This window comes from Saccopteryx leptura, chromosome 3 (assembly GCF_036850995.1).
Source record: "Saccopteryx leptura isolate mSacLep1 chromosome 3, mSacLep1_pri_phased_curated, whole genome shotgun sequence".
Lineage (NCBI taxonomy): Eukaryota > Metazoa > Chordata > Mammalia > Chiroptera > Emballonuridae > Saccopteryx > Saccopteryx leptura.
In genome coordinates this window covers 103937202-104210863 of record NC_089505.1, presented here as the reverse complement: position 1 = coordinate 104210863, position 273662 = coordinate 103937202, and the positions used below count along the sequence as shown (strand labels likewise).

Here is a 273662-nt window from a genome sequence, read left to right as displayed (position 1 = left end):
TCGCATCTCAGTCCGATGCTCTGTCCACTGTGCCTCTGCCTAGTCAGGCTATTTTTTTAAATAGATTTTTAGAGAGAGAGAGAGGGACAACACTTTTTTATTCCATTTATTTATGCATTTATTGGTTGATTATACATGCCCTGACCAGAGATGGAACCTGTAACCTTGGCATACAGGATGACACTCTAACCAACTGAGCTACCTGGCCAGGATTGTTATTTATCTGCACAGTGGGAATATAGATTACGGTGTCAGTTTTTAGGGAGGATTAGCTATGGCATACATAAGGTAGCTTCACAGTGCTCCATGGCTATTGCCAATATTCTTTCTGTGTTAAATGAAAATGCTGATCATTTTGAGAATTAAATGCATAATGTATGAAAACACACAGCTTATTGTACATACTCAAATGTCCTGGCTGAGAGAGACAGGATTGGATCAGCTCTTGGCAGAGATACATGAGGTGAGAAATGCAGAGATGACACCTAAAATGTGGGTGACTTGAAATTAGACTTTTTACAGTGTTAGCGGATGAGACAAGGCACAATGTCTTGTAGTATCAAGAGGTACTGCAATTTGATATGCTTCCCTATGGGAGGGGGCAGAAGCTCTGGTGTTGTACTGTCCTAAGTGCAGCAGAGCGCAGCCCCACTACTGATGAATTAGAGCATGGAGGTGGGGGGGGGTGGTGGTGGTTAAAACTGGACCGAGGCAGAGAGACAGAACTGGTGTCACCCTGCGGAGTGATACATGTCATGAGGTAATCCAGACTTCTTTTTTTTCTTAGCCAGAGAGGGACAGGGACAGACAGACAGGGAGAGATGAGAAGCATCAACTCATAGTTGTGTCATTTTAGCTGTTCATTGATTGCTTCTCATATGTGCTTTGACCGGGTGGCTGCAGCCGAGCCAGTGACCCCTTGCTCAAGCCAGTGACCATGGGCTTCAAGCCAGGAACCTAGGAACCTTTGGGCTCAAGTCAGCAACCATGGGGTCATGTTTAGGATCCCATGCTAAAGCCGGTGACCCCACACTCAAGCGGAAAACCCGTGCTCAAACCAGATGAGCTTGCACTGAAGCCAGCACCCTCAGCATTTTGAGCCCGGGTCCTCAGTGTCCCAGGTTAATGCTCTATCCACTGTGCCACCACCTGATCAGGCTCCAGACTGTTCTGTCGGGAGCACCAGCTATCCTAGTCAGGCAAGGGATACCCACCTCACTCCAGCATGTGTGTGTATTACACACCACCTGTCATTAGAGATTATGTGGTGGCCATGATTCAATTGTGAGCTTGTGAGAACCAGGCCCAGGCTTTGTCCTCAGGAGGTTGTACCAGCAATCAGCTATGGTATGCTTATTCATTCAACAAGTGTACTGCTTTAGGAATAAAATGGTGAATACCTTGGGGCCCCTGCTGCTTACCTCACAGTCTGCTGAGTACACAGTTCATGGACAGGTACAGAGATCCTGAAAGTCACCATGTGCTCATTGCTCTGAGGAGAGGGCCTTTGATCCCATTCTTAGCAATTAGGGGATGTTTTCTGGAGGAAGTGACCTTTTTAAAGTTGGAACCCAGAAGCCAATGCATCAGTTAGGAATGTTTACAGCTACAAGGAATATTTGCTCTCACAAGAAGTCTCGTGGCAGGCACTTCCAGGTATTTTTTCATGGGCTCAACAGTACCACCAGGGAACCAGGCTCTTCCTGTGCTTCCCCTCCGTCCCCTCTGGAGGGCTTGTCTCATAGTCACATAATTCCATAGCAGGTTGTGGCAGCACCACACATGGTACCAATTGCCAGGCAGAGAAAATTCATCTGGAAGGCCATTGTCCCTCAAAGACATCACTGGCCAGAAATGGTCACACGGCTACTCTAATGGTAAATTTGGGAAAACTGAAGGAGAATGGGCAGGCCATGGACCAGGACTTGTCCCTGCAGCTAGGCATCTACTGTTTCCACTTAAGTCTTGTTGGCATGAAGGAAGACAGGGGGATTGACTCCTGGGTTCGACTAAGTATGTGGGTAGAACTTGAGGGAAGGATGTTTCAGTCAGAGGGAACAGCAAGTGCAAAGACCCAGAGGTTAGCCCATTAGCGGAACTGAACTGAACGTCCTCTGTCTTGCCTGGAGCAGAGAAGCTAGTGAAATGAGACCAGGGAGATCAGAAGGTTATTTTAAGGAACTTGGGTTTCAGCCATGACATCCTATTTTCCCAGATAGATCAAAGCCTTCCCATTTCCCTTCTGGCACCTTTTAGCTGCAGACCAGCTCAGAAGATTAGCAGTGGCCCCAGCCTATTATCTACCCTGCTCAGGGCAATGTTTTCCGTGTTGACTTGGGAGAAGGTTGTGCATTGGGCTTGGAATTGACAGAGCATTAGTCAAGGTGCCTCTGGGGTGGGGTTATCACTGTGGTAATTTCTCCAGTCCTTCATCTGTGAGTAGGTTAAGGGGCTTTTTGGGCACGAAAGGCTTGCTGGAGGAGTGCCAGGGCCCAGAGAGACTGAAAGGCTGGGTGAGCCACTTGACTCTTCTTCCTGTGGTTTGTTATGAATAATGGAGCAGAGGGCCAGCGCGCGTGCACGCACACGCACACACATGCACGCACACGCACACACATGCACGCACACACACACACATGCACGCACACACACACACACAAACACACCTGCATCAGCTATTAGGCACCCAACTGCTGCCTGTGGGACTACTAGTCCCAGGTGAATAGGTAGGGTTAGAATCCTGGCATTTGGCCTAGAGACTTCAATGCTGAGCCTCTGCTTCCTATGTAAAGTGGGATTTAGCCACCTAAAGCATGTCATTGCCTTTGGCAATCAAGTCACCTGAACCTCCACCCTCAACTTCCCACCCCTTGGCTGTGGTTTCTCAGCAGCGGCCTAGGGCAGCCCCAGCCACACCTTCTGGCCCCTCTGGTTTCCTTGAAGCCTCCATGGACGTGGGAGTGTGTGGGAGGCTGCAGATGAGTCTGGGCCTGCCTGAGGGTGGAACCTCGGGGAAGCAGGATTTGCCCTTGTCCGTTTCCTGTCCCTCCGCCCGAGCCCCCATGGCCATCATAGCACTTAGGTTCATCGCCCCCCTGCTGGAGGCTATTAAGCACTTCTCACCAGGGAAACTGGGAATTGTGGGGATTTCTGGTTCAGGGTATTGTGGACCGGGCACAGAATGGGCTTGGAGCTACTTTTCTCAGAATCTGCTCTGCCACTCACTACCTTGGTAATCCTGGCGAGTCACTTCCCCTCTCTGGACTTTAGCTTCCTCCTCTTTGGTAAAACAAGGATAAAAAAACCTTACTCATTCTTGTTCCATGAACACTAGTGAAATTCTGTTGATTGTGGAAAGAATAAACCTTGGAAATGGAGGATATAGGCTGTGTCTGAGGTCAGATAGACTGAAGTCTTGAAACTTCTGGGAACCTCAGTTTCCTTACATTTTTGCCCTGTGTATAGAGATCAGGAAACCAGGTGCCTGGCACAGCAGGGTGCTCAGTGAAGACTGCTCCCTGCCCCCCCCCTCCAGCCTGGTGGTCCCAGTTCCAAGAATTGGGTGAAAGAGCAGAGGATTGAAGACACCTGGGAAACTTGTTAAAAAGACATTCTCCGCTGACCCTGAAGATTCAGACCCAGGATTCAGGGTGGGGTGCATGTGGTGGGGAGACGGCTGGAATGTTAACAAGCTCCCAGGTTAACTCAGCCAGCACTGGAACACCAGGCAGGAAGAGCCAGTCCTCCATGAGGCAGGGGGTGACTAGAGCTTGGGACTCTGTCAGAGGTGCCAATATCCTCACTCCATACCTTGTGACTCAGTGGGCAGCCCTTATTTAGGGTTGGGGGTGGGGGGTAGGTAAGCATAGCTAGAAAGAGCCCTCAGGTAATTGAACTCTCCTTCCCCAGTCCCTGGCTTCCTCTAGAGCAGGGGTCTCAAACTCACGGCCCGCGGGCCGCATGTGGCCCGCCGAACAATTTTGTGCGGCCCGCAGACTAATCCACGAAGTTCAAAATATTTTGGATAAAATTAAGTAAGCCTAGGGGCCTACTTGTATTTTTCATTTCTCTAGCATCCTAGCTAGATATTAGCTTAGTTAACAGCAGTTGTGATGCGAACTACAGTTTCTGGTCGTTTTGTGACACTGAGTAAACTGCATGTACGATTGTGCTTGTTGTACTGAATTTTTTTGTTTTCAACTGCAGTGAGAAAAGTGTTGCGTAACAGTTGCCTTTTGTAGACCTAGTGCGGCCCGCCGAAGGGCTGTAATCTTGCTCTGCGGCCCACATGCTGAGTTGAGTTTGAGACCCCTGCTCTAGAGTCCCTCCAAGCCTGCTATGCAGTTTGGGCCACCTACCTTGGTGCTTGTTAAAAATTCATTTAGGACCTGGCCAGTTGGCTCAGTGGTAGATCGTTGGCCCAGGGTTTGGATGTCTTGGGTTCAATTCCCAGTCAGGGCACACAAAAGAAACAACCACCTGCTTCTCTTCCCCTCCCTCTTCCCCTTCTCTCCCTCTTCCCCTCCCACAGGCAGTGGCTCACTTTGAGCGTTGGTCCCAGACAGCGGTTGCTGAGTGGTTCCTGGCTGGGGCTTATGCAGGAGTCTATCTCACTGTCTCCCCTCCTCTTACTTAAAAAAAAAAAATCATTTAACTTGTGGCCCCACCTCCAGCACTGCTGGATCAGAATCTCTCAACACAGAATCTGAGAAACTCCCTTTTTTTTATATATATATTTTTCTGAAGCTAGAAACGGGGAGAGACAGTCAGACCGGACTCCCGCATGCGCCCGACTGAGATCCATCCGGCACGCCCACCAGGGGGCGACGTTCTGCCCCTCTGGGGCGTTGCTCTGTTGCGACCAGAGCCACTCCAGCGCCTGGGGCAGAGGCCAAGGAGCCATCCCCAGCGCCCGGGCCATCTTTGCTCCAATGGAGCCTTGGCTGCAGGAGGGGAAGAGAGAGACAGAGAGGAAGGAGAGGGGGAGGGGTGGAGAAGCAGATGGGCGTCTCTCCTGTGTGCCCTGGCCGGGAATCGAACCTGGGACTTCTGCACACCAGGCCGACACTCTACCACTGAGCCAACCGGCCAGGGCCCAGAAACTCCTTTTTTTAAACCTTCATTTTGACACATTCTCCAACTGATGTGGAGAAAGGATTTGATACCCCAATTCTAGGACACTAGGCAGGAGCTTGGGTAAATAAAGTGATTTTCATTTACTGAGTTTCTATCACACAAGGTATAATAATGTAGGGAGTATGTATTGCTGTTACCAACCCAGGAACCTGAGGCTAGAGAGGCTCAATGGAGGGCTCAAATTAAAGACTGGAGACAGCAAACTCCAATCCAGTGGATTCTTAGAGCTGGTATTTTAGAATGTCCACCTATGCCATAGCTTCATTTGTTTTCCTCTGTGGCCTAACACCTATGCTTCTTGTTAAGCCCAATCAAGTCTGTGGTGGGGGTGAGTTGGAGGTAGAGACAAGGAGTAACTTTCAGTGCAGCATACTCAAAGTTGGAGTCCTAGGCTTTGGACTGAACTGTTGTCCTTTGCTTTGCTCAGACAGTGGATTTCCTCAGAACAAGGATTTCTCTTCTCCTTCAGACTGAGGGTTCAGAGCAGGGATGGTTGTGTCTCCCCCTTGGATGAGGTGGCTTCCGAAGGCAGGATTTTCTGTTTACCAGCAGACTGGGCGTCCTTGCAGGCAGGGCTGTCTCTTCCTTGGTTGGGGGCCCTGTGGGCAGGTTATGTCACTATGTCAGACCCAATGGATGGTGGCCTCCTGTGTGCAAGACTGGCTGTGTGTCCCTTCATACAGGGTAACTTCTCTTTTTTTTTGAGAGAGAGAAAGAAAGAGAAGCATTGACTTGTTGCTCCACTTAGTTGTGTATTGATAGCTTTTCATATGTGACTTAACCAAAGACCAAACCAGAGACGTTGCGTTTGAGCCAGCAACCCTGGGATTGAGTTGGTGACCCCATGCTTGAGCCGATGACCCCAGGGTCCAATTGAGGACCCCATGCTTTAGCCAGTGACCCCGTGCTTGGGTTTCACACCAGCAACCTCTAGTTTTGAACCAGCGACTTCAGTGCTCTGGGTTGAGGCTCTATCCACTGTACCATCACTGGTCAGGCCATACAGGGATAACTTCTAACTGCAGCTTTGGGCTTTTTTCATCAGCTGAGGGCTCACTGTAGATAGATGTAACTGTGTCCATTGAAACTTGGGCTCCTGAGGACAGGGCTGTGTTCTCCTTCAGACCAGGGGCTCCTGAGGACAAGGCTGGGACCTTCCCTAGGTCACAATCCATCTTCCCCTCAAGCGACCCAGTTTCTCCCTCCTCTGCTAGCCCAGGCCCAGCCTTTCCTCCTAGAAAGGGTACCCATTGGATGGGACCAGCCTTGTGTTGTTGGCTGAGCAGAAATAGACTCCCTGGCTGGATGTCAGTATTCCTGGTAACCTTGGGATTGAGGCCCCATTCAAGGAGCTGGCTTCTTGGACTCATGCTCTGATCATCTGGCAAGGCCAGCAGGCAGGCGTCCCTTAATTCTTTATCTTGCTGCTGCTGAACTGGGATTGGAGCATAGAGGAACGTGAGTCACACACCTAGGTCTGGGCCTGCCGTCTCTCTCCTCCTCATTCCCTGCCCAGCTTCCTGAGTTCCCTGAGACGCCTTCCAGGGAACATGCTCTCAGCGGCTCCCAACATATCCACAGCTTCTTTTTGTTACCTTCTAGACCACTGTCCCTGCTGTCCCTCAGGTAAGAGGCTGGTGGCCTGGGTGAGGGTCAGGATTGGCTGCTTTGTCTAGCTGCCCCTCAGAATCCTTGAGGCTAGACAGGCTCTAGAGGGGTCTGAAGAGCCGGGTTATATCTGACTTAGCTGTCATCAGTAACCATTCACGGGCACACAATCCCCCTTTGTCACTAACAGACACAGCACACACCCTTTCACCTGTTATAAACATTTAGCATACACACCACCAACAGATAGAACATTCCCTCATATCACACAAAATACATCCTTGTCACCTACAGACATAATTCTTGGCACTTCACAAACACGCAACACCCACCAACTCTAACATCCATGGATACAACCCATGACCCTACACTACAGGTAATGTATAAACTGTCACAACTAACACAATCCCCTCATGTTATGTATATCATACTGACAGGATGAAATATATGTCCTAGAAGACACACAACATGTGCAACAGTAGTGATAGACACAGTGAGCTATGGAAGGCCTTCCATTCACTGCAAACAAATCTACTCCACACAGACACACGCATGTGCACACACACACACACACGCACACACACACACACACACCTATGCAACCATCTGTACACAGCACAGAAACTCCCCTCACCCCCAAACAGGTCCCCAAGATCCTGGGGTGCTACTGCTTAGCTGGGGCAGGGGATAGGCAGGGACGGGGTCCAGTTAGCAACACCATCCCCACTTCTCACAGCCCTCCCCTGCCCTGGCCTGCTTGTGCATTGCGGGGCAGCCCGGAGCAGAGCCAGGGCTCCTGGCCACATCACAGAGCATGATAGGAGGGTCTCCATGCTGCTTCCTATGCCCTGGGACTAAGCACAAGCTGTTACTGTAAAAAGCTTACTAGCATTTATCATATGCCTACTGTGGGTCAGACATGCTTAATGCTTTTGTAAGTATTATCTTATTTAATTATACAATATTTTTATGAAGTAGATACTCAGCCTTATCTAATAGCTGTGTTTCCATAGAGGCTGAGAGAGATTGGAAACCTGCCCAATATGCCAGCAGTGAGATTTAGACATAGGTAAATGCGACACCAGGGTCCACCTCTTTATTTCTTTATTTATTTTAAAGATTTTATTGATTTTACAGAGGGGTGGGGCAGCAAGAAGTATCAGTCACTGTTGCTTCACTTTAGTTGTTCATTGCTTGCTTGTTGCTTGTATATGTGCCTTGATCGGACAAGCCCAGGTTGACACTCTACCCACTGCGCCACCACAGGCCAGACCACCTCTTTTTTATTTATTAATTTTTTTGTTTGCTTTTACTTTTTAGAGGTAACAAATGTGCAAACTAAAAGTTCAATAGCTATAAAAAAATACACAATGAAAAGACGCCCTTCGATCCTATTCGCCGGCCACCCAATTTGCTCTCTGGAGGAAACCCGATTTACCTGTCGGAGACCTCCCTTTTAACAACGGTGCTAGGGTGCTCTAGTGGAAGGGTTCCAAGAGCTGAGCCAGTCTCTGAGGCTTTCCCGTGCCCTCCCTGTGCCCAGGTACACAGGCAGCTGCCTCTGTTTGCCCCTGGGTTCCTTCCAACCTAAGTCCTAAGTCCTCTCCTGTCCGAAGTTCTCAGCCTTTGAGTCCCCTGGACTTGGGTCTCCCTCCCTTATCTGAACCCCCCTTATCTGAGCCCTGAGAGCTGTGGCCACACCCCTGAGGCTTCCTTTCAAGCTCCAGCACACAATGACATGACCCCTGTGTCAGCTGGGGCTTGTCCCCCAAGCACTGCTCACTTTACTATAGAACATGTGCTCAGGCTGGACAGGGAGAGAGCATGTGAGACTCAGCCTCAGCCAGAGGAAGGAGAGGCTGAGAGAGAAGAGGGAGAGGAGAGAGGAGACCGAGGACTAGCTGCCAGACACAATCCTTCACAGACCTAATCTCATCGTGAGGCGGGGCTGCCATCCCCACTTTACAGGTGACAAATCTGAGGTTCCAGGGGTCCAGCTGTCAAGTGGCAGAGTTAGGATTCAACCCCCAAAGTTTGAGAGAGGATAAGTAAATGACAGAAGGAAAGAGAGAGAGTGAGTGAGAGAGGGTCAGAGAGAGAAACAGCTGATGACATTGAGAATGAATTGAGGATTCAAGGTTGTCAAGTATTTGGGATGGCCACCCAAGAAAGGGGTCTCAGATTTTGTAGCAATCCCCCTCTTCCAGTGTCTCTTTCTTTATTTTGTCCATTTGTACCATTTGTCTTCCCCAGGGGTTGGGAACTTATGGCTCGAGAGCCATATGTGACTCTTTTGATGGCTGCATCTGGCTCGCAGACAAATATTTAATAAAAAAATAATAACATTAAAAATATAAAACATTCTCATGTATTACAATCCATTCATCTCCTACTGCTCATGTTCATGGTTGCGGGTGGCTGGAGCCAATCACAGCTATTCTCTGGGACAACATCAAATTTTTATTGGATAATGCCTAATGTACATGGGTCATTGTATAGCTCTCATGGAATTACATTTTAAAATATGTGGCATTTATGGCTCTCTCAGCCAAAAAATTTCCCGACCCCTGGCCTACCCTATGCTTATACCATCCTGTCTTAATTACTGTAATTTATAACATCTTAGTACATAACGTGGCATATTTTTTGACTTCTCATTCTCCAAATAGTCTTGGCTAATTCCAGACTCATGTTTACACACATATGCACGTGCACGTGTACACACACAAATGCCTGTATACCCACTGACAAGTTAAATAGAATATTGTAGCTCTAATAGGAGGCTCCTGTGTACCTCACTAATTCTGCCTCTCCCCAGAGGTAGTCACGTGCTGAATGTATTTTTATATATTGATGCATATGTATTGTGTCCATAACAGTAATAATGTCTTAAAGTTTTAAAATAGTATCACACTGTATTTGTCCTTCTGCACTTTGCTTTTTTAGTTTAGCATTGTGTTTATTGTCCATGTTATTGCATGTGGCTCTGTTCATTCTAACATATTTGCAGAATTACATTATAGAAGCATACAAATACATATTAATATTGCCAGTGAATGTAGGAAGGATGTGCTTATTTTCTTTTTATTTTCTTTTTTTTGGATGTGCTTATTTTCAATTTTATTTTGAAATTAATTTCCAAAATGATGGTGCCATTTGCACTCTCCTCTTAGCAGTGTTATGAGAGTTTCCATTGTTCTACATCCTCTCCACTACTTAAAATTGGCAGACTTTAATTTTTTCCAGTCTGGTGGTTGCTTGTTTTAATACTAACTGATTGCCTGAAACATTGATCATATTTTAATTTTTTTTAGTCTTCAGGCTTTTTCTTCTGTGACTTGCCTACTCTTTCCTTGACCTATTTTTTTTAAAAATTAGGCTGTCTTTAAGTTATTATTTTGTAGATATTTATATCATTCAAATTATGCCTGAAAATTCTTTGATGCATGTGTTACAAATATCTTCTCCTGGTCTGTGACTTGCCTCTTCACTATTTTTGTAGTATATATTTTTTTAGATTTTATTTATTGATTTTAGAGGGAAGAGAGAGGGAGAGAGAAGGGGGGAAACAGGAAGCATTAACTCCTAGTTGTTGCTTCTTGTATGTGCCTTGACCAGGTAAGTCCAGAGTTTCAAACTAGAGACCTCAGCATTCCAGGTAGATGCTTTATCCACTGTGCCATCTCAGGCTGTAGTATCTTTCGAAATACACAGTTTTAAACTTTATGCGATCAGATTTATCCAACTTTTCCTTGTTTGTTTGTAATTGATTGATTGATTGATTGATTGATTTTAGTGAGAGAGAAAAAGACAGGAACATCAAGCTGCTCCTGTGTGTGCCCTGACTGGGGATGGAACCGGTAATCTCTGTGCTTCGAGTCAATGCTCTGACCAACCAAGCTATTCAGCAAGCCTGTTGTTTGGGATTTCTATGTCTTAATTTAAGAAAAATTTCCCTACCTTTAGTTCATAATTATATTCTTCCTCATTTTCTTTCAAAACTTTTTATATTTTGCTTTTCACAGTTAGATTTTATGCCAGTTGGAATTTAATTCTGGATACAGTGTGAAGATGGGATCTATTTTTTCCCCTAATGGATAGCCAGTGATTTGCACCAATATCTACTCTTCTCTTAATGATCTGTAATGACAACTCTGTCAAATGTATCAAGTTTCTATGTGAGTGCTGTCTATTTCTGGTATCTCTATTCTGTTTCTTTAGGCCATTTGCTATCTTTTTGTTAATACTGCCATGACTTAACACTGTGAGTTTATGATAAGACTTGATATACGATAGGGAAAATCTGATGATGTGTTCTTATTGTTCATATGACCTGTTGTACTTCAAAAATGTCTTGGCTACTTTTGGATCTTTGATTTTTCATTTGGAATTTTAGAATCAGCTTATAAAGTTCTTTGAAGAACCAATTGGGATTTTTTTCAAGTGCTCTATTTATGTGACCTCTCCCAACTTTATTAACATCTAATTGGGAGTTTGATTGGACTGGCACTGAACTCATAGATTAAATTGGTAAGAACTTACATCTTTATAATATTGAAAGTCTCATGCATGATGAATATATCACATTATCTATACATGTAGTTCTTTAATTTTTAAAAAAATTGTATTATTATTTTTTTATGATTCACAGGTCAACTTTTTCAACAGTTATTGAGCACCTATTATGCCCCTGGAGTTGTACTGGGCTCTGGAAGTGGTGGTGGGGAAATAAAGCAGAAATAACTATCATACACAGCAGACCCTATGAAGGGGCAAAGTGAGGTTCTCTCTGAATGTTTTGGGGGTTGGGAGAAAGTAGGGTTCATAGGCAGCTAAACCCACTAATGACCTCATTATTTAATGGCAATATTTATTATTTAATGACAATCTTTAGGTTATCGTATTTTTCTTTGCCTAGGAAAGCGGCTCCTGAACCATTGCATAAGGGTGCACGCACCTAATCGGTGTGGACCACTTTGGATTTGTTGGAAGGCTCCACCTAAACACCAGGTATTAACAGAGTTTCGGGGCTGGTGGCTTCTTCCCTTTTCTCTGACTTCCAAAATTGTTGGTTCCATTCTGTTTGTTTTATCCCGGTCGCGAATAAGCACAGTTTCACAGCCCAGGTGCGGCCTCCGGACCCGTGCACGTGCGTTCTGCGCCCGCTGGGTTCCAAACCCGCCAGCTCCTCCTTTTCTCTGAGCCCCCAGTCCTCCTGCTGCAGCAGCGCGTGCCGATCCCGCGTGGAGGTCGAGTTTCATCCCGTGTTGAGGAGGACCCTGTGCCCCCACTTCCCACTCCCCGCTGAGCCCGAGGTCAGGGTCTCCTCCCTCGGGCAAGAGTGAGCATGGGCTCTGCCGTGTGCCCAGGCAGGAAGGCAAGGCTACCCCGGGACCCGGGCTCTACTCAGAAAACGCAGGTTCCCGCGCCCTCCGAGTGAGGGCGACTCGGAGGGGCAGGGTCGGGGAAGGCCCAGTCTACACTGCACGCTGGGTCTGGAACCGCATAGCGGAGCAGCCCAAGGCCCCCAGGCTGTGGGTAGTGGGAGCCGGGTGTGTGGGCAAGACCGCAGCCCAGGGCCCAGCACCCCAGGGCCGGACACCCCAGGGCGGGACACCCCAGTGCCAGCCCTAGTTCTTCTTCTTAAACTGAATTTATTCGGGTGATATTGGACTATAAATTATACAGGCTTAATTAAATACTATAACGTAAGCATTTGATTGTATCAGTGGTTTTCGTCAGGGGCTATTATTGCCTTCCAGGGACATTTGTATATTGTATTGTGTGTTCACCACCCCACGTCAAGTCTCCTTCCAACACTATTTATCCCCCCTTCGTATAGTTCTTATTTAATTATTTTTCAATAATTCTTATAATTTCCTGCATCAAGAGGAAATTGCACATTTTGGCTTCCAAAAATCATTATTTGCCAAGATAGTTTCCTTGCCATTATAAATTGTGTCTTCTTAAAAATGATATTTTCTGTTTAGAAAGTAAAGCAGTAAAATATATGGCATGTTAGCTGTAATAAGCGCTATGGAGAAAAATGAAGCAGTGTAGGGGCCTAGCACATGTCAGACGTGGTTGCAATTTGTTTGGGTTAAGAAGAAAGTACTCACTGAGAAGGTGGCATGTTAGTAAACACTTGGGAAAAGCTTGAGGCAGGAGTGTGCCTGGTGTGTTGAAGAAAACAGGAAGCCAGTCCGGCTAGAGTGGGGGAAGCTAGGGGCAGGAGATGAGATCAGGTTTTGCAGGCATTCTAAAGAACTTTGAATTTTTTGCTAAGTGAGATAGAAACCACTAGAGAATTTTGAGTGGGAGAATGATGTAATATGATATTTAAGAGGCTCAACTGCACTGCTGTGCTGAAGACAGACTAAAAGGGGTGTGACTGTGGGAGCAAGAAGACCAGTGAGGGGGGGGCTGCATCCAGGTCTTAGTCCATGGTGGCTTGACAAGGCCATAGCAGTTGAGACTATGAAAGTGTCAGACTATCTATCTATCTTATCTATCTATCTATTATCTATCATCTGTCATCATTTGAAATTGAAATTAAATTTATGTATTTAGTTTACAATTAAAAATAAATTCAAACATAAGGCAACTCCTTAAATGAGCAATCCTCTATTTTTCTCATAATACTATCCCAAAAAAGGTTTTTAGGCCAACTTGAATATATAAACTCTTAGGAATTTAGATGATATAGTCCAGAGTTCCTCAACCTCAGCAGTATTAACATTTCAAGCCAAACAGATTTTTGTTGTAAGGACTGTTTTGTGCATTGTAGGATGCTTAGCAACATTTGCTGGCCTCTACACACCGGATGCCAGCTGCCCCAGACAACACCCTTTCCCTGCCATTTGTGACAACCAGAATGTCTTGAGATACTGATAGATGTCCCTGGAAGGCAAAATAGCCCCTGACAAAAACAGTCAAATGCTTATTTATAACATTTAATTTATTCCTTTAGTCATTCACATACTTAAATATTTTGGGCAATAATTTATTATTTTACATAGAATGCCATTTTTAAATTTCTCATTTCATGAGAAACCAATTTATTTCATCCCTTTATGTGCATCGTTGATGTCAGCATCTTCATTGTCATTGCTCTTTTCTGTCATTTAACAGAGTTTTTCAGGTTCTCTCCTTTTTAAAAAATTCATATTAGAGAGGTGAGAGAGAGAGAGAGAAGGGGGGAGGAATGGGAAACATCAACTCCCATATGTGCCTTGACTAAGTAAGCCCAGGGTTTCAAACTGGCAACCTCAGCGTTCCAGGTCGATACTTCATCCACTGCACCACCAAGATCAGGCTCCAGGTTATATCATTTTCATTTCCTTCTACACTGTATGAAATACAGCACCTAACATCATATATGCTGTTATATAACAAAAGGTTATCACAAGAAAATGACATCCTAAGACAGTGGTAGTCAACCTGGTCCCTACCACCCACTAGTGGGTTTTCCAACTTTCATGGTGGGCGGTAGTGGAGCAACCGAAGTATAAATAAAAAGATAGATTTAACTATAGTAAGTTGTTTTATAAAGATTTATTCTGCCAAACAGCGAAAATCCGACAAAGTACTTGGTAAGTAATTATTATTATATGCTTTAACTTACTGTAGCTCTGCTTTATAAATTTACTTTCCTACTTTATAAATCACCATTATTGTGGAACCGATGGACAGTTAGAAAATTTTACTATTAATAGAGATACAAAAGTGGGCGGTAGGTATAAAAAGGTTGACTACCCCTGTCCTAAGACATAAATGTACATTATATAATACCAGGATAGTTTCCTTTTTCATTGTCATTCTATTCTCTAAAATCTAAACAAGTGCTGAATTATTTTAAAAAGAAACAGTCCCTGAGGTTGTGGATTGCCTATTGCTAATGTGAGGGTCCATTTTTGCTGTTTATTCGCCTGCTGTCATGAGAAGTAGTTTTCCCCCTCTCTGTTTGTTTGTCCGCCCTGGGAAGACTCTATTAAATGGGAATGGCCCACTGCTTTCTGGCTCTCCTGTTTCTCTACTGTCTGCTCAAATCCAGTGTGGACTCAGCCACTGATATTACACATGCCAAGCTGCCTTGCAGGCCACCAAGTAAAGTACCTGATAACATACCTTTGGTAGAGTGCTGGCCTGGAATGCTGAGGTTGCCAGTTCAAAACCCTGGGCTTGCCCGGTCAAGGCGCAAAGGACAAGCAACCAATGAACAGCTAGAGTGAGGCAATCACTTCTCATCCCCTCTGTCACCCTTCTCCCTTAAATCAATAAATAAAATCTTTAAAAACATTAAAAAAAAAAAAAAAAGGAACAGTCCCTGGCCATTTGGCTCAGTGGTAGAGCATCAGCCTGGCATGTGGATATCCGAGGACCTAGTTTGATTCTTGGTCAGGGCACACAAGAGAAGTGCCCATCTGCTTCTTCACCTCCCCCCCATTTTGCTTCTCTATCTCTCTCTATTTCTCTGCCTTCCCCTTTCCCCTTCCTGTAGCCATGGCTTGATTGGAGCAAATTGGCCCTGGGCGCTGAGGATGGCTCTATGACCTCCACCTCAGATGCTAAGAAGAGCTCGGTTGCTGAGCAACAGAGCAACTCCCCAGATGGGCAGATCATCGCCCCTTAGTGGGCTTGCCGGGTGGATTTCGGTTGAGGAACATATGGGAGTCTGTCTCTGCTTCCCCTCCTCTTGCTGAATAAAAAAACAAAAAACAAAAAAAACCCTTCCTTATTACAAAAAATTGAAAACACATACGAGAATGCACTTAGTGGTATAATGGATTCTCATGTGGCATCAGCCAATTTCAACAATTATCAACCTTTTTTTTGTGGCAGAGACAGGGAGAGTCAGAGAGAGGAACAGATAGGTACAGATAGACAGGAAGGGAGAGAGATGAGAAACATCAAGTCTTCGTTGTGGTTCCTTAGTTGTTCATTGATTGATTTCTCATATGTCCCTTAACTGTGAGACTATAGTAGACCAAGTGGCCCCTTGCTGGATAAAGCGACCTTGGGCTCAAGCTGTTGAGCCTTGCTTAAGCTGGCAACCTCGGGGTCTCAAACCTGGTTCCTCCACATCCCAGTCCGATGCTCTATCCACTGCGCACTGCCTGGTCAGGCTCAACCCATTTTTTTTTTTTTTTTTTTTTTTTTTTACAGAGACAGAGAGAGAGTCAGAGAGAGAGACAGATAGGGACAGACAGACAGAAATGGAGAGAGATGAGAAGCATCAATCATCAATTTTTTGTTGCGACACCTTAGTTGTTCATTGATTGCTTTCTCATATGTGCCTTGACTATGGGGCTACAGCAGACTGAATATCGCCTTGCTTGAGCCAGTGACCTTGGGTCCAAGCTGGTGAGCTTTGCTCAAACCAGATGAGCCCGTGCTCGAGCTGGCGACCTCGGGGTCTCGAACCTGGGTCCTCCGTATCCCAGTCTAATGCTCCATCCACTGTGCCTATTATTATTATTATTTTTTTTTTTTTTTTTTTTTTTTACAGAGACAGAGAGAGTCAGAGTGAGGGATAGACAGGGACAGACAGACAGGAACGGAGAAATGAGAAGCATCAATCATTAGTTTTTCGTTGTGCATTGCGACACTTTAGTTGTTTATTGATTGCTTTCTCATATGTGCCTTGACCATGGGCCTTCAGCAGACCGAGTAACCCCTTGCTTGAGCCAGCGACCTTGGGTCCAAGCTGGTGAGCTTTTGCTCAAACCAGATGAGCCCGCGCTGAAGCTGACAACCTCAGGGTCTTGAACCTGGGTCCTCAGCATCCCAGTTCGACGCTCTATCCACTACGCCACCGCCTGGTCAGGCTGCCCCATATTATTTTGAAGCAAATTCCAAAAGTATAATTTTATCTACAAATATTTTGTATGTATCTCTAAAAGACAAAAATTCTTTTTAACGTAACTGTGAAACCATTAACCTAACAACTAACATTAATTTATTTTCTTTACAGTATAAAATCTTTATATTTAGAATTAGCCAGCTAGACTCAGTTTGTTTGTTTGTTTGTTTGTTTATTTATTTATTTATGTATTTATTGTGACAGAGAGAGTCAGAGAGAGGGACAGAGACAGACAGGCAGCAGGAAGGGAGAGAGATGAGAAGCATCAATTCTTCCTTGAGACACCTTAGTTGTTCATTGATTACTTTCTTATATGTGCCTTGATGGGAGGTGGGTGTTGCAGCAGAGTGATTGACCCCTTGCTCGAGCCGGTGACCTTGGGCTCAAGCTGGTGAGCCTTGCTCAAACCAGATGAGCCTGCGCTCAAGCTGGCGACCTTGAGGTTTCAAACCTGGGTCTTCCACATCCCAGTCCGAAGCTCTATCCACTGTGCCACCACCTGGTCAGGCTGTTTATTTATTTTTATTTGTTAATATTTTTTTTGTTGATTTTTTTAAGAGGAAGGAAGAGAGAGACAGACTGACAGAGAGACAGAGAGAAACATTGATTAGTTCCACTTATACATTCATTGGTTGATTTCTGTATGTGCCCTGACTTGGCATCGAACCCACAACCTTGGTGGGTCAGAACAATGTTCTAACCAATTGAGATCCGGCCAGGGCTTGGACTCAGTTTAGATGATCCCAATTTTGGCAATATCCAAAGCATCAGCCTGACGTGTGATGGCGCAGTGGATAAAGTGTCAACCTGGAACACACTGAGGTTGCCGGTTCAAACCCCTGGGCTTGCCCAGTCAAGGCACATGTAGGAAGCAACTACTATGAGTTGATGCTTCCTGCTTTTTCTCTTTTCCTCCTTCTTTCTCTCTCTCTCTTTCCCTAAAAATCAATAAATAACCCTTTCCCTCAAATATCCAATATCCAAAGCATCATAGGAGCCAGTTGAACATATGCCTTCTTCTTTCCATCAGACCTGATCAGGGTGTTGACCTTAGCCATGTCAACGTCTACAGTGTTTTTTGTTTTATTTTTTAAAAGATTTTGTTTATTGATTTTAGAGAGAGGAGAGTGAGGGGAGGGAGAAGCAAAAAGCATCAACTAATAGTTTCTTCTCATATGTGCCTTGACCAGGTGGGGTTTCAAACCAGCAAACTCAGCATTCCAGATGGACACTTTATCCACTGTGCCACCACAGGTCAGGTATCAGCCGTGTTTTTCAATTGTGGGATCCACAGACTGGTCCATCAGAAATTTTGTGTGGGTCTGCGAAGGAGTTAACCACCCTGATGTTGTATGAAGATTCTACATCCAGTGATCTTAGTTGAATTCGGTTATGCTTAGGGTGATTTCTGCTGAAATAATTCTATTTTCACCAGTCTCCAAATATAAAAGGATGAAAACCACTGTCATAGAGCTTCTTCACAGCCTATTGGACATAGTTGATTTGACTGATCCAAGTTCCAACAAGAGCCACAGGTTGCATGTGATTTTTATGTCTCTAAAGTCTTTTTCAATCTAAAACAATCTCTTCCCCATTTTTCCCCTTTGTAGTTGGTCTGTTGAAGAAACCGATCAGTTGCCTTGCAGAATGTCTTTGTTCCACATTCTGGGTTTGACTGATTGCTTCCTTGCAAGGTCCTTATATTGTTCCTCTGTTCCCTGTGTTTCCTGCAAACTGAAGGTTAGATCTAAAGGCTTGATTAAATGCAGAGTTTAATGTATTTTAAAATAGAACTAACAGAATTTGCTAACAGAATGGGTGTGGGGGGAGAGAAAGGAGGAGGGGATAAGGGGAGGAGGAGCAGGAAGAATCAACTTTCATATGTGCCTTGACAGAGCAAACCCAGAGTTTCGAATCAGCAACCTCAGCATTGCAGGTTGACGCTTTAACCTTTGCACCACCACAGGCCAGGACTTTGATAATCTCAAGAGGTGCTGCAGTGCAACTGCTACATGAACATATGTGAGTGAGGGACTATTGAAAAAAGGCTGAGCTCAACCATCCTGGGTTTGAGCCAGGTGTCCTGGAGACTGTGTCCGCATGGGGCTGGCTGATCCTGGAGGTCCCTCCTTGGTTTGGTGTCCCTCCTGGAGTGTGGAGAACAGCTGAGAAGGTGCAGCCAATTTTGGGGAAGAGGATCTGGGTGAGGGCCTTGGATTTCAGGTGGACATTTTGTGTGAAGGTTCAACTCTATGACCAGATCGTGTCCTCTGTGTCTCAGGACACTCGGGCTCAAAAGGCCTCTGAGAGAGAGGAGACGATGACCAAATGGGACCTTTTCAAAGTCCCTAGTGGGAGGCCTAGGGAGACCTGAGGAGAGTGTGGTGTGGTGGGGGAGTGTGGAGGGTAGTGGGTGAATGAACACAAGGAGGGTAGTGACTCTGGGCAGGTGTGAGGGGGTAATAGATATGGGCATTGAGTGTGTGTGTGTGTGTGTGTGTGTGTGTGTGTGCGTGTGTGTCTGTGTCTGTGTGTGTAGGGACGTAATAGTCAGAGAATCTCTGCATAATACAGACAGTCCCTGGGTTACAAACGAGATAAGTTCAGTAGGTTTGTTTCAGTATTTATATGCAGAGGAAGGTAAAAATAAATACTGTGTTAAGACAAACATGTCTAAGTTGTATTTAATAAGTAAATGTACCTGTTCCAACTTACATACGAATTCAACTTAAGAACAAACCTACGGAACCTATCTCGTTTGTAACCCGGGGACTGCCTGTACCCTGTATTGAGAATATGTGAGCCTGCAAGGTTGTATGCATAAGCGGTCTGACCATGTCTGCCTGTGGTGTTTGGGCAGAGCTGGGGCAGAGGGGCAGACTTTTGGCTCTAGTTTTTAGGCCTGAGGCACATGTAAAAGTGTTTTGTCCTTTGAGATTTATTTTTGGCTTTGATAAGGGAAAGCAGTGGGTTCCCTGTCAGCCAGAGGAGGCTAGCTCAGACACCCAGGGTGGAGCAGTGGCTGGACCCTGTGGGGAGTCGGGGGCCTGCACTCCTGGCTCTGCTTTCTACCTGCCTCACTGTGCAACCCGGTCTTGTCAAGACCCGTTTCCCTCTCTGTGTAGGAGGGCACTGGATTGACTGATACCCGGGAGACAGTGTACATTACACTACAGTGCCCGGTGCCTGCGTGTGTTCAGTAAATGTTGGTTGAATAAATGAGGGGAAAATGGACTAAAAACCAAGGAGGGAGCTCTGGCCCATCCTCTACTTATGTGCACACGAAGTTTCCACCAAACTGACTTTCTCTCTCTCTCTCTCTCTCTCTCACACACACACACACACACACACACACACACACACACACACACACACACACCCCCTTATTCACTCTCACTCACTCCCCCTAACTCCCGTGTTGCCAAATTGCTGCTCAGGTTAGTCTGAGACTTCCTCTGGGACCCACCCACCCTGAGACTTCCTCTGGGACCCACCCACCCAGGTCCGAAGCGCTGTCCCAGGGCTTCCCTGGGCTTGGTGCTTGGCCACCAGGGGTGCCCAGCCCATTCATGCCTCTGACACAGCAGCTCTTCTGAGCTCCTCCCTTCTCATCCTTTGTATATTCTGTCTCCCTCTTTCCTCCTCCTCTCCCTGTTTTTTCTTTTTTCTCTCATGCCCATACACAGACACACAGACACACAGACACACAGACACACGTGCACTCACGTACAGGCAGGCGCACGCCACTGTCTGTCTCGCCCTTTTCTCTTTGAACTCCCTTGGTTTTTGTCCTGGAGCTCTTCGTCCCTCTCCTGCGCTCTCTGTGTTTACACACACTCTGTCTTTCTGCCTCCGTCTCTCATTCCATCCCGACTCCCCCTCTTCCTCGTGTCTCCCCCTCTTCTTCGTGTCTCCCCCTCATCCTTGCTCTCATGCTCGCTTTCTCTCTCTCCTAAGAGCACGCTCGCTCATTTCTCGCTTTCCCTCCCTTGCGTTTTCTCTCTCTCTCCCCCGAGCTCCCTGGCATGGTGCTGCTGCCTCCACCTCACGCTGCTCTCTGCTCTGAGACTCCCCCAAGCAGTGTCCAGGACCTGGGTGACCCAACTTGGAGGTTCCTGTGGCATCTGTTCGAGGGGCCCTAGGGTCACAGCATTTCCTCCCAGGAGTGACGGGGCAGTGGCTTCCTCTGTTTCCTCACTTCTGCAATTTCCAGAAAGCACAGAGACTGGGTCTGCAGACAGAGACACTCAGATCCTGCAGCTGCAGCCACTGTCCCTGCTACAGGTAAGGGGGTCCCAGTCCTGGCTGGCAAGGGGGAGGCATATGAATATGTCCTCAGTAGACCGAGGTCATGCCCCTAGCCTGCGGCAAAGCACATGGTGGTTCTGCTTTTAAGGAACTGTTTTTGGAATCTTCCTGAGGCCCAGAGTGTTATGTTTACAAAGAATTCCTCAGGACCACACTTTCCCAGGAATCCAGCTCCCCTCTTGGGTTCTTTGAGGGCAAGGCAGTGCTGACATGACCTCAGAGACCTCAGTGGGAGGTGATAACGGTGAGAGCAGGGCTACCTAGACCTCAGGGAGCTGAATGCCGTTCACTTTACTAGCTGTGTCACCTTGGCCAAGTCGCACCCTCTCTCTGCACCTCAGTTTCCTAAATTGTCAAGTGAGGATAATACCATCTCCCCAGCAGGATTGTTGGGAGTGTTGAAGGCTCTGGGACAGGGCTGGGTCCCTAGGAACTCACTAGACACTAGGTCTTCCCAGGGGTAGTGATATAGAGCCAGGTGATCGGTACAGAGGGCCTGGCCCACACCAGTTTCCCCAGCAGGTTTCAGGTGGTAAGGACAGGGCACAGACTGGTACCCATGCTGAACCAGGGCTGTTGTCCAGACACTCGCTCGCCTGGCAAGAATGAGGATACCGGCAGTCACTCTCCAGGCATGCAGGCAGCTCTGACTTAGCTGTGACTGAAGATGTAACTGTGCTCCAGGTGCTTGGAGAGAGAGAGAGTGTGTGTGTTGAGGGGGGAGGGTGCTAGGAGAGCAAAAAAAAAAAGAGATGTGCCTGCCTTTAGGTACTGAATACACAGCCAAGACAAGACATCTACTCTGGAGGTGAAGAAATGGCCCCAGGTTTGAGAGGGGCACCAGACTTTTGATTTCAGCTCCTGCTTACAAGCTGGGACCTTGGGCAATGCAGGAGCCTCACTTCCCTCCTTTGCGGATCGGGGTTTAATCTTATTTTTTATTTTATTAAAAAAAATTTTTTTTACAGAGACAGAGCGAGAGTCAAAGAGAGGGATAGATAGGGACAGACAGACAGGAACGCAGAGAGATGAGAAGCATCAATCATCAGTTTTTCATTGTGGCACTTTTTAGTTGTTCATTGATTGCTTTCTCATATGTGCCTTGACCATTGGGCTACAGCAGACCGAGTGACCCCTTGCTCAAGCCAGCAACCTTGGGTGAGCCCGCTCAAGCTGGTGACCTCGGGGTCTTGAACCTGGGTCCTCCGCATCCCAGTCTGATGCTCTATCCACTGCGCCATGGTCTGGTCAGGCTGGATCGGAGTTTAAAGTACTGACCTTGCGGCTTTAGGAGGAGGATGAAGTAAGAGGCTGGATGGGACAGTGCATTGGTAATTGTGGACGCTGTACAGATGCAGACTGATGTGTTACTACCAATGCCAATCCTGTAATTCCTACTGAAAGTGCCTGAAGGATGAAGAATGTGTTTTATTCATTGTTTTATCCTTACCCTTAGCACAGAGTTTGGTGCCTAGTTTATCTCAGAGTATGAATTGAATAGACGAACGATAAAGTAGTATGTTGTACTTGGAAGACAAGGAACAACAAGCCAGAGGCCTAGCATCTGGTCCCAGGTCTGCTCTGACACTGTTGTCACTTTGGGTAAATCCTTTCTCTTCTCGGTACAGATAGGGACATCTTTCCAAAGAAGGTTTGAGTAAGAAAGTCAGTCAATAGGTTTGACAAAATGTGCCTTGAGGACTGAATTTGTGCTCCTGATTGGTACTAGGGTAGGGTTTGGTGTGTGATGACAGGCCATGATTCTCTCTGCTTGTGCTTTTATAGGGAGACCTTTACAAAGAGATCTCCTTCTTCCCCAGGCCTGTGAACGAGGCCTTGTTGAGGAGAAGGGGGTGGTCCTCAGTTTCAGTGACAGCCCTTCCTTCTGGTACAGGTTCCTCCTCCTTGCCCCCTGGTGGGCCCATCAGGGCATACACAGCTGAGCTGTCGCCTGGGAACATGCCCCACCGGGACTGGTCTCGGGGGTGTGGGTTAGGAGTGGAGCCGGTTCCTCGAAGGGCACATGCTGGGCCCCGCACAGCCACCGCTCTCACTATCAGGCTGCTTGGCAGCAGGTGGGAGGGGAATCCTCTGGTGTATGCACGCGTGTCTGTGGTTGTGTGGGTGCACTGGGGCGTTGTCCAGCCTGCACGTGGGCCTGGTACAGCTCAGCATTCCCAGGAGCAGGATTGTCAGTGCAGCCAGCTGAGAGGTTAATACCTGTCTGTCTTTCTTCCCTTGTGTCTTCAGCCAAAGGGAACCCAGAGCCAGTGTGTGTGTGTGTGTGTGTGTGTGAAAGAGAGAGAGAGAGAGAGAGAGAGAGAGAGAGAGGATATGGTCGGGGGAGATCACTCCTCAGCAGCCCCTTCCTGCCCCCTTAGTTCTGCAGGACGGGGACCCTCAGGGCCTGGGTTTGGAGTTGAGCTTAGCTGGCTGATGGGAGAAGCATGTTAAAGATTTGTGCGGACTCCTTTACAGTTTATAAAGTCCACTTGAATTTACCAAGTGCTTCACAGTTAGCCAAACCCTTTATCACTCCCTCAGATCTTACTTCCTTTTCACATTAACACTGGAGGTGGGTGTGGCACCCCACTTTGCTTGGAGCTTGAGAGACTCACTCAACATGGTAGGTGGCACTGCTGAAGCCACAGCCCAGACCCCCTCATCCCACTTCCTGTCATTTTTCTTCAGCCACTCCTGGCGGCTGTTTCCAAAAGAGGAGGTGTGGCTGGTTTGGTGTATGGATGGTTTCTTTGCTTATTTATTCACTCATTCATTCACCAAACATTTTCTGAAGTGGAAGAAGGGGAGAGGAAATCACAGTTATTGAGCAACAGCCATGTGCAAAAATTTCTTCGGTCCTGCTTACAACTACCTGGTGAAGAAGGTTTTATTATTGCTCTTTTTCTAGTTAAGAAACAGAGGCTTCAAAAGCCAAACATCAGCTAGGAAAGAGCAGAGCCAGGTGCAGATCTGGGTCTGTGTGACTCCACTTGGGCCAGGCCCTGGTTGATCATGAGGGTACTAGCAGGATGCAGGAGTTTCGAGGCTGGGAAGACGTCAGTGTGACTCCTGGTATCACAGAAGGGTGTGCCCTGTGCTGGGGAAGTCCAGAAGAGGAAGCACCTCCCCACTCTCTCCTGCCCTCCCTGCCTGGCTTCCAGGAAGCAAGGAGAGGCGAGGCTGACTTAGACAGATACTACCCCATGAACTCGGTCCCTAACCAGATATTATCACCATCCTGTCCTGCCCATCCCGAGTGAGGCACCCCAACTGCTGATTAGTGATGATTGAGCATTTTTTTATATACTTGTTCGTTATTTGTTTATCTTTGGAGAAAAGTCTATTCGTGTCCTTTGCCTATTTTAAAAGTATTTATTTATTGTTATTGAGTTGTAAGAGTGCTTTTTATATTCTGGATATTAACCTCTTATCCAATATATGATTTGCAAATATTTCCTTTCATTCTGTAGTTTGTCTTTTTACTCTGCTGATTGTTTCCTTTGCCACACAGAAGTTTTTAAGCTTGGTGTAGTCCTCTATGTCCATTTTTGCTATTGTTACTTGTATTATTATTATTATTATTTTTTGACAGAGACAGTGAGAGAGTCAGAGAGAGGGACAGATAGGGACAGACAGACAGGAACGGAGAGAGATAAGAAGCATCAATTCTTTGTTGCAGCTCCTTAGTTGTCCATGGATTGCTTTCTCATATGTGCCTGATTGGGGGGCTACAGCAGAGCGAGTGACCCCTTGCTCAAGCCAGCAACCTTGGGCTCAAGCCAGTGACCTTTGGGCTCAAGCCAGCGACCATGAAGTCATGTCTATGATCCCATGCTCAAGCCAGTGACCCTGTGCTCAAGCTGGTGAGCCCATGCTCAAGCTGGATGAGCCTGTGCTTAAGCTGGCGACCTCAGGGTTTCGAACCTGGCTCTTCCGTGTCCTAGTCTGATGCTCCATCCACTGTGCCACCACCTGGTCAGGCATTACTTGTATTTTTTATATCATACCCAAGTAATCATTGCCCATTCCAATGTCATGAAAATTTACCCCTGTTGGCCCTGGCCGGTTGGCTCAGTGGTGGAGCATCGGTCTGGCGTGCAGAAGTCCCGGGTTCGATTCCCGGCCAGGGCACACAGAAGAAGCGCCTATCTGCTTCTCCACCTCTCCCCCTCTCCTTCCTCTCTGTCTCTCTCTTCCCCTCCCGCAGTGAGACTCCATTGCAGCAAAGATGGCCCAGGCGCTGGGGATGGCTCCTTGGCCTCTGCCCCAGGCGCTGGAGTGGCTCTGGTTGCAACAGAGCAATGCCCCGGAGGGGCAGAGCATCACCCCCTGGTGGGCAGAGCATCGCCCCCTGGTGGGCATGCCGGGTGGATCCCAGTCGGGCGCATGCGGGAGTCTGTCTGACTGTCTCTCCCCGTTTCCAGCTTCAAAAAAATACAAAAATACAAAAAAAAAAAATTTACCCCTGTTTACTTCTAGGAGTTTTATAGTTTCAAGTGTTATGTTAGGTCTTTAATCCATTTTGAGTTCTTTTTTTTTTTTTTTTTTTTTTTTGTATTTTTCTGAAGCTGGAAATGGGGAGAGACAGTCAGACAGACTCCCGCATGCGCCCGACCGGGATCCACCCGGCACGCCCACCAGGGGTGAGGCTCTGCCCACCAGGGGGTGATGCTCTGCCCCTCCGGGGCCTCGCTCTGCCGTGACCAGAGCCACTCTAGCGCCTGGGGCAGAGGCCAAGGAGCCATCCCCAGCGCCCAGGCCATCTTTGCTCCAATGGAGCCTTGGCTGCGGGAGGGGAAGAGAGAGACAGAGAGGAAGGGGGGGGGGGGTGGAGAAGCAAATGGGCGCTTCTCCTATGTGCCCTGGCCGGGAATCAAACCCGGGTCCCCCGCTCGCCAGGCCGACACTCTACCGCTGAGCCAACCGGCCAGGGCCGTGTGTTCATTTTTGTATGTGGTGTAAGATAAGGATTTATCTTCACTCTTTTGCATATGGATATCTAGTTTCCCCATCATCATTTGTTGAAGAGACTATCTTATCTTTTCCACATTGTGCAGTCTTAGCACCCTTGTCAAAAGTCAGTCGACTATATATATGAGGGGTTTTTAATCTATATGTCTATATAGAAATTGATCTATGTGTCTGTCTTTATGCCAATAGCATACTGTTTTGATTTTTGTGCTTTGTAGTATGTTTTGAAATCAGGAAGTGTGGCCCTGGCCAGTTGGTTCAGCGGTAGAGCATTGGCCCGGTGTGTGGAAGTCCCGGGTTTGATTCCTGGTCAGGGCACACAGGAGAAGTGACCATCTGCTTCCCCCCTCCCTATCTCTCTCTTACTCTCTCTTTCTCTCCCACAGTCATGGCTTGATTGGTTCAAACAAAGTTGATTCCAGGCACTGAGAATGGCTCCATGGCCTCGGCCTCAGGCACTAAAATAGCTCAGTTGCCAAGCAACAGAGCTGTGGCCTAGCTGGGCAAAGCATCACCTGGTAGGGGCTTGCCGGATGGATCCCAGTTGAGATGCATGCGGGAGTCTATCTCTGCCTCCCTGCCTCTCACTTAATAAAAAATAAAAAGAAGAAGAAACCAGGAAGTGTGAGACCTCCAGCTTTTCTTTCTCAAGATTGTTTTGGCTATCCAATGTTTTCGAGATAACTTAAACATGAATTTTGGAATGTTTTTTTCTTTTTCTGCAATAAGTGCCATTGAGATTTTTATAGGGCATTGACTCTGTAGATCGCTTTAGATAGTATGGACATTTTAACAATATTAAGTCTTCCAATCCATGAACACGACAAGTCTTTCCATTTATTTATGACTTATTTAATTCCTTTCATTGATGTTTTGTTTTTGGTTTTTTTTGTATTTTTCTGAAGTTGGAAACGGAGAGGCAGTCAGACAGACTCCTGCTTGCGTCCGACCAGGATCCACCCAGCACACCTACCAGAGGTGATGCTCTGCCCATCTGGAGCATTGCTCTGTTGCAACCAGAGCCATTCTAGTGCCTGAGGCAGAGGCCACAGAGCCATCCTCAGTGCCCAGGCCAACTTTTTTTTTTTTTTTTTTTCATTTTTCTGAAGCTGGAAACAGGGAGAGACAGTCAGACAGACTCCCGCATGCGCCCGACCGGGATCCACCCGGCACGCCCACCATGGGCGACGCTCTGCCCACCAGGGGGCGATGCTATGCCCATCCTGGGCGTCGCCATGTTGCGACCAGAGCCACTCTAGCGCCTGAGGCAGAGGCCACAGAGCCATCCCCAGCGCCCGGGTCATCTTTGCTCCAATGGAGCCTTGGCTGCGAGAGGGGACGAGAGAGACAGAGAGGAAAGCGTGGCGGAGGGGTGGAGAAGCAAATGGGCGCTTCAGCTGTGTGCCCTGGCCGGGAATCGAACCCGGGTCCTCCGCACGCTAGGCCGACGCTCTACCGCTGAGAACTTTTTGCTCCAATGGAGCCTTGGCTGCAGGAGGGGAAGAGAGAGACAGAGAGGAAGGAGAGGGGGAGGGGTGGAGAAGCAGATGGGCGCTTCTCCTGTGTGCCCTGGCTGGGAATTGAACCCGGGACTCCCGCACGCCAGGCCGACTCTCTACCACTGAGCCAACAAGCCAGGGCTCATTGATGTTTTATAATTTCCAGTGTGCAAGTCTTTTGCTTCCTTGTTAAGTTTATTCCTGAGTACTTTATTCTTTTTGATGCTATTATAAATGGGATTGTTTTCATAATTTCCTCTTTTCTTAGGCCCATTTAAAAAAATCTTTATTTTTACCAATGACAAAACAGAGACTCGGAGTCATGGGCTAAGTTGTTTTTGAAGCAGGATTTGATTCCAGCTCCAGCTCTGCCTGGCTGAGTGAGGTGAATGCAGAGCAGACCTCTGCACCTTTCAATTCCTGGCTTTTCGTAGCAAAGGAAAAAAGCAAGGCTCCAGGATAAAGGCATCTCTTCCAGGGGCCTCTCAGCATCTGGACCTCCTAATGGCTGAATTGGCCAAAGATACGCTACAGCTCAGCCTAGCAGAGATAGGATGGGCCTTGGAGTTCAAAATCCTGTCTGCTGATGTTCACCTTTTTGACTATGGACAAGTTTGTTTCCCTTTCTGACTTCCCTTCCTTCCCTGGAAACATGGCCATTTATTTTGTAAAGCTTACCTCCCAAGGCTGATTTGAGGAGGAAATGTGATCATGGGTAAGAGTGTCTATACGTTTAGCTGGTAAAGCATGCCCGGTGCCCTGAGCTTAGGTGGTCTAGCTGTGGCTCCTAGAGAGCAAGAAGTCCTTGGATCCACATGGGACAGCTCACTTGGAGCCCATGTCCCTCCCACACCTTCCTTCTTGCCCACAGTCTGCTGGTGAATGCACCCCAGGCTTGCTGGGCTATGAGGAGCTGCTGGTACATGGGATGTACATGAAATTGGATGTGACTGATTTATAGCTTATATTTAGACATTTAGACTCTTGACCACATAGAGCCCCACAAATGTTAGGGGCCAGTCTGACTGGTAAACCCAATTTCCCAACCCGTGGTCTGCACTGGCAAAGTAATCAGGCCCTGGCCGGTTGGCTCAGTGGTAGAGCGTTGGCCTGGCATGCGGGAATCCTGGGTTCGATTCCTGGCCAGGGCACACAGGAGAGGCGCCCATCTGCTTCTCCACCCCTCCCCCTCTCCTTCCTCTCTGTCTCTCTCTTCCCCTCCTGCAGCCAGGGCTCCATTGGAGCAAGGTTTGCCTGGGCACTGAGGATGGCTCTGTGGCCTCTGCCTCAGGCGCTAGAATGGCTCTGATTGCGGCAGAGTGATGCCCCAGATGGGCAGAGCATCGCCTCCTGGTGGGCATGCCGGGTGGATCCCGGTTGGGCGCATGTGGGAGTCTGCCTGACTGTCTCCCCGTTTCCAACCTCAGAAAAAAAAAAGTAATCAGCACATACTACTTCCTTCTGCCCGGATCCTGGTAGTTCCTCCCCTCTGACTGTCCAGCTTTCTCAGGTTTCCCAGGGACTGGGAATATTAGACAGGGTAGGAATGGTAGGCAGTGTTGGGGCAAATGGTGGGAGATAAAGATGGCAGGATTTTTCTTGTCTCTATGAATTTTATGGCCCAGCGAGCCCACCCAGAGCTAAGTGCTGGACCTGGGAATGCTGCCTGCATTTTGAGTGGTTTGAGCTGCCTCTTCCTCCTTCCAAATGCTCATTCCTTTCCTAAGCTGTTGAAAGCTTTGTTGGCATTAGTCTAAAGCCCTGTCTGGTGTTGGCAGGAAATCCAGTGGTGGGTTACAGCCTCTGGGGTCGGTAGTGACCCATAGTCCCTGCCCCAGGCTCCAAGGGACTGGGCCACTGGGGAGAAGTTCGGTGTGGCTGGAGTACACTGGCTATTTGTAGTCATTTCGCACACTTATCTTTGGAACTATTGTCAAGATTGCAAGATTTTCAGACAAAGAAACTGAGGTTCAGAGAGGTAAAATCACTTGCCCACAGGCAAACAGCAAGTAGATGGCAGAGCTAGGTATACACTCAGGTCTTTCTGACTACAGAGGCCTGTTCTCTCCACCCCATGATTCCTCTCCCAGAGAGACTGGATACCTTTCCTTCATACCAGTTTCCTCTGAATAGTCATCTGGGACTTGGTCATTCCTTCATTCATTCAATCCCCAGACTAAGAGATGAAAAAGACCTAAACTCTGCCCTCAAGAAGCTCCCAGCCTGACCAGGCGGTGGCGCAGTGGATAGAGTGTTGGACTGGGATGCCGAGGACCCAGGTTCAAGACCCCAAGGTCGCCAGCTTGAGTGTGGGCTCATCTGGTTTGAGCAAAAGCTCACCAGCTTGGACCCAAGGTCGCTGGCTTGAGCAAGGGGTTACTCAGCGGCTGAAGACCCACAGTCAAGGCACATATGAGAAAGTAATCAATGAACAACTAAGGTGTCACAATGAAAAACTAATGATTGATGCTTCTCATCTCTCTCCGTTCCTGTCTATCTCTCTCTGACTCTCTATCTCTGTAAAAAAAAAAAAAATGGCGACAGAAAACAATATAACATATTGTGTCAGGTGCTACACTGAGGAATGTGCCCAGTGTCATAGTGACTCAGAGAGGAAGGCGACTCATTCTGCCTGGGGCTGCATGGGGCGGCTCAGAGAAAACACTCTTTAGATTAGGTCTTAAAGATTGACTAAGATTTTGCTAAGTAAAGCAATAAGCAAAAGACATGCTCCATAGGGGCCACAGAATGTGCCAAGGCACAGAGGTTTGAGAAGAAATGTAGTTTTTAAAGAAGCAGCAAGAAGTTTGGTGTGACTGGAGTGGAGGGTGAGTAGCTGTAGAGGTTGGTGGAAGGTGAGGAGGGAGAGGAGCTTGGACTGGATCCTGGGGCGCTGTTGGGCAGATAAAATGTATTATGCTCACTTTGTAAAAGATAACGTTGCCCACGTGGAGGCCGTTGCCCAGGTGATATTAATGTGTGTTGGGGGCAGGCAGGATCGTTGTAGCCTGGGGCTTGGTTTTGGGATTAAGCCTTTCCCACCCTTTTTGATGTGGGGCGGTACAATCCAATCATGCCTCAGAGAAGTGACTTTGTATTAGAGACTTCCCTATTTTGTATATTAGATTAAAGGTTTGGATTTCTACACTATAAAATAGGGGCAGAACGGGGGCTTGCCCTCTCTTGGTTCCTAAGATTATCAGAGGAGAGAACAGAGCAGAGAGCAGAAGGAGGCCACATGGAGTAAGCCAGGAGAAGCAGCTAAGATGGCGGAGTGCTGAGTGAGATGCCAGTTTGTGTAGAGTTTGTATCTGGGATAAGGAAGGAGATGGGGAACTGAGGAGAATAAGGCTGGTGAGCTAGAAACCTTTGATTCTAGGAAACTCAGATAAGTCAGTGGCTTTGTGAGCACTGAATGTGAGTGGGTTTTGGAGCCCAGTGTGTATTTTTACTTGCCCGCCGGGTGCAAGCTAGAATTAAAGAAAATGGCCTATCAATTTTTGGCTCCATTGTTTCTTTACCGACTGTCCGAATCCAATGCGAACCTGCGTGAGCCGGGCTGCTGTGATAGTGGCTCTGGCCCTGGCTGCTAGCTTTACAGGCGCCATGGAAGGTGTTGGATCGGGCTGGTATGTGGCTGACAGTGTGTTGAGGTACAGCACTTCTCAAATTTCAGTGTGCACGTGAACTGCCTGGGAATCTTATTAAAAGACAGATTGACCCTGGCAGGTTGGCTCAATGGTAGAGTGTCGGCCTGGCGTGCAGGGGTCCCGGGTTCGATTCCCGACCAGGGCACACAGGAGAGGCACCCATCTGCTTCTCCACCCCTCCCCCTCTCCTTCCTCTCTGTCTCTCTTCCCCTCCCGCAGCCGAGGCTCCATTGGAGCAGAGATGGCCCGAGCGCTGGGGATGGCTCCTTGGCCTCTGCCCCAGGCGCTAGAGTGGCTCAGGTCGCGACAGAGCAACGCCCCGGAGGGGCAGAGCATCGCCCCCTGGCGGGCAGAGCGTCGCCCCTGGTGGGCGTGCCGGGTGGATCCCGGTCGGGCGCATGCGGGAGTCTGTCTGACTGTCTCTCCCCATTTCCAGCTTCAGAAAAATACCAAAAAAAAAAAAAAAAAATTAAAAAAGACAGATTGATTGCATGGGTCTGGGGTGTAGTTGGAGATTCTATATATCTGACCAGCTCACAGGTGAGGCAGATGCTTCTGTCCAAGGCCCACAGTTTGAGTAGTGAGGCAGCAGAGGGCCCACTCTGCCTTGTGTGGCGGTTGCTGTGGGGAGCAGGCAATCATTGGTGCTCCTATGTCACTAGATAGGTCAGGCTTCGACCTCCTCCTTGGGTGAGCTCTCTCGTAGTCATCACAGAGGAGTTTGTCTTGTCAGTTGTTAGATGTTTGTTCACTCAACAGATATTTACCAAGCTCCTGCTCTGGCTAAGCTTGTGCCAGATGCTGGAGATAAAGAAAAGAATTGGAAATGCCATTTTTTTGTCCATGTTACCATCTCCTGTTGCCTCCAAAATGGTCTCTTTGCTTCCACTCTTGTCCCCTACTATCTGTTCTCAGCCCAGCATCCAGAGGAGCATCAGATCATGTTTCTCACCTACTTGACATACTCCAGTGGCTCTTTGATGCTCAGAGGATAAAACTTGAACTCTTTCTCATGGTGATTTAGGGCCTGTTGCTCTCTGATCTCATCCTACTCTTCCCATTTCTCACACCTCTAGGGCCATGCTGACCTTTCAGTTCCTTGAACATGACAAATTTATTCTTATCTCAGAATATGAAGGACTTTTTCCTACCGCAGGCCCTTGGCACGTGATACCTTTTACCTGGAATAATTCCAGATTTTTCTCTTGACTTCTTCCTTTTCTCTCTTTCTATTTCAGCCAGGGAAAGATAGAGGTTTTGCAGGACCCTAAAGCTTATGCAATTTTGGTGGCCCTCTTTGAGGAAAAGATACCAAATTACAAATACACAATTTTTTTTTTTATAGGGACAGAGAGTGAGTCAGAGAGAGGGATAGATAGGGACAGACAGACAGGAACGGAGAGAGATGCGAAGCATCAATCATCAGTTTTTCGTTGCGACACCTTAGTTGTTCATTGATTGCTTTCTCATATGTGCCATGACCGAAGGCCTTCAGCAGACTGAGTAACCCCTCGCTCGAGCCAGTGACCTTGGGTCCATGCTAGTGAGCTTTTTTGCTCAAACCAGATGAGCCCACGCTCAAGCTGGCTATCCTGGGGTCTCGAACCTGGGTCCTTCTGCATCCCAGTCTGACGCTCTATCCACTGCGCCACCGCCTGGTCAGGCCAAATACACAATTTGATACAAGGCCTAGAAGGGGGCCTTGCAGGTCCAGCTTCATTGACTTCATGGTAAATTGGCCTTCGGTTTTGTTTATATGTCACCTCCTCTGAGAAGCCTTTCCTGGTCAGTCTAAAGCCCCCCACCCAGTCTTCATCATGTCAATATGTCACTTTATTTTATTGAATTCATCACAATTTGAAATCGTGTTTATTTATCTCTCCGCTTATTTCAACTTACCAAGCTTCTTGAATGAGAATCTGACCTTCCACTTCCTTGCTTCTCATTCACTCCTCAACTCATCTTAGGAAGCTCTGCCTCTAAGCACATGAGGTAGATGTCCATGTTGCCATATTCAGTATTTTCTTTTCTGTCTGCATTGTACTTGATTCCCCTGTGCCTTTTCACACCACTGGCCACCTGCTCCCATGTCCTTGAAACTTTCTTCGTTAGCTCTCCAGCATGGCGCTCCCGTGGCTCTCTTCCTTCCTCTCTGACCGTCCTGTCTTTGCCTCCTTCAGAGGCTTCTCCTCCACTTCTGACTTATCTTTTAATGGTGGACTCCTCAGGGCTTAACCTTGGAATCTCCTGGATGTTTCACAGGTACTCTGTATACGAGATGTTCCCAACTGAATTCATCCTCCTTGTCCCCGGGCTCTTCCTCCTCAGTGTCATCTTCAGGAAGATAGGCAACACCCCAGCCCCAATCACCTGGGCCAGAAACCTGGCAGTCCTTCGCTCCTCCCTTTCTATCAACCGGTATCCCACCCATCATCAAGTCCTGTCCATTCGATCTCCCAAATAACTCTCACAACCATCAGTTTCCCTCCATCGGCTCTTCCATGGTCCAGGCCCCCTTTGGCCTTGCGGACAACTGTCATTATCTTTTTTCTGTCTCCTTCAATCAGGTCTGAAGCCCCTCCGGTTCATTCTGTACACAACAATCAAAGTCATCTTCCCTAAACCCAGATCTAGCCTTGTCCCCTCCATGCTCCATATCTTTCAGCGACTCCCCATTTCTACAAAATCAAGAACAAACCCCTTAGCCTAATATTCAAGATCCTTCTTAAGTTGACTGATGGTAACTTAGTAGGCCCTGTCTCTCCTCAGCGTCCCCTAACCCTACCCCCACATACCTTATTGTTGTAGCCAAACTGAATGTCTCCAGTTCCCCGAGAACCAGGTATATTCTCTCCTATTCTTCCATGCTGTCCCCCTGCCTGGCGTTCTCATCAGGCTAACTCCTTCTTTTCCTTCAGTATCAGCAGAAGGTCATTCCTGACCCTCAAGTCAGGGCTAGGAACACCATCTCAGAATTACCCTGATGTCTGGAACCTCTACCGTCCATTAACATTTATCACTTGTATCTGTCTGAATCTCTTTCTTGCAAACTGGTCTATGAGCCACTGAATGGCAGAAGCTGGGTCTATTTGCTGAGGACTTAGTGTTCTGCCAGGGCCTGAAGCAGTGAGTGCTTATCCAATGAATGAATGGTTGAATGGGTGAGTTGGGCTAACCTGTGTATGTGGTTGATAACCCCATTCAAGTTGGTGAAAAAAAATTTTTTTTAATTTTATTAATTTTTTTTTTTATTTTAGTGAGAGGAGGGGAGGCAGAGACAGACTCCCACATGCACCCCAACTAGGATCCATGCTGCAAGCCCACTAGGGGGCAATGCTCTGCCCATCTGGGGTCCTTGCTTTGTTGTACCAGAGCCATTTTTTTTTAAAATTTTATTTATTCATTTTTAGAGAGGAGAGAGACAGAGAGAGAGAAGGGGGGAGGAGCTGGAAGCATCAACTCCCATATGTGCCTTGACCAGGCAGGCCCAGGGTTTTGAACCGGCGACCTCAGCATTTCCAGGTCGACGCTTTATCCACTGCGCCACCACAGGTCAGGCCCAGAGCCATTTTTTAGCGCCTGAGGCAGAGGCCACGGAGCCATCCTCAGCGTCCCGGGCCAACTCACTCTAATTGAGCCTTGGCTGCAGGAGGGGAGAAGAAGTGGGGGGTGATGAAAGGGAGAACGGTGGATAAGCAGAGGGCACTTCTACTGGGTGCTCTGATCGGGAATCAAACCCAGGACATCCACATGCTGGGCCAATGCTCTACCACTGAGCCAACCAGCCAGGGCCAACATGGTGAAAATTTTTTTTTAAAAATCAGTTAATGCAGCCTGACCTAGTAGCTCAGTTAGTTAGAGCACCATCCTGATACACCAAGGTTGCAACCAATGAATGCATAAATGAGTGGAACAGTAAATCATGTTTCTCTCTCTCTCTCTCTTCCTCTCTCTCTAAAATCAATCAATAATTTATTTCCTTTTTTTTAGTGATAGAGAGAGACAGTTAGGAAGGGAGAGAGATGAGAAGCATCAACTCATAGTTGTGTCACTTTAGTTGTTCATTGATTGCTTTCTCATACATGCCTTGACCAGGGGTTCCAGCCAAGCCAGTGACCCCTTGCTCAAGCCAGCGACCATGGGGTCACATCTGATCCCACGCTCAAGCTGGCGACCCTGCGCTCAAGGCAGATGACCCTGCACTCAATCCAGTGACTTCAGGGTTTCAAACCTGGGTCCTCAGTGTTCCAGGTCAATGTGCCACCACTAGTCAGGCAATAAAAAAAAAAAATTAAAAATCAATTAACACACAAAAAAATCCATTAAAAAAATGACATTTTAAAAATTGAGGTAACTATGGTTTAATAACATTATGTAGGTTTCAGGTATACAACATTATAATTTGATAGTTATATCCACTATAGCACGCACACACCAAAAGTATAGTTTCCATCTGTCACCATACATTTGACCCCCTTTACCCATTTTGCCCTCCCCCATTCCCTTTCCCTTCTGGTAACTATCTGTTGTTTGTGAGTCTGTCAAATACCAAAATTTTAAATGAAGACAGGATCATAATAGTGTCTGGCAGAGCCAGATTAGAGCCTGAGGCAAAAGGAAGCATCCGTAATTCTGACTTTGATTTTTTTAAATATTGCATTATATTTCTCAACAGGCCTGGGCAGGCCTGACACAGGGGGCAGAGCCCAGGAGGGTGTCTTGGGTTGAATCCTCTCTCTGGCTGGAGAGGGACAGTTTCTGGAGGGGAATCACCCGCACCCTATTGAGCTGGAGGCTAAAGCCAAGGAGAGGATGGGACTGACTCAGGGGTGGAGGTGGGTGTGGGGGATGGGTCGGGATGTGACTTTCTCAAAGGCCCTGAGTGAGGAGCACCATGCTGTCTCAGCTATGGGCTGCCTCCTCACCTCTTTCAGACTCCTGAAACAGGGTTTCCAAGGCACGGGGGTCTTAGGCTCAAGGGAGAGGAGGAGGACTTGAGGTTATGGAGCAGCAACTTACAAATCTTCTGGTCCCATGATCTTTTTTTTTTTTTTTTTTTTTTTTAAAGATTTTATTATTGATTTTACAAATGTGGGGTGGGGGGAGCAAGAAGTGTCAACTCACAGTTGCTTCACTTTAGTTGTTCATTGCTTGCTTGTTGCTTGTCGTATGTAACTTGACTGGGTAAGCCAAGGGTTTCAAACTGGCGGCCTCAGCATTCCAGGTCTATGCTATATCCACTGAGTTACCACAGACCAAGCTTTCAGGATATTTTTATGTCTTAAAAATGTTTGAGAGCCTGACCAGGTGGTGGCGCAGTGGATAGAGTGTTGGACTGGGATGTGGAAGGACCCAGGTTTGAGACCCCGAGGTCGCCAGCTTGAGCGCGGGCTCATCTGGCTTGAGCAAAAAAGCTCACCAGCTTGGACCCAGTGTCGCTGGCTCCAGCAAGGGATTACTCAGTCTGCTGAAGGCCCGCAGTCAAGGCACATATGAGAAAGCAATCAATGAACAACTAAGAAGTCGCAACGCGCAACGAAAAACTAATGATTGATGCTTCTCATCTGTCTCCATTCCTGTCTGTCTGTCCCTGTCTATCCCTCTGACTCTCTCTCTGTCTCTGTAAAAAAAAAAATGTTTGAGGCCAGACCTGTGGTGCGCAGTGGATAAAGCGTCAACCTGGAAACTGAGGTTGCCAGTTCAAAACCCTGGCTTGCCTGGTCAAGGCACATATGGGAGTTGATGCTTCCTGCTCCTCCCCCTTTTCTCTCTCTTTCTCCCCCCTCTCTCTAAAATGAATAAATGAATAAATAAAAATTAAAATTAACTTTCCTTTAAAAAAAATGTTTGAGGAGCCCCAAGAGCTTTTGTTTACATGGGTGATATCTATTAATGTTTACCATATTCAAAATTAAAACTAAGACATTCTAAAATTTTTTGTTTTTAAAAATAAAAACCAGTAACACTCATTTCATAACATAAATAATGTTTTTAGTAAAAAATAACAAAAATTTTTTAAATAAACATTTTAGTGAAAAGAGTAGGATTTATTTACATTTTTTGCAAATCACTTTAATGTTGGATTTGATAGAAGACAGCTGGAGTCTCGTATCTGCTTCTGCATTCAGTCTGTGGTGATATGTCATTTTGGCTGGAATATATGAAGAAAATCTAGCCTCACACAGATAGGTATTTGTAAAAGGAGGACTATTTTAATGTCTTTTTTCAGATAATTGGTGAGACTCTTCTTTGATAGAGTCTCAAAGCTTCACAAATGGTAGTTTCTTTTCTTTCTTTTTTTTAAGAGATAGAGAGACAGGAAGACAGGGACAGACAGAAAGGGAGAGATGAGAAGCATCAATTTTTCGTTGTGGCACCTTAGTTGTTCATTGATTGCTTTCTCATATGTGCCTTGACTGGGGAGGGAGGCTACAGCAGAGTGCGTGACCCCTTGCTCAAGCCTGAGACGTTGGGCTTTAAGCCAGCCACCTTTGGGCTCAAGCCAGTGACCATGGGGTCATGTCTATGATCCCACGCTCAAGCTGGATGAGCCCACATTCAAGCCAGCAACCTTAGGGTTTTGAACCTGGGTCCTCTTGCATCCCAGGCCAACACTCTATCCACTGTGCTACCACCTGGTCAGGCGGAACCTGTACTTTTTAAATGAACTTTTTGTAATTTGTTACTGTGATGTGTTAGTCTATCTTATATCTTACACTTTGAATCTTTTACCTATGCATAATTTTGAAATATCATGTCTTCCTCCTTTGGAAAATGCCGGTTCACTGAATTATGTAGGTCTTCCAAATGTCAACCTTTCATTTTAAGATATCAAAAAATTGCATTCATCAATATCACCACCAATCCCATCAGAAAATTCTTTAAGAATTGGAAAGCTGTCAAGCTTCTGCTGGAAGATACAATTTTTCCAAAAATTCTAATTTTCCTTGAAAGTGTGAGTTTTGTCATTGGCAATAAATACTGTTTGTTTGTTTCCCTTGAAGTGACAGGTTCACTCGTTTATATCTGAGAAAATATCTGCCAGATACTCAGGTCTGAGAAACCATAGTTTGTAATTTTTTCAAGTGATAATGGTGATCCTCCAAAAAGTTCAGCTCACAGCTCAATCACATAAATGCTTTCTTTGAAGACAACTAGTTTGCTTCCGGTTGCAACAGAAGTGTTTCATGTAGATTTCCCATTTTGAACCAGAATCTTAAAAAACATGTAATAAAATTAATTAATAATTTAATTAATTATTCAATTAATAATTTATTCAAGATGTAATAAAATTAATGATTTATTTGCTTTATCAAGGACGTTTTAAAGCGGTTTAAAGTGAAATTGGCATATATTTTCTTAACACTGAGTGAGTGCATGGCTGTAAGAATCTGACTGCTACTGAAGTTCGGTGCTGCCGCCATGGTTTATGCTAAGGCGCCAGCAGTTTTGCAGTATCAGCGCAAATGTCAACACAGTGAAAAAGGAAACCAATGTCTTGGTATTTTTTGTGTGTGTGTGACTGAGACAGAAAGAGAGATAGAGAGAGGGACAGATAGGGACAGTCAGGAGAGGGAGAGAGATGAGAAACATCAATTCTTCGTTGTGGCTCCTTAGTCTCCTTAGTTGTTCACTGATTGCTTTCTCATTTGTGCCTTGGCTGGGAGGCTGCAGCAGAGTGAGTGACTTCCTTGCTCAAGCCAACAACCTTGGGCTCAAGCCAGCAACCATGGGGTCATATCTATGATCCCATGCTCAAGCCAGCGACTTGAGCTTAATTAATATCAATGTCTTGATATTATTATGACAATAGTTTTCAACTCATGAATCCCCTGCAACATCTCAGAGATATTCCTCTCCCCTCCTCATCTCTGTGGACTCCCATTGAGAACAATTATCCTAGAGCTTTGGGTTCAGATGGTAGACCTCCCTTTAGCAGTGGAAAAGGTCCCATAGCATAAAACTATGTAATTCAACTCAACTATGTAATTCACAGTGTGACTCAAGGGTGAGTTTTGGTTTTAAAGGAATCTCAATGATTTATTGGAATAGTGAAAGCTATAGTTAATTGAACGTAGACCAACCACCACCACAGTAAATGGAGCAAAGCCCAAAAATTGTCTCAATCAACAAAATTCTGGCCCTGGTCAGTTGGCTCAGTGGTAGAGTGTCAACCTGGCATGTGGATGTCCTGAGTTTGATTTCTGGCCAGGGCACACAGGAGAGGTGACTGTTTGCTTCTCTACCCCTCCCCCTCCCCCTCCCCCTTCTCTCTTGTTCTCTCTCATCCCCTCCTGCAGCATCAGGCTTGATTGGTTCCAGTGCATTAGCCCCAGGCACTGAGGATGGCTCTTTGGAGCCTCTGCCTCAGGCACTAAAAATAGCTCCATTACTAGCATGGCCCAGATGGGCAGAGCATCAGCCCCAGATGGGAGTTGCCAGTGGATTCGAGTTGGGGTAGATGTGGAAGTCTGTCTCTCTATCTCCCCTACTTTCACTTGGAAAAGGAAGAAAAAAAATTCAGTTAGAACTAGTTGTTTCTTTAAACTTACCTGTTTAAGGATATATAAGTTTCTTCAAGTGTTTCCACTGCCATTGATTTCATTAAACCTCACATAATTTAATAATTCATTAAAAATTATTTTATATAGGAAGAAAATAGATGCTGTTAATTAATTGATTTTACCATTGACTTTAGAGTTTTAAAAATGTGCAACATGGGAGTCTTGGAATTGATGAAGTAAGATAGTCCCTCATTGGCCCTTCACTAACTAGAATTCCTGTGTGATCTTCCAGGCACAGGCAGCACACTGTGACCAGCTTACCTCTTCAGTCCAGAGCGATGGGGACAAATGATTCCTCTCGTATAGACTCTGAGTTCCGATACACCCTCTTCCCGATTGCTTACAGCATCATCTTTGTGCTGGGGGTCATCGCCAATAGCTACGTGCTGTGGGTCTTTGTCTACCTGTACCCCTCCAAGAAACTTAATGAGATCAAGATCTTCATGGTGAACCTCACCATGGCCGACCTGCTCTTCTTGGTCACCCTGCCCCTGTGGATCTTCTACTACTACCACCAGGGGAACTGGATCCTTCCTGCATTCTTGTGCAATCTGGCTGGCTGCTTCTTCTTCATCAACACCTACTGCTCAGTGGCTTTCCTGGCTGTCATCACTTACAACCGCTTCCAGGCAGTGACACGGCCCATCAAGACCGCTCAGGCTACCACCCGCAAGCGTGGCATCTCTTTGTCCCTGGTCATCTGGGTGTCCATTGTGGCCGCTGCATCCTACTTCTTTGTCCTGGACTCCACCAACATAGTACCCAATAAGACCGGCTCAGGCAACATCACCCGCTGCTTTGAACATTATGACAAGGGCAGCATGCCGGTCCTCATCATTCACATCTTCCTCGTGGTTGGCTTCTTCCTTGTCTTTCTCATCATCTTCTTCTGCAACCTGGTCATCATCCGCACACTGCTCATGCAACCCGCGCAGCTGCAGCGCAATGCGGAAGTCAAGCGCCGGGCTCTCTGGATGGTCTGCACGGTCCTGGCTGTGTTCATCATATGCTTTGTGCCTCACCACATTGTGCAGCTGCCCTGGACCCTCGCTGAGCTGGGCTTTCGGGACGACTTCCACCAGGCTATTAACGATGCACATCAGGTCACCCTCTGCCTCCTCAGCACAAACTGTGTCTTAGACCCCATCATCTACTGTTTCCTCACCAAGAAGTTCCGCAAGCACCTAACCGAGAAGTTACACAGCATGCGCAGCAGCCGGAAGTGCCCCCTGGCCACCACGGAGACGGGCACAGAAGTGGTCTTGCCGCTCAACCATGTCCCTGCCAATTCCCTCAAAAATTAGTCTTTGATTGATGGGGCCAGGCCCAGAGGCTTCTCTTTCATGGACATCATGACTGACTTGGGGGAAGAAGCCTCCTCCCTGCCTTGCTTTCTAGGGGACCCTTCCACAGTATTTACCGTGGCCTGGGCACCATCTCGCTGGGCACTGGGGGCCCATTAGATATGGAAGCTACCTCCTCAAGGTGAAGATGAAAGAACCAGACTGCTGGAAATCCCGAACTTGAATGAACCCCTTGAATGAGCACCTCTGGGCACCTGCTGTAGTAACCTTGGCTGATGACCTCATCCCGAGTGCCTGAATCTGATAGCTCTGCGAGGAAAGTCAGAGCCAGGGGCTGACCTTGGCTGCAGACTCTGAGCTACTCACTTCTCCCGACCAGGGCAGCATCCCAAGAAAATATGATGTAACCTTTTGGAAACCACCCCCTTTATCACTGTAAAGGCAGAGAAGGGAGTTTGAGGAAAGGGACACTCCCTTAGCAATGTGGCAGTATCTTTGGGGCAGACTTTTGGGCAAGGATGGTGCCACTCTGTCTCTACCCACTGGCACAAGGTCTCTGTGACACTTCTTAGGGAATTGTCTCAGTAGAAACTTCTCCTCACTCATCCAACCACTTATCCTGAATGGTGAGCAGAGAAGATAAAATGTGCATTGACCCAACGGTGGATGGGAAGTTTGTTTCTTGAGGCAGATGTGCCTGCTTCTCTGCATGGGCCTCGTGTCCGGCCTGTCACCTCTGGGGGAGTAGGAGAGACACAATCACCACATCCATCTGTCTGTCTCAATAATGGACTGATGAAGTACTTCCTGTCGGGCAGCCCCCCACTGTTGGTGGGCAAAGACCCCTCAAGGCTGAACTCTGGCCATGCAGGGCATCGCAATGCCCAGAGGCTTCCATGGGGGTGGAAGCAGAGGCTGGGAAGTGTCTGTGTGTAGGGGGAGGCCCCTGGTGTGGAAGGAGCCTGTCAGGCTTCCTCCCTGCCTTGCTTTCTAGGGGACCCTTCTTAATTTAGCTTCTAGGAGGTGGGAGGAGCAGTTTTAGTCCTAAGGGCCAGCAGGCATTTTGAATTCTGGGTGAAGAAGTGTAAACTTCTTGAGTATCTCTAGATGCCTGCTAGTGATTTTCAGCAAATATTTTCAAATGAGCCTCCTCTTGCACCCTGAGCTGAATGCCCACAGTATGAATCTGGCAGCCCCAGACCCAGGAATTGGAGAAGCCTTCTCTGGTTTCCAGAGCCTTGTGGGCCCTCTAAGAAATCATCTTTCCTTTCAGATAGTGTCCTCTTAAAGTTGGGGTTCTTGTTGTCCGTCTACTAGGCAAGCACTGGATTGATGATTTTAATAACTGCCTCCCAATGGGCCAGTTATCTGTTTGGGTCTACAGTGGTAGCTGTGTGACTGGGTAGATAGTGCAGCTTACTAGAGCTTTGGAGTCACACAGACCCAGGTTCAAGTCTCGGCATTGTCACTTCCTGCTGAGGGGCTGCAAGCTGAATTTCCTACCTCATAGGGCGTGTATGAGCAGTGATTTAAGTTACCGAGGTGGATGTCTCTTGGTCAAGGTGCTTATTAATCCCAGATTCTCCCTTTTTCTGAGGGTTGTTCCCCTCAGTCATGTAGGAGTTGAATGATGAGAGGTGAGCACCGGGCTCCAGTTGAGCCAGCCAGGTTCACTTTCTCAGGTATAAGGAGCAAGATTCAGGGGTGCTCTTTCAGGCTCTGCAGGTCACTCACCTGACGATGTAAAAACTCTGGAGCTGTGAGTGTGTGTGTGTCTGTCTATGTATATATTCTGGGTTGGGAGGGTGGTGGAGGGCGGCCACCTACATGAAGGTACCAGAGAAAATGGCTCTGCTCAGAGAGAAGCTGGAGATGTGCAGAGCAAGGCAGAGAGCAGAGGGAGACCCCAGGAGCCTGGAGAGGGGAGGGCGGTGCTTCAGGGGCCTGCTGCCCTCCTCCTCCTGGCCACGCCCCTCTTGAGGCACAACTGCACTTTTCCTTTGGGGCCCTGAGAGTTCCTTGTCAAATACTTTCTCATATTTTGCTTAAGCTTACTTATCTGTTACTTGCAACCAAAGAACTAGGAATGAGATGCTTACATGCTAAAGCACAGTGTTTCTCAAATTTCAGTGGATTTGTGTAACCTTCTTGCAAATTTGTAATATCTATGTACCAGCTGGATGTTTACTTAATAAATATTTTTCTTTAAGTCGGGTCACTTTTTAAAACTTAAAGTTTCAAAAGGATGCTTTATAACTAAATTATAAACAAAAACTAATGCCGCTTGCCACACCTAGAGGGTAAACTTATACAGAAAGCATAACTATTAAAATATAAATGTTCCTGGTGTCCTTTCTAAAATCACTTCATATGCCCCAGGGTCTTGCGTAGTATGTCAGGAAACACTGCTGTGATGTACATAAAGTGCACAGGGACCGTATTCAGTAAGTGCTCAATAAAGACTAAGTCTGAGAGTTCTGAGATGGTAACTTCAAATCACCCCCTTGCTTCTTCCACCATGTTGCCTCAGCACACAGAACAGGGTCTCACCTATTTCCAGGGCCCATGCTACAACCCTGCTGACTTCCTCACCACTCTGAATATAGCCATGTTTATGCCTCCCGAGACTTCTTCTTGGTTGTGACCTTCTCAGATGCTCTCTCTGCTTTTTTACCTAGCCCAGAATACTTCTATGGGCAACCTTCCCAAAGGCCTCCACCAGGGTCATTTTCTTATAGCAACATTTTAGGGCTGGTAGGGTCTAACTTTTTTATACCTTAATTACTATTGTTTTTTGTTTTCTTTCTTTCTTTCTTTTTTTTTTTTTTTTGTATTTTTCTGAAGCTGGAAATGGGGAGGCAGTCAGACAGACTCCCGCATGCGCCTGACTGGGATCCACCCGGCACGCCCACCAGGGGGCGATGCTCTGCCCATCCGGGGCGTCCAGAGCCATTCTAGGGCTTGGGGCAGAGGCCAAGGAGCCATCCCCAGCGCCCGGGCCATCTTTTGCTCCAATGGAGCCTAGCTGCGGGAGGGGAAGAGAGAGACAGAGAGGAAGGAGAGGGGGAGGGGTGGAGAAGCAGATGGGTGCCTCTCCTGTGTGCCCTGGCCGGGAATCGAACCTGGGACTTCCGCATGCCAGGCCGACGCTCTACCACTGAGCCAACCGGCCAGGGCTTAATTACTATTGTTATTGAAGCTTATTCATTTCAATATTTGTCTTCCCTTTCCTGGGGCAGGAACTGAATCTTAATCACCAGTGTAGCTATGGTTTCTCACAGATGGCCTGGAATTGAGATGGGTCTTTCTCTAAAGAAAGCTTAGTACTTTTCCAGGGTATAGCATAAATACACATATTGACATTGACATGCCCTTATTTTGAAGGGGTTTAAGAGACTCTTCGGGGACAGCTAGAAGAGAAATTTAATAATACAGATCCTTCCAAAATCTATGTCCATATTTTAAGGGAAGATGTCAGGGATTTTCAGAGGATCAGAACATTTTGGAGGTGGGAGGGTTCAGCCCTTTATACATGGGACTCAGAGGGGCCAAGTGATTGCAGAAATTACACAGCATGAAACTGCAGCAAATACAAGATTGGCTGCTAACCTATGTCTCTGACTTCTTGCAATGATTACAGGTGATAGAAAAAGCTGAATTGTAATTATTTCATAGAAACATCACCAGTCAGGATCTCCAAGCCATCTTGTATGGCCAGAAGGCTTTACCCTGTCTGTATTTTCCACCGATCCCAGCCTTCACCCCAGGGAACTACCAGTGATTTCAGGTGGAGAATGTTGGCGCAGGCAATACCTGGCCCCTGGAGGTGAATCAAAGACACTGGAATGTTAAATGTAGGTCACAGCTGACTAGGACTGGGCATGTTTATGCCTGTTTTTACTCATCTATGTTATATCTCAGCATGAGACTTAAGGCTAAAAATAGGTATAATAAAACCCTCTTGTAAAATAACTGTCTTTTGCGCAGACTTATATTTTCATAGTACAAATTACTCTTCTCCTGACAGTCTGCCAGCAAGACATCCTCCCACCTACTCAGTCATCCATCCATCAGTCTGTCCATCCATCTCCCCATCCATATATCCATGCATATATGCACACATGCATCCATCCAGGTATCCAGCCAACACCCATGGAGTACCTATTTTGGTTTAGTAATTGCTAAGCGTAGCTTTTATTTGTTGCTTACATCCTTCATGCAAAGTAGGTGATTCTGTCCCTATAGAAATGAATAAAGTAAATAAGGACTTGAGCTGACTGAATATGACAGAAGCTGCCTCCCAGGTACTTGGTACAGAGGAAAGGGGACCACTTTTTGTTGAGTGACAAATTTTTTTAATGTTTATTGTATTGATTTTTAGCAAGAGAAGAAGGGGGGGGGGCAGAGAGAGAGAGAGGGGGAGAGAGAGAGAGAGAGAGAGAGAGAGGAACATCCATCTGTTCCTGTATGTGCCCTGAACCAGGGATCAAACCGGCAACTTTTGTGCTTTGTGACAGTGTTCTAACCAACTGAGCTTTCTGGCCAACATGGGCTTCTGTTTCCTCACCTGTAAAATGCAAGTAGTTTTACTGTTGACATGATAGCATAGTTTTGAAGATTTGAAATTGCTTAGTGCCTGGCCAGGAAAAAGTACTTAGCAATGTTATGTTTTGTCCTGATAGACTGTGTTGATCTCCCTGAAGCCTCCCTTTTCTCTCTAGCCCACAGCCCCATTTCCCCTGCCTCTTTTCAGAGAGTTCGTATTGTGTAATTCTGAATTTTCCTTTAAAAATGTGAAACTGTAAAAGAGAGGAACAGAGTGTGACTAGTCTGGCTTTCTTTTTATTTAACTTCCTAAGTCATTCTGAAATACATCAGAGAGTATCTTAAGAATTGCCACATGCATGAGTCAGGGGATTTTTGACATTTGGAAAAAAACAATCAGTTCCTTAAAAGAAAGGATCAGGCATCAAAGTACACTTCCAATGGAGTAAAAAGGTAACCCACCAAATGGAAGAAATATTTTGTGACTCTGATAAGAGATTGATATGCAGAATATATAAAGAACTCTTACAACTCAAAACAAAAGATCTTTCAATTAAACATTGGTTAAAGGGCCCTGACCAGGTGGCTTTGTGGGTAAAGTGTCAACCTAGCACGCTAGAGGCAGCAGGTTTCTATGCTCGGTCAGGGCATGCAGGAGAAGCAATCAATGAGTACACGACTAAATAGAACAACTAAGTGAAACAACAAGTTGATGCTTCTTGCTTTCTCTCTCTCCCTTTCTCTCTCTCAAATCAATGGGGAAAATTTTTTAAAATGGTTAAAGGACTTGAATAGACATTTCTCTGAAGAAGGTATACAAACGGCCAATAAGCACATGAAAAGATACTTGACATCACTGATCATTGCGGAAATTCAAATCAAAATCATGATGAGATAGTACCAGAAAATAAATATTGGTGGGTATGTGAAGAAATGGGAACCCTGTGCATTGCTGGTGAGAATGTCAAATAGTGCAGCGGCTGTGGGAAACAGTCTGCAGTTCCTCAGAAACTTAGAGTGACCACGTGACCCAGCAATTCCACTTCTGGATATGCATGTAAAAGAATTGAAAGCAGGGACTTGAACACCAAGCTCATAGAAGCAATATTCACAATGGTCAAAGATAAAAGCAACCCAGGTCCATCAAGGATGAATGGATAAACAAAATGTGGCAAATATATACAATGGAATACTATGAGCTTTAAAAAGGAAGGAACTTCTGGCTCTGGCTAGTTGGCTCAATGGTAGAGCATTGGCCCAGCATGTGGATGTCCCAGGTTTGATTCCCAATCAGGGCATGCAGGAGAGGCGCCCATCTGCTTCTCCACCCATCACCCTCTCCTTCCTCTCTGTCTCTCTCTTCCTCTCCTGCAGCCAAGGCTCCATTGGAGCAAAGTTGGCCCGGGCATTGAGGATGGCTCCATGGCCTCCACCTCAGGCACTATAATGGCTCCGATTGCAGTGGAGCAATGCCTCAGAGGGGGCCAACCATCACCCCCTGGTGGCCATGCCGGGTGGATCCCAGTCGGGTGCATGCGGGAGTCTCTCTCTCTGTCTCCCAACTGCTCATTTCAGAAAAATAAAATAATAATAATAATAATAATAAATAAAATAAAAAGGAAGGAACTTCTGCCACATGCTACAACATGGAAACTTTGAAGACATTACACTAAATATCATAAAATAAGCCAGACACAAAGGACAAATATTATTTGATTCCACTTATATAAGCCTGGAGTAGTCAAATGCATAGAAACAGATAGAAGAATGGTGGTTGCCAAGGGTTGGGGGAGGGGGAATGGAGAGTTGTAGTTTAATGGGTATGGAGTTTCAATTAGGAAAATAAAAAGTTCTTAGAAATGAGATGGTGCGGATAGTTATACAACACATTGATATACTTAATTTTGATAAACTGTACATTTAAAAATGGTTAAAATGGTAATTTTATGTTACCGTACATACATAATTTTTTTTTCTTTTTCTTTTTTTTTTTTTTGCATTTTTCTGAAGCTGGAAACAGGGAGAGACAGTCAGACAGACTCCCACATGCGCCCGACCGGGATACACCTGGCACGCCCACCAGGGGCGATGCTCTGCCCACCAGGGGGCGATGCTCTGCCCATCCTGGGCATCGCCATGTTGCGACCAGAGCCACTCTAGCGCCTGAGGCAAAGGCCACAGAGCCATCCCCAGCGCCCGGGCCATCTTTGCTCCAATGGAGCCTTGGCTGCGGGAGGGGAAGAGAGAGACAGAGAGGAAGGAGAGGGGGAGGGGTGGAGAAGCAAATGGGCGCTTCTCCTGTGTGCCCTGGCCGGGAATCGAACCCGGGTCCTCTGCACGCTAGGCCGATGCTCTACCGCTGAGCCAACCGGCCAGGTCCATAATTTTATTTTTTTAAAGGGCGAGGACGATAGTGAAGTGAGAAGTAGTGAGGTGAGAAGGGAGAAATTCAGGCTTCCAAAGGAGCCTTTTTCACAGGGGGTCCGTCATGTTCAAGGTGGTATTGCCTGCCATTGACTCAATAAATTCTGCTTGAGTTGCTGGGTGTGAAAGAGTTTAGTCAATAAAATTGTATACATGTGATATTTTTAGTATGTGTGGCTATTCAAGGCAGCATGGCCCTACGGAAAGAGAATGGGTGTCCTTTCATTCTGCCAACGTTTAATGATGGCCCACTGTAGGTAGCACTCTGCCATATGCTGTGGGGACAAGTCAGAAAAGATGAAGTCCATGCCCTTATGCTCTAGCAAGTGGCAAATGTGTTTAAAATGCAATAGCATGTTGTGTTTGCTGTTCAGGGATTTGCTTGTGAGAGTCCATTGTAAGCAAATCTTCCCAACTCTGTGTTCACAGATGTCACGTTAGTCTGAAATTAGCTATGTTGGGAGTATGTGCACCACAGAAATTAGCAAATGCTAGAAATATTTTGAATCTCAATTGTCACTGGCTGTGTGATCCTGGGCAAATCACTTCACCTCCTCACCTTAGTTTCCTTATTTGTAAAATAAATATCATAAATGTCAGTTCTTTTCACTTCCCTCTCCTAGGAAGAGGATAATTTGACACTTGGGAAGGGGATTTGGTTGTTTTTAGAGGACACAAGCCTGTCTCTCTTCAGGTAACTGCTGATACCCGTCCCCCATCTTCCTAGTTGGTACCAATGTTGTCTCAGGTTGCCGACTGTCCAGACTGGGCAGTGGGTCCAGAGTCACTTTCACAAACTTACCGTAGTTCCCCATGTATAAGATGCACTTTTTGGGAAAAATTTGGGGTCTAAAAACTGGGTGCGGCTTATACAGTGGTTGTGGCATTTCAAATACCATAGATGGAACTGAGGACGAGGCAATAAATGAAGACAGTGATTTGTCATTAGACATAGATGAGGACAAGTTAATGGATGGGAGTTTCGACAGTGATGAGGAGTTGTATGAATTTTATGATGAATAAAACTTGAGTTCAATAACTTTATGTAATACATTTTTTTTTTCTCAAATTTTGGGCCCCAAAATTAAGGTGCGTCTTCTACATGGGAGTGTCTTCTACATGGGAATGTCTTCTACATGGGGAAATACGGTATTATGTTATGTACCCTGTGAGCACTGGGGAGGTGGTAGGGAGGACTAGAAAGAAGGAGACCATTACTGATTATCACTCTTCACAATTCATTGTTTTCTTGTTTATACTTGATCTTATGGCCTGATGATGGTTCCTAACTTTTTGGGTGTTTCACAACAAATGAATTTTAACTACAGCAGGGCCAAAATTAGTTCAAGAAGGCAAGATGTGAAATGGGAAAGAACTGGGGCCTTCAAGATAGATCTAGATTTGTCTGCCAGCTCTGTCATCACTAGTTGGTTGGCTTTAGGTAACTGCCTGTTTCTGAGCCTCAGTTTCCTCAATTGTAACAATGTAGATAATGACAACTACTACACAGATGTGTTAGAAGGTTCAGGGGAGGTAATAAAGAGGAAGTCACTTTGTAATCTGTCAAAGACTATTACATGTACCATTGAACCAATGTGAGCAGTTAACTGTAGAAATATTGCTGGTTGCCTAATATCTATCCTCTCTCTCTTCCAAAATAGAAGAACCCCTATTTTATTTGGAATAACAATATGTTTTTGTTTTATTTTGCTTTGGGGAGGCAGCAAAGTTATACTCAGAGACTCAGTTGTCTTTGCTAGCAATTTTTTTTAGCATAGGTTCACTGTAGGAATTGTAATTATTTCACAAGCCAACAAGATACAGGATAATATCTCTTAATAAACTAAATAAAGAGCCTTACCTGTGGTGGCACAGTGGGTAGAGCATTGACTTGGAATACTAAGGTCACTGGTTCGAAGCCCACATACAAGAAGCAACCAATGAACAATTACAGTGAAGCAGCTACAATCTCACTCGTTCTCTCTCCTTCCTTTAAAAAAAAAATAAAGAAATAACATACTCCAGGCCCTGGCCTATTGGCTCAGTGGTAGAGCGACAGCCTGGAGTGCAGAAGTCCTGGGTTCAATTCCCGGCCAGGGCACACAGGAGAAGCGCCCATTTGCTTCTCCACCCCACCCCCCTCCTTCCTCTCTGCCTCTCTCTTCCCCTCCTGCAGCCAAGGCTTCATTGGAGCAAAGTTGGCCTGGGTGCTGAGGATGGCTCTGGGGCCTCTGCCTCAAGCGCTAGAGTGGCTCTGGTCGCAACAGAGCATCACCCCAGATGGGCAGAGCATCGCCCCCTGGTGGGCATGCCGGGTGGATCCTGGTCGGGCGCATGCAGGAGTCTGTCTGACTGCCTTCCTGTTTCCAACTTCAGAAAAATACAAAAAAAAAAAAAATAAATAACATTCTCCAAACAGATGACAGATTAATCACACTATTGTTCCAGGCAAGGGGAGGTGAAAGAAATAAAGTCCAAATTTAATATGAAATGTACCTTTTTATACAAGGAGGCATTCAAGAGACTGAAACCAATCAAGAGGTGGCATCCAGCTGCCAGGCAAAGGTAAAATCAAAGAGAGAGAGAGAAACATTGATTTGTTGTTCCACTTATTTATGCATTTGTTGGTTGATTTTTTTTTTTAAGTGAATGAAGGGGAGATAGAGAGACAGACTTCCACGTGTGCCCCAACCAGGATCTGCCCAGCAACCCCTGTTTTGGGCCAATGCTCAAATCAACCGAGCTATCCTCAGCACCTGAGGCCAGTACTCGGACCAACTGAGCCATCCTCAGCAACCAAAGCTGATGCTCAGAACAATTGAGCAACTGTCTACAAGAGGGGAAGAGAGAGAGCAGGGGCAGAGAGAGGGGAAGAGAAGTAGATGGTTGCTTCTGTGTGCCCTGACCAGGGATTGAACCCAGGATGTCCACACACCTGGCTGATGCTTTATCCACTGAGAAAACCAGTTAAGGCCAAGATTATCTCTTCAGATTCAAAGACTAGGTGGGATCATCCCATAAACCAGGCAGGGGTCACCTAGCCAGACTCCAGCTGCTAGATACAGGGAGAGGAGATAACTGCCCCCTTTCAGGGCAAAAGTGGAATTGGCACTCAACCCCTGACACTATTGCCTTATTTACTTGTGTTCCTTTTTTCTTAAATTGAATTTATGGGGGTGACACTGATTAAAAAAAAATTATATAGGCCCTGGCCGGTTGGCTCAGCAGTGGAGCGTCGGCCTGGCGTGCGGGGGACCCGGGTTCGATTACCGGCCAGGGCACATGGGAGAGGCGCCCATTTGCTTCTCCACCCCCACCCCCTCCTTCCTCTCTGTCTCTCTCTTCCCCTCCCGCAGCCGGGGCTCCATTGGAGTGGAGATGGCCTGGGTGCTGGGGATGGCTCCTTGGCCTCTGCCCCAGGCGACAGAGCGACACCCCGGATGGGCAGAGCATCGCCCCCTGGTGGGCGTGCCGGGTGGATCCCGGTCGGGCGCATGCGGGAGTCTGTCTGACTGCCTTCCCGTTTCCAGCTTCAGAAAAATACAAAAAAAAAAAAAATTATATAGATTTCAGGTGTACAACTCTATAATACATCATCTGTATATTATATTTTGTGTTCACCACCCCCAGTCAAGTCTCTTCCCATTATCAACTATTTCCTGTGTTTCTTGAGTGACACCAGGGCCAAAGAACCCTTTGGGAGGTCATCTATCCATCAAACCCCTGAACCATGGTCAGCTGCTGAACAGCAAAGCTGGAACTTGAATTTGGGTCCACACGGTGCAGTAGTAGTTACAGACAGCCCTCTGCCAATTTTCAGCAAAAGAGAATTAATTGGAAGAATTGTGGTGGGCCTCAAAGAATTAATGGGTAGCTGGTGAAGCCAGTTTGGGAACAGACAAGAACCAAGGATCATGTTGCGGGCACATTTTTGCCTAAGTGCTATCACCACCACGGTGAAGAATGACTTCCAACCCGATCTCCTGTCTTGGCTGTACTATCTCAAAATTCAAATTCTCAGGAGAAGGTTTAGCCTTGATGACTTTAGCTTTCATTATAGCCCTGTCCTCCAGGGTAAGAAGGATTTGGCTTCTTCAGTGGGATGAGTCTTCTGAAGTTACTTTTCCATCAAGGCCACAAAGGAAATTACAGTCATCCCCCATTTATCTGTGGGGGATACATTCCAAGACTCCCAGTGGATGCCTGAAACCTCAGATTGTACCAAATCCTATATAAATGTATGGCTTTTTCCTTTACATACTTTCCTGTGATAAAGTTTAATTTATAAATTAGGCACAGTAAGAGGTTAACAACAACAATAATAAAATAGAACAATTGTAAGAATATACTGTAATAAGTTATATGAAAGTGGTACTATTAAGGAAAATAAAGGTTACTCGAGCACAAGCATTATGATACCATGACAATCAATTCGATAACTGGACTGGTTACTAGGTGACTAATGGACAGAAAGCTTATAGAGCACGGACGGATATGCTGGACAAAGATGAGATTCACATCCTGGGAAAGAGGGAGTGGGAGGGAGCAAGACTTTATCACACTTCTCAGAATGGCATGCAATTTAAAATCTATAAATCGTTTATTTCTGGGATTTTTCCATTTAATAGTTTTAAACCATAGTTGACCCTGGGTAAGCGAAACAGCAGCAAGTAAAACCACAGACAAGAGGGGACTACTGTAATATTAAAATACCGGTTATCTATTGCCACAATAATGATGCGCAGTGAACAATCATATGCTTCAAAAGCATCCAACGATAAGTTTATACATTTGGTGGTCAGCTAGGCAGCTCTGCTGATCTTTGTTAGATTTACTCACATGTCTTGGAGTTGGCTGGTTGTTGACCACCAATGGATTTATTTCATGTACCTCCTTTAGGTCTTCTCCTTTGGTTCTTTTTTTTTTTTTTTTTTTTTTTTTTTTTTTTTTTTTTAGAGGGGAGAGAGAGAGGGAGAGAGAGAGACAGAGAGAGAGAGAGAGAAAGGGGGAGGAGCTGGAAGCATCAACTCCCATATGTGCCTTGACCAGGCAAGCCCAGGGTTTCGAACCAGCGACCTCAGCATTTCAAGGTCGACGCTTTATCCACTGCGCCACCACAGGTCAGGCTCCTTTGGTTCTAATGTATAAAATAAGCCATAAAGCTGCCATTCTTCTGAGCACTTGAGATCTCGTTCTCTGGCATGTGTTGTCAGTTTGGCTCAAACAGACTCATAAAAATTCTCTGCAGGTTTGGACATTTTTTATGTCAACACCTTCTTCTTAGCTATATCAGTTGAGCACCTGCCAATGCCTCATCCCTCTTTGGATCCCAGACCTGGACTGCCTGACTTCCTGTACAGAATGTACAGCCACAAGAGCCGGGTCAGAGTGCCTAGGACCATCCACCCAACATCCTCCCTGCTCAGCGCATCATTCCCTGCACCTGGGTCAACTACAGTAATTATATTTTGAGACTTTGTGAAAGAGCCAGCCTGGGGAAGGGGCACGGGCTCTAGAATCAGACCCTCAGGGCTGGGATTCTGAGACCATTATCACTTACTTGTTGTGTGACCTTGAGCTGGTCACCTCCCCATTCCGAGTCTGTTTCCATACCTGTCAAAGAGACTAATAATCCCCTACCTTGGAGTTGGAAGGATTTAATGAGATGACCTATCTGCAATCTCTCTCACATTGCCTCCTCTCCACACTCTACCGTAGAAGGAAAATCATCATTATTCCTCCACTAGTAAAGTTATGTCTTGCCCCAAAGATTTTCATATGTCTATGATTAAATCTAGATCTCAGATTAGTGCTGGGGGGCAGGTCTGGGAACAAGAAATGGCACTGGAGCCGCCAGTCACTGAAGACAAAGGCAGCAAGACACAGCTCTGGAGTGTGTGACCCTGGAAGCAGTCTGCTTGGGTTCTGATCCCAACTTCAACTCTACCAAGTTACAAGCAAATTATAGATTTCCTGTAACCTCAGTTTCCCCAGCTGGTTTATGAGAGGTAAAATAGTAACATATACCGCAGATAATTGTCTCGAGGATTGCATGAAATAATAGATCGGGCTTTTATTTTTCCTGTGGGAGCCACCAGGTTGAGAGGGGTGTGGCCTTCTCTTCCCCACGCCATAGGTGAGCGCGTCCACTGATGTCAGTGCACTTCGAAAGGGAGAATCATCTGGAAAAAAAACGCTACTTTGCCTGCTGTGTTCAAGGTTCCCATTCAGACAGATATTATGACATCTGTTCGCACCAACTTGCACAAAACACGATAGATAGCCCAATGCTGTCCGTGAATTGGCAGGTTATCAAACCAGTACTGAGTCTTAAGGTCCTGGCAGAGCTGTGGCCCAAATTCCCAGAGGTGGTAGAACTCATTGCTCTGGCCAGGGTGCTTTTGGAAATATGTGTCGCAGGGGCCGCATGTTGGCACCAACCAAAACCTGGCGTCGTTGGCACTTCAGAGTACACTCAACACAGAAGCAATATGCCATCTGCTCTGCCCTGGTTGTCTTGGCTTTGCCAGCCCGGTCATGTCTTAATGTCATTATATTGAGGAAGCTCCTGAACTTTCTTTGCTGGTTGAAGATAAAGTTGAAAGCTACAAGAAAATCAAGGAGGCTGTTTTGCTTCTTAAGAAATGTAAGGCCTCCCTAGCTGGTTGGCTGAGTGGACAGAGTGTCAGCATGCAGACGTCCTGGTTTTGATCCCTGGTCAGGGCACACGTGAGAAACGACCATCTGCTTCTCTTCCTCTTCCTCTCCCCCTTCTCTCTCTCTTCCCTTTCCGCAGCCAGTGGCTCGATGGGTTTGAGCGTTGGCCTCAGGTGCTGAGGATAGCTTGGTTGATTTGAGCATCAGCCTCAGATGGTGGTTGCCAGTTGGATGCTGGTCGAGGCACATGTGGGAGTCTATCTCTCCTCCTCTCACTTTAAAAAAAAGAAAAGAAAAGAAAAAGAAACTTAAGGCCTGAAATGGTATCAGAAAGGTTTCTGCCTTTCAGTAAGTGAGAGATGTCAAGGGCAAAGTGAGAAACTGTTGTATTTGGCACAGGGGACCTTGGATCCTGAGGACAATGATATCATCAAAGCCTTCAGAAACATTCTTGGAATTACTCTGTTTAATGCAGGCAAACTGAACATTTTGAAACTTGTTCCTGGTGGGCATGTGGACCTTTTCTGCATTTAGACTGAAAGTGCTTTCTCCAAATTAGATGATCTGTATGGCAAAGCTGCCTCCCTTAAGAGTAACTACCACCTCCTCATGCACAAGATACTGACCTTAGCAGAATCTTGAAAAGCCAAGAAATCCGAAGAGCCTTCCGACAACTATGCAAGAAGATTCATCGCAGAGTCCTGAAGAAGAATCCACTGAAAAACCTGAGAATCATGTTGAGGCTAAACCCATATGCAAAGACCTCCTGTGGGGACACCATTCTTTGCCAGGCCAAGAACCACAGAGCTCCGGTGCCGATTAAGCTGCAGCGGCACTAGAAGCTATATCAGATGAGAAGGGGTTCCAGGCAGGAACCCTGTGGTGGGGAGAAGGGAAAGACGGCTGTTGTCGTTACAAAGCAGAGGAAGCCTTTGGTGGGAAAAAAGGGTGCAGCTTCCAAGAAGAACCCAGCAGCTGAGAAGCCTGCGGAAAAGAAACCCACCGCAGAAGAAAAGAAACCTCAGGCGTAAACTTAAATTTGTTTATTCCATAAAGGTCAAATCACTTTGGACAGCTAATTTTGAATAAAAATATCCGATCATAGGCAGTGAGAAATATGAAAAAAAACAACAACCAGAAACAAAGACCTGTTATGTGTGTAGCATGGGACCTGACACAAGGTACACACTCAAAACACCTTTGGTACATAGGTACTTCCAAGTTTTGCTACTTTATTTATTTTTTTCTTCTTTATAAAATTTAATTAGGGTAATGCTCCCGGAGAGGAATTAATACCTCTTAAAATATTTTACCAAATTGCATTTGAAAGTATTGTGCCAGTTACCATGTCACAAGGAAATTGTGTAAGTACTGGTTTTGTCATATCTTCCCTAGTACTGGCCATTATCACTATTTGAAGTGTTTACTAATATACAGGTGTCTCATAGTTGCCTTAGTTTTTGTCTATTTGACAGCAAAGGGTGCCCAATAACTTTGTTGGAACTGGGAGGTATAATTTCTTTGAAGAGGGAACTCAGAAAGAAAAAAACATACACACACTTTGTAAATATCTTGAAAATTGAGGATGTTGTTCTTCCTCTCAACTGCTGCTACTTCTCTTTTCTGAGACATCCATTTGTGTGTATCTCGTTTAGTTCCCTTGGTTTTGACACTTGAAGATTTGGAATGTGGAAGTGCCCCAAAAGTGGTGACAATTTAACAGCTTGAGATAAACTTATTTGTTTGTTTGTTTGTTTGTTTGTTTATTTTAGAGAAGAGAGACAGAGAGAAAGAGGGAAGGGAGGGAGGAGCAGGAAGTATCAACTCCCATATGTGCCTTGACCGGGCAAGCCTAGGGTTTTGAACCTGCGACTTCAGCGTTCAGGTCAACGCTTGATCCACTGTGCCACCACAGGTCAGGCTTGAGATAAACTTTTGATGAAACTTCAGACTGATTTCTATGTTCCTTTGAACAGGCATTTTATGGTGACAACTTTGAAACTCAGAGGAGAAACGTAAATTTCTTCAGAAAATTATTGAAGATGAGACTCAGTTGCTCCATCTGTAAAATGGGAGAGGGGGATGGGATGAGGCACTCTCCAAAGGGCCCTACATTTGAAGGACAACAGCCTCATGGGCCTACAAAGACCTGTGAAGACTTGATTGGCAAAATTCTCTTGGGAGGGGGAAGTATTAAGCCAGGGGTCCCCAAACTTTTTTCACAGGGGGCCAGTTCACTGTCCCTCAGACCGTTGGAGGGCCAGACTATAAAAAAAACTATGAACAAATCCCTATGCACACTGCACATATCTTATTTTAAAGTAAAAAAACAAAATGGGAACAAATACAATATTTAAAATAAAGAACAAGTAAATTTAAATCAACAAACGACCAGTATTTCAATGGGAACTATGCTCCTCTCGCTGACCACCAATGAAAGAGGTGCCGCTTCTGAAGTGCGGCGGGGGCCGGATAAATGGCCTCAGGGGGCCGCATGCGGCCCGCAGGCTGGAGTTTGGGGACCCCTGTATTAAGCCAAGATCAAGCGTTACTGTGATTCTCAGTGTCCTGTTTGTTCATCCCAGGAACTAATAGGATGATAGAGACTTAAGAATCCAAGAAAAGGGAATTGGAGCCCGGGTAGACCAGCAGCCATAGAGTCAAGTTCACCACCCCTAATTATATCCTTAAGAGATATATTGGGAGGGACTCTGGGTTTCCCACTCCCCAGTCTGGGAGTTCAAGACAGTTCTACTAAACTTTCTCCATGTTAGCAGCCCTTGCATTTTCCCCTTCATTGAAATTCTATTTGCATTCTCCTTTGGCATTTTCACTTGTTACTGTCTGTCTTCCTTACTAAAATATAAACTCTACAAAAGCAGGGAATACATCTGTCTCATTCGTTGTTTGATCTCCAGTTTCTGGAGGATGCTAAGTGTTCAAAAATTATTACTGGATTAAAAGATGATTCTAGTAGGCTAGAAATATAGGGGTTATTTAGGCAGCTGAGCCTGGAGTTAGTATTCACTTCCTTTATAAAAATGGTTCTGTAAAATATATAATTGGTGGAGATGGGATTTTTAAAAAGCAGTCTGATTCCAGAGTCCAAGTGCGTAACCATGAGGCTTTGCAGCTATGCAAAAGAAGACTGTGCAGCTATTAAATCCATGTGGCAGAAGAATATTTATTTATTTATTTATTTATTTATTTTTGTATTTTTCTGAAGCTGGAAACGGGGAGAGACAGTCAGACAGACTCCCGCATGCGCCCGACCGGGATCCACCCGGCACGCCCACCAGGGGTGACGCTCTGCTCACCAGGGGGCGATGCTCTGCCCCTCTGGGGCGTCGCTCTGCCGCGACCAGAGCCACTCTAGCGCCTGGGGTAGAGGCCAAGGAGCCATCCCCAGCGCCCGGGCCATCTTTGCTCCAATGGAGCCTTGGCTGCGGGAGGGGAAGAGAGAGACAGAGAGGAAGGGGGGGGGTAGAGAAGCAAATGGGCGCTTCTCCTATGTGCCCTGGCCAGGAATCGAACCCGGGTCCCCCGCACGCCAGGCCGATGCTCTACCGCTGAGCCAACCGGCCAGGGCCAGAAGAATATTTATTGATGTGGAAAAATCAGGTACATCAGGTTTCAATAGACAGCACTTACCCCCCAGGGTTATTGGAAGAATCAAATGAGTTAAGGCGTGAAAAACACCAGTGTCTCACACATGGAAAGTTCTTGATATGTGTTGCCAAAACAGTTGGTAAGAAATCATCTTTAGGATTTCTTAGGGAGAAGTCAGCCCCTAGCCACAGCATGGAGAGATACCCTGTCACTGAAGGACTGCCTCCCTGGGCTGGAAATAACATAGGGTACACCTCTCGCTCTCTCTCCTTTTCTGTCCTGGGCGATGGGAACACAGTACAGATAACAGCTCTCTCCAAAAATATCTCTTCATCAAATCCTTTTCCCTTTCCATATTCTGACCACCTTTCATTTCTTTTATAATTTTTTGTTTTCAATTATAGTTGACATACAATATTATATTAGTTTCAGGTGTACCAGTGACCACTTTTTAATATCTCTGATCTGGTTGGGAGGTCTAAAAGTGGTAAAACCGGTTCTACACTTTTCCTTTTTGGGATAAGATATCCAGGCATTGGTATTTCTTTAGAAACAGAAACAAGGAAAGGCCCCATTGCAACCACCTATTACATGGCTGCAATGATTGCCTTGGATTCTATTACACTCCTGGGTTCTCGTAGTAAATTCTTTCCTTTTACCAGTCTGAGTGGGTTTCTTCTACTTGCAAACAAGTGATTGCTGACCAAGGCACAGGTCCTAATGACTTGGGCTTGGATGGGATGTTCCTCCTGAAGTGGGCGGGGGGGGGGGGGGTAAGAGAAACCAGAGCGAAGAGTCTGAGTCAGAATTCCCCACAAGTTCGAAGGCCTGAAACAGGGCTGAAAATGGAATACAGAGTAAAGGTCAGGGTCAGGGCCCCAGAGCTGAACATCGGTTGAAGAGAAGGTTGAATTCAGAGTAAAGTAATGTCCTGGGCAATGGCCCACCCCTACTTTTCATGATTTTGCATTTCGGACTCCACAGTTTACGATGTGCAGTTGGCTTAAAGGTACAAGGTCAGGGAGACAGTCTCTGGTATTTCCAGGCCTCTGGTCTTTTGTTGAATTATTTTTGGATGGTATATAGAGCCAGAAAATTTGACTCTTGTTATGAGCTACAAACAGCTTTATCCAAAATAGTGCCAATTAGCCCTGCCATTAGCCAGGTGTGAGCAGAGTTACAGGCAAAGGAGTGTCCAGAAAGTCCAGGCAGCTTTACACTTTTAAGGGAAAGAACAGCTTCAGGAGGAGGAGCTGACAAGGCACTCATCCAGCAGTCCAGCATTCCCCCATTCCTTTGGCTTGCTGTGGTGTGGATTCCCAATTCCCTCTTAATTATCCCCAGTTCCTGGGTTGTGTCCTACAAATTAGACTCCTCCTAATCCCATCCCTTTCCCTGTTTACCTGTTAGTTAGTTTCGCACAAGGAAAGGGTCACTGGTTCCTGCCATCTTAGCCTTTTCAGATTGCATTGGCTCCCTTGAGCTCTTGAGCCCACTTTGAAAGGCCTCCTTAAAGGTGCTGTCCTGCCAGGACATTTTATACCTTCACCTATTCTCTTAACTTTTAGTGAGGTAGGGTAGCAGTATGGTTAAAAGCACAGGATCTGGAGTCACAGTGCTTGGGTTCAAATGCTGACTCCTCCTGTTTTGAGCTGGGTAATTTAGGGAAAGGTGCTTGACTTCTCTGGGTCTCAGTTTCCTCTTCTGTAAGATTGGAATGAGAACAATAATGCCTAATCCACAGGGCTGTGGAGAGAATTAAACTGAGTTCATGTATGCAAAGCCATGGATGCTAAACTCACTACAATGAGTGAAATGGACAGTCCTGTCCAACAAAGACTCATCTCACCCAAATATCATTAGTGCTCTTAGTTGAGAAATACTAGCTAAGAGTATAGTGCCTGAATGCCTGGGAGGAATCTTAGATCTACCACTTACTAGTTTTGTGACTTTAGATTCAATCTTTCTGTGCCTAAGTTATCTCATCTGTCAAATAAGGGCAATGATAGGAACTATAAAATAAGCCTACCTCACAGGGTTTTCCTGAGGCTTAAATGAGTTAATATATACATTTTATCTTAAATATTTTATAAAATGTATTTATATATATACATATATAAATAAAAATATACATATAAATAAATATACATATAAATAAAAAATACACATATATATTTTTCTTGTTTTGTTTTTTGTTTTATTTTACAGAGACAGAGACAGAGAGTCAGAGAGAGGGATAGACAGGGACAGACAGACAGGAACGGAGAGATGAGAAGCATCAATCATTAGCTTTTCATTGCGCGTTGCAACACCTTAGTTGTTCATTGATTGCTTTCTCATATGTGCCTTGACTGCGGGCCTTCAGCAGACCGAGTAACCCCTTGCTCAAGCCAGCGACCTTGGGCTCAAGCTGGTGAGCTTTTGCTCAAACCAGATGAGCCCATGCTCAAGCTAGTGACCTCGGGGTCTCAAACCTGGGTCTTCCGCATCCCAGTCCGATGCTCTATCCACTGTGCCACCATCTGGTCAGGCCATATATATATATATATATATATATATATATATATATATATATATTTAAACAAGAGACAGAGAGAGGGACAAGAAGGGAGAGAGATAGATGAGAAACATCAACTCGTAGTTGCGGCACTTTTAGTTGTTTATTGATTGCTTTCTCATGCCTTGACCCAGGGGCCTCCAGTTGAGCCAGTGACCCCATGCTCAAGCTGGATGAGTCTGCGCTCAAGCTGGGTCCTCAGATTCTTTTTTTTTTTTTTTTTTTTCATTTTAAAGAGGAGAGAGAAAGGGAGAGTGAGAGACAGAGAGGGAGAGAGAGAGGAGAGAGAGAGAGAGAGAAGGTGGGGAGGAGCTGGAAGCATCAACTCCCCTATGTGCCTTGACCAGGCAAGCCCAGGGTTTTGAACCGGCGACCTCAGCATTTCCAGGTCGACGCTTTATCCACTGTGCCACCACAGGTCAGGCTGGGTCCTCAGATTCTTGGTTGATGCTCTATTCACTGCCCCACCTCCTGATCAGGCTTAAATGCTTTAAATATTTAAAAAATATCTTAGAGCAAGGCCTGGCACATTATAAGCTACACACTGTAGCAACTGTTGCTATTATCTGTTCCCCTTATCAGATGCTGTAGGTGTACCGGGTGGTGGTATATGTTATACTATAAGCATTTTTCCACATCATAAAATAAATCCTCTGACTGCTTCCTTTGAAAGTTCTCCAAAGAAAAGTTTCCCTCAGGAAATTTCCTGTATGGATTACTCATAAGAGTAATGAGAGAAAACACTTTCCATAACACAGGGAAAATGAAATTGGTCATGTTCTAGTTCAGGGGTCCCCAAACTTTTTACACAGGGGGCCAGTTCACTGTCCCTCAGACCGTTGGAGGGCCGGACTATAAAAAAAAACTATGAACAAATCCCTATGCACACTGCACATATCTTATTTTAAAGTAAAAAAACAAAACGGGAACAAATACAATATTTAAAATAAAGAACAAGTAAATTTAAATCAACAAACTGACCAATATTTCAATGGGAACTATGCTCCTCTCACTGACCACCAATGAAAGAGGTGCCCCTTCCAGAAGTGCGGCGGGGGGCCGGATAAATGGCCTCAGGGGGCCGCATGTGGCCCGCGGGCCGTAGTTTGGGGACCCCTGTTCTAGATAGTGGTGAATTAGAGCAGCCCTAGGAACCAACATGTCTTAGTTGGAGATGATTCAATGCAAGTAAACAAATTCCTTCTCACATGCTTAGCCCAAGCAATATAGACATTTGGGGGAGGGACAAGGGGGAAATCTGGATGACATTGGGGGCAGGAAGTAGACGGATCTCATGAGGAACTAGAACCAGGAACTGGAAACTTCAAAATAGATCCAGACTCCCACTCTTCCTCACCACTCCCTCCCTAATCCTAGTCACCACCCTAGTCCTAGCCATCACCGTCACTTGCCTGGACTGTTGCGACATTCTCTGCTTCTTTCCTTGCCCCCCACAACCCATTCATCACAGAGCAGCCAGACCTTTTAAAAATGTAGTAAGATTGTGTTTTCCTGCTCAAAACCTTTCCATGGTTTCTCATCAGACCTAAGGGCAGGAATTTGTCCCTCTTGTTCACTGCTGTATCCCTGGGTGTGGCACATAGTAGGTACTTAAAAAATTCGTTGAATGACTGAATGGAAATGAACCAAAGGTTAAAGTAGAAGCCCTCTCCTTCCCCCTCTGAGACTATAGGGTTCCTTGTCATTCCTTGTGAGTCTGTTCCATGGTTTCTTTCGGGCTTCGCAGCATCTCCATTCACATGATACAGAATGGGTGCCCAGCCTAGAGTTGTGTTGCCTCTCAAAAGAGGAGTTGACTGGCACAGCTTGGGTGAGGGGTCCACTGCTGTCCACTTGGTCATGGCTGGAGACTGTGGAAGCCCACTCCTGTGGGAGAGGCACTTTCGGAGAAGAGAAGTGTGGCTGGCAGGCCACTGCCATATTGTGTACCCTTTTGTAGGTGGGGCGCAGGTGTGGGGAGCCCTCCGTTCTCAGGGAGTCTAGGAGTAGGCTTGGGTCAGTTACACCCTTTCAAGAAGATCCCAAATAGAATCCAGGTTCTGAAATAGATAGAATAAATTAGCTACTCTTTTTATGCACCTGAAAAACCACATGCCAGGCATAATTCTTAGAACTTTGTAGAGATCAACTCAATCTTCCCAACAATTCTACAAAGTAGGTACTATTATCCCCAGCAAAGAGATGAGGAAGTGAAGGCACAGAGACTGTCAGTCACAGAGCCAGAATTCTAACCTTGCCTTCGGACCCCAGACTGCACTTGTTCCTTAACCACCTTTACGCAAGATAAGGATTCCCCCTCTTGTAGTGAGGAAAACAAGGTGCAGGGAGATAAAGGGGGGAGGGGAAAGTACCAGGGTTACCTGTCTACAAGGTAGCAAAGATTTGTTTACAACAGTGCTACAGCCCTTAGGCCAAACTTTCCCATCACCCTAGCTCACTACAATGAAAAACAAAACAAAACCAACCAACCAAGCGACCAAACAAACAAACAACAGCTCTGTCGCCTGACCTGTGGTGGCACAGTGGATAGAGCATTGATCGATTTGGAATGCTGAGGTTGCCGGTTTGAAACCTTGGGCTTGCCCAGTCAAGGCACATATGGGAGTTGATGCTTCCTGCTCCTCCCACCTTCTCTCTTTCTCTCTCTCTCTAAAATAAATATTAAAGCCTGACCAGGCTTTGGCGCAGTGGATAGAGCGTCAGACTGGGATATGGAGGACTCAGGTTCGAGACCCCGAGGTCGCCAGCTTGAGCACGGGCTCATCTGATTTGAGCAAAGCTCACCAGCTTGGACCCAAGGTTGCTGACTTGAGCAAGGGGTTACTTGTTCTGCTGTAGCCCCACGGTCAAGGCACATATGAGAAAGTAATCAATGAACAGCTAAGGTGTCGCAACGAAAAACTAATGATTTATGCTTCTCATCTCTCTCCATTCCTGTCTATCTGTCCCTATCTATCCCTCTCTCTCTGACTCTCTCTCTGTCTCTGTAAAAAAAGAAAAAAATAGAAAGCAAGCAAACAAATAAACACAGCTCTGCCTGGTCTGTGGTGGCGCAGTGGATAAGGCATCAACCTGGAATGCTGATGTCACTGGTTCAAAACCCTGGGCTTGCCCAGTCAAGGAACATATAACAAGCAATCAATGAACATTTAAAGTGAAGCAAGTATAAGTTGATACTTCTCACTCCATCCTCCTCTCTTCCTTCTCTTTCTTTAAAATCAATAGTGAGATCTTTAAAGGAAAAAAAAAAGAAACCCTGGATTTGCCCGGTCAAGGCACACCTGAGAAGCAACTACTACAAGGTGATGCTTCCCACTTCATTCCCACCCCTACTTTCTCTCACTCTAAAATCAATAAATAAAATCTTAAAAAAAAGAAAAAAGAACAAAATAGCTTTTTTGAAATATAATTCACATACCATACAATTCACTCATTTAAAGTGTAAAATCCAATGGTTTCTAGTCACAGATATGTATAATCACCATAGTCAATTTACCCACAATTTAAAATAACTCCATCCCAAAGAGGGGAAGTGATTAGCCAATATTCACAGAGGGTAGTTGGCAGAACGCAGGCTACTGTCCAAACCACTGTGAGAATGCTTCTGGAAACCCCCAAGCGAATAACTGTTAGAAACATGATGGTTTGTCACTGCGCAATGGCATGGAGAGAGCTGGGAGGAGACAGGACAAGAAAGTCCCCATCCCGTGGAGACAGTGGCTGTCCAAAGCTGAAACTCTGGTTGTTGTGGCCTCCTCTGCCCATGCAGACAATTGCTTTTCTTGCTTCTCTCCTTTACTCCTTTGGCAAACACTAACAGTCCTTTAAGACAGTTCAAATATCTCCTCCTTCAGAAAGTGTTCCCTGATTCATAGTCCTAGGTTGGGCTAAGTGCTCTTCTGCAATGCCTGCTGGACATTTCTCTATCACAATACTATAGCTCCTTTCTGTCTTGGCCCCTCTGCCTTTGCTTGGTCTTCCCATACTAAGTGCATGGTCAGGTACAAAGTAGGCTTTCCAAATTTTCCGATTACTTTCACTTTTTCCTTCTGGTACGGTTCTAAGAAGGTGCCTATTAAGCCTCAGTTTGCATTGGAATTCTGGTGTCCTCTTGTCCTGTAGGCTTCTGGGATGCAGCGACACATTTTAGTTACTCAACCTGTTTTCCGATGGGAAATCATTTGTCCTTCCCTCAATTTGGTTCACTTTTTGTGGTTTGGGTGGTTCTGACCTCAAGTCCCAGGGGTGGGCAGGAGACCCAAGGTTGGCCAATCCAAAGTCTACATCCTTTATTCCCAGAGATGGGCCTGTGACAATCAGAGTCCCTTCATGAAATTTGTCATGTGGATGAGTATTAGAAGAAAATTGCCCTCTCCCCCCCCCCATCATGATTTACACGGCATTGAAGGCTTGGCACTGCCAGTGGCCATCTCGCCGCCTGTCTGAGAGTAAAGCCAAGCAAATTCACATAAACCTGTGAGATGAGAGAGTTCTGATGCCCTCCTGGATCCAGACATGCCTGATGGCCCTGTGACTTATTTTCTTTCTCTTTCCTTTAATTTTTTCATTGATTTAAGAGAGAAAAGAAGGGAGAGAGAGAGAGAGAAGCATCTCATTGTTCTACTCAGTTGTTCCATATTTAGTTGTGCACTCACTGCCTTTTGTAGGTGCCCTGACCGGCGATTGAATCCACGACCTCGGCGTACTAGGACAGCACTCTATCTGCTGAGCCACCCGGCCAGGGCTCTCACTTTCTTTAAGCCAGTCTAGGTTGGATTTCTGACATTTGCAACCAAAAGAATTCCAACCATTGCATGGATTCACTTTAATATGCAAACAGAGTGGCTGGATATATGGTGGCCTGAAGACAAGCTAGTAAGCTGCGGAGAGCAGATTAAGTTGCTGATTTAACCAACCCCAGAACTCATCTAATTTAGAACTTCTTGTGATGGGAAATAATAAAATTTCTTTATTGGTTAATTTCAAATTGGTTTATATTTTCTATTTTTAACTTTTAAAATTTATTGATTGATTTTAGAAAGAGAGAGAGAGAGAGAGAGAGAAACGTCAATTTGTTGTTCCACTTATGCATTCACCGGTTGATATTTTTTTTCAGTTGAATTTAATGGTCCCTGGCCAGATAGCTCTGTTTGTTAGAGCATCGGCCTGGAGTGCAGAGGTTGCTAGTTTGATCCCCGATTGGGGTACATACAGGAACAGATTGATGTTCCTGTTCTCTATCTCTCCCCTTTCCTCTCTGGCTAAAATCAATAAATAAAAAAATAACAAAAATAATTTATTGGAGTAATTGGTTAACAAAATTATATAGGTTTCGGCTGCACAATTCTATTGTACAACACATCTTCTGCACACTATATTATGTGTTCATCCCTAAGTCAAATCTCTGTTCGTTTTTCTTATTTTTAATTACATGTAACCAAAACCATCGCTTACTTGGTCTCCAGCCCTCTCCCCTCAATTGCTGCGCTTCTGGCAAGGGACAGTGTGAAGGTGGGCCAACATCCCCCTTGCAAGCCCAGGGAACAGTTTATTTCTCACAGTTACTCTTGCTCCTTCGGTGCCATCTTTCCTCATGGGCCCTCTCAGCCCCTTCTGGATGTTCCTGATTCCCTCACTCCCCCAGGTGTCCCTGGCACTTAGTAGGTTCTACTGAGGTTAGGGTAAAATAGAGGGAGAAGCTCAGCACAGCATAGGAACCAACTTAAAATTATGTATGAGACATCACTAAAATTTCATGGGCCATTATTGGTAAGAGGGATTTCTTTCCAGCTCCATCCCTCCGTGGGAGTCAGTTTGCTACCATCTCCTCCAGCTGCTCTCTGGCCCCATCCTAGCTTCCAGCAGTCTATTCCAAAGCTTCTCTTCCTCTCTAATGCAAAATACCTTCCTCTCTGTACTAGAACCCAGGCTAAACTTCAGGCTGAAGCTGACCTACTGCACCCTCATTAAAGTGCCCTTCAAAATAAAGGGGCAAGTGCACTTGAAAATTACAGGAGAATTTTCTTTAATAAAATTAAAATCTTAGGCTGAGCTTCCTTTAACACCAGTGTTTAGGAAGCTAAAGGGAATAGAATAACAAATAAGTTCCCTTCTATACCAAACAAGCTTCCATAGATTATGGATTTTTTTTTTTTGGCCCTTCTAGCTACATAGAATCACAAGGTGCACCTGTTTATGTACACACACACACACACACACACACACATTTTTATTATCAGTTTTATTTGACATATAGTTCATATGCCATAAAACACCACTTTAAAGTATACCGTTCGGTGGTTTTTAGTATATTCATTCACAAGGTTGTGCAACTACTGCTACGACCTGGTCTCAGAACATTTTCATCACCCCTGAGGGAAACCCTGAACCCTCTAGCAGTCACTTCCTGTTCTCCCTGCCCTGGCCCCTGGCAACCCCCGATGCTAACAACGGATCTCAAGGGGAAACATATTAGCAGTGGGGTTTTTGTTGATGCCCTTTATCAGGTTGAGAAAGTTTCCTTTTATTCCTAGTTTGTTGAGTGTTTTTTACCATGAAAAATTGCTGGATTTTGTCAAATGTGTCTTATGTATCTGTTGAGATAATCGTGTGGGGTTTTTTGTCTTTATCTTATTAATATGGTATATTACATTGATTGTTGTGTAGATATTAACATGATGTTTTGAACCTACTCCATGTTGCTATGTTAAGCCATCATATTAGTTTATAAGTTCAGATGGGCCTCATTTTAAGAAAATCTTATAGATGACAATCCAGACTCATACAACTACAGCTTTGCTTACCTGGGTTAATAAGAAGTTTTTCTTTTTTACAAAGATTTTTCTGAAGGAGAAAAATCATTGTGAGCATATAAAATGTGATGCAAGCCCTGGACGGTTGGCTCAGCAGATTGAGTGTCGGCCCAGTGTGTGGAAGTCCAGGTTCGATTCCCAGTCAGGGCACACAGGAGAAGCGCCTGTTTCTCCACCTTATCCCTTCTCTTTCTCTCTCTCTGTTTCTCTCTCTCTCTCATATCTCCTGCAGCCACGGCTCGATTGGAACGAGTTGGCCCTGGTGCTGAGGACGGTTCCATGGGCCTCTGCCACAGGCACTAAAAGATGGCTCTGGTTGCAATGGAGCAAGGGTCCCAGATGGGCAGAGCATTGCCCCCTAGTGGGTTTGCCGGGTGGATCCTGGTTGGGGCACATGTGGGAGTCTGTCTCTGCCTCTCCTCCTTTCAATGAATTAAATAAATAAATACATACACACACAAAATAAAATGTGATGCAAAATAATGCAATTTTAGTCTTTTTAGAAACTATCTGTTCATGCCAATCTCTGAGGCTGAAAAAAGTTACAGCATGCATGATGCCACATTGGTGTAGGTGGTGGCCTAACTAATCAATGGGGACTGATCCATTGCAGTCTATTACCTCCTCAGGCGTCTGTAGTCACCAAGGCAGCTGAAATTGATTGCCAGCCTCTAGGAGGGAGAGATCACCTCTCTTGGGCAGGAAAATAGAATGAGGTTTAAATAGTGATAATGGTTCATAGGAGTCCACCAACTAATTCCTTTTTTTTTTTTTTTTTTTAATTTCATCTTCTGGAACTTCCTGTCCTGAGACAAGTTGCTGCCACAGATCTTGCTCCAGATGGAGAGAGCTGTGAATTCAGCATGGCCCATTCCCACTTTGAGGACATCTGTTTTTGTGTGTCCAGCATACAGGGAAGTTTCTGGCAACTTCCCTCCCACCACCTCTTGTGATATTCACAGGGCTGCCAATCACACGACTTACCTCTCTGACCGCAGCAGTGACTCAACTCTGAGTCCACTAGACTTTTTCAGGACTTTGGAACTGCAGAGAGACAAGTAGGGATAAAAGGTAGCTAGAGCCAAGTCATTTGATGTATTTACTCTAGAGCAGCGGTTTTCACATATGGTCCCTGGACCAGCAGCATCAGCATCAGCATCTGGAAACTTGTTAGAAATACAGATTCCCACCCTAGCCTGATAGCTCAGTTGTTTAGAGCAGCCTCCTGAAGCGCAGAGGTTGTGGAGATCGATCCCCAGTCATGGCACATACGGGAACAGGTTGATGTCTTTGTTTTTCTCTCTCTCTCCCTTCCTCTATCGCAAAAATCAATAAATACAAAAAATAAAAATAAATGCAAATTCCTAGGCCCCACCCTACACCTACCTACTAAGTCAGAAATTCTCAGGGTGGGCCCCAGTACTCTGTGCTTTAACACACCTTCCAGGTGGTTCTGTCCTAGAGAAACTAGACATTCCTGTCAGTGGAATTCCCAGAGCTTACTGGGTCTTGTCTATTTCCCTGGAACTTAGCTACTGATCAAGAATCAGAGAAAACTGTCGCTCTGCCTTCTCCTAGGACATTATCAAAGCAAGCTCTTCCCCTCTACATTTAAATTCCTAGGCTGTGGGAAAGGGGAAAAAGAGAAAGCAGATGACTAACATTTTTTTTATATAAAATGACATAGGAGAAGTGATGTTCATATCAATTCTGTTCACTTTACAACAGTGAGTACTTGTGTGGTCACTTCCAGCATGCCACAAGGGATGCTGGGAAATAGGATTTTGAGCCGGGCAGCCCTATACCCTACTACATCTTTTTTTTTCTTTCCATGATTTTTTTTTTTTTTTTTTTTTTTTTTACAGAGACAGAGAGAGAGTCAGAGAGAGGGACAGATAGGGACAGGCAGACAGAAACAGAGAGAGATGAGAAGCATCAATTACCAGTTTTTCATTGCGACACCTTAGCATTGATTGCCCTCTCATATGTGCCTTGACTGTGGGCCTTCAGCAGACCAAGCAACCCCTTGCTTGAGCCAGCGACCTTGGGTTCAAGCTGGTGAGCTTTGCTCAAACCAGATGAGCCTGTGCTCAAGGTGGTGACCTCGGGGTCTTGAACCTGGGTCCTCTGCATCCCAGCCCGACACTCTATCCACTGTGCCACCACCTGGTCAGGCTATACCCTGCTACATCTTAAGGTGAAGCTTACTTTGTTACTAGAAGGAAGAAGGAAATAATGGATAATGAAGGAAAATTATCAATTTTTCCACACTTTCTAACCCCGAGCTATATATTCACGTGCTGAAAGCTCAGAAGACTTTTGGGGCTAGCAGGTGATTGAGTAAAGCCATCTGGGTATATGACTAGAAGGAATGAAGTGTCTGTGACAAAGTGGGCAGTACCATGTCCTGTCTAAAGAGGGCAGCAGCTAGTTGCCTACCCAATGTTCCTTCTCCCTTTTTCTTTGTTAACAGACCTCCAGGTTCATTTGGGTAGTAGTGTAACCAGGGTATAAATCATGATTTTCTGAGGCAATCATGAAATTTCTGTTGTGTTTCCAGCCTCCCTTGTAGCTTGGAGTGTTCATATGACACCACGGAGTACTTCTGGGAAAGCTTTGCTTTCTTAGTAAAGAGTCAGCCATGGCTGGATTTTCCTTTTCTTGTTCTTTTTGCTTTGAATGTGGGTGTAATTTCCTGAGCTGGGGCAGCCATCTTGTGACAGTAGGGTAACAGGAATGAGGGGAAGGCCTAAAGAACTGTGGTGATACTGAGCCAGAGAGAACCAAGGCCAGAGGCTGCGTACCTGCACACATCTTGTTACAAAGACAAAAGGGGGGGAGGAAGCAAAGAAAAAAACAAAAATAAAAAACAACTGTTTTTGTTTTTTTTTTTTTTACAGAGACAGAGAGAAGGGTAGATAGGGACAGACAGGAACGAAGAGAGATGAGAAGCAGCATCAATCATTAGTTTTTCGTTGTGACAACTTAGCTGTTCATTGATTGCTTTCTCATATGTGCCTTGACCATGGGGCTACAGGGGCTACAGCAGACCGAGTAACCCCTTGCTCAAGCTAGCAACCTTGGGTCCAAGCTGGTGAGCCTTGCTCAAACCAGATGAGCCCGCGCTCAAGCTGGCGACCTCGGGGTCTTGAACCTGGGTCCTTCGCATCCCAGTCCGATGCTCTATCCACTGTGCCACCGCCTGGTCAGGCAACACCTGTTTGTTTAAGGAACTTAAAATTGGTTTATCGGAACCTCATGGCCATTCAAAACTGATCAAATCTTTCCAGACTTCTTCTATATGTATATTTACTTTGTAAAAATATTAAATACATATGCTACTTTGTAACTTGCTTTCCAAATGTAAAATAATAATGTGCAATGTTATATATTATAAAAATGATGTACAATATTGTAAGAATCTTTCCCTGTCATTAACTGTTGCTCAACATTTTTCATTTTAATGCCTGTAGAATATCTATTGTATGATTGTAACAAAATGCATTTAACTAATCCTTTACCGTTGCATAGTCAGGTAGTTTACAGGTTAGTTGTTTTTAAGGAGTTTGCTCTTATAAACAATTCATCCTTGCAACTAACTAACTTGCAAACATCTGAACATATCTTTGTAATTACATTCCCATAACAAGTCCAAGAGGACTGTACTAGGCACAAAAGGGCACTAAGAGATGAGTAAGATGTAGTCCCTGTCTTCAAGGAGCTCAGAACAGAATGGCAGAGACAGGGAGGACAACAGGCAGTGATAAGACAGAGTAGGAGTGACAACTGTGGTAGGCAGCTTCTGACAAGGTTCTGGATGACCCCCGCCTACTGATATTTATGACCTTGTGTAATTCCCTATATGTGAGTATGGGGTGGATGTAGTGAGTTATTTCTAATGAATGGAGTATGACAAAAGTGATGGGATATCACCTCTGTGATTAATTATAGAGGACTGTGAATTCTAGCCTGCTAGCATGCTCGCTCTTGCCCTCTCATTTGCTTGTTCTGCTGAAGCCAGTTGCCATGCTTACTTGATAGAGAGGCCTACATGGCAAGAAACAGAGGGAGGACTCAGGCCAGCAGCTCTTGAGGAACTGAGGCCTCAGTCCAACATCCTGTGAGGAACTGAATCCTGCCAATAACCATGTGAGCAGGAAACAGATCTTTTCCAGTTGAGCCTTAAGATGACCGAGACCTCAGCTAAACCATGCCTGCCTGTCTGATCCGCAGAAACTGAGAGATAAATGTGTATTATTTTAAGCTACTACATTTTGGAGACATTTGTTATACAACAATAGATAACTCATACACAAGTGGAGGGGTACAAATCAGCACAGTGTGTGATGGGTGCACCTGTGAAGGTGCGGTGTCAAACCACTGTGGCGGGGAAAGGGTGCATCCCTATACGACTTCTGAGAGGAGGGCATGCTTGCATTGCATTTTGAAGGCTAAAAAGGCATTAGTCAAGGAAAGAAGGGAGAGAGAGTATTTCCAGATAGAGTCTGCAGAACACTCGGGTGGGGTTTGGTTTTGTTTCGTTTTTTTAAGATTTTATTTATTGATTTTAGAGAAAGGAGAGGTAGAAAAAGAAAGGATGGTAGGGGGAGGGAGAAATGGGAAGCATCACCTTGCTTCTCTTCTGTTGCCTTAACCGGAAAAGCCCAGAGTCTTGAACCAGCAACCTCAGCATTCTAGGTCGACGCTTTATCCACTGGGCCACCACAGGTCAGGCCAGAACAATCAAGTTTTGTGACCATTTACCAACCTGTTACTAGCTCACGTGTTGCACCCTTAAATAGAAGTGAATTTGTTGTGAAATCAACAGAGCTTAAACTTCAGGGCCCCTGACTTGTCCAGACCCACTTCCAAATCCCAGGAAGGGTCCTGTAGTTGTGCGTTGATAATTTTGCATTCTTTTTTTCTTGAAGAGGTCACCCAACTTCAGGCCCCTTTCTCAATGGACCTGCCAGGATCCTTCCACTGATCTTCCACTTACCCTTCCTAATCTATAGCATGGACTTACCAGTATCTTTTTTGAATTTTATTTAGCTCTAACTTTTTCAAAACAGCCCAGCCTTTGCCCCTCCTGCCTTCACTTCCTTAACATAATCTAGGTTTTGTAGTCTTTTCTCCCAGGCACTGTTTTCAAACTCCTTAATCATCTTTGCTGCTATTTTTATAGCCTCTCATGAAGTTTTCCCTTAGGTAAAAGTGGTGCCCAGAACGGATGTGTTTTTCTAAACAGCAGGTTGGCTTCTGACCAAATGGCCTCTGAACAGGGCCACTTTGGGACCAGCTGAGTCCCAGGGACAGCCTCTTTGCCTGTGTCACCCCGCCACCAAGTTCAAAATGACTAGTGGTCAGCCTGACCAAGAGGTGGCGCAGTGGATGGAGTGTCGGACTGGGATGTGGAGGACCCAGGTTTGAGACCCCGAGGTCGCCAGCTTGAGCACGGGCTCATCTGGCTTGAGCAAAAAAAAGCTCACCAGCTTGGACCCAAGGTCGCTGGCTCGAGCAAGGGGTTACTCGGTCTGCTGAAGGCCCGCGGTCAAGGCACATATAAGAAAGCAATCAATGAACAACTAAGGTATTGCAACGAAAAACTGATGATTGATGCTTCTCATCTCTCTCTGTTCCTGTCTGTCTGTCCTTATCTATCCCTCTCTCTGACTCTCTCTGTTCCTTATTAAAAAAAAAAAAGACTAGTCAGAGAAATAAAAGGAGTAACTAGGGAGAGACAGAAGAGGTAATAGAAGAGAAGGAGCCTTGCTATTTCCTTAGGGATGGGACCTCTCTTTTAAGATGCTGGTGGCTCAAGACGGTGATGGTCTGCCAGCAGGAAGGAAACTGCCATTATTCATGCTTACTCTGTGCCAGGTCCATGGGCTTTCCAGCCATTATCTCATGAACTCTCACTACATCCCTGAAAGTGAAGAGCAGGACTCTCCATTTTATAGCTGAGGAAACTTAGGTGTGGAGATGAGAAGTTGTGTGCATGCTTCAGAGAGGGCAAGCGCAGCTGACTGAGGAGCCCAGCCTCCAGCCCCCACTTCACGACCCCCTTTTCTTTCTTCTCTCAGAGGCATATCAACTTCATTCAAGTGCCAGATGAAAAATGGTGGGCATGCAGCAAAACTCCACCTGGAAATGAGTTTAATTAAAAAGTCAGGCAAAAGGTAAAATTTTCTTCTTTTTTATAGATTACAAAAAAAAAAAGTCAGGTAGACTAGATTTTTGTTTCTGGAAGATCTGTCTAAATGAATAAGATCCTCCCCCCACCCCCAAAAAAGAACTTGACAAAAGAAAAGGCAGGAGATCAGGACCCAAACCAGAAAAGGGGTTGAGAGGCTTGACTTGACAGACTATAGCAAGAGGATAACAATGAAAGTAATGAGAATAATAACTACTGTTTATTGAGTGTTTACAAAGTGCCATATACTGTGCTAGATGCTTGCTGTATGTTAGTGCATCTTATCCTCACAATAGCCCTACTAAAATGGTAGCATATTATTATTCCTATTTTTAGGTTAGGAACCTGAAGATGAAGAAACTTACACACAGGTAGTAGGCAGTGGTGATGCAGACACTTGCACTTATGTGCATCTGGTGTCAAAGCCATTGCTTTTAACCATTAGGCTTAGTAAATCAAGGAGAATGGGAGTGGGAGAAATCTAATTCCTGTGGATGAAGTTAAGATGGTAAACAGGGGTTAACAAGAGCCATTACTTGGGTGGGTATGGCATTGAGGTGGCTAGGGCTCTCTAGACACAGTTTTTGTGGACAGCAGAGGTGACTTCGGGGACTCTTTGGAGCCAGATGTTGAGTGCTGTGTAAGGTGTCTGCAAAGAAATCTCTTGGATCCAGAGTAGGAGGAGAGAAGCAGAGGTGCTCAGTAACCACTCACCTCTCTCCAGATTGGCTCAGAAATGTGACGGGGAGGGGCTTTGGCCTCAGGGACTCTGATATGAAACTAGACCAGGAGGCTGGAGCTGGCTTGCCCTTCTGGTGATACTGTGCTGGAGTCACATATCTGTGCTTGGATCCTGCCCCTTTACCTTCTGGGATTTTGGCTTAGTAATTTAACAACCTTGAGAGCCAGTCTTCTGTAATGTGGGGATAATCAGGGTAGTATATATAGGTAAATAATAGATAATAATTGTGCTGTTGGGGAAATTCAGTGAGTTGATGGTTCTGAAGGACTAATACAGTACCTGGGACAGTGGGTGCCTGGTAAATGGCAGCCATATTATTGTGAGATTCCCTCTTCAGCAGAGCAGGCGAAGCTTTTTCTAGTTTCCACTTACTTCACTTCCTCTGCCAACTTTGGTAGAAAAGTGAGATTATAATTCAGGGAGGGAATCAATGTAATGCCTCTCTCACTGTTTATTATTACAGGTATTCCTAGATACTTTAATCTTTTGAAGTAATAAGAGGGATAGCTGGATTATATGGTAGTTTTAATTTTGATTTTTTTTGAGGAACTCCCATACTGTTTTCCATATGAACCATTATACAATCCTACCAACTATAGAGTGCTTTTAGAAGTTCACTGTCATGTATGTAATAATATTGTCTAAGGTGCAGAAGAGGAAAGAGGACACCAACGGAAATAAAGCCCTGACCAAAGTACTTCAGATAAGTCAATCAGGAGAGTTTAAATTCACAACTGTTATAAAACACTGATTGCACATTCATTACATTTTTTAAAAATGAGAACATAGAGGGCTTATTTTTAGACATATTTTGTGTAACTAGACTTGTGTTTTTGTTTTGTTTTTTAATTATTTTTATTTATTCATTTTTTAGAGAAGAGAGAGAGAGAGAGAAGGGGGGGAGGAGCAGGAAGCATCAACTCCCATATGTGCCCTGACCAGGCAAGCCCAGGGTTTTGAGCCGGCGACCTCAGCATTCCAGGTTGATGCTTTATCCACTGCGCCACCACAGGCCAGGCTAGACTTGTGTTTTGATTTATATTTTGGCTTTTGCTTAGAAATATCTGGTTGTAATATTTTTGGACTGTTTCAATAGCCTTTCCTTTGTGTTAAATTTTGAATGAAATAGTTCAGATTTACAGAATAACATAACAAATATCTCAATAGCCTTTCCTTTGTGTTAAATTTTGAATGAAATAGTTCAGATTTACAGAATAACATAACAAATATCTAAGTAATTACCCCAGCTTGAACAAAACCATCTTTTCTGCCATATTTCTTTAGATCTGTCATCAGAAGTAGTGTAGGGGAAAAAAAAAAAAACCCCAACAAATATTTTTGCTCCTGTTGACCATGAGAGTAAGCATAAATGTATGACATCAGAGAAAAAAATTAATAAGTAAATTAATTCATACTTGGCTACCTATTGCTCTTCCTGTAATTGGAGAAGAACATGGCCCAGTAGTTAAAATCATGGGCTCTGAAGTCATACAGACTTGATTAAATTCCCAGGTTTGCTTCTTCTTAGTTTTGTGGCCTCGAGCAAGTTGCTAAATCTATCCCTGTCTCAATTTCCTCATCTGAAAAATAGAGATAATCATAATATTTCTGAAGATGTATGAAAGGATTAAAAGAAAACATCAGCCCTGGCTAGTTGGCTCAGTGGTAGAGCATTGGCCCAGCATGTGGAAGTCCCAGGTTGACTCTTAGGGTACACAGAAGTGCCCATCTGCTTCTCCACCCCTCCCCTCTCTCTCTCCCTTTCCCTCCTGCAACCATGGCTCTATTGGAGTGAGTTGGCCCTGGGCACTGAGGATGGCTCCATGGCCTCCACCTCAGGCGCTAAGAAGAGATGAGTTGAGCATGAGCACTGGAGCAATGCCCCAGATGGGCAGAGCTTCGCCCTCTAGTGGACTTGCTGTCTGTCTCTGCCTCCCCTATTCTCACTGAATAAAAAAGAAAAAAGAAAAACATGAGCTCTTATATATTTGCTAAGTATAGCCATTGACACACAGCAAAGCTTCATTCAATAAATATTTGTAATTATTTATTTTGTTTACCAAGCAGCACCTACTACTATATGTCAACTATGCCAGTGCTGGCTAGGAAGTCAGCAGTAAACAAGAGAGATAAAGACCCCCATGAAGCCTACTTTCTTAGTGACAGATAAAACAATTTCAGATAGTGGTGGGGACTAGAAGAAAAAATAAGGTTTGACAAAGTAGGTGGTGGGAGCTCCTTTAGACAGGAGACAGGAGATCATAGGAGGCCTGTATGAAGCAGGAGTGTTCAAGGAGAACACTCTTAGGTCTTAGGTTTGTACATGGAGAAGAAAGAAAGACAGGATGGCTAGAGCTCAGTACCTGAGAAGAAGGGAGGGCATAATATCCGAGTTAGGAAGAACAGGCCAATAAGGGCCTTGTAGACCATAGTTAAAACTTGGACTTTATTCTCAAGGAACTGTGAAGACATTGGAGGACATTTATTGCTAATAGGTACAGCAATCCTTGCTCTGGAGAAGAATTTGTGTGTCTGCATGTAGCTCTGTTTTAGAATTATGAATATGTATATGATTTGGGAGTAACTTCTGGGAATACCACATTAGTTACTCGTGTGCGCCCCCTGGTGGAGATCGTGGCTCTGCTTGCATGGTTTCAGATCAGTAATAGCAAGGTTAATATATCATTCAAGAAATATTTATTGGGTGACTACCATGTGTCAGGCTCTGTCTGGTGCTGAAATATATCCATGAACAAAACAAACGTATGTGCCCTCATGGAGCTTACATTCTGGTGTGTGTGTTTGTGAGAAGAGCAACATTAAACCAAATTCACTGGCAAATTGTTGGATGGAATTAATAAGAGAAAAATTGAGAGGGGAACTGGGTTAGGAAGTACAGGGAGGATGGTGGTGCTTCATTTTAAATATAGTTTCAGGGGAAAAAATACTGTCAGGAAAGGGTCACCCTCATTGACAGGGTGACATTTGAACAAAGATGTAAAGGAGGTGACAGGGTAAATGATGCTATTCTGGGGGAAGGGCATTCCAAGCAGAGGGATCAGCAAACACAAAGGCCATGAGTCTATGTGCAGGTTTGAGGAACAGGAAATAGACCAATGCACCTTGAATAGAGGAATAATGGACAGAGTAGGACATGAGGTTAGTTGTACTGGGGAAAGGGGCGGTGTCAAATCTTGAGGATCCTGTTGGCCAATATAAAAATTTTGGTTTTCACTTTGAAATAGAAATCCACTGGAGGAGCAAGGTGATCTGATTAACGTTTTAACGGATGCCCAGTGCCATTAATAGAGTGTGGGAGGGCAATGGTATAAAAGGGCAAACAGTCACACATTTAGTGAGGCAGTAAATGGTCTGATTCTGAGCAGATTTTGAAGGCAGATCCTTCAGAATTTGCTGATGAATGGGAGGTGAGGGAGAAGAGTTAAAGATCTTTTTTTAAATTTTTTTATTTTTGCCTGACCTGTGGTGGCGCAGTGGATAAAGCGTTGACCTGGAAATGCTGAGGTCGCCGGTTCAAAACCCTGGGCTTGCCTGGTCAAGGCACATATGGGAGTTGATGCTTCCAGCTCCTCCCCCCCGTCTCTCTCCCTCTCTCTCTCCTCTCTAAAAATGAATAAATAAAATTAAAAAAAAATTTTTTTTATTTTTTTCTGGCCCTTTATTTTTCTCTTTGTGGTAGTCCACTTAATGATGTCCCATAGACCTGTGAGACTGTTCCTTTTTCTTCACTGTTTTCCAGATTAGATATCTCAGTTGATGTATCTTCAAGTTCATTGGTCTGTTCTTCTGTTAGCTCAAATCTACTGTGAATTTTTCCTTTCTTTTTTTTAGTGACACACACAGACACACACACACACACACAGAGGTAGGGAGAGAGATAAGCATCAACTGGTAGTTGCATCACTTTAGCTGTTCATTGATTGCTTCTCATATGTGCCTTGTTGGGGAGGGCAGTGACCCCTTGCTCAAGCCAGCGACCATGGCATATGTCTATGATCTTACGCTCAAGCCGATGAGCCTGTGCTCAAACCCTCATCCTCAGGGTTTTGAACCTGTGTCCTCAGTGTCCCAGGTCTATGTGCTATCCACTGTGCCACCACCCCTCAGGCAAGACAAAGATCTTACTACGTTAGTGATATCATTTAGTAAATTGTTGCCATAAGTAAAGGTGATCAAAGACCACAGCCAAATTATTTACCCCCTAAAAAACAAACAAAAACAAAAGACAACTATTTTGGAGGGATATGAAGCAGTGAACTAGTAGTGTGCAATTTTTCTGGACTTTGTGTTAGTGAAAACTTTTTTTTTTACAGAAACAGAGAGAGAGTCAGAGAGAGGGATAGACAGGGACAGACAGACAGGAATGAAGAGATGAGAAGCATCAATCATTAGTTTTTCGTTGCGCATTGCGACACCTTAGTTGTCTGTTGATTGCTTTCTCATATGTGTCTTGACTGCGGGCCTTCAGCAGACCAAGTAACCCCTTGCTTGAGCCGGCGACCTTGGGTCCAAGCTGGTGAGCTTTGCTCAAACCAGAATGAGCCCATGCTCAAGCTGGCGACCTCGGGGTCACGAACCTGGGTACTCAGTATCCCCGTCAAACGCTCTATCCACTGCGCCACCGCCTGGTCAGGCAATGAAAACGTTTTTTAATTTGTAATTTGAATTTTCTTAAAAAGGGCCTCCAAACTGAATAGATTTCAGGCCACCACAAAACCTGAATTCAACCCATAGCTGGGCAGTAAAATTCGTAAAGAATTTCAAATTGTTGTTTCATAACATATGTAATTAAGTAACATAATGTGCACGAAATAGAAGTTAATTGTGAACTTACAATTAACAGTAAGAGTTAGAACTAATGTTGGGGACAAAATCACCTTGGACTAGCCTCTCCCTAAGTGTCTTCCAAAACTTCCTACCCACTCTTCCACAGTTTTTTAAAATGTACCAAATGCATTTCTCCTCAGGTTCGCTTTAAGGAGGCAGGGATTAAACTCATTTTAAAAAACATTCTAGAAAAATGAGCTCCTCGTTATTTTTTACCGGCACCGGGGCGAAGCAAAGACCAATAATAACGTGGAGGACCCGAGAGAGGCGTGGTCAGGGGAGGGGCTCGGCGGGGCGCCTGAGTGAGCGGAGCCGCCTACACGCTACCCCGCCCGTGAGGCCTGACACATGCGCCCCGAGGCTTCTGGTGGAACGAGGTGTGGATTGTGAGGTGACCCTGGACGGTGACTTCCGGTTTCTAGGGATGCGCATCCGGGTCACGCTAACGCCGCGGTTTCCTCCACCCGCTTGGTTCTACTGTGGGTCTGGACCGGTCCCCATGTCCTGCTGTGGGGTCCCTGTAGGCTTTGGGTGAGTCTTCGCTGCCGACAGGGTGTGAGTGCGGCTGGACGCGTACAGCCGGTAGGGGGACGGGTCAAGAGTTCTGTCCCGGTCCCTGTGGATAGGGGTTCCTTTGCTTGTCCCTTGTCCCTGCTGTGCTTCCTCACTTCAGCCCTTTGCCTCACGCTGGCCTCTCTCCTCTCTTACCTCAGCTTAGCGTTTCTCGCCTCCGCGCACCTTTCGCCTCGCAGTTCTCCCTCCGCCTCGCCCGCCCCTTACAAGCCCGGGTTTCTCGCCTCTTGCCTCAGTGCTTCCGTCCGCCGCCGCCTCTCATTTTTGCCCCTGCTCTCACTTGAGCATCTCTCTTCCCCGACCCCTGACCCCAGCATGTCGCCGTCCTTTCCCCCAGCAGGACGGCCCGCCGCCTCGTTGTGATCATCCTCTTCCATTGCGAAACAGGGCCCTAGGTACCTGCCCTCCAACTTTTCCCACTTTGACCCCTCCTGGGACTATTAGGTGACATTTGTGCTGTGCCTGGGTTTCTCCCGCTTTTGCTTAGCTTGGCGGAGGGCTGTGCGAAACCCCCAGTCTGGGCAGATGTACCGGGCCGAGGGGGGGGAATCTTGCCTTGAGGCTCCGGGGTAGACTGAACTGTGGTGGCTTCGATAGTTAGGGGACAACAAAGGCTTTCCCATTTCCTCGCCGGGGCTCAGATCTTGGGGCTCGTTCTAGAACAGGCTAACAGGTAGCAGGCACACGTAACTACTAGCGATTGGGCTTGAGTGATCCTGGTAATTGACAGACTGTGAGAGCGTCCTGTCATTTTGGTGTTCTCTATTCTGTGAGAATGGAGACGTGCACCACTGAGGTAAAAATGCGGTGTTCTAGAGCGATCAGCTGTTTTCTGCGTGGGCTTTTATACTTATTAATTTTAGAGAGAGAGAGAAGGGGGGAGGAGCAGGAAGCATCAACTTATAGTAGTTGCTTCTCGAATGTGCCTTGACCCCGCGTGGTTTAGAAACCCCACCTCAGCATTCCAGGTCCATGCTTTATCCGCTGTGTCACCACAGGTCAGGTTCATTTGTTGTTAATGAAATGTTTTCTGCTTAAGTTCGCTATAGCCTGACCAGGCGGTGGCGCAGTGCGTCCGACTGGGACGCGGAGGACCCAACTTCAAAACCCTGAGGTCGCCGGCTTGAGCAAGGGATCACTCGGTCTTCTGCTGTAGCCCCACGGTCAAGGCACATATGAGAAAGCAATCAATGAACAACTAAGGTGCTGCAACAAAGAATTGATGCTTCTCATCTCTCTCCTGCCTGTTCCTATCTGTCCCTCTCTCTGTCTCTGTCACCAAAAAAAGTTCACTATAGACCTTGAACTGTTAGTTTAGTGGGTTAGAGTATCTTCCCGAAAGACCAAGGTTTCAGGGGTTCAATCCCTGGTCAGGGCATATATGGGAAGCAACCAAAGAATGCACAACTAAGTGGAGTAACAAATGACTGCTGTTCTCTCTTTTTTTCTCTTTCCCCCTTCCCTCCTTTTCTCCCTCCCTCCCTCCCTCCTTTCTCTATCAGGATCTGACTTAAAAAAAAAAAAAAAAGTTCACTAGTCATTTCAAAATACATTTTCTTTTTTCTTTTTCTTTTTTTTTTTACAGAGACAGAGAGTCAGAGTGAGGGATAGACAGGGACAGACAGACAGGAACGGAGAGATGAGAAGCATCAATCATTAGTTTTTCGTTGCGCATTGCGACACCTTAGTTGTTCATTGATTGCTTTCTCATATGTGCCTTGACCACGGGCCTTCAGCAGACTGAGTAACCCCTTGCTTGAGCCAGCGACCTTGGGTCCAAGCAGGTGAGCTTTTTGCTCAAATCAGATGACCCTGCGCTCAAGCTGGCGACCTCAGGGTCTCAAACCTGGGTCTTCCGCATCCCAGTCCGACGCTCTATCCACTGTGCCACCTCCTGGTCAGGCCAAAATACATTTTCTTTAGTTGAACTCAGTGTGCATATGTGTCTTTATTTGCCTCTTATACATTGTTTCTTCATTTTTACTGTAGTGACAGTTTTCTGTTTTTCTTTCTATTTTTTATTTTTTTGTGTGTGTGTGACAGAGAGAGGGACAGACAGAGAGATGAAGGAGAGCGGTGAGAAACATCAATTCTTCGTTGCGGCACCTTAGTTGTACATTGATTGCTTTCTCATATGTGCCTTGACTGGGGGCTACAGTAGACCGAGTAACCCCTTGCTTAAGCCAGCGACCTTGGGCTCAAGCTGGCGACCTCAAGATTTCAAACCTGGGTCCATGCCCCAGTCCGACGCTCTATCCACTGCGCCACTGCCTGGTCAGGCTGTTTTTCTTCCTATTTCTTCATAAGCCAGACATTACAGTACTTTATTTCTCAGGACATTATTTTTTCTTTACTTTTTTTCCACCACAGTCTTAAAACCATTTTTTTTCTCATTTTGAGACTTAAGTTTCTCTTAAATTTATCTGGAGGCTTTTAGTCATCTCTAAAATGAAGGGATTGGTAAATGTCTTGTTTTTCAGATTTTGTGATCCGAGGTATATTTTGAGATACAGGATTGGAAAATTTTTATTTTTGTTTTTCTAATCTTTATGGTGTATGTCTAGCATTTGATTGCAGATGTTTCTGTGTGATCAGTTTCTATAATCATAACAATCATGTTCTAAAATTAGTACTTCAGCGAACAGAATAAATACAGCTTTTAGTTTCCGCTTCTCCTTTGACTAATGAGTTATAGAAGAGTGTCCCTCATTATATGATACATATACATATATGAGCATAGTTTTAGACCTTGGCTTATTTCAAAATTGGGTTGCTCCCTTCATCTATTTTTAGGAAGGGACTTTAGAGCTTGGCTATATTAGTCCTTGAAGCCACAGAGAAGGACCCATCTGGTTGGCTTTAAAGACTTAACTGCTGAGGGAAGCCCCTTTTGAAAGCTCCTGCCAGTATCTTCTCTCCAGCATCTATACTGGAAACTCTAGCTTCTGTTCATCATGGCTTCATTATTTTCCACCCTTAACTAACTCCAATGAATATGGGCTGACTCTATCCACTTTCTTCCCTTCAGGTTTGTGGACTTTTTTTTTTAAACCATAGGAACTCCATAGATAGATCTATATTTGGTTTGATGTATGGCCTTCTTTCAACCATTTGCATTTCTGAACATTTAATTTTTGAGCATTTCTAAGTTTAAATCTAGATAGACTTTTACAGGTTACTGCTGGAGGAAAATATAGAGTTCAAGCTTACCCCTCTGTTTTACAAATGAGGAATTAGGGTTTAAAAGATTGGTGATACTTTCTCCAAAGTCTTTTCTTTTTTACAAATAAAGAAGTCCTGTGCATGCAGAGAAGTGGGTTTTAGTTCCATCAAAGCTCTAGACTGAAGAACACAATATAGTATATAGTGGTTTGGTTTGTTTTAATAAATTTATGTCATAGGAATGAAAGTTTTAGGGTAATAAATCTATGACAGATTTTTAATTTCAAAGCTTTTGTCTTCAAAAAAGGACTCTAGAAAGAAACTTGTGTAGAAGTTGAAAGTCTTAGGGAGTCTTCCTTTTCTGTTTTTCTCTAAAATCACTTCTGCCTATTATGATATAAATTATGCATAAAAAGCCCTACACGAAATGAATATCCTATGGTCTCATTGGAGCAGTTGTGTTCATGCTTCTGGTCTTTTTTTTTTTTTTTTTTTACAGGGACAGAGAGAGAGAGAGAGAGAGTCAGAGAGAGGGATAAATAGGGACAGACAGACAGGAACGGAGAGAGATGAGAAGCATCAATCATCAGTTTTTCGTTTTGACACCTTAGTTGTTTATTGATTGCTTTCTCATATGTGCCTTGACCACGGGCCTTCAGCAGACCGAGTAACCCCTTGCTCGAGCCAGTGACCTTGGGTCCAAGCTGGTGAGCATTTTGCTCAAGCCAGATGACCCCGCACTCAAGCTGGCGACCTTCGGGTCTCGAACCTGGGTCCTCCGCATCCCAGTCTGACGCTCTATCCACTGCACCACCACTTGGTCATGCCATGCTTCTGGTCTTTGTACAGAACATTCATAGACTTTCTAATTACTGAAAAGCCTGTACCTCTTACCTAACTGCCAAACAACAACAAAATTACTAGAGGCAGTTTTGTGTGAGGGAAGCCCCTTTGAAAGCTCCTTACCAGTATCTTCTCCCCAGTGAGGACGATAAGTCCTCACTTAACATCATCTATAGACCCTGTGACTTTAATTGAAATGACATATAATGAAACCAGTTTTACCATAGGCTAATTGATATAAACAAGAGTTAAGTTCCTGTGCATCTCCTCAATGTTAGAACCAAGTGACATTATTTGAAGACCAGCTGCATGCGTTTTTAAAGCTCAGGAGACGTTTGTTATAGAAATTTCTACTTTAGTTTAGCAAAGTCTTAGTTTATAACCCTGAGGGTTCAGTTTAAAATATATTTTTGCATATTAGTTTTATGCCTACCAGTTAGTTTTTTTATTTGATTTGGTTTGGTTATTTTTTAATTGTTTTTTGTCATTTTACCTTTTTCTTTATTTTGTTTTACATGTTTTGATTTTTACCCTTGAGCCTAGGATATATTTTAAGGAAATAGCAGTTTTAAAAATTTAAGAAACAAATTATACCTCCACCACGTCCTTGCTGTACCTTGTGGTATTGGTTTCTGTGATCTGCCTAAGTCACTTCACGGCTCCATTCTCTCTTTTGCTTACATGTAAAAGTTCGTAGAACTTCTTTTTTGGTAGATTGTCTAAAAGATTTCTGTGTTCTGTAGATAAAAACAGAATAGTTTAACTTTTGTGTGATTTAAATAGCAGAAGAATAGTGCAAATTAGTTCAATATAGTATAGTTTAACGTAGAGATAGTTTAAAATATATTTTAAGACTATTAGGAATAGTTTATTCTTTCCATACATTCACTTAATTGGTTTATACTAAAGGATTGAATTGTATTTATAGTAAAGTGGAAATTGGGTGGGCTTTCTATCTGCAGATTAACTTAAAAATACAAGTACATGTTCTTGTACAGAATATATGTCTTAAGCCATAAACTGACATATTGATATGTTTTATTGGCAAAAAACTTAGCAAATAATGGAACAGCAGCCACATTATCATGTTGATTTTTATTTTTGACAAACAGATTTTATTTGTTGATTTTACAGAGAGTGGAGGGTCAGGGGAACAAGAAGTGTTGCTTTACTGTAGCTCTTCATTTGTTGCTTGTCGTATGTGCCTTGACTGGGCAAACCAGGGTTTTGAAGTAGCAACCTCAGTGTTTTAGGTTAGCACTCTATGCAGTGTGCCATCACAGGCCAGGCTTATCATTTTGATGTTTTTGACCTATAAACCTAGGTACTGGAGTGTTTAATTGTTAAATGTAGAAATAATTAGGGTCTTTTCTCTGTTGCTTATGGTATATTTAAAAAACATTTGAAATACGGTTTTCATAAAATTTATCTTTACTGTTTTTCCTTTGTCATATGTAGCAGTGTTTTAAATTAGAAAAGGAAATGTGAAAATAGTGCTGACTTATTGTAAGTCAACAGATCAACCCAAGGCAGTCAATACTTAAATACCTTAGAGATCTTACTACAGATTGTGGTGGATACACTTTAACTTATTAGCTTGATTAATATTTGTACTAGTTAGATTTCTTTTTATTCACTCTAGAAAATAGTAATTTTTTTGTGTGTGTGACAGAGACAGAGAGAGAGAGAGGGACAGATAGGGACAGACAGGAAGAGAGATGAGAAGCATCAATTCTTACTTATGACACCGTAGTTGTTCATTGATTACTTTCTCATATGTGCCTTGACTGGGGTGGGGATGTGGGCTACTGGAGACTGAGTGACCCTTTGCTCAAGCCAGCGGCCTTGGGATCAAGCTGATGAGCCGTGCTCAAACCAGATGAGCCCGCGCTCAAGCTGGTGACCTCAGGGTTTCGAACCTGGGTCTTCCGCGTCCCAGTCCTATGCTCTATCCACTGTGCCAACGCCCAGTCAGGCAAAAATTGTAATTTTTATAGTACATTTCTTTCAGCATATTTCTTTTGGATACATACTATGTACAATTATAATATACATAAATGAGCTATTCATGTGAAGTAGGTGACATTATACAGGACTGACATTTACACTTAAATACTTAACTTGATTTTATTTATACATATCTGAATTAAACTACAAGAGTTAGTATAAACTGCATCTTTAGCCTGACCAGGCGGTGGCACAGTGGATAGAGCGTCGAACTGGGATGCGGAGGACCTAGGTTTGAGACCCCGAGGTCACCAACTTGAGCGCGGGCTCATCTGGTTTGAGCAAAAGCTCACCAGCTTGGACCTAAGGTCGCTGGCTCGAGCAAGGGGTTACTCAGTTTGCTGAAGGCCTGCGGTCAAAGCACATATGAGAAACCAATCAATGAACAACTAAGGTGTTGCAACAAAAAACTGATGATTGATGCTTCTCATCTCTCTCCGTTCCTGTCTGTCTGTCCCTATCTATCCCTCTCTCTGACTTTCTCTGTCTCTATAAAAAAGCAAACCAAAAAAACCCCCCAAAACAAAAAACTGCATCTTGAGGGTGTAGCCAAAACAAGATAACAATTAGAATTTAAAAAGGTTTAACTCTAAAAAAGTTGCTTCTTATCAGTGACAATGGTATATGATTTTTAAGCTAGATTTTATGATTTTTTTATTATTTTCAAAGCACTCAGTGATTTCTTATGATTACTATATTTGAGTTTAAGGTTCTTATATTATCTGCATCACAGCTTAATTAATATGAAATGGTTTTATTTATTTCTTTTTAGAGAGAGAGAGAGACAGTAAGAAAGAGGGAAGGAAGAGAGATGAGAAGCATCAACTCTCTTAATTGCTTCACTTTAAGTTTTCATCGATTGCTCCTCATATGTGCCTTGTCTGGGGAAGGGGGAAGGGGAGCTCAGGCCAGCAACCTTTTGGGCTCAAGCTGCAAGTCCGACCAGCCTATGCTCTAGCCTGCAATCTTGGGGTCAATCTTGGGGTTTTGAACTGGGACTTCAGCATCCCAGGTAGATGCTCTAGCCACTGCACCACCACCGGTGTGGCTAAAATCATGTTCTTTGTAAGTACAATGAAATCATTTTCATTTAAAAGGAAACTTCCACAACTGAATTGTAAATCTATAATGGTAAACAGTAAAAATAAAAGCCAACTTACATAGCACACTTACTGTGTGCCAGAAGCTATTCTAAGTGGTTTATATATATTAACTTTTTAATCCTTATGACCCTATGAATTAGTACTGTTCTTACCTTCATTTTACAAAAGAGAAAATGAAGGCACAGAAGTTACTTAACTTGCCCAAAGTAATAAAGCTAGTTAGCTGGAGAGCTGGATTTTGTTTGAACTTAATCTTTCTCGCTCCAGGGTTCATGACCTTTTCGTACAAAGTTCTACTAATTTAGTGATTTCTTTATAGGCTCAGGAAAAAAATCCAATTTCTCAGAAAAACAAAAAAATACTGCTTCTGTTTGGGAATCTTAGGGCAGGGTGTGTGGGCTTTTTATCAACACTGGCTTAGGGCAAATTGCTAACCCTTTACTACCTACATTTCTTAGGTGGCAAAATCATATAGTAAGAAAGCAAAACAGGACCAGATCTTTTCCTCTTAAAAAAAATTATCTTATGGGCAACTTCCCTGACCTCCATCTTGCACCTCCGTTTCTCTTTCTTTCCTCGGGGCCAGGGAACCTTGCCGGGCGGGGTGTGCGCTCTGTACTCAATAAAGCCGTTTATTATTCCACAAAAAAAAAAAAAAAAATTATCTTATGGAAGTTAGTTACTTTTGTGTTATTTGGAGAACAGGCAGTAATAAATAAAATGTATTCTATATTATTAAAATGTTTTACCCCTTGACCTAAATTATTTTCCTTTTATTGATCTGTAGAATATTAAATAAGTTTATATAATAGTTTTAAATCCTGAAATTCCTATTGCCATTTACAACAACATGGATGGACCTTGAGAACATTATAATAAATGAAATAAGTAAATCAGAAAAAAGCGAAGAATTATATGATTTCACACATAGCTGGAATATAAAACTGGGACTCATGATCCTGGCTGGATAGCTCGGTTGGTTAGAACATCATTCCAAAGCACAGAGGTTGCCGGTTTGATCCCTGGTCAAGATACATGCATGAACAGCTTAATGTTCCTCTATCTCTCTCTATTTCTCTCTTGCCAAAATCAATAAATAAAAATGAAACAAAGCAAAAAAGAGCTGAGTCTCATGGACATAGATAAAACTGAGCTGGTTGTTGTGGGGAGGGGAGTATGGGAGGGACAGATACATGGTGACAGAAAATGAGTTGACTTTGGGTGATGGGCACACAACACAATCAACAGTTCAAATGCCATGGAGATGTTCACCTGAAACCTGTGTGCTCTTATTGATCAATGTCACCCCATTACATTTAATTTCTAGATAAGAAAGAGAAAGAAAAAAGAAGAAAAAGAGAGTCACTGTTAGCATAGGTAGCTAGTTAGTATTAATAAAGGAAGGGAGCAAAGGGAATCAGATAGTAAACCTAATCAACTAGGAAGCTGAATTGAAAGAAAAAAAAATCTGAAATCTTAATGTTCCAATATGAATTCAACAACTTAGAAGTATAAAAAACAGAAAACTAAAACTGAAATTTCTGACCTATCTCCATTCTTATTTTCAAATATGAAAATTTGTGCAAAATTAAGTATGTTAATCTTTTTAGGATTACCATGTTTAGAGTAATATATTTAAATTAGCATTTTTATTTTTACTTTAGAAAAGAGGAGGGGAACTTTCACAAATCATTTTCTTTTTTAATTAAAAAACACAGCCTTGCCTGACCTGTGTGGTGGCACAGTGAATAAAAAGCCTTGACCTGGAATGCGGAGGTCGCTGGTTTGAAACCCCAGGCTTGCCCAGTCAAGGCACATATAAGAATTAACTACTATGAGTTGATGCTTCCCACTCTTTCCCCTCATGTCTCTCTCCTCTCTCTTAAAAAATAAAAATGAAAGAAAGTAAAGAAAGCTTCTGATTGGTGCTGTAGCAGTGGATAGAGTGTTGACCTGGGAGCTTGAGTGCAGGCTCACCAGCTTGAGCATGGGGTTGCCAGCTTGAGTGTGGGATCATAGACATAACCCCATGATCACTGGCTGGAGTCCAAAGGTGGCTGGCTTGAAGCCCAAGGTCGCTGGCTTGAGATAGGGGTCACTGGCTTGGCTGGAGGCCTCAGTCAAGGCACATATGAGAAGCAATCAGTGAACAACTAAAGTGATATATCAACGAGTTGATGCTTCTCATCTTTCTCCCTTACTGTCTCTCTCTGTCTCTCTTGGTTAAAAAAAAAAAAAAAAGCAAATAAATTATTCATCATATTAATATTCTTTTATGCTTTTATTATTCCCAAGTTAAAAAATAATTGTTGCACCTCTAAGGGAAGAAGATGATTTTATGTTAGTTGAGGTACAGCTTAATGCAGGAGACTGGAACTCAGATGTGATGAGAAATTATTTTTCTAAGTATTTTGAAAATAATTGAGAATTATGGAATCAGATTAAAAGAAAAAAACTAATTACTTCTGTCAAAAAGTAATGCTTGGTTAGGGATAATCCTTATTTTAATTCTTACATATTAGCTCTTATTAATTCAGACATTAATCAAGTACACTTTTTTAATAGCAACTTTTGTCTAGGGATCCCCCTTTGGTGGGAAATGTATTGATGAGGAGCTGAAAAGTATAAGCTTTGCCATGATGATTTTGTTCTTTACTTTGTTTTAAACATTTAATTTTTGTTTCAAAAGCAACTCTTTTTTATGTGTGGATTTGATAATCAGTTTATCTTCTAAAATTTCAATAGTTTTCTTTCACCTGAAATTTAATAATATGGCAGTTACTGAATTTGGAAAAATTGGTAGTTTGTTGCTATCAACACTGTTACTATGGGAATAAATTAGAATGATTAGCTCTTAGGTGGAATTGAACTTTATTCTTTAGTTTCCATAGTAGTTGAAAAAGATTTAGGTCAGATTTACCAGTAGTTCCTCCTTTTTTCAAAATAAGAGGGAATTTTAATTTAGTACAGTGATGTTAATTTTTTCTATTAGGTTGATGATTATCTTGCTCTTTTTACTGACACATAATCCGAATGTGTATGATTTTGTCTTAGACTATTTCAGAACTTGGAGAATATTGACAAAAAAATAGTACATGCACACCATATAAAAAAATACCTTAAAATCAGTGTGTTATTACTTCACTGAATTTTCAGCATCCACTCTTGCTTTTCACCAGGTCTTTGCTGTGTATTAGGAAGCAGTGATTAGATAACGCTGGTGAATAAGTTTCCTTGAGAGTGAGAATGAGAGCTTTTGCGAAGAGAATCAATTGGTCATCTCTTATATTGATGTGTCACTTAAAGCTAAGTGAACTGAAAATCTTAGCTTTCTCTCATTTCTGTGTATCTCTTGTTAGTAAATATTTAGTTTTTGTACCTCACATCCTATGAAATTGTTTATTTGGATAACTCTGTTAAACTATTGATTTTTACCCAGATGGTCTCCTTTTTTTTGTTGTTCTTTTTTCAGAAGCTTGCCTTTTAAAAAAGGTACACTACCGACAATCACCAAAACTGCAAACGTTATTTCAGATGTAGTTTGAAGTAAATATTTTTCTCCTTTTTTTTTTTATAGTGAGAGGAGAGGAGGCAGAGAGAGACTCCCACATGTACCTCCCTCATCAGGATCCACCTGGCAAGCCCACTAGGGGGTGATGCTTTGCTGTCTAGGGTCCTTGCTCAGTTGATCAGCAACCGAGCCATTTTTTTAGCACCTGAGGTGGAGGCCAGGGAGCCTCCTCAGCACACGAGGCCACCTCACTCAAGCCAATCCAGCCATAGCTGCGGGAGGAGGAGGAGGAGAAGAAGGAGAGAGAGAGAGAGAGAGAAATATGGGGAGGAAGAGGAGTGGAGAAGCAGATGGTCGCTTCTCCTGTGTGCCCTGACCAGGAACTGGGCTGACACTCTACCACTGAGCCAGCCTGCCAGGGCCTATTATCCTCCTTTTTGTCCAGTTTTCTATCTTTTGATAAAAAGGGTTTCAAACCTTTTTTTTTTTTAATTCAGTGAGAGGAGGGAGGCAGAGAGACAGACTCTCTCATATGCCCCAACCAGGATCCAACCCCACAAGCCCACTAGGGAGTGATGCTCTGCCCATGGAGAGGGGGTGTGTGCTCTGTTGCTCAGCAACCGAACTCTTCTTAGCACCTGAGGCAGAGGCCATGGAGCCATCCTCAGTGCCTTGGGCCAACTCACTCCAATTGAGCAATGGCTGCAGGAGGGGAAGACAGAGAAAGAGAGAGAGAGAGAGAGAGAGAGAGAGAGAGAAGTGAGAGGGGGAGAGGTGCAGAAGCAGATAGGCACTATGTGTGCCCTGACTGAGAATCAAACCTGGGACATCTACACACTGGGCCGATGCTCTGCCACTGAGCCAACGGACCAGAAGCTGCTTTTAAACATTTTAAATCAGAACCCTATAAGATGCATTTTGATGTTACCCAGTACTTACACACATATTAATATTTAAAATTGAAACAATATTTATCTTTTTTTTTAAATTTTATTTATTTATTTTTTTACAGAGACAGAGAGTGAGTCAGAGAGAGGGTTAGACAGACAGGAATGGAAGCATCAATCATTAGTTGTTGTTTTTTTCATTGCGCGTTGCGACACCTTAGTTGTTCATTGACTGCTTTCTCATATGTGCCTTGACCATGGGGCTACAGCAGACCGAATAACCCCTTGCTTGAGCCAGCGACCTTGGGTTCAAGCTGGTGAGCTTTGCTCAAACCAGATGAGCCCGCGCTCAAGCTGGCGACCCTGGGGTCTCGAACCTGGGTCCTCCGCATCCCAGTCTGACGCTCTATCCACTGCGCCACCGCCTGGTCAGGCACAATATTTATCTTTACTACTGGTGACACACTGTGGTATTTTCTATTCTGTTTTCTTGTATTTTATTCAGAACAAACTGTTGGTCTTCACTAAGTTGATACGACCCTTTAATGTATTATGCTTGCAGTTTGAAAAATTCTAGTGATTACTAACTTTTTTCCAATATTGTCTTTTGGAATTGAAAATATTTGGGTTTGCTAGTTTCTTCCTCTGAAATGTATTTGTTAAATAATTGTGCAGAACAGTTGAGAGAGGGAGACCCTACTGCTTTCATCTCTGTTCTTCACTGTGTTGAGACACAATTGTTTTTAAAATTGCAGTAATAGAGAACCATGAGGCTGAAAATGCTCTGTCATATGCAGAGCTTCTGTGGGTAGAATTTTTTGCTAGTTTCCGTCTAATAGTCAAAGATTTCATGGATTAAGTTGCTTTTCACAAACTTTGCTTCTTTGGCTTTTGGCAACTAGTCAAAAGGTTACAAAGCTGCTTTATTCTACTTTCTTCTGGCTCCGGTCCAGTCTTTGTAAGTCAAGAAAAGAAAAGTGAGGAGTGGAGTAGTTTGTTCCTGTGTATATGGTCAGGTGAAAGTAACAGATTGAAGAGTCATTTGGGTTTGTTACAATGGATTGCATTTATTGATTGTCCTGATTCATTTCCTGTAATGACAAAGGGGTAAAGAAGGTTGATATGCCAACAGTATCTATATATGATAGCCATTAGAGTGAGACAGGGTCAGTAGGCGTACTCGACGATTTTGACCATTACCACCTCTTAACACTTATGAGCACTTACTATGTGTCAGGTACTACTTAAAGCATTTCACTTGTATTAACTCATATTTACTTGGGAGGCCTAGGAGAACGAGAATGAGAAAGGATAAAGAAGAAAACTTACCTTTTTAGTATCTTTTTATTACTTGGCTTGTGAATTCTGGCTGTTGGTGACTATAGCATAGCAAGGCATACATTTTTTGTTTGGTCAGCTTTTTAAAATCAGTCCTGTCTGTGTTCCTTATTGAGGCATGTAGCTGTGGTTTGACTTCAGGCTTTGAAGCTAGGCTGCCTGGGCTTACATTCCAGGTTGGTGACTTACTAGGTATATAACCTTGGGCAAGTTACTCTCTGTGCTTTAGTTTTCTCATCTGTGAAATGATGATAATAACAAATAGTATCTAGCTTATAGACTTATTGAGAGAATTAAATGATTTGATATATGTAAAGTACTAAGAACAGTGCCTGACCCATAAAAGCATTACATAAATGTTAGCTATGAAGAGCTCACAACTCACAGTTGGATCTCCTGACAGTATGTGTGACCATGATGAGTTCTTCATATTTGCTAAGTAACAGGATGTGATTGACTGTCAATGTTATATTGCCCAGAAGTTTGAAAACAGCTTTCCTTGAGGACTTGTAGGAAAAGTCATACAGCAACTTTATACAACTCTTTAATGTACTGGCAGCAGTACCTGGACCAGCAGTTGAAAAACATTGGAGAGTATTGGGAATCAAAATGAAGTGACTAAGGGTATCAGGGCTATAAGCCCAACTTGTTTAATCTCTCATAGGAATCTCTTGTTATTTGAACCTTACCCTTAATCATTTTAATATTTTGTCCTTTGAAAAACTAAGAGGAACTAGTTAATGAATTGACTTTTACTCAAGACCAGATTTCTTTCTTGAGTCTATCTTATGTCTAAGGTACTTAATTTTATTTTTCTTTAACAAATAGTTAAGTCATGCATACTGTGTCAGGCACTATTATTCTACGCTTCACAGATATTAACTTATTTAAACCTTATGACAAGCTTATGAGAAAGACATTATTATTATTTTCCTTTTACAGATGAAGCAGCTGAGACCCAGGAAAGTTAAATAACTTGTCTAAGTTCCCATACTAATCAGTGTCAGAGCTGGGATTTGAACCTACGTAGTCTGGCTCCAGAGATAATGTTCTACAATTGCCAAACCTGCCTCTTAACTAAGATGAATTATGTTGAAAAGGGTAAAATAACAAGTTTTAAAATTTACTTCACTATTCTTGACTTTCTGTACTGAAATGACAGCACTGAAATTATGGATTTTTGAAGGAGTAAGTTCAGAGAAATAAAACAGAAGAATTGAACCTAGATTTTATAGTTCTTCTGACATTAGAGACATACATTTCAAAAGACTGAGTTCTGTTAGTATAGTATACAGTAAGTTTTATCCAAATTACTGAAAAGCTAATCGATATATAGATATTTAGAATGATACAGAATTTTGACCTTAAAAATGGTTGAAATAGGGAATTACTGGAAGCAGCACAGTTCTAGAATATTCGTGTTGAAGTATGTCATATGTCAGGCCATAGCACCTACAGAAAATATGTGATTCTTGTAGAAATGCTAACTTCACATATTAAAGAAGGGTGAAAAAGTTTTGGAGGCTGTGAGTTCTGTGGAGTCTGGATCTGCACACATTAGAGAAATTTTAATGCTCTGTGACTGACAAGTTACTAAAAAGTAAAGAGAGGTCCATCCAAGGAGGTTTAGAAGGATTGTAATAGAAATACTGGATTATTATTAAGCTCACTTTGACACATCTAATCAGATTAACTCATTCTTTCGCAATACTTTTTACTGTGGTTTTGGAATTTTTCCTGTGGAACATATCTCTCTATTTTAATGAATGCGTGTGGGGAAATGTTTGTGTTAATTTTTATTAATGATCGTTTTATAGACAACTTGAAAGGATGATTTTCCAAGAAGTAATATTAAAAATTATAAAAACAATTCTACTTAGAGAATCTATTCCTGGTAAAATATTTTTCCTATTTAGAATTTGGTACAGCCTAAGTGTATTTTTTTCTTTCTCAGTAAGTTCTGATAGTGTTCTTTTAAGTGTAAAGTTACTATAAATAGTCCTACAGCTGACAAAACCATGATATGTTATCAGTCATGGCTGCCAAATAAAGAAGCTAGAAGAATTCATCAACCTTACCACAGTCAGTTGACTGGGGATTGTCCAGCATGATGATGGCTTTAAAGTCCAGCAGGGAAGGTGTAATTGGTTGCAATTTTTTTGGCCACAGAAATGTGATTTGTGCTGATGTCTGAATTATGAGAACTAAAAGGTTCCCTTAAAAATTACACTAAAAAAGAGCCTTAATGTAGGTCTGCTCGATATTTGTGTCTACTTTATCAGGACTCTCTGAGTAAAAAGGACTCTTAGTAAATTAGTTAGATGTTACAAGTTTTTAAAAGGTAGTAGATCAAAAAAGGTTGCCATCAGCTGATGAGACTTGAGTGTTATCTGAAAGATAACAAACAGTGATATTGGATCAGTAGAGAAACTAGGAGTAGAAATCACAGCTGAAAGCATATGTAGAAGTTTTAGAAATGCACTAGACTCTAAGTCAGTGGTTCTCGAAGTGTGCGCCAGGACGCACTGGTGCGCCCTAGAAGATTTCCAGGTGTGCCCTATGGTATTCCAGAGAAATATGTGCCTGTTGGAGACCAAAAAACCAACACGGTTTTTGGAGTTTAGAATTTTGGGGGACAGAGGTGTGGGGAATTGGCTGTAAGCTGACAGTCTGACCAAACCTCCACCTCACTTGCCTGATTAGGTTGCAAAAGGCTGTTAAGCTATGGTGCTGGATTGTTTACACTACCCCTCATGTTCCGGGAAAGACTGGAGGCAAGTTTCTTCTATCCTTTGTTTAGTGTAAAGTTAAGATGGTATGTATGGTGGGGGTTTTGGATTGATGATTAAACATAAGGAATTGTCTCTTGAAGCCTTTTGGATTTCTATAAAAGAATATGTGGCCTGACCAGGCGGTGGCGCAGTGGGTAGAGCGTCGGACTGGGATGTGGAAGGACCCAGGTTCGAGACCCCAAGGTCGCCAGCTTGAACGTGGGCTCATCTGGTTTGAGCAAAAGCCCACCAGCTTGAACCCAAGGTTGCTGGCTCCAGCAAGGGCTTACTCGGTCTGCTGAAGGCCTGTGGTCAAGGCACATATGAGAAAACAATCAATGAACAACTAAGGTGTTGCAATGTGCAATGAAAAACTAATGATTGATGTATCTCATCTCTCTCCGTTCCTGTCTGTCCCTGTCTATCCCTCTCTCGGACTCACTCTCTGTCTCTGTAAAAAAAAAAAAAAAAAAAAAAGAATATGTGGCAATATCTAAAAAAGCTTTGAACATTTTACTACAATTTTCAACATCCTATTTATGTGAATTAGGATTTTCTACCCTCAACACAAGAGTAAAAAGAGAGGGATTCTTCAATGTATTGACAAGGAAATGAGAGTTTGCCTTTCAAATATATGCCCAAACATTGAAGAAATCACTAGGACACATCAGGCTCATGTTTCTCATAAACACAAGAATGAAAAAACACATTCGCGCTGGGACCTGCTGAATTTACTAAATCTTACTAAGAATGTATCTATATATATAAAAAGGTAACTTTTTTGTCGTTTTGTTTTTTTATTTTTTAACCTCTCTTTTTTATGAATTCTAAAAAGTATAACTCAAAAAAAGTAACAAAAATGTTTTTTAATGTCAAAATAAATTTAATTTTGTCATATTTATTTTGTTTAATTACCATAAAAGCATGCTTGGACTTTATATTTTTTCTTTAATATTTGACTTAATTATTATAACATATTTCTCAGAAATTTGTATGTAGTGCGCCTACAATTAGGATTTTAAATGTACCCCGACTTCAGAAAGTTTGAGAACCACTGCTCTAAGTAAACAAATATGAAGAATGGAAGGGTGCCTGGAGTATTCCTCAGTTTCCTGGACATTGCTCTCAATTTTGATTATCTGGTGTTTGCCACCTGGATAAAGCCCAGAGAAATGCTTTCCAACCACATTGAACAGTCTGCCTGGAGAGGGCATATATTTTCTTACAGTCTATTCTCCCCATAGTATTTAGTGTATGTAAATTAAATTATGTCATTCTCTTGCTTGAAGCACCCATTGCCTTCCCAAACTCTGTATTATATGTTACAAGGCTGTGTGATCTGCTTCTCAGGCCTCATTGGCCTTTTTGCTGTTTCTTTTTTTTTTTTTTTTAATTCAGGGAGATGAGAGGAGGCAGAGAGACAGACTGTCTCATGCGCCCTGACCGGGATCCTACCTGCAAGCCCACTATGGGGCGATACTCTGCCCATTTGGGTCATGGCTCTGTTACTCAGAGGCCGAACTCTTAGCTCCTGAGGCAGAGGCCATGGAGCCGTCCCCTCAGCGCCTGAGGCTGCCCGCGGCTAACTTGCCAATTTGCTCAAATCAAGCCATGGTGGTGGTGGGGGGGGAGAAGTGAGATGGGGAAGGATGGAGAAGCAGATGGGCTCCTGTGTGCCCTGACCAAGAATCATACCCAGGACATCCACACGCTGGGCCTACACTGTACCACTGAGCAAACCGGCCAGGTCCCCTTTTTGCTGTTTCTTTAACATGCCTAGATGTTACCCTTTCAGTTTCTTCACATTTATTTCCTTCTTAGAGACCTCCTTCACATCTTCCCATAGCTCTTTCCTCTTCATTATTCAGCTCTATGGTGAAATGTTACCATCTCAGAGAAGTATAACAGTATCTATAACAGCTTTCCTGTAGTCACTCTCTATACTTTGTTTTATTTTTCATGGTATTTGATACTTTGTGAAATTATATTACCTTATGTATTTATTTATCTTCCTGTTAGAATATAAATTTCCTTGAGGCTAGGGACTTTGTCCATTTCTAAATTTCCCAGTATCTAAACTAGTGCCTAGCACATAGACTCTCAATAAATATTTTATAAATGAATGAATTTTGAGGTTAGAAAAAGAAGCAAAAATAGACTGAAGCAACTATAGACTGCTGTTACAAAAGCAGAGGAAGCAGAAAGCAAAGGGAGTTTCTAACTCTAGTCTTTCTTTCTAGGATAAAACTCTGGATAGCTACTATCTCATAAGTCAAAGGGCCTGGCATAAGAGACCAGATATTTCCTTAATAATTTATATGATGGTCAGAAGAGATCAGGATACATATCCAGAAAGCAAGTTACCTGTAGATACTGCCTAACTGCATAATTCACCCCTTTTCCATAGGCACTACAAGTAGATATATACAACTAGAACCTGTATATAACAACAGATGAACAAATATTCTCATCCACACTGAGGAAAAACTGTTTAGTTGAAACTTCCAACTACAAATATGAACTAATAACCTATATTAATTAGTCATTTGAGAAACGTATTACAAGAGGTACAAATGCAACCAACACTAAAGGAAATAGTGACTAGTATAAACTGAAGGCGATTTTAAAGATAAGCATTATTAGTAATTTCAGAGGAAATAAATTTAAAGATTGAAATTTTATGTTTATTTTTTATTATTTTTGTGTGTGACAGAGACAAAGATAGATAGGAACAGACAGACAGGAAGGGAGAGAGATGAGAAGCATCAATTCTTCGTTGTGGCACCTTAGTTGTTCATTTGCTTTCTCATATGTGCCTTGGTGGGGGGGGGGGGTCAGGGGGAGGGGCTACAGCAGAGCGAGTGACTCCTTGCTCAAGCCAGTGACCTTGGGCTTAAGCCTGGTGAGCCTTGCTCAAACCAGATGAGCCCGCACTCAAGCTGGCGACCTTGTGGTTTCAAACCTGGGTCCTGTGTGTCCCAGTTCGACACTCTATCTACTGTGCCACCACCTGGTCATGTTTACATTTATTTTTTAAAAAATTTATTGATTTTAGAGAGAGAGGAAGGTAGAGACAGACAGACCGAAATATCAATCTGTTTCTGTATATGCCTTGACCAGGGATTGAGCTGGCAACTTTTGCGTATTGGGATGATGTTCTAACCAACCAAGCTGTCTGGTCAGGGCTTGAAATTTTAAAAACAAAAAATGTACTGAATAGAAAATTAATAAGTATAAACATTGAATGGAAGGAGTTTCTCAAGTCAAATACAGAGGATGTCAACAATGATGACAGCGTAAGAAACTCTAAAAAATTTCTCCTTAGAGCAATAAGAATAATAGTAAAAATAGAATAAACTTTTTTTTTAAAATATTTTATTTATTGATTTTTAGAGAGAGGGGAGAGAGAGAGAGAGAGAGAGAAGGGGAGGAGCAGGAAGCATCAACTCCCATATGTACCTTGACCAGGCAAGCCCAAGGTTTCGAACCGGCAACCTCAGTGTTCCAGGTCGACGCTTTATCCCACTGCGCCACCACAGGTCAGGCTAGAATAAACTTTTTGAGAACTCTGAAAATTAACCACAGGCTTGCAGCAGTCTGGGAATATTTATTTTATTTTTATATTTACTTTTTTAGCAAGAGACAGAGACACAGAGAGAAACAGAGAGGGACAGATAGGGACAGACAGGAAGGGAGAAGAGAGATGAGAAGCATCAATTCTTGATTGCAGCACCTTAGTTGCTCATTGATTGCTTTCTCATATGTGCCTTTATGGGGTGGAGTGGGGAGTGCTGTAGCTGAGCCAATGACCCCTTGCACAAACCTTGGATTAAGCCAGTGATCATGTCTGTGATCCCATGCTCAAGCCAGCCACCCCATGCTCAAGCCAGCCATCGCTCACTCAAGCAGATGAGCCTTTGCTCAAGCTGGTGACCTCAGGGTTTTGAACCTGGGTTCTTTGCATCCCAGGCTGACATTCTATCCTCTGTGCCTCTGCCTGGTTAGGCTGGGAATACTTATTTTTTTAAAAATGACTGAATTTCAGCAAAAACAGTAAACTCTACAGAATTAGTTTCTCTCTTTCCTTGTCATTTTTCTTAGCACTGCTTCACTATTACCACTGTTATCTGTCTCTTCTTTCCAATTAGAATATAAACAGTGAGAGCAGGGACTTTGTCTTTTTTGCACAGTGCTTTATCCTCAGTGCTTAGAACAATGCCTAGTACATAAAATATTTCTGGAAATAATGAGTAAATGAGTGATTTGGAAATCAATCCTCTGTCCACTTTGTGTCTTCTAAAACTTTGTTGTCTTTTGCCCCCTGAAAACACTATTTTTATTTTCTTTGTTGTCATGTATTTTATCTATTTTATTCCTTTACTGTTATTTTTATAGGGTGAATTTCTGGAGAGAGTATATATGGTAAATATGTGTTCTTTGTCAGCTTTCTTGAACCAGAACGTTCCAATTCCTGATTTTGATCAACAGGAAGTTCACTGAGAGTAAACTAATTTGGATGAAGTTGAAGAGGTTATGTAGTAGAAATCAGCATTCTAAAGAAGAAAATGAAATAACCACATACATACATATGTATAAAACCCTATACAAATAAGCTTGACAATCTAGATGAAGTGGCTATTTTAATTTACTTATTTAGGTTTTCAGATTTTATTCATCACCATCTCTTATTCCCATGACACTGTTTTGTTAAAATTACTTGGTTTGTATTTCTGTAGACACATGTGATCATGCTAGAAATGTAGTCTGTTATAATTGCAGTGCCTTGGTGTACCCCCTTTTATAGTAATTATTTTCTCATGCATGAAGTGGCCATTTTGGAATAATATTGCCAAATTTGATCCCAGAAGAAATAAATTCATAGACCAATAACAATGAAGAAAATAAGTTGTCTGAGGATTGCTCCACAAAAATCTTTAGACCCGGATATTTTCATAGGTATGTTATTTCAAATTACCAAGAAACAGATAATTATGTTTGCTCTAGAGCAGCAGTTTTCAGCCTTTTTCATCTCTTGGCATACATAAACTAATTACTAAAATTCTGTGGTATACCCCAAAAATATATATTTTGGTGATCTGGAAAAAAAATAGGTATAGTTTTGACTCATTCATATTGGGTGGCTATTGTTGTGTTGCCTGTTATCTTTTTTTTTATTTTTATTTTCACAATCTAAGGGAAAAGAGGTCAGTGCCCCTGACTAGTCATGTATTATTGCATGTTTTAAAAATTCTTGTTGCACACTGATTGAAAATTGCTGCTCTAGAGCATGGATAAAGAAGAAAACTTTACAGTTCTTTTCAGGAGGTCAATGAAATGTTGATGCCAAAACTTCATGAACAGCACAAAATAGGAAAATATGGAAAATTTTACAAATGTTAATGTAGATATCTTAGTTCACTACTAGGAAATAATTCAACAGTACATTAAAGTAATCTACAACCCCAGTGTTTCAGCTCTGAAATGAATGCATATGTGGTTTAATATGATAAAATCTATATACATGCTATATTAATAGGTGAGAGAAAAGCTACATGATCATCTTTTGATGCCAAAAAAGCATTTGACCTAATTAATACCAATTCCTGATAAGCATTCTCTGTATAATTAAAATTGATGAATTCTTGTTTCACATGATTAAGAAAAAAACTTATTTAAAAACAAAACCACTGTTATGTTTAGTGGCATGCTAGAAGTATTCTCAATGTGAGGAACAATAAATGGATACCCAACATTTAGCACTGTTACCTAATATTATAGTGTACATGTAAGCCAATAATATCCTTAGGCAAGAAGAAGAAATGAAGAGGTTAATATTGGAGAAAGAGGAAGGAAACTTTTTATGCAGCAGGGGTAAGTCAATAAATGAAACCCAAGAATCTACTGTCTTACTGTTCTCATTAGAAACAATAAGAGACTTTGAACATGGCTGTTTACAAAATGAATGTACCAATATCAACAGTTTTCTTATATATAAAAAGCAACTTCTTTAGAAAATATAATGAAAAATATAACAAACAAAAAGATAAAATACCAACATAAATAAATGGAGAGGCTCTACCAGGAGACTTTAAAGAAAAAAAATTTTAAGTGAAAGAATGGAAGATAGACTCCTCCTACATGCGCGCGGACTGGGATCCAGCTGGCATCTACCATCTGGGGCTGATGCTCGAACCAGTCGAGCCACTGGCTGTAAGAGGGGAAGAGAGAGAGAAGGGGAAGAGGGAAGGAAAGAGAAGCAGATGGTTGATTCCCATGTGTGCTGACCAGGAATTGAACCTGGGACGTCTGAATGCCAAGCCGACACTCTGTCCACTGAGCCAACCAGCCAGGGTCTTCTACTAGAAGACATTTAAAAAAGATTAACTGATAATACATACTGTGCTTTTAGATTGGAGAGCTTAATATTGTAAACATACTGGTTTTCCCTAAATTATTTATGTACTTAATGCAATTTAAATTAAGATATTAGTTTTTTTAAAAACGACATTACTTAAGTTCATTTGGAAAGCATAAAATGTGAAAAGGGAGAAGAGAGAGGCTAACCTTTTAAGTATTAAAACACCTGAAGTAAAAAAGCCTCTACAACATGTTATGAATTTTTTTTTTTTAAACAGGGATAGAGGGGGGGGATAGATAGGGACAGACAGGAACGGAGAGAGATGAGAAGCATCAATCATCAGTTTTTTGTTGTGACACCTTAATTGTTCATTGATTGCTTTCTCATATGTGCCTTGACCATGGGCCTTCAGCAGACCGAGTAACCCCTTGCTCGAGCCAGCAACCTTGGGTCCAAGCTGGCGAGCTTTTTGCTCAAGCCAGATGAGCCCACGCTCAAACTGGCAACCTCGGGGTCTCGAACCTGGATCCTCCGCATCCCAGTCTGGCCCTCTATCCTCTGTGCTACCACCTGGTCAGGCCATGTTATGAAATTTTAATAATTCAAGTTGGATTTTGAAGAAGTACCAAATAAACTACGCAACAAATAGACTAGTGAACAAAATCTAGAAATTGTGCGCGTGCACACACACACAGACACACACATATACACACACAGGAATTTTAGTTTATGCATTATAAAATTGGCATTTTTAAATCATTGGAGAAAAAGGCAAGAGTTAGTAAGTGGTGTTAGGACAAGTGGTTAAATATTTGGCAGATCAATCAAATAACACCTAACCCTTATTATGCATCAGGGTTACTATCATATGCTCTTTACATTTATTAACATTCAATTCTCCCAACAGCTTTGGGAGATAAGATACTGTTTTGCCCCCATTTTACAAATTGGGAGATTGATGTAGTCACACAAGCAAGTGGCATAGAAAGTAGGATTCAAATCTAGGCAGTCTGGATCCTTGGTATGTCCTCTTGATCACTATGCTATTATTGTCTCTCTAAGCACATATGTAAATGTAAATAATAAATCCATCAAAGTTATAGAAGGAAGGATGAATGTACAAGTTGGTGTTGGAGAAGCCTAAAATTCAGGCACAAAACCTAGAAACTGCAAAGGGAAAGGATTGACAAATTTTATTTCCTAAAAATTATAACATATATTTGACAAAATATGCCATAAACAAAGTGAAAAGACAAATGACAAGGTGAGAGAAAATGTATAATATAAGTGAAAAGGCTAGTTTTCATAATTTATAGTAAGTTGATACCAAATATTAAGAAAATGATCAGCAGCCCCGTAGAAATTGGGCAAAAGATATGACTAGGCAATTTACCAGAAAGTCAAACAACTGGTAACACTTGTTTTTATTTATAATTAATGATATGGGATCATATTTTACTTATTGCATTAGGCAAAAATTTAAAGGGTTGGTGGTACAGTAGTTGGTACTAGTTAAGGCACAAGGAAGTGTGCACTAATTGTTGCAGTTTTTTTTTAAAGGTTGTCAGGATTGTTTCAGTCTGGTAGGTCTCAGGGTTCATGAGAGAAGTGGAATTACTTAGGAGGAAATAAAAGTACATTTATAAGTGTGCATGTGTGTGTTTATGTAAGAGCTAAAGGGCTTACTGTTGTGGGTGAAGAAGGCAATTTTCTGGTGCTTCAAAAGGAATATAGTACAGATGGGGCATTTAGTCAGGATTATCAAATTCTGCAGAAAATGCAAAATAGGATGTGGACTAAGGAAAGACTATTAGTGAAAAAATCAATTATGACTTCATATAAAAATTTTAAGTTTTTAATTTCAATGAAGTCAAATTGATCCTTTTTTGCCCCCTTTTTGTGGATTTGCTGCAGTGTCATACCTAAGAAATCCACTGAACTGTGAATGCCTTATGGAGAAGATTCTGATTTCTTCTTCCACTCTCCATGCCTTATAGCGCAAAGGGGACTAACATTTTTTTTTTTTTTTACAGAGACAGAGAGTCAGAGAGAGGGATAGATAGGGACAGACAGACAGGAACGGAGAGAGATGAGAAGCATCAATCATCAGTTTTTTGTTTGCGACACCTTGGTTGTTCGTTGATTGCTTTCTCATATGTGCCTTGACTGCGGGCCTTCAGCAGACCGAGTAACCCCTTGCTCAAGCCAGCGACCTTGGGTCCAAGCTGGTGAGTGTTGCTCAAACCAGATGAGCCCGTGCTCAAGCTGGTGACCTCAGGGTCTCGAACCTGGGTCCTTCCTCATCCCAGTTCGACGCTTTATCCACTGCGCTACCGCCTGGTCAGATGGGACTAACATTTTTGGGTACCTATAATTTATGTCAGGCACTGTCATTGGTACTAGACCCTTTTTCTGAGTATTCGTTGATTGAATTTTAAAATGAATCTATATGTACAAGAGAAACTAAAACTGACATACCCTAAGTTTTATAGCTGGTAGGTCATAGAACTGAATGAACCCTTTTGACCCCAAATCCCAATCTCCTTCCCTTGTACTAATTCACCTCATTAAATCATAAGTCCCAATAGTACATTTGGAATGATTGACTTTATAATCACAAACTTCTTAGATAGATGTCTAAAATCAAGGTTGCTTAAGTTTTTGCACCCTTTTGGTATTATGTCTATAAAAAAGCCCTTTAAATATTTTTTAAGGAAAACAATGTTCAGTGTAACAACCATGATGTTACTCTAGTCAGTGATGTGGGATTTTGTGTGACTTTTCTCTTTTAAAACTGCAAAGTTCTCTTTGGGATTTTTTTTTCTCTTTGTTTTTCTCAGATACACATTTTCATGGTATCATGGGATTTGCAAAGTATTTTGCTATAGAATAATTCTGGTTTGATAAATGTGTATTTGTTTTGGAAAGAGATCTTTTACTTGGCCTTGCCTGCGTCAGGTTTTCTTTCGTTCTTTCTCCTGTCCTCTCTGTTTTTCTGTCTTTTAATAAATACCAGCTATTTTAGGTGTCATTGTTTCTGAATTGTATATTGTATAGGTCTACCTTTAGTGGATTAGCATAGGGGTAGAATTCTTCCAACTCCCATTTTGGTAGGGAAAAAGTGTCTATTTGAAGGTAGTACCATTTAAAATAAAAAAAATAAAAATTTATACAGTTTGACCTTAAGTCATTTAACTAATGGGAAAATTTTTGTTATGATATCAGGTAATACAGCTAAAATTTCTGATCTCCGTACTCATAAATTGTTGACCCAACTATGTTTATAATTTTATTGGCTAACATTTCAGATCTCTTTACTCATAAATTATTTATTGATCCAACTATGTTTACAGTTTTGCTTATTTATATTAGTCATAGAATTTTAGTCAACTTCATGTGATTATTTTTTTCTAAAAAGCTAGAGATCCTACAATTTTTAAGATATAATGTATATATAAGACATTCATCCTTTTAAGTGTACAGCTCTGTGAATTGTACAAGTGCATGTAATCATGTAAACTACCAATACAATCAAGATACAGAACAGTTTCATCACCATAATAAATTTCCCTCAAGCCCTTTTCTGCCATTCCTTTCCCCAATCCCTAGCACATGGCAACCATTGATCTGTTATTTTGTTCTAATATACTGTAGTTATATTAGGAATATCATATAAGTGGAATTTTATAGTATGTAGACTTTTAAGCCTAGCTTTCTCTTTTTTTCATAGAAGAGGTACAGTAAAAAGAGCCTGGCTTTAAAAAAAAAAAAAAAAGAGCCTGGCTTTTTCCATTTAGCAGAATGCATTTGAGATTCATCCAAGTTCCATGAATTGCTGTGTAGTATTCTGTTGTATAGATGTACAGCAATTGTTTATCCACTCACCAGTATGAGGGACATATGAGTTGCTTCTGGTCTTTGGTATGTATATAATAAAAGCCACTACACACATTTATGTACTAGATTTTTGATGAGCATAAATTTACATTTTACTTCAGTTGATACTTCAGAGTGGGATTGCTAGGCCATATTGTAAGTATGTTTATCTTTATAAGAAACTGCCAGCCTGACCAGGTGGTGGCACTGGGATAGAGTGTCGGACTGGGATGTGGAGGACCCAGGTTCTAGACCCCGAGGTCGCCAGCTTGAGCGCGGGCTCATCTGGTTTGAGCAAAAAGCTCACCAGCTCGGACCCAAGGTCGCTGGCTTGAGCAAGGGGTTACTCGGTTTGCTGCAGGCCCACGGTCAAGGCACATATGAGAAAGCAATCAATGAACAACTGAGGTGTCACAATGAAAAGCTTATGATTGATGCTTCTCATCGTTCCTGTGTGTCCCTATCTATCCCTCTCTCAGACTCTATTTCTGTGGGAAAAAAAAAGAAACTGCCAAACTTTCCATATAGTGGTACTACTCCTTTTTGTCTTCATACCAGCAATGTATGACAGACAGTTCTAGTTGACCGCATCATTGTCAGCTTGGTAGGGCCATTTTTTGTTTTGTTTTGTTTATTTTAACCATTCTAGTAAGTGTGTAATGATACCTCATTTTTTAAGATAAACTTTTTATTATGAAATAATTATTTTGGAATGATTTTAAATAGGGGATAATTTAATAATATTTTGGAATAGATATCCAGAAATGTTTCAAAGGTAGTACAGAGTTTCCATATACCCCGTAGCCAGTTTTCCCTGTTAATATCTTACATAGCTATGGTACATTAAAGAAAACAACATTGGTACATTATTATTAACTAAATCCAGGCCTCACAACATTTAGATTTCACTATTTTTTCCACAGATGTCCTCTTTCTATTCCAGGATACCACATTGCATTTAATTTTTATTTCTGACTCTAACATGTCATAACCAAATTATATATAAGATACCACTACTAGTCTTGGTTCTGTTTATTGCACGAATATATTTTTCAGTTCATATCTATGCCTAAATGCTACTTTTGTCATACACTCTTCTTCTGGTGAACGAGTTCCATTTTCATATAGTCCTTTTTAAGTTGCAGTCAGAGAAGATTATAATTTGAGACTGCTGGCCTCTGTAGATTCAATCCTTTCCTTTTGACAATCCGGAAAACAATACAGAGAATCCCGGGGGAAATTGTTTCAATTTAGAATCTTCATCAGGAAGAAGAGTAAATTCTTAAATTTTACTCTTTTCATGTATTTTATTGTTGAAAGTTAGCATTAACAGCTTTTATTGGTTAAGTTAGCCAAGCCTTTATCTTTTTATTCTTTTTAATCTATACATTTTAGTATTTAGTTAAGTGGCATTTTCAACACTGACAAATTTTTGACAAACAGCATCCATAACACACCTAAGTAATTATGGTTTCTTTCAGAGTATGTCCTTAATTCCTGGCATAGTCTACCCTGTATTCTATTTTAGTGTTCTTCTCCTCGTTTGAGATATTCTGTGAATATTTAGTGTTTAGAAAGGATTTTAGGGTTCTATTTAAGACATACAAAAAAGAAAGCCCCAAGAAATTAAACACATACACACAAAAAGTCATTTACTGAGTTAAAAAAGTCACATTTTTCTAATAACAAATTTCTGATTACCACCATTCTATGATCTGTTTATTATGTTTTGATACAGTGCTTAGCACAGTGTTACAAAATTTAAAATGAAATGTTTAGTTAATACTTTTATGGAGAAGCATAAAAGCTATAAATAGCCATATAGCTATAAAAAAGTAACTGTATAGATATAAAAAAGTAACTGTGAGAGAAATACAAAATAGGAACTTCAATCAAAATAGAAAATGATTGTTAGTTAAGATCAACTGAAAAGGAGGACTTGTGCATCTTTCAGGTTTAACTCAAGCAGTAATTTTTTTTGTAAGCGAACATATCAAACAGTATAGTGATTGTGTCCTGATTCTAAGTGCTATCTTATAAATAGTAGTACGGATGCTCCTCAACTTGCAATAGAGTTACATCCTAATAAACCCATCATAAGTTGAAAGTGTGTTTAATGTACCTAACCTACCAAACATTGTAGGTAAATTTTGCATACCTCAAATGTGCTGAGAACACAGTATCTCAGAGACACTGGCAAGATACTACAGTGCAGAATATTGGTTCTTTACCCTCCTGACTGCATGCCTGACTGGGAGCTTCTGCTACCCAACATTGCTCTCCTGGAAGATCAAAATTCAAAATTCGAAATACGGTTTCTACTGAATGTGTATTACTTTTGCACCATCATAAAGTTGAAAAATCTTAAGTCGAACCATATAAGTCAGGGACTGTTTGTACTCATTTGTTCTCAAGGCCTTAGATCTGTAAGGCTTTGCAAGATTCATGAAACACCTGGGGCTGCCAGTGTTACTACTATGTTAGCTGGGAATTTCTTCCCTATAATTTTAGGGTGTGGTCCAGAGTGAAAGCCTGAGAATGCTAACTTTGTAGTTATGTGACAGTTCTGTTAGGTAAATTGTCCAATTATTTAAGAAGTATTTGAGTTTTTTAAAATTTGATTTAATTAAAATTTTAAATTAAATTTTCTTAATTAAGTTTTTTTGGTTTTCTCTGATTGGAGAGAGAGGAAGGGAGAGAGATTGGGGGAAACAAAGAGAGGGAGAGAGAGAGAAGGAAGAGAAAGTGGAGAGGGCAGGGAGGTGGGGGGGAGAAAGAGAGAAGCATCAATTCATTGTTCCGCTTAGTTGTTCCATTTAGTTGTGCACTCATTTGTTGCTTCTCATATGTGCCCTGACCAGGATCGAACTTGCAACCTCGGTGTGCCAGGTTGACACTCTATCCCCTGAACAACCTGACCAGGACAGGTTTTGAGTGTTTTATGTTTACCCTATTCTTAATGTTTGAATGCATTTTTTGCAGCTGTATGTATAATCATGTTCTGTCTTTCTTCATGTACTTTTTTCTTAATTTTCCACCTTTGTTTCCAGCTATGTATTTCATTCAGTGGCCAGATGGCCAACTGACCCAAGGAGAGAGGTAATAGCAAAAAACGAATAAAAAACAAAATAAACTTCTTTGCTATTTGTATATTCTTTGCTATTAGTTTCTTGTAACTGCCCTAATAAATTACCACAAATTTGGAGGTTTGAAACAACAGAAATGTATTCTCTCACAGTTCTGGAGGCCAGAAGTCTGAAATCAAGAAGTTGGCAAGGCTGCACTTCTCCATAGGCTCTAGAGGGAGAATCTTTTCCTTGCCTCTTCTACCTTCTGATGGGCTGTTGGCAGTCTGGCAATATCACTCCCATCTCTGCCTCCATCTTTATATCATCTTCTCAGTGTGTGTGTGTGTGTGTGTGAGAGAGAGAGAGAGAGAGAGAGAGAGAGAGAGAGAGAGAATTTTCCCTCTGCCTTTCACTTATAAGGACATGAGATGATGGCATTTATGGCCTACCTAGGTAACTGTGGATAATCTCATCTCAAAATCCTTAATTACATCTGCAAAGTCTCTTCCAAATAAAGTGGCATTCACTGCTTCTGGGAATTAGAATGTGGATCCTTCCTTCCTTCCTTTCCTTTCCGTTCTTTGTTTTTAATTTTATCCTACCATATTGGTAGTTACAAAATAGTTATTAAGGGTGTAAAGTACAGCATAAGAAGTATATATATAGTCAGTAATATTGTGATATCTACGTATGATGCCAATTGGGTACTGGAATTATCAGGGAACACTTTGTAAAGTATATGATTGTCTAACCACTGTGCTGTACACCTGAAACTAATACAAAATAATAATGAATGTAAACTGTAATTGAAAAAAAAATTTTTAAATTAACTTTAGCCTGTTAAGAGAGGGAAACCTAAGGGCTCCAAATGTCTAAGTAATACCTCTACTGCAATCCCTGCTATAGATATGATATTAAAATTTGAAATAAAGTGTATCACTTCTAGGTTGTTTTTTTTGAAGGGAGCTTTTCAGTTAACATAAACTTTAAAATGATGTTTTCCAAGTCAGTAAACAAAACCTTGTAAAGGATTCAAGTTTTGATATAGGCATCCCTGGTAAGAGATGGGAAAAGTGAAGATTTTAATCTTTTGCGCCTCTAAATATATTAAAGATTCTTAATGAAATGGTTTAAGTAAATATTTAGAGAAATCAAGAGCTTAGAAATAGTGTTAGATTGAATGAATATTTATTAAATGTCCGCTGTGTGCTATCAGATACTAAAAAGAAGAAGGTGGTCCCTGCCATTGTGGAATTTAGGATCAAAGTTTCTATTGAATAAATTCCTAAGAATCCTAGAACCAAGGGGAAATTAATAGTTTTAACAATTAGTTGCCATATATAGAGACCATACTGGAGGTCAGAGGAGTAGTTTTGAAGAATTCCTAATTATTAACTAATAATGAAGCAGGGAACTCTTTCACTAATAACTTTGAGGTTTTAGTGGGTTGAGAGGTATTTTGTTTTCTGAAATGATACTTATCTCTGACTAGAAATGGTAAAGATTTCTTTTCATATACCCTGTAATTAAAATGACCTGTTTCATTAAAAGTAGATCAAAGTCTATACATTGTAAATGAAAGAGTTATGGTTATAAAGAGAAATCAAATTGTTATTTTTGCTAGACTGTAAAAGAAGTTAAAAAGTAGCATAAAAATAATCTCATTTTAGGATTTTTAGGTCCTTAAAGTGCAGATAACACATTAAGAAAAGAAGTTTTAAATTTAAAATGTTTTAAAACTTAAAATCATGCTATTATACCACAAGGTCAAAGTAAAATAACAGAATAGTTGGAGAATTAATGAAGGAAAAGAAATAAATAGCCAAAGGGAAAGTTGTATGCTCAGTTCTACCTGGAGGGGAATAAAGACAAGGGAGTTCAGAATCTTGGGTTCTACTACTGGTTCTACTACTTACAGACTTCATGAAGCAATGCTTTCACATCTTTGGTTTTAGTTTACTTAACCCTAAAATAAAGATTACCTCGAACAATTTAATACTCTATTCCTTGTAGTAATCATATGTTGTAAATTTTCTTGTATTCACAGAGTGAATAGTTTACAGAAGAGTAAAAACTAAATGTGAACTGTCTTCTGATACCAAATTCTTTAGCTATTAGAAGTTAAACATTTTTGTTCTGAACCATAAAATAAAGCAACCCTGGGTCTCTATGCGGGTTCTGATTTGACTTCTTATGAAAGAGATGCAGAACAAGAAAATTAAATGAGTCTTTCTGCCTGTAGTGTTTCATGAACTTCTTTAAGATTTGGGAGTAAGGGAGGGTCACTGAAATTTAAATTATGTTTCCCTCAAAGTTGAAGTTTTTTATTGAGAAAAATGGATGTGCCAGAATGTAGAATTTATGTCCAATTTTAGCTTAACACCTTAGAAACACTTTTGTAGAAGCATTTTTAATGTGCCTAAACATTTTACTACACAAACCTTAAGCATCCAACATTGTATTCCTTTGTATCTGCTTTTGATTCTCACCAAATTATATTGAAGCCATTAGTAGTCTATATTTAATGTAAAATCTTAAGTTTTTTCATGTTTTAAATGAACTTGCATTGAAATAGGGTATAGTTTTCATTTTAATGTAAATGTTTGATTGTAGAATTACAGCAGAGGTAAACCATTCTCCGTGTGTTGGTTGTTTCTAATTTTTCAATTCTGTAAACAACAGACTTTCTCTTTTTAAAATTGTTGACTTCTTATCCTACTCTTCAATTTTAGGAGGAAAAAACCCCAAAATTATTCAGATCATGGGCAATTTTATGACCTCTTTTATATTCTTTAACTGGAGAACAATCTGATTTTAAAGCTGTGCTTAGAAATTTATCTTGTTAGAGTCCAGATAACGCTAGGTTTTGTTAGATTTATTTTTGGTAGTTTAATAGGTATGAAGTGATATCTTAAAAATATTAAAATTTAGTTAGTAGTGAAAATCCTTATTCCCAAATGCTGATTTGACCTTAAACTGTATCCTTTGATGAATGTGTGTGTTAGTCATTGTTTGCCACATAACAGATGGTAGGTAAATATTGAATTGGTTGGGTTTATGTTGTAGACATTAAGTTTTATCTATTATAATTATTGCAGGTATTGCTTACATTTGTTATCTCCTTTTAAGTTTAGATTTGTTATTTTTATTGCATGAAAGTTTATGCCTTAATTGCTCAAAATTTATCTCGTTCTACAGATGAGATAAATAATGCTATTATATTTTTTCCAATATTTTTAATGCTACTAATTCTTTATATATTTCAAATTAATCATAGTGTATTCTGTAGATATGGTTTTCTCTACATTGATATTCAGTTTTTTCTGACAATATTTTTTAAATACTGATTTTTCTATGCTTATAAGCACTTTTTAGATTTGATCATTGTTTTGGTATTTGTAGTTTCATGGTTTTTTTTTATTGTGGTAAAATATACTTAAAAAAACTATTTTAACCATTTTAAAGTATACCATTCAGTGATATTAAGTACATTCATAATGTTTTTCAGCCATCACCACTATCGTCTAGGGGTAGTCAACCTTTTTATACCTACCGCCCACTTTTGTATCTCTGTTAGTAGTAAAACTTTCTAACTGCCCACCGGTTCTATAGTAATGGTGATTTATAAAGTAGGGAAATAACTTGACTTTATAAAATTTATAAAGCAGACTTACAGCAAGGTAAAGCATATAATAATAATTACTTACCAAGTACTTTATGTCGGATTTTCGCTAAGTTTGGCAGAATAAATCTTTATAAAACAACTTACTATAGTTAAATCTTTTTATTTATACTTTGGTTGCTCCACTGCCGCCCACCATGAAAGCTGGAACGCCCACTAGTGGGCGGTAGGGACCAGGTTGACTACCACTGCTCTAGTCTCTTTACTTGATACCTTTATACTTAAACCTGAAACATGATTGTTATTAATCTGAGGTATATTGTTTAAATCTCTGAATGTCAGTTGCCCTGTCCATAGAATGAGGATGATGCCACCTCTGTTTTAGGATAGTTGTGGAGATAAAATTAGATAAGACAGTGAATTAAAAAATATATTGTGTATTATAAGGGCTTGATAAACAATAGCTCTCTTATCCTTCCCACTATAATTGGTTTTGAAGACTGGTGTAGGGCAGGTATTCCCAAGTTGTCTCTATTATTCTCCTCTCCAAAATATTCATTGTTATTTTTGCCTAATTTTCAGTAAGAAACTTGTAGGTATTGGAATAAACTTTTGTTTACTTCTTATGAAGCCCAAATTACTAGTTAGTGTCGTCCCCACCAACGCTTACTGCTAATTAGCACTGTTGCACAAAAGACCACAGAAATTTTTCTGATGCTTTACCATTTTTCCTGACATCTTTCAGATTTTTGTCTTTTAGGCCTCCTTGTTTATAAATTAGGATTTATTTTGAAGAGAGCCCTTTAGGCTTTCTTTACGTTTGGTACGTTGGGTGTTAGGACACTTACTTATTTCTGAATTCCTTGATAGATCCCCCTTAGATCAGTTACTGCTGAATAACAATACTTGAAGCAATCATCTTAACACCATTAGAAGAGAATATTTTGCTTTTCGTTTTCATTCTTCAAAGCATATACATAATTATATTTGAGGGTACCATGGTAAACATTTGCTAATTACTTAATTTTTTTAATATGTGCTAATTCACATATTAATAAAAACCTTAATACTTCTTTAGGCTACTATTGTTAATAACTATTATTGCTGAGATATATTTAATTTGGAAAGTGATGCTATTAATTTTCTCCAGGGAAACTTCTGTAGCTTTTTTTTGGGTGTGCTCTGAAAATATAGATAAGGTTCTGGAAGGAGCAGTAAATAGACTTCTAAAATACAGTGTAGTTAATAATCAAATTTTTGAGCTACCTGTTTTCTACTTAGAACTTTATCAAAGATATTTAGTTAACTCTTGAATATCACTGTGCACACTTGGCTGCAAGCAAGAACCCCTTTTAGGACCTATAATCAGACTGTTTTTGTTCTATTTAGACACTTCTCTTGATGATATAATTAAGAGTGATTTATACTTGGTTTTCATTGAAAAAAAATTGACCTTTATATTGTGCTTTAAAATATTTAGATGTAGATATAATTTTAAATTTCTTTTTCTATATTTAAGAGCCATAATAACACATTGAAGTAACCTGAGTTCTTGCTTCTGGCCATTTACAACTGCAGGGTAAATAGTATGTTGAACTTGATACAAAACAGAAATTATGAAGTTGCAATCTCATTACAATTTTGAAATAAACAAATTGATGCTAATTATTTTACTTCTAATTTCTAAGGATTAAAAATTATGACTGCCATATTACAAAAGGATTGTGTTTTTATTTGTGAGCATGTGAAGGCACAATATTTAAAATTGTGTGGCCTTTATGATCCAAACCAGAGTTCCTTTTTTTCATTGTCAGCATTTGTAGGTAGGGAAATACTATTTCTGTTCTCAATTGAAGATTTTCCCAGATTTCTGGCTATGAAGGCATATAGATACTAAGAAAGTCCAAAAAAGGTGATAAAACAGCTATATTTAGAAACCAATTATAAAAATTGAAACTAGAAAATTATGAAAAGACATTACTATCCAAATGCCTTAAAGACGTTTAAAACAAAAATGAATTCGGAGAGTGTTTTGTAATTTCATCAGTTGTTTGGCTAAATTGTAATCATATTCATTTACATTACATTAAGAATCCACTTTCCACTTCTATGTCAAGCCATTATATTATTGGATATTTAAAAGATGAATCTCACTGATGCAGAAAAATGTCTGTTTTTATTAATGATAAAAACAACCCCCCCCCAAAAAAAAAACCCAAACCGCAATTAGATTAAACTCTAAAACTAGTACATGGAAATGAGAATACTAAGATTTGCATTGTAATTCCGAAGTTTTTATTATCAGGTATTAGATCACTGTGTCTGTGTTATATAATGCTTTCATCTGGTTACTAGTAAGCATGTGCCACTGTAGAAAATGGTGTGACATCTTAATATTAAAAGTTTTAGCACATTGATTGATAAATGCTAGGAATGTGGTAAATACTTGTATTCCTGTATTTAGTACGTTTTTATATTTCAGGTCTTTTAAAATACAAACTTTTGGAAGGAAGGAAGAATACTGTATTGGTGGAAAGTAGTATCTTAGTTGCATGTTGTGATGGAATTTTGTGATTTATGTCAGTATTAGTATATTTCATACACAAATGTACCAGAATATATGCTTGTATACTTCACACATATCACATATAGCCAGCAGAATCCCAGAAGATTCTGTTATAAATCATATACTTTGCTTGTAGATTGCTTTTTTTGTTTTAAAATGATCAAAATTATTGGTGATCATTGACCAGTTACTTAATTTTTTAAAGCATTTTTCTAAATATAGAAATTATCTATGCCCCTTTCATTCCCCTACATAAAGCTGAGAAAATAAAGGTAAAGGTAATTGTTAAAGATGGAAACAAAGGATACTTTTTTTTTATTATTATTATTATTTTTTTTTAATTTTTTTACAGGGACAGAGAGTCAGATAGAGGGACAGATAGGGACAGACAGACAGGAACGGAGAGAGATGAGAAGCATCAATCAATCATCAGTTTTTTGTTCGACACCGTAGTTATTCATTGATTGCTTTCTCATATGTGCCATGACCGTGGGCCTTCAGCAGACTGAGTTACCCCCTGCTCGAGCCAGTGACCTTGGGTTCATGCTAGTGACCTTTTGGCTCAAGCCAGATGAGCCCACGTTCAAGCCGGCAACCCCAGGGTCTCGAACCTGGGTCCTTCCGCATCCCAGTCCGACGTTCTATCCACTGCGCCACCGCCTGATCAGGCGGATACTTATTTTTATAGAATAAAAAGGAGAGATAGAAAGGAATATCTTCCAATTGTTCTCTTAAAGGTATTTATTTTTACATCTTACTCTTGATAGCATTTATCTCAAGAAAAATAGAAAATTAGTCCATTTCCATTATAAAAATCACTGTATTATCACCATATTTCTAAAAAGCAAAATTCGAGATTTTAACATTAAGTTTTTTATGGCTTGAAAAATTTATTTCCCCACTTTTAGAGCAAGCAGTATTTCTTGCCTTTTAAAACCCATAAACTATTTTGAGCAATAAAAATCTGTTTTCCTTTAATGTTGTTTATATTTTAAAAATAAATTAGTTTTTGTGTTTAAAAACAAAATTAAAGTATGTTTTTTTGAGTATCCTTTTTTAAAAAACAAAACAATTTTTCTTACCTTCCTGCTACAGATAGATTTTATAACCTTTCCCCTATGAAAAGGAATATCCTTTCCCTCTTCCTTGCCGAGAATCTACTAACTAGAGACTGCAGTTATTACAGTTGTGGCCTTCAATTAAATAAAACATAGAATATTATCACTTTTTGTTTATGTGAGAGCTGGTCACACAAAAACTCAACAAATGAGGTATTAAAGGCATTACATTTTCCTGATAATTTGGCCCTATTTTGGTCTTTCTTATGGGATAAAATCATAGATGTACATTATGTTCATGTAGGCAGTATTAAAACCCCCAAAGTAAAGAAAAGACATTTCAATTAAAACTAAGAGACAAGTTGATGCAACATAAAAGTGTTTCATCTTTCATAATTGTGAGTCAGTTTCACGTCACATTGATTATGCTGGTCCGGGTAGAGCAAAACAAGTGCAGGGAAGATAGCGCCTGTGAGCTTTAGTTATTGCGCGCTGTAATTCTGCAACACTAGTTACCTACGTCAGGTAGTATGAGAACTTAGCTTTTGAGGCTCTGTGTATGAGCTACACGTGAGTACATTGAGCATCCAGTGCTTCTGATCTTTAAACTTTTTTTATCTTTTGACATTCTAGATCAGGGCAGGAAGTAAAGCTGTGTCAGTGTTGGACATTTTTTAATCTGTCTCCCTCACACGTGTTTTCTCTCCTTTTCCCATTCTGGAGTGTGACTCTAAAAGTGTGTTTTATTGAACCAAGATAGAGCAATAGAAGTAAAGAGGTATATTGGCATAACTGAAGTTTTTTGTTTCTCTTTTCATGTAATTTATCTATTTTCATTACTTCTGCAGTAAGAGTCTATACTTGCTTTAGCTTTATGTATTAAGTTGGTTACAGATGGGTGGAAGTGAATAGGTATAACCTTAATTAAAAGCATAAGCAATAATATCTGTTTCAGAGAAGTACTAGTTTCATTTTTGTTGAGTAGTAGTGGAGTTTACTTTTATAGTGTATTTAAGTTTTCTAAAGTTTTTCTGTCTGTCTCATGATAAGGGCACAATAAGGTGTTTTTACCAGTAGATGTGGGGCTTGGAGTCCTATTTTTCTCTGTTAGTTTGAAAATCAGGACCGGAAGCAGGAGCTAAGAAAGTAAAGATTTTCCATAAATAATTGACTACACAGTATATTTAGTGGAACTCGTTATTTCAGACTAAAATTGGGACCCAGCTTTACGTGATTATTTTCCCTTAACTCTAAAGTTCAAAGTTTCACTTATTTGCATTATTAAAGTAGCTTCAGAGAATTGAGTTTTCCTTTAAATTAATGATAATACAGATAGTTGTGAAAGTATTTAATTAATATTTCAATTGTTATATTTAAAGTGATTCTGTGTGTCTGTGTTAACAGTTATGTAAATGTTCCACATTGAAAGCAGGTTAGATGTTCTAACTTACTGACTTGGTAGGCTAGTTTTTATTATTAAAAAATCTAACCCGAATCCTAAAAAACAATTGTTCTAGTTATCAGCACATAGCTCTTACTGTTAAATGTTTAATATGTTAGGCACTATAGTAACCATGTTTTAAGTACAGCAGAAATGGTTCTATGTATTGGCTTTTGCAAGGTATTATAAAAATCATTGTGTATACCTATCTTGACTTGGTGCAGCATGTCAATTTTGAAAATCCATGTGCAAGTTTGAGATTTTGAGATTGGAACTCACGTGGAAAGCTTGGGGTAGCACAATATTTTAAAAATTATTCTCTGATGGCCTGAATGATAATGCCTTAAGAGTATATAAAGCTTTGAATTCTCCTTCCTTTTTAAACAGACTGTGAAGACTGCTGAGAGACACTTGCAATCCAGTCGCACAAGTGTAATAAAGAAATCTTGATCCTCATGGAAGAAGAACAAGATTTACCAGAACAACCAGTAAGTATTTCCTTTAACAATTTAGAGTTGATTGTAGAAAAGCTAATCCTAAGAGATTTTAAATATTATTCAGTTATCGTACAGATTCCAAATTAGAAATAAAAATAAGGAAAAGACTCCTTAGACTTGTAAGAAAATAATTTTATATGTTCTTAAATGCATATTTTGCTAACAATGCTAGGAGTTCTGCTTAGAAAATTCAGCATTAGAAAGTAAGTATTGTATTTGGAAATGTCATTTTAAAAAAATCAATGGATATTTCCCTTTAGAACACTTGCTAGGTCTGATCTTTGGCCTGGGGAGCTATCAGGGAAGGGCAGAGCAATTGGCATCCTTGTTGGTGAGATTGCAGCAGGATGTGCTGTGGGTCTCAGTCAGTTGTGGGACAGATCAGAAAAGAAAAGAAGGGGAAAAAAAGAAAGCAAAAATAAAAAGGATAGTCTTACAGTTTTTAGAAAATGAAATAGTACATCTATTTACCAAACAGCATACACCACTTCTGACAGAAATTTTAGTTTTATCTCTACCTAGATTTCCCTACTGACCTGATTTTTAAAGAAGTTGTAGTAGTTGAAGAAAGTATAATCTGACCATTAGTTAATTCTTAAAAAAATAAGATCCTAGAGACTAGGCTGAATTTTTAATTTGTTTTAAGTATTTATTATAAATAAATAAAATCATTTTAAATGTTCACAAGTGATACAGATTTATTGCCTTGCCATGGCTTTTTTTGTTTGTTTGTTTGTTTTGTCTGTTTTCAATTCTTAGCATTTCAAAAAGGAAAACAAGAATAGCCATTCTCTTAAGATAGTTCTATATTAAAATATTGTTTCCTTTTATCTTTAGTTTCTTTTTCCGAAGGTAGATAATACTGATTCAGTTTGCAATCCTGAGTGACCCTCTTGTATTTCATGTTAAAAGAGAATATAGAATGGTACATGTTTACCTTTTTTTAAGAAAATTTTGAATTTTGAAAGCAGGTACTAGGGATGTTTTTCATGTTCCAGATGTATTCTTTACATTACAGAATAATAGACACCAGCTTCCATTTAAATATTAGTCCTTTAATATGTTTTTAACATTTTTCTTTATGTTGAGAAATTTATACTGATGATTGATTACTTTGCCTTTTTTTTTTTTTTTTTTTTTTTTTAGCCCTTTCATTTAAGTATAAAAGTAGGAAGGCATAAGCAGTTGGTAAAACAACCTTTTGAAGTATCTGAAATGCCATTTTCTATCCCTGGTGAGACATTAATAATCAGGGAAATGTAGGGTTAAAAATCATTCTCGGCAGTGTATCTGGATATACACTGTAGAACAAATAGCTGAATTAGGGATGCTAGATGTACGAAAGAAAATTACGTTACTGAGTTTTTAATGTAGTAAAAAGTCTAGTCATAGTTTCAAAAGGGTTGTTGAAATAGGTACTGTTGTTAGTTACTCCTTACCTATTTAAGGTAGTGAGAATTGAGACTGACCTGCTGGCAAGTCATCTTTTTCTGCTCTACTTCATTTTCTTGTCATTCTTACTCAATTTCTGTAACATAACATAAAAAACCTGATTGATGTTCCAGAGGAAGGTAAGAAATTAAAGCACTCTAAAAAGAAATTTTTTGCTGACTATAAATGGTGATTGTATTGGGGCATTATTTTCTTATTGATTTGTGCCTGGGTCTTAATTTATAAAGGTGACTGAGTGACAACACTGAGCGTTAGTGCCATTTGAAAGAAAAGTTTAATGTTAATCACTGTTCCCTTAGAAATTAGAAGTATGGCGTTTCACACGGGGCCTGGGCCAGGGGAAGGGAGCGGGGAGAAGCACCAGTTTTGATCACCAGGCAGAAAAAAGCTAGGAGAGTGCACAGGCCACACACAGCCTTTATAGGGTTTCCACAGGCAAAGCAGGGTAAACAGTTTAGGATTAGCTAGTTTGAATAATTCCAGAGGGGATTTGGGGTATAGGGGCTTGTCACTAGGTGTCTGCTATCCATCCTGCCCTGAGTTAATTTAGAGTAGGGGAAATATTGACTTGTGTGTGAATTAGATAAAGGAGGTGTTTCAAAGTGTGGGCTCAGGGGAGACATAAACAACTTTGGCTCTGTGATTAATGGATGCCAAATAAATAAATACGGACTCTTAAGAAAACATAAAACACTTATTAATTTAAAAATAATTAGGAGAGTAAATATCAGCCTTTGAGGTCACCATTTACCTGACTCAGTCTTTTTCTCCCAGTCTTTGTTTTTTTCCACTACTCTGAAGCAGCTCGTATTTTGTCCAAATTAGAACTCCTTTGAAGAGTGAAAGGGAACACTAACCGGACTCAGTTTGGAATAAGAGGTATAATCCAAGACTAGTTCTGGCAGACTAGAAGCACTTAAAAAACTCCTTTATGGCTCTCAGGAGTGGTCTCTGAACTCAAGTTTTGAAAAGATATTATATATACATATATCATATATATATATATGAAAAAATATTAGAATGTATATATCTAACTCATACACATCATTTTATTTGTTCATGCATACTGGGGTTGTTTTCACTTTTTGGTTATATTGAGTAATGCTTTTATGAACATTCATGCACAGATTTTTGTGTGGACATATGTTTCATTTCTCTTGGTTATATAGGAGTATATATCTTGCATATATTGATATATCTAGGAGTGGAATTGCTATATTGTGTGGTAGCTCTGTGTTTAACCTTTTGAGAACTAGTTGTAAAGTAGCTATACTGTTTTACATTCTGTCAATTTCTGGATTACATTATTTGAACCTGTGCTTCTGTAATCCAGTGAAATACGGCTGTATATCTAAATTAGTTTACTTGCCTCTGTTGCCAAGGTAGCACAAGCTTCCTATCCCTGACTTATATAGGGACATAATTGTCCACATTAAGGCAAACAGTATCTGAAATGTTAAATTTAATCATATTCAATAGCTATATTCCTGTTTGTTTAAAATTATTTAGCAGCATTTCTGCCTTCTTTTGTTAGCTGGAAATACCTTTTTTTTTTTTTTTTTTACAGAGACAGAGAGTCAGATAGATAGGGACAGACAGACAGGAACAGAGAGAGATGAGAAGCATCATTCATTAGTTTTTCATTGCAACACCTTAGTTGTTCATTGATTGCTTTCTCATATGTGCCTTGACCGTGGAGCTACAGCAGACTGAATAACTCCTTGCTGGAGCCAGCATCCTTGGGTCCAAGCTGGTGAGCTTTTTGCTCAAGCCAGATGAGCCTGCACTCAAGCTGGCGACCTTGGGGTCTCGAACCTGGGTCCTCCGCATCCCAGTCCGATGCTCTATCCACTGCTCCACTGCCTGGTCAGGCCTGGAAATACTTTTAACTATTCATAATTTGTATGGCTAAGCATACTAAACATGTTTCTACTATAACCCCTATTCTAACCAGAGAGCTCTCTAAAATCAGGTTCTTTTGTAATATGAAAGCAGAGCAATCCGTTAGTATGTTAGACATCAATTTTTTATTTGTAGATTAAACTGTTTCAATGTAAATGCTTTTTACCTCAGAAGGAATTGGAAAAGATGAAAATCTGGAGGAAAAAATAGAATAGCGTGAGGAATATTTTTTTAATTACTGGTACCCTAATAAGAATTTATTTTTGGTATATAAGTAATTTTTTTTTTTTTTTTGTATTTTTCTGAAGCTGGAAATGGGGAGAGACAGTCAGACAGACTCCCGCATGCGCCCTACTGGGATCCACCTGGCACGCCCACCAGGGGCGATGCTCTGCCCTTCCAGGGCGTCGCTCTTCTGTGACCAGAGCCACTCTAGCGCCTGGGGCAGAGGCCAAGGAGCCATCCCCAGCGCCCGGGCCATCTTTGCTCCAATGGAGCCTTGGCTGCGGGAGGGGATGAGAGAGACAGAGAGGAAGGAGGGGGCGGGGGTGGTGAAGCAAATGGGCGCTTCTCCTATGTGCCCTGGCCAGGAATCGAACCCGGGTCCCCCGCATGCCAGGCTGACGCTCTACCTCTGAGCCAACCGGCCAGGGCCGGTATATAAGTAATTTAAGTTTAAAGACATTTCTATTAAATAAATTTTGAGTAGATCAGTGGTTTTCAGTAATTCTTTTTTTTTTTTTTTTAATATTTTATTGATTTTTTAGAGAGAGAGGAGTCAGAGAGAGAGAGACAGAGAGAGAGAGAAAGGGGAGGAGCAGGAAGCTTCGACTCCCATATGTGCCTTGACCGGGCAAGCCCAAGGTTTCGAACCGGCGACCTCAGTGTTCCAGGTCGACGCTTTATCCCGATCAGTGGTTTTCAACGGCTGTCTGCCAGAAATTTTATGCTGGTCTGTGAAAGAGTTAACCACCCTGATGTTGTATAAAGATTATCTGCAGACAACTACTGGTCCACCGGAAATTTTGCACGTGTCACAAAATTTCTGGCAGACCACTTTTCTGTGAACCAGTGGTTGAAAACCACTGTAGTAGATGATTTCAAGAATTCCATATTTATGGAATATCATGTTTGATGATATAATTATGTATGTTAAAATTTAAAACCCACTAGTTTTTATCCCAGTTTGGATATTTTATCCTGGTAACTATTTTATCTTGAGTAAAAATTCGATAAACATTTTGCCTTGAATCTGATACTTTTTTTTTCATTCAAAAGGAAACGTGAAAAAGAAGTTCATCTCTAACTCAAAAATACTATAAGGATTAATTAAATAAATCTAAGCAAAACAAGCCAGTTACTGTGAAATTTATTAATATTAGCCTGGTATTTGAATAGCTAGATTATTTTAAAAACAGATCGCTACATTATTCCTTTGTGTATTTATTTTTGCAGGTTAAAAAAGTGAAGATGCAAGAATCTGGAGAGCAAACTTTAAGGTATGTACAGTTGACTTTATTTTTAATGATCTACTTAAAGTTTTTCACATGCTGATGATGAGCGTGATTCAGGTTGACCACCCTCTTGGTTTTTTAACCTGTCTTTACATTTTGAAATTACTTGATTTATTCTTTTATTCATTCATTATTTATTCAACAGTATGTACCAAACTCATGTTATCTATCAGAGCCTGTGCTACATGGAGGAGACACAATGGTGAATATTCTGTAGTCAAATGTACAGAATATGAAATGGGAAGAATAAGCAGAAGTAAGGGAAATTCAAGAGATTTGGCATTAATTACCAAGTGAATGTGGGATGCCTCAGTCATTAGTTCCATTCGCCTTATAGAAAAGAGGCAGCTTCTATGCACCTCATACCCTGGCTTCCACAATACCACGTATTTTAGTTTTTCACAGTTCTTATCTCCTCTCATTTGTCCACCAACCATATCATCCAGTATTTGCATCACCTCTAACATCTTAATTTCCCTCATGCTACTCTTTTACTACCACACATTACACTCCAGTTCATTTATTCTACTGCCACACTGTCCATCTGTCTTACTCTGCACTTCCAAGGAAGTGATCTTCATGTTTTCACTGTTAGCCATTGACCCTTCTCTCAAAAAGACTTTAGTATCTTTCTTACGCTCCTTAAATGATAAGATCTGTTACTTGACTCAGTCCCTTGCAAATAGTCTTAACTTCTTCCTCTTTTCCTCTGTGTTGTATTTTCCTAGCAACCTGTGCTTCCCAACAACCCTGGTTAAACTCAACTCTCTACCTATTCCATACTGATTTCCAATCATCTGAACATTGTGAGAGAAAAACGTAAAACTGCTGACTGACCTCAGTTTTCATTCATGATTACATCTCAAGCAGGCACTTAGACTATTTTGGTGGTCCAACCACCTTTCCTGGTGTGTTTTATTTCCCAGTCTCTAAAATTATCTTTCTTCCCTCTTCTCTTTTTCTCATCTGAGGGAAAATTGTGTGAACATTCAGAATATACCAGGGGGAAAAAACTTTATTGATACTATACTTGAATATTAGAGGTTTGCTCAGAAGTGATATGAAAGCTTTAAGAATTTTGGTGCTATGGATTTTTTAATACAAGTAAAATTTCTTTAAAAAGTTTTTTTCTGTGTAGAAACTACTCTTAGCCAGTCTGATCTTTCTGGATATATGGAGCCTCTAGTAGAATGTCCTCCATTTCTCCTTGGAGTGTAGAACAGCAAAGCAGATTGCTTTCTAGGGAACATGAATGTGAGAAGGATGCCTGGACTGGGGAGAAGTTGTAATACAATAATACTACCTATAGTTATATTATTGCACCTATTCTGTTCTGATCTCTGCTCTAAGTACTTTTTATACATTAACTCATTAATCTCTATAACAACCCTGTGAGGTAGGTTCTATTATTACCCCTTATTGACAGTTGAAGAACTAGAGGACAAAGAAGTTCAGTGACTTGCCTAAAGTTATGAAACTAGATTTGGCAGAATGGAGTCCGAACTCAAGCAGTCTGGCTATAGAATCTGCAGTCCTAAAGATTATGCTATACTGCCCTGGCCGGTTGGCTCAGTGGTAGAGCGTCGGCCTGGCGTGCAGGAGTCCCGGGTTCGATTCCTGGCCAGGGCACACAGGAGAAGTGTCCATCTGCTTCTCCACCCCTCCCCCTCTCCTTCCTCTCTGTCTCTCTCTTCCCCTCCCGCAGCCGAGGCTCCATTGGAGCAAAAGATGGCCCGGGCGCTGGGGATGGCTCCTTGGCCTCTGCCCCAAGCGCTAGAGTGGCTCTGGTCGCCACAGAGCGATGCCCAGGATGGGCAGAGCATCGCCCCCTGGTGGGCGTGCCGGGTGGATCCCGGTCGGGCGCATGCGGGAGTCTGTCTGACTGCCTCCCCGTTTCCAGCTTCAGAAAAATACAAAAAAAAAAAAAAAAAAAAAGATTATGCTATACTGGTAGTTGAGGGAATAAATTGGTAGTGGAAATTAAGGTAGAAGGAAGAGGAAGGATATTGTGAGTGATGAAAGTCAGTATAACCTCCATACCAGAACTTCAGTGAGAATCTTCCTGACGTTAATGCGTCTAACATAATGACTTGCCCTCCCAGTTTACATAATTTGCCTTTCTCTCTTCATTTTCTATATAAGTTAAACAAGAAAAAGTAAAGATGTTGCTCAGTCTTGGATATAATAACAAATATAAAATTGCCTTTTTTTTTAATTTGGGGAGAAAAGAAATACAGTAGAATGAGCCATTTTAAGGTTCAGAACCTCTTGGAAGCAAGCGTGTATAACTTGAAAAAACTCAAGTTATTATGAGAACCATTGTCTTAAAGGCATTTTGAAGTGTGGAATTTTTCCTTTACCACATTGTCTTTTGAGAAAATTTGACTTGCTTCTGGCTAAGCTGGAATTTCTGAGTGATATAAAACCTGAAGGGGCTTAGGGATATGAGAAAGAACATTAGAATGCTGTGGGTACTACCCAGGCCATAGCTCTTCAGGTAGCTGCTAAAAACCAAGAATAAGGATATCATGAAGACTTACTCTGCCTCTTTATTGTATAGCCTCAGAAGAAATGGGTTTGATTTAATTACTTTTAGCAATGCAGTACATCAGTCAGGGGCTAATGTATTCACTTTGGTTTTCCTAGTCAAGTAAGCGCCCCTGAAGTCAATGATCAGAAACCTGAAACTTCAAGCCTTGCTTCAAACCTTACTATGTCAGAAGAAAGTAAGTACCATATTCTGTGCATGACAGCTGCGGTATTCCTATAAACTAGCTGGTGTTGTTTTTTTGTAATTGGTTTTCACCGATTGCCTTGTTTGTCTCAGAATTCCCAGAAACCTTTCCTTTCCCTGTGTGTCTGTGTGTTCATACATAAGGATCTTGCTTTTCAAGTTTGCTTCTGAGCATACCTGAGAGCTTAGGTTGCTGAAGGAATAAGGTAGAGATCAGTTGGTATTAACCTTCAGCTCTTTTCCATAACCCTCACATTCTAGCTTCTTTACTGTCTAAAAGTCTCTAAATCCATTATTAGAAGAGTGAGGTATTTTCTACTCCATAGTCTTTCTAAATTTCTGGTATCCAAGCTGTATTCTGTAATTTAGTTTGAAAGACTATACAGTGAGATATGTAATTTTCCCACTTCGTTTTTGAAATGTTCTAACTTTTTACCTGGTGATATCTTTCTTTTAGTTATGACGTGCACCGATTACATCCCTCGCTCATCCAATGATTATACCTCACAAATGTATTCCACAAAGTAAGTTGACTAATTATTTAAAAATCTATATGCTTTTTCTCTAGGTTCATTGTAAAATACAACTTGATCTAACTTAAGTTGACATTTAACTTATTTTCACCTCTTTTGTTCTCTCTGTTCCTACTTCAGTTTTTTTATTCCCTCCAAATATGAAGTCTATGTAATATCTTTTTCAAAAGTAGTTGGTTGCCTGGAATAGATAGATCACTGATACCTGGAAGCTTGCTCTAAATGAATGGGCACTGAAAATGGGAATACTGTTAGTGATCATAGCATATCGCTGATTGACTTCTGATTATTTTCTCTTTCCTTTACCTTAATAGACAGATCAATAAAAACAACTCAAGCCTGTGATTTTTTTAGCCTAATCTATCTATGTTCAGTTTCTTCTAGTACTTTGGTCGGCAAACTGCGGCTCGCAAGCCACATGCGGCTCTTTGGCCCCTTGAGTGTTTAGCGAAGGCCAGCTTAGGAGTACCCTAATTAATAACAATGTACCTACCTATACAGTTTAAGTTTTAAAAATTTGACTCGGAAATTTCAATCATTATACTGTTGATATTTGGCTCTCTTGACAAATGAGTTTGCCGACCACTGTAAGTAGGCTTGAAGTCAGATGGTTTTAGTGCATTGAAGTCACTAAGAGGCAACATTTTGAGCTCTCAGGGGTTAAGATCAGCATTTAAGATCCACCAACTGGCCCTGGCCAGCTGGCTCAGTGAATAGAGCGTTGACCCAGCGTGTGGACTTCTCGGGTTCAATCCCTGGTCAGGGCACACATGAGAAGCAACCATCTGCTTATCTTCTCCCTCCCTCTCTCCCTTTTTTCTCCTCCTCTGGCAGCAGTGGCTCGATTGGTTCCAGCGTCAGTCCTGGGCACTGAGGATAGCTCGATTGATTTGAGCATTGGCCTCAAACAGGGGTTGCTAGGTGGATTCCAATCAGGGCTTATGCGGGAGTCTGTCTCTTCCCAGGTTTTATTAGTTACCTGGTTCCTGGCTTATAAGCTTGATCTTGTGCTATTGGGGCCCAGTCCTACTCCCTGTTTTCTAATGTAGTTGCTTGCCTTTTCTCTACTAGCCTTCATCTTCTTTTCCAAACCCTACTTTTCCTCTTAGAACTTTAGTTTGGCCCAGAGGACTGGATAGAAAATGAGAACCAGTTGTGAATCCTATTCTATCCAATTGTCTGTTATTTAGGGTTGTTGTTTTTTTAGGGTTTTATTCTATATGTAGACATAGGGCATACACAAGTTTAATCCATCCTTCTATCTCACAAAAGGCCATAAATATAGCTTACCACAAATGTTATATAGCATAGTAATTAGACCTTGAGAGCATATTTGGAAATATGAAATTTTCCATAAAATTGTTTCTTAGGTAGGATGTAGTAGAACCTGAAAAGGAAATACTAGCTCTACTTATTGACCACAGTAAGAGACATTTTGTGGAAGGTTAGTCTCTTCATTGCTGATTCTTTGCAGTTAATGATATTAGCTATTTCCCCTATTTTTCGTTACTGAAATAAATGACACACACAAATTTTTGTTTCCTTGAACTTTTCTAGACCTTATGCACATATCCTCTCAGTTCCTGTTTCGGAAACTGCTTATCCTGGGCAGACTCAGTACCAAACACTACAGCAGTCTCAACCGTATGCTGTCTACCCTCAGGCAACCCAAACGTATGGACTACCTCCTTTTGGTAAGGCATCCTATTATAAGCAGTTTCTAAAAATTGTTGATTTTTATTCCCCAGAAACTTTGATCTTTCCCCAAAAAGCAAGTATAGCTTATCAGGAAATAGAGAGATGAGTTGTTCTTTGCAGAGCACCTACTCAGTTACAGGTGTGATAGAAGTTGGATATGCAACTTTCCAGCATTATATTTGATACATGTAATACAAGAATCATAATTTTTGGTACTTGTTTTTTGCCAAAATTAGCTACCAAAATTTCCTAGGTACTAAGTCCTGATTGTAAGTGGAAAATCTTTGAGGAATTACTATTGATTTTACGTACTTTATATAAAGTATGGTGCCTTGGTTAGGTAAGCATAATAAATATATTTTGAGGTGGCCAGTTTCTTGCTAAAGCCAGGTAATCTAAATATCCAGATAGAATATGACTTATAATGGGGGAAATCCCCAATTTTGTACAACCTTATGTGCATAAGGAAAGTTTTGTTCTTTGGTTTTAGGTATCTTTGACATTAACTATAAGTTAGAATGATTTTACTAGAAGATAGTTTGAGATTCTTTGGACACTTAATATTTGCAAATTTTTTTCTGTGAGTGTAAATCAAGAGATACAGTGTGCTTTTTACCTTTCCCTGCTTTCCTAGAACTGGTGTCAGAAAATTGAGAGAATATGGTATTATTTTAAAATATACAATATGTTACAAAATTCTATCTCTGTAGCCTTTACTGAAACTAGCTGGGAATTAGAAAAATCTTCCAAACGGATTGCCACAGATTATGGATATATTAGTATTGCCTGCTTTTGGTTTGTACATTGCTACTTTTCTTGGACCATTTGGCTAATATTTTATGGTAGTGACAGCCTTCTTACTTTTAGGCATTCTTTGGCTTCTGATAACAACTAGAAACAAAAATTGGGGGTTATGTTTCAGAATAGTAGTTGTTCGTAACTTCACGAGAGAAGAGAAACAGAAATGCTCTTGTTTCCCCATTTGTAGCCCATGCCTCCATGCCTGCCAATTTCAAGTAGTACAGTAAAATCTTCCGTTTGTGATATATTTGACTAGCCAAGACTGGGCAGTCTTTTTGGAAGCAGAACTCTCTGTGATTATGTTTGTGTTCTTTCTATTTGTATATATTAACGCTGAATTTTTATTAGCTGGCTAATAAATAGGCTAGCAAGTATAAATGAAGTATTTTCACATTTTTTAAACTGTTTTGGTTTAAATTTATTAGCAAGTCTAAAGCCCTTTATGATATTGTTGAACAGTTGATCATTCTTATTGTTCAATGTTAAATAAATCTTCTATTATATCTCCACACTTAAATTATGGAGTATCTAACAAGTACCTGTAGTGCCATGTACCTGTAGGTCCTAGATGTTATGCTATCTTCTGTGATGACTGCATTAAAGAAAACAAGAAAATTCTGTAAAATAGATTAATCCTTGTTAAACACTTAAGGAAACAGTGTTTATATTGTGAAGAAATATTGGTTATAACAGGCTCTTATATTAATATGTTTTTGTTTAATAGTTGGGGGCCAGATAGACTTATTTTATAAATTCATCTATCTGTAATTCAGAGAGAGGTAATCATTAGTTTAATTTGACTTTAAGTAATGTTTGAGATTCATTGGAGAGAGATTTAGGTTGGGGAAATATGAATAATAGACATAGCATATTCTCATTATTTATAAAGGATATTATAAAGATTTGTTTGGAAATATATATATATATATATATATTAGTGTGAGAGAGACAGGCAGGAAGGGAGAGAGATGAGAAGCATCATCTCATAGTTGCATCATTCTCATACATGCCTTGACCAGGGTGGGGAGCTCCAGCTGAGCTAGTGACCCCCTTGCTCAAGCCAGCAACCTTTGGGCTTAAGCCAGCAACCATGGGTCACGTCTAGGATCCCATGCTCAAGCTGGAGACCCTGTGCTCAAGCTGGTGAGCTTGCGCTCAAGCCAGGTGAGCCTGTGCTCAAGCCAGTGACCTTGGGATTTTGAATCTGGGTCTTCAGCATCCCAGTTTGATGCTCTAGCCACTGTACCATTACTGGTCAAAGTAATTTATTTCTTACTTTTAATTGATACTTCAGCCTGACCTGTGGTGGCGCAGTGGATAAAGCATTGACCTGGAACGCTGAGGTCGCCAGTTCGAAACCGTGGACTTGCCTGGTCAAGGCACATATGGGAAGCAACTATGAGTTGATGTTAACCTGCTCCTCTACCCCACCTCTCTCTCTCTCTCTCTCTCTCTCTCTCTCTCTCTCTCTCTCTTTCTCTCTCTTTCTCTTTCTCTGCCCCCCCCTTTCTAAAATGAATAAATAAAAATCTCTAATTGATACTTCACAGATAGTACTTTTTAAAGTGACTGTTTTTAAGACATTTTCTTATGTTTCAGCATGGTTTTTTTTTATATGTCTTCGTTTAAATATAGAACACTTCGTTTCTTTCTTCTTGTGAAGATTTTGGAAATTTTTTAATCTTAATGCTGCCTATTAGCACTAAAACTAGATTGGCCAGTCTGTTATTTTACTTCAGATGTAAAAGGGTTTCAGAGAATCTCATTGTAATAATATTGTCTGATATGTATCGAGTGCTTACTTATACCAAGCAGTATACTAAGAATAAGTCCTTCACACTTTACATTATTGTCTTATTTAATCCTCTGAACAGTCCTAAGAAGTAAGTATTAGCATTATCCTTTTTTATAGATAAGGAAACAGGCTTAGAAGGATTAAGTAACTAGCCTGAAGTTATACAATTAGTAGATGCCTAGGATTAGAATTGAACCCAGGTCTGTTTAACTCTAGAAGTACTCATAGTTTAGGTTAACGACTTAACAGGTGTGCCACAAGAATTTTTAACTCATGTAATGCCTGACTATTTAGTTAGTGGAACTGACTTCTTTTCCTTTAGATTGTCAAATAAAGAAATGACAACAGCCCTGGCCATTGGCGCAGTGGATGGAGCATCATCCCAGAGTGCTGAGGTCACTGATTTGATCCTGGGGTCACCAGCTGGATCCCAGGGTTGCTGGCTCAACTCTGGGGTCACAGGTTTGAGCCCCAGTCAGGGCATGTATGAGAGGCAGTCAGTGGGTACACAACTAGGTGAAACAGGTTGATGCTTCTCTCTCTCTCCTCTTTCTCTCTTTCTCCTTTCCCCCTTACCCCCTTCATCTCTCTCAGGAAATCAGTGGGGGTGGGAGAGAAATGACAATATCCATGGCCAGGTGGCTCAGTGGATAAAGACTTGTTCCTGTGCACCGAGGTCTCAGGTTGGATCCCCGGTCAGGGCATGTACGAGAAACAATCAGTGAGTGCACACTAAATGAAATAAGTGCAACAACGAGTTGATGCTTCTCTCTCTCTCTCTCTCTCTCTCTCTCTCACTCACTCACTCTCTCCCTCTCCCTTTCTCTCTCTCTCCCTCTCTCCCTTCCTCCCTCTCTCCTTCTCTTCCCCTTCTCAAATCAATGAAAAATTTTTAAGGAAAGAAAAATGACAACAGTCAACACAATAGCTGGCCAGTTGAGAACATCCTATCTTGAACCATATATATATATATATAAAAGTTGCATCTTTTTTATCATGTTCCATAATAAGGTTGCATTTGATTGGTTAATTTTTGGTTCCAGAAATCCTTACATATAAGTATAGGCACTTGATGTTTTAAAAAGTCATTCTGGAGCAAAAAGGGTAGGTATTTGTTTTTTGTAAATCAATCAAGATTATACCTTTTTTTATGTGTCAGATCAACAAAAAATATATTCTTTGGTATGCCACAGAATTTTAGTAATTAGTTTATGTGTGCCAGGAGATATTAAAGGATGAAAATTGCTAGTATAGGCCTATATGGAAAAGATAGTCTCAGAGTCCAGTTTGAAATTTAGAAGTTTACTCTTCTTGAAGAAAGGAGGAAAGACTAGAGGATATCTAAGAAGACTCTAAGTAATGTTTAAAAGTAAAGGAATAGTGGTCATATTCTTTTCAGAGTTATATAGGAATGTGGTGGGATGGCAGAAAGAGGAGAGTTTAACTTCCAGTGAGACCTGAATGTGTGAGGGAAAGGGTTGTCATTTAGTTTTAGGGGCTTGGAAAGACTGCCTTAGCTGCCACTGTTCTTCTTTTAAAAGAACTTGAATATGAGATGGAGATTTGACTATACATAAAGCCTTAAGGATGTTCATACAATTTCCCTTAGTAATTTTACTTCTAGGAATTTATCCTATGGAATTATTATAGATAACCTCAAACTTTACTAACTACAATATTCATTGCAGCATTATTTATAATAGCAAAAGATTGGATACAATGTCCATATTCAATGGAAAGGTTTGTGTTCAATTATAGTGTATCCACAGAATGGAAAACTATAGCCATTATAAGTCACATTCCTAAAGAATATTTAGCATCTTGAAAAAACAGATTAATTGAAAAAAGCAATATGTAAAGCTAAAAATACTATGTAAAATCCCTAGTTAGTATTTTCTTAAAATATATACATAAAGACTAATTTGGAAGAAAAAATGTGAAATTAACAGTACAGGCAGTATACAGACTTATCTCAGTTACCCTAGAACCATGCAAAGTGGAACTGCCTGTATTTTTTGTGTGGTGAGACTATGTGAATTTTTTTCCTTATGTTCTATATTTTCCTAATTTTCTGTAATATACATCTATTTACTTTATAATTAGGATAAGTACTCAGATTAAATTACTTAGTATTAATAACAGATCATCCCAGTGAGTTTCTAAATCAACAAACCAGGATATTCTTCCATGTGTTTTTTTTTTCTTCTAGTATTAACATGTCCTTCAATTTCTAACCAAACTCATCTCTAAAGATCCACTACTCTGATATGTGTTACTATAAACCAAACTGCTCAGATTAGTTTGGTTATTGACTAACCCATAGTGACACATATTTATGCTCAGAGACTTGGGTAAAGTTTACGATAAGACCCCGGTGTGGGGCAGCAAAAGGATAATACTCCGAGACAGACTTCCTTTCCCATTATTAGCCAGAACTGTTGCTCCACATTAGTCTTTTTGTGCTTAACATGACTTGAGAAGCTTTGTAGTTGTAGGCATAGAGCAGCTGACTAGTAGTCAGGAAACCAGGATTTGGTCTCATCATTTGCTGTGGGTGGTAGTGCTCTACAGTCAAATCATACTGCCTATTACTTGGAATTTTTGGAAGGGTGCTTTTACAGGAAGAGGTTTATATGCTTAAAGAGCAGGGCTACAGTAATGTTGGAGGCAGTGTTCATATTATCTTTTATTCCTCTAGTCTTCATAAAATAATTATATATTACATATCTACTTCATGTTTCTGGCCCAAAATATTCAAAACTATTTCCCTACTTGTCTTGAACATTTTCCCTTCATTTTTGACCTTATACAAAGGACCAGTTTATAGACATTTTACATTTTGAAACTTTAAAAAAATACTAAATGAGACTACCAAACTTTCTCAGTTAATACCATTTTTACTAATAAGGTAGTATTTTAGTACAGTCTAATAATAGACATGTTCACAAATCCAACACCTCTGGTTCAGAACCTATTTAGAAATAACTCACATTGATCACAATAAGTTTGAAAATTATGACATTGGAATAGTGATTCATTTACTAGAAATTGTGATAACACCGAGAATCATGGTGCTAATAAATTTCACATCATAAATGTTTAAAAAATAATACTCTCAAATATTTTTTATTGTTGAAAATGAGACATAGCACAAACTCAGCTGTATCTGTGGCTAACCTGGACAAGATTTTTTAAAGGATCACAAATTGGGGTGGGGGGCCAATCTTCCTAATTCATGCTAGCTGTTGATACTCCTCAGTCTCCTCAAATAAGTCATTTCATGTATTTCACGGTGAGAAAAGAATATGACTTTTTTTTTTAATGCTTTGAATTTGGGCCAAGGCAATTACCATGCCCCATTGCAACCTTTTAAGATTTGTGTATCTCCCTTTACTATTCTTTTATTTATTTTTCAACAAATTTTACAGATTCAAGTTGCTCTAAGATATCAGTGCACTGGTGAAGCAGAGGTTCTTGTTATTAAAGCATTATATTTCTATAAATTCCTTATCAGATTAGGAGTAAATGGAATGAATTCATGTTGACTTGAAGCTGTGGCTGATGTTGGTATTGACTTCTTATCTGGAATGTGTTTCACTGATGAATCTCTTGAACCAAATTATTAGTTTCAGTTACACTGATTCAGCAACTGTAGCTATTCAGAACATAGTGAACAACCAGACAGTAAGGTTTTTTATAAACAGACTTTGCCTAGCCAAATTATCACAAAAACTATTCACTCATAAAGGACATCCTTAGGCTCTCATGTAGAAGCAAAGCTTTCTTTATGATTTCCTAGTTTACTACAAATGAAAATGGAGACATACAACCAGAGACAGTAGGTTGTCAAGAAGTAACATTGACCCTGGCCAGTTTGCTTAGGCCTGGCATGTGGATGTCCTGGGTTCGATTCCTGGCCAGGACACATAGGAGAAGCACCCATCTGCTTCTCTACGCTTCCCCCTCTCCTTTCTCTCTGTCTCTCTTCCCCTCCTGCAGCCAAGGCTGTATTGGAGCAAAGTTGACCTGGGCACTGAGGATAGCTCCATGGCCTCCACCTCAAGTGCTAGAATGGCTCCAGTTGCAATGGAGCAATGCCCCAGATGGGCAGAGCATCACCCCCTGGTGGGCTTGCCGGGTGGATCCCAGTCGGGTGCATGCAGGAGTCTATCTGCCTCCCTGCTTCTCACTTCAGGGAAAAAAAAAAAAAAAAAAGAAGTAACAAATCACAGAGAAAAGATAAAGTGATACAAGAATCTAAAAATCATAGAATCATAATTGAGTTCTATTTAGTAATAAATAAATGTCTTCACATATCACAAAAGCTTCTGTTTCTGTAATATATATCAATAACACAGCACAATATTGATCTTTGTAGCAACAATTCAGAGAAAATCTAAAGGAATGATTACAATTTCCTCCCTGCCAAGAAGGCAGGAAAGGATATAAATATATTTTAGCAAGATTGTCACTCAGGAGCATTGTGATAAAAATAACAGTGAACAGCTATGATGCCTATCAATATGGATAGACTTATGTGTTCTGACATGGAAAGATGTCCCTTAGAGGTATGTGGAAAAGCAATTATGAACAGTATGTATCTTTTTAATTTTTATTAAAAAGGAGAAAAAGATTAGTAAATATGTAGAAGAAACCTGAGTGACTCTTATGGAAACTTAATAGTGATTAAATCTGGATGATGGGATTACATATGACTGCTTTTTTCTAAATTATACATTTCTGTAATGTTTTTAATTTATAAAAATAAACAGGTGTGTCTGTCTTAATCAGAAGAAACAAAGGTAACAAAATAACCAGCTTAAGAAGGCAGAGAAGTAATTAATACATTTTAGAAATATTTGGTGCTTGTTTAATGGGTAAGTGAATTTTAAACTTATGTGGAATGTCTCCTACCTTGACAATGCAGATAAATGACTTATTGCTGTACATGAACATTAGGCACTCTTTACAACAAATACTCTGGTTGGATGTCGGTATGTCTTTTTTTTAACCCTGATCAATTTCCTCAACCACTGAAATGAATATATACATATATGAAGTATCACTATTGGGGTTTTGACAAGATTTTTGTTTTTATGGCCCCAATCCCCAATTCTTTGAAATTGTATTTGCTTGTGGTAACATCGTAAGTGGGACAATTAGTAATTTTCTCTTACAAGCAAATTTATTTTTCTTTTAAGATTTAGATTTTATACTGGCTGATATTTGAAAGCATAACCATGCTCCTCAGTCCCAGTGTATTGTTTGTAATTGGTCCAATTTATCTGATTCAGGTGCATTGTGGCCAGGTATGAAACCTGAAAGTGGTTTAATTCAGACTCCATCTCCAAGTCAACACAGTGTTCTTACCTGCACTACAGGGTTAACCACAAGCCAGCCAAGCCCAGCACATTATTCTTATCCCATTCAAGGTAAATAGGCATGGTTGTGTGTATGTTTTTTTTATTGTTGGTTTTTGTTTTTAATCTACCTATATCTTTAGACAAATTGGGTAATAGGAGCTCTGTCTTCTAAAATAGAAGGGGGTGATATATGCATTTGTGCATGCTTTTCGTATTAGGCAAACCAAAACCTAGGAGTGTGGTTTGTAAGTAGTTTAACCTTTGAATGTGAACTGCTTAGTAGAATTGAAGTCTTCCCTTTTGCATGTTGGTGTTCAGAAAACCTGTCTGTTCTCAGTGGCATTTTGTCCTGTAAATGAGCAGAAGACTCGGTTAGAACTTTGCTGACTTCTTTTATATGAAGTCCAGATAGAGTGGAATGTGTGATGAGTGCTGCTTTGTGAGAGGTATGCTGCTTTCTGCTGTGGTTCTGTCATACCTCTGCCTCCATTTACCACTTCTTGGTGGGAGCAGTTATTTTGCTCAAAAAGTTGTCTTTTTCCTATTTCACAATTAAAAGCTTGAACTTGAAGCATCTCTGCTTTCCCAAAAAGGTTGGAAGTGTGATAGGACTATTGGAAATGAAGACAAAGAAACTTAAAAGGCACTATTGAATTAATTCCCAATCCTTCCAAATGCAATGAATGCAATTTATTATTGATCCAGATTAGGAATTAATGTCCATATATATACCTGGCTTCTCATCTGTCTCCTTTCTTCCGATTTCCCCTAGCTTTTCAATTTTATTCCTTATAAAACAGGTCCCCAGGGGTGAGGGTGGGACAGCAAAAGCTGGTCTGAGGTATTCTGAGGATACAAACTTTGGTGATGAAAAGTTTTTTGATGTAGAGTATATTAAACAAAATACTTTAAGTGATCGAGAACTACTTCTGCTTGGTTGATCCATTGAGAACAGAACTGGTAACTACATTCCAAGACATTGCTCCAAGCTACTTTTACCTCCTGTTGTTTACTGAGTCTTTTATTTATTTCCCCTTCTTTGTCCCTTCCTCCTTCTTTCTTTGTAAAATAAGAACAAAGCAGGAGGAAAAATTCAAAGAGCATGACTTTGTTTTTCCCTCTACTACCCCTTTTGATTTTTATAAAGAATTTCTCTAGATTGATAGGCCTTTTGAGTCGAACGACAGACAAATCTAGTTGCCAGTTCCCTCTAAACTGGATATACCCCTGATAACTACACCTAGGTTGACTACAGCTAGGTTGTGAAAGAAAAACGGAATTCTCTTTTTTTTTTCTTTTTCCTTTTTAATCAAATGAGAGGCAGGGAGTTGAAGAGGCAGACTCCCGCGTGTACCCTGACCAGAATCCACCTGGTAACCCCCGTCTGGGGCTGATGTTCTGCCCATCTGGGGTCGCTGCTCTGTGGCACTTGAGGTGAGGTCACTGAGCCATCCCCAGCGCCAGGGGCCAACTTGCTCATTTGAGCCATAGCTATGGGAGAGAAAGGGTGGGAGGGCTGGAGAAGCAGATGGTCACTTCTGTGTGCCCTGACCGGGAATTGAACCTGGGACTTCTACACGCTGGACCAATGCTCTACCACTGAGCCAACCGGCCAGGGCCTTTTTTTTATATTAATATAAAAAAAGTTGTAGAACCACCTCCCAAGGTGTAGAACCACCACTTCTATGTAGTTGTATCTTGAATTTGAGGAACCTAATAATTGCTATGTTTATTTCTCCCTCCTTGTAAAACAAGAACCACCACCTTTTGGAGGTCATTTAGAACTCACTGCTTTATAACAGCGATTTTCAACTGGTGTGCCACAAGTATTTTTTTTTTTTTTTTTTTTTTGTATTTTTCCGAAGCTAGAAACGGGGAGAGATAGTCAGACAGACTCCCGCATGTGCCCGACCAGGATCCACCTGGCACGCCCACCAGGGGGCGACGCTCTGCCCACCAGGGGGCGTCGCTCTGCCGCGATCAGAGCCACTCTAGTGCCTGGGGCAGAGGCCAAGGAGCCATCCCCAGCGCCCGGGCCATCTTTGCTCCAATGGAGTCTCAGCTGCAGGAGGGGAAGAGAGAGACAGAGAGGAAGGAGAGGGGGAGGGGTGGAGAAGCAGATGGGCGCTTCTCCTGTGTGCCCTGGCCGGGAATAGAACCCGGGACTCCTGCACGCCAGGCCGACGCTCTACCACTTAGCCAACCGGCCAGGGCACCACAAGTATTTTTAAAACATGCAGTACCTGGCTATTTAGTCAGGGGCACTAACTTCTTTTTTCTTAGATTGTCAAATTAAAAAAATGACAATAGCCATCAGTGTGAATGAATCAAAATTATACGTATATATATTTTGTCAGATCAGCAAAAGATATTGTTTTGGTGTGCTGCAGAATTTTAGTAGTTTGTATGTACCATGAGATGAAAAAGGTATACCTTTTAAATTCTATTAACCATTATCCTAACTTAGTACATTTTCCCCCTTTTGATGGATTAACCTTATTTCCTCACATTTTGTTAATAATGATCATTATTGATGTCTATTAAGTGCTTACTGTGTTCTTAGCATTGTTTTAAGCAATAGTTAGGTATTACTCATGTAATCTGCACAAAAACCTAGGAGGGAAGTACTATTATTCATTTCATTTTAAAGAAGGGGAACATAAGACACAGAAAAGCAAAGTGGCTTGTCTGAGGTCACAAAGTTAGTAAATACTTAAGTCAGGATGTTAGCTGGTCAGTCTGACCCCAGAGCATGAGTGATTTATGATTTAAATTTTATGATTTTTAATATTGAAGTCATGGTATCAGTATCAACTCTCTCATAATAACCTATAGTTGCAAATATTTAAATTTATTTTTCTATTCTTTTTCTTGTTAACTTATTAGTCCATTGTACTGTTCATTAGAACTTTGGCACAAAAATTAAGGCAGAAGTTCACCAAATTGAATGTCAATTGTAACTGAAAATTTTTTAATTAAAAAGAAGATGTTTACCATTAGGTTGACTACTTATTTTGAAGGAAAAAAAGTGGTAGAAAACAAGTTGAAACAACTGGCTAAAATGAAATATGGGTATTATTGGCACATTTAAATTAACTGGGTTCTCCACTCTCTCCTCATCCCCACTCTTCATTTCCTTTAGCATGGACAACTAATGTTAGCTGTGTGGGTTTCTTCCGTTCCCTATGTAACAACCTAGACGTTCCACAGAATAAAAACTAGGAGCATTGCATTGATTTTTTTTTTTAAATGGTTAAAACAACAGTGTCTCCTCAATCCACCCCAAAGTATTCTACAGTTGACAACAGCCCTTCTTCCTGAGGAAGTTAGGGAAGTTATCTCAAAAACCAAATTTCACTTCTGGCTTGATCAGCTCTGACCAAAACCTTTAATTTAACCTCTATGCTCAGGAAAACCCTTAGATTAAGTAGATTTGGCTTCTTTTTTTCTTTCTTTTTTTTTTAAAGTGAGGGGAGGGAAGATAGACAGACTCCACAAGCTACCCTACTGGGATCCACTCAGCAACCCCAGCTGGGGCCAATGCTCAAATCAACTGAGTTATTTTTAGTGCCTGAGTCTGATGCTCAGACCAACTGAGCTATCCTCAGCACCTGGGCTGACACTCAAACCAATGGAGACACTGGCTGTGGGAGGGAAAAAGAGAGGAAAGGGAGAGGGACAGAAGCAGATAGTTGCTTCTTTTGTGTGCCCTGACTATGAATAGAACCCAGGATGTCCATCCATATGCTGGGCTGATGCTCTGTCCACTGAGCAAACCAGCCAAGGCCAGGTCTGGCTTCTTTATATCAGTCTTTTCTTAGACTGTCTATATGTGGCCCAGTTTCTGGTTATTTTCTTCATTTGAGATGATTTAAATAATTGTTTTTTAACCACCAGTCCACCAAAAATTCCATGCTAGTCTTCAAAAGAGTTAACCACCCTGATGTTGTATGAAGATCATAGACCCAGTGATTATAGACCATAATCTTTCTACAACACCAGGGCAGTTAACTATTTTGCACACTGGCAGTTGAAAATAACTGCTTTAAATGATTACTATTCAAGTGGAAAAAATAATTACAGAAATTTTAAAATTAATTTTAACTCATTCCTGACTTTTAATCAATGTCTCTGGATGTTGGTAATGCACACTAGTCTTTTGTTGACCAGATTTGTTTATTTATTTATTTTTATTTATTTACTTACTTATTTATTTATTTTTTACAGAGAGGGTGAGTCAGAGAGAGGGACAGACAGACAGAAACAGAGAGAGATGAGAAGCATCAATTATCAGTTTTTTGTTGCGACACCTTAGTTGTTCATTGATTGCTTTCTCATATGTGCCTTGACTGCGAGCCTTCAGCAGACCGAGTAACCCTTTGCTCGAGCCAGCGACCTTGGCAAAGCTGGTGAGCTTTGCTCAAACCAGATGAGCCCGCGTTCAAGCTGGCGACCTCGTGGTCTCAAACCTGGGTCTTCCGCATCCTAGTCCAACACTCCATGCACTGTACCACTGTCTGGTCAGGCCCCAGATTTATGTTTTTATAGACTATTTCTTTACAATAGTTTTTGATTTATAGAAAAATTGAGCATATGGTACAGAGTGTTACATATATCCCCCCACCTTGTACACAGTTTCCGCTGTTATTAGCATCTTATACAGGGGTCCACAAACTACGGCCCGCGGGCCGCATGTGGCCCCCTGAGGCCATTTATCCGGCCCCTGCCACACTTCTGGAAGGGGCACCTCTTTCATTGGTGGTCAGTGAGAGGAGCACATTGACCATCTCGTTATTAGCCAAAAGCAGGCCCATAGTTCCCATTGAAATACTGGTCAGTTTGTTGATTTAAATTTACTTGTTTTTTATTTTATTTATTTATTTTTTTGGTTCTTTATTTTAAATATTGTATTTGTTCCCGTTTTGTTTTGTTTTGTTTACTTTAAAATAAGATATGTGCAGTGTGCATAGGGATTTGTTCATAGTTTTTTTTATAGTCCGGCCCTCCAATGGTTTGAGGGACAGTGAACTGGCCCCCTGTGTAAAAAGTTTGGGGACCCCTGATCTTATAGAAGATTGGAGCATTTGTTACAATTAGTGAACTAATATTGGTACATTATTATTAACTAGGTCCATAGTTTTTTCATATTTCCTTAGTTTTTACCTGATGTCCTTTTTCTGTTCCAGAATCCGGGATACCACGTTTAATTGCCATGCCTCCTTAGGCTCCTCTTGATTATAGTTTTTCAGATTTGACTTGTTTTTGATGACCTTGATATGCTATACATGAGTTCTACCAAGTTATACATGTATACAAGATGTAAATGAATCCCACAAGTATTTACTGAGCATCACCTTCTGTAGGCCAGGTGCTTTGCGCAGATATTAGAGATAATGAATAAGATATTAAGATTCTACCTTCATGAAGCTTACAGATGAGTAGAGGAGATAAAAAAACAAGCAGGTAAATAAATAGATTTTGAAAAGTGCTCTGAAAGGAATAAAGAAGTTTCTATGATTGAGTTAACAAGAAAGGAGTTAGTTTTAATAGAGGAGTCAGGGAGTCTCTCTAGGGAGGAGACGCCATCATGCTGGGAGGATGAAAGGGGACACGGAAGGACAACAGTCCAGGCAGAGAATATTGCAAAGGTCCCCCAGTAAGGAAGAGCCTCTCTGGTTTTGAGTGACTTGAAAGGGTGAGCAAGGGTGGTGGAGAGACATATATAAAATTAAAGGATGGGTAGAAACTAACTCTTGCAACAACTTTTTTTGCCATAAACCCTTCAGCTTTGGGGCAGTGTCATTGAATACAGCTCTGCCTCACAGTTCTATAACTAAAGTCTTCTGATTAGAGCTCTCTGTATTGATTGTATTAGGTGGACCTCTAGTGGGCCATGGTTCTCAGATGCTTTGTCTTATGATTTCACAGCTCCATTGTCAAAACAGGAGTGGAGACTTAGCCAAAAACAGTTGAGTATGCCATTGTCATTTGGAAAGTTAATAGCCTTCAGCTATATAGCAATAGGAGTTACCGCTTGAATTTTATTTGAGCCTCTAAATTTGTACCTTTTGTTGCATATCTTATTGTGTCTGCTTTTGTTTTTAAATCTGCAACTGATAAAGAATTGGGAGATCCCAGCTTTGTCATCTCAACTATCTATCTACCACTAGCTCCATGACTGTGGACAAATTACTTTAACTCTTCTTTGTCCCAGGTTCTTCATATCTAATTTACCTTAATCTCTTATATAATTTCTTCTAAGCAAAGTTCCCTTGAAGAAAGGGATAAAAATTTTCCTCTGTTTTTGACCAGTACGCTAAAGTTTTTGCTGCATTTATTCAACTAATTCTGTTTTTAATATTTTTTAATTTTGAAAGTACATTTATTAAAGGTGGGGACAGTGAAACAAGGAAGGGCTTAGGACAGAAGCAGCAACAGGACAGTGCCTAGGCCAGGCTGCTTTGGCTCACTGGGAAGTCAGAGAAAAAGGGACCTTGAAGATAGTAAGTTCAGGGGGTGAGCCTGGGACAAGCTGCTGCTGACCATTGCTCCCCTGGTTGCAAGTTTCTTGGGAACCCTTATAGTTTAGGAGATGCATGCCTGATAGGGAAGAAAGGTATGGGCGTGCTTCCAAGAGGGAGAGTTTGCCTCACTTAATGGAGGTTTTTCTATTAACTTTCCTGAGGACTTTGTTGCTAATGGCCTAGGTAGTCAGGTAGTCAGGTCTACCTGATGCTGAAGTGTTATGGTGTTTGTGACTGCAATGGGAACCATGTCTAAGAGTGCTTATAATAATTGAGTAAGAGTAATTCAAGACCAGTACCTCAATCTCAGTTACATTGTCCACCTGAAAAAATCCTCTGGGGCACATACTAGTCACTGAGGATTTGATTAAAACCCTAGTGGAATTTGTGATAGAAGAGTATGGAAAACTTAACCCAAATTCCTTATCTTAAGATAGACAGCCTAATTAACTTACAGGTACATTTTTGCCTGGCCAGAAATATATTTAATATTTTCTGAATTTTTTCAGGCTCATTGGTAATATCTTTAAATGCCAGATCATGTTGTTTGTTGATCTACATTAATAATTCATTATTTGAGTAGTGCCCAAAAAGTAATTGCAAGTAATTTAGAATTTGGAAGACCATGTCTCTTTCTCAGAGTAATTATGTTGCATTAGGAAAGGCATGCTTTGGGACAAGTGACAATAAATACAGTAGTGTAGGGTTTATGTATAGATTTACCAGAGCTCTTATTGTTTCTCCTGAATGTCAATAGGCCACATTGCAGGTGAGTCATTTTTCAACTGCCAGAGAATATGGACTGCAGTTATTTCGTTTAGCTTTTGATTTTATTGGTATCATTAACATGAACCAGTTCATTGTATAAATATATATATCCTTTTAGGACTTTATTAGGAATAGTTGAAAACTCAAGTCAAAACAGAATAATGTTTGAACTGTTTTATCTAATAAAGTCTAAATTATGGTATAGCATGTAAAAGAACAAAACCAATATTTATTTCCTTTGCTAATATTCTCTATATTCTTGTAGATCTGTTTAAGATACAATATATTTTTAATTTCTTCTAGCCTTTTACATTATATCTTTAATACTTCTTAACACTCATCCTTCATAGCTTCAAGCACAAATGCCAGCCTGATATCCACTTCATCTACTATTGCCAATATTCCAGCAGCAGCAGTTTCCAGCATCTCAAACCAGGTATGGTGCTCCTTTTATTCATCCTATTTGATATGGTTTATCTAGCTAGCTCTTTCTCTCTTCTTTTCCTGGTCAGTTTGCCAATCTAAGAATCAACCAGTATGGACTGTGGAGAGACCCTTCTGGATGCCCTGAAAACCAGTACCGTGGGTGGTTTCTCGGGCTACCATCCAGTTTCTCTCATTTCTCTGCAAAGCCTCTCAGTGATAAGGTTTTACCTGCTCCCTTTTACTGTGCGTGTTTCTGCCTCCATGAGGGCAGAGATTTTTCTACTTTGTTCATTTATATATTCCCAGAGTTCATGAAAATGCCTGACCCTCACATGAAAGGCACATAATAAATATTTGTGGAATGAAAAACTATTGCTTCCACTTTTTTATTTAGGCACTCATTCCTTTGTGAATTCTTTGGGGTCTGGTTTTGATTATTCTATTAATGTTTTATGCGCAGATCACTGGTAATATCATCAGTGCATTTGTTGTTATGTTTTTATTTGTCGTATCTGCAGCAATTAGTATTATCAACCACTGTATCCATGGATCTTTTTTCTGGTTGCAGTTAACATACTGCTATTCTGGTTCATTTTTTTAAATGTTCATTCCTGCATTTGTTATTCTTTTAGTCCACAAATATTTATTGAGTTCCCTCTATGTACCTGGCATTCTTCAGGGTACAACTTTCTCTCTCTTTCTTAGTTATTCCTTTTGGTCCTGTCTTCTATCATGGACAGTTTCTATTTAGTTTTCCACATGCTTTTCATCTCCTGGAATGTTTAACCACATTCATAATATCCATTTACTACCTCTGAAATAAGATTTTAGTCATAATCTTATGGAATCTATAGGCTTCCTGCTGATTCGTGGACATTTTTCCTTTAATGTCCTGCTAAGTTTGCCATATCTAAAATCAGCCTTTCATTCTCCCTTTATTCTGTCTCCTTGTTCTCCAACAGTAAAACTACTTCTCTCTGACTTTTCAGTTCTTGTCAATGAGATATTTTTTTTTAGAGAGAGAGAGAGAGGGAGGAGAGAGATGAGAAGCATCAATTTGTAGTTGCTTCACTTTAGTTGTTCATTTTGTTCATTGATTGTTTCTCATACTTGCCTTGACCTGGGGTCTCAAGCTGAGCCAGTGACCCCTTGCTCAAGCCAATGACCTTGGGCTTCAAGCCCACAAGTCTGCACTCAAGCCAGTGACCTCAGGGTTTCGAACCAGAGTCATCAGCATCCCAGGTCAAGGCTCTATACACTGTACCACCATTGATCAGGCAATGAAATAATTTTTTTTTTTAATAAACTTAGGCCTAAACCAGTCATTTGCAGTTTTTTTTTCTCATTCATCCCTAATCCAGCCATTTCTGGAATTCTTTCTCTTGCATTGGTGCTACCATTTTCTGTGTTTTGTTTTGTTTTTCCCCTCTTTAATCCTGAATTACTGTATTTAACTATTCATCTCATCTCCCATTTTTGCTGTTTGTCCATTTTCTAAAACACTATTGAATTTTTTTCTAAATACCACTTTTTATCCTGCATTCACCTGCTTATTATCTTTTTCTATTTTTATTTGTTGATTTGAGTTTGATAATCCCCTTTTCCTTGTCCCCACATAAGCTAATCACCATTGCCTAAAGAATCCAAGTGATATTGCTTTTTTTTTTTTTTTAAGTAAGTGAGAGGTGAGGAGGCAGAGAGACAGACTCCCACATGTGCCCCACTCAGGATCCACCCAGCAAGCCCCCTACTGGGCAATGCTCTGCTTATCTGGGGCCATTGCTCCATTGCTCGGCAACCGAGCTATTTTAGCACCTGAGGCCATCCTCAGCACCCAGGGCCAACTTGCTTGAACCAATTGAGCCATGGCTGCAGGAGGGGAAGAGAGGGAGAGAGAGAGAAGAGGAGTGGGAAGGGTAGAGAAGCAGATAGTCACTCTGTGTGCCCTGACCAGGAATCGAACCTGGGACCAAGTCAAATTCCTTAAGAAGTCATTCAAGCCAACAGAGATCCTTTCAGTCAAACTCAACATCTCTGACCCCTTAAATAAAACCTTTCCAGAGCCTTTTTAAGGGGGGTGGGGGGACAGGCAGGCAGAAAGAAAGAGATGAGAAGCATTAAATTGTTGTTGAGGCACTTTAGTTCATTGATTGCTTTCTCATATGTGCCTTGATTGGGGGTCTGCAGCTGAGCCAGTGACCCCTTGCTCAAGCCAGTGACCTTGGGCTTCAAGCCAGCATCCTTTAGGCTCAAGCCAGCAACCCCGCACTAAAACCGAGGACCTCAGGGTTTCAAACCTGGGTTCACAACGTCCCGAGTTGATGCTCTACCCATTGTGCCACTGCCTGATCTGGCTTTCAGAGCCTATTTATATATTTATTCCTTCTGCCTATTTATCTCAGAAAACTCCCTGACTACCACATCTTCAGTGATAGTTTTCTTTCTCCATACTTCACTCATTTGGCATATCATTTATTGCCAATTTGTTGGAAATGTTTTTGTCTTAGCCTCTGCTAAATTCTTAATTCCCTTGAGTACTAGTATGACTTAGTCTTTTCTTTAATATTCTTTTCCCACCCATGTACTCTTTCTCTCTTTCTCTCTCTCTCCGTGGTAGATGGATGTGTACTCTTTATAATTGGCCTGATCAGTTAGTGTCTTCCTACTGTCACTAACATCATCATCAGTGGAATTTTTTATGGTGTGTTTTTGAGCTTTGTGTCATACATTTTTTAAAATAACTTTATTAAGGTATAATTGACATACAATAAACTTTACAGATTTAAATTGTACAATTTGATAACTTTTGACAAGTATGTGCTCATAAAATCATAAAAAGGTTTACTCTAATATTTTAAAGAAAACTTGATTATTTTAGAAAGATACTCAGGGTTTTTTTTTTTTTAAATATCTTTTTGATTTTAGAGAAAAGAGAGTGAGAGAGAAAGGTGAGGTAGGAACAGGAACCATCAACTTGTAATAGTTGCTTCTCTATGTGCCTTGACTGAGTAAAGCCAGGCTTTCAAACTGGCGACCTCAGCATTCCAGGTTGACGCTTTATACACTGCACCACCACAGGTCAGGCAAAGGTGCTCAATATTTAAACTGGGAAACTTTAATGTAGGATATGTGATTTTTTTTTTTTAAAGTTCTCTGTCCTTAAAAGCATAACCATTTTGTGCAGTGGTTTATAAACTTCTTAAAGGGATCTTCCTTTAAGAATTCCATGCAGAGCTCCTGGCTGGTTGGCTCAGTAGTAGAGCGTCGGCCTGGCGTGCAGAAGTCCTGGGTTCAATTCCCAGCCAGGGCACACAGGAGAAGTGCCCATCTGCTTCTCCACCCCTCCCACTCTCCTTCCTCTCTGTCTCTTTCTTCCCCTCCCGCAGCGAGGCTCCATTGGAGCAAAGATGGCCCGGGCGCTGGGGATGGCTCCTTGGCCTCTGTCCCAGGCGCTAGAGTGGCTCTGGTCGCAGCAGAGCGCTGCCCCGGAGGGGCAGAGCATCGCCCCCCTGGTGGGCAGAGCATCGCCCCCTGGTGGGCGTGCCGGGTGGATCCTGGTCGGGCGCATGCGGGAGTCTGTCTGTCTCTCCCCGATTCCAGCTTCAGGAAAAAAAAAAAAAAAAAGGAATTCCATGCAGAGCCCTGGCCGGTTGGCTCAGTGGTAGAGCGTCGGCCTGGTGTGCAGAAGTCCCGGGTTCGATTCCCAGCCAGGGCACACAGGAGAAGCACCTATCTGCTTCTCCATCCCTCCCCCTCTCTGTCTTTCTCTTCCCCTCCCATAGCCGAGGCTCCACTGGAGCAAAGATGGCCTGGGCTCTGGGGATGGCTCCTCGGCCTCTGCCCCAGGCGCTAGAGTGGCTCTGGTCGCAACAGAGCGACGCCCCGGAGGGGCAGAGCATCGCCCTCTGGTGGGCAGAGCGTCGCCCCCTGGTGGGCGTGCTGGGCGCCCGTCGGGCGCATGCGGGAGTCTGTCTGACTGTCTCTCCCGTTTCCGGCTTCAGAAAAATACAGAAAAAAAAAAAAAAGAATTCCATGCAGATATTTATTCAGAATTTTTTTTTTTAATAGAGACAGAGCCAGAGAGAGGGATAGACAGGGACAGACAGACAGGAACGGAGAGATGAGAAGCACCAATCATTAGTTTTTCGTTGCTCATTGCGACACCTTAGTTGTTCATTGATTGCTTTCTCATATGTGCCTTGACCGTGAGGTTACAGCAGACCGAGTGACCCCTTGCTCAAGCCAGCGACCTTGGGTCCAAGCTCGTGAGCTTTGCTCAAACCAGATGAGCTTGCACTCAAGCTGGCGACCTTGGAATCTCGAACCTGGGTCCTCTACATCCCAGTCCGACGCTCTATCCACTGCGCCACCGCCTGGTCAGGCTATTCAGAAATTTATTACATAAAATAGGGAAAAGAAGAGCTAATATAGTAGAAAAAGGGACATTGTGTGTAGAATGCTTAGGACCTTTCCCTCTAAGCCTTCCCCTAGTCCCAGACAGCCCTAAGCCATCCCCTCTCGACTCTTAGGTTTCCAACAGAGTACATTTTGAAAATCATTTGTTTAAGTGGAAGATACAGATAGGCAAATGAGAAGTCAAATTAATGTTTTAAGAAAAGAATTATGAATAAGAGGGACATGAAAGTCTCTTCTATTGAAATTAATGTTTTGCTTTTTCTGAAGTCTTGTTTTCCTCCCTTGAACCCTTTGGTCTACAGGACTATCCCACCTATACCATCCTTGGTCAGAGTCAGTATCAGGCCTGCTACCCCAGCTCCAGCTTTGGAGTCACAGGCCAAAGTAACAGTGATGCTGAGAGTAGCACATTAGCAGCAACCACATACCAGACGGAGAAGCCTAGTGTCATGGCCCCTGCACCTGCAACACAGAGACTTTCCTCTGGTAAGCACCACAGCTCTAAAAACTTTGGCTTAAGGGTACTTCATCCAACAGGTAATGGTAAAGATTACTTTTTTTTGGTCTAAGTTGTTACAGTGCTATTGGCTTTCTCTCTCAGGAGTATTAAATATTAGAGCCATTCTAATTTAAACATTAGAAACATTCATTGGCAGGCTGAATGCAATACCTGATACTGCAAACAGAAAACTACCAAGAATGAAAAGACTGTATTTGACTCCCATTCCACCCTCCCTATAGATTTAACATGATTGTCACAAGGAACTTCAAACTCATGACACATTTTATAAAGGTTAAAGAACTCCAGTTTTAGTCTGAATATTTTGGACTGCTGTTCAGCCTCAGGTAATTCTTAACTTTTTCTGGCAATGTATGATAAAATTTTGGTTGTGACACTGGGTGGCGGTGCTCCTGGCATGTAGAGTATAGAGGCTAAGGACGCTGCTTAACCAGGCATCCTACAGTGCATAGTACACTTAACAACAACAGTCATCTGGCCCAAAATGTTAATTGTGCCAGGTTGAGAAATACTGATCTAGAAACGTAAATCAGATTCAGGTTCATTTATTTATTTATTTAGGCTAAACAACTCCATAGGTGTGTTCTTTCATTAGGAGGCAATTATAAATTCTAGTTATAACTCTCTTGGCGATGTCAGGAGCTGTTGATGTTCAATGCCCAGTTCAACATTCCCAGATTACCTAAAGTTTGGTTTTTCATCCTTTCTTGCTGCAGTATGATTCTGAAGGGCAGGAATCCTGCTAACCCTCTTCCTGCTCTGGTTCTCATAGCCTGTGACTACTAGCAATTGATGTCTTGCTTTTCCTTTCCAGTAGACCCATCTGCAAGCCCATCTTTGTCCCAGACTACACCAAGTAAAGATGCTGATGACCAGTCCAGGAAAAACATGACTGGAAAGAACCGGGGCAAGAGGAAAGCTGATGCCAGCTCTTCCCAGGACAGTGAACTAGAAGTATGGGAAGAAATTCATTTGAGTTACCTACTTTGTTTTTCCCTCATTTCTTAAGTTCATCAAACATACATCTGAAACTCATGGGATAATGTAGTTCTGTGTTGTGTACCCTTTAATTCCTGGGCAGGAGAAACTGAGTTGGCCAAGTGAAAACAGAAATGTAAAAACACATTTCTCTATGCCCATAGCTTTCCATGTCACTTCAGATGCTTTTATGAAAAGTATCAGAAATCTTTTCTGAATTTAAGTAACCAGGTACCTCTTTAAGGGGAAGAACAAACTGTTCTCTATATTCCAGAGGGAAACAAAAAGAACAGTACATCATATTCAGAAAGCAGAGAGTATCACAAGTAATGTCATACTATTCGCAGTTCAAAAATCTCAAAGTAAAACGAGAGGACTAAGAGTGCTTTGGGCCAAGTTTCTGTGAAACATACAACCAGATCTGGTAACTTATTAATGAGATTTACACTCATTTATTCTGTAGTTAAGCACTGTAAGAATTTACTATGGGCATACATTTGTGGCTTCATTATTAAGAAGACTAAAAGTCATACAAACTACTAATAGTGAAGTTTTGATATTAATCCTTTTGCTTTTTTCAACTTTTCTATAATCATTTAATAAGGGAAAAGCTCTATTTAAAAGTGAGTCCATTGCCTGACCTGTGGTGGCGCAGTGGATAAAGCGTCGACCTGGAAATGCTGAGGTCGCCGGTTCAAAACCCTGGGCTTGCCTGGTCAAGGCACATATGGGAGTTGATGCTTCCAGCTCCTCCCACCCTTCTCTCTCTCTATCTCTCCTCTCTCTCTCTCTCTCTCTGTCTCTCTCTCTCATCTCTAAAATGAATAAATAAATAAATAAATAAATTTAAAAAAATAAAATAAAATAAAAAATAGATTTAAAGATTAAAGAAACTACTGTGTAAAAAAAAAAAAAAGTGAGTCCATTGATGTTCTGAAGATATAGGTAAGCTGAAGCTGTATTTGGAGTCTTTCACTTTATTAAATTTTTTTTTTAAGATTTTATTTATTCATTTTAGAGAAGGAGGGGAGCAGGAAGCATCAACTCCCATATGTGCTTGACCGGGCAAGCCCAGGGTTTCCAACTGTCAATCTCAACGTTCCAGGTCAATGCTTTATCCACTGCGCCACCACAGGCCAGGCCGGAGTCTTTCACTTTATTCTTGGAAAGAAAAAGAAAAAAATAAAATAAAGTCCTATGTATTTCTCAGGAAAAATGGAGAGAGAACTCACTTATTTTTGAAAATTGTGGTAAAATGTACTTAACTTAGTATTTGCTTTTTTTTTTTTTTTTTTAGCTAGAGAGAGACAGGAGGGAGAGAGATGAGAAGCATCAACTCATAGTTATGTCACTTTACTTGTTCATTGATTGCTTCTCATATGTGCTTTGACCAGGGGCTCAGGCCATGCCAGTGACCTTGGGCTTTAAGCCAGTGACTTTTAGGCTCAAGCCAGTGATCATGGGGTCATGTCAGTGATCTTACACTCAAGCCAGGGACCTCATGCTCAAGCTGGTGAGCCTGTGCTCAAGCCAATGAGCCCGCGCTCAAACTGACGACCTTGGGGTCTCCATCCTGGGTCCCCCGCATCCCAATCTGATGCTCTATCCACTGTGCCACCACCTGGTCAGGCCACATTTTGTTTATACATTCATCTATTGAAGGACACCTGAAGTCTGTTCACCTTTGAGTTACTATGAATAATGCCGCTATGAACATTGTTGTATAGGTATCTCTTTGAGTCCTTCTTTTCAATTATTTTGAGAAAACTTAGGAGTAGAATTGCTGGATCGTATGGTGATTCTATATTTAACTTTTTGAGGAACTACCAGAATGTTTTCCATAGTTTTACATTCCTATTAGCAATGCATGAGGGTTTCAGTTTCTCCACATCCTCACCAATGCTTATTTCCCATTTTTTTGGTAATAGACATCCTAACAGATATAAAGTGGGATCTCATTTGTGGTTTTGATTTGCATTTTCTTAATGATCAATAATATTGAACATTTTTTCATGTATTTATTGGCCATTTGTTTATTTTCTTCGGAGAAATGTCTGTTCAAATCCCTTGCTCATTTTTTAATTGGGTTGTTTTTTATTGAGTTTCAGGAATTCTTTTTTAAGTGCGAGGAGGAGAGATAGTGAGACAGACTCCCACATGCACCCTGATTGGGATTCACCCGGCAACCCCATCTGGGTTCGATGCTTGAATTAACTGAGCTATCCTCAGCACCTGGGGCTGACACTATGACCAACCAAGCTATCCTGAGCGCCTCAGGCTGATGCTTGAACCATTTGAGCCACTGGCTGCAAGAGGGGAAGAGAGAGAAAAGAGAGAAGGGAAAGAGAAGTAGAAATTGCTTTTTTGTTCTCTGACCAGGATCGAACCCAGGACGTTCACACGCCTGGCCAATGCTCTGTCCACTGAGGAAAACATCAGGGCCTAGGAATTTTTTATATATTCTGTATATTAATCCCTTATCAGATATATGATGTACAACTATTTTCTCCCATTCTGTGATTGTCTTTTCACTCTCTTGATAGTATTCTTTGTTGCACAAAAGTTTTATGAAATTGTTTTTCTTTCATTGCTTGTGCTTTTGATGTTATACCTAAGAATACAAGGTTATGAACATACCCACCTGTTTTCTCCCAAGAATTTTATTGTTTTGGCTCTTAAGTTTAGGTCTTTGATCCATATTGAGTTAATTTTTGTATATGGTATAAAGTAAGGCTCTAATTTCATTCTTTTGCACATGGACATCTAATTTTTCCCAGTATCTGTTGTTGGAAAGAATTTCCTTTCCCAATTGAATGGTCTTGGTTTCCTTGTCAAAAAAAAAAAAATCAGTTGCCCATATATGTCACGGTTTATTTCTGCGGTCTCTCTTCTGTTTCTTGGTTTATGTGTCTGTTCTTATGCTAGTATTGTTTTGATTACTGTAACGTTGTAAGTTTTGAAATAAGGAAGTGTGAGTCTTCCAGCTTTGTGTGTGTTTTTTTTTTTCACGGGTATTTTGGCTGTTTGGGAACCCTTGAGATTCTATATGAATTTTAGAATGAGTTTTTCTATTTCTTTAGAAAACACTGTTGGTGCCCTGGCTAGATGGCTAACAAGCATCACCCCAAAGTGCAGAGGTTGCCAGTTTGATCCCCAGTCAGGGCACATACAAGAACAGATCAATGTTCCTGTCTCTCTCTTCCTCTGTCTCTAAAATCAAAAAAATTTAAAAACAAAACCACTGTTGGAATTTTGGACAGGTGTTGCATGAATTTCTGTAGACTGCTTTGGGCAGTATTGTCATTTTAACAATGTTGAAACATGGAGTGGCTTTCCATTTATTTAGGTCTACTTTCATTTCCTTCAGCAGTATTTTATAGTTTTCAGTGTACAAGTCTCACTTTAGATTTATTACTAAGTATTTTATTATAAATACTTTTGATGCTATGGTAAATGGAATTGTTTTTAAAATTATTCATCACAGTGTACAGAAAATCAACTAATTTCTGAATTCACTTATTAGCTCTGACAGGTTTTTGGTTTGTTTGTTTTATTTTGTATGCGTGTGTGTGTGTGTGTGTGTGTGTGTGTGAACTCTGTAGTACTGTATTTTATATGTATAAGATCATGTCATCTGCAAACAAAGATAATTTTACTTCTTCCTTTCCAATTTTGGAACCTTTTTCTCCTGTTTTTGCCAATTTATTCTGGCTAGACTTTCCAGTACTATGTTGAGTAGAGGTAGTGTGAACAGGCACACTTGTCTTATTCCTGATCTCAGGGGTAAAGCTTTCAGTCTTTTACCACTGAGTATATTAGCTGTGTTTTTTCACATATGGCCTTTATTATGTTGAGTACATCCCATTCTATTTCTAGTTTATTGGGTGTTTATCATGAAAGTGTTGAATTTTGTCAGATGCTTTTTCTGCATCAACTGAGATGACCATGTGGGTTTTTCTTCCCTAGTCTATCCATATACTTTTTTATTACATTGATTTATTGTATGTTGATCCATTCTTACATTTTGGAAACAAATCTTACTTGGTCATGATGTATAATTCTTTTAATGTGCTGCTGAATTTTAGGTGCTTCGTTAGCGCAGTAGGTAGGGCGTCAGTCTCATAATGTGCTGCTGAATTTTGTTTGCTAGTATTTTGTTAAGGATTCTTGTATCAATGTTCATAAATATGTTGGTCCACAGGATTTTTTTTTTCTTGTAGTGTCTTTATCTGACTTTAATATCAGGATAATTCTGGCTTCACAGACTGAGTTAGGAAGTGTTCCCTCCTCTTTAACTTTTTGGAAGAGCTTAAGAAGGATTGGTGTTCATTCTTCTTTAAATGTTTGGTAGAATTTACCAGTGAAGCCATCTGGTCTTGGGCTTTACTTTCCTATGATATTGTTTTTCCTGTGATTTTTTTTTTAAGATTTTTTAAAAATTAATTTTAGAGAGGGCAGAGAGATAGAGAAAGTGGGGAGGAAGGAGCAGGAGGCATCAACTTGTAGTAGGTGCTTCTCATATGTGCCTAGCCTGGGCAAGCCCAGGGTTTCGAACCATTGACCTCAGCGTTCCAGGTTGACCCTTTATCCACTGTACCACGACAGGTCAGGCATCCTGGGATGTTTTTTATTACTGATCCAACCACCTTACCAGTTAAAGACCTATTCAGAATTTCTGTTTCTTCTTGAGTCATTTTAACACTTTGTGTTTTTCTAGAAATTTGTTCATTTCATCTAGGTTATTTGTCGGTGTACAACTAATCATAGTATTCTCTTATAATCCCTTTTATTTCTATAAAATTAGTAATGTTCATTTCTTGTATGAATTTTTTTTTAATTTTTTTATTCATTTTTAGAGAGGAGAGAGAGAGGGAGAGAGAGAGACAGAGAGGGAGACAGAGAGGGAGAGAAAGGAGAGAGAGACAGAGAGAGAGAAGGGGGGAGGAGCTGGAAGCATCAACTCCCATATGTGCCTTGACCAGGCAAGCCCAGGGTTTTGAACTGGCAACCTCAGCATTTCCAGCTCGACGCTTTATCCACTGCGCCACCACAGGTCAGGCAGTAATGTATTTCTGATTTTAGTAATTTGAGTCTTTTTCTTAGTCTAGCTAAAAGTTATCAATTTTGTAGATCTGTTCAAAGAACCAACTTTTAGTTGATTTCCTCTATTATTTTTCTGTTCTATGTTTTTTATCTCCATTCTAACTTTACTATTTCCTTCCTCTGTGGGTTTTTTGTAGTCCCTTAAATTGTACAGTTAGGCTATTCAGATCTTACTCTTTAAGGCAGGCGTCCCCAAACTACGGCCCGTGGGCCGCATGTTGCCCCCTGAGGCCATTTATCTGCTCCCCCCCCCCCCCCGCCACACTTCCGGAAGGGGCACCTGTTCATTGGTGGTCAGTGAGAGGAGCACTGTATGTGGCGGCCCTCCAATGGTCTGAGGGACAGTGAACTGGCCCCTTGTGTAAAAAGTTTGGGGACCCCTGCTTTAAGGTCTGCATTTTCAGCTGTACTGTACCTAATAGCACTGCTTGATTAGTCAGGCCACATTCCATAAATTTTGTTTAGTTGTGTTATTTTCATTCATCTCAAGGTATTTTCTCATTTCACTTGTGATTTCTTTCTTCATCCTTGGTTATTTAAGATTGTGTTGTTTAATTTTCACATATTTGTGACTTTTCTAGTTTTCTTGTTTTATTTGATTTCTTGCTTTATTCCATTGTGATTAGAAAAGATGTTCACTCATTATTTTTATGTCTTTTTTCCCTCAGCGGGTATTTTTGTGGGACTTGGATGAAACCATCATCATCTTCCACTCCCTTCTTACTGGATCCTATGCCCAGAAGTATGGAAAGGTAATTTGAATCTTCCTTTGTTGTAACCATCCTTCTCCTTACTATACGGGCAGGTAACCAAAATCAATTTCTCTGCTACCTCCAGCTTACTCTGTTGGCCTTTAACTTTCCATGTTAAATTTATAATGTTTTGTACCAGGCAGTTGATAAAACTGGAGACTAGATGTGGGACAAGTGCTGCAAGCAGAAGTTCTTTGAGAGTGGTATTTTGTATAAATGAAATATGGGAATGCTACTCAAAACAGAGTAGAGGCTCAGGATTATGTCTTCCAGAGACCAGTCTGTTGTCCCTTAGGTTACTTCAGCAGCCCAAACTGAGCACTCATTTAGCTGAGTATATGCCAAGTATGTAAATTCAAAATATAAAATATCTTTCCAAAATAGATTATATACTTTCTTAAATTAGGTAGACTAAGCAGAATTTAACTTATTTAGCCATCAGTATAAACATCAGTTTTAATAGAAGGATGAGCTGTTTTTGAGCTGTTACCTATATATTTCTACTCTAAATAACCTTCAGACTGCTATTTTTTTGTTTCTATGAATACATTTTATAAAAATATCTGCTTTTGCTCTCTTACTATTCCCAATTATTTCTTATTGTCACTAAAGTTTCTGTTCAAAGTAATTTCCATAGGCTTTCAGTATATAGACTGGCAAACTCATACACTATATAGTTTGGCTGTTTATAAAATAAGAGCATAGAGCCTCTAAATGAGGCTTTAAGTACATTGGGAAAAAAGGAAAAGCTTAGTGCATTGCTTTTCCTGCAAATATTTTGACTCTTTAATCTTTGTTTACTTATTTCCTGGTTGTTGAGATTTTCAGATAACTGACTTCTGATGTTATATTTGTGTGTGTGTGTGTGTGTGTGTGTAAGAGAATGGGTGTTACAGTACCACTATTTTAGCAGTAGTTAGAATTTCTCCTGAAACAGAATTTCCCCCAAAATTAAGGTTTTGTTTTTTTGTTTTTTGTTTTTGTATTTTTCTGAAGCTGGAAGCGGGGAGAGACAGTCAGACAGACTCCCACATGCGCCCGACTGGGATCCACCTGGCACGCCCACCAGGGCGAGGCTCTGCCCACCAGGGGGTGATGCTCTGCCCCTCCGGGGCGTTGCTCTGCCATGACCAGAGCCACTCTAGCGCCTGGGGCAGAGGCCAAGGAGCCATCCCCAGCGCCCGGGCCATCTTTGCTCCAATGGAGCCTTGGCTGCGGGAGGGGAAGAGAGAGACAGAGAGGAAGGGGGGGGGGGATGGAGAAGCAAATGGGTGCTTCTCCTGTGTGCCCTGGCCGGGAATCGAACCCGGGTCCCCCGCACGCCAGGCTGACGCTCTACCGATGAGCCAACAGGCCAGGGCCAAGGTTTTTTTTAAAGTGGATTTAGTTTTCTAGAAATTAAAAATCCTGAAATTTTTACCTTTTCACGATTCCTAATTCTTATAACTGTGGGCGACACTGCATCAGTAGTAGTTGGAAGCACTATTGTGTATGTGCTGTTTTGTCCTTGACCCAAAATAACTGTGAAACATTCAAGAGTCAGAACCAGTGCTGTGAGTACCAAGTTAAGCAGATTTTTCTCTTATTGTTTTCTAGGACCCAACAGTAGTGATTGGCTCAGGTTTAACTATGGAAGAAATGATTTTTGAAGTGGCTGATACACATCTATTTTTCAATGACTTAGAGGTAAGCATTTAAAATTGTTTCTGTGCTTCAGTGAAACATTTTGTTCAGTAACTATTTCTTGTACCTGTGCTTATTGTATGTAGAGGAAATGCAGTTAGGGTGGATATGGAGAGGCCAGGAGGCCATTCAGATCTATACAGTCTTGCACGAATGGTGCCTTGGTTAAATCACCATGGTCTTGGTTCTGGCCCTCAATTTTGTTGGCTCAGAAAATTTGATTTTTGTTCTGGATCTGGCTCAAGGGAAATGCCAACCCATTAGGCAAAACACTGATATATAAACCAACATTTCAATTTATTCATATATATTAAGTAATATATAAGGTGGGTTTGATTATTTGTGTTTCTAAGTCTATTTGACTGTTCTTCAATTTTGCCTTCTTAAAGGAATCTCTAGATTTGTCAAATCTATAAATGACTGCTGTAACTCATTACATTTTATACATGCTAACTTTCCATGTATAGGTTAGCCTTGATATCAAGAGTCAGCTTAGTTAGGTACAAGGAAAAGTAGGAAACACTGAGAGCTTCTTGGTGAATTTTTTGGCTTTGGCATTTGAGTTCACCTTTGAGGTAAACATGGTTTGGAGGAAACATAGAACTGGGAGTCAGAATACTAGATTGTGAGTCCCAAGTTAGGAAAGTTATCTTCCCATTTTGGGCCTCAGTTATTCTATACAAGAAACTAGTAACCTCTACCTGGGGAGAGCAATGTGTTGCTGTAACACAGGAGTAGAAAGGAACAGATTTGTCACTTCATGTTCTTTTGAATTTTAAACTGTACAGCACATATATTACCTATTTTAAAAAATAGTGAAAATTTTGCCCTGGCCCAGTAGTTCAGTTGATTAGAGCATCGTCCCGACATGCCAAAGTTGCAGGTTCAGTCCCTGATCAGGGTACATTCTAGAATCAATCAATGTCAAGCCTCCACCCTGGGCACTGAGGGTAGCTCAGTTGGTCCTAGTGTGTCAGCTTCAGGCACTAAAAAAATAGCTCAGTACTCGAGCATTGGCACTCAAGCATCAGCCCTCAAGCATTGGCCCCAGATGGGGGTACTGGGTAGATCCCCGTTGGAGCACATGCGGGAGTCTGTCTCACTACCTCCCCTCCTCTCACTTTAAAAAAAAGAGAGGCCCTGGCCGGTTGGCTCAGTGGTAGAGCCTTGGCCTGGCGTGCAGGAGTCCCGGGTTCGATTTCTGGCCAGGGCACATAGGAGAAGTGCCCATCTGCTTCTCCACCCCTCCCCCTCTCCTTCCTCTCTGTCTCTCTCTTCCCCTCCTGCAGCCAAGGCTCCATTGGAGCAGGGTTGGCCCGGGCGCTGAGGATGGCTCTATGGCCTCTGCCTCAGGTGCTAGAATGGCTCTGGTTGCAGCAATGCCCCAGATGGGCAGAGCATCGCCCCCTGGTGGGCGTGCCGGGTGGATCCCGGTCGGGCACATGTGTGAGTCTGTCTGACTGCCTCCCCATTTCCAACTTCAGAAAAATACAAAAAAAAATTTTTTTTAAAAAGAGAGAGAGAATCAACCAATGAATGATTAAATAATTGGACAACAAATCCATATAAGATAGCATTTTATAAACATGAAGTAATTCTTTTCCTTTTAAAATACAGGCTAGTTCTACTTAAAAGCCAGTTCTTCAACAAATTAATAGGGCACTAAACTTCAATACTTTTGTCTAAGCTCCACAATGCTTTAATCTTTCCTCAACTTCACATGTTGATAAGTTAGACATCAGTTTTTATTCAGCAAACATTTACTGAAAACCTACTGTGTGCCAATAATTATTGCCAAATTGTATTTGTAATGATTTTCTAGACATAGTCCTCACTCAGGACTGAAAGTTCTGTGAAGAATTTGACCTGAATGTGTTCCTGCCCCCCAGGTCAGTGGTTCTCAATTTTAGGGGGCATAAGAATCACCTGAGGACCATGTTAAAAATGAAGATTCTAGGACTTCACTCCCAGATATTCTGATTCAAGTAGGTCTGGGGTGGACCCAAGAATATGCATTTTTAAAAAACTTCCCCAGAGGATTCTGATGCAGGTGGACATTGCAACACTGCCCTAGCTGGTATCAGAGGAGTGATTCTGTTAGAGTTAGGCAGTGGGTGGCATTTTATGTCAGTAGTTTGAGTGTGGTAGAAAGAACCTTGCATATGAATCGAAGGCTCTTCATTTTCTTTCTGTCATTCACTTGGGTAAATCATTTCACCTCATTTTTATAACATGAGGAGATTGACTTAGATGACCTCTTCCAAATACCAAGTTTGAGTTTGTAAATTTCTGTTTTAGTCACTCTCAGTTTTGATACCACACTCTACCAACATCTGTTTCATCTGCAAGAACTTATTGGATGCATGCTGCATATGGTCACTGGCCTAGACTAGAGGGATACAAAGGAGATGTCAGATGGGGCTCGGGCCGTAAGAGGCCTTCAGTGTAATAGAACTTCCAGTCTAATATAGAACATAGACACACCTGACAATATAAGGGAGCTTGTGCTCATATCCATGAGCTTTTGGCAAAGTGAACTACTGAGATAAACACATAAATGAAGGTTGGGATGGTTAAGGAAGATTTTATGAAGGCTGTAGTATATGAATCAGGCTTTAAAAGAAGTTGGACAGCAAGGGGGTTGAAAGTAATCCTCTACCCGTAAGAGAAGCCATAAGGTATTTCATCATCCCACCATTGTTTGTGGTGTTTTTACAGATGTCACGGTGGTAATAGCACTTCTACTCACTGGACTGAAATAGTGTTTTATTTTGTCTTTTAACAGGAGTGTGACCAGGTGCATGTGGAAGATGTTGCTTCTGATGACAATGGCCAAGACTTAAGGTGATTAGAACAATGATGCCTTAAACATCGACACACCTTTTATGCACAAGACACTGTCTGGGTTTAGAGGAAAACAAAGATGAATAAGATACAGCCTTAAAAGAGCTCACAATCTGTTGGAGGAGACACAGTTAACCACGGCATGCTGTATGAGGTGACGATAGGAAATGTGACGGAGCACAGGAACGAAAGCAGTTCTGATGGGTCTGGGGGCAGGTGGCTGCCATATTAGAGCAGCCTTTATTTGAGTATGATCTTGAAGAAGGGGAACACTGATGGGATAAGGAAAAAGCATGTCAGAGTAAAGGGATATACTGGCTTCTCTTTGGTCAGATTTTCAGTAAGAAGTGTGCTTCCAGCCTGACCTGTGGTGGCGCAGTGGATAAAGCATCGACCTGGAAATGCTGAGGTCGCCGGTTTGAAGCCCTGGGCTTGCCTGGTCAAGGCACATATGGGAGTTGATTCTTCCAGCTCCTCCCCCCCCCCCTTCTCTCTCTCCCTCTCTCTCTCCTCTCTAAAATGAATAAATTAAAAGAAAAAAAAAAAAAAAGAAGTGTGCTTCCAGACTGGTTTTAGATACAGATAAGCATTAGGAATTTTACCAGGGAAACTAATTGTGGAGGTCTGATGGTATCAGGAATAGCCCTATGGAAGATAGTCTTAAACATTATATCACAGTGAATGCTAAACTAAGGAGGTCTCAGTGGCAGACTGCTTTTCAGTCTCCCCATTTCTCTCTTAACTATTATTTTCTAGCCCAGTAGTATTAGTGAAGAACAATCTAACAATACTTAGCTTATATTTATTTAAAGACTTTCATAAAAAAGACTGTCACATCTTTTCATGTTAATTTGTTTCTTTTTTTTCCCTGTACTTTTCTGAAGTGAGAAGCAGGGAGGCAGAGAGACAGACTCCTGCATGCACCCGACCGGGATCCACCCAGCATGCCCACTAGGGGGCGATGCTCTGCCCATCTGGGGCATTGCTGCATTCTAACTGAAGCCATTCTAGTCCTTGAGGCAGAAGCCCTGGAGCCATCCTCAGCGCCCAGGCTAACTTTGCTCCATGGAGCCTCAGCTGCGGGAGGGAAAGAGAGAGATAGAGAGAAAGGAGAGGGGGAAGGGTGAAAAAGCAGATGGGTGCTTCTCCTGTGTGCCCTGGCTGGGAATTGAACCCAGGACTTCCACACGCCAGGCCAACATTCTACCACTGAGCCAACCGGCCAAGGCCGTGTTAATTTGTTTCAATCTTTAATTAATTTGTTTTCTTTACTTTTTTTAGATTTTATTTATTCATTTTAGATAGAAGCAGGGGGAGAGAAGGAGGGAGGAGCAGGAAGCATCAACTCCCATATGTACCTTGACCAGGCAAGCCCAGGGTTTTTGAACCGGCGACCTCAGCTTTCCACGTTGATGCTTTATCCACTACGCCACCACATGCCAGGATAATCTTTATCCTTTTTCATAGACAAAAAGTTCTTCCCTGTGTCTATGCTAAAATTATTTTGTGTATCAACTCTTAAATATAGAGCAGAACTGGACGTATCACTTAGTAAGGACCTGGTACTGCGGTGCTGAGAAGAACTGAAAGTTTCACTTCAGGCGCAGCGTCTAGTTGCGCATGTCTCACATAGCACAGCTGCGGAGGGCACTATTCTTAGGAGATTTTACTGATCTTTTAAGAAAAATGTCTGGTCTGAAGCAGTTTATGATCTGCTCTGAACCTTAAGGGTTTTTTGTTGTTATTGTTTTGTTTTGTTTTGTTTTGTTTTACAGAGACAGAGAGTGAGTCAGAGAGAGAGACAGATAGGGACAGACAGGAAGGGAGAGAGATGAGAAGCATCAATCATTAGTTTTTCCTTGTGACACCTTAGTTGTTCATTGATTGCTTTCTCATATGTGCCTTGACCGTGGGCCTTCAGCAGACCGAGTGACCCTTTGCTCAAGCCAGAGACCTTGGGTCCAAGCTGGTGAGCTTTGCTCAAACCAGATGAGCCCGCGCTCAAGCTGGCGACGTTGGGGTCTCGACCCTGGGTCCTCTGCATCCCAGTCCAACACTCTATCCACTGTACCACTGCCTGGTCAGGCTGAACCTTAAGGGCTTTTTTGTTTGTTTGTTTTCTCTCATATATGTGGCTAAACAGTAATTATGCAGCTTATGTCTTGGCAGTTTTATTTTCTTAAATATACAGTATCACATAACATATTGAACTCTATTTTGAATTTTTAAATTTAATTTTTTTTTTTTTTTTAGGGAGAGACAGAAACAGAGACAGACAGGATAGAGAGAGAGAGATGAGAAGCATCAACTAACTCATAGTTGCAGCACATTAGTTCATTAGTTCATTGATTGCTTTTTTACATGTGCCTTGACTGAGGAGGTACAACAGAGCAATTGACCCCTTGCTCAAGCAGTGGCCTTGGGCTCAAGCCAGTGACCTTGGGCTTTAAGTCAGCAACCTTTGGGCTCAAGCCAGAAACTATGGGATCATATTGATGATCCCACGCTCAAACTGATAACCCTATACTCAAACTGGTGAGCCCAGGCTCAAGCCATAGACCACAGGGTTTCAAACTTGGGGTCCTCTGCATCCCAGGTCGATGCTATATCCACTGCGCCACAACTAGTCAAGCTCAAGCTTTTAAAAATCATTACTTAAGAAGTATTAATTCCTTCCAGCCTATTTAACTATATAGGCACACCTCATTTCATTGTGTATCACGTTACATTTTTTATAAATTAAAGGCAAGACCCTCCACCAGCTTTGCTTTATTGCAATATTTGCTTTATTCGCATATGCCTGTATTAGTTATCTATTGTTGTATAACAAATTACTCCAAACCTTAGTAGCTTAAAATAATAAATATTTATCATCTCAGCCTGACCAGGTGGTGGCACAGTGGATAGAGTGTCGGACTGGGACGCAGAGAAGTCAGGTTTGAACCCTCGAGGTCGCCAGTTTGAGCATGGGTTCATCCGGCTTGAGTGCAGGCTCACCAGCTTAAGCGTGGGGTCATAGACATGACCCCATGGTTGCTGGCTTGAGCCCAAAGTCACTGGCTTGAACAAGGGGTCAGTTCTCTGCTGTAGCCCCCTGGTCAAGGCACATATGAGAAAGCAATCAACAAACAACTAAGCTTCCACAACAAAGAGCTGTAATGAAGAATTGATACTTCTCATCTCTCCCTTCTGTCTGTCCCTATCTGTCCCTCTCTCTGTCTCACATACACTTAAAAAAATAACAATATTTATCATCTCATAGTTTCTATAAGTCAGAAACTTGAAAGTGACTTAGCTAGGTAGTTCTGAATTGTACTTTTTTTTTTTTAATTTTTATTTTTAATTTTTTTTTTAAATATAAAAACAGTTAGAAATACAGGTAAATTCAGCAACCAGTGTAGACCAGTGTAGGACACGCTACTCTCTTCTAAACATGGTTCCAAGAGAAAGGCAGTGATAAAGACTGGGAAGTTTATTGTTTATTACAAGGGAAAAAAAGAAAACTTTTTTTTTTCCTTTCAAAGCCATCTGTGCAGGTGGTAGGTTTTTAAAGTATACCGAGTCAACGGTGCAGATAAATTACCCTTGGGCCCCAATCCTAGAGTAGGTACAAGATTGTGGGGGAGGGCCACTGGCCTTGTCTGATGCTCTGGCTGTCAGATTAGGACAAGTCCCCTTAACCATTAAATATATTTGGTCCCCAAGAAAGCCACTGTGAATTGTACTTTTAAGATTGAAGTCAAGATATTGACTGAAGCTAAAATCATCTGAAGGTTTGTTTGGAGCTGGACGACCTGCTTTCAGCTCTCAGCTGTGGCTAATAACAGGAGGCCTCAGTTCCTCACTGTGTGCCTCTGCGTGGGTAGCTTGAGTGTTCTCATGTGACAGCTGGCTTCCTTCAGAACAAGTGCTCCAAGACAGAGCAAGAGAAACCTAGTCTCTGAATTCTTTCTTTGACATTCTATTTACATTCAAGTACAGTACATACTCAGAGGGAGCAGGATTAGAAGAAAGAGAGGAGTATTAAAGAATTTTTACCTGACCAGGCAGTGACGCTGTGGATAGAGCATCAGCCTGGGATGCTAAGGACCCAGGTTTGAAACCCCAAGGTTGCCAGCTTGAGCACAGATTCACCAGCTTGAGTACAGGACTGCCAGTTTGAGTGTGGGATCATAGACATGACCCCCATGATCACTGGCTTGAGCCGAATGGTCGCTGGCTTGAGCAAGGGGTCACGCAGTCAAGGCACATACGAGAAAGCAATGAGTGCATAACTGAGGTGTGGCAACTAAAAAGTGATGCTTCTCATCTCTCTCCCTTTCTGTCTATTCCTGTCTGTCCTTCTCTTCTTGCTCTCCACTTAAAAAAAAAATTTGGCACATTTTAAAGCCACCACAGTGAACCATGAACTTTAATAAACTAGCCAACAGAGCACTGAAAGAGAACATCCCCATTTCCTTACTATTAGTATTTTGGGTTACATCTTTTCATTATTTTTTCACTTTTTTTTTTTTTTTTTTTTTTTTTTTCCCATTTTTCTGAAGCTGGAAACAGGGAGAGACAGTCAGACAGACTCCCGCATGCACCCGACCGGGATCCACCCGGCACGCTCACCATGGGGCGACGCTCTGCCCACCAGGGAGCGATGCTCTGCCCATCCTGGGCGTCGCCATGTTGCGACCAGAGCCACTCTAGCACCTGGGGCAGAGGCCAAGGAGCCATCCCCAGTGCCCGGGCCATCTTTTTGCTCCAATGGAGCCTTGGCTGTGGGAGGGGAAGAGAGAGACAGAGAGGAAAGCGTGGCGGAAGGGTGGAGAAGCAAATGGGCGCTTCTCCTGTGTGCCCTGGCCGGGAATCGAACCTGGGTCCTCCGCACGCTAGGCCGACGCTCTACCGCTGAGCCAACCGGCCAGGGCCTCACTTTTTTTTTTATATACCATAGTTGCAATCATTTTGTATGTTCATACACAAAAATTTTATGTCCTTTTAGTTTTTCACTGTAAAATGTTCTGTCATTAATGAAAGGATGCTCTATTTCAAGCCAACCTCTATGGGATTCTGGTGCTTGAATTGTTCCTACCTCTCTTTACCTACTCCTCATCCTTTCTTTGATGGAAGTAATAGAGGTATGACAGAGGACTAGTGAAAGATGGAGTCTGACATACAGAGATTAAGGAAAAGATTCTCAAAGCCATTAGCCTTGGTGTCAGGTGCCACAGATAGGACAGAGAATCCTGGGTGGCAATCATCCAAAGCCCCATGTGGTATATATTTTCATTTTCATTTTCATTATCCTCTCTTTCTGCAGCAACTACAGTTTCTCAACAGATGGTTTCAGTGGCTCAGGAGGCAGTGGCAGCCACGGCTCTTCTGTAGGTGTACAGGGGGGTGTGGACTGGATGAGGAAACTGGCTTTTCGTTACCGGAAAGTGAGAGAAATCTATGATAAGCATAAAAGCAACGTGGGTGGTAAGTGTGGCATACAACCAGTCTGATTTTCTATTTCCTTCTGATTTCCTGCTTTCTTTTCCAGATATTCCTTAGGAGTCCTGGCAGCTGCTTATGAATTGAATTGTGCCACAGTAACATTTTCATTCTGTATTTAAAAACATGGAGGTTTGGTTTAAAACCCTTTGGGGAGGAAGTTCTGCATTTCTCATGGAGTTCTCTTAGCATAACTTTGCAAACTTCTCTTACTCTTTTTAGATAAATGCCTTTTTAAAGGGAATGTGTTCCATTGATCACATTTGATAATATATTTTATTCTGCAGTCAAAACTACTGTCAATACTGGTTAACAGGTTGCCATATTTTTTTTTACTAATATATCAGGACAAGTCACATAGAACTAGTAACTCAGTTTATAGTGGATAGAAAACTAGGCCTAGGAGTATATGTTGGCAGTATCTGTGTGTTGTGATTTGAAGGATCTTGGGAATTCTTTCTACTTATAAATATCTCATGTCAGATGCCACCAGGCCCAAAATTCTATTGTTTGGAATTAATTAGTGATAGATTGTCCAAATTCAGAGAGACATTAGATATCTAATCCTAAATTCCGTATTTTGCATTTGATTTCCATCATGAAAGTAACAAGGACAGCTACCGTAGCAAGTTAATGACCTTCCGCAACTGGAAGTTAATCCACATCCCTTAACTCTTGGTCTACTTTACATTCATGCAGTTCTTTTTTAGTAATACACCCTTATGAGAAAATATTTAAAACTACAGTATGCACCATTACCCTCAAATTTCTACATACACACAAAGTGTTGCATAAGTTTCAGGGATTCCACAAACTGCCTAGAGGTTTACTACCCCAGGTCAAGAGAACCCTCCTTCCATACCGCGCCACCACTTTCTGTGATGCAGAAAGTGAAAATAGAACTTTGAAGGTTAGTTTGGTTCATTTCTGTTACTGCCTTCCAATATCAGGTAAAAATCACAGGCATCTAGGCTTTGGGGATCTAATTTAACTATGTGGTTCTTTCTCTGCCTAGTTTCTCTGGACCTAATTTCCTGAAAAAAGTAATATAACCCTCTGTGAGAATCCCCTAAGCCTACCCTGGGGAATATTTTTAAAGTAATGTCCACCTGTATTTTATAAAAATTTTGAATTATTAAAGTGCCATGTCTTATTAGTTAAGTATATGACATATATATATATATGTTGGTTTTGTTTTGTTAGGTGTTGGTTTTCTTTTGTTAGGACTATCAAGAGTCATTGAATTCTAGGCTTGCATTATGAAACCTCCAGTCTGAAAACAAGTTATACACAGTTGTAGTCCTCATATTATTGTAGTCCTTCTATTTTTATAGAATATTGGTAATAGACTATAGGATTTCTCTTTTTACCTTCCTTAAAGAAAATTCAGGGGCAGATTTATTTTTTGAATATTATAACTCAAGTGTCTCATAACATATAAATTGTTCTGTTGTGCTTGTTTGACCTTAAGTAGTGTTTAGTCTCTTATCAGCTAGAGTTGTTTCAGAAGTAAGTACAAAACAAATAAATGGTGTTCAGAGAGCTGGTCATTCAACCTGGAATCTCATGTTGACGTGTTGTGAAAGAGGTCAAAGCAGAGCCACCAAGGGAACAGTGTATGATGGTGAAAAGACTTCTGAGACCAAAAGCCACTAATTTTCCGTGTAGTTTTGGCAGCCCTTTCCTCCCTGGGTTCTGGTTTCTTTAGAAAGAGATTGGAAATGCTGCAGACTTTTCCAGCTATAACATTTGTTTTTCCTCCTTTGGTTCTGGGTGGAGGTCATGTCTAAATCAGTGCTGCTCAAGGTATGGCCCACCAGTCTGCATACTGTACTACTGATTCATGATGGAAGAGCTTGTGTCAGAATTTAGTCAGAGTTTGATCAGCTGATTTTGTTGTTGTGCCCTCTAGCAAAATACTCTTATAAAGACAAAATTCATTTTCAGTAGGTGACTCTAGAGTTTTACTAAGAAGAGAAATATATTATCTCGCTAGAGTATTTCAATGGCATACTCTTTCTGATTTGAATTTGAAGTTGTTTGCTCAATGTCATCAAGGATATGTTGTCAAATGATATGTACATGTGTTTGCTTTTATTCCCAAAGGCCTTCTCAGTCCCCAGAGAAAGGAAGCACTGCAGAGACTAAGAGCAGAAATTGAAGTTTTAACAGATTCCTGGTTAGGAACTGCATTAAAGTCCTTACTTCTCATCCAGTCCAGGTATGAACGTGGTTTTTTTAGATCTCAGCCTTTCAGAGACACACTCTTTCCTACACTCGTCTTGGACAGGTCATTCCCTAAAATAGCATTTTGGATAGGGGTGAGAAGTTTAAATGAAGCAAGAAAGTATTTAGATCAGGCGGGAGGCAAGGTCATTTTATGCTAACAATACTTATAGTTTTAAGAGAATATATATGAAAGCCTTTTTCTTTCCCTTTATTTTTTGCTCACAAAATTAAAACTCAGTAACTCCAGCCCAGGAGATGGGCCCGATGACATCAAAGAATATATATAGGAGCCTGACCAGGTGGTGGCGCAGTGGATAGAGCATTGGACTGGGATGCGGAAGGACCCAGGTTCGAGACCCTGAGGTTGCCAGCTTGAGCGTGGGCTCATCTGGTTTGAGCAAAGCTCACCAGCTTGAGCCCAAGGTCGCTGGCTCGAGCAAGGAGTTACTCGGTCTGCTGAAGGCTCACATGAGAAAGCAATCAATGAACAACTAAGGTGTCACAATACGCAATGAAAAACTAATGATTGATGCTTCTCATCTCTCCGTTCCTGTCTGTCTGTCCCTATCTCTCTGTCTCTGTAAAAAAAAAAAATATATATATATATCCTAAGTACAGAAAGCTACAAAGAAATGAACTAAAACCTACTGAGGAAGGCGGGATTTAAAAGAAAAGGATATATTAAGCAGATTAAGGAGATTTCAGCTTGAAGCTTATAATGGAAGATAAATACCGCCATATTCGTACCAATATCCCTTACTGCTTCCTTCCCTAGAGCAGGATCTGCAGATCTATAACCTGATAGAGCAAACAGTAAAACAGACACCGAGGTTATTTATTGAAGTATATAAAGGATGTGTGAAATTAATGTGCATTCTGGAATCTATGTTGCTGTTGAGTAAAGAGCAGAGAGGACTTAAATCTATCTCATTTAAGGGCTGATTTGCATTCAGATGAAATAGCACTGTAGCTGAAAGACTTTGTCCTCTGTTTTCTGGAGAGTGATGTCAATAACTGGGTTGGTGGTGATTGCTAACAAGTGCAGTAAGGTAAAGTGGTCGGAGGGAAATAAGGCAGGAATCAAGTTGCTGATGTCCTCACTATAGAATCTCTGTCCTCTAATATGGAAACTAAATAGACTTGAAATAATCAGAGCAATAACTGAACACTGGCACTGAAAAAATAGCATACCAGGTCCTTTAAAATTTTTGTTTCCAGAAAATCTTTTTTTTTTTTTAATTTTAAATGATTACAGCTTTCCAAGACAATCAGCTCCTCTTTTCTCTTTATATATTTTAATTGAATTTATTGGGGTGACATTGGTTAATAAAATTATTCTATAATATAATTTTTAATAACTAGATCATAAAGAGAAGATCCATTTGAATACTTGCTCTTGCTTGGTTTGGTTTCACCTTTTTCTTTTCCTTCTTTCTCCCTTCTAGAAAGAATTGTGTGAATGTTCTGATCACTACAACCCAGCTGGTTCCAGCTCTGGCCAAGGTTCTTCTATATGGGCTTGGAGAAATATTTCCTATTGAAAACATCTATAGTGCTACCAAAATTGGTATGGTTTCTATTCTGTTTCTTGTCACTGGCCTTACAGTAATATTTCCTACTTAGGATGCACTTACTATTTACCAGTTCTTTTGTTAATGTAACACGCACAGCAGTCTTCCGATATTACTGATGAGGCTGTCCAGACTTAACAGTTATATAGCTTCACAAGACTTCACAGATAGTAAGTTATGTACATAGGATTCAGATCCAGATTTGTGGGACTTAAAACTTATCATGCTCTTTTCCTTTATAATATTTGAAAGAACATACTATCCTAGTTCAGAAATCTACTTTTGCCTCATTTTAGATTTCCTTTTCACAGAGAGAGATCTGCAGTATAGTATAATAGAAAAGTCACTAGATTAAAAATCAAGGACCGCCTGACCTGTGGTGGCGCAGTGGATAGAGCGTCCACTTGGAAATGCTGAGGTTGCCGGTTCGGAACCCTGGGCTTGCCAGGTCAAGGTGCATGTGGGGGTTGATGCTTCCAGCTCCTCCCCTCATCTCTCTCTGTCTCTCCTCTCTCTCTCTCTGTCTCTCCCTCTCCTCTCTAAAATGAATAAATAAAAAATTTTAAAAAAAAATCAAGGACCAAGCTGTATATTTTTAAAACGGTTAAACCCCTCACACCTGCTAGGATGGCTACTATCAAAAAGACAGAAAAATGCCAAGTGTTAGTGAAGATGTGAAGAAATGACAATAGCCTGACCTGTGGTGGCACAGTGGATAAAGCGTCGACCTGGAAATGCTGAGGTCGCCGGTTCGAAACCCTGGGCTTGCCTGGTAAAGGCACATATGGGAGTTGATGCTTCCAGCTCCTCCTCCTTCTCTCTCTCTGTCTCTCCTCTCTCTCTCTCTCTCTCTGTCTCTCCCTCTCCTCTCTAAAAAAAAATGAATAAATAAAAAAAATAAAAAAAAATTAAAAAAAATAACAATAAAACTACCATATGATTCAGCAGTCCCATTTCTGGGGATATGTCCAAAAGAATTAAAAGCAGGATCTCAAAGAAATATTTACACACTGTATTCATAACAGCACTATTCACGATAGCCAAGAAGTGGAAGCAACTCATATGTCCATTAAATGAATGTATAAATAAAACGTTGTATATACATATAGTGGGACATTATTCAACCTTAGACGGGAACAAAATCATGTCCCATCCTATCACATTTGAACTTGGAAGACATTAAGATTAGTAATCTTTTGTCTTTTGTATGGTTTCTATTCTGTTTCTTGCCAATGGCATACAATAATATGTCCATATAAAAAGACGTTCTATGTCTTTCACTTACATACAGTACCTAACATAGGCAAATTCATAGAAACAAATTGGAATGGTGGTTAACAGGGCTTAGGGGAAGGGAAAATAGGGAGTTGTTTAATGGGTATACAATTTCAGTTTTATAAGATGAAAAAGTTCTGGAGATAGATTGAACAACAATATGAGTATACTTAATGTTACTGAAATGTACATTTGAAAATGGTTAACATGGTAAATCTTAGATTATATGGTTCTTTTACTACAATATTTTGAAAAGGCAAAAAAATAATAAGGATGGCTCTGGCCGGTTTACACAGTGAATAGAACGTCAGCCTAGTGTGCAGATGTCCCAGGTTCAATCCCCAGTCAGGGCACATATGAGAAGCGACTATCTGCTTCTCTTTCCCTCTCTCTCTTCCCCTCTCGCAGCGAGTGGTCCAGTTGGTTCGAGCTTCAGCCCTGGGCACTGAAGATAGTTTGGTTGATTCGAGTGTCAGTCCTAGATGGGAGTTGCCAGGTGGAACCCAGGATCCTGGTTGGGGCACATGCGGAGTCTGTATATCTCCCCACCTCTCACTTAAAATATAATAATAATAAAAGCCTGACCAGGTGGTGGCACAGTGGATAGAGTGAAAGACTGGGACGTGGAAGACTCAGGTTTGAAACCCTGAGGTCGCTGGTTTGATCATGGGCTCATCTGGCTTGAGCATGGGATTACTGGCTTGAGTGTGGGATCATAGATGTGACCCCATGGTCACTGACTTGAACCCAGAGTTGCTGGCCTAAGTAAGCCCAAGGTTGCTGGCTTGAGCAAGGGGTCACTCACTCTGCTGTAGCCCACCCTCCTCTACCCCCTACCCTGGTCAAGGCACAGATGAGAAAGCAATCATTTAACAACTAAGGTGCTGCAACGAAGAATTAATGCTTCTCATCTCTCTCCCTATCTGTCCCTTTCTCTGACTCTCTTTGTCTCTGTCAAAAAAAAAAAATAATAATAATAGTAAGGACTAGCTCCCCCATTTACTGGAACTTTCCTTAGATAAATTTATCTCCAAAACCTCAGTTTTCTCAGTAAAATGAGAAACTAACAGAGATGTGGAAATCAAATGAGACTGTATAGAAAGGTACAAGTGTATTCAGTACCAAATACAGGCACACCTTGTTTATTGCTTATTGTGCTTCATGGCCCTGGCTGGTTGGCTCAGCAGTAGAGCGAAGGTCTGGCATGTGGATGTTCCTGTTCAATTCCTAGTCAGGGCACACAGGAGAAGCAACCATCTGCTTTTCCACCCCACCCCCTTTTCTCTCTCTCTCTCTCTCTCTCTCTCTCTCAATTTCTCTCTCTCTCTCTTCCCCTCCTGCAGCCATGGCTCGAGAATGGTTCGAGCAAGTTGGCCTCAGGCGCTGAGGATGGCTCCATGGCCTCACCGTAGGCACTAAAATAGCTCGGTTGCTGAGCAACAGAGTAGTGGCCCCAGATGGGCAGAGCATCACTGGGTAGGGGGCTTGCCCGGTGGATCCCAGTTGGGGCGCATGCGGATGTCTGTCTCTGCCTCCCAGCCTCTCACTTAATTTAAAAAAAAAGAATCAAAGTAGAAGACTTATGAAGGTTACACAATATTCATTGGTCTTACATTAGGGAGACAGGAGAAAGCAAAGCAGGGAAATCTCTGAGGCTGGATAAAAAGCAAATGGAGAGACACACACTTCTTTTATAGTGGTGGGTACAGGACTGTTAACATGTACAGTGCGTGGAGATGGTCTGTGGACAAGATAACAGTGTGGTCTCATATTCTGGTGCTGGTGGTTTGTGCCTTCGAGGAGTCTGGAAAAGATGATTGTTCTGTCATTTCAAAGGTATGTTACCATTTTAGATACACAAAGCCAACAGTTTCAAAGTTAAAGACTGGCCTTTGTCACGGAAACTACAAGTGTAAGACATGACTATCCTCCATACCCCGCTGTTAGTTAGGATGTACCAAGCAGGATTTCTGAGTTTGGGTATGTAAGTTCTTGTCAGTTGTGATATGGACATCTTAGATTTGTGAATTTGTACATTTATTACAATTTTCCAGCAGATAGCAGTCAAGTGCCTTGAGGAAGAAGCACCTTTTATTCACACAGGAACATGGGTGTTAAGTCACTGGATCTGGCAAGAAGAAAGAAAGAGAAGGTTAATGGAGCATGATGAAGAAGGGAGCAGAGTTAGAACCTTGGTTAACAAAGAAGGTTGCAGAGGCAGGGAAATAAAGTTTAAGAGATGGTGAAGGAAAAGCAAGCTGCAAATAAAAAGTAGTATCATCTGTGCCTGTTTTAGGTGTAGGTTGCAGATGGGATAGGAATTCTGACATATTGTCAGATATCTAAAAACAGTGCAGCAGATTGAAATCACGCATTTCCCAAGTTGATGTCAAGGTCAGTGATACCGTATCTCAGTTGCGGTTACAAAATATTATAGGAAATTCCAGATAGGACAAATATTGCTGCCATATTCATTGGTACTCTGGGGCTCTTCCCCCTCTGAAAGACCTAAGTCCAGGACTGTTTATGGAAAGTGGAGAATGGAGGGAAATGGCTGTCTGTCTATTTCTTATTCCTAACAAGAGATCAGGGCCTTATGCTCCCACTTCCTTTTTCTACACTAAAACAGTTTCCCTCAGAAATATCCTTTCATCATGGCAAAATGTCCAGAGCCGAGACTTGAAGTCAGGAGCCCAAAGTATAGTTAGTTATAAGCTTGTTTAGATCTGGGGCAAGTCACTAGTCCCATTTTATCTGTTAAAAAATAGGGTATGGTACTCATCTCACTGGATTTTTTTGAGAATTAAATAAGGAATAATTTGAAAACTGCTCTGTAAGCTGTGAAGTACAGAAGATGTGGAAAGGGAGGTGGTGTACACAGTTCTCATGCTGCCTGGCCATTCAGCCTCCCATCTGTAGACCCAGAGGGCCTACTCCCCACCAAGCAAACTACAGGGGCTGCCACTTATTCCATCTAAGCACAGGCTGGTAAACCTAGCAGCAGCCCTTTTCTTTGGTGTGAAAAAAGGGTAGGGCAGAATGTCCTGATAGGAGATTGCTTTCTCTCATCAGGTAAAGAGAGCTGCTTTGAGAGAATTGTGTCAAGATTTGGAAAGAAAGTCACATATGTAGTGATTGGAGATGGACGAGATGAAGAAATTGCAGCCAAACAGGTAACCATGGTAAAAATAGTCAATGTGTGCCTTACCAGGCTGTGGCACCGTGGATAGAGTGTTGGCCTGGGACACTGAGGACCCAGATTCAGAATCCTGAGGTCGCTGGCTTAAGCCCAAAGGTTGCTGGCTTGAAGCCCAAGGTCAGTGGCTTAAGCAAGGGGTCACTGGCTCGGCTGCCCCCCACCCTCGTCAAGGCACATAATGAGAAAGCCATCAGTGAACAACTAAGGTGCCGCAAGTATGAATTGGTGCTTCTCATCTCCTTTCCTGTCTGTCTCTCTCTTTTTCTCTCTCATAAAAAAAAGTCTGCGGGAATGCATCCAGCAATTAGGAAAATGGTAAACTCAAATCTTAGCAATCTGTTGTGTATTTATAGTGTTGTTTCCCTTCGTCCTCTTCCTCTCCCATTTTTCTTTAAGAACAAGGGTCATTTTCCCCCCCAAATGGGGTTTTCCCTATAAGTTGTTAGATCTTCCCACTCCCCCTCCTAATGCCACTCAGAAATCGTTTTTTTAATTGATTTTAATTTATTGTGTATACATAGATTCTAGTGTTGCCCCGAATGTATCCCCCTCCCCCATATTCCCTCAACATCTCCCTTGCCTCCCTCCCCACAGCGCCCTCCCCCCATCCCTTCAGGTATATCCCCTCCTATCATCCCCCTTCCCTCTGTCCTCTTCCTCTGGTCCCTTTGATCCCTCCTCTGTCTCAATTCCGTTCCTCAGTTCACACTGTTCATTGGATTCCTCAAATGAGTGAGGTCATATGATATTTATTATTTTCTACCTGGCTTATTTCACTTAACATAATAGTTTCCATGTCCATCCATGTTGTTGCAAAAGGTCAAATTTCCTTCTTTTTCATGGCCCCATAGTATTCCATGCCACTCAGAAATCTTAAACTCTGAACCCTGCTACAGGGACCCCATCATTGAACATGATGTGGGACCCATCTTTCATCTTCATCAAAAAGGGCAGTGCCTTTTTTAAAATAATCATATTTTTTATTTTGAAATAGATATAAATATATAATCTGTAAAAATTTTTGTTTCTCCACACTTAAACACTTATTTTTCTAACTTATTTTAAACTCATCACTTTAAAATGAAGCACTTCAGTGGGATTCAAACACTTTCTTTCCCTCCCCCACCCCAAGTGAGAAGGGAGGGGCAGGCAGACAGACTCCCGCCTGCGCCCAACCGGGATCCACCCATATGCCCACCAGGGGGCGATGCTCGGCCCACAGTTGCTCCGCTGCAATCGGAGCCATTCTAGCGCCTGAGGCGGAGGCCACGGAGCCATCCTCAGCGCCCAGGCCAACTTTGCTCCAATGGAGCCTTGGCTGTGTGAAGGGAAGAGAGAGATAGAGAGAAAGGAGAGAGGGAGGGGTGGAGAAGCAGATGGGCACTTCTCCTGTGTGCCCTGGCCAGGAATCAAACCTGGGTCTTTCACATGCCCAGTCCACGTTCTACCGCTGAGCCAACCGGCCAGGGCCAAATGCTTTTTTTTTTTAATTTGAAAATATGTGTGGTACTTTTTAGTTGTCAAAATAGTTAATTGGCAGTAGAAAATGTAGAAATTTACTAATTTTCAGTAAAAGCTTTTGAATAAGTGAATGGAATTATTAAAAACTAAGTATTGTATCTGCATTTCTTTGAGAGTTATCTTTTGTTTTTTTAAATAACCAAGTATCAAAGTAAACTGAACTTAGAACTCAAATATCAAAAAGTAATAACCTGAGATTTTAAAAAATAATTGTGCATATTCATTTAGCACATACCAAAAAATATTAATAGTAAAAGCAAAAAGGTTTTGTACCATTAATAAAATAAAATTATTTTAAAAGCATATCTTTATATAAAATGCTTATCTATATTTTATAATAGAGTAACTTATAAGTATACAAAATACATAATAATTAGATATATTCTTGAACATATTACTCAGTCTGAATCCTGTATTCTCATCTGTAAAATGAATGGTTTTGATTACAAAATCTGCTTCACTTGCTTGAAAATTCTTTGATTTTATAATTCTAAGCCTAGAGATGCTTTTTTTTGCCTCTATGTCTACATTTTTTAAATGATAATATCAGGTTTCTTTTTCGTGTTTAAAAACATGTTAAACTTAGATTTTCTTTGTAATTAAGACAGTTCATCTGTGGGGAATGACAGAAGAATTCTTTTTTTTCTATATTTTTCTGAAGCCGGAAACGGGGAGAGACAGACAGACTCCCGCATGTGCCCTACCGGGATCCACCCGGCATGCCCACCAGGGGGCGATGCTCTGCCCCTCCGGGGCGTCGCTCTGTTGCGACCAGAGCCATTCTAGCGCCTGGGGCAGAGGCCGAGGAGCCATCCCCAGCGCCTGAGCCATTCTTGCTCCAGTGGAGCCTCTGCTGCGGAAGGGGAAGAGAGAGACAGAGAGGAAGGAGAGGGGGAGGTGTGGAGAAGCAGATGGGCGCTTCTCCTGTGTGCCTTGGCCGGGAATCGAACCCAGTACTTCTGCACGCCAGGCCGACGCTCTACCTCTGAGCCAACCGGTCAGGGCCAGAAGAATTTATTTTGAAAAAAGAAATCACAGAATCTGCTATGAGTTAATGATAATTTAGAAGATTCTAGCTTTGGAGATTAGGAGAAAGGTGATAGTATGGGCAGATTTCTGAACATATTAAAAAGATGCCAGTTTGTGATAACAGAATGTTGAGCTCAGTTGCAGTAGTTTAATTTGAAGTAATTTTGATATATTCAGCTATGATTTTTCTCTACTTCTCTATTTAAAAATAAATCACAAATTAGGGGAAAATATAGATTGCTATCCTAATGAGTAAAGATCATGTATGTACCAATCAATAGAAAGAAAAACACACTTCTGATGGGGAAAGACAGTGGCCAGGAATTCACCAAATGACCAGTAACCATGAAAAATGCTCACCCTCATAAACAGTATAAGAATGTGAAATTAAAACAATAACTTGTGCCTGACCAGGCAGTGGCGCAATGGATAGAGCGTCAGACTGGGATGCGGAGGACCCAGGTTCGAGACCCCGAGGCCGCCAGCTTGAGCGTGGGCTCATCTGGTTTGAGCAAAAATTCACCAGTTTGGACCCAAGGTCGCTGGCTCAAGCAAGGGGTTACTCGGTCTGCTGAAGGCCCACGGTCAAGGCACATATGAGAAAGCAATCAATGAACAACTAAGGTGTCGCAACGAAAAACTAACGATTGATGCTTCTCATCTCTCTGTTCCTGTCTGTCTGTCCCTGTCTATCCCTCACTCTGACTCTCTCTCTGTCTCTGTAAAAAAATAAATAAAAATAATTAAAAAAAACAAAAACAATAACTTGTCATACAGATGATCAGGATAGGCTTTAGGCGTAATTATGCTGCTTCTTTGGAGAAATGGTTTTTCTCTCTTAATTAGATCTGAGGCCCCTGCCGGATAGCTCAGTTGGTTAGAGCATTGTCAGGATATGCCAAGATTGTGGTTCAGTCCCTGGTCAGAGCACACACAAGAATCAACCAATGGTGGCATGAATAAGTGGAACAACAAATTGATGTTTCTACGCCCCCCCCCCCCCACTTTCTCTCCCTCTCCAAAAAAATAAAATAAAAATCAATGAATTTTTTTTGTTGTTAAAGAGAGGGACTTGAATAAGCTTAGACTGTATTTTGAAGCTATGACTGTGCTCTGGCTTACAGAAATGAGAACCTGGGAAGGGGAGGGGGCAGGAAGCCTGGTTAGAACACAACAGGTTGATAAGGACATAACAGGTGGGCCAGAAATGTGCTGAGAAGAGCTGACAATTGGAGGAATTAATGATGACTACAGCAGGTAAAAAAGATAATCTTTTGCAAGCTAAAATGACATAACTCATTTCTGAAGATGCAGAAAGAGTGAAATATATCTCCTTAATCCAGCTAGCCAGGATTCATTAGCACAGGAATCCCAACATGTCTAGAGAAGTTGAGAAAGCACCAGATAAATACTGAAAAACACCAAAGGTGCAGAATCTTAAGTACTTAAGTACAGAATTTAAAGTTTATTATCTACATTCTAATATCCAATAAATGGAATTTTGTTTGAAAATCCTAAAGGAACCCTAGGAATTCAGAAGAAAATGATAGATCCTGTTAAAGAAAAAAATAGGTGAAACAGCAGAATTTGTTCAGTTCTATTTGAAATCTCTAGAAATTAAGGAACAAAACAATGATCAAGTTTCATTTCACCAGCTTCCTATTTGTGATGTATTTTATAAGTCTTAATCTTCACAGTAGCGGTACAGTTAATTTTCTACCTTCTGCATATACTGCTAACTATGTGTGCTTAGCATCCACCTGCTAGTCTGAGTAAAGCTTAGAATCTAAGGCATGCCTTCTCATTTTGCGGGCTGAAATTGTTGAAGCCGTATTACCAGACTGTGGAAAGGGGAGGGCCTAAGCTCTTATCTGTGTATGCTTTGGAAAGGAAAAAAAAAATTCTAAGGAGAATCTGAACCTGACCTTCAGGGTACTTCCTTGTATCATCTGTCTACTTGGAGAGGTAGTGACCTTCATTCAGAAGCATTTTGTGTGAACATACACAAGGATAAGGAGGCTGCTTAGCAAGTATCCTATCCTAATTTGGGGTTGTCCACACTGTTAGGATGTTCCACCTTCCATGGAACTTAAATTTACCTAACTTTCATATCTTGGTCCTAGTCTGGCACTCCAGAGCCCAATGTAACGAGTTCTGCTTCCTCTTCTATATATTAAAAGCCTTTTAAATGTTATGTATGAACAGCAAGCTAGAAAAAACACTAAGTTACATGGCAAAAGAACTGTTCTAGAACTAAAGAATTCCTGATCATTTGTAACCAGTTTGAACAAGATGATCAGTAAAGCTAGTCTCCTTCAGCTTCATGGAACATGGTTTCTAACACTTGCATTTGTCAAGCCTTTAAAAGGCTTTCAGAATAGCACATGGTATTCTGGACATAACTCTGACTGCATTATGTAATGAGATTATTATTTCCCAGATTTTATGTTCTTAATCTTGGTCATGGAAAAGATTTGAGCCTTGTAGCCCTGCAACTTACAGGAAATTGACCATTTGTAAGAAAATGTAATATTAATACTCGTTTCTTATATGGAGATTTTATTTGATCCTGAAGACCCTATGTAGTAGCTAGAAATATATCTCTCATAAAAGGACAGAGTTACTATTGAAACTTAAGAAAAATCTCACATTTATAGTCTTGTCCTATGGTGTACAAAGTCCTGATACATATGCCTTATTGGATCCTTACGACAGCCCCATGAAGTAGGCAGGGGCAGAGAGGATACCAAGTACCTTGGGGAGAGATCTGTGGAGAAAGGGGTTTGGTTAAGTAGAACCTCCCAAAAAGTTGGGGTAATAGCAGCTATCCCTGCTGTCTTTCAGCACAACATGCCTTTCTGGAGAATCACAAACCATGGAGACCTGGTGTCACTCCACCAGGCTTTGGAGCTTGATTTTCTCTAAGAACTGGGATGAAGAACCTTCCCTGTGAGCTCCTTTTCACTCCTGAAGGGAGCTGGAGACCAGAACCTACTGGGAACTCTCTCTCTCCGTGGAATACTGGCGAGAACACAATCAGAACCAACAGCTGCAAGGGATGAAGCTTATTTTTGCTAAGAGGGAGCTGCAGCCCCGTGTTCATCCTCGTGCAGAAGCTGGAGACAATTGGACTGAGAGAACAATAGACTCACTGCAGCTAACAGTGCTTTTAATTCTTCTGTTTTTCTGTTTTATTTTGTTTCAAAAAATGAAGAAAAAAAAAAGGAAATTCTTGGGGCAGTGTTGCACTCTTCATCCATGTCCTGATTGAGAACTGCTGTTAACTTGTGGGGGTAGGATAAATGTGGAAGACTTTTGTAATAACATCTCTTGCAGTCTTTATAATCTCCTTAGCTGTAGAACATATTCCCAGTGAATGTATATGTAATTTTTATAGGTAAGGGTCTGGTCTCTGAAACAGGTTTTCCCTCCTTTCTTTTTCTAGCAAGAAAGGGGTGTATAAAGTTTCCTTGGAAAATAGTAACTGAAATATCTAAAATACCTCTCTGTGACAGTAGCACCTCTTTAGCTGCTCCAGTGGTCTGCTCTCTAGGATGGTTTGTCTCCTATTCTTCCATCTCCTAGTTGGCCGAACTGTGGGGCACTGGACACTGATTAAATTTAGACTTTGGTATTTCCCATCCTTAGCAGCCTTAGTCCTCTTTCCAATCTCTCTCCTCTTTTAACCAAATAGCACAATCCTGGAAACCCCTCTCTTAGACAGTAAATGCTAAGCCTTTAGCTTGACTCTTTCATTCAAAGGCTGTGTGCTGGGGGCTTACCTCCTAACTGGAGAGAAGGGACTAAGGCTTCTTGTGAATTTCTGCTGCTTTGGTTCTTGAAACGGGAAGGTTCACTTTCCTCTTGCAGAGAAGCACTCTTCCCCCAATAGACACTCACCCCACCAGCCTTCTCTTCTTTCTTAGTCATCAGCACTAGGCTCTTGTCCCTTTCCTGCCCTTTGTACTTCACAGCCACCTCCATGCAGCTCTGGCCAATCCCAAGGCTTTGGGCCCAAGAAGTCAAATTAAGTCAAAGAACAGGCTCATAACTACATTTTGGCCAAAACAACCAATTGTAGTTGACTTCCTTTGAAGCCCTTAAACCCTGTGAAGGGTATTCTGGGCATTTATTCACCCAGATCTCTATTTGAAACTGAAGAGGAGATTACTGTGCTCAAAACCCAATTTTCCCATGGTACACCCTTCCTGTTTCTCAAATCTCATTCTAAAATGAGAAACCAGAAGCCAGAAAGACTTTTCTGTTTTAAATGAAATTGCTGGACCCCCATCTCCATGCCTAGAAACTTAATCATAGGCCAAATGTAGGAATTCTCCCAGCCTGACCTCTGGAAAGATTGGTGGGTGCCAGGACTGGTCCCAGACCCTGGTCCGACTGTGTCTGTGGGTGCTTCATCCTTCCAAGACCAACCTGGGCATCAGCTTGGGCAGGATCTACTTGCTAGAGTTGAAGTTGTTTCTCCCAGGCTGCAGAGAGGGGTAATGTGTAAGCACCCCAGAGAGTTGTAGTCTGGGTGCTCAGTAGGAGGCATCTGGGACCAACCCCAGCTATCCTTGTCTCCAGAGACCCTGCGTATCCATTTCCAGAGATACGGCAGCACAAGAGGCCAGACTCCTCCCAAGGCCAGGTCACTCATAGCAGAGAGAGGCTGTTGATACATTCCTTCAGACTGATTGAGAAACTGCTTCATGACTCCCAGTTTTAGTGAAGAGGTCTTTGGAGAGGAGCTGGTCAGTGTACATTACTTTGCTGCTTTGGCCTTGTATTCACTGGCGGGTGGGCGTGGGGGTTATATAGTCGGAGGCAGACCTTGCCTTGGCCTGAGTTCAACACAGTTGCCCAGACACAGTTGCTCTGTCTTGCTTGATAGTTGATCATAGAAGGCTCTACAATGGTTCATTACTCTCAGGCTGCAAGCCCTCCACTCACCGTCAGTGTAACTAGTGGTTTCCTGCCCTGGACATAGGCGACCCGGTTGGTGCTGTGCTTCAGGCCTGTGAGGCCGTGGAGTGGTATCTCCACCATGTACCCAGGTCCACACACAAACACCTCCTCCTCCTGCCCTCTGGGAGAAGCTCTTCGGTCCTAGAATATGACTTGCACCCCTTTTCAATGGCCTTTTCCCTCCTGCCCTGACTGCCCAGCCTAGATCTTTGCAAAAGGAACTTGAAATTGACCAAGAGAAGTGAGGAAGCTCTCTTAAGCAGAGCAGCCTTTGCTCTTTTCTGGCTGCTACCACCTCATTCAGAGGGCAGGCAGAGAAGGGGACCTGGCTCCTCTTTGCCAAAATGAATTGTCCGGGAAACACAGTGCTCTTCTCCCCGTTTTCCTCCTCCCCAGCACAGATCTGAAAAGGCAAGTAAGTGGGTAGCAGCACCAGGAGCTCTTGGAAGCCAAGGGCCCAGGGATGCACGCTGGGGGTCCTTTTGTCAAGAGGGAGCCCTCTTTACTAGAGAGAGTCCTCATAAAATTAGGCACATGATGAGTCCTTCCCCCGCTGGGGACTGGTTCTAGCAGCTGGGCCTGCACTCTTCGTGATGAGGGCCGTCTCTACTAAGGAATATGGCGTTGTCACGTGTATCTTGGGTTCAAGAGGTAGCTTGACTTTCGAATGTAAAACTGACTGTGCCTTAGCATTACCCTGTCCAGTGCCCCTGGGGCAGCTGGTGGTGTCCAGGAGAACGGATTCCTGCTCCAGATTTAGATGCTTTTATTTGGTTTGGGGTGTTCCTGTTTCCTGCTCTGCAAGTGTGGGGGCCAAAGCTAGTGTCCCAGGAGTCTCGTGCCACAGCTTGTTTGCAGTTTACACAAACTCAGCTTTAAAGCTCCTGAGTGGAACCTGACTGGCAAACTCCAGCTGCAGCCTGTGGAGCTCCCGGATGCTCGGTCCCTGAACGGTGCCAGTGCCACCGAAGCCGGCGGGGAGAGGGGCAGACCTACTCCTCTTCCTAGGAGAGCTGCGGTCTCAGCCAAGGGGCCATGAGTTTGGAGCGTTCCTCTCCTCCTGCAGGAAGGGGCAACAAGGGCCCCTCTGAAGCCAGTTTCTAGTTCTTAACACTGAATCGGTTTCCTTTTTCATCCAAAAGCTGGAACTCCCCAGATTCACACTATACAAGCCAAATCTGAATTCTGAGATTCCAAAATATCTTAAACCACAAGAGAGAAAATCTAACTCTGTTCCATCCCCGATCAGCAGGCCCTCTGTTCCCCTCTCCTCTGAGTCAGACAGCTCTAGCACGCAGGCTCGTCGGCTCGTTTCCATGCACTGACGGGAGCCATCCCTTTACGGACGACTTCTATTCAAAACCCGACCCTCTGGAGTACAGATGCCTCACTTAGCAGGAAAAGGCATTGACTGAATTGGATATATTTATGTGACTGCGGGCATTCGTGGCTGTAGAGTCTTTGACCATAATGTTATGTGTAATGGGAACTATCTTGTAAACTTGAAAAAAAAATAAAGTTTTTATTTTCTATACAGTTTGCTCCTGTGTCTTTCTTTTCTGAATAGGATCAGCCCCGTTGCCCAGCTGTGTGGGCGGCTAAGTAAGCTTCATACCAGACTGAAGAGCTCATTAGAAAGATAGCACCCTTTCAATAAGCAAAGTCATGAATTTCACTAAAAAAAAATTAAAAACAAAATAACCATTTGGTATGACTAAATGTACATGGGAAAAGAAAAATATTTTAAAGTAATTTACAAGGGAAAGTTGATTTCTTAATTGTCTCTAAAATATATTGCTTTTAAAGTTGAGGACTGGTATGATAAGAGGTTTCATTCGCTGTCAAATTTGCTGAAATTTAATTATTAAAGAGAGACTCACTTGCTGTGCTGGGCTTAAAACGCAAAAGCAATAAAACTGACAAACTGATATCAAAGCTTGCTTGATTTGGCCTGATTCCATATCACGTCAACCCTTTTCTCTCTTTTCCTTCACATTTGGGTCTGACGGTCCATTATTGGTCTGGAAAAAGTAAGGAATTCATTTGCCTTTTATTCCAGTGGAGGAAATCAGGATTCAGGTCTAGCTTCCAAATAGCATATATGTTAGACGACAAGATGTATTTTTTCCCAAACTCATCACCCCAAAAAAGAGAGGGTTGCCATGTATTCTAGGAATTAAATCTTTCCATCAGAAGGTGCACATTTTGGACCACACTGTAGATGAAGCAGACTTGTGAGTTGCTATATACTTACTTGCTCATAAGTATAAATATTAGCATATTGAGTGCTTCTCAAGTCTAAAGAATAAACATCTCCATCTCCTACTATAATAAGTATGACATCTGCACATTTCTCAAAAAAAACCTGGTATCAGGCAATTGTTTTTTAAAAAATAATTTATGGGAATCTTCAAAAGAAATGTCTAATGGCACATGATGTCACTCATTTTTAAAGTTCTTCATGCTGTAAACTTTTAAGTGCATTACAAATGAAACTTTTTCTATGGTTTTCTAGGTCGTAGAGTATACATTGTTTGGAGTTCATTGCATACATATTGCCATCATTTGACAACATCTAGAGTATTGATGAGAACTTTAGCACAAAATTTAAAACTTTTTGGATTTTCTCAGGGGAAAATAGGATAGTGCCTAAAACTTTGTATCTTCTGTTCACATGTTTGGCGTCTCGCCTGAGGCTAGTCTCCACATAGTGACGGGAAAATGTGGAAAAGTAAATGAATATTTGGTTTAGTGAAACGGAGGACTTACGGCAAGGCAAGGTTGGGCACTTAGCCCACCTTCTGGGGTCTCAGCCCTTGACATTCCTACTGAGTTGAGAAAAAGGATAATGATTTCACTGTTGTGTATGTGTGTTTGTGTTTAAATGTATTCGATTAAAAGAATGGTCCTTTTCCTAAGTTCATTACATCCTTTTAGAGATGATGAAGATAATGATGGTGATAGTTTTTATTGCCCTTTCTGTTAAAATTAAGTCAGTGACCACATTGGCCATTTTACTGGTCCGTGAAATTCAAGTCTGGAAATCCTTTCTGCCTCCACTATTCTCTATATTGTAAAAGAGCGCCAGCATCATCTTTCCAGCGCCTCCCCTGCTCCCAGCTCAAACCTGTGTCGTCCCTGGTTGTTGGCCAGCACAGCAGTTACAAGCCCTGCTTCCTACAGTCACTGCTGCCTTGCTGTCTGGGGTAAAATTCATGTGTGCCTCTCCCCCTCATCTCCTATTGGGCTTAGTTTCTCAGGGAGTTCTTCCCTGGTCATTCTACGTAAGATGGTCATTCACATACAATACACAAAAACACACTCTCCCTGTCCCCTTCCCTAATTTCGTTTAGCACTTAACACTTTCTGATACTTATCCTATTTTACTTCTCCTATTTCTTAATGTCTCTACAAGAATGAATGAATAATGGAACTGAGACTACCCTGCATCCCATCCAGTGGTGACTGTTTTCCTGTCCCCAGCACCCTTTTCCTGTTTCTTGATTCTCCAAACCACAGACTCCCAAGAGCAGCGAAAGGTTCCACTTCCTGGCGCCACTGCCACTTCCATGTCCCCTAAGCCACTCGGCACTTATACCCTCCCTGAGCCCCCAGCAAGAAGACCTGCCCCCGGGCTCTCATATTCACTTCCTGGTACTAATGGTGTTGGTGGCTACTCCAGCTGGGCCCAGCAGCAGAGCACGAGTCAGTCCAGACCTGATGGCCACCTGAACGATCAGCCCCGCAGAACCAGACCCAAGCACCAGCTCCTAAAGTTTAGGAAACAAGGCTGAGAAGTTCTGCTTAAGCCAGCCCTCTTCTTCTCTTCCAGGGCCTTTATCGATTTTGAGCAGTGGACTTTGTGTCCCTGACCCCTTCTTTCCAGGTAGCTTTGAATTCTGTAGATTTAGTTTAATGATGCAACTAGTTTGGAGGATTTTATAAGGTTTTAATAATAACCTAATAATAATACTGTTCAACAAAACATCACACACATGTCTCACTTGCAGAGACACATGCACATACTTCTCCCTCTCACAGTAAACTCTTGAGGTAGAAAAGGACACTGCCTAAAAGTATAAAAAATACTCAACGGGCTGAGCCATGGCCCCAAACCAAAAACAGACTGCAGGTTCACAATGCACTTGGTTGAAAGATGGCCCCTTGAGAACAGGGGCAGAGGCTGGGCTAGCTGCACAGAGGCTGTGGAGGGGTTGATGAGGGCCAGCCAACCAGGCATCCCTGGCTTCCAGCATGAGAGCCTATGCAGGAGCCACTAGAGATGATAAGAGTGACAGCTGATCTTGTCCCGGGTTCCAAGGATGGGATGATGTTCCTGGCACATAAAACTCTCTCAGTAAACATTTGGTGAATGAAATGAATGAATGAGGTGGGACAGGGGGGCATGAACTCTGGAGAACACACCCTGGAGGTCTCGGGGCCTTCCAGCCCAGGACAGGGTAACTAAGGGGCAAGACGGCACCTCCACCAATTCTGCTAGAGGTAAAACTGCCAACACCTGGATGCTTTGGGCACCAGATATAGTGGTTTAGGAGGAAGAGGAAAGGGGATCTCTTCTTTCCTCCCAAAGTGTTTGGTATATAATTGACCTTCCAGGACCTGGGCTTCTCATCTTGCCTTACTCAACTCTGGCAAGATCAGACATCAAGTGCTTGTTGAGCAAATCAATGCCCAATAGCAGCATAATTAGCTTATCCTGCATTCTACCATCTGTCCTAATGTCCCTTGGCTGGGTCTGCCTCTGCCTCAAAGGACCCCATTTACCTCTCCCTCCCATGGCAAAGCAGCCTCATCCCTAGACTTGGGGAAAAAGTTCTGAGCCAAATGGACCATGCGTCTGTTCTGAGGCAGCGGACACCACTCGGAGCGGAGGGCTGGGGTCCCATCCACCTGGGAAGGCTCCCAGGAGCGGCTAGGGTGCAGCCAGCGGTAGTAGACAAGCCGTAGAACCAGACCCAAAAGGAAGCTGATGCCACTCACAGGCAGCAACACCTGCAGCAGGACCCCACTGGGCAGCCAGGCGCTCTGAGTCACCCAGGTGACCACCATAAGAATGCTGTCACTCAGGATAAACACCAGGTGGATGGTGGCGCGTCCTCGAGTGTGACCTTCAGCCACATTGAACCAGGAGAAATAAAGGATGGTGGCCACTGTTGCCCGGTACAGCCACTCCGAACAGGGATCTGGTATAAAGTCAGTGCCCTGAAACCAGACCCAGAACAGCAGCACCAGCCACAGGCCCAGGAAATGCAGAGCCACGTAACGGGGGAAGAGGGCTGAGAACAGGGCCACAGCCAGGACCCGGGGCCACAGCAGCAGCAGGTTCCACAGGAAGTAGGTCACGGAGGAGCCCAGCCCCAGGGCTGGCTTGGAGGGGAGGCAGATGCGCAAGGCCCGGTGGTAGTCCAGCAGAGCCCACGAGATACCCAGGAAGGATGTGCAGATGCTGACCCCTAGGGAGAGGAAGAGGAAACAGCTGAGCCCTGAGCGGCGCCTGCCTGCCTGCCTGCCTCTCCCCAGAGCTCACAGGGTCTGGGGGCCGTCATACTCACCCTGAAGTGGGTATTAGAACCCCCAAATTGTTGAAGGGGAAACTACAGCTGGAGAATGTTGTTCTCGCAACCAAAACCAAAAACAGACCTGGGATTCAAAGATGGAGTCTGCCCTTCACCACAAAGTTGTACATTTCAGGTGCTGCCACAGTGATACTTCTCAAGGATGAGAGGATTGGTGACATATACACACTCATCTGCACTCTGGGGCCTTGGCCACACCGTGAGCATCTTAGCCCTTCCTTTTCTGGAAAAGCCCAACGCTATCTTGGGTCTGAAAATGAGCAGTCCCGGTTCCCCCTTTCTTAGTCTCAGAAAAGGAAGCTGGAAGCCCCGTGAGGTGGCGACTGGCTGAAGCTGCCCTGCTCTATGAATGACACATCCTCTCCGTGCTCCTTCGCTCCCCTCCATGCTCAGACTGCACCCTGGTCTTAATCATCCAAAGCTCGAAGTTTATAGTGGGGATCCTCTCCCACCTCCTGGTTGTCTGCTGTGGCCTCCCGGGAGGGAGGGAAACAGCACTGGAATGTCTCCAGGATGCTTCCTCCCTGGCCCCTTCCCACCACATCTGTGCAACAGGTTTGCTGGGAACCTGTTATGAGCCAGGAACCCACAGCCAGATGTGGAATCACATCTGTGGCCATGGTCCTTTCTAACACCCCCACACTCTAGGTCTCAGCCGGCTGGTGTTCTCCAGTCTGCCCAGCATGCCGCATTCTCTGACATGGACAACCTGTGCCCATGGTGCTAGGAAGGCCAGGAGCACCTGCCCCATTTCTCCTGGCCTACTCCTCCTTGCCCTGCAAGTTCCAGCTTGAGCTCCCCCTATAGTGACTCATCTGGACCCCACCCCACTCACTTCTGTGTGGAGTAACTATCTATTTCCTCATTTCTAAGTTCCTTCAGGGTAGGAAGTAGATTCTCCCCCTGGGATCCCTAGGAAGACCATAATAGCATCTAAAGAAATGTTTGCTAAATAGAAAAAGTTGGGAAAATCTGTCTTTTCCCTTGCTCCTCCCCCTTGCCCTGGCCATAAACATATAGTATAGACTGTATCCATTTGGCCCTGGTGCTAGACACACACTGCCCTCAAACTGACAAAACAAAAATGTGTGCCCAATGAATGCTGTGTGTCCCAGGACAAATCACTTCAACTCTTTCCTCTTGTAAAAATAGACAGAAACACGGCACCAACCTACAGGGCTGTGAACATGAGTGCTGACAATAAAGCACTCTCCACAGTGCCCGGTTCATAGCAGACATTCAGTCATGATGGCTGCTATTATTGTTGTTGTTGTTTTTCAATTAATATTGCAGACTCAAATTAGCAAGCTAATAGAGTCCTTGGAGATCAAGTCCAATTCCATCTTGTACAGCTGTGTAAACTGACCACAGGGGGGAAGACTCCGGGTCACAAAGTGAGTGATGACAGAGTGGAGACTGGTTCCTTGGGAGGCTGTGCCATTTTACAGCAGCGGTGGGAGGGGGCAGGGGTGTGGCACAGAAGGGGGAGCCCTGGACCTTGAATCAGACATGAGTTAGGGTTCTAGCTGGGCCGCCAGTTTGTCTGCGACCGTGGGCACGTTACTTCCCTTTTACAGGGCTCCTCGGTGCACAAACTTCTCCCCTGGCTCATAAGGCCACCTGCTTCTCCCTTTTCCGGTCACTCAGCACACTTTACCTGCTTTACAGTCACCCCAGCAGGGCAGGGGCTGTGTCCTTGTTCACTGCAGTGTCGTGTCCCTAGCACAGCAGCAGGCACAAAGGTGCCCAATAAAAACAAGCCTGATCAGGTGGTGGTGCAGTGGACAGTGTGTCGGACTGGGATGCAGAGAACCCAGGTTCGAGACCCTGAGATCACCAGCTTGAGCTCAGGCTCATCGGGCTTGAGCGTGGGGTCACAGACATGACCCCATGGTTGCTGACTTGAAGCCCAAGGTCGCTGGCTTGAGCAAGGGGTCACTTGCTGGGCTGTAGCCCCCCACTGTCAAGACACATGAGAAAGCAATCATTGAACAACTAAGGAGCTGCAACAAAGAATTGACGCTTCTCATCTCTCTCCCATCCTGTTTGTCCTATCTGTCCCTCTCTCTGACTCTCTCTCTGTCTCTGTCAAAAAAAACAACACCTAAGTGTATGAAGATGCTCAATAAACAGTTTATTGGCCAATAAGTTGCCTATTATGTGTCAGGCACCCTACACACTTTATCTGTTTTCTTCAAAGAAGTAAAAATTACAATTAAGATTTGTTATGCTCCAGGCACTAGACTTTATATGCATCACTTCCCTTAATCCTTTCATCAACCCTATGAGATAGAATTATTTGTTATGTCCATTTTACAGATGAAATCATGCTGATACTCAGAGAGGTTGAGTCACTTTTCCAAATTCATACAGCTACAGTGTGGATCTAACTATGGATTTACACCTAGACCTGCCTTACTAAAGGATATGCTCCTATTTTCTAAGCAGTGAAACATTTCTGATATTTGTGGGAAACTTTCCCAGATCATAAAAGGGAGCTAGCTGCTGTAGTGCTACTACTCACACTGGTAGTACTGGGCCTGGCCACTCTGCAGGACGATGGCCAGCACCAGCGTGAGCTGTGGCGTCTTCTCCAGGAAGGTTTCGAAGAGCCGCAGCATGCTGATGTCCATAGAGAGGAATTTGGCGTAGCTCAGGTCAAACTCAGTGGGCACCTCCTGCTGCCACACCAGCAGATCCTGCCGCAGCCCCTGCATGCACCTAGGCACATATGGATGACCCAAGGGGCCAGGTTAGTGTCCTGAGGCATTCCTCCTTCCCCCACTTCTCAGGCAGACACGGACAGGTTCCAGCATGCTGTGGGGCCTTGGGCAAGGAACTTAACGTCACTGAACTTGTTTTTTCTTCATCTGTAAAATCAGGATAAATACAACTGCCGCTCCTGCTGGACAGGCACTGTCCCAAGTTCATCACAAACCTTGTCGCATTTATGCCTTTAACATCCCCATTTTGCCTGACCAGGTGGTGGTGCTGTGGATAGTGTCAGACTGGGATGTGGAGGACCCAGGTTCGAGACCCCAAGGTCGCCAGCTTGAGCACGGGCTCATCTGGTTAGAGCAAGGCCCACCAGCTTGGGCCCAAGGTCACTGGCTCGAGCAAGGGGTTACTCGGTCTGCTGAAGGCCCACGGTCAAGGCACATATGAGAAAGCAATCAATGAACAACTAAGGTGTTGCAATGAAAAACTAATGATTGATGCTTCTCATCTCTCTCCGTTCCTGTCTGTCTGTCCCTGTCTATCCCTCTCTCTGACTCTCTCACTCTGTCCCTGTAAAAAAAAAAAAAAAAAATCTCCATTTTACAGATGGGAAAACATGACCAAAGAGCTAATAAGCAATGATGTTTGAATATCAAAAGCATACAGCCCTGGCCGGTTGGCTCAGTGGTAGAGTGTCGGCCTGGCGTGCGAAGTCCCGGGTTCGATTCCCGGCCAGGGCACACAGGAGAAGCGCCCATCTGCTTCTCCACCCCTCCCCCTCTCCTTCCTCTCTGTCTCTCTCTTCCCCTCCTGCAGCGAGGCTCCATTGGAGCAAAGATGGCCCGGGCACTGGGGATGGCTCCTTGGCCTCTGCCCCAGGCGCTGGAGTGGCTCTGGTTGCAACAGAGCGACGCCCTGGAGGGACAGAGCATCGCCCCCTGGTGGGCAGAGCTTCGCCCCCTGGTGGGCGTGCCGGGTGGATCCTGGTCGGGCGCATGCAGGAGTCTGTCTGACTGTCTCTCCCCATTTCCAGCTTCAGAAAAATACACACACACAAAAAAAGCATACAGTAAAATCACCTAGGGTGATAGTTCTTAAATTTTAGTAAGCCCAAGGGTTTCTTAGGATCCTGTGAGAAGGGGGAGTTCTGAGCACAGGTGAGACAGGTCTGACTGTGCTTGAGAGAAAACTCCCACGCTGTGGACAGGAGCCAGGCTTGGAGAGGCTAGACTGGAAGCAGGGGTCTGTTTAAGAAGTTGGTGTGCCTGACCAGGTGGTGGCTTAGTGGATAGAGTGTCGGACTGGGAAGCAGAAGACCCAGCTTCGAAACCCCAGGGTCACCGGCTTAAGCATGGGTTCATCTGGTTTGAGCAAAGCTCACAAGCTTGGACCCAAGGTCGCTGGCTTGAGCAAGGGGTCACTCGGTCTGCTGTAGCCCCCGGTCAAGGCACACATGAGAAAGTAATCAATGAACAACTAAGGTGCCGCAGCGAAGAATTGATGCTTTTCATCTCATTCCCTTCCTGTCTGTCCTTATCTGTCCCCCTCTCTGTCTCTATCTGTCACAAAAAATAAAAAAGAAGTTTGGTGTAACAATGCAGGGAGGTAGACAAGAGCCTCAGAGTGGTGGGGACAGAGACCAGGGCAAAGTTAAGACACAGGCTGAGTGACTCATTGGCATGGGGAGTGGAAAATGCACCAAGATGTCCCTCACCCACAGCTGGTCTCGGTTACTGGGAATGAGCCTATTCACTCATTGAAAATTCTTTCATCTGATGCACACTGTTACCTCCCCCTCATGGACTTGACAACACAGGGAGTAGGCAGAGAGGCCCGGGTTGGGGCTCTCTCTCAGGTGAGTCCCTGCCTCTGGTCCCCCAATGCTATGGCAGGGCCCTGCCTCAGCCCAGTCACAGGCAGATACAGAGACCCCGTTTTCAAAATCAAAGCTCAGTACATTGTCTGCCTCACACTCAGCAAAAATAGAAGGGACAGTGCATGATGTAGTTATGGATCCGGGGCTCATCGAGGCCTGCCAGCACGGTAATAAGTGTGCTTCTCCGTGCCCACCCGGACAGAGTTTTACTGACGCCTATACAGTCCCTCAAGCAAACTGCAATATTCACAGCTCCTCTCAGTCACTCCTGGACACTCGCAGTTTTGTCAAGGCAAGATCTGGCGAGAGTCTGTAAAAATGGACTCAAGAGCGGTTCCTGGCTCCAGTTACTCCATCGCAACCCAGACCACATCTTGTCCTGACTTTATCACACGACTCTGACACCTTGGTGTCAGTTTCTGCATCTCTAGAGGGTCTTGTCAGTTCTGGAAAGAAGCACAGCCCACTCAGATGAGCGGGCTCCAGGGACATGGATGAGTCAGACCCCATCTCTGCCCTGCAGGAAAATGGCCGGGAATTAGACTGTTGTCCTGAGACAAGTCTTTGGTGGGACTTTGGAACGCCAAGTCCTGAAGGGGCAGGACACTGCCCAGCAAGCACTGATAAGATTGTTTAAAGGAAACAGCTGATCCCTATGGCCTTTTTCCTATAGACCTGAAAGGTGTTAGTTACTTACCCACCCTTCTCTGTGCCTGACCCCAGCCTCTGCTAATTTGCTCGATGAGCAAAGAGACCAATAAATACAATGAGGCTGCAGAGATCTGGGCTCTCAGTCCTAGAGGCTGGGAGTCCCCTGTACCCATCTTTTCTCTATGTTGTGTCTTGTGTGTTTTTCTTAAGTCCTGCAGCGCCTTCCTTTCGTGCACACCCACTGCTGAGCTGGTCGTAGCACTGCCCTCTTGCTTGGTCAGGGTGTTGGGGGTGTGGGAAGAAGGGAGGAAGTGGTCAGGGATATTACAACTGGGAAGAAAAGGGTGAGAGGCACTCAGAGGTGAGGAACAAGTACTGCTCTGGGGGTCAGGGCTGCTGCAACTCTCAGGATGACCCAGGTAATCGTGAAGTGAGCTGATGTCCACACACAACACAGTCTCGTTTCATTTAATCCTTACCAAACAGAGGCGGGCACTATGACCATCCCCCCTGGAACAATGAGTAAACTGAGACCTAGACGGGTCAAGTGACTTGCCCAAGGCCCTGTCCACTGCTAAAAGGAGCACTGGTCCGTCTGCAGTCTTTGCCTTTTCAATAGAGTCCAGGAGGGGCCGAGCACTCTTCTTGCCTTCGCTCCTCACAGCCAGCCTGCCTGCCAGACCTATTCGAGATGACCTCTTTTTAACTGAGAAGGAAACTGAGGCTCAGGGAGACAGAAATGAGGCCACAGGTAGTAAAGGCAAGATTGGATCCTAGAGAGGTCTGACTCCAAATCATGCTTTTCTTTTCGGGGCCTCAGTTTCTTCACCCGTGCCAGGAAGGGTAGGGCTAGGTGAGTTCAGAGGGCTGTCAGGTGGAGTTAGTTATCTTCCTTAAAGGGGTGGGAAGCTCACCTGTATGTAGAGCTGCCCACGGGGTACCTCCCTACCCGCTGCGGGTGTCAGGGCTCTCAGCTGCACGAGGTACCGCTAGGTTCCGTTCCTCCCCCTCTTCCCGAGGGCGGGGCACTCACCTGTACAGGTAGCCCAGCTGCAGGAGATGCAGCAGCGCCAGGCAGCGGCCCGAGGGCTGAGACGAGTGCAGGCCAGCGGGGTCAGCGCGCAGCCAGACCCAGCTGAACACCTGCAGTGCGACCGAGGAGAGGCCCAGCAGCGTCAAAACCAGCGCGGCCCACAGGTAGCGACCGCTGAGCACATACTGGCTCACGGTCCACGCGTTGGCGCCTAGGTGGACCAGGAAGGCAACGAAGCCCAATACATCCAGGACCAAGTCCCAACGGGAAGAGTCGCGGAGTGACCCGGGCATGACCCGACAGCCTCTCCCCCTCCCTCTCTCCAAGGCTGGGACCTGCCCTCCCGGCCGCAGGGCGCTGCTGCAGGAAGAGGGCGGTCACAACCCTCGGAGCCGCCCAGGGCCGGGGCTCCTGGGCGGGACTTCCCCGCCCCGCCCTGTCCGGGGAGGAGCGAGGCCCGCGCATCCCGCCCCAGATAACCGCGACCCCCCTACTCACACACACATACATATTCACACACACACATACACACACCTCCCGGCCCGGAAGGCGGCCGCGGCCCGGGCCACCCACCCCGCTGAAGCCCCGAGGACCGCTAGGTCCGAAGGCGGGCCGTCCAAGGTGCACTGCCCTTAGTTTAACTTCTAATTCCCTTGTTTTGCACTTGAGGTTCCTGGAGGTCCCTGACGGCGAAAATGGCCCAGAGATGAACGTACAGGCTAAAACGGCGACCTCTCACGTTGCATTGTTGCGAAACAAAAGAGAAAAGCCCATTCTGATCCCTGATTCGGGACTTCGCGAACTAAATAAGCCTGTGTGCCAGCGGAGATAAGGGCACAGGATCGACGAGGCACGTCTTCCTGGCGGCTCATTATCCGTGGGGGGACGTTCAGGAACTGCAGGGAAAGTTGTTTTAAACTTTATTTACATATTGAAAGGATAACGCATGCAGTAAGAGGCACAGTGAACACTATTTTTTGGATGAAATGTGAAACATGGAAGAAATGCGCTTCTGGTGGGGTCTTTGGGCTTCGTTTCCTGATCTGGCTGTCCCATCCTAATTCACTCTGCGGACGCCGGGAAAATGGAATAAATAGTCCACTCTTCAGTGGGTGAAGCTGCTCCCAATTTACCCTGAGGGTGGCGAACCCAGCGACCCGACAGGCGGCGCCAAAGGTCACCACGGGAGCAACGCGCGCAGACCGAACAGCGCAGCTAGCAGGAGGGCGAGCCGGGGCGCGGGAGCAGTGCAGGGGCTGCTCAGGCAGGTGGCGTACGCGTCAAAGGCCAACTCGCGCAGCGCACACACATGCTGGGTGCGGCAGTCCGTGTCGCAGACCCGCATGTCGTAGCTGACCGAATTGTAGATATAGTAGCGCTGCAGCGTGTTCTGATCACTGGCGATGCGGCTCAGCGCCACGTGCATGGAACGGGCGCTTGCGTCGGGCACCTGGTAGGCCTTGGTCAGCTGGTACTCGAACTCCCAGAGCGCCTGCCCCATTGCGTTCGCCTGGTTCAGATCCACAAAGTAAGTCACCATGTCCTGGAGAGGGGGGAACGAAGCGATCCGGCCATGAGCACCCCCAATCCTGCACTGTGCCTTTGCCCCCCATATTCTATATATCCATAATAATGACCGCTATTAGTTAATAAGCATTTACTACTTCCCAGGTGTGTGTGTGTGTGTGTGTGTGTGTGTGTGCGCGCGCGCGCGCGCGCGCGTCAGAATCCTCTGATTGAATCTGATGAGGTAACTGTGTTTATTGCAGCATTTTACAGATGAGAAAACTGAGTTCTAAAGAGGTTAATTCCTTTGCCCATACTCCTTACACGTATGTGTTTGGTACCAAGGCAAGAGTGGAACCAGATGGTTTAACCCTATGGTCTATGCGCTTTCTGCCCCAGCAAGCTCCCAGGTACACAGAAGAGGCTCCGTAAATATTTACAGAGCCTGGTCAGGCGGTGGCACAGTGGATAGAGCGTCAGACTGGGGCGCCAAGGACCCAGGTTCAAAACCCCGAGGTCTCCAGTTTGAACGCGGGCTCCACTGGTTTGAGCACAACTCACCAGCTTGAACCCAAGGTCACTGGCTTGAGCAAGGGGTCACTCAGTCTGCTGTAGCCCTCCGGACAAGGCACATATGAGAAAGCAATCAATGAACCACTAATTTGCGACAACAAAGAATGGATAATTCTCATTTCTCCCTTCCTGTCTGTCTGTTGCTATCTGTCCCTCTCTCTGTCTCTCTCTCTATTTCTGTCACACACACACACACACACACACACACACACACATTTACAGAATGAATGGCTAAAAAGCAACTTAAGTAGGATGGAATATCTGGTTGAGAGAGGTTATAGAATTGTGATTGACTGGACGCTTGGGATACACCCCACAAGACCCCTAGGACTCAGGAGGTGTATCTTCAGGACTAGAATCTGGAAGGCTTTATCTGTCCAACACTTTGTACTTAAATGTGTGGCCCTGCTTCAGATCACTAGAGGTGGGGTAGGAGGAGCTGCCATGTATGGATGATAAATTCCTGCCTCCCATTTTGCAGATGAAGCAAGGGAGGCCCAAGGAGGTCAAAAAGCTCATGAGTGGTGGAGCCAGGATTCAAATCCAGGTCTGTCTGACTCCCTCCCTGGGCAGGATGTAAGGCATGTTAGTGGGGCCAGGTGCATCAGGGAGGGAATCCCAGCCTCCTCTTGCTAAGGCTCTCTGAGTGCCCATACGGATAAAAGGCTACACTCTTTAAAATCCTCAGACCTCTTCTCCATCTCTCTTTACTTCAGAATCAAGGACCTAGGTTATCTCATCCAGTGCTATGGGTTTTTTTTGGAGGGGGGGGGGTGTTTGTTTTTTTTCAGACAGAGAGAGAGAGTCAGAGAGAGGAATAGACAAGGACAGACAGACAGGAACGGAGAGAGATGAGAAGCATCAATCATTAGTTTTCTGTTGCGACACCCTAGTTGTTTATCTATCGCTCTCCCATATGTGCCTTGACCATGGGGCCACAGCAGACCGAGCAACCCCCGCTCAAGCCAGCGACCTTGGGTCCAAGCCGGTGAGCCTTTGCTCAAACCAGATGAGCCCGCACTCAAGCTGGCGACCTTGGGATCTCGAACCTGGGTCCTCCGCATCCCAGTCCAATGCTCTATCCACTGCGCCACCACCCGGTCAGGGCAGTGCCATGGATTTAATAGCCTTTTTGAACTCCCAGATTAAATCTCAATACCCACCTCTTCCTGAACTCCAACTTGGACACTCAGCTGCCTCCTCCTTGGCATTTTCAATTGGATGCCATTTAGACATCCTGAGGATAACAGGTCCAAAACCAGATTTCTGATCTTCCCTCCAAAGACACCTACTCCTACTCCCAGAGGCGGATTTAACGGCGGGCGCACTGGTCATGCGCCCTGGGCCCCGACTTCTGAAGGGCCCTGCAAAACCCCAACTTTACACTTTTTTCTAATGACACTAAGTTTGGTTTTATATGGGCAATTTTAACGTTAATAGTACATAATATTTTTTATTTATTTAAAAATATAGTTAACATGTATTTTTATTTTCCCTGTCTCTCTTTTTTAAGGGGCCCAATAGTTTCTTCTGCTCCCAGGGCCTCAACCAATCTTGATCCACCTCTGCCTCCCACAGTGATCCCATTTCAGTCAATGGCAACTTCATCCTTCCAGGTTTTCAGACCGAAGCCTTGGAGTCCTCGTTGATTCCTCTTTCTCTCACACCTCCCATCTAATCCACCAGCAAATCCCGTCTGCTCTGCCTTCAAAATACATCCAGGATCTGGCACTTCTCAGCATACAACTGCTACTGCCCTGGGCCACATCGCCATCACCTCTCAGTAGTTACTGTAGTCACCTCCTAACTCATCCCCCTTCCCCTCCACAGCCTGTTCTCTGCACAGCAGACACGGTGATTTTGTAAAGTTTGTAAATCAGATGATTTCCTTCTACCCCAAACCTTCCAGATCCCAAGTCCTACTCATGGCCTACGTGATCTAACCTCCGCTCTCACTCTCTCCTTGTGCCTTCCTCTGTGGCCACACTGGCCTCCTTGCTCTTCTCCTAACACACTGGCCACATGTCCACCCCAGGGCCTTTGACCTGCTCTTCCTCCACCTTCCCCAGATGCTCACATGGCTCGCTCCCTTAATTTACTCAGAATTGAAATGTCATCCTCTCAGTGATACTTCCCTGTCACACCTAACACACCTAGCACACACACATACTCTATAATTGTCACCACCTGCCTTTCACTCTTGTCTTTTCTCCTTAGCATTTATCTCCTGCCATACTTTGTTTATTGGCTGTTTCCTGTAAGAATGTCAGCTCCAGGAGAGCAACAACTTTGTTTTTTCACTTAAGTATCTCCTGAGCTTAGCACAGGGCCTGGCACATGGCACATAATTAATACATTTTGTTGAATAAATTAGAGACTAATATTTGTTAGTCATTTCAACAATCACAAGCACATCCCAGGAGGTGAGGGAGTGCTCGATGAGCTAGGGACCTGCTTTGGCTGTAGCCTAATCAGTGTAGAGAAGGCAGACGTGGGCAGTGGGCTTGAGGACACACTTGAGTACCAGGCCAAGGAGATCCATCTTATCCTGGGGACACTGGGGAGCCACTGAAGGTTTTTGAGCAGGAGAGAGACAAGTGCTTTAGAAAGATTAATCCTTTCTGTTGTATGTAGCAGATGAGGCACAGGAGGGTAGTGCTGGAGGCAGAGAAATTAGGTAAGAGGCTGAGTCAGTGGTCCAGGGCCAAGGTTGATTTGGGGAAAAAGAAATGACCTCATTTGGTGGCAGGATTTGGAGATAGCTCCAGGGGTCTGCTCCTGAATTCTAGGAGGGTGGAAGTAACTTGACCTTCCTGAGGTTTAGTGGTCAGTAGAATGTGGATTAGCTGGGAAGGAGTTAGGGAGTGTGGTGATGCGTGCGGGCCCCTCCCCTCCCTCCTTCTCCAGCCCCAATAGACCCAGGGCTCCTGACCTGCACCCTCAGTGTGGTTTGGTCGTATTGGAACAGCCGGATGCCTGGATTGTTGGCTCCGTTGACCACTCCAGGTAATGTGGTTTTCCATGGGGTGACCCCAGGTGTAAGGAACATGACATTGATGGGGGTACCTTTCAGGAGAGAGACGGCAGGACTGAGAGAGGCTGGTGAGAGAAGGAGGGAGGGAGGCTGGGAGGTGCCCTCCACGTGGAGTACCTGCATCATCATAGAACATCCGGAAGCTGTCCGTGTGGTGGTGCCCGAAGAACTGCCCCGCGATGACTCCATAGTGCCTCTGGACCACCTTCAGGTACTTCTCGTTGAAGTCCTTCCGGAACCACGCTGTGTTCCGTGTCTTCTCAAAGAACCCTGGGGGCACGTGGCCAATAATGAACACCTAGGAAGTAGGGGTGCCGGAAGGGGCTCAGAGATGACCTCCCAACCCTTCATTTCCACCTCTGCAAACCCACCCGTCTCCCCAGAGGGAAGCAGGCAGGCCCAAGTGTACCTCCTCCCGGAGTCCTCCGCCTTCCCGCTCCCGGGCGGATTCCAGGACCCTGCACCCAGTGCCGAGTGCACACGTGCTGCCCACCCACCTCTGTGCCTGTGCTGTGCCTGCCACCTGGGGTACCCTTCTCACTTTCACTTCTGTGAATCCTACTCGGACTTCAAAACCCAGTTCAGCCTGACCAGGCAGTGGCGCAGTGGATAGAGCGTTGGACTGGAATGCGGAGGACCCAGGTTCGAGACCCCGAGCTCGCCAGCTTGAGCGCGGGCTCATCTGGTTTGAGCAAAAGCTCACCAGCTTGGACTCAAGGTCGCTGGCTCGAGCAGGGGTTTACCCGCTCTGCCCCACGGTCAAGGCACATATGAGAAAGCAATCAATGAACTGAGGTGTCGCAACAAAAAACTAATGATTGATGCTTATCTCTCTTCGTTCCTGTCTGTCTGTTCCTCTCTCTGACTCTCTCTCTGTCTCTGTAAATACAAAAAAAAAAAAAAAACAGTTCAAAGGGCACCTCCTCGTGAGAGCTGACCTTCAGACTGCCTTCTCTTGGAGAGCTTGGGCCCTGTACCTAAACCCACCTTGCATGACTGTGTAGCACATGCTACAGGTCAACATGTGATCACGTCTTACATTCCTTGAATCACTCAGCTAAAAATACCTGGCCCCTTGGCCACCACGGCAAGAGGTAGAATGGGGGTGAGGGAAAAGGCCACTAGGAGCATGAAATTTGGAGTCAAACTACAGCTTGAAGACCAGCGGTGTGTCACCTCTCTGAGCTTCAGCATTCTCCTTGGGAACAGCTTTGAGAGTTAAACGAGACCATCTACAGGGAGTGCTCAGAAGCACCAGCCAGGAGATCCGGCTGCCATGTGCTTTTGTTCAGTGCAGGGACTCAAGCAAATGAGACACAGGCCAGTCCTTGGGGATTCGCCAACCCAGCAGACAAGGGCAGGGCGCCCCCTGGAGGTCTAGCCCACAGTGTGGGCTGCAGCTGGGAGTGTGCAGTAGTGGGAAGAGCACTGGAGTTGGAGTCTGGAGGCTGGGGTTGTGGCCTCAGCTCCACCCCTCAGTGTGAGACTTGGGATCATCACTGCCCCTCGGAATACACAGTGGGCTATGGGGTCCCAGCCTCACAAGCTGTTATGAGACTGGAATAAACCCTCTTCTGGTGCCGGGCTAATGAGGACCCTCTGTGATGTGGACCTATGGAGAGAGGGGATAAATTTGTGCCCAGGGGGAGATTTGTTCCGGAAGTGATTCCAGAGTGGGCGAGGAGGAGGCCAGAGCCCTTACCGCTTCCCCAGTTCTGACCGCATCACTCAGTATGTCTTCCAGCCACTGGAACTGCTGGCCAGGGTCAGACACGCCGGCCGTCTGCTCATTGTTGACATAGTACAGATTGGTGTTGAGGACCACGATTCGCCCAGTCCTCCCCGGCCCCGGCAACTTCTCAGAGTAGAAAGCACCTAGGACGTCACAGCCATGGAAAATATAAAGGGGTCCTCCACCTCTGACTAAACATACCTCTGCCCCCCTTCACTTCACTCTCCCGTCCTCTCCCTCCCTTGATCCCCCCTTCCCAGCTTTCCCATAAGACAAGCATCATGGATTAAGACTGAAGGCTCCGGCCTGGCGTGCAGGGGACCAGGGTTCGATTCCCAGCCAGGGCATATAGGAGAAGCGCCCATTTGCTTCTCCACCCCCACCCCCCTCCTTCCTCTCTGTCTCTCTCTTCCCCTCCCGCAGCCAAGGCTCCATTGAAGCAAAGATGGCCCGGGCGCTGGGGATGGCTCCTTGGCCTCTGCCCCGGGTGCTAGAGTGGCTCTGGTCGCGGCAGAGCGACGCCCCGGAGGGGCAGAGCATCGCCCCCTGGTGGGCGTGCCAGGTGGATCCCAGTCGGGCGCATGCGGGAGTCTGTCTGACTGTCTCTCCCCGTTTCCAGTTTCAGAAAAATACAAAAAAAAAAAAAAAAGACCAAAGGCTCTAGAGCCAGGCTGCCTAGGTTCAAATCCTGGCTCTACCACGTATGAGCTGTGCAACTTGGGAAAGTTACATAACTTCTCTATGTCTCACTGTCCTCATCTGTATAATGGTGATAACAACAAGGTGCATTTGCCCCTCCAGATAACACCCTCAGCCCCAGGAGCAGGTCTGTGTGAACTAAATCAATGGGCGACTGTGTCACAGGCTTCTGGTTGAGTGTGACCAAAGGGGGAGGCCCAGCAGCAGGGGCTGAGGAAAGGGAGGGGAGTAGGTCAGGGTTACCTTGGGCTGGCTGTGACTTTGGGTCTTTGTCCTCAACCAGGTGATTTTGTCCCCCAGGGAATGTTTGGCAATGTCTAGAGACATTTTTTAGTTATCGCTAGTGGAGGTGTTACTGGCACCTAGTGGGTCGAGCCCAGGAATGCTGCCAGACATCCTACAGTGCACAGCACAGCCCTCACAACAAACGCTCATTTAGTCCAACATGTCAGTAATGACAAGGTTGAGAAACCCTGCTTGAGCCGAATTGAAGGTCACTGCCCTATCCTAGGTTTTTTGTGAGTAGTCTAGTAAGGCGCTGAGGGTGGTACCTGGCACAGTAAATGCCAAGGTCTTCTGACCCTTGTTAGTGCTGTGGGGTAAGAGCATGGGCACTGGAGTCAGCCCTGGAGGCTGCTCCCAAGTCTGCCTCTTCTAAGCTGGAGTGACCTTGGCCAAGTGACTTGGTATCTTTAAGCCTCAGTTTCCTTATCTATAAAATGGGAATAACATCAGGACCAATCTCATGGGGATGTTGTGAAGATGGATTCGATCAGATCTTGGCACACAATAAGTGTGTATAATAGCTAATGGTATTAGTACCTTTTTTGAAGAGAGCGATGGAGTCATTACTGAGCCAGGGTCTCCATAGCTCTGCCACACGACTGTAGATACTGTTGTTCTGTGCTGGCAACTGGTTTTTGGGGTGAAAGTCATGATTTCCCAAAGCAGCGTATACTTTAGTGTCTGGGGAAATAAAGGAGAAATATAAAAATACATATGTGAAAGTGGAGTTAGTCATTTTTGGTTGGCCACTGGTCATCAGAACTAATGAAGAGCAACAAGGGGAAAATCCATAGGTGAGGAAGATAGAGATAAACTGACAACCTCATTTAATAGAATCGGCTGAACTTTGCTCAGACCTGGGAAGAGCAATGATTTCTCTGATCCTGGACCCTAACCCCATTCCCAGCAGAGAGTTTCCTGGTCAGAGAGGAAGCATGAGTTGCTCAGAGGGAAAAAGCTAGAAGATCTAAATAATCTTCAGGTCCGTTATCAGCCACTTGGTAATTTAGTGTTCCTTGTTCTTGTCAATTTCATCTTGCTGTTAGGGAAGAGGTCTGGGTCACTCTGGGAGGCCTTAGGAGTTTCACTCATTCATGAATCAGGAGTATTTACTGAGCACCTCGTCTGTGCCAACCTCTGCACCTGGTACCAGGCACCCAGTCCTGGTCCCAGAGGCCTTGCCGTGCAGTCGGGTTGACAGGTATTGAGTAATGAGGGGTGTTTGGATTTGTCACAGAAAAGGAAGAGCCCCTTGCTATGGAAGTATATAACAGGTGGGGGTAGGGGTGGGATCAGGGGAGGCCTCCCTGGGGAAGTGGCCTGTGAATGAGGCCAGGATGAGGAGCCCTTCAGACTCACTTCCTCCTTGTGAGTAGCCTCATTCCTGCTTTTATTTTACCACTCTGTCTGGCAGGTTCCTCAATAAATATTTGAGACAAACAAAAACTCCTCGGAGGCCCTGGCTGAGTGGCTCAACGGTAGAGCATTGGCCCAGCATGTGAAAGTCCTGGGTTCAATTCCCGGTCAGGGCACACAGGAGAGGTGCCCATCTGCTTCTCCAACCTTCCCCCTCTCCATTCTCTCTCTTCCCCTCCCACAGCCAAGGCTCCATTGGAACAAAGTTGGCCCCAGTGCTAAGGATGGCTCCATGGCCTACGCCTCAGGCGCTAGAATGGCTTCAATTGTAGTGGAGCAATGCCCCAGAGGGGTCAAGCATCATTCCCTGGTGGGCATGCTGGGTGGCTCCTGGTAGGGCGCATGCGGGAGTCTGTCTGTCTGCCTGCCTCTTCCCTGCTTCTCACTTCTGAAAAATACAAACAAAAACTCCTCTGAGCTTTGTAAGAGCCTTGCCCTTACTTGCCCTTTTATGAGCTTGTCTCCCCTGTGGGAGTGACCTTGAAACAAGGAGGGAGGCTGGAGATTCCAAGTCCCAGCTGGGAAAATGTCTCTAACAAGCATTTTGTCCTGTATAGCCTGTAAGGTCTGGAAATGCCGAAAGCTCTGCCAAAGGAGAAGGTTGTAGAATTCCCACTAGGAACTGTTCACAAAGCAGGAAGCCATCAATGTAACTGTCTGCAAAAACCTCACCTCTCTAAAGTACCAGCAGACATTAAAGATCCATTTTAAGAAAAAATGCAAATTCCTGGAATCTCAAGGACATTGAGAAAGAAGAGAATGTCTCGCTTTTTGCTGCTTCTCTGTGCCAAGCACTGTTAGAAACCCCTTACAAGCTCCATAAGGTCATGGCCTGGCATCTGTTCCACTGCCCATTCCCTACCCCTAGACTTGTCTCCTATAGTAGATACTCAATAAATATTTGTTGATTGACTAAATGAGTGAGTAAATTGCCTTATTTAATTCTCACAGCAGCCCTCTGAGCAGATACCAGTATTCTCTTGATTTTTCCCAAAAGTGTCTTGGTGAGATTACTCAGCTAGAAGGTGGCAGGGCCTGGACCGGGGCTGGGTCGGTTTGCCCTGTGTGTGTGCGTTCAACATGCTGCCATGCTGGAGAGGCGGGGACCAGTGTGCACAGCAGCTCTGATGGGGAACACAGGTGGCACATGGCAGGAAGAACACATGACTGGGAACCCAAATCTCACATTTCAGTCCCTTTCTCCTGTCTAATTTGCTTAAGCTTAATTACCTATAAAATAGGAAGTGTTCTGCTTGACCTGAGTTATAATTCTCAAATATGATAAAGCCTCATTTCATCTCTTCCAGTTTGTTCTCATTTTCACAGCTCTGTAAGTGGGTGCGTCTTACCAGCAGGGCCATGAGAAAGCACTGTGTCATCATACTTTAAGTGACAGTATTTCTTAGCGATACGTAAAATCACGCAGTCAATGGCATCTTGGATATTAGGAGAATCAGTAATCATGCCAGTGGTATTATAAACTAGAAAAACCTCTACATTTGAATGTTAAAGAGTAGTTAATAAAGCTCTTTCTTATCAATTATTTGCTTTTATTCCAGAAGCCCCAGGTGGAGCAGGGAAAGCATGCTCAAGGTTAGATCTGAATTTGAATTTCTCCCTAGGAACTGACAAGCTTTGAGAATAATAACAGCTAATGTTGGGGGGGGGGAGTGGCTCTCTCTCTCTCTCTTTATATATATATATATATATATATATATATATATATATATATATATATATATATATATATATATATAAAATATTTGAGAAGAGTGCATGACACTTAGCACTCAATACATACAGGGGTGACCAAAGTAGGTTTACAGTTGTTGATATGGATAAAGACATATGGGGTTATGATTATCACAATAGCTTTATTAACTCAAAAGAATGTCGCAATGCAACTGTAAGGCTACTTTTTCCTACCTCTGTAGACACACATAGTTATTGCTGCTGCTGTTATTATTTTTTTATTAGTATTATTTCCTATCTGGGTCCTGGGGACCCATGACTAAGACCTAGAGGAAGCGGCTATAGAAGAACAGCTGAGGGTGAGGGGGCTGGTGTCCTGCTTCCATGGGTCCCAGCCAGCAGCCCGGGAGCCCGATCCAGCCCTCAGGACCTTGTGTTTGGCACTGCTTGCTTTAAAACCATTTTCAAGGGCCATTAGATGGGACATGCAGACCCCGTTCTCCCTGTCTTGTCCCATGGGACTGTGGCCATAATCACTCACAATCCCCGCCAGCTCTCCTAAGCTCAGAAGGAAGGTCTTGGAAACACTAAGAAATAATACCTTGGCTGGAAATCAGCATTTCCCAGAGGCCTCAGTGGCTGGGATGGTTTGAGGGCCATGGATGGCAACTCCAGGGCCATCGCAGGACACAGGGCTGTGCACGAGCCCATGTGAGACTTATCCAGGGCAGAAGGCAGTGAAATGTCAGGCATATCCATTCATAGGTTGTGTGTGCTTCCACAGGGCCGTGACCTCTGTGTTCCTTGCAGGTTGTTGGAAGGTAAGGGATGATGGCTGCGAAGCGCCCGGCCCGGGACCTGGCCACAGCCATCGTTGTCAGTGTGTGAAAGCTGCTGCTCTCTATCTTGCTGCCCCACGGTGCCATGCAGCACCTGGGGTTCAGGAAATGCTGTGGGGGGCCCATGGCAGGGTCTTACCTGGGAAGACCTCTCTGATGAGCTTAGTCAGGCGTTCCACAATTTCCAGCACGGCCGTCTCTCCCAGACTCTTGTCGGGCACATGAGGTGTGTCATCACTGCAAAACACCACCAAGCCGGTTTGGTGTGGCCGCTCGGGATGGGGAACGAGAAACGGAGGGCAGGGCCGGGGGCTCTGCTGTGAGGAAAGGGGCTGAGGAACTGGGCCTCGCGTCCACTGAGAGGCATGGCCAGGCTGCAGCTGGGAGCCACACGGGACAAAGTTCAAACACGGGCTCTGCCATTGAGCTGCTGTGGGTCCCTGGGCTGGCTGTTTAACCTCTTTGAGTCCCCATTAGCTCATCCATAAAACAGGGATAATGATGGTACCTACTTATGGAGTATTTGCGGACTTCAGTAAATGGCTATATATATAATCTGAAATGTAGAATGGTGGCTGCTAAATTGTAGTGGGTATTATTATTTAGAAGGAAGCTCCAGTCCCAACTACAAGCCCCCAGGGAGCTCGAGGTAGAGAAGCTGAGTTCTGCTCCTTTGTCAAAGGTTTCTAAGAACTCTGGAGCTGGTTTCAGAGCATAGAGTCCAGATCTGCAACACGGCAGACCCTGGACCTGACTCTGCCGTTTGCTTGCGCCCCCCCTTCTCCATTCGGCTTACCTGAACTGCGGTATCTGCCTCAGAAATGCACAGCAAGGTGGGAAAGCGGGGGAAGGGAATAGGGAAGGTGAAGTTTGGAGTAGGAGCCCCAACAAGCTAGTATGCCTTAGGACTGCTGGACCCCAGGGGGCAAGGCTGCGCTGCTAAATCACTTCCTGGAAGTTAATTAGCTTAACAATACTGGCACAGCCGCTCACAGCCCACGAGGGCCTACTTTGTGCCAGCTATTTTCTGTGCATTGTACCCACACCCACTAATTCGTTCTTCATAATAACCCCACAACATAGATTCTATTGTTGGTCCCATTTGGCAGGTTAAAAAACCAAGGCACAGAAGGAAGAGGAGTTCTGCCTAAGTGTATATGACTAGAAAGTGTTGGTGTCAGGGTTTAAACCCAGGCGAGTTCAGTCTGAGCTCACACTCATCGTATCCTACTGTGTCTCTGATACCCTCACCGGGGCGGCAAGCGGAGCCTTGTAGCCCTGTCCTCCCAGAGACAGGCCAGAAATTCGGATAGTAGACCAAAACCTCATTTTCTTCTAGTTTGGAGGATCTAATTCTGTCTGATAGAAACATCCAATTTCTACAGGTTATTCCCTAAGAGATTGCAACTCTCCCTGGGAAGTCAAATTTCTTAGATTGAAGAATTACAAAAAGTCCTAGAGGTCCTGTTATCCAATGCCACCCATCTCTGCAAGGTCCCGGTTGAGGGTCATGGCCTCAAGGTCACACTCTTCTGAAGTTGATATCTGAGACCCTATCACATTTATTAAGTGTCCGGCCTTGGTCCTCCCCACTGGGTCCATCTGAGGTTGTTCCTAGTCGGTCCCACATCACACTGAGGGACATCTAGGCATTATGGGTTTGATCCTGCCTTTTGAGGTGTCCACTGACGCTGAAGAGGGAGCAAGAAGTCAGAGCTCCTGTCAGCCTTCCTCCCCATCTCCCTGGCTCACCAATTCTTTCAGGAAATCCTCCCTAGTTCTGCGGAGTCAGGTGCCCTGTGAAGCTTTCATGTCCCCCCGCCCACAGTGACCCTCTCTCGCCTCTGGGATACAACAGTCAGCAGGCTTGTCTGCATCGCCCACAAGACCGTGAGCTCCTTGATGGTGATTTGGGGTCTACATCATCTTAGTTCCTACCGTCTACCCCAGACTACCCAGGGCAAAGAGGGGAGGAGCCAGGGAGAGGGGGGATCTCGAGCGATGAAGACAGTGCTGAGGACAGTTGGAGGACGTACTTCCTGGGACGAGAAGCAGAAATGGAGTCTCTGTGGCTGAGCGGAAGTCACCCCTCAAGCTCCCTTCAAGCAGAGCAGCGCTCTGACCAGTGAGAACACCCTAGGGCCAGGTTAGCCCCAGGTTGGCCAGCAGCCAACCAGGACACACGGTCCCAGTGCTGGACTACTTTCAGCCCTCCGACCTTCCCCCATCCCTGCATTTGGCTCTCTGGGGCTTGCAGTCCCTAAAACCCAGCGGCAGTGGCTGCAATATTTATCCCCCAACTTAAGACTTGGGACTTTTCCACATGCCCCCAATTGTGCCCCGACCCTGTCCCCAGCCTCAGTGAGAGCTGCATTCTGCTGAGGCCAGGAGACACGGGGGTCGAGGGCACAGACTTTGGAACCAGCCACACCGGGGTCCCTTTGAGCTTCAAGTGAGGACTAAGGGAGAAAGTTCAGGAAGGTTCCAGGCGGCAGGTGGCACCCAGCTGTTGTGACGGATCTCACCCTGTCCAGAGGATGAAGTCTGGCTCCGGCTCGATCTTCTTCATGACGTAGATGGAGGAGTTGATGAGGGCCCAGGGAGAATCACAGAGGTAGTCACCCCAGGGACCCGGGTTGTGCACCGGCTGGGAGCCGGCTGATGGGCATACCTTGAGGGGGTCTGAGGATACCTTGTAGTCAGGGTCAAGGTGCAGGTCAGAGATGTGCCAGAACTTCCCTGCAGGGGAAAGGAGACCCTTCTCAGTGTTGGGCCCTCCCTGAGCCCAGATAGGGAGGCAGTCTGGGGGAACCCTGGACTGGAGGAAGGGAGGTTGCCCAGGTGAAATGGTCCAGAGAAAATGGGCCATGGGATTTATCCAGGAAGGCACTGAGTGGAGCAGAGCACAGGCTTAGCTCCATGACCTGTGACCTATGACAAGGCCCTCTCCATCTCCCACCTCAGCGTCCCTGGAAGCAGCATGAGGGACTGGGCTGAGGTATGACCCTCAAGAAGCCTTAGGGAGGTCTAAGGAAAGTGCTTGTCTTAAAGCAAAGGTGGGAGAGGGTCAGAGTTAAGTACTTGGGCTCTGAGCCACAGAGCAGCTGTGTAACCTTCAGCAAGTCACTTCACCTCTCTGAGCCCAAAATTAAAGCCATATTTTGGCCCTGGCCAGTTGGCTCAGCGGTAGAGTGTTGGCCCAGCATGTGGAAGTTCCAGGTTCGATTCCCAGTTGGGGCACACAGAAGACATGACCATCTGCTTCTCCACTCCTCCCCCCTCCTTTCTCTCTTTCTCTTCCCCTCCTGCAGCCATGGCTCAAATGGTTCCAGGCACTGAGGATGGCTCCATGGCCTTGCCTCAAGCACTAAAATAGCTCAGTTGCTGAGCAATGGAGCAGCAGCCCCATACAAGCAGAGCATTGCCTGGTAGGGGGCTTGCCGGGTGGATCCTGGTCGGGGCGCACGCAAGAGTTTGTCTCTGCCTCCCCATCTCTCACTTAAAAAAAAAAGCGCTGTATCTTATTATGCTTCATGGAAATATGTACAAAAATCTGACCTGGGAGAAGGCTTACCCACCAAATGAGCTGTAAGATGTCGCTAATTAATACCAGCAAAAACCTGGGAAATAGGTATAGAAATAAGAGTTTAAGAAAGCTAGGCCAGAACAGAAGGAACGTAATGTCAGATTGGACTGAATGTCCCCTGGGGGTGTTCTTAGTGATTCTGGATGCAGGGTGACATCTCAGGCAGCTGGGAGTAGTCCTGTTTGCCAAAATGGTTGACTGAAACCTGGGCTCAGCTCCAAACCAAGGGACACGGAAATGCCAGAAATTCCTTGGTGTAACAGAGAGAAGGGAATCCGAAGAAACAGGCCACATGGAGTGGATTCATCATCTGTACCCACCACCGAGCCTGATCCAAGTAGTTTCAATGATGTTCATTGAAGAGGGTTGAACAGGATTGGCCTCTGCCCCAAATCCTGTGTTTCTGGCTAAAACAGGGCGAGGCCTGAGGTTTCCTCACCCTCCACCATTGGTGTCACTTCCTACCCAACCTCAGGACACTGGCCTGGGCCTGGGCATCTGGCTTCTGTTTCTTTCGGGGTTGGATAGCCAAAGCACCACCCAAGCCACAGGACAGGCTGGAAGGTGAAGCCTGGCCCCTGATCCCCACTTCCTGACTTTTCCTCCCCAGATGCTTCTGGGCTTTTGCCCACCTCTCTGGATCCACACCAGGTCTCAGGAAAGGACCAGAAACTTGTTCACATTAAGGTGCAAATGACTGATCGCAAGTCCTTATCCCTCTTGTGATCATTATACAGCCATCCTCACCACAGCCTTGTAAGTATTATTAATCATTATCGCCATTTTGCAGATGAGAAAACTAAGGTCCAGAGGTCAATATGCTTGAGATCACAAAATTGTGTGTGTGTGTGTGGGGGGGGTCTTGTGGCTCCCCATCCTCTGCCAAGAAGATGTGATTGCTAAGGGGGAAACCACCAGTACCTTTATTTTATTTTATTTTATTATTTTGAGAGAGGCAGGGAGAAAGAGACAGACAGGAACATTAGGTTGTTCCTGTATGTGCCCCCACTGCAGATTGAACCAGCAACCTCTGCACCTTGGGATGACGCTCCAACCAATTGAGCTATCCGGCCACGGCTACCTTTTTATTTTAGATAGGTCTTTTGTACAGAGTCTATGCCTACATTTTAATTTTTTTTACCCAAACTGAGAGCCTTTGTTTATAATGGGGAGAATTTAGGTTGTTCGCACAAATTGTGATCACTAATATATTTATATTACTCCTATGGGGCAAAATCCTAAACCAGAGGAAAGAAACTCCCATTTCAACAAGTAAATGAACAGAGTCGGTAGATTTCCCAAGCCCGTGCGCTGAGACTCTGAGTGGGTCACTCCTGCTTCCGTGCCTGAGAGCAGGCTGGCGGGGCCAGCTGCAGAGAGCGGCCCTCTGCCCGCCTCTCTGAAGGACACGGCAGAGACCACGCCCCTTCCTCAAGCCTGCTTTCCCAACTGACCACAAACACTGAGCAGTTTTGCCTATTGACATCAGCCCTCAAAATATTCAATGGACACTTCTCCACTTCAGAAACTCCTTGTCCACTAATGGAGACTCAAGTGTCAACTGTCAGTTTGCTGCTTCTTGCAAGCTCCGATCTAGTCAGTGTGTAGCCTTGAAACTCCTTCCAGCCTCCCTGGAACTTCCCGTGACCTCTGTGTACATGTGTGTACGCATGTGTGCATGTGTCTGAGGCCCAACTCCATGGAGAGGCCAGGAATAGTGGAAAGACTCAAGTATACTTACTAGCTGAGGGAACAGACCTGGTTTGCAATTCCAGCTCTACCACCTACTAGCTGTGTGAACATGAGCAACTCACCCTGAGCCCCAGTTTTCCCTGTCTGTAAAATGGGGACAACAGCACCTCCTGCCTCTTCAGGTCACTGTGAAGGTTGAAATGAGACAATATAAGATCTGTGCAGTTAGAAGCTGACGGATAATGAAATGTTGCATCGGGGTATGTGTGGGAGGAGAGAAGGAGCCAGCATGTTGGTGCTCACCCAAGCTCTTGGCTAAGGAAGATGGCGGTAGAAACTCCACAGTTTCCTGCAAAGCAGGGATGATTGCTATCTGATTGGGTGTCCCAAAGTTCTTTGCACTTTCAGGAAGAGTCTCAGACTCTAAAAACTGACAGGTGCTGTGGGATTTTTCTTTTTATTTAATTTTGTTTTTAAATTATAGATGTATGCATTCCAGAAAGTTTGGAGAAAAGAGAAAAATAATAGTACCTATAAAACCCATCATCACAAGATAATACATGAAACGGCATAATGCATAAGGCAGCTGAGTGCTGTGAAAATTAATAAGCAGAAACCTCATTTAAATTGGAGTTGGGGGCCTTTCGGTCTTCTCTGCACTGGGAGCAGCTCTCCTGCCACAGCCCCTCATCCCCTGCAAATGTGCGCCTGTGCCAAGTTTACCTCCAGCCCGTCCTTGGTCAGGAGCACCTCTTAGCTTCTGCGCCGGTCACTGTCTGCAGCAGTGCTGAAACGGCCAGAAACACTGACAGATGAGAGCCTCAGCAGCTTGGCAGCCCCATGTCCCCTAACCACACTCATTTCTAGCCGTGACTTCTAAGCGAGTATCATTTCAAGGGACAGTGACACACCAGATGGCCATGGAGCTCTTTTGCCTGATAGTGGCCATTCTCATTCTCTTCACCATGTAAAGGAGCCGTCTCCACCTCCCATAGTTCTTTCTCCAGTGCCTTGTTGGCCCTATATGTTCCTTTTCCTACATCTCCCCAGACAGCCTGGGGAAAGTGGTTAGCTCAGGATTTGACAGAGCAAAAACAAATAAATACTGTATTAATAAGAAAAATAGGCCCTGGACGGTTGGCTTGGTGGTAGATGTCTGCCTGGGTTCGATTCCCAGTCAGGTCACACAGGAGAGGCAACCATTTGCTTCTCCACCCCCACCTTCTCCTCCTGCAGCCATGGCTCAAATGGTTAGAGCAAGTTGGCTCTGGGTCCTGAGGATCACTCCATGGCCTCGCTTCAGGTATTAAAGTAGCTCTTTTGCCAGCAACAGAGCAGTGGCCCCAGATGGGCAGAGTGTCACCCCATCAGGGGGTTTGCTGGGTGGATCCTGGTCAAGGCTCATGCAGAGTCTGTCTCTGCCTCCCTGCCTTTCACTTAATAAAAAAAAAAAAGAAAAAGAAATAAAAAAAATAAAATAAAATTGGAGTTGGGAGGGCCTGTAGGGTGTGCTTTCACACCCAATCACTCACAGTCAATTACCTCAAAACAGGAAGAGACTTTCCATCTCCAACAGGAAGATATTTTTCTATTCTACTACTCCAGAAGAAGGAGGACTTTTTTCTTTTTTTTTAATTTTTTTATTTATTTATTCATTTTTTAGAGAGGAGAGAGAGAGACAGAAAGGGAGAGAGAGGAGAAGAGAGACCGAGAGAGAAGGGGGGAGGAGCTGGAAGCATCAACTCCCATATGTGCCTTGACCAGGCAAGCCCAGGGTTTTGAACCAGCGACCTCAGCATTTCCAGGTCGACGCTTTATCCACTGCGCCACCACAGGTCAGGCAGGAGGACTTTTTTCTTGCCTGGCAATCACTCAGCCAATGAAAGACTGCCTCAACTCGGCCAATGAAAAGCCGCTACACTTCAAACTACCTGTTTTCTCCATTAAAATCCTAGTTTTACAACAGCCCCCCCACCCCACTCTCCCGTCCTCTATAAAATAACGGTTCTCTGGACTTGCTCTGGTTTGCTCTTAGACCACATGTCCTGAATCATAATTCTTTGCTGTTCCTAAATAAACCCACTTTGCTGGAAAATATCTGCCTATTTGTTTAAGGTCAATAGTACAAACTTGGTCTTTCCACTTCCTAGCTGTGGGATCTTGGGCAACTGTTGTGTCCCTCTGAGTCTCATTTTCCTCATCTACAAAATGGATATAATGGTAATAGTTCCCACTTCACAGAGACTAGAAAAATCAAATGAGTTTTTATTTCATGTTTTAAACAAGCTTTAAAAAGACAGCATATGTCAAGCACCTTGCACAAGAATGGCCCATCGTAAGTGCTGAATAGGCAAATGTTAGCTCTTCTTGGCTATTTTTCTTAGTATTTGTTTTTACATAGCATTATTTTAAAACAGGTTGAAACTGTACAGCTTGGGTTCAGGTCCAGGCTCAGACATTAACTAGATGTATAACCTTAGGTTGGTTAACTGGGTTGGTTAACTTCTGTAAGGCTCGTTTTCCTTGATAAGCCCTACTTCATTAGGCTGTTGTGAAGGTATTATGTAAAAATTCCAGCAGTGTGTGGCACATAATAAGTACTTAATAACTGTTACTTCCTGTTTTCAATTTTGCAGTATTATCTTGAATCTTTTCCATCAGGAGTTTTTACCATAAGTAATTGAGTTTTCCATTATTGTTAGCATTTTTAATTGGTATTATAAACAATGCATTGCAGCATGTTAGTGCATTTAGGAGGAGGTGAGATTCTTTTTTTTTTTTTTTGTATTTTTCTGAAGCTGGAAACGGGGAGAGATAGTCAGACAGACTCCCGCATGCGCCCCACCGGGATCCACCCGGCACGCCCACCAGGGGCAACGCTCTGCCCCTCCGGGGCGTCGCTCTGCTGCGACCAGAGCCACTCTAGCGCCTGGGGCAGAGGCCAAGGAGCCATCCCCAGCGCCCGGGCCATCTTTGCTCCAATGGAGCCTCGCTGCGGGAGGGGAAGAGAGAGACAGAGAGGAAGGAGAGGGGGAGGGGTGGAGAGGCAAATGGGCGCCTCTCCTGTGTGCCCTGGCCGGGAATCGAACCCGGGACTTCTGCACACCAGGCCGACGCTCTACCACTGAGCCAACCGGACAGGGCCGGTGAGATTCTTTTTAACCACTAAGACCATTGGCATTTTGGATTTCTAAGAAAAGATATTTAAAAGTAAAAGAGTGGCCTGACCAGGCGGTGGCGCAGTGGATAGAGCCTCGGACTGGGATGCGGAAGGACCCAGGGCCTGAGGAAGTAGATGACCCGAGGACTGACCCGGCCTGAGCTCCATAGGGACAAGCAACGAGTCTACGGCCACATTACCCTGGATGCGCCCGATCTCGTCTGATCTCGGAAGCTAAGCAAGGTCGGGCCTGGTTAGTACTCGGATGGGAGGGACAAGAGCAGAACCCTGAGCCAGTCCTTCCCTGATCAGCCTCAATTTCTGCAGCTACAGAAAGGGTGCTGGGTCATCTCAAAGGACTCCAGAGAAAAGCAATCTAGACTTCTAAAGAAAACTACAGCTGCAGCCTTCCCACCAACTCACCTCTAAGTGCATGGAAATCTAACTCTCTAACAGGGATCTCGGACTAGACATAGCCCAAATCAAACTGCTGTCTCCTCCTCCTGCGTCTCAGCAAATGACAACTGTGTCCTTCCAGTTGTGAGACTAGACCTTGGAGCCACCCTGGAATCCCCCTCTCTCACACTCCCCATCTGTCGACAAGTCTTGTTCAGAATCAGACCGTCTCCCTCCACCTTCCATCCCACCGGCCCAGGCTGAGCCGCCATCTTTCCTCTCGGGATGATGGCAACAGCCTCCCCCCGGGCTTGGCTGCTTCTCCTTTACTAGGGCGACCGAATGGTCCAGTTTGCCCAGGACTACAGGGAGTGTCCAACACACCAAACTTTAAGTGCTAAAATTAGAAAATTAGGAGAGTCTCCAGCAAACCGACATGGTTGCTTCCCCTGCCTCCATGGCATTACAGCTTCTTCTCAGTTCAAGAGCCCAAGGTTCCTCTTAAATGTATACATGTCACATCACAGCGCTGCTTAAAACCCTCTAATAAAAAAATAAAAAAAATAAAAAAAAAAAAAAAAATATATATATATATATAACTTAGCCTGACCTGTGGTGGTGCAGTGGATAAAGTGTCTACCTGGAAATGCTGAGGTCGCTGGTTCGAAACCCTGGGCTTGCCTGGTCAAGGCACATATGGGAGTTGATGCTTCCAGCTCCTCCCCCATTCTCTCTCTCTCTCTCTCTCTCTCTCTCTCTGTTTGTCTCTCCTTCTCCTCTCTAAAATGAATAAATAAAAAATAAATAAAAAATAAAAAAAATAAAAATAAATAAATAAATAAAACCCTCTAATGATGTCCCATTTCACTCCGACTCCTTAAATTGTCCACAAGGTTATACATGAGCTGGTGCCAGCCCCCCACGCCCACCCCCGTGGTTCCCTGCCCTCATCTCTACCACTCCCCTTGCCCACCCCGCTCCAGCCATGCTGGCTTCCTCGTCCATCCTCACGCCCATCACCTGTGTGTCCAGTTCAGGGCCTGTGAACTCTCCATGCTCTCTTACTAGAATGTTCTTCTCCAGATGTCCACGTGTCTCTTTCCCTCATTGCCTCAGGTCTCTGCTCAGATGTCACTTTATTAGAAAGCTCTTCTCTGGCCAACCCACAAGTGCCCTCTCCCCACCCTCCCTTTATTCTGCTTTATTATTTTCCATAACACTTGTTGTCACCTGGAATGCTTACATGTGTCTTTTGAGTTGTTTTTTCCCAGGTGAAGAAAGGTTTCAGGAGGACTGGGGCTTGGTTTGTTTTCCTTTCCCATTCCTAGAACAGCTCATGGTACATAAGAGGCCCCCAACCAACATTTGTTGAGTGAATTCATGAATCTTCCTGCTACTTTCTCCCTCTACTAGTTGGCTGGCTCTTATGTCTCAACACCTTTTAGAAAAATTAGTGTCCCTCCCCTGGCCAGCTGTCTTCCACACTTAAAATCTTCAGGCTCAAATAGCACCACCACAGTCTACTGACTCTGTCACCCAGCCTCCCTGACCAGCTCCCTGCCTTGCTATCTTTGGCAGCATTTCCAGATTTCTGTGAGCAGCTTCCAGCAACCCTGATCCTGAGAGCACAGTGCAAAACAAAGACATCACAGGCATTTGCAGCACCTACCTGATCCAGCCCTGGCGACTCCCCAGTGGGCCAGGAAAACCAGCAGCTTGAGCAGCCTCATCCTTGGGGTTCGCCTCCCAGGAGATGTGGGATTCTCCAGGCTATCATTCGCGCCACAGGCTTCCTTACTGGGTCTTGGCAGCCAATTGACTGAGCAGAACTTGCTGTCCTGCTACCCGGTGTCCCCAGTCACCAAGGCATCTGGGTCCTCTGGCTTTTCCTCCTTCACCCAGCTGGGTGTGAGTTGGGTTTGCCCGAGCTGAGGCACCAGCCAGGCCTTTGGACTTTGAAGTAGAAAGTAGCACATGTCACGCCAGTTCCTCAGAGCATGTTAGTCCAACCAGCAACTGGATTCTCCAGGGAACTCCCCCAACCCCAGTCACTGAGAAGCAGGTGTCATAGACTAAACCCTTGAAATATTTATGTTGCGCCACCCAGCAGAACAAAGAAACCTGTATAACATGGTTGGTCTTTGCCATCAAAGGAACTTAACTGCTAGTTGGGGCTGGAGCTGCTCAACCACAATGAACCAAGGCTAAGAGTCATCTAGTCATTCATGCCAGGAACCATGTCCTAGGGAGATGGAGGGGACCCAGGGCAGCCCCTGTCCTGAAGATGAGGAGGTAAACCACTGGACTGCATGTCAGCATGTTAGGTGGCTTGACAAGCCCGGAGGAGAGATCTGACTCAGACTGAGAAGGTGACATGGCTTTGTATCTTATTATTGAAAGGGTCTCGGAGGGAGGTTGGAGGGTAGGTGAAAGAGGTAAAGAGATTAAGTACAAATTGGTTGTTACAGAACAGTCATGGGGATGTAAGTACAGCACAGGGAATGTAGTCAATAATATTCTAATAACTATGTGTAGTGTCAGATGGGTACAAGATATATCAGGATGATCACTTAGTAAGTTATATAATGTCTAATCACTGGGGTGTACATCTGAAACTAATATAATATTGTATGTCAACTATAATTGAAAAATAAAAAATTATTTAAATAAAAATGTGTCAAATAGAAATTGAAGTAAGGAATAGTGTAATGAATCCCAAAGAACCCATTTCCAGCTGCAGCAATTATAAATTTAAAGCCAGTTACTTTATCTATACCATCACCTCCAACTCTGTTGGATTATTTTAAAGCAAAGTCCAGAGATCGTATAATTTTGTTAAGGACTCTTTTTTTTCCTAACACAATGATAACACCATTATCAGATCTAAAAAAAACCTAATAACAGTAGTTCCTTTCACCAGGTAGATTATGTGTTCAAGGTTTACATTTCCCTGATAATCTCATAATTATTTTAAAAGCTGGTTTATTCAAATCAGGATCCAAACCAGATCCACACATTGCATTTGGTTGCTGTGTCTCTTAAATTGCTCTTAACTTGTAGACCTCTCCCCCTTTCCCTTTTTTCTTTGCTCTCTCTCTCTCTCTTTTTTTTATCTAGTGAGAGGAGGGGAGTCAGAGACAGACTTTCACATGCGCCCCATCCGGGATCCACCCAGCAAGCCCACTAGGGGCGATGTTCTGCCCATCTGGGGCATTGCTCCATTGCTCAGCAACCAAGCTCTTCTTAGTGCCTGAAGCAGAGGCCATGGAGCCATCCTCAGCACTCAGGGCCAACTCACTCCAATCAAGCCATGGCTGCAGGAGGGGAAGAGAGAGAGAGAGAGAGAGAGAGAGAGAGAGAGAGAGAGATGGGTACTTCTCCTGTGTGCCCTGACCAGGAATCAAACCCAGGACATCCATATGCCAGGCCAATGCTCTACCACTGAGCCAACTAGCCAGGGCGTTTCTTTGCTCTTTGTCAAGGGAACCAGGACATTTTGTCCTGTGAAATTGCCCACATTCTAGAGGATTTGGCTGATTGCTTCTTGGTACTGTCATTTAACCTGTTCCTCTGTCCTCCATATTTCCTGTAAAATGGTAGTTAGATCTAGAGGTTTGATAACATTCAGGTTTGATTTTTTTTTGTCAAGAAGAGTTCTCAGGTGGTCTGTGACATTGCATCACCAAGAATGTACTTGCATGCTTTGTCTTAAAGTACAAGTAGAAGTACCCTAGAAGAAGAGGCAAATGGGGAAGAGGATTTCCCAACCAGAAAGAGCAACTCCTGCTAAGACAGAGATGTTGAAACATCCCAGGAATCTGTGTTGGGTGATATTGGAATTCTGAGCCAGGGAAGCAGGCAGAAGCCGGGCCATGCTCAGTTGTTGAGCTGTGGGGAGCTATGGAAGAATCCTAACTAGGGGAGAAACACAACCCAATTTTAAAAAGATTGCACTGCTCTGGAGAAGATGGGTTTTGGGGGAGACCAGGAAGAAGGCTGAGGCACAGAAGTCCTTGTAAAAAGTGGTGAGGGTCTACTCTAGGGAATTAAGAACTGAGAGCAGGGAGGAGTTAAATAGATTGTGCCTGGGGAATTGGCTGAAGTGTTTGTGTTCTCACTGTAGTTTTTTTAAACCCTGCTAAAGCAGGTAGCAAAGATGCCTTCCTTGGGGGAGGATGCGGGCAGATTAGAGGCCACAGCTTCTTGAAGAAGCCACCTCCAGGCTTTTGTCCTCTGACGTCCTAGAGGGGATAGTGGATAGGCAGGGATGGGAATCACCTATGGGAGAGGAAGACTGGCCCAGCCAGGACACCAGACATTAGTTATGGGGTTCCAAACGTGCTCACGCAGTCTCCAAGAGAGAGCACATCTTCAGACATGATGTCTTTGAACATTTACTTGGGTTCAATAAATACTGATTGTCTATTAGCTTTTGGGCTCTGGGAACACAGTGATGAACAGGATGAAGTCCCTGCTCTCATGTAGCTCACATTCTGCAGAAGAGAAGTGCATTACATGGACTGATCAACGACACTGCCAGCCTGGCCGAGCTCCCGGGGTCAGGGCTGCAGCAGAACCTCCAGCCCCACAGAAATGGACAAGCTCAGCTGAGGAGTACATCAGCAGGGCTCACAAACAACTGAAGACTAAAGCCCATACAGATAATGCATTATAGAACTGTACACCTGAATCCTACATAATTTTATTAACCAATGTCACCCCAATAAATTAATTTTTTTTTTTTTTGTATTTCTCTGAAGCTGGAAACGGGGAGAGACAGTCAGACAGACTCCCGCATGCGCCCAACCGGGATCCACCCGGCACGCCCACCAGGGGCGATGCTCTGCCCCTCCGGGGCGTCGCTCTGCCGCGACCAGAGCCACTCTAGTGCCTGGGGCAGAGGCCAAGGAGCCATCCCCAGCGCCCGGGCCATCTTTGCTCCAATGGAGCCTTGGCTGCGGGAGGGGAAGAGAGAGACAGAGAGGAAGGAGGGGGGGGGGTGGAGAAGCAAATGGACGCTTCTCCTATGTGCCCTGGCCGGGAATCGAACCCGAGTCCCCCGCACGCCAGGCCGACGCTCTACTGCTGAGCCAACCGGCCAGGGCCTAAATTAATTTTTTTTAAAAGACTAACATGCCCTGGCTGGATGGCTTGGTTGGTTGGAGTATCATCCTGAAATGCAGATATGGCTGGTTCGATCCTTGGTCAGAGCACAGAAAGAAACGGATTGATGTTTCTATCTCCTCCTCTCCCTTTCCTCTCTCTAAAATCAATAAGAAGGAGAAGGAGAAGGAGAAGGAGAAAGAAGGAGAAGGAGAGGGAGAGGGAGAGGGAGAGGGAGAGGGAGAGGGAGAGGGAGAGGGAGAGGGAGAGGGAGAGGGAGAGGGAGAGGGAGAAGAAGAAAGAAGGAAGAAGAAGAAGAAGAAGAAGGAAGAAGAAGAAGAAGAAGAAGAAGAAGAAGAAGAAGAAGAAGAAGAAGAAGAAGGAGAAGGAGAAGGAGAAGGAGAAGGAGAAGGAGAAGGAGAAGGAGAAGGAGAAAGAAGGAGAAGGAGAAGGAGAAGGAGAAGAAGAAGAAGAAGAAGAAGAAGAAGAAGAAGAAGAAAGCTGGATGGCTTGGTTGGTTGGAGTATCATCCTGAAATGCAGATATGGCTGGTTCGATCCTTGGTCAGAGCACAGACAGAAACGGATTGATGTTTCTATCTCCTCCTCTCCCCTTCCTCTCTCTAAAATCAATAATAATAATAATAATAAGAAGAAGAAGAAGAAGAAGAAGAAGAAGAAGAAGAAGAAAAAGAAGAATATAAATAATCTAAAAAAAAAAACAGGGGAAAAAAGACCAAAAAAGGCAACAAAGAACATTAAAATAAAAATTTTAAAAGACTAACGTCCTGTCCATGTTCTGGTCCCTGAGTCACCTCAAGGAGGACTGCCTCAAAATAATCACCAAGACTGAATTTTCTGCCAGTTCAGAGGAAAAAGGTTGAGACACCAATTGCTATTAATTTAATGAAAATACTGCAGTATGACTTGTCTTGCATCAGAGCCTCGGGCCTGATTCATAACCGCTGGGCAGTATCTAGGGCACACCGAGGAACGCTTGGAAGGTAACTCAGGGGACTGGTGGGAAAGGAGGGCAGGCAAGAGGTCTAGGGCAGGCAACTCCCCAAGGGCTGAGCACGGAGTTGGCAATGGCTAGACTAGAAATTGGAACAAGGAGGAGAGCTTCTAGAGGCTTAGGTGCTTTTGTAAACCCATTGAGGGGTGCTAGAGTCCCACAGAGCTTTGGGCTGAATGCAAAGACTTCTTTTAGATTCACCAGGTTTTTGGTCAGTTCCCCAGAAGGCCTTCAATCACCTTCACCATTACTAGCCCATAAAGCAGGGGTCTCCAAACTTTTTACACAGGGGCCCAGTTCACTGTCCCTCAGACCGTTGGAGGGCCAGACTATAAAAAAAAACAACAACTATGAACAAATCCCTATGCACACTGCACATATCTTATTTTAAAGTAAAAACAAAACAAAACGAAACGGGGACAAATACAATATTTTTTTTAAACATTTTATTTATTGATTTTTTTAGAGAGAGAGGAGTGAGAGAGAGAGAGAGAGAAGGGGGAGGAGCAGGAAGCATCAACTCCCATATGTGCCTTGACCAGGCAAGCCCAAGGTTTCGAACCGGCGACCTCAGTGTTCCAGGTCGACGCTTTATCCCACTGCGCCACCACAGGTCAGGCCACAAATACAATATTTAAAATAAAGAACAAGTAAATTTAAATCAACAAACTGACCGGTATTTTAATGGGAACTATGCTCCTCTCACTGACCACCAATGAAAGAGGTGCCCCTTCCGGAAGTGCAGGGGGGGGGGGCGGATAAATGGTCTCAGGGGGCCGCATGTGGCCCGCGGGCCGTAGTTTGGGGACCCCTGCCATAAAGGTATGTCTGTGCAAGTAGAAAAAGGCACCCCTCTAGGCCTTCGTGTGAATTACTATAGAAAAAGATGCCTCCATCCCTGACAGACACAGCCCGAGCTCGGAGTGGAGCCAGGGCAGCTTTCAGCCCCCACTCAGCCCTCTGCCGGGATTTGCTACCTAAGTGATAGTGGCTTCTTTCTGGGTCCAGCCTGACCTGCTGAACCCATCTGGGCTGGGTTTACAGGAAGAGGTAAATGCGGCAGAGAAATCTGAATGATTGGGACTTTGTTCCCTTAAGTACAAACCAGTCTGTCTTCTTCAAATTGCCCATAGTATTTATTTGACCCTTGGCAACTGTAATCTCCAGAAAAAAACCCCATTGTTCTTAAAGAAAAGCGTGTTGCATAAAAGCTGTAAGAGGCAAGCATTCTTCATGATTTTGCAGTAGCCCTTTCTTTTCTTTTTTTAAGATTTTATTTATTTATTCATTTTAGAGAGGAGAGAGAGAGAGAGAGAGAGAGAGAGAGAGAGAGAGAGAGAGAAGGGAGGAGCAGGAAGCATCAATGGGAATATGTGCCTTGACCAGGCAAGCCCAGGGTTTTGAACCAGCGACCTCAGCGTTCCAGGTCGATGCTCCATCCACTGCGCCACCACAGGTCAGGTAGTAGCCCTTTCAATACTATCATATGAAACAAACACCCTAGCCACAAAGCCCAGGGGAGTGTGGGGAGCAGCCCTCAGATGCCGATGATCTTTGCCCGTTCCTAGCCTCGGAGCCTCTGGGAAGCCAGGCTGCTGCTGTGGTTGGCCTCGGGTTCAAGTCCACAAAGGGGTTGTTAGTCCAAGAAGGCCAAGAATGGGACCACAGTAGAATCCAGGAATGTTGACATCTAGTCCAGTCACTCTAAAGCAAAGAAACTCTGCTCTTTGCCTGCGTTCATTCATTTATTCATTTAACAAATTTATTAAGCAGCCTCTATATGCCAGACCCTGTGCCAGGTGCCAGAGATACAATAATAAACAAAAATAGTTTATAGTTTATGAGAGAAAGAGTCATACAGATACATGTAAAATTATAACTGTGCTAGTATCCAGCTTGGACGCCATTCTAAGGACCTTGAACTTTTTCCGTCAGGTCATGGAGAACTACTTACTAAAGGCTTTGGAGCAAAGGAGTGAAAAGACCATAAAATAATTACTTGAATTTTCCCTTTGCAGCAGCAGTGACTAGTCCAAAAGAATGAATCTCCAGTGATAAAAACCAGACACATAGCCCTGGCCGGTTGGCTCAGTGGTGGAGCATCGGCCTGGTGTGAGGGAGTCCCGGGTTCGATTCCCGGCCAGGGCACACAGGAGAGGCGCCCATCTGCTTCTCCACCCCTCCCCCTCTCCGTCTCTCTCTTCTCCTCCCGCAGCCGAGGCTCCATTGGAGCAAGAGATGGCCCGGGCGCTGGGGATGGCTCCTTGGCCTCTGCCCCAGGCGCTGGAGTGGCTCTGGTAGCGACAGAGCAACGCCCCGGAGGGGCGGAGCATCGCCCCCTGGTGGGCGTGCGGGTGGATCCTAGTCGGGCGCATGCGGGAGTCTGTCCCCGTTTCCGGCTTCAGAGGAAGACAGAAAAAAAAAAAAAAAAAAAAAACAGACACATAATTTGTGTCTTCTCTAAGGTGGGGTTTTTTGTTTGTTTTTTAAATTTTATTATAAAGGTGGGCTGTTTTTAATAGTTAATCCTTAAAGATCCCAGGGAGAAATTCTGAATTAGCTGTAAACGACAAACTCAGCACGGCCAAAATAGTAACTGAAAAAGCCTGCTTCTTCTCTTGAGTTCAGGAACTCCTATTTCTCCTTGTCACCCATATTCAAAACTAGAGTCAGTTCAGTGTTAGTGTAGCTCTTGGCAATTAATAGGCACTAAATATATTTGTTGGATAAATGTATGGTGGAGTAAATCAGACTAACTGCATAAATAAAAATTTAAAGGCATCTTTAACCTTCTGCTGTCCTATGACTTCTGCTTTATCTGTCCCTCTCTTTCCCACTCCCTCTGCCTGATGCAGACCCACATCATTGCTACCTTAATTGTTTCTCCAGCCTTCTAACAGATCACCTTGTCTCTAGTCTTAGGCCATCTCTGGCCTGTTCTCTGCCAGCGAGATCATCCCAAAACTTGGAAGTGGCCTGACTGGTGGGGGTACAGTGGATAGAGCATCTACTTGGATGCTGAGGACCCAGGTTCGAAACCCTGAAATCGCTGGCTTGAGCACAGGCTCGCCAGCTTGAGTGCCAGGTCGCTGACTTGAGTGTGGGATCATCGACATAATATCAGGGTAGCTTGCTTGAGGCCAAAGGTCACTAGCTTGAAGCCCAAGGTCGCTGGCTTGAGGAAAGGGTCATTGGCTCAGCTGGAGCCACCTGGTCAAGGCACATATGAGAAAGCAATCAATGAACAACTAAGGTTCCGCAACAAATAATTGATGTTGTCCATCCCTCTCTCTATCTCGTTCTGTCTCTGTATCTCTTGCTTAAAAAAAAAAAATAGATAGCTGAAGTATATAAGAATTAGCCATACTAAAACTTTAATTCACAGTTTAACATTTTAAGGATATTTAATTAAATTTGTAAGCAATGTTTAAATATCAAAAGATTGATTTCAAATTATACTATCTATAAGAGTTTAATAAATTGAGCATCAAACAAATAGTTGTGGGTGTTTTACCACATATAAGAGCCGCTCTGATATTAAAATAGTTCTATGACTATTATCTAACTCATATGATTATTACTGGTAAAAGTAATCAGTACAATATAAAACTGCAAATGACTATTCCACCCAGTAAAATTCTTGGACAAAGAAAACTGGAAAATCACATTATGTATATAACATTGAAAACTGCAAAAAAGCCCCCTAGATCAAATAGTACTTGATAGGAATAATGAGCACCCATAAGACTTCAGTGGCAGATGTGAAAAATCAGTAAAAATTGGCACAGATCAAATCTCAATGATGAATTGAACCATCATTGTCTCATTTACCCAGGAAAAAAAATTGATCCACATAAAAATAATTTCAGCAAAGTTAAAAATGGGAAGAATTAGAAATAGCTCAATCTTACAAAGAAATTGAACAAGTAATTGAGTATAAATGAAACTTCATCAATGTTAGGACAGTTCTGATTAAAATGTGTGTGTTTATAAAGTGTAGGCAAAATAAACTTGGAGGTCAAAATGGCAGTCAAAAACTGAGAGATAAGGCATATTAAGCAGAGATCGTGTACTGTATGTATCTGGCATGTAGTATGTACTAACTAAACACACCAAAGTGGATTAAAAGTTTTTTAAATTGTGGTAAAATACAGCCCTGGCCAGTTGGCTAAGTGGTAGAGCGTCGGCCTGGCATGCAGGAGTCCCGGGTTCGATTCCTGGCCAGGGCACACAGGAGAAAGTGCCCATCTGCTTCTCCACCCCTCCCCCTCTCCTTCCTCTCTGTCTCTCTCTTCCCCTCCTGCAGCCAAGGCTCCATTGGAGCAAAGTTGGCCCGGGCGCTGAGGATGGCTCTATGGCCTCTGCCTCAGGTGCTAGAATGGCTCTGGTTGCAACACAGCGACACCCCGGATGGGCAGAGCATCGCCCCCTGGTGGGCATGCCAGTTGGAACCCGGTCGGGCGCATGCGGGAGTCTGTCTGACTGCCTCCCCGTTTCCAACTTCAGAAAAATACAGCCTGACCTGTGGTGGCACAGTGGAATAAAGCGTCGACCTGGAACACTGAGGTTGCCAGTTCGAAACCTTGGGCTTGCCTGGTCAAGGCACATATGGGAGTTGATGCTTCCTGCTCCTCCCCCCTTCTCTCTCTCTCTCTCTCTCTCTCCCCTCTCTCTAAAAATCAATAAAAATAAAAATAATAAAATATTTAAATTGTGGTAAAATACAAATAACATAAAATTTACCATTTTAACCATTTTTAAGTGTACAATTCAGTAACATTAACTACATTCATGTTGTGCAACTATCACCACTATCCGTCTCCAGAACTTTGTCTTTTCAAACAGAAGCTCTGTACCCATGAAACAGTAACTCCCCATTCCTCCCTCTCTCCAGCCCCTGGCAACCACTATTCCATTTTCTGTCCTTATGAACTTTACTGCTCTAGGTACCTCATATTAGTGAAAGCATACAATATTTGTCCTTTTGTGAATGGCTTATTTCACTTAACATATCTTTAAGGTTCATCCCTATATTCTATAGCCTGCATTAGAATTGCTTTCCTTTTTCAGACTAATTCCATTGTATGTTCATACCATATTTTACCTATCCATGTGTCAGTAGATACCTGGACAGCTTCTACCTTTTGGCTATTGTGAATGAGACTGCTATGAACATAGGTGTTTAAGCATCTGTTTGAGTCCCTAATTTCACCTTTGGGATATAGACTGTTAGATCACATGGTGAGTCTATTTCTATTTCTTGAAGACCTGCAATACTGTTTTCCATAGTGGTTGTACTATTATACATTCCCACTAACAGTCCACAAGGGTTCCAATTCCTCTACATCCTCACCAGTACTTGGTGTGGTTATTTTTTAAATATTTTATTTATTGATGTTACAGAGGGATGGGGAAGCAAAAAGTATCAACTCATAGTTGCTTTACTTTTGTTGTTCATTGCTTGCTTGTTGCTAGTCATATGTGCCTTAACCGGGCAAGCCCAGGGTTTTGAATTGGTGACCTCAGTGTTCCAAGTCAGTGTTCTATCCACTGTGCCACCATAGGCCAGGCAGTACTTGATGTTTTCTAATTATTTTTAATGGGAGCCATCGTAATACTGTATGTGTACCATCCGATTGTTTTAAAAGAATGATTTCTCCTCTTTTCAGTCTTATTTTGGGTTTCCCTGATAGTAGCTCACATAGAGAGGAAAATGAAAGGCTTCTTGGAAATCACTGTGTGACAAGAAGATCACAACTTGACAAAACTAAACCTTGGTAGATGTATTAATTCAGACACACACACACACACGACAAATACCAATTATTTTAGTACTGAGAACTGAGCCCTTTGCTCAATTTATCAGATCCTCAAGGTCTTGAAAAGATGTGCAAAAATCTTATTATTTATTTATTTTTTTGTATTTTTCCGAAGCCAGAAACGGGGAGAGACAGCCAGAGAGACTCCCGCATGCGCCCGATCCAACCGGCACGCCCACCAGGGGCGAGGCTCTACCCACCAGGGGGCGATGCTCTGCCCCTCCGGGGTGCGTTGCCCTGCCGAGACCAGAGCCACTCCAGCGCCTGGGGCAGAGGCCAAGGAGCCATCCCCAGTGCCCGGGCCATCCCTGCTCCAATGGAGCCCCGGCTGCAGGAGGGGAAGAGAGAGACAGAGAAGAAGGAGGGGAGGGGGGTGGAGAAGCAAATGGGCGCTTCTCCTATGTGCCCTGGCCGGGAATCAAACCCGGGTCCCCCACACGCCAGGCCGAGGCTCCACTGCTGAGCCAACAGGCCAGGGCCAAAAATCTTATTTTGATGTTTTGCATTGTGTTCTATTTTAAGACATTTTCATTTCTTTTCATTTTTAAATGTGTGATCTTCACAGTGAATTTATAACTAGTTGAACCCCAAATGAAGCCAGTTAACCCAAGTGAACTGACATCTTAAATTTCCCAGAAGTCTCAATTTCAAACATTTTATCCTATATCATATATATATGTGTGTGTGTGTGTGTGTGTGTGTGTGTGTGTGTGTGTGTGTGTATATATATATATAAACATTTGCTCTTGGCCCTGGCCGGTTGGCTCAGCGGTAGAGCGTCAGCCTGGCGTGCGGGGGACCCGGGTTCGATTCCCAGCCAGGGCACATAGGAGAGGCACCCATTTGCCTCTCCACCCCCACCCCCTCCTTCCTCTCTGTCTCTCTCTTCCCCTCCTGCAGCCGAGGCTCCATTGGAGCAAAGATGGCCCGGGCGCTGGGGATGGCTCCTTGGCCTCTGCCCCAGGCGCTAGAGTGGCTCTGGTCGAGGCAGAGTGATGCCCCGGAGGGGCAGAGCATCGCCCCCTGGTGGGCATAGCATCGCCCCTGGTGGGCGTGCCGGGTGGATCCCGGTCGGGCGCATGCGGGACTCTGTCTGACTGTCTCTCCCCGTTTCCAGCTTCAGAAAAAAAACCCAAAAAAACAAAAAAATCATTTGCTCTTACTTGTCAGATTATGTAAGTTTCAATCACCTTACATTTAATATAATAATGTTATCTTGGTATGCCTCAGATTTTTGTCCTTGGCTGTATCTAATTTATTCCTCAGTGATGATTTGGAGGCTTACAGAATTTACAAAGTGACATCTGGCACAAAGATATCTTTTCTTTACCCTACACAGTGCTTTGAAATCACTTATTTAAAAACACTTAAAATTCGGAAATTTTTACACAAAAAGCCCAAATTTCTAACATCTGATAAAGCACATAGATAATCCGATCTGGCAGCACTGATCTTTATATGTTACTATTTATCATTATGCTTGTGTAGTTGTTTTTCTTACTGTGGAGGAAAATGTGGAAAAATTCCCTCTGTTGTACATACAACTCACTACATTTACAGTTTTTCTGCCTAAACCCAGTTGTCATTTGAGTTTATCTAGGATGTTTAGGATGTTCAAGAAAGCATAGTAACTATACTGGTTGACGATCAGACTTTCTGGGCTTGAATACAGGCTCCCACAACCTTAGCCTCTCTGTTCCTCAATTTTCTCATCTGTAAAATGGGTACAGTAACAGTACATTGCCAACTTCACAGGATTTAGTTAATAAGTGTAAAATGCTTAAGGCAGTGCCTGCTGTTTTAATAAAAGAAAAATCCAGAAGCCGAGGGACCCATGTCTACTTTATTTACTATTGAATCCCAGGGGCCAGCACAGAGCTCAGAACAAAAGAAGACTCAATAAATATCTTTAAATCAATAAGTGGGAGGGGAATGTCTAACAACCTAGTAGCTTTTAGAGCAAGGAACTGATAGACACGTCCCACTCTGCAAAGGAGAAACACACCACGTTATATGAACAATAGTTGAAGCAATAAAGGATGCAGAACTGGATTAGACTGGGTGAGGCAGGTGGGAGGAGCGCAATCTTCAGATTTCTCGGAAGGCCATCCTGGGGGAAAGTGTACATTTCTTATGGGTGCACTGGGGAGAAACAGAACCAGGAAGTGGCAACACCAGATATGAATTTGGCTCTTCGTGTTCAAGATTAAGCAATCCCTCGAGGTGCTGCGAAGCTAGTACCGAGAGTTCCCCGCATGCGCATATCCCAGGCGTTTGCGGGGCCAGGGCTCCCAAACTGGACTTTTACTACAGCGCTTTAGATTAAGGCGTCGTGTGATTGGTGAGAATTTGGCGGGAACAGGAGACCGCCGAACAAAAGAAGTGACGTAAGGTGTCGCTCATTGACGGGGCTGGCATTGTATAGTCCGGCGATGCATAAGTATTATTGGATTGGTTGTTTTATTGAGAGACCGTAAACATCACGGATCTTTGCGTCAGCTTGCTCAGCGGCTCTGCCCTTAGTAAAGATGGCCGAAGAGGCTTCTAGACCTACCGAGGGTAAAGTGCGCGTCTTCAGGAGCACGACCTGCAAAGGCCGGAAAAAGTTTAGGATTCGCGAGCCTTGATTGGCCGAAGCGAGAAGCGTTCTGGATACTGATTGGCTCCGCCTTTCGCGGGAAGGAGTTTGTGGCGCCAGCGAAAAGTAGATAAAGCGCTGCGATCGCAACAAGGTTCTGAGGCGGTTGGACGCATCCAGCGGATCGGAATCTTCTGTGTCTTTCCTGAGGAAATCGAGACGGAGATGTGGAATAGTAATGATAAATTGGGCGGAGGTTGAGAGTCGTGGCGGCGGAAGGGGGAGGGGCGGGACCCGGAGATGGGGCGTCTGGGGGTCGGGGACAGGTGGTAGGGAAGATGAGTGAGAGGCTGGGAGAGTTTGGGTGGGCGTGTGGGGTCTGAAGGGACCTGTGGGTTTTTTCAGAAGCTTGGAAAGCAGCTGAGATACTAATATGGTTGTTATTTAAATCTAGGTGGATATGAGAGCTATGGCAGCTCCACCTTTGGGGGAGCCGGTGGCTACACACAGTCCCCAGGGGGCTTTGGATTGCCCACACCTTCTCAGGCCGAAAAAAAATCAGTAGGTTGAAAGACGATTTCGTTTTATTTTATCTGTCATGAAGTTCTGTAACTCATGCATGTGAGAAAATGTATGCGGTGGAGGAAGGGTGTAAAACATGAACTTATTTGATAATCTTGTATTAAGTACTGTAACTTTGAAAAAAAGGAATCTCCCCGAACTTTGAAGTCAAATTCATCAGTTCCCTAGCACTGCTTGCAGAGTAGAGTATCACTGAACAGATTTCTTAGCGTTGGGAGGCAGTTTTGCACCTACTAAATGGGATTAATAATACATGCCTTACAAGGTTGTTGGGAGACTTATAATATGTACGAAGTGCCTGCCCCATAATCGCTTTCAATATAAATGGTCCTGAGTATTATTTAAAAGGACCTGGGCATTGGAGCCAGAACACACAGTGTGCAGAATCAGCTTTACCTTTTAACTGGCAGTGTGAGTTTCATGAAGCAACTTAAACTATGGTTTTAGTGGCCCTTGTTTTTTTCCCATCTGATAATGGTTCCAGTGCTACTATTACTAATATCACAAGGAGTTGATAAATAAGCTAATGTATAAGAAAGCGATCTGTAAAAAGCTGTCCAAATCCCCTGGCTAGTTGGCTCAGTAGTAGAGCGTCGGCCTGGCGTGTGGGAGTCCCGGGTTCGATTCCCGGCCAGGGCACACAGGAGAAGCGCCCATCTACTTCTCCACCCCTCCCCCGCTCCTTCCTCTCTGTCTCTTCCCCTCCCGCAGCGAGGCTCCATTGGAGCAAAGTTGGCTCCGGCACTGAGGATAGCCCGGGTATGAGTTCCATACCAGGAACTCTTTGCAGTCAAATCCTGGTACATAATAGGTGCTTGTTAAAAACCAAGCCATAACTGGCATAGCTCCATGGCCTCTGCCTCAGGCGCTAGAATGGCTCTGATTGCGACAGAGTGACACCCCCTGGTGGGCAGAGCATCGCCCCCTGGTGGGCGTGCCGGGTGGATCCCGGTCCGGAGCATGCGGGAGTCTGACTCCCTCCCGGTTTCCAACTTAAGGGGAAAAAAAAAAGCTGTCCAAATGCTTGCTATTTACTCTTTTCAGAAAAGAGATCGCATTTAACAACAGCTTTTGTTTTTATGCTTTAAATACAGAGTTAATTTGGCCTCTCTTTGGGTATCCTTTAGACGTGGTGTTCAGGTTCAGTATTAGCCGGTTCTTTGTTTTATGTACAGGTCAATAAGCTTTTTCCTAAACTGTTCTTTCAGGGGCGAGTGTCAGCGGGGAATGCTCATATATGTGGACATTGCTTTAATATTTTTCACATAATTTATATAATCCTATAAGGTATTTATTGCTTATTCCATTGTATAACAGAGGGAGATTAAGAGACTCCCTGAGCCTACACAGTAAGTAACTGGAACCAGACAGAGCACACAAGATGCTGAACAAATCCAAAACCTGGTATGCAGCTCCTGTCTCTATTGTAGTTTTCGTATTCTGGGGCAGACGAGAGGGCCTCCGATTTTCTAATTATGTCTTCTCTGAGGCTGTGGAGGTGAAAACAAGATAGATAATTCATTCTCATCTTTTCTCCCTAAATTAACTATTTTTTCTTCGTTCCAGTTGTTAGAAAAACAGTTGTAAAAAAAGCTGTATTGAGACAGCTTTTCAGAGAATGATGTTGATTATAAGTTGGAGACCAGGTCTTTTTGTGTCTAAATTCTAGTGCCTTTTTCACAGTAAATTAAATCAATGCCCTATTTAGATGTTTCCTATTGACTATAAACCTGTTATATTTTATTGAACCATGTGAAATTTCCAGTGGCTTATTCATAAAAGTGGTGGTTTCATACAGCATTTCAGAGTAGTCTATGGTTCCTAGTCAGCTAGAAAATAATTTTTTCAAAATTAGGCATACACTTTGTGAATTTCTTTGGAACATACCAGGAACTCTTTGCAGTCAAATCCTGGAACATGATAGGTGCTTGTTACAAAACAAGCCATAACTGATTTAAGATGAATTTGAAGGTGTCTCTAACATCTCAGAAATTACCCATACATAACTTTTTTACCTGGGAAGTAATATTTATTGAATACCTATATAGAAATTAGTATTTTTATTTTTATATACACTATATATTTCATGGACAACTAGAAGAGTAAATGTCCTCATTATACAGAAGAGGTGGTGGTGTGTCCAGGGTCATGGAACTGGGATTTTTTTTTTTAATTGAGAGGAAGGGAGGCAGAGACAGACTCCCAGGGTCTCAGACTGGGACCCACCCATCATGCCCCCTACTGGGTACTGGGTGTTGCTCCATTGCTCAGCAAAGAGTTATTCTTAGTGCCTGAGGGAGAGGCCAGGGAGTCATCCTCAGCACCTCCAACTGAGCCATAGCTGCTGGAGGGGAAGAGAGAGAGAAGGGAGAGGGGTGGAGAAGCAGATGGTCACTTCTCCTTTGTGCCCTGACCAGGAATCAAACCCTGGACCTCCACACACTGGGCCAATGCTCTAGCACTGAGCCAGCTGGCCCGGGCCAGGAGCTAGGATTTGAACACCGGTCTTTAGCACTGTCTGACTGCAAAGCCCAAGCTCTTGCTACTGTTACCAGAGTGGTTCTTAGTTTTCTTATGCTGCGGTTCTTAGTTTTCTTATGCTGTAGTCATCTCAGTAGTGATAGGTAAATACAAAATATAAGTCGGGAGAGCTAAATCTGGGACCTCAGCAACTTTTAAATCTATAAATACTAGTATAGCATATGACTTCACCTATTAAATACCTTAAAATAAAATTGAAAAAAAATATAGTAAAGTCTTTTTCATCCTTATTAAGAGTTATTGCAACTATAAAGAGTGAGGAACAGTAGCTGACAAAATAATTGCTAATGTTTATTGAGTGTGTGTGATGTACCAGGTAGTATTCTCGGTACTTCACCATATATTAAATGTTCATAATGATTTTATCACTCCTAGTTTTATAGATGAGGAAACTGAGGTACAGATGAGTTGAGAAGTGTGACCAAAAGCACACTGCTCCTGAGTGGTAGAGCCATAATCTTAATCCCACCCCCCCCCCCACCGCCTTTTGTAGCATATGTTCTGGTGGTTGACTTGGCTCATTTTCTAACCGTTCTGCCAGTACTCACTCTTTAAAATTGTGCCCCAGCAAACTGAAAGGTTCCTAGTGTTACGGACCCTCAGGGCAAAGCTGCAGCTGCAAAATCCACTAAGGCCAAGAGCCTACTGTGTTTGGTCTTAGATGTAGAACAGTTATCAGGTTACTTCGTGTTGATTTCTGACAGGAAGAACTCAAATCTTTAATCCGCCATGCTTTTTCTGTCTTGGATATATTCCCTCTACGAGTCTGTGGGAGTAATATTTGTCCTTGGCCTGTAATGCTCGTTCCTCAGCCATTATTTTTTCACTGTCAAATATTTTGTGCTTCAACGTCCAGCCTAAAATGCTCCCTCTTCTTGAAATCACCAATAAATTTTTCAGATAACTCACACAATGCATCTCAGTCTGTCGTGTAGCAAGATCAAGTTTGTTATTTACATTTTTTACCCCTCCTAGGTTAGTGTGTTAATGGCAAACTCTGCTCATCTCTATGTCACCCAGACAACCCCTGGCAAGCCGTAGGCAAAAATGAGAGTTTGCACTATTGTTAGACTGCTTCACGATGTGATTTGAGTGTCTTTACTAGATACTCTTCTCACATCCTGTCCCTTCCCTTGAAGACGTCTAGTGTGAGCATACTCATCCCGTTTTCCCCAGGACTTCCAGCTGATTGTCAGAACATCTGTCCTAAAGGAAGTCATATCTCTTAACTTTTTGTTACGTTTTATTAAGAGATTTAGAGCAGTCTAAAGTTCTGTCTCCACTGGCCATTTACCATCTTATCTCACCAGTGGCGATCAGCTAGCTCCAGCTTGCCTTCAGCGTGAGGTGGAGTTTCCTCCTTAAAGGTCTGTTCAGATCTTTCCTTATGCTGTCCCCACTCTGGTCTACTCACTTCGGTGAATCTCTAGTACAACACAAACTTACCCATCTATCGGGAGCTTTGGAGTCAGACCTGGGTTTGAATTCTAAAGTATGGCCTTTGTTAGCTATATGACTTTGGTTTCCATCTCTGAAGCAAGGACAATGAGGTTTGTTTTGAAGATCCAATGTTATATGCAAAGTGCTCTGCACTTAGAGCAGATGTGTAAATGAGCAGAAATTATTTCAGTTGAGTGTATGCTACTCTCTTTCAGAGAGCCAGAGCCCAGCATATTGTACCCTGCACCATTTCTCAGCTGCTTTCTGCCACGCTGGTTGATGAAGTGTTCAGAATTGGGAATGTTGAGATTTCACAGGTATGAAGAATGAAATAAAAATTACTTAATCTAAAAATACATAAATGTTGCTTTGGTTTCCAAGAAAACCAAACTTTTTTTTCCTTCTGATCTAGGTCACTATTGTGGGGATAATCAGACATGCAGAGAAGGCTCCGACCAACATTGTGTACAAAATAGATGACATGACAGCTGCACCCATGGATGTTCGCCAGTGGGTTGACACAGATGTAAGTGGCTTTTGAATCACAGTGAGGTTACTTAGGGACTTTTGAGATGTTGAACTTTTCTAGTCTAACTTTTTAAAGGTTCTTATTATAAAAATAATACATAAGCAAGACATCAAAGGCAGGAAGGTTAATATATTTGATTTCATAAAACCTTCTAAACCTTTAAACTAAAATTAAAAGTTTAAACCTTTAAACTAAAGGTTTAAAACCTTCTAGCCTGACCAGGAGGTGGCGCAGTGGATAGAGCGTCAGACTGGGATGCCGAGGACCCAGGTTCGAGACCCTGAGGTGGCCAGCTTGAGCATGGGCTCATCTGGTTTGAGCAAAGCTCACCAGCTTGGACCCAAGGTCGCTGGCTTGAGCAAGGGGTTACTCAGTCTGCTGAAGGCCCATGGTCAAGGCACATATGAGAAAGCAATCAATGAACAACTAAGGTGTTGCAATGCGCAATGAAAAACTAATGACTGATGCTTCTCATCTCTCCCTTCCTGTCTGTCTGTCCTTGTCTATCCCTCTCTCTGACTCTCTCTCTGTCTCTGTAAAAAAAAACAACCTTCTAAACCTTTAAACTAAAGTTAAAAGGCAAGTGACTAGAGGCACTAGAATGTAAACTCTGAGAACAGGACTTTTACATTGGCATTGTATCCCCAGCACCTGTAACAGTGCCAATTACATAGTGGGCCCTGAGTAAAATGTTGTTTTTTTTTGTTTTTTTTTGGGGGGGGGTTTGTTTTGTATTTTTCTGAAGTTGGAAATGGGGAGGCAGTCAGACAGACTCCCGCATGAACCCGACTGGGATCCACCCGGCATGTCCACCAGGGGGCGATGCTCTGCCCATCTGGGGCGTTGCTCTGTTGCAACCAGGGCCATTCTAGCGCCTGAGGCAGAGGCCATGGAGCCATCCTCAGCGCCCGGGCCAACTTTGTTCCAATGGAGCCTTGGTTACGGGAGAGGAAGAGAGAGACAGAGAGGAAGGAGAGGGGGAGGGGTGGAGAAGCAGATGGGCGCTTCTCCTGTGCGCTCTGGCCGGGAATCAAACCCGGGACTCCTGCATGCCAGGCCGACGCTCTACCACTAAGCCAACCGGCCAGGGCCCAGTAAAATGTTATTTAAATGGATTTTTTTTTTTTTTTTGCAACATACTGCAAACATTTAAGTTTTTTAATTAACAAAAGCTTTTAAAAGCAGAGAAATGCAACTGCATTTTAGAGAAGTGGACAAAGAAGATGCACAGCTAATTCGTTATAGATGAAATATAAACTGTAACAACAATAACAAAAACATTTAATAAACATTAAGATACTAAATTGTCTTGGCCTGATAGCTTGGTTGGTTAGAGCATCAGCTCAAAATGCAGGTTTGATCCCGGTCAGGGCACATACTGGAATAAATTGATATTCCTGTCTCTCCCTCTATCCCTCTCCCTCTCTCTCTTTCCCTTCCCCTTCTCTCCTCTCCCTCTCCTATCCCTCTCTCTCTCCTTGTCCCTCTCCTTTTTTTCCTTCCTCTCTATTCCTCCCCTTTCCTCTCTGGCTAAAATAAATCAATAATTTTTTTAAAAATTTAAATTGGCAAAGAAAAAATAGAATGGCATTGCCCACTTCTGATGAGAGCAGTAGGTAGCACAGTGCCTCTAGAATTTAGTAAGCACTTAATTTGTTAATGATTTGTCACAGTTTGTCTGGGGAAGTAGATATGATCCTACTCTAATGGTATATGTATAAATTAATATAAATCATTATATTAAGGATCAAAATCATTAAAATGTTGACCTCTCATTCCACTGCTAGAGATTTACATTAAGGAAATAATTAAATACATGTACAATGATTCAGTTGTAAGAATGTTTATCATAGCATTATTTATAATAATGAAAAATTTTAAAAAATCTCAAAATGTTAGCAATAGGATATTATTAATTAAACCATGGTACATTTATAAAGTACTGATTTATTTTTTGAAGTCATGTATTTTATAATCAGAAAAATTTTTAAGACTCAACTTATTTATTTTTCTTTCCTTTTCTGAACGATACAGAGAGAGGGACAGATAGGGACAGACAGACAGGAAAGGAGAGAGATGAAAAGCATCAGTTCTTCATTGCGGCATCTTAGTTGTTCATTGATTGCTTTCTCATATGTGCCTTGACTGGGGGGCTATAGCAGAGTGAGTGACCCCTTGCTTAAACCAGCGATCTTGGGGTCATGTCTATGATCCCATGCTCAAGTCAGTGAACCCACGCTTAAGCTAGATGAGCCAGCCCGCACTCAAGCCAGCGACGTCAGGGTTTCAAACCTGGGTCCTCTGTGTCCCAGTCCAACACTCTATCCACTGTGCCACTGCCTGGTCAGGCTGTATTTTTCTTATAAATAACATGTACATATTCTAGAAAACTCCAGTTATTCCAATTAACCATTGTTAACATTTTGATATAGTTTTTCCCACTTTTTTTCTGCATGTCACAACTAACCTTCTCAGATAGTTAATAGAATTCTACATTGTATGAATGCCCACCTGTTGGATATTTTAAATATTTCATTATTGTAATCCATGCTATATAATGAGTATTTCTAAAGCAAAATCTTCATGCTTATTCTTAATTATTTCCTTAATTTCTAAAAGTAGACTGCTATGTGGAAATGCTGAGGCGGCCGGTTCGAAACCCTGGGCTTGACTGGTCAAGGTACATATGGGAGTTGATGCTTCCAGCTCCTCCCCCCTGTCTCTCTCTCCTTTCTCTCTCTTTCTCTCTCTGTCCCTCTCTCTCTCCTCTCTAAAATGAATAAATAAAATAAAATAAAATAAATTAAAAAAAATAAAAATCCTTTAAAATAAATAAATAAATAAAAGTAGACTGCTATGCTGGTAAGTATGTCCACTGTCCACGAGAAAGCTTGTCTGCCTAAGGTCATTGAAAGTTCCATAATTGACCTGTGGTGGCGCAGTGGATAAAGCGTTGACCTGGAACACTGAGGTCGCCGGTTCAAAACCCTGGGCTTGCCCGGTCAAGGCACATATGGGAGTTGACGCTTCCTGCTCCTCCCCCCTCCTCTCTCTCTCTCTCTCTCTCTCTCTCTCTCTATCTATCTATCTGTCTCTCTCTCTCTTCTCTAACATGAATAAATAAATAAAAGTAATTTAAAAAAAAAGAAAAGAAAGTTCCATAATTATTTTTTTATGATGTGCATAACATAGAACTTTGGGACTCAGAATTTCATTCTAATTCCTGATTTTACAAAAATAAATTCTAAAAGGTAGGGCAAACTAGTTAGTGCCATATTAGGACTTATAGATCTCTTACTTTTTAACTTTCTATTTCTGTACATAATTTAGCAATTTTAGAGAGGCTTTCACCAATATCACTAAAATCTTAATAATATGTTTGTATTTTATCTGTTAGGATGCCAGTGGTGAAAACACTGTGGTTCCTCCAGAAACGTATGTGAAAGTGGCTGGCCATCTGAGATCTTTTCAGGTAAAGTAAAAAAAAAATGACTTAAAATATATTTGCATGAAAGAATTTCTGGACTCATGCCTGCATTTAGGATACTTAAAACTTAACTAAGTTCCCATTTTTTAATGGGGACTATATTGAAATTATTTTTATTATTTTCAAAAGGAAGTACTGAATTTTTACCTTAATATGAAACTAACAGAATAGTAGAGAAAGAACATCTCCACCTGCAGTTGTCACCTACGGCATCCATTGGGTATAGGTGGGCAAATGCTGGTATTAGAGCGAGGATACTAGGCTATACTTGGTTGTGTAACCTTGGGCAAATCATTAAACATCTCTGAGCTACTTTGGGGTTTGTTTTATTTTATTGACTATTTGGATTAACCTTGAATTAATTTTTAGTATTAAGCACACTTTTCCCATATTGGCAAAATATTATAACCAAGAAAATAGCCATATTGTTTTTTACCTGAAATTGACTTGAATGTGCTTATTCTTTATTCCATTTTTTTTTCCTCTTTAGAACAAAAAAAGCCTGGTAGCCTTTAAAATCATACCCCTGGAGGATATGAATGAGTTCACCGCCCATATCCTGGAAGTTGTGAATGCACACATGACACTGACCAAAGCCAGTAGCCAGGTGAGCAGCTTCCCTCATAGTTTTCTCTTCCCTGTAAAAGCTTTGTGCTCTGGCTTTGATTAACTTAACGTTTAGAAGATTGAGCAGAAATAAAGGTGTCACTCAGTCCTTAAAACATTTTCTCCATGAGCCTGACCAGGCAGTGGTGCAGTGGATAGAGTGTCGGACTGGGATGCAGAAGACCCAGGTTCGAAACCCTGAGGTTGCTGGCTTGAGCGTGGGCTCACCAGCTTGAGCGTGGGATCGTAGACTTGAGCCCAACAGGCACTGACTTGAACAAGGTGTCACTCACTCTGCTGTAGCCCCCCAATCAAGATTCATATGAGAAAGCAGTCAGTGAACAACTAAGGTGCCACAACGAAGAATTGATGCTTTTCATCTCACTCCCTTTCTGTCTGTCCCTGTCTGTCCCTCTCTCTGTCTCTTACTGTCTGTCACACAAAAACATTAAAAAAACCAAACACATTTCTCCATGAGATTTGCCATGTTATTCTATTCCAACAAAGCATCTTATGTTCCTCTCAGAATTACGAGTTCCTCTGACCCCACTGACATGGATGGCTGGGGCCCAAGACAACCTTCAAGTGTAGAGGCTGACTTGTCGGCACCAGGATGGTCAGTCCACATTCAGAGAAAAATCTTAACTAGGACAGCATTTTGCCGCTTTTCTTCCAACCTGTTGGCAAAATAGTTAAAATTTTTGCACCATTATTTTGTCCCTGAAATTGTATTTTTTGCTTGATATTGAAATTTGCCAATATTATTTTTTGTCATATGATTTCAGTTTGGCAAGTCCATTTCTGATCACACAAAGGTTTGTTAGAATAGCCATAGATGATTCTGATGGCAAGTGGAGGATTGATTACAGTAGCAGAGACTAAGCACAGGTGCTGTTGCTTCGTATTCTGTGCCATGAACTTTGTTAAGCACTGGGATACAGAGATCATTGATTCCTTCATTTGAAAAATACTGAGCCTTTTATTTGCCAGTCATTATTCTTGGTACTTGGAATACAGCAGTTAACAAGCTGGATCATGTGCCCTCAAACTTAAATTCTTGAGAGAAATAGGCAACAAATAAGAAAATATATATATATGTATATATAATTTTAGATAGTTATAGATGTGCTAAAATAAAATAAAGCAGAGTAGGAGAAGAAAGTGATAGAAGGAAATAAGAATGGTGCAATTTAGATGAGAGAAGACCATTCCAAGCAGGAGGAATAGAAAAGAACAGAAAGTCAGAAGCCATGAGGCTGGAATAAGCTTGGCATGTTTGAAACCAGCAAGAAGGCCAGACTGTCTAGAGCAGGGGTAGTCAACCTTTTTATACCTACCGCCCACTTTTGTATCTCTGTTAGTAGTAAAATGTTCTAACCACCCACCAGTTCCACAGTAATGGTGATTTATAAAGTAGGGAAGTAACTTTACTTTATAAAATTTATAAAGCAGAGTTACAGCAAGTTAAAACATATAATAATAATTACCAAGTACTTTATGTTAGATTTTCGCTAAGTTTGGCAGAATAAATCTTTATAAAACAACTTACTATAGTTAAATCTATCTTTTTATTTATACTTTGGTTGCTCCGCTACCGCCCACCATGAAAGCTAGAACGCCCACTAGTGGGCAGTAGGGACCAGGTTGACCACCACTGGTCTAGAGTAAAGCAGATGACAGGGAAAACAGTTGGATGTAGACAAGGAAGCAGGACCCAGATCGTAGGGCTTTGTAGGTTATACATAGAAAAGGCTTTGTAGGTTATAGAAAGGATTACTTTCTTCTAATTGATTCCAACCCTTTAGAAGGTTCTGTCTAGGGCAGTAGTCAGCAAACTCAGTCAGCAGAGCCAAATATCAACAGTACAACGATTGAAAATTTTTTTTTGAGAGCCAAATTTTTTAAACTTAAACTATATAGGTAGATACATTCTTTATCGAGGTAGCGCCCGCACGTGTTATTTTGTGGAAGAGCCACACTCAAGGGGCCAAAGAGTCGCATGTGGCTTGCGAGCCACGATTTGCCAACCACTGGCTAGGGAGTGAGATGGTCTGATTTACCTCTTTAAAAGCTCACTCGGGCTGCTGTATGGAGAATAGACTACAAGGCACCAAGAACAGCAACAGTAGTCTAGGAGAATGGTAACAGCAGCGGGGATAAGTGGTTGGATTTAAATATTGTTTGAATGTAGACCTGACAGGACTTATTAGAGGATTGGATATAGGATATAAAAAAGGGGAAGGGTTCAAAAATGACTCCTAGGTTTGGGCTTGAGGAAGTTAGTAAGTTTGGAGGGTAAAATCCAGAGCTCTGTTATCTGTTAATCCAGACTTACCAAATATAAGATGTCAGTTAAGTACCTAAGTGGAGAACAGAATGGGTGGTTGAATGTATAACACTGGGACTCGGGAAAGAGGTCAGGGGTAGAGATAGAACTTTGGGAATCGTTGTCATATAGGTGATATTAAAGCCATGGAAGAAATGACATCAAGGGAGTTAAGAGGGCAGGGACTTGAGCTCTGGGACATTAACCTTTAGAAGTCTGGAAGTAGAATAGGAGCCAGTGAAGGAAGGTTGAAGATGTTGGCAGTTTGGCAGGAGGAAAAGCAGGAAATGTGACTCTGTAGAAGATCTTGGAAAGAGTATTTTAAGGAGGGAGTAGAGATAAATTGCAGAATTCTGCCTAAGAGTCAAGTGAGATGATGATCAGAGGTCTGCAGGTGAATTGAGAAATGTGGATTTTCAAAAGAGAGGCTTCAGTAGAGGAAGGGGAAAGTGGTTAGACGATGGAATTGGGTAGAATGTTTCGAGTCTTTATTTTATTCCTATACTTCATAACGTATAGGTTGGGGCAAAAGTAGATTCATAGTTGTGAATATGTGAAACACGGACTTTATTCCTATTACTATTTAAGATTTTATTTATTGGTTTTACAGAAAGAGGAGAGAAAGGGATGGGAAGCGAGAAGTATCAACTCATAGTTGCTTCACTTTAGCTGTTCATTGATTGATTGCTTGTTGTATGTACCTTGACCAGGCAAGTCCAGGGTTTCGAACCAGCTACCTCAGCGTTCCAGGTGAACACTTTATCCATCCTGCCACCATAAGCCAGGCTTCGTTTTATTGTAATATTTATTAGTTATTGTATTATTTTCCATATGAACAACTAGAAGCCTACTTTTTCCCATAATTATGTGTATCAGATGTTGTATGATAGAAATGGTTTTAAAGTAAGAATAAGTGGTTAGGGAATGAAAACTGGGAGTATAGATAATTACATTGAGGAGTAAATAAAACAGCTTTTTCCCTTAACGATTTTGCATTAAGCATTGGAGGTTGGGGGAAAAAAAAAGCACTGGAGGTTGAAAGCTCTTAAGCAATGGTAAGTGGCCAGTTACGGGTGCCATGGAACCAGAGATGGGTTTCCTATCCTGACTTGGATGTCAAGAAGGGCTCCCTGGAGGAGGTATGCCTAAACCAAGTCTTAAAAGATGCATGCAGTAGAGCCACTTGAAGCAGGACACGAGGTCATTTCAGCAGAGGTAACCAGGTAGGACTAGCATTCAGTTCAGTGTTACTGGATCATAAAATACAAGACTCCTATTTCACTAGCAGGCAATGTGAGGGTATCTAGCTTAAAAACAAAGGACCATGACTAACCTCAAAGCAATAGAAATCTAATGAAGAGTTGTTGAATGAGTGAATCTCCTGACTGGATGAGGTTTCTCCTAATGAGCCTCCACAGAGCTTCTGTGGTCTGTTATGGGTATTTAACATTTGACCAGTCATCCTTTCTTACTCAGTTCGATAGATTAAACATTGAGCACATACTGTCCACCAGGCACTGTACAAAGATGAAGGGGCTTGTGGGGGAAGTGACATGCAGTATGATGGCTGCCATGAGAAAGAATGGGCCAAATGCTATGAGAGCCAATAAGGAAGACAGTGACATAACATGGCTTGGGTAATGTCAGTGAAGTGTTTACCAGGCAGACGAGGAGAGGAGCATTCCAGAGAGAAAACGGTGTGTGGGCCAGGGGCATGGTTGTGGATGGCAAGAAAGCTAAGTGCAGCTGAGGAGCAGAGGGTTGAAAAGGAGTGGTGAAGAATTATAGAGATTGTTGACATCTAGGTGTAGGTCTTGAATGTCTCGGAGTTTTATATTATTTTCACAGGCAGGGGGAACCACCTGGAAGCTTTTAGGCAGAGGCGTGATGTGACCAGAAGTTATCATTTGGTAGCAATAAGGAGGATTGGGTGGAGACTAGCAGCTGAGATACAGTCAGGAGATCGGGGGTGTTGAGGATTGACTTGAGTGACACTGAAGATTGTATTAAAGGCCATGGTGACAGATTGAGGAAGGTGAGCAAATGGATGAGTGAGGTCCGCATGATTAGGTTTGGGTTTACTAATTGAGATGGAATATAGCAGGGCAAGCCGGTTTGGGGAGGAAGGTAATGAATTTTATTCTGAAGTGTCAGGTATCTATGTGGAAGTATCCCAGATTTGGGAATAAGGATTTGTGGCCCAAAAGGAGGTCTGGAATGAAATCCTGGGGGACTATCAGCCATTTGGGAGACTGAAGAAAAGGCTAGTAAGAGATATTGAGAAGGTGTAGTTTGAGAGGTAGGTGGAGAACCAGAAGAATGTGGTATCAAGAGCGCAGGGAGGGGTTCATGGCAAGAGGAGTATGCTCAGCAATGTCTGCTTCTGAGTTCTGAAAGGTCAAGTATTATGAGGGCTGAAAGAAACTATTGGTACCTTGGTTGAAAAGTTTTTGATGAGAACAGTTTCAGAGGTATGTTGGGGAGAATCCAAATAGTGGGGAGTTGGGGAATGATTAAAGAGAAGGGAAATGAAAACTGATTATAGTCTTTTAGAGATGAGAAGCATCTATTCTTTGTTGCAGCATCATAGTTGTTTGTTGATTGCTTATTCATTGATTGCTTTCTCATATGTGCCTTGACTGGAGGGCTACAGCAGACCGAGTGACCCCTTGCTAAAGCCAGGGACCATGGGGTCATGTCTGTGATCCCAAGCTCAAGCCAGCGATCCTGCGTTCAAGCCAGTGACTTTGAGGTTTTGAACCTGGGTCCTCTGCGTCCCAATCCTACACTCTATCCACTGCGCCACTGCCTGGTCAAGCTAGTTTATTTATTTGTTTATTTTTTTAATTTGGTTGTAAAAAAAAGAACAGAGAGGTTGATGGAAACTATTCTCCTTTTTGTTCCCTATAATGCTTCATGCCTAATTGACACTCAGTGAATGCTTGAGTGATTCAACACCAAGTATATAGCAAACCTCTGGATAATTTTCTTCTCAATGCTAGTTTTCTTCTAGTTCCTTTCACATCACAAAAAAATAGAAGGAGCCAGGAGGTCTTTTATCTGTGTTTGAGATGTGCTTTAGAGCATTACTTTATCTTTCTTTGAAATATTAGATAATGGCCCTGGCCGGTTGGCTCAGCGGTAGAGCGTCGGCCTGGCGTGCGGGGGACCCAGGTTCAATTCCTGGCCAGGGCACATAAGAGAAGCGCCCATTTGCTTCTCCACCCCCCCCCTCCTTCCTCTCTGTCTCTCTCTTCCCTTCCCGCAGCCAAGGCTCCATCGGAGCAAAGATGGCCCGGGCGCTGAGGATGGCTCCTTGGCCTCTGCCCCAGGCGCTAGATTGGCTCTGGTAGCGGCAGAGCGACACCCTGGAGGGGCAGAGCATCGCCTCCTGGTGGGCATGCCGGGTGGATCCCAGTCGGGCGCATGCGGGAGTCTGTCTGACTGTCTTTCCCCGTGTCCAGCTTCAGAAAAATACAAAAAAAAAAAAAAGAAATATTAGATAATAGCACTTCCTTCCATTATAAATACTTGTTATTCGGCAAACTGCCTAAATTTTTCTTTTGTAAGCTGATCATTAATAAGCTGTTTAAAATAGCAAGGACTGTATTTAGATTGATGATTTTTCTCATGTTGTGAACTTATTTCTTAATGCAGCCCACCGGAGGGAGAGCACCTATCGGCAATCCAGGAATGGGTGAAATAGGAAACTTCGGTGGAAATAGCTTCATACCGACAAATGGCCTCACTGTGGCCCAAAACCAGGTAAACTCTACCTTAGTGGCTCTAGAAATGCAAAACACAGAGAGTCCTAAGTTTTAGTTACTTTTTTAATGATTGTTTCCTTTTATTTTTTAAGTGGAGGGGAGATTGTGAGACAGACTCCTGCATAGTGAGACAGCACCCCAACCAGGATCCACCCAGCAACCCCTGTCTGGGGCCAGTACTTAAATCAACTGATCTATTTTTTTTTAGCGCCTGAGGCTGACTGGCTCAGACCAACCAAGCTATCCTCAGCGCCCGGGGCCAACACTCAGATCAGTTGAGCCACTGGCTGTGGGAGAAAAGAGAGAGGGAGGGGGAAAGAAACAGATGTTTGCTTCTCCTCTGTGCCCTGATGGAATCCAGAACATCCATACACTGGACCTCTATGCTCTATCCACTGAGCAACCAGCCAGGGCCTGTTTCCTTCCTTTTTTTTTTTTTTTTTATGTGGGAGGCAGGGAGGCAAAGAAACAGACTCCTCCTAGCACCCTGACCAGAATCCACTTGGCAAGCCCTCTATGGGGCAATACTCTGCCCATCTGGGGCTTACTCTGTTGCTCGGCAAATGAGCTATTTTAGTGCCTGAGGCAAGGCCATGTAGCCATCCTCAGCACCTGAGGCCAACTTGATGGAGCCATTCAAGCCAGGGCTGCAGGAGGGGAAAAAGAGAGAGAGGAAGGGAAGGAGTGGAGAAGCAGATGGTCACTTCTCCTGTGTGCCCTGACCAGGAATTGAACCCAGGACTTCCACACACTGGGCTGACACTCTACCGCTGAGCCAACCAACCAGGGGCGTTTCCTTCTTTTAAAGACACATAGGTTTGATAGGGGACCTGATTTAGAGTAGTTGATAAAATCTTTCTGATTTGAATGTTCAGGTGCTGAATTTGATTAAGGCTTGCCCAACACCTGAAGGATTGAACTTCCATGATCTCAAGAGCCAGCTTCAACACATGACTGTGGCCTCAATCAAGTGAGTATTTGGCTTCTGTGAGCAAAAGCTCTAGAATTATACTCATTTCACTTCATCAGAGTTTCCTGGAAATGAGAAGTGAGTTTAAAAAACTATCTGTTGACTGCAGCCTATTGACTGAAGAAGTCACTCAGTCATGGAAAAATGGAAAAAGAACTCACAAAGGTGGTGCTACCTGTCACATCACTCACTCATTTGTTCATTCAACAAACAATTTCATTATGTGCGGGGGTTATAATTTTGAGCAAAAATTGACCTGATTCAAACTCTTAACGAATTTAATCTGGAGGAGCAAAGCCCTTACTTAGCCCCTGGTCCTCAAGTGCACAGTCCCATTTGCATTACCGTCCCAGCTGTGGAGATGTGTGCATCAGGCTGTCTGGACCTGAAGCAATTTGACAGTTTCAACATCCTTGCCCTGAGAACATGTTAAACAAGCAGCTTCCTGATTCCAGTGAACTAACCAGACAAACAATGCTATGGTGCTTGTGATTGTTGTTACCACAAATCAACTAATACTCTAGGCCTAGACAGAAAAGAAGTGCTCAGGTCTAATTCCATTTCCTGACCTATAAAATGAAGAAAATAGTTTCTGTCTTAGTTACTGTGGTGATGAGGTATCCAGGGTGGCTGTCACATAGTTAGTGTCCTGTAAATTGTTACTGTTACTAAATATGTTACTGACACTAGCCCTGAGAGCCTTGAAGGGTTTGAAGGTCTCCTATGTTTCTGGAAAGACCTTTCCTTCCTGCAACTTTACTTCTGGGGCAGGGCGGGACGGGGGGATGTGGCTAGAGGTTCAGAGGGTGGGTAGGGAGGGGCAACTTTTTAATAAATAGCTTTTTTTCTTCTTCCTCTTCCAAGTGAGAGGAGGGGAGAAAGACAGACTCCCACATGTGCCCCAATTAGGATACACCCTGTAAACACCCCACCCCCACCCCCCACCCCTGGTCTCAGGCCAGTGCTCACAACTGAGCTATTTTTAGTGCCTGAGGCGGAGGCTCCACAGAGCCATCCTCAGCACCTGGTGCCAATGTGCTCAAACCAGTTGAGCCGTGGGTGTGGGAGTGGGGGAGAGAGAGAGAAGTAGGGAGGAGTCGAAAAGCAGATGGTTGCTTCTCCAGTGTGCCCTGACCGGGAATTGAACCAAGGACATCCACATGCTGGGCCTACCACACACCGGGCTGCACACACTGGGCCAATACTCTACCACTGAGCAAACCGGCCAGGGCCTTAAATAGTTCTTTATATTAGGAGATTTTAGGTGTGAGCTGGGCTACAGCTTTAGGTCCTTGATTTGATTTGCTTAGACTGGTATTGAAGGGAGGCACTGTTTTCTTGTCTTTATGCAGTTTGAGAGAGGGATCCAGGCAGCCCTCTCCCAATAGCTACTGTCTCCATGATGAAATCAGTTTTGTGATTTTACCAGCATTTCTCTGCCAGCAAATAAATGGCTGTAAATTCTTAGCTAAGACAGAAAATAGGGAGGGGAGTGAAGTTGATATATTTGGCAATATCAGGCAGTTTCCTTTCTTCTGCAGTGGTTTAATAACAAGTCTTTGCCATTTCCTGTGCCCGTTCAAGGTTGACATAGTGCCTTACGAGGCTAACACTGGAGGATAAAATAAGTCTCCATAAATCCCAGAGAGGAGATGATAAAACTCTTTCAATCCTGTCTGGAGTCACAGCTGAAAAACAATTTTTTTTTATTCAAAGCACTTTTTTTTTTTTTTTTTTAGAAATTAAATTTAATGGGGTTACATTCATCAATAAGAGTACATAGGTTCACCTGACCAGGCGGCGGTACAATGAATAGAGCGTCAGACTGGGACGTGGAGGACCCAGGTTCGAGACCCTGAGGTCGCCAGCTTGAGCGCAGGCTCTACTGGTTTGGGCAAGGCTCACCAGCTTGGACCCAAGGTCACTGGCTCGAGCAAGGGGTTACTCAGGCTGCTTTAAACTCCCAGTCAAGGCACATATGAGAAAGCAATCAATAAACAACTAAGGTGCCGCATTGAAGAACTGATGCTTCTCATCTCTCTCCCTTCCTGTCTGTCTGTCTGTCCCTATCTGTCCCTCTCTCTGACTCTCTCTGCTTCTGTCACTAAAAAAAAAAAAAATACATAGGTTTCAGGTGAACATCGCTATAGCATTTGAACTGTTGTGTGAAAAAATTTGTTATATGTACAAATTTTACAAAAAGTAAATGAGCCGTTTGGTTTTTTTCTTTCTAGGCAAGCTGTGGATTTTCTAAGCAACGAGGGACACATCTATTCCACTGTGGATGATGATCATTTTAAATCCACAGATGCAGAATAACTGGGTCTCATTGGGTACCAGCATGTTTTCCAGGTGGACCCACTTTCACAACGCATTGTTTCCAGCTGTGCATATTTTTGACTAGTTGACTTCTAGAAAGTAGGTTTCATCTATAGAAGATCTCAATTGATACCCTTTTGAAACTTACTGCTCTTCGGTTATTTTGAATCTCAGAGGGAGATAGGCAGCTAGCAGCAGGACAGATGGAAGTGGGAGAGGCACGCTGCCAAGAGGGCTGAGCAGTATTACTTGTAACACTTGGGAGTCTCTGTTCCTAAAATACTTCCTGTTGAGAGAAGATGTGTATGACTAGAGTTTGTCAGCAGAGAGCTAACCGAGAAAGCTGCTAACTTCTGCCTGTTTTTGTTCCCCATTTTGGTAATCTGGTGTCACTTTCAGAATTGCACTTTTCAGCTTGTTAGGACTACTGCCAAAGTGTTTTTGTAAATGGGAGGTTCTGGAGTGGTGGCTTCGTGTGGCATAGCAGAGGAAGAAATGTTACCATGTTTTGTACAGAATAAGTACATCTATATGTTTAATATAATAGCTGTTATTGTAACTTGTGAAAATATTTTTTTTAAGTTAGTATAATTCCTACTTTATCTGAGACGGCACAGCGAAGCTTGACTCGGATTTGGTATCATGGCGCTCGGGCTCTTCAGTTAGAATCTTGAGCAGAAGTCAGCTCTGAGAGCCTCCATTTTATGAAAAGGCAAAAATGTTATTTCCTTTTAAGTTTGTTATGAACAATGAATGGAATAAAATTTTTTTAAAGCCTCTAGCATTGCCATCAATGAAGGTTATAAAGTGGATCTTAATCTTGACTCTACCAGTGTAAAATCATATGACTCAGTCAAATACAGTACCTGCCTGTCACCTCAAGATGGAACTCTCTAAAGGCCTCTGCTATTTTTTGGCCAACTTAATCAGCTCCTTTTCTTGTGGGAGGGGAAACTAGTTCAAAGATGTTTTTGACAACTCCAGAAAGTAAACTACTTCTTGAATGAAAGAGCTAATCCTCAGGTAAGTTAATGAGGCCTGACATGCAAATAAAAATTTTATAATAGTTTTAACTGTGTTTGTAAATAAGCCCTAGCAGCTGTGTGGAGAAGGCCCTCCACCCTGGTTTCTGGCAGAGAAAGCAGCAGTCGGCTGTTGTTTTCTACATGTATAGAGTAGTTCCTATCTCGTGAGGAGTGCAGGTGTTTAATAGCCAGTATGTGTATTTGTTTCTTGATTGTTTTCTAATAATATAAAGGGCAGTGAGCTAAAACTATGTTTTAAAAAATCATACATTTGAATTTGGAATTCATAATAGGATACTTTTACGGGTGGTGAACTTCTCTTTCTAGTTTCGGGAGTGGTGCCCTCAAATGGGTGAGGTAGTAGCAGTGGTTATGAGTGGAAGTCTTCCTTTCATTTTGAATTTAATGATTGAGCAATAAAAAATTACATGGTTTCTGAGCACTTTGGAGCAAGTGTTTCTTGAATGCCTACTGTGTCAGCCCATTGGTCAGGCACTAGGAACTTCAAGCAGAATAAGAGATCGTGTCACAAGCCTTGCTGGCTCAGCATTGCCAGTAGCACAGAGGAGCTGCTCGGTGCTGAATCCCTGAATCCCCGCCACTGTGGCGTTCGCACGGTCTCACGGGAGTTGGATGGCCTGCAAGGCTGGCACAGGCCGCCCTTCCACAGCAGAATGACACTCCAGCCAGTGTAAAGCTTCTACCCTGCTTGAGCAGGAGGCACGTGCATCTCAGGTGTTGTCACCTGGGATGGATATACTGATCTGCTAGCAAATCCTTGAGACAGCGTGCACCAAGTTCCTGTATGTCCCAAGTTCTTAGAAACCCCCACCCCACCCCCTGTGTCAGCCAAGCAGTGTCTGATGTGTCCTGGACAGATAGCTTGGTTAGAGTGTTGTCCTGATACACAGAGGCTGCCTGTTTGATCCCCAGTCTGGGCACATACAGGAACAGACTGATGTTTCTGTCTCTCCCTTCCTCTCTAAAATTGATTTTTTAAAAACAGGAATTAGAGTCTGATATGAATTAATTGCTTTGTTTTTTAAAATGCAGTTGAGGCCCTGGCCAGGTAGCTCAGTCAGTTAGAATGTGGTCTCCGAAATGGCAAGGTTGCGGGCTTGATCCCCCGGTCGGGGCACCTACAGGAAGCAACCAGTGGATGCACAACCAAGTGGAACAGTAAATGAATGCCCCCACCCCGCTTTTCCTCTCCCCACTCCCTCTCAAAAGTCATTGATATTTTTGAGTATATTCTAGCTTACATTTATTTAGCAATTATTTACATCTACTGTATTAGTATATTACATATTACAAAACATTCAAAACTAATAATGAAAAGGGATATGAAAAACATGAAGGGAGGTACTAATAACTCATATCCCAGTGGATCATGGGTTCTCCCAGGTGGGGCTCCCTTTGGAGAGCACTGCTCAGAGGGTCCCCAGTCCCCACTGGTACCCCTTCCTGCCACCCAGCCGCTTATCCACAAGTAAAGAGGACAGCACCCTGAGGGTGGCGTCTGCTTTGACTCCATTCTCTGCCAACCCTCATTGCTCTGGTCAGACACACACAGCTGTGATTTTCAAACATGTTTTCCTCTTAAGCCCAATTTTCCCTGTTGTGAGATTTAGCCACTCAGAAATTCCCTTTTATAGGAGCTGGCAAGCCCTCTTCTCTGCCCCTCGCCTTGTGACCTTGCTCCATTTGTTGCCAAGAATAAATGCCAAGTGAAAACTACTGGTGGTGTGCATGCGGGCTTGACCTCTAAGAGTTCTGTGCCAGGAAGGAACCCTCTCTTGCTTTGTCTCCGAGGGCTCTCTTCCTCGGGTCCTCCTGTGCAGTTTAGATTGTCTTTCTGGAGGAGGGCATGGGGAAAGATATGGGTAGGAGCTAGGTACTTCCCCTGGAAAACTTCCTGCAGGGGTATGGACACCAGCAGCCTGGGAAGTGTGGTGGTCCAGACCGCCCAGGGTGTGTTAGCAGACGAAAGGATGACAGGCCCAGGTGCAGTGCCCAGGATCCAGAGTTAGATATTTGACCCTCTTTTGGCTCTCACCTCAGCTGGAGTCTCAGACCACCTTTTTCCCTATCTCCTGTGCTCTGCTGATCATGGTGGTTGGTTCCAGGAAACCGAAGTCCCACCACTTCAGGAATGAGGCCTGTGGTTTTACCTCACCAAACAGGCCTGAAATGGCCTTGGAAGCTGAGTGAAACACTCCCATGACTACTAGATGTGTGGGCGAGTGGGAAGAGTATAGGTTTGATCTTGGTCAGTAATGACACGGGTTCGTTGTGTTTGTTTTGTTCTAGGCACTTTGCTGAATGCTCTACAAAGGTTATCTGGCTCGATTCTTAATCTTGTGAGGTAGATAACTTAGTTTCGTTTTACATGTGAACAAACTAACTCTTAGGTTAAAATAACTTGCTCATAGTTACAGCTGGTAAGCGGTGAGCTGGGCTCCTAACTCAGGTTCTGACTAGTCTGCCTCCTGACACACTTGATCACTCAAGCTTGTTTCCTGATCTTTAAAATCAGGCTATTGTCTACCTTAGAAAGTTGAGGATTTAAATAGGTTTGTAAAGGGTCTGGCACACAAAGCAGTTATTTTTCCGGAAGCTCAGATGTCTCCCCCCCCCCCCCAGCCATTTTATTTAGGAGGGTACGAGTAAATCACTCCTCTTCAGATCGTGGCAGTTTTAATTTTAATCTGTCCCATAAGCATAGCCACTAAAATCTATCATTGGGAGAAAATGTGGTAGTCAAACAGGAAAGGTGTCATTTTTATTCTAGTTTTTGAGTGAAATAATCTTGTAGAGTCACCTACAGCTGTCATGCACCAGGTGCTGCAGAAAGGAGGAAGACAGCCCTGGTCTTGGGAGCTTAAAGCCTTGGGGGGGGGGGGGGGGCAGACAAAGGCTCCCAGTTCAGTGTGATCAGGACTGAGTCTCCCTTTGCCGAGAGGCAGGAGTCACTGTGCTGCCATCACCAAGCTTGGCGGCTTTGATTCCTTTCTTACCAACCAGTGGGATAACTAGTATTGGGGATGGGATAGAGTAGAAGCCAGTTGGCTCTTGTAGGTACCAAAGCTGAGTCTGAGAACAAGTGTAAGGTGCTGGGCCCAGACCAGCCCGCCCTCGGTGGCAGGAACCTAGAACCTGAGGGAAACCCATGCAGTGTCCATCCCATTTCAGGTCAGTCCCACTGAGCTGTTCCCTGTCTGCAGGCTTTGTCTGTGAGTCTGTCCAAGGTCTTCTAAAGACTCATCACTGTAGGCTGGTCCCCTGGGCTCCCTGAGGAGCAGCAGTTCGGAAGCATGGTTCCTCCAGCATCTAGAGGGTTTTCCGGAAGCTCTCCATTACTTCTTCGTAATCATGCTCATCATCGTCATCTGCAAAGGAGTCCAAGTCAGTGAGGATCTTTGGCCTTAGCAGGTTGCTTCCCCACTTAATCACTTAAAGGCACACTTCCTCACCTGGACCGGGAAGAGATTGGTCCTTGCTAGCCTGGAAACTATAATTTATTCTGACTGAACACTGTAAATGTTCCACCTGTGTGCCTTGAGGAGGGAGGGGGGTATGTTGAGAGAGGAACTCATGTTCCTTGCCAGGGTTCTGCTGCCCCTGGGAGAGGGACAGTAGGGACCCTTCAGTCTAAGCCCACCCCATACAGGCCTGACCATCCAGCTAGGACTGCAGAAGGGTCTGCCCGTGAGTAGGGCCCTGCCGAGTGTTTGGCCAGCGAAAGCAGCCTCAGAGGAGTGGGGTGGGCAGGGCAGACGCAAGGACAAGGGTGGACGGGCTGACAGGACTCACTCAGATCCAGGGTGTTGAACTTCGTGGGCTGGAGGCCCTTCTTAGAAGCAGAGATCTTGCTGTAGGTATTTGACTTGTCCTTTGTGACCTCTGGCGGGATCTTCTTGAGTCTGGGCATCAGAGGGGGCTGCTGCAGTTCTGGGACTGGAAAAGACTAAGGGAGAAGGAGCAGAAGTCAGCAGGGTCCCAAGAAATTGAGCAGCAGAATCCATGAAATGCAATTTTCTTCAAATGCCACTTCCTCCGCTCCCTTCTCTACTTCCTTTTCAGGGTAGGGTTTCTCAGGCCCCCAGGTTTGTTTTGGTTTTCTTCTGTAAGCACATAAAACATTCTTTGGCAGGGGAGAGAAGGACCAGGTGAGAGATGATGTGCTTGAGGGCTAGAGACTGTCCCTGAGTGTCTTCATGTAAATGTTTGGTCACTGTCCTTCACATCTGCTGCTGAGGGGGAAAAAATCGGTCACAAAGCCTCAGAACAGACTGCCAGGGCTGAGAGGAGTACCAGAAGAAGGAGGACTTGTACTCAACTCCTACCTTGTGCCAGATGCTATCTGCATTTCTGCTCATTTAATCCTTGGGTGACCCTCAGAGTAGCTGGTTCAGTCCCCAGTTTACACATGAGGAAGTGGGCTCAGAGACTATGCCATGTCAGACGGCACACGGGATCCCTATGGGCCAAGGCTCGGGCCTAGATCACGTCTGTCACCTCTAAGGCCAGTACTCTTTCTACCGCACCGTGCTTTGGAGAGCAAACAGTGTAGCTCCCTGGGCAGCAGCAAGGAATACTGATACCCAGAGAGGAAAAGCTGCTGGTTCAAGGGCAACAAGCAGGAGCTGGGCACAAAGTCACTTCCATCAGAACCAAGGCTGGATTCTTTGTACCATATTCTTTCCAGCACTGTTGGCTCTGTATGTCAGATGTCTCAGTCCATTCTTTGTCCTCAGAAAAAGACTGTCCCTCCTCTGCAGACATGATCCCTTTCTGGGGCTGAGACCCAGAATTCATCTTTTGAACTTCCACTGCCGTCCCACCACCTACAAACCATGAGCAGACGTGGGAGCCCACTGCTCAAGCCAAGTGGTCAGGCCTGACTTCAAACCCCAGCTCACCCCTTGCTAGCCATGCGATCTCAGGTAAGCTCCTTCCCTGTGCTCTTGTCTTCACGGTACAAAGAGATGAAATCGATGCCCATCTCAGACAACATGAGAGCAAGGTGGGGCAGTGCATGAGGTGCCTGCCACAGAGTGAGCACCACCAGGTAGCAGCTAAGGAGACAGTTCCGTGAGCGATGTTATCTCGCATTCACTGGTGAGAAAACGGACGCTCAGAGTCCAGGCTACAGAGTGAGTAATCTGGGACTACAACCAAGTCTTTCTCTCTGTCTGGTTCTTTCCCCCTTACTGTGATTCTGTTGGGTTCAGTTGAGCACTCGTGGGCGCTTTCTCTGTGCACTCTGCTTTGGAGTGGGTGAGGCTCCTGCCCCCTTAGAACTGTCATTCTAGCCAGAGAGACTTGTGTACATCTAACAAAATTATGTGCTCCCTGCTGCACCCCAAACTCCTCCCACATGGTGTGAATACGTGAGGGGAGGACGCAGGGCCTGGGAGGCGAAGCCTTGCCTGGCAGCCTGGAAGAGAGAACATGCCTGGCTCAGGGCTGGCACGTGTGAAGTGTGGAGGCCGGAGTCCTGCTCAGTGAGGGAGCCTCGGGGCTTCTCTGGCTGGAGTGTGGGCTGCAGAGCGGGCAGGGGACGACGAGCCCGGCAAGGTGAGAAGGAAGTCAGCTCATAAAGGGCCCCGGATGCTACGTTAAGAGCTCTGCATTACCACCTGGCAATGGGGAATCACTGGAGGTTTCGAAAATGGGACCCAAAGCCATTCAAATTCAAGGAAGGATTGGGAAGGCCATTCTGACAGTGGTGGGGAGAGGTTGACGAGGCTGCTGGAATAGTGTGGATGAAAAATGGTGGAGCTTGAACTAGGGAGTGACATCAGAGGTAGCAAAGGGGCAGAGCACAATGAAATTGGAGTCAGAGTGCTTACGCTCCTGTTCTGGCTTCCTGTTTATTAACTCTGACTTTGGGTGAATCTCGAGATCTCCGAGTCCTCAGTTTCTCAAAATATGGATAACCACCAACATCAGGATTGTCGGGATGGAATAAGAATAACAGGTGCAAAGCGTGCAGGTTTATAAACTGCGAGTTCTCGACGACTGTAAGAGAATCCTGACGCTAGACCAGAGAATGGCCCGGACTTGCAGTGATCCTAACGGGAACCCACCCCTGCCAAAATTGGTTACATTGGTACCTTGAGGCTTCTCTCCTGGCTGCTCTGTTTCTTCTGCTTGCTGTGGTCCTGACGCTTCGGGGGCCTGGGTGGGGGTGATTGGCTATCAGAGGCTGGTAACTTCCGAAGGTGATAATAGAAGGTATCTGTCAGCTCCTCCACTGTGGCTACAGGGAGGGGCCCAGCTGGCCAGCCTGGCTGCTTGTCGGCCTCCACAACAGTCAGGTCCAGCCATCGGGGAGCGACCTCGAAGCACATCCCAGGCTCGGAGTCCAGGCCGACCACCAGGAAGGGTTCGGTGATCTTCTCCTCCAGCCGCAGGCCCGGGAAGGAGGGCAGAGAGTCAGCAGGCAGGCTGGTGTCCTTGGTGACCACCTTGACCTCACAGGGCAGTGAGAACTGGGCGGTCAGATCAGCCAGGCTGTACCGCCGGCTGTCACTCATCTCCTCCACGAAGCCACCAGAGAAGTAGAGGGGCAGCACAATCTGTTCTGCGTCCTCTGCCTCCTCTTCATACTCTTCCTCCTCTTCCTCCCCAGCCTGGTCATTGAGCCGATGGCACATCAAGACATCTATGTCCCCACCGTGGGCCCCGTGAACCTGCCCAGGCCCCAATACCTCCAGCCTGTCTCCCATAGCCAGGGAGGTGAACCCAGGAATCTCTAGCTCATCGCCCTCACAGTCCTTCATGGCCACCACTCGCAGTGGCTGGCCTGGCTGAAAAGCACCCAGGAGGTCATAGACGGTGGAGAACTCTCGTGGCCGTCGCCGCAGTTTGCCCTGGTAGGCCCCAGAGATCATGAAGTATCTGGGCACCTTCCGGCCCTTGGTTGAGGCCAGGACCCGCCAGAGTGGCGAAGCCAGGCCATAGATGCAAAGCCTCTGGCCTTTCCGCAAGGAGCCCACCCACGGGCTGAGGAAGTTAGGAGGCCCGTCCGGAACTTCCAGGATCTCTGTGGTCAGGGGGAATGGGCCTCCCCGGACCAGGACCTCACTCAGCATCAGCGGCTGGATGAAGTGGATGTGTTCAGAGGTGGCGGTGACGTCCTCCACGTCAACCTCCAGGGTAGAAGGGATGCTGACGATGGTCCTGCGCACTGTGGAGTGGGGATATCAGCTCAGTGGCATGGCCACAGGCCACCTCAGCGGTGCCCTCTCCACCCCCAGCAGAGAGATCTGGACCAGCTGACCTCTTTTCTGTTCTCATCTTTTCTTTCCTACCAGCATTCTCCTACTGTGCCAGAGTCCTTGGCTACTTTTGCCTTCAACCTCTTTTTTTTTTTAAGTTATTTTAGGAAGCTTTAAACATTTATAAAACTAGAGAAACTAGTATAGTGACCCCTGTACTCAGTTTCAACACTGAACTCAAGGTTCATCTTGAATTTCTATTCTCATCTATCCCCTCTCCCCTGATTTCTTAAAATCAACTTAGAAAAAAAAACATCGATTTGTTGTTCTACTTATTTATGCATTCATTGGTTGATTCCTTTTTTTAATTATTTTTACTTACTAATTTAAGCAAGAGAGGGAAGGGGGGGGGGGAGACAGGAATGAGCTGCTCCTGTATGTGCCCTGACCAGGGATCGAACCAGCAACCTCTGCACTTCGGGACGATGCTCTAACCAGCTGTGCTACCCAGCCAGGGCCACTGGTTGATTCTTGTATGTGCCCTGACTGGGGACTGAACCCACAACTTTGGCATATAGGGACAATGCTCTAACCAACTGTGCTACCCAGCCAGGGCTTCCACTGAATTATTTTGATTTAGAACAATCACATCGTGCCATTTATGACTATTTCAGTGTGTAACTCTAAAAGAAAGGATGATTAAAAATTGCTTAAACCACAATGCCATTATCACATTGAAATAATGATTATTTGATAATTTCTTAATATCAAATCAGTTCAACTTTTTAAATACTAATTGAATTTTGAATGTAATTTTATAAGCTGCCTTTCAAAGTCTTTTCTGGGTTTAAATAAAGAGATAAAACCAAATCGAGATAAACACTAATTAGATCAGGGTTTGGGAACCTTTTTGGCTGAGAGAGCCATGAACGCCACATATTTTAAAATGTAATTCCTTGAGAAAAAAAAAAAAGTAATTCCGTGAGAGCCATACAACAACCCATGTACAGTACGCATTATCCAATAATAATTTGGTGTTGTCCTGGAGGACAGCTGTGATTGGCTCCAGCCACCCGCAACCATGAACATGAGCGGTAGTAAATGAATGGATTGTGATACATGAGAATGTTTTATATTTTTAACATTATTTTTTTTTATTAAAGATTTGTCTGCGAGCCAGATGCAGCCATCAAAAGAGCCACATCTGGCTCGCGAGCCATAGGTTCCCGACCCCTGAATTAGATGTTGGCAACATGCTTCCTCTCTCGATTAGTACCTGGTGCATAAACTCAAAGGTGACCATGATTATGCGGAAAATTGGCCCACCCACTGTGTTGTCTGATCCACGCTACGTGAAAGAGGGAGCAGGGCATGTTCTCCCCACTTTGCAAATGAGAACACTGAGGCTCAGAGGGGGTGATGAGTTCCCTCAGGTCATATTGCTGGATTTTTGCTTCGTGCCAGATGAGCTGATATTGGTTGTAACCGAGAGATGGGCACGTGGGGGTTTATTATACAGTTTTGGTTTTTTCTTCAAATTACTTTAATGGATTACCTGAGCTGCCTCATTATCCAGCACAGCTTGCCAAGCCCCACCTGCCACTAAAACCCCCGGCTCCCCAGACTGTGGTCTCTTACTGCCCAGGGATCCCTGGGAAAGAGCTAACTTCAGTTCCTGGGCAGGTTATGTTCAAGATGAGCCTGAAACATCTTTTACCAGAAAGCAAGAAAATTTATTCAAGACCATGAAGGTATGTTAAAAGGATTTAAGAGGCAATTTGAAAAGACTGCCACTGGCCAAAGCTGAGATATTTGAGCTTCAATAAGAATAACAATTTTTTAGCCTGACCTGTGGTGGTGCAGTGGATAAAGCATTGACCTGGAATGCTGAGGTCACCAGTTCAAAGCCCCAGGCTTACCTGGGCAAGGCACAGATGAGAAGCAAAGCAACCACTATGTGTTGATGTTTTCTGCTTCTCACCCCTACCTTTCCCTCTCTTTCTCTAAAATCAATAAATAAAGCCCTGTGCACAGAGGTTGCCAGTTCAATTCCTAGTCAGGGCACATTCAGGAGCAAATCCATGTTCCTGTCTCCCTCCCTCTTGTTAAAATCAATAAATTTTTTTAATTAAAAAAAAGAGCCCTAGCCTGACCAGGTAGTGGCACAGTGGATAGAGTGTCGGACTGGGACTCAGAGGACCCAGGTTCAAAACCTCGAGGTCACCAGCTTGAGCATGGACTCATCTGGTTTGAGCAAGGCTCACCAGCTTGAGCCCAAGGTCGCTGGCTTGAGCCAGGGGTCACTCAGTCTATTGTAGCCCCACGGTCAAGGCACATATAAGAAAGCAATCAATAAACAACTAAGGTGCTGCAACAAAGAACTGATGCTTCTCATCTCTCTCCCTTTCTGCTTGTCCCTATCTGTCCCTCTCTCTGTCTCTGTCGCAAAAAAAGGGGGCCCCCAGCCGGCTGGCTCCATGGATAGAGCGTCAGCCAGCATATGGATGTCCCAGGTTCGATTCTCAGTCAGGGCATGCAAGAGAAGTGACCATCGCCTGACCAGGTGGTGGCACAATGGATAAAACGTCAACCTGGGATGCTGAGGACCCAAGTTGAAAATCTCAAGGTCACCAACTTGAGTGCAGGCTTATCTGGCTCAAGCGAAGGCTCACCAGCTTGAGCGCAGGGTCATTGGCTTGAGCATGGGATTATAAACATCACCCCCATGGTCCCTGGCTTGTGCCCAAAGGTTGCTGGTTTGAAACACAAGGTCGCTGGCTTGAGCAAGGGGCCACTGGCTCAGCTGGAGCCCCCCAGTCAAGGCATGTATGAGAAAGCAATCAATGAACAACTGAAGTGCTGCACCTATGATTTAATGCTTCTCATCTCTCTCTCTCTCTCTCTTTCTCTCTCCCTCTCCCTGTTTCTCTCTCTCTCTCTCTCTCTCTCTCTCAAAGAAAAAAGAAAAAGCCAACCTAGCAGCCAGTATGCCTGAGACTGCTATCCCTAGAAAAGCCTGCCTGCACCGTCGGTCCTTGGCTGGCTTGCAGGAATGTGGGTTCGGGGAGGGAGAGTGCCCACCATTCTCTGATAAGAGTGAGTCACTGTGCCTAAAGTACAAACCATGTGGTGTAAGCTGAACACCTGCTTTCCTTCTGGGAATCTGGAGTCTTGATACATTCTAGGCAGAGGGGGCCTATGATACCAGGCCGCCTGCTTGGGCACTGAGTCTTTAACGAATTTCCCTGGTATACAGCACGTCATACATGTCACAGTTCAGTACTGGAGAAATTATGTGCCCTGCGGGAGTCCCCTGGTTTCCTCTGGGCTTCTCCGAAGGTACTTCTCCTTTTGCTGGCTGTGCTTCCTGTCCTTCCGGTGGTAACGCCTCACAGTTGTGAGGATGACGCTATCCCTGGCCTGCGAGCCCTCCCACTGAGTCATCAGATGTGAGGGTGGGTCTGACCCCACAGGGAAATCAGGGGACAGAAGAACAGGTTAACACTTATGGATGTTGGCAACAAAATCCAAAAATGTGAAGGAGCCTACAGAGCAAATAGCCTACTCCCTTCAACAGAGAAATTCCAAGAAAAATAGAAAAGAAAGGGGGACTTATAGATTAAAAGGGACGTAAGAGACATAACAATCAACAACAATGCTGTGGACCTTATGTGGGTCCCAAGGTGAATGAACTAAAAACATTTATGAGATAGTGGAGGAGCTTCAAACACCAGGTGGCTATTACCACCAAGTGCTAGTGATAGGAGTTATTATTCAGTATTTTGGTGTGATGGTGGTATTGTATTTGTTTAAAAAGAGAGTCACGGCCCTGGCCATTTGGCTCAGTGGTAGAGCGTCGGCCTGGCGTGCAGAAGTCCCGGGTTCGATTCCCGGCCAGGGCACACAGGAGAGGCGCCCCTCCCCCTCTCCTTCCTCTCTGTCTCTCTCTTCCCCTCCCGCAGCCGAGGCTCCATTGGAGCAGAGATGGCTCGGGCGCTGGGGATGGCTCCTTGGCCTCTGCCCCAGGCGCTACAGTGGCTCTGGTCACAACAAAGCGACACACCGGAGGGACAGAGCATCGCCCCCTGGTGGGCAGAGCGTCGCCCCCTGGTGGGCGTGCCTGGTGGATCCTGGTCGGGCGCATGCGGGAGTCTGTCTGTCTCTCCCCGTTTCCAGCTTCGGAAAGGTGCAGAAAAAAAAAAAAAAAAAGAGTCACGAGTTTCTGGTCAAGATGACAGCGGTGTAGTAAATGCAGTGCTCACATCCTCCCACAACCCCATCAAAATTACAGCTAAACTACAGAACAACCATCATTCAGAACACCTAAAATCTAGCTGAATAGAAGTCCTACAACTAAGGTTGTAAATGAGAAGCCATGACCTGGCTGGGTTGCTCAGTGGATAAGGTATCCACCCAGAGTGCCCAAGGTTGCAGGTTCAACCCCAGGTCAGAGCATGTATAGGGGACTGAACCCACAACCTAGGCACATCAGGATGACACTAACCAACTGAGCTCCTTGGCCCAGGGCCAGATACAGTGTTCTTAAACACTCAAATGACTTTTAAAAAAAAGAAAAAAGTCACATTTTAAAATAGAGACACTTTTTTTTTTAAGAGACACACATTAGAGCATTTACAAGAGAAACGCTATGAAACCAAGGGTTTGCTCTGAGATAATCAGATGGGGTGAGGTGAGGAGGTGGGGCTGCGGAAAGATGAAACAAGACAATGAGTTGACAATTATGATGTTGAGTAATGGGGTCATGGGGGTTTGTTATCTTCCTATCTGCTTTTGTATAGGTTTGAATTTTTGCATAGTAAAGTAGCTTTTTTATTTTAATCAAGCGAGACAGACAAACAGCTAGGAAGAGAGAGAGACAAGAAGAAGCAACTCATAGTTGCGGCACTTTAGCTGTTCATGGATTGCTTTCTCATATGTGCCTTGACGGGGGTGGGGGGACTCCAGCTGAGCCAGTGACCCCTTGCTCAAGCCAGCAATCTTGGGCTTCAAGCCAGCGACCCAGCGCCTTTGGGCTCAAGCCAGTGATCACAGGAACATGTCCATGATCCCATGCTCAAGCTTGCTACCCTGCGCTCAAACTGGCTACCTCAGGGTTTCGAACCTGGGTCCTCAGAGTCCCAAGACGACACTCTATCCATTCACTGTACCACCTCCAGTTAGATGTAATAAAGTCGCTTTTAAGGATTTTTTTTAAAAAACAGGGCAAAGAATCCCACTTGGCTCTGTTGTCTGCCAACAATCCTGACCAACTGCTCTCTTGTTAACCACCAGGGCGCTGAACCTCCCACTCTGGCCTCCAGGGAGGAGGTCCCAGGTGCCGTCTCCCCCTCTGCTGAGGCTCTGCCTCCGACTGGACAGGTCCTGCTGCCTCTGTATCACCAGCCCTGCTCTGCACACTGCCATCAGCCTGTCCTGAGACATAACCTGTGACACAGCTTGGGGATTCACTCAGTGCCCCCTGTCACTCTGAAAGAAGGACCTTCAGAAACAATCTGCTCTCCCCAGAGACAGGACAATATGCTGTTTCTCCAGAGCGAGCGGTGAAGGTCTCACTCTGTCCTCGCTGTTAGTGAGCTCACAGCCCAACTTCGCCCACTTTTATGCAACGCATGGGACCTCACTCATAGGTTATCTTATTTTTCTCTCTTTTCACACCTTCCTTCCCACCCAGAGACTCTTGATTCTGTTCCTAGACTATGGGGGGGGGGGTCTTCCATCATAGCAGCGCCCCAGGTTCCCTCTTTCCCCTCCCCACCTGCCCCAACAACTCACTGTGCATGATGGCTTGGATCTCATACTGGGGTGTCAGGGTCAAGAAGCGCCAGGGTAGAACGGGGCAAGTGAGCAGGAGGCTCTTCAGGGCCGGGTCCTGCAGGACCTGCTGCAGGGTCCGTGGGTCACCAGTCTCCAGTTCCCAGAAGGACCCCTTCGTGGACAGGGGCAGGTGCAGAACCACCACCTCTGTCTCCGTGCCCAGCACACAGCGGGCGGAGCAGGTCCCCAGGTACATTTCCACAGCCTCAAGCATGAGCGGCTGCTCCGCAGGGACCGCCTTGGCCTTTGTGTTAATTCTGTGGGTCGACATGAACCAGATGGGCAGCTGCTTGGAGCTCTGGATCAGCGTAGAGACCAGTTCCTCCAGGGTTCCGTAGCTCTGGGGGCCGGTGAGGGGACTGAACTGGCCTGTGGGGCACAGCAGAGAGTGTCGGGGGCGGGCAGGGCCAAATATACCAGGCCTCAGTCTGACCAAAGAGAACCCAGCCAGATCTCCCCGAGGACAGGGGCCCAGGACAGGCCAGCAGCTGGACACCTGGGCCACAGGACTGAGAGACAGGAGGCAGCAAGTGCCCATGTGTGAACGGAGAGCGAAGGGCAAAGGTGGAGACGGTCCCTTCTGACACACAGGCACAGACAGAGGGGCTGTTGCCAGAGACGGAGGACAGCACAGGGACGTGTTCCCCAACAGACACACTGACAACTGCCACGTTCTCCAGCCTCCTTACCCCACCTGCCTCCAATTTTGCCAACTTTGCTTCCAGATACCTCACCGCTGCTCCAACGTCACACATGCAACCCCTGCCACCCTACTCCAGGGCGGCGCCTCCCTCCTAATTAGAAATCCAGGAGCCACTGGCTCATTGAGCTCTGACCACACACCCCCCCATAAAGAGCCGGCCAATTCGGGCTGCTCTCCTCCCCCTGCCCTTCCCCCGCCCCATCTATTCTTCTCTTGCCGTCCAGCTGGCCTGGGACATCACTTCACCTCTGAGATTTTCTGGCCCAAAACACTCTACACATATTCTATCCACAAAATCTCATACAAACCCGGACTGAGGTACATTCTGCAAAAGCTCTGGTCTAGATAGACTCTTCAGTAATGTGCATGTCAGGACAAGGAAAGGCGGAGGAACCCTTCCAGCCAGAAGGAAACTAAAGAAACAGGACAGCTACCTACGGTGTGTGAGCTGGGACTGAATTCTGGATCAAGGAGGAAAAATGGATACAAAAGACATCATTCGGGCCACTGGTAAAATCTGAATACAGGCTGTGGGTTAGGCACTATTATTATGTCAATATTAAATTTCCTGAATTTGATCATTAAACTATAGTTTTATGAGCAAAATAAATGTCTTTGTCTTTTAGGAGACACACTAAATGTCAGTAGTGATACGTAGAGGTAAAGAGCATCACATCTATAATTTACTCTCAAATGATTCAGGAAAAATATATACACATATAGGTACATGGATAGTGACATGTCCACATGTATGGGTATGTGTGGGGGAAAGAGACAGGAAAGGAAAGAGAGAAAACAAATGTAACAAACTGTTTAACAGTTAGTGAATCTGGATAAAGGTGTACAATAGTTCTAAAAAGTCTTCTGTAAATTATTTCAAAATAAAAACAAAATCCTCAAAATACAAAATAACACACATCATTTTCATATTTAAAAACCCTCATTGGGCCCTGGCCAGTGGCCCACTGAATAGAGAATCGGCCTGGCATATGGACATCCTGAGTTCAATTCCCAGTCAGGAAATCACACAAGAGAAGCAACCATCTGCTTCTCTCCCCTCCCTCTCTCCCTTCCCTCCCACATCCCTCCTGCAGCCAGTGGCTCAGCTGGTTCAGAGTGTTGGCCCCGGTTGCTGATGATAGCTCGCTGGAGCGCATCAACCTCAGGCACTAAAAATAGCTCAGTACTTGAGCATCAGCCCTAGATGGGGTTACTGGGTGGATCCCGGTTGGGGTGTATGCAGGCAGGAATCTGCCTCACTATCTCCCCTCCTCTCACCAAACCAACAATAACAACAACAACAAAAACCCTCATTGGCTCCTCAATGCTGTCAAAATAAAGACAAATGTGTCTGCGACCCGCCAAACCCTCTTTGGTCTGACTCTTGCCACTTCCCACCTCACCTGGAACCCCCACCCTCACCTATCCTGTTTGGATGATCACAGTGACTCATACTAAGAACCAGCACTCAGAGGACATCTGCTCTGTGCCAGGCTTGTTCTATGCACTTCATTCATGCATGGCAACTCATTTCATCCTCACATCGAGCCTGAGTACGCTCACCACAGAGGAGGAAGCTGAGGCCCAGAGAGGTCACAGGAACTGGCCAAGACCACATTTAGTGGTCACAGAGAGAGATTCCCATCCAGGCTGCTGGCTTCAGCATCAGGCCCACAGTCCACCACACTCCACACCTCCTGCGATAACTGAGCTACATGAAGTTTCTAGAGCCCCAAATGTACATGTGCTTCTCCCTCTAATTACTCCTCTAGGGATCTGTCCTGTAGCTCAGGTGCCACCTCCTCCAGGAAGCCTGCACAGACCGCTGATGCAGACCACTCCCACCAGAGCCCCCTCTGAACTTGGGCCTACCTCTACTGTTGCTTTCTTCTCACTGCCATCCTGGGAGCTCGCCTTCAGAGCAGGCTGCCCCCGTTCATCCCGAACCCCATATCTCAGCCCCCAGTATAGGGCCTGCCACACAGAGGGTGTCAGAAAATGTTTAGTAAGTGAATGTATGAGCAAACACAGAGACAGGGCACACGCACAAAGCCCTGGAACAGAGAAAATCCCAGCCAAGATGTGACCAGAGAGGTAGGGAGGGAGAGGGTGCAGCCACGTCAGGCTCAGGGCATCGTCAGACCACCCTGAGCCGCATGTGCTAACCCAGAGGAATGGGCGTGCCCGCTGGAGTTGGCGAACCCACCAGTGTGTCCGTCCGCAGATGGGACTCGGGGAGACAGAGGTGCCAGCCTTACCCTTGAAGCTGGGGTCCAGCTCTATAGTCTGGCCCGTCCCTGGGTTCTCACAGACAACCTTACTGAGGCGAATCTGGGTGACCTTGATCAGGTCGCCGGTGGAGAGGCAGCACTCGTTCCCAGAGATCTCGTAGATGGAGCCTGCAGAGACAAAGACTCAGTTTCCTCGCTCAGCAAGGGCCAAGCACGGGGCGACCTGGGCCCTGTTCTCCCACAAGCCCTGCTCTGCCGCACTCTTATACACGTGTTCCTGCTGCCTGGAACGCCCTGCCCTGTCTTTCCCCACCTAATGGCCACTGGCCCAGTTGTCTCAGGCAGCATAAATGCCACCTTTGCCTTCTTCTAGTGCTGGATGTACCCCTCTGTGGAACATCCTCTGGCCTTCTTCACAGCCCCGTGCCTCCTAAGTGAGCTCAGCGAGCAGGGCTGACCTCTCAGCATCACTGCAGCTGGCGCAGGCCTGGCCTCTCACTGCGGTCAAGTCATGAGTGAGTAAATAACCCAGTGACTCCCATGCTCAGAGCCTAGTACCCATCCTGGTGCTTTCTTCTTCAGATGAATTGTTTTTAAAGGAAACACCACAGAAAATGCAGGGCCACTGACAGGGTGGGCACTGCAGGTCTGAGTCTTGGCCCTTAAAGCAGTGTCCTCACAGAGAGCTGTCTCACACATGGAGTGCACAACGTCTGTGTTCTGCTGATGATGGACAGGAAAGTACAGGTGGGCAAGCCTTGAGGCTGCCCGACTCAACCCACTCCACCCCAGCCCAGCGCAGCCCCGGCAGGGCCCTTCGCAACAGCCCTGAGAAACTAGTGAAAACCCCTCCCACAGTCTTTCCACAGTTTTGGGGGTGAGCCCTGGGGCTGGTGAAAACAGCAGCTGAGGCCTGACCAGGCGGAGGCTCAGTGGATAGAGCTTCAGACTGGGATGCCAAGAACCCAGGTTCGAAATCCCAAATTCTCCAGCTTGAGCGTGGACTTATCCAGTTTGACCGTGGGATCATAGACGTGATCCCATGGTTACTGGCTTGAGCCTAAAGGTCGCTGGTTTGAACCCCAAGGTCACTGGCTTGAACCCAAGGTTGTTGGCTTGAGCAAGGGGTCACTGGTTCAGCTGTAGCCCCATGGTCAAGGCACATATGAGAAAGCAGTCAATGAGCAACTAAAGTTCCGCAACGAAGAACTGATGCTTCTCATCTCTCTCCCTTCCTGTCTGTCCTTATCTGTTCTTCTATCTTGCAAAATAAAAAGCAGCAGCTGAGGTCAGTACTGCATGTGGATGATTGCCCTAAAGACCCATGACTGGACCTGACCAGGTGGTGGTGCAGTGGATAGAGCGTCAGCCTGGGATGCAGAAGACCCAGGTTCGAGACCCCGAGGTCGTCAGCTTGAGCGTGGGCTCATCTGGTTTGAGCAAAGCTCACCAGCTTGGACCCAAGGTCGCTAGCTTCAGCAAGGGGTCACTGGGTCTGCTGAAAGCCTGTGGTCAAGGCACATATGAGAAAGCAATCAATGAACTAAGGTGTCGCAATGGAAAACTGATGACCTCTCTCTGACTCTCTCTCTGTCTCTGTAAAAAAAAAAAAAAAAAAGACCCATGACTGGCCCCAGTCACTGAGCAGCCGAGGACTCAGCAGCCCCCCCTCACTTCCTGACACTCCATCCCCCCTGCTCGCCTTCTCCCACCTCAGCCTTCCGCAGGCCCTTTCCACCAAGGAAAAGGAATCCTATCGTATGTCTGCTATCCAGAACCTCCACTCTTTTGACCCCTTTGCTGATGGAAGTAAGGGTGATGATCTGCTTCCTGCTGGCACTGAGGATAATATCCATATAAGAATTCAACAGAGAAACGGCAGGAAGACGCTTACTACTGTCCAAGGGATCTCTGATGATTACGATAAAAAGAAATTAGTGAAGGCGTTTAAGAAATTTGCCTGCAATGGTACTGTAATTGAGCACCCAGAATATGGAGAAGTAATTCAGCTACAGGGTGACCAGCGCAAGAACATATGCCAGTTCCTGGTAGAGACGCACTGGCTAAGGACAGCCAGCTGAAGAAGGTTCATGGGTTTTAAGTGCTTTTGGCTCACTGAAGCTTAAGTGAGGATTTCCTTGCAAGGAGTAGCATTTCTCTTCTGTCCCTTGTCACAAGTTTAAAAAACTTAAAGCTTATATGATGTAACCATTTGGGGTCTGCTTTTAACTTGGACTAGCGTAACTCCTTCATGCACTAAACTGAAAAAGAGCCCCCTCCCAAAAAAAAAGAAAGACCCATGACTGTCCTCGGAAGGGCAGACACTTTTCCTTTCCTAAATGACGAAACTGAGTCTCAGCGAGGTGGCATTGGTGGCCCAAGATTACAGGTAATAAGAGGCTTAAGTATAGGTAACTTGAGTCCAGTATGTTTGCCTCCAAAACTGCTACTCCAACCCCTTCCAAGTGTCCGGGCCAGCTGCCTGTCCCCTCACTATCACCATCTGTCCTCCTCCACACTCACCCCCGCCTCCATACTCACACTGTCAGGTTCTTACCTTACCCTAACTTCCGTCACTACCCACCACCCGGCTCAAGCAGAATGAAGAAACTCAGGTATTATGACACATAGCGAGCAGGGGATGCTGGGAGAGAGCAGAGCACAGGTGCCTGCAAGAAGCCACCAGAGACAGAGTTGGGATTTGAACCCAGATCTGTCAGATTCCCAAGTGGACCTGGCCAGAGCCACTGTGTGGTGACCTGTCCTGCCTCCTGTGTGGCCCCTCCGTGTGTCTCATCCTTGGTCTAAGACTTACTTGGGACCTCAGAACACTTGACTGGAAGCTGCTGTGGCAGAGTGAGGGAACAGAGAGGAGACAGGACGACCAGGGTGCCCATGCATTAACTTGCTCTCTAAGGAAGTGGTCTCCCGGCCCCACCCAATGTCTTGGTTCCCTCTCTCCTCCTCTCCTCCTTCCCCATTCTGTCTCCCACAGCTCGGCCCTCACCCTCAGCAGCCTGGGTTTCCCATCTACTGAGCCGCTGTCCTCCCCCTTCCACCACCTGTCTGTCACCGGCCTCTGGCTCTTTCAGATAATAATAAATAACTAGCGGCTGAGCCCCTGCTGTGTACTGCCCCTGTGAACAAGGCCGGCTGTGGCCAGGTGAGCAGCTGTGCGAGCATGCAAGGAGCAGAGAGAGGAGCAGGGACGGGGCGCCATTTAAGCTGAGAACCAAAGAGCTGACCAGGATAGATCAAGTACTGCCTTTTGCCAAGCAGAGGGCAAAGGAATGGAGGGACGGAAGGAAGGTGGTGTAGATGGGTGTCAAAGGAGAGTGAAGGGCTACACGGAGGGAAGGCTAACTTGGCACTTAAGAATCAAGTAACAGTTACAAGTCATGAGCGCCCTAATGCTGCAGCCCCGCACAGCTGGACTTCAATCCATAACGCACAGCGGTTCCACCCTGGTTTTGTTCGGTTCCACCCACCTGGCTGTCAGTAACTTATTACTACCCAGGTTGAGTGTGGCCCCAAATCAGACAGCTTGGGCAGTGGCAGTGTCGGGATTCGAAGGTGGGTCGCACTTTCCCGGGTTTCTAAAGCTCTGACAGAGCCTCTGCCCCTCAAACCCGCAGAAAACCTGGCCGCGGCGGGGACTCGGGTCGGGTGATCTCAGCCTTTCACTCACCCTGGAAATAGACGCCCGAGCAGACTCGCAGCACACGCGGGAGGGAGGCGGGGTCCAGGGCGCAAACGAAGTCCTGCAGCGACACGGGCTCCATGGTCCCCGAGGCTCGCTGGACCAGGACGGAGTGGCCGGGCGCCGACCCTCGGGCGGGAGCCGGGAGCCCCGCCTCGCCATGCTCCGCCCCGCGGGGTGGAGTCGTTCTGCCACGGGACGCGACGCGGAGCTCTTGGGTAAGCCATTTCCCTCTCCCCGCCTCAGTTTCCGCATCTCTAGAATGGGGTTGCAATTGGTACCTGTCGCGTTGGTGGCACGATTTAGAAGGTCTAGATCAAGGAGGCTCTGAATAAATAAAAGGAGGTCCCACTGCAGTCATCAGTGACGGCCCCTCTGATGGAGGAGTGAGGGGTGATGATGATGAAAATGAAGCCCCAGAGGCTCCCTCCACCCAGCCTACCCCCTCCGCCCCGGCAGCCTCTTCATTACAACCAAGAAACGCATCCTGCCTAGAGTAGTTCTGGGTCTCACCGGAGAGACACAGACCTGCCCTCGGGATCTGAGGAGGAAGATGGGCTGAGGAGAAATCTGTTTAGGAGAGAGTCCAACCTCTTCTCCTGACTGGTCCCACAAGCTTAGATAAACTTTCAACATTTCCCTGTCCCTCAGGCGTCAGACCCACAGACGTTCAAATCCCAGCTCCTCATCTTGCTTGCTGTACAACTTGAAGTAAATTACTTTGATTTTCTGAGTTTTAGTTTCCTTATCGGTAAAATAAGGGATAGAATATTATCTTACTTAGCTGGTTGTGAGGATTAAGTGAGATGATACAGATATAACTCAAAATGTTTTTATTTCATTTTTTGTCACTATAAAAGTAATAGAAGACATCTAATCAGAAATAATAATAAAAGTTTAAAATAAAATAAACCCTAATTAAAGACCTTTGACAAATAAAAAGAGGATAGACATTTCCCCCCACAACCCAGTTATATTTACTACTAAAATTTTACAGTGTTTCTTTCCACTCTGTTCTGCCTGTATTTTTTAATTTTTGATTTACAGCAATGGTTTTCAACTGCTGGTCGGCCAGAAGTGCCATATGGGTCTGCAAGAGTTAACAACCTTGGCCTGATGAGGCTATGGCACAGTGGGTAGAGCATCAGCCTGAGATTGAGCGTAGGTCGTTGGCTTGAGCGTGGGATCATAGACATGACCCCATGGTCACTGGCTTGAGCCCAAAGGTTGCTGGCTTGAAGCCTGAGGTCGCTGGCTTGAGCAAGGGGTCACTGGCTCAGCTGGAGCCCCACCATCAGTGCTCATATGAGAAAGCAATCAATGAACAACTAAAGAACCTCAACAAAGAATTGATGCTTCTCATCTCTCTTCTTTCCTGTCTGTCCCTTTCCCTCTCTCTCTCTCTCTCTAAAAAAAATAAAATAAAAAGAGAGAGAGTTAAGTACCCTGATGCTGTATGAAGATTATGGACACGGGCAGTTGAAAACACTGATTTACAGTAAAGTTGCAAAAATAGTAATGATTTCTCATCTATCCCTCAGCTGTTTTCAAATTAACCCATTTGCCATCTCACATTAACACAGCACAATTGTCAAAGCTGAGAAACCCACATCGCTGAGTGACTGTTAACTAAACTGTAGACTTTACTTGGATTTTTGTCTGTTTTTCACTGGTGACCTTTTCCTGGTCCAGAATCCCATCCAGGATCCGCGTTGCATTTAGTCCTCATGTATTCTACCTGTAACACTTTCTCAACGTTTCCTTGTTCTTCTCGTGACCTTGACAGTCTTGAGGAGCTCTAGTCAGGTATTTTGCAGAATGTCCCTTAATTGTTTTTTCCTGATGTCTTCCTCATGACCAGCCTGGGGTCACGGATTGTAGGGTTGGGTACCACCGAGATGAGGTGTCCCTCTCATCACATCCTCTCAGTGGGCACATGGCATACACATGACTTCTCACTGTGATATTAACCTTGATCATTTGGTTAAGGTGGAGTTTCCAGCTTTCTCCACTATAAAGGGGTTATCTTTCCCCTCTGTACCCTGTTGTTTGGAAACAAGTCACTAAGTGCGATCCACCATCAGGGGGAGCCACACTCCTGGAGGGGAGAGCCTGGAATTCTTTTGTAGGTAAAGTGTTCTCTTCTCCCCATTTATTTATTTAACATTTAATTTTTTTATTGATTTTAGAGAGAGAGAAAGAGGGAAAGAGAGAGAAATATCAATTTGTTGCTCCACTTATCCATGCATTCATTGTTGTTGTTCTTTTTTAATTTTTTAATGTTTATTTTATTAATTTTAGAGAGAGAAAGGGAGAGAGCAGGAGAAAGAGAGGAACATCTTTTCCTGTATGTGGCCTAACTGGGATCGAACTGGCAATCTCTGTGCTTTGGAATGATGCTCTAACCAACCGAGCTACCCGGCCAGGGCTCACTAGTTGATTCCTGTATATGCCCTGACAAGGGATCAAACCTACAACCTTGGCCCATATGAATGACATTCTAACCAACTGGGCTCCCCATTTATTTATTTATTTATTTATTATTATTATTTTTTTTTACAGGGACAGAGAGAGAGTCAGAGAGAGGGATAGACAGGGACAGACAGACAGGAAGGGAGAGAGATGAGAAGCATCAATCATCAGCTTTTTGTTGTGACACCTTAGTTGTTCATTGATTGCTTTCTCATATATGCCTTGACGTTTCTCTGAGATTTCAGACCTCATGTGCTTCTCTCATTACCCTACTATTTTAGGAAAATAAGATTCTGAGTGGGAAATGATCTTTCGTGCTGTTGCGCAACATGCAAATGGAGGAGCTGGGATTTGAAGCCAGGCCTGTGGTAGCCATTGCCCAAGCCCTCTCCACCTCCCTAGACTGGGTGCCCTGGCCTGGATCTCCCTGGCACTCTAAGAGCTGAGCAAGGTGCAGAGAGGGAGGCTGGCCGTTCACACTGAGGTGGGGAAGTAGGCTGGAAAGGAGACCCGAGGAGGAAGCCTGCAGCAACCCAGAGCCGGAGTCCTCGTGGCACCACCAGTCTCTAACGGAGCTTTAAGAATCTGAAGGTGAATGGCTCGGGGCCTCCAGTGCGCAGCCACTGATCACAGTATCGGGGCAAGTCGGGTGACAGGGGACGGGTGCTGGGCCCCTGCCTGATGCGTTGGCACCATATACTTTTACACATAGTTTCATATGGCCTGGTGTTTCCCAGCAACATACCAGGGGTGTGGGGTCCTGCATGGTGGTCCTGCATTAGTTACCTCCCCCTTCCCAGAAGGGGGAGGGGCCTAACACTGACGGGACACTGGATGGTGGTTGTTACAGTGACCTGCTGTTCACTTAAGTGTCTGTCAATTTGGCACATTGGTCCAATGCAGTAGAAAACACACCAGCAGTCAGGAAGGTCAAGACCAAGGTGCAAGAGAGACGTGGAGAGTGCTTCAGCTCCAAGGGGGTGTGAGGCGGTCGAGGCTTCAGCCCTCTGCTGGCTGGTGTTGTGTGTGTGTGTGTGTGTGTGTGTGTGTGTGTGTGTGTGTCCGTGCACAGCTGTCTCCACAGCCTGGAGGCTTCCCTGGGCGTCTGTGGGCTTCTTCCTCTCAACACAGACCCTGATGACTGCTCTGTGGTGGCCTAGAGAAATGTGCCCTTTCACAAGTCCCCAGACAGTCTCTGTGAGAGGGTTTCTCTGGCTGAGAGAGCACCCCACGAAGCAGATAGAAACCCACCATGGGCCCCAAGGCTGTGGTCCCTCTCTCTCTCTAGAGCAGCTCTCTCCCTAGACCCCACATCATGGCAGAGCCTCCTGCAGAGACAAGTGCAGGAAACTCACAGGATGAGGATGAGACCAGAATCCCCTGGGAGGTGCGGGAATTTGAAAGGGGGTCTGTTGTCTTTTCTGTCTTTTAGGTTTTCTGATCATAAAGGTTGTATGAACAGGCCCCTGCCAAGGATCCCCGAGACCATGTGGAGACAGTCTGCAGGGCTGCTCCCTCCCCTCAGCTTTTCCCTGGGGGAAAAGTCACTTCTGGGAAAGATATTCAATATCCTCAAGGAGGAAGCATGTCTGGTTGTAAAGCTTTGAGGGACTGACTTGTGCTCTGGTGTGATGGGAACAAGAGCTTCAAGCCTTCTTCATTTCCTGACCTTGTGAAGCAGGCAGCAGACAGAGGGCCTCTGTGTGGGGAGGAAGGTGAGAAGGATAGGCCAGGGGTGAGGAGAGGTGGGAGGCATGAGGAGCAGAGAGAAGGGGAGGGGAGGGGAGGGGAGGGGAGGGGAGAGGAGAGGAAGGAAGGGAAGAGGAGAGGGAGAAGGGGAGGAGAGGAGAGAGAAGGAGAGGAGAGAGAAGGAGAGGGGAGGAGAGGGGAGGGGAGGGGAGGGGAGGGGAGGAGGGAGGAGAGAGGGAGAAGGGGAGGAGAGGAGAGGAAAGAAGAGGGGAGGGGAGGGGAGGGGAGGGGAAGAGGGGAGGGAGGGAGAGAGGGAGAAGGGGAGGAGAGGAGAGGGGAGGGGAGGGGAGGAGAGGGAAGGAGAGGGGAGGGGAGGAGGGGAGGGGGAGAGGGAGAAGGGGAGGAGAGGAGAGGAAAGAAGAGGGGAGGGGAGAGGAGGGGAGGGGAGGGGAGGAGGGAGGGAGAGAGGGAGAAGGGGAGGAGAGGAGAGGGGAGGGGAGGGGAGGAGGGAGGGAGAGAGGGAGAAGGGGAGGAGAGGAGAGGAAAGAAGAGGGGAGGGGAGAGGAGGGGAGGGGAGGGGAGGAGGGAGGGAGAGAGGGAGAAGGGGAGGAGAGGAGAGGGGAGGGGAGGGGAGGAGAGGGAAGGAGAGGGGAGGGGAGGAGGGGAGGGGGAGAGGGAGAAAGGGAGGAGAGGAGAGGAAAGAAGAGGGGAGGGGAGGGGAGGGGAGGAGGCAAAAGAGAAAGGAACAGATAGAGAAACGAAGGGGAAGAGAGGGGAGGGGAAGGGAGAAGGCTGAATGAGGAGATTTGGAAGCCTGCAGGGTCACCCTGAGAATCTCCTACAGTCTATCTAGACTCAAGACTTCTGGCCAGAGAAAGGGTGTTCCCAAGACAGCTTGCTGGTCCGATCAGTAGGGGTGGCTGCTGAGGAGGGCTGGCCAGGAGTTGCTCAGGCCTGAGCAGGGGCCAGGCCCCATGGGTAAAGCTGGGGGAGGAACAGAGCCAGACACAGAAAGTGAAACATTTGACCTTGGGCCTGAGTTATTTTTACCCCTTCACTTTCTAACCGGGATGAGGTGGAAGCCCACACTGTGCGCCTCTGTCCCAGAAGGGACTGCAGTGCCTGTGTGGCCAGAGCCGAGAGAAGGAAGTGGGCCCAGTCTGGGGGCAGGGATTAGCCTCTGAATAACTTCTGGGTTTGGGGGAGTAGCTAAAGCTTTTCAGCAGGGGTTTAATGACAAGTTATCTCTTTCTGAAAATATGAAAAATGGAGTTACCATATGATCCAGCAATCCCACTTCTAGATATTTATTCAAAAGAATTGAAGGCATGATCTCAAAGAAATATCTGACACCCATGTTCATAGCAGCATTGTTTACAATACCCAAGAGGTGGAAGGAACCCAAGTGTCCATCGACAGATGAATGGATAAACAAAATGTGCTCTATTCATACAATGGAATCTTATTCAGCCTTAAAAGGGAAGGAAATCCTAACACCTGCTACAGCAGTGGTCCCCAACCGCCGGGCCGCCGACCGGTACTGGTCTGTGGGCCATTTGGTACCGGTCCGCAGAGAAAGAATAAATATCTTACATTATTTCCGTTTTATTTATATTTAAGTCTGAACGATGTTTTATTTTTTTTAAATGACCAGATTCCCTCTGTTACATCCGTCTAAGACTCACTCTTGACGCTTGTCTCGGTCACGTGATACATTTATCCATCCCACCCTAAAGGCCGGTCCGTGAAAATATTTTCTGACATTAAACCAACTGGTCTGTGGCCCAAAAAAGGTTGGGGACCACTGTGCTACAGTATGAATGAAACTTGAGGACATTCTGCTATTGGGAAGTCCACTGTCATTCTTCTTCCAGACCCCTGTGTGAGAACGTTGGGGCCTTCTCAGCTGTCAGCAGCTCTTTCATTCTTGTTTCTGGACACTTGAAGATCTTTTAAATCTGGGGACTCAAGCCCCTCAGTTCTAGAAACTTTGGTTTTCTCTCTTTCAAGAGTTTCTTTTAGTTGTATATTGTGTCTTCTGGACCAGTTCTTTAACTTCCTTGCCCTCTGTTCTACTTTCTAGGAGATTTCATAGACTTTACCTTCTATTCATGCTACCATTTTCTTTTATAGTTTTTTTTT

At 43.8% G+C, this 273662-nt stretch overlaps 6 protein-coding genes, 2 non-coding genes and 2 pseudogenes across 16 annotated transcripts; 6 read left to right on the top strand and 4 right to left on the bottom strand.

Moving 5' to 3' along the window:
* The first annotated feature begins 6650 nt into the window (after positions 1-6650).
* Positions 6651-43621, top strand: PTAFR (platelet activating factor receptor). 5 transcript variants are annotated; one of them, XM_066375599.1, is made up of 5 exons: positions 6651-6762; positions 7758-7813; positions 11663-11754; positions 17797-17860; positions 39834-43621. In XM_066375599.1, exon 5 carries the CDS (start codon positions 39880-39882, stop codon positions 40903-40905), a length of 1026 nt encoding a protein of 341 aa, XP_066231696.1. In that variant the 5' UTR covers positions 6651-6762; positions 7758-7813; positions 11663-11754; positions 17797-17860; positions 39834-39879; the 3' UTR covers positions 40906-43621. The 5 variants fall into 5 exon arrangements, with proteins under 5 accessions (XP_066231696.1, XP_066231697.1, XP_066231694.1 ...); XM_066375600.1 differs by lacking the exon at positions 7758-7813; XM_066375597.1 differs by lacking the exon at positions 17797-17860.
* Positions 43622-53712: 10091 nt separating this feature from the next.
* On the top strand, positions 53713-55562 carry LOC136398283 (large ribosomal subunit protein uL4 pseudogene; annotated as a pseudogene).
* A 24172-nt stretch (positions 55563-79734) lies between these two features.
* Positions 79735-181274, top strand: EYA3 (EYA transcriptional coactivator and phosphatase 3). Of its 5 annotated transcripts, none has more exons than XM_066375591.1 (18): positions 79735-79844; positions 117885-117985; positions 122804-122847; positions 125509-125588; positions 126054-126120; positions 127687-127823; positions 135718-135855; positions 143429-143514; positions 148223-148406; positions 149258-149394; positions 155190-155273; positions 156870-156959; positions 159742-159800; positions 165109-165269; positions 167391-167505; positions 168959-169080; positions 173432-173532; positions 178953-181274. In XM_066375591.1, exons 2-18 carry the CDS (start codon positions 117953-117955, stop codon positions 179031-179033), a joined length of 1719 nt encoding a protein of 572 aa, XP_066231688.1. In that variant the 5' UTR covers positions 79735-79844; positions 117885-117952; the 3' UTR covers positions 179034-181274. The 5 variants fall into 5 exon arrangements, with proteins under 5 accessions (XP_066231688.1, XP_066231687.1, XP_066231692.1 ...); XM_066375590.1 differs by having other exon boundaries at positions 149255-149394; XM_066375595.1 differs by lacking the exon at positions 135718-135855.
* Positions 181275-185010: 3736 nt separating this feature from the next.
* XKR8 (XK related 8) lies at positions 185011-193298 on the bottom strand. Its single transcript, XM_066375596.1, has 3 exons — positions 192949-193298; positions 189195-189391; positions 185011-186547 (listed from the first exon to the last, which is right to left on the bottom strand). The coding sequence occupies exons 1-3, from the start codon at positions 193239-193241 to the stop codon at positions 185841-185843; spliced, it is 1197 nt and encodes a 398-aa protein (XP_066231693.1). The 5' UTR covers positions 193242-193298; the 3' UTR covers positions 185011-185840.
* Positions 193299-193855: 557 nt separating this feature from the next.
* SMPDL3B (sphingomyelin phosphodiesterase acid like 3B) lies at positions 193856-215519 on the bottom strand. Its single transcript, XM_066375589.1, has 8 exons — positions 215228-215519; positions 207250-207463; positions 204864-204961; positions 201315-201458; positions 199764-199936; positions 198179-198359; positions 197960-198093; positions 193856-194491 (listed from the first exon to the last, which is right to left on the bottom strand). Exons 1-8 carry the CDS (start codon positions 215286-215288, stop codon positions 194126-194128), a joined length of 1371 nt encoding a protein of 456 aa, XP_066231686.1. The 5' UTR covers positions 215289-215519; the 3' UTR covers positions 193856-194125.
* A 12199-nt stretch (positions 215520-227718) lies between these two features.
* Positions 227719-248103, top strand: RPA2 (replication protein A2). Its single transcript, XM_066375588.1, has 9 exons — positions 227719-228307; positions 228527-228633; positions 232851-232952; positions 233048-233161; positions 236562-236636; positions 237142-237258; positions 243241-243348; positions 244226-244320; positions 246555-248103. The coding sequence occupies exons 1-9, from the start codon at positions 228298-228300 to the stop codon at positions 246637-246639; spliced, it is 813 nt and encodes a 270-aa protein (XP_066231685.1). The 5' UTR covers positions 227719-228297; the 3' UTR covers positions 246640-248103.
* Positions 245892-246010, top strand: LOC136401655 (small nucleolar RNA SNORA26). The gene has a single exon (XR_010750671.1). It is a non-coding gene; the product is annotated as a small nucleolar RNA SNORA26 (small nucleolar RNA).
* An 826-nt stretch (positions 248104-248929) lies between the features above and the next one.
* THEMIS2 (thymocyte selection associated family member 2) lies at positions 248930-267473 on the bottom strand. Its single transcript, XM_066375546.1, has 6 exons — positions 267348-267473; positions 263687-263827; positions 260684-261094; positions 253784-254859; positions 251478-251631; positions 248930-251053 (listed from the first exon to the last, which is right to left on the bottom strand). Exons 1-6 carry the CDS (start codon positions 267439-267441, stop codon positions 250995-250997), a joined length of 1935 nt encoding a protein of 644 aa, XP_066231643.1. The 5' UTR covers positions 267442-267473; the 3' UTR covers positions 248930-250994.
* On the bottom strand, positions 250294-250436 carry LOC136401622 (small nucleolar RNA SNORA29). The gene has a single exon (XR_010750645.1). It is a non-coding gene; the product is annotated as a small nucleolar RNA SNORA29 (small nucleolar RNA).
* Positions 265420-265740, top strand: LOC136397571 (eukaryotic translation initiation factor 1 pseudogene; annotated as a pseudogene).
* Positions 267474-273662: the final 6189 nt, after the last annotated feature.

Bases quoted from the DNA above. Each gene is read 5' to 3' on its own strand.
- PTAFR (XM_066375598.1), top strand. From the start codon at position 39,880: ATGGGGACAAATGATTCCTCTCGTATAGACTCTGAGTTCCGATACACC.
- EYA3 (XM_066375590.1), top strand. From the start codon at position 117,953: ATGGAAGAAGAACAAGATTTACCAGAACAACCA. The intron at 127,824-135,717 runs GTAAGGCATCCT...TATCTGATTCAG, and splicing joins GTATGGACTACCTCCTTTTG to GTGCATTGTGGCCAGGTATG. The intron at 155,274-156,869 runs GTAATTTGAATC...ATTGTTTTCTAG, and splicing joins ATGCCCAGAAGTATGGAAAG to GACCCAACAGTAGTGATTGG.
- XKR8 (XM_066375596.1), bottom strand. From the start codon at position 193,241: ATGCCCGGGTCACTCCGCGACTCTTCCCGTTGGGACTTGGTCCTGGAT. The intron at 189,392-192,948 runs GTGAGTGCCCCG...ATATGTGCCTAG, and splicing joins CAGCTGGGCTACCTGTACAG to GTGCATGCAGGGGCTGCGGC. The intron at 186,548-189,194 runs GTGAGTAGTAGC...TCCTCTCCCTAG, and splicing joins CCAGGCCCAGTACTACCAGT to GGGTCAGCATCTGCACATCC.
- SMPDL3B (XM_066375589.1), bottom strand. From the start codon at position 215,288: ATGAGGCTGCTCAAGCTGCTGGTTTTCCTGGCCCACTGGGGAGTCGCC. The intron at 204,962-207,249 runs GTGAGATCCGTC...GGTGTTTTGCAG, and splicing joins GACTTCATCCTCTGGACAGG to TGATGACACACCTCATGTGC. The intron at 198,094-198,178 runs GTACTCCACGTG...CTCTCCTGAAAG, and splicing joins GATGTTCTATGATGATGCAG to GTACCCCCATCAATGTCATG.
- RPA2 (XM_066375588.1), top strand. The intron at 232,953-233,047 runs GTATGAAGAATG...CTTCTGATCTAG, and splicing joins GGAATGTTGAGATTTCACAG to GTCACTATTGTGGGGATAAT. The intron at 244,321-246,554 runs GTGAGTATTTGG...TTTTCTTTCTAG, and splicing joins ATGACTGTGGCCTCAATCAA to GCAAGCTGTGGATTTTCTAA.
- THEMIS2 (XM_066375546.1), bottom strand. From the start codon at position 267,441: ATGGAGCCCGTGTCGCTGCAGGACTTCGTTTGCGCCCTGGACCCCGCC. The intron at 263,828-267,347 runs GTGAGTGAAAGG...TTGTCTCTGCAG, and splicing joins CTCGGGCGTCTATTTCCAGG to GCTCCATCTACGAGATCTCT. The intron at 254,860-260,683 runs GTGAGTTGTTGG...CCCACTCCACAG, and splicing joins GATCCAAGCCATCATGCACA to TGCGCAGGACCATCGTCAGC.